General features: G+C 39.4%; 1 long non-coding RNA gene across 1 annotated transcript; it reads right to left on the reverse strand.

Moving 5' to 3' along the window:
• Nucleotides 1–7548: 7548 nt before the first annotated feature.
• LOC128843310 (uncharacterized) lies at nucleotides 7549–136268 on the reverse strand. Its single transcript, XR_008446220.1, has 4 exons — nucleotides 136137–136268; nucleotides 14682–14813; nucleotides 10687–10740; nucleotides 7549–9736 (listed from the first exon to the last, which is right to left on the reverse strand). It is a non-coding gene; the product is annotated as an uncharacterized LOC128843310 (long non-coding RNA).
• Between the last annotated feature and the right edge of the window lie 152090 nt (nucleotides 136269–288358).

The following is a 288358-nucleotide window of genomic DNA, read 5'->3' on the forward strand; positions in this document are numbered from 1 at the left end:
AAATCTCAGTCCATGTGGTTTGTTTTGTTCATACATCTGGTTTGCTCCAGTATTTTTTTCTTTCAAAGAAAGAAAGGCAGGTGAGTTTGAGCACATTGTTTACAATACATAAAAATAGATCATATGTATATTCTGTGGGAAAATAAACCTTGGAAATAAAGACTTCATCAGAGAAGTTTGACCAAAACCCAAGAGGTGCTGGGCACACACAACTTCTGCTGATTTCAATAGCCCTGGTGGGTAGTCAGCAAATGCTCAACATATCTCAGGATTTAGTCCATTAATACACTATTGCACTAGACTACAAGTAAAAACTGTGACAAAGGGTTTGTCTCAACTCACTGGGAGATCAATGCATGGTGATTGATTCCCCAGGGGTCAATTTAGTGGGTCTAGTGAAGACCCACTAAATTGACTGCCGATTGCTCTCCAGTTGACTCCAGTACTCCATCAGAACAAGAAGCATAAGGTAAGTCAACAGGAGAGTTTCTCTTGTCGACTCAGTGCGGTGTAAACACCGCAATAAGGTATGACAACTCCAGAGATGTTATTCACTTAGCTAGAGTTGCATAATTTAGATCAACTTAGTCCCGTAGTGTAGACCTGCCCAAACACAAGTATACCATGTATTTGTTGTAATCACAAAAGTATTACGTAGTAGGGATCATTTTCCTTAAGAAGTGAAGTACCTAACCATATAAATTTGGAACCAGAACACATCATTGCATTCAGAGAATATTTGGATATTTAATAGTATATTAAACACATTAAATAAGTTACACTGGTTAGATATTATTTAATAATGTCATGTGTCAATATTTAGCCATTAATTGATATTTAATTTACTGCCATACATTGGTATGCCAGTTCAGAGCTTACATATACCTATACATTTAATGTTTGTGGTTGAAACTGGGTGTATTGGGTCAGAGTAATCCATGATGCAATTCCACCAAAGTCAATGGAGTTTACATCAGGGATGAATTTGACCCATTGTATATTGCTTAATAGAATTGCAAACTAGTTGATGGGCTACAGAGTAGGTTTTCTTCTGGTGACTGAAATATTTGGGATGTGCGTGTAATGCAAGTCTAAGACGTGAATGCACCTGTGTGCTCTATTCATCTTCTGTAGATTGCTGAAAATATTACAAATGCCTAAAATTGATATGACTTCACAGATTTCCCTTTGACAATAGATTTACGTTTAAAGCAAACCAGTCATGTATTATAACAATTGAAAATGAGCTCACAGCACTAACTTTTGTTACCCCATTGATTATGTAACAACTTTAGCCAGTCTGTTTCCATTAATCATTTGAGGGAACATTTTGACAAATATATCTTTAATTAAACTGTAATTCTGTCCTATTTTGTCTTTCTCCATTTAGCCTTTATTCACAGCAGACAACCGGTTTTATCCAAAAATTTTAATGGAATGAGATAGTTATTTTATATTAAAATTTTCCCTGAATCAGGACCACAGGACTTGATTTTATGGCTCTTTTGCCTCTTCTGTTTTAATTAAATCCACTTGTACTCTGCCTCTGCTTGTCTACATTTAATAAAACAGAATATAAAATGTTATAGATGTTGTTCATACATCTTTTAAATTATACGATTGCAAGCATCTATGTTTTAATTTATCACAGTTCAAAATGTAAATGACTACATCTGTGCTGTTTTATTCATAGAGGATCCTCCCTGTTCCTGTGTGGAAACAAGGGGATGGGAGAAACATGACTACGGCATTGTCTTCACCTCTCCATAGGCCCACAGTATTTATTCCACAGGTCTAGGGATTTTGGTATGGACAGGGGCAAGGACAGGGGCAGGCCAAGGGTGGAATCAGAGGGACAGATTCCCTGTACAAACTTCTCTCTCTCCCAAATTGCAGTGAATTTCTGAAAAGTTAATGAGTTAATTCAAAATCACTCTATATTAACTTTCCTATCACTCCAATCCACAACACAGAAACCCTTTCAGGGAACATGTCTAAGTAGGAACAGCAGTGGGCATAGTAGGATATAGTGGCAGAACCCCCAGTGAAGTCATACTCCCAGGAAACCAAAAGGGACAGCAGAGGCTCTATATCCCAAGTTACTTTACCCTTTTAAAAGCATTTTAAAAGTGAAGTTTGGGTCTTAATCCAGCATTCCTTCTCTGTCTATATTTTCTTAGGGTGGGCCTGCGAGTTCCAATTAAAGTTGAAAGTATTGTTTGATGCTAGTACACACTCCCACTTCTTTCCTTTGTTCTTCTCCACTCTCTCTGTCACAGTCCCTGTGAGTCAGGCAACACCAGGAAAAAAAAACACATTGCACCCACACATGAAAATTAATGAAGAGCTCACGACACAGTTATCTCGATTTGTTCTGTATCTGATTTGGCATTTGAAAAATTCTGTCTTTCATGCCTCCAAATGTTTCTGTTTGCCAGCAGCTTGATGACATGATTAGATTTGTGCTCAGTAATTTTACTGAGGTTTTCACACATATAGACCAAGTAATAATACAAAAAAAAAAAATCAGTAAAACAACGTAATTAAGAGAAATGAAGAGAGAGAAATTGAACAAGTAAAGAAGAAATGATATGACATAATGTACCTTGTACAGCATGAATTGTATCATACAATGAGATAATCAAATTATATTAACTAGACAGAATCATGTTATCAAAATTAAGGTCAAAACTTGTTCAAGAATAAGTCATCTGTCTTCCAAATAAAAGCGAGTGATACCAGTTATTTTTCAGCACACAACTTTTAAAATGTGGGCATTATAGATAAAATAATGTTCTAAATGAAATCATTAATATTGGGACTGAAGAGAGACTTTCCATTGCAGAAGGCATAAGAGAAGTTAGATGCTGAATACAATAATACATTGGTATAAAATTAAGTACTTCCAGGCTATAGCTTGGATTTTTAAAATAATTAAAAGTAATGACCGTGAAAGGGCCCATTTCTGTTCTTATTGACCTCAGTGGGAATTTGTCATTACTTTGGTAAGAAAAAGATTGTGGCCACAGTGGAATTTTTATGGCACTGTGAGGGACCATGGGTCTTGAACCTTGGTGTACAGGGCTCTTAGAGGCAGGCCATTCTAACCTGATACCCAGTGACCTGCTAACAGTTGCTAAAATAGTAGATGAACTCTAGTCCTTGAATCTGATTGGTGGAACCGTGGGGTCCTGATTCATCTCCAGCCTCTATTTTACCCAAGCACAGGAACAGGAAGTTATCCATGCAACTGGGTTCTCCCTGCTTTTGTCTGCTTGCCCTGCAATACCCGTTCCCACTGCTTATCTCCTAGTAACCTTGACACCTGACTCTTGGTTTGCCCTCTGGCCTTTCTTGGACTCTGATCTCCTAGTAACCTGACCCTGCCTGCTTCCTGACACCTGACTTTTGGTTTACCCTCAGATCTCCTGGTATTGGACCTGGCCTGACTCCTGCTCCAACGACAAGGTAAGACTGCCCATGTCACAGTTGTGACAGGCACTGATTTTTGCCTAGGTAAATCCAGGAGCATGAAAATATAACTGATCGTCTTCACTGCAACCTGGTTTATATTATATTGGGTTCAAGCGTTTTTACTTGTTTATGTCATGTTCTGCATGAATCTCATTTCCACCTCCCCACCCCTTAATCAAGAGGAAATTACAGGTGTATGTGTCTTCTCTTTTCAAAGCCTTTGACCAAACAGAAGTCGATGTGAGCACAAATCCCAACTTAAAATCTCCCCTTCAACCATCAAGTTAATTTTGAGAGCCAGAAATTCTATTCATTGGCATCAAGCCAATCTAGGGGGCTGAATTGTATATCAAAACATGAGTTTCAAGCAAACCACAATTTATAGCAAATCAAGAGACATTTTCAGAGGTGGAGTGTATACCACATCATGTTTCTCAATTACAGAAAAGTGCTGTTTAACCAACATGGACTAGTTTATATCTTTATTTCCCTAGAGTTGGAGGTGCTTAACAACCAGTGGTTAAACATAAGCAATGACAGGAATATGGTTAGTCAATTGAGATTTAGAGGCTAGGATGTATAATGGAAATGGTGGTATTTCCATTTTACATCCTTGCCCCTACATCTCCACTAACTAACCATATTTCTGACATTGCTTATGTTTGATTCTCATTGAGTCTCATCTCTTACGATTGAATCTTATTGGTCAGAAAATGGAGCTTGGCTTTGGACACAGAGCAGGGTTTCTAACTGGTGTCTTTTGCCGTTGATATTATAACAACAATAATAATTAATATGATGAAACCCCACAGGCTTTATGGAGTCCAAATAACCATACTTACTAAATATACACAACATGCAAGACCTAGTTACATATACACACTGCTGTGCTGTCTGGTTTCTAAAACTTAGCACCCAGTGAGCACCACAAGAGGGCTCACAGAATATTAAAAGAGAAAATATCCTTTTCTGATCATTTTGATTTGTCATGAGGGTAGACTAGCTTGATAAGTTGTGTGCCATGTCTAACCTGTTTCACCCAGGTTCTAAATCAGGGACTGTTTGCTTTCCCTCCTACAGCTGAGAACCAACCTAAATTTATTTTGATTTATTTTTTAACTCCTACCAAAGTCAGTCATTTGCCTCTTTTCATGCACTTGGGACCAAATTTTGATCATAGTGGATCCAAGGGAAAAAGACTCTCATTGATTTTAAGAGACTAAAGATTTAGCCCTTGATCCTTAAATGAAAGTCAGGTCAAACAGATTTTCATCATTCACTCTTGGCTCGCTCACTTCTCAATAGAACAAACAGAACAAATATTAATGGATAACATTACATTTGGTTTTAATTATCAATGTCCATTATCAACTACCCATTAATTATCAAAGTTCCTAGATTCATGTTAGAATAAAATATGACACTGTGAATCCATTTTTACTAGTCCACCTTTTTAAAACAATAAAATTAAATAAAAACCATGAAAAGAAAAATAATCACTTGATCAATAATTAATTGAACACAGCCTTGCCATCTTTAAATCTCTCATTTCTGTTTCAGAACAAGCTGTATAATTCTAAGGCAATGCACCTTTGAAGAAAGGCATCCATTGTTCCTCTGAACTATAAATAAGTGAAAGTCTTGTAAAAATCACAGGATGCCTTTATAAATGTGTATGATTAGAATATTTCAAGACTTTGTTCAGGAGCTAACAAATTTCTGCCAAAATTAATGGAATTTTTCTGACATCCTGGCTTCTTGCTGACTACTTTTAAAAATAGCTTTTCTAGAACAATCAGTCTTACCAAGGTCCACATTCAGCAAAGTATTTAAGCACATGTTTATCTCTGAGAATATGAGCAGGCCCATTAATCCACCTAAGATGGAATTTCTTCTTTTACAGTTTTCTTAAAAAAAAAAAAAAAAAAAAGGAAATTACATACCAAACATTATATTAGAAGTACATTAAGATTGTAAAATCAAGTACTGAAAAGTGCTTGTGCCACTGAGAAACTTCATCAAAGTTTTTAATTACATGATCACATACTGTTGTTTCTACAGAACCCCTCCCTCATTCAATGCACAAGATAGGCAGCGAACAAAGCAGAGTGATGTAAGAAGAGAAAGGATTTCTCTTTCTTTGACAAAGTAACAAGACTTGTGGATAGGGGGATGCTGTAGACATGGTATATCTTGACTTTAGTAAAGCTTTTGATCCTGTCTTGCAAGACCTTCTCATAAACAAACTAGGGAAATGCAACCTAGATGGAGCTACTATAAGGTCGGTGCATAACTGGTTGGAAAACCATTCCCAGAGAGTAGTTATCAGTGGTTCACAATCATGCTGGAAAGGCATAATGAGTGGGGTCCCACAGGGATCAGTTCTGGGTCTGGTTCTGTTCAATATCTTCATCAATGATTTAAATAATGGCATAGAGAGTACACTTATAAAGTGTGCAGACGGTACCAAGCTGGAAGGGGTTGCAAGTGCTTTGGATGATAGGATCAAAATTCAAAATGGTCTCGACAAAATGGAGAAATGGTCTGACGTAAATAGAATGAAATTCAATAAGGACAAATGTAAAGTACTCCACTTAGGAAGGAACAATCAGTTGCACACATACAAAATGGGAAATGACTGCCTAGGAAGGAGTATTGTGGAAAGGGATCTGGGGGTCATTGTGGACCACAAGCTAAATATGAGTCAACAGTGTAACACTGTAGCAAAAAAAGCGTACATCATTCTGGGATGTATTAGCAGGAGTGTTGAAAGGAAGACACGAGAAATAATTATTCCGCTCTACTCCACGCAGATTAGGCCTCAACTGGTTTATTGCGTCCAGTTCTGGGTGCCACATTTCAGGAAAGATGTGGACAGATTGGAGAAAGTCCACAGAAGAGGAACAAAATTGATTAAAGATGATCTATGAGGGAAGATTGAAAAAATTAGGTTTCTTTAGTCTGGAAAAGAGAAGACTGAGAGGGGACATGATAACAGTTTTAAAGTACATAAAAGGTTGTTACAAGGAGGAGGGAGAAAGATTGTTCTTAACCTCTGAGGACAGGACAAGAAGCAATGGGCTTAAATTGCAGCAAGGGAGGCTTAGGTTGGACATTAGGAAAAACTTTCCAACTGTCAAGCTGTTTAAGCACTGTGATAAATTGCCTAGGGAGGTTGTGGAATCTCCATCATTGGAGATTTTTAAGAGCAGGTTAGATAAACACCTGTCAGGAATAGTCTAGATCATACTTAGTCCTGCCATGAGTTCAGGGGACTGGACTAGATGACCTTTCAAGGTCCCTTCCAGTCCTATGATTCTATGATATTCTTTTGTGGTTTAGTGACTGGACTGGGACTCAGGAAAGGTGGGTTCTATAAATATGCCATTGATTCCTACATGATGTCAGACAAGGCACTATCCTAATACATAGTCTCAGGAGGGCAGAGTTATTATTACATAGTCATCCCTAATTATGCACTTTCTAACTGTATGTTGCAACATTTTAGCTTCATTTTTGCTTTTGGTTACAGTTAGGTTGGAGAAAAGGAGAAAAATGCTAACTAATAATAATTAATAGATGTTGGTCCAAAGAGACCACATTTTTGGACCTTGCAGGCACGCTGCAAAAGATATCAGTTTGATAATACTTTTACTGATGGCTGATATAATCAGAGTACTCATCCAAAATAACTTCCTTTAGGAGAAAAACTTCCTTTGGTCATGTAGGGCTATCCTGATAATTCCCAAGACAAAGCCAAATACATTTCCTTATTCAGCTAGCTAGAGACAGGTATCACCTATGGAAAGTGCACTCCACTGTTATAAAAAGAGAACATTTTGTTGGTACCTGTGGGATACAAAGATATTGTAACTGAATTGAACAGGAGTACTTGTGGCACCTTAGAGACTAACAAATGTTAGTCTCTAAGGTGCCACAAGTACTCCTGTTCTTTTTGCAGATACAGACTAACACGGTTGCTACTCTGATAACTGAATTGACTTTACCAATCATGTTTCATCGCTTCTAAACAGTTAGTATCCTTGTAGAATAAATAATAAAATAGTGATAAGGTTCTCTGAGTTACAATGTCCTTTATTGCACAGAATCTACATGTGATTAGATAGTAAGTTCACATCACAGTAAACAACTACTAGGTTCAAAACAACTTTGTTACTTCAATCATCAGGTCTTAAGTAGGACTTAAGTAAGGCATAGGCCTCATGCTGCTTCTCTACACAGTGATGAATTTCACCCAAATGTGATAAGAAATTAATGTTTCTTCTACAATTAATAAAATGACAATCACTTCAATCCATGACCAACATTTTGTATGCCACAGTTTAAAATGAATAGCGTTCTTACACAATGCAAATTTTAATGATTAAACTAATGTTCAGCATAGCTTCTATTAGAGGTGATAAAATGCCAGAAGATGTAAGTTGTACTGTACTGTGAAAAATGTTGTCCTATAACAATTTCTGTTAAATCTTCCAGCATTTGTGTGTGTTAATGCTTTTAAGCTGTATGGAACAACAAGGCGGCATTGACTTTAAAAAGAGGCAAAGAATAGAAGTGCTGATACAAAAATTATCTCTGATTTACACAGCTTTTATACACAATCTCTTGTACATAGACCTTTATGAAACTCTACCTCACTCTCTCTGGCTAGCACTCGTATAAATTGTACTAAAAAATATTGTGTTAGCAGGGAAAGGACCTATCTGGCTATTCTTTTACAGGGAGAAGGTGAAGGGTTTCTGAATTTCCACAAAATTGCAGTTAAAAAAGAACAAGAAATCTTTTTTCCTGCCCCCCATACAGATCAGAGGTAAAAATATCACTCAGCTTCATCTGGCATTATTACTATTATTAAAAATTGTGATTCTAATCTATGATAGCATGTGCCAAATTTATGTTAAAATACATGTGGGTTTTTTTAGCCTGTATGTTTACATTTTCATTAGAACTAGGTTGCTACACACAATCATGTATTAAGGGCCTTTCAAAGAATGTTTTGTCTGTGATGCCAAGTGGTATGATCATCCAAAAGATTTGTGGTGTGTGGGAGGGAGGGAATGGAATCCACTGAAAAAGATGTCTTGCTTTTGTCTGTTGCATAAAGCACACATTTATTTAAATAGTACTCTGATTAAAATATATCGGGGACATAAATAAAACTGAGTAGTAGACAGCCGCAGGAGAAAATGAATTGTGAAATTCAAAGATTCAAGATTCACTCTCTGGCTGTTTTGCACTGCTCTGGTGATACAAAGCAATTATAAGCAATGCTTAAGTGTCTAATTAAGATGGGATAATGCATGCTCTGCTTTGCCGGTGGAGGTCAAAGCAGAGGAGCACACCAGTGAATTTGATTTACTATCTGTAGGACTTCCTCCCATAATCTGATATTTGAGAATAAGAAATTATTTTATCATCCTCACCAACTATTTACTCTGTGTATTACTAAAAATGCAGACAGAATTTATATCATTTAACTACAAAAACAAAGCTGGGATTTTCAAACCAGTCAAGGGGAAATCATAACCACATTTTTATTTTTTAGCATTTTTTTTTCAATTTCTGAACAAAATCTATGCTTAAAATAATATTAAAGGAGAGAGTTTAATCCAAGTTTTCTATTAGGGAGGGGGTTTCAAAACTCCAAATTTATTCTTAGAAAGTTTTGTTTTCTTCTCCATTTGTTTGGATGGCAGGAGAGGGAGGAGCAACTGATTGGACCAGATTTTCAAAACTGCTCAGTGCCCAATGTTTCAGTGGGTGTACTGAGTTCTGAGCACTTTTGGAAAAAAAAAATCTTTTCACTTCATCTAAGTGCTTGGGTGGTTGCCAAAGTCTTTGGGAAATATAGTCAATGAAAATATAGGATTAATTTGACAAACTTTCCTCCCAAATTTCTTTGATTCAAATTTTAAATAATCTTCAATCATCTTTCTCCCAGCAATTACAAACTCATCTCTTGCCACAAATTGAAGCTTTTCAAACCTTACTTATTGCTTCAGGCCAGTATAATATTTTCTAAATCTGTTACCAGAAATACCCCATTATTACACCATCACCACATCCATACAGACAAGCCGAGCAGTTGAGTTTATTTATTATTTTTCCCTCCAATACTGTTTCTTCTGTCGCTGGCTGATTGTCAATGTTCTTTGAGCTTCTTAGCATTGATGAGGAATCTGCTTGTCTTTTCTTCTCTCTGTCAGAGCATGGGTTTCCACCTCTGCTTTGTGGAAATTATCTGCCATGTAAAAATAAAAAAAAAAAAGATGGTGCTAATCTTAAACGCTGTGACATACCACTGTATTAGTCAAATGATTTTTCTCTTACCGTGCATCAATATGTTTTACATGTGTCAAAAAAGCTTAGTTTTTTCCCCTTTGTTCCATTAAAATTGTTGTCCTGTGGGTGCACTTGTGACACTCTTAGGCTGGTGTCATAAAGACTTATTGGGGGGAGGGATAGCTCAGTGGTTTGAGCATTGGCCTGCTAAACCCAGGGTTGTGAGCTCAGTCCTTGAGGGGGCCATGTAGGGATCTGGGGCAAAATCAGTACTTGGTCCTGCTAGTGAAGGCTGGACTTAATGACCTTTCAAGGTCCCTTCCAGTTCTAGGAGATAGGATATCTTAATTTATTGACTTCAGGCCAAGATGTTAAATCTACCAGGACTTAATTTTTATGTTACAAGGTATTTCTATCCAGAACAGACTTCAAACTAGGCAGGAGTGCAGATGGGGGTGAAGGATTATAGAATACACCCCAAAGAAATAATGTAAGAATCCTGCTAAACAGTAAAGGGTGGAGTAAAAGGCTAGGATCAGGGCCAATCAGAGGGGGGCCCAGGAGGGCCATTTGGCCTGGGCCTCAAGCTCAAAGGGGTTGAAATTTAGACACTTGTTAATTTTTTGGCATATGATAAGTTTCACAAGTTGTTTTTATGCGCATCCCTATCAGACCAGAAAAGCATTTGTTAAATAAAAAAATATTCAAATTATGTCTCATCTTTTTTTGGTGCCTTATTTTGTTTTCATGTGTTGTCATTTTTTTTTTAATTTTTATTATAGCTAGGGGCCTCAAAAGCTGGAGATGGCTGGGCCTCTCTGGACCTCTGAGAGGGCCTGGCTAGGATCACATGACAGCCTTTCCACCTGCCCTAGATGGCTAAGTGATATGGATCATTGCTCAATCTACCTCCATCACTGTCTGTGTACTGATTGTATTCTTCAAAGGAGCCAGATGTTCTTACTAGAAATATAAAATATTTTATTAATAACAGAGAATATGTGCTACTAATGTACATTTTTATTCATGCTTCCTTCAGCTATTTTGTTTTCCTTCAAGCTTCTTATTGATACATCAAATTCTCCCATGTTATCATTTTTTTCATCATCTTAAATAAACATGGTCTCTCAGATGCAACAGATCTCATATGTACAGATAGCCAGGTTATAAAATAGACAGACCAGCCATGGAGTTAAATATCTTTCTAGGAAAAGATTTAAATAAACAACAAAAAATTAAAAGTGACTTAGCTCCTTGAGTTCACATGATAAACCCATGCTACACTATGGATCTGAAGCTACAAGGTGCACATAGCCTCCTGGGAGGTGTTGGGTGCCCTAGTTCATCTAACATTAAACAAGGGGTTTCACACCACAGATCTTGGAGCATATACTTGAGGTACATGAGGTCTGTTGTCACCACACCTGTACTGGGCTGCCCTGCACTCCCTACCAGCTCCATTTGAGCTTCCCAAACATTACTTCCCCAGAAGCCCCAAAGAGGGTCCTACAGCATTGCTAGCCTCTGCAGAAATGTATACACACGCTAGTATCAGATTGCTAATTCTGACTCATCTCTAGGACTGGTTGAAAAGCTTCCATGGAAACTGCCATTTGATAGAAAATCAGATTTTCAATAAAATGAATTTTTTCATGTAAAGTGTATGCTTTCCAGGGAAAATTTTGAGTTTTTGTCAGAAACTTTTCAGACAAACACCAAAAAGTCCTGTTTTTGTTTTTTTGTTTTTGACCATAAGTTTAAATTTATCATTGATTTAAAGTTTAAATTTACCCCTTTCCCCCTGCCATTTTCTGACCAGCTGTAATAATCCAGTCTCCACTGGACTAGCCATGCTTGACATGCATCCTTGTCCTGCCTCCAGCCCACCCACTGCCCAGACCCCACCCCCTTGTATGGATATAGGACCTAAAGGAAATTTCTCTTTGGGCCCCAAGAAAGGGAGGTCAGAGGTCCTTATCCTCCTGTGCAGAGAGGATGAGATCCATACACAGATGACCACCTACCTTAGCACATGATGTAGGCCATAAAATTTACTCTACCAATCAGAGAGTTTTAACATATACACTCACTACTGAACTAGATCAAAATTATTTTCTATATTTGTATATTTTTATTCTTCATTATAAAAGCCTAAACCATTAGACTTTTATTGAGAAGTAAATACACCCTTATATCACTGTCTCTTTTCCCACAATTGCAACACAGGAAATCAGTAGAAATCTAAGTCAAAGATGGTTTTTATATCAACTTCCAACTAAATTAGATGAGATTATTAAGCAGGAAAGATTACAAAATGAGGCACATGTTGATGTAATAGCCTGTATATACAAAGGTAACTTTCCAGACAAACAAGTTTCAATATAAAAAATCAGACTAAGTAGAAATGATTTCATTCAGATTCTGGGGAAATCAAATCAAGTAATTGATCCTCATCTGAACTATTCAACTTTTAATCAGCAGACTTATTTTTTCCTTAATTTGACTATTCAACTATTGCATTGCTTCATCATAATCAAAAGAGAGAAAGACTTTTTAACACCTTTAACAAGAAAAAGTTTGGCACGGAAAAGGACTGAAACAACAAATCTGAATAATACATAACATGCTTGATGCATGAGCATTTTTTTCCTTCTAGGGTTTGCAAGTCTACATACGGCTGGAAATATATGGCTTTGTTTGTAGCATAATCTTTCCTTGTAATCTTCAATCCACCCTGGCGTTAGAGAGGACACTGTCAAATTGAAATGTACTCAATTTCAAAAGAATGAGTTAAAACGTCCAGTATTGCTCCTGACCCAGAGTCCATCTGCCAGTCCACTCCCTGTTTCTGTGTGAAAGACCTACAAGTGATGGGACACACTGACCAAGATTCTGATACTGCAATATAGGGCACAGTAGCAGATTCTCATGTGGGACCCCAATGACTTTAACAGGATCTCATGCTGGCACAGCTGAACACATTACAATGAAGAACCAGGGCCTATGAACCCTGGAGAAGGCACTGACAATGAATAAAGTGCTGCCAAATGTACAAAGAAAACAACACTGAGAAAAATGGAGAAAATATTGTTTTCCTCTAATCTCTTTCGTTGACAATAAATTTGGGTTATAGAAGAGAAAAAGAATTTCAGATGGCATCTCCTACTTTCATGCTCCAAAGACAATTTAAAGGTTACAATCAGGTTTCAAATCATAAAGGTGTAATGATATGGGGATATTGATACATGAATACTACTGGCAACTTCCATTGATTTTACCTATGGTTTATAAAATATAAATTACATCCCTATGGCTGGCTTTTAAAGAAGTGGTGGGATTGAGGGTAGAATCACTGTCTAATATTTAGTAACTGGGGTGTCTTTAGGCTCTTCAGCTTCAAAAGAAATAACTTACTTCTCTGACCAAAAGCTTCAAGACATGCAAACGGCTTATTAAGTGAATTAGGGTGCACTTACAATCTAAAGTTTAAAAAACAAATCAAGGAATCTGTTCCGATTTAGAAAATTGTTGAGACTCACAGATAAACTGTGTGTTGTGAAGTATAGGCTCTTTAAGAATATTGTTTTAATTGACAACTATTGCTGAAACTGATATGCATGGCTAGCTTCTGCCATCAGATAAGTGTGATCTGCTCCCTGTGAAATAGACAGAAATTGGACATATTGAATTTGGCTCTTGATATTTTTTAGTCAAAGTTAACAAGTTTCTTACTTGTCAGATGCAATAAATTACATTTTCAATGCATACAATTTCTTACTTCTCATACACATTAAGCTATATTTTCAATTCATGCAATTTCTTCCTAATAACCAAGTGTAACAACGGCAGACCCCAGTCGGTGGCAGGGAGATTAAACCTCGGACCTCTGTAGCAAAATTCATGAGCCCCTACTACTTGAGCTAAAAGCCACATAGCTGTTAGCTAAGGCTGTAGCAGACTCATTAATCTCGCTCTCTAAATAGTCTCGGTGCCACTAGAGGGGACAGAGCACCATACCCATGAGGTGTGTGGGTTACACAAGCACACCATCCTAGTGTGGGAAAATCTTCAACAGAGATAGTGGACAATGTTCTGTCTTAATTTACTCCCACTGAAGTTCGATGGGTTTTCATGGATCAAAATGAAGGCAGAAGAATTTGTCCCATTACGTAAAATTTTGTATTTTACGTAACCAAATCAAATTATTAATTAATAATTAAATTGTTAATTAATTATTATTGTTGTTATTATTATTGTTGTTGTTACTTATTAGAGATAGAATACAGGGCCACAAAAAGAGAAGATTATATTTCAGGCACTAAAATTGTCATTTGAACTATCACAATTATTCATTATCTACACAAAAAATATCTACATGCACAGGGCTACAGGAATCCCTTGTAACTTCAGGTGTTCAATTTTCATCTGGCCCTTCTTGCCAACATAACCAGAGGCTACAGTTGACAGATTGCTGAGTAGAGTGGTGGTGTGAAACAGAAATCATTTTATATGCTGCTTCCTTGCTGTTATACAACTGGTTCTTGTCCAGCCTACATCTATCACTAAACAGCCAACACATCCTCAATGTAGAAAGGAAGCTTTTGCTGCCCAGGGCTTTTAGTATACTGACTTCCACTCTCTCTTAAACTCTCCCCAGTTTTGCTCACAAAAGTAATACAAGATTTTTTCTGGTTATACATTTATCGTTCGCCTGTACTATTAGTCAAAAAGGCTAACACAACCTTAAATCCACAACCCAGAAGAGGCTCATCTCCCACACCATCTTAGGGCTATATCCTGAGCCCAATATAATGAATCTGTATTTACATTGCATTTGTGCCCCAAAGAGTCCATAGGCCCCTTTCTGCTCAGCTTCATATAAACACAAATAATGCAGTCCCTACCTCAAAAGAGAATAGCTGGGCCCAGCTCTGGGTAGATCTACAGAGATCTGGGGAATGAAGACCCCTCCCTCCAGCTTCAGAGTGCCTGTAGATCTGTTCCACTGATTCCATGAAGCCCTTACATCAATTTCCCTGTAGGAATGAGGTGAAAAGGAGGATTTACACAGTTATTATTTATTTTTGTATTCCTGTAGCGCCAACAATGTGACATTTCTACCTTTCTAGTTTCATACCATTCGCCTTCAGTGAGGTCATGCAAGTTTAACTGATGACAAACACTGGACCAAATTCTCCTTTCTTTTACTTTGGTCTAAATCCAAAGAAACTCCCCTCTAATCAATAGCAGAGTGGAATTTGACCTACTATGTATGTGAATTCTGTTTCCTGGGGTCACTGAACCTGAACAATATGTTGTGCATTAATTCCCCTCAGGAGTTAGTATGTGTTATGGCAACTGTTTTGCCCTGTTATCTGTGTATTACTTACCTCTTAGAGTCTTTTCAAAAAGAGTGGAATATGAGAAGCACTTTATCCAGTCTTCACTGTATTTGAGCTGTTGCTGTCAATTAGGGTTTTTTAAGGATTCAGCCTTTTTTGTTAACTGTTTTCATTAATGATAAGATTACTGATAAGAATCTGTATTTTGTGGGTCCTGAACAATAATTAGCTATACCACCCTAAAACCTGTCATGTATGAAAAGACAGAATTTGAAAAAGGTAAAAAGTAGGAGGATTGGACGAAGAGAGCTTGTGCTACTAAACTTATGTAAATATTCATTTTATTTTACCCATTGCTCTTCTTTGCATAGCTAGATTTTACACAAAACATTACTGAAGCCCATGCTGTAAAAATTGTGACATGGGATTAAAGATCAAGACATATCTGTGAAGCTTCTAGGTAAAAATCCTACAGTTTATGTCCACCATATATTCAGTCTGCTTATATTAGTTTAATTTTGTTCACTTTCTTTTCCCCTTTTTAAAATAGACTTCTTCACTAGCAAATATAGGAACTGAATGTGGAGAATTCTATTTGTGCCCCAAACTCATTCTTAATAAAGATTTCAATCAATGACACCTGCCAAATTATTATTAGTAATAATATTACAAAAGTGCTTAGAGGCTCCAGCTAGAGTCGTATTAAGTGGCACATAAACATATAAGAAGAACCAATCCGTGCCCTGAAGAGTTTACAATCCAAATAGACAAGCTAGAGAAAGACTGTATTATCACCCCATTACACAGATAGGGAACAAAGGACACAGAGATTAAATTACTTACCTCCTGGTCATGCAGGAAATATGGGACCAAGCTGGAAATTGAACCCACATCTCCTAAGTACCAGTCCAAGGCATGGGCTATAAGACCATCATACCTCCAAAGCTCAGAAAACAAAAACCCAACAACAACAAACATACAGCTATTTGTACCCCATCCCTCTATTGACAACTGTCTGATCATTAAAAAACATCCACCAAACTCTTGAATGTTATCAGTTGACAAAATGTGAACAGTTTATCTATTGAGCAATGACATCAAGCAATACTTCTGAATAGTGTACATCACTGTATAATCCCAATGTTACATACTTGCCTTGGGGAAGAGAGAGGCATGGACCCAGTTCTGCTCTGATTGAAACCACTGGGAATTTTGCCATTGACTTCAATGGAAGCAAGATCAGGCCTCATATTCCTAAAGGCTGATATGTATCAAAGTGGACACAGACATACTAGGAAGTAATTATGTATTATGAAGAACAAAATATAGGCCATGATTCTTATGGTGTTATTTTACATTCTGTTTCATATCTCAGTATCTCTTATCTCTCAGTTACTGCATAATGAATTGATGAAGTTTCAGTTGCTTCCATCACTTTGTAATCTGCCATTCTTTTTAAAATGTATTATGTATACAAAATTATTATACTTGGGAAAACTTTTGTTCTGAAAAAAAAACCTCATCAAAAGAAAGTACTTTTTAAATCAAAGAATTAGTGATGCTATTTGATGTTGGAGAAAACACAACTGTGTGCTGGTGTAAATCATTGCCATCCTTTTAATGCCTTAGGCCTTTTATGCACATGGGTTTGATAATGTGGCTTTTAAGGCATGTTAAGTTTTGAACTTCACTTTTTAGTCTCCTCTATGATTTTATGGAGTTTTTTCAAGAACAATAATTGATGAGTTCTCCCCTCCCCCCTTCTTTCTTGACACCAGCTTGCAGGAATATTGGTAGAGTGACTTGGGCAGAAAGAAATGACATCAAGGGAAAAGAGGGAAGTGTTCTGTGGGAGTTTCATGAAGGGGGCACTTACTGAGGCAGGGTCATAGCAGTACCATAATACTGGTGCCAAAATAATAACAACAACAACAACAACAACATGTTGGACTATTGCGTAATGTAGATTATGGCTAAGATACTTAGGTTCAGCTGAACTCCACCCAGCACAGGACCGATGGAGGAAAAAGCCGATTGTACCCCTCAGGGTTGCTCTAACTTGTGCCTGACTACAAGAATCCCCAACCGACTGTGTCACTGTCAGAGATTGCTGGAACTGAATTGTACTCTGCCCAAGCCCCCTGTTTCTGTCCATGCCCCTAACACGCCCCCTATGCCTATGACTTCTGGCATAAAGTTGGATATGTCAGACCTATCCCAGCTAGGGATTCCCCTCGCTATGCCAGAGGATAGCCAGCTAAATGTATTTGTGGGTGCTTTTTCACTGGACTGGGGTGTAACAAGCATGTAGGGGTTGGAGCAGGGCTGAGCATCTGCACCTTTCTAAAAAAAAATTATGCAGTGGGGATGGTTTGCAGTCATATACACTCCAGCAAGGACCTGAAGAGGTTTAAAATAGTTGGAAAAACCAGCTGTTCTCTTCTCTAAAAGCACCCACAAGTATTTTAGAATTCAGCAGAAGCTGTATTTACAAAAATGGTATGTATGAATACTTGCAGAATTTTAGTACATAGAATGATATTTTCTGATATAGCTTTTAAAATGTGCAGATCACCATTATATGCTTAAAATAACTGAACTATAGTGTTATAATAGTAAAGAATAAATTCATCTACTCTTCTGTGCCAGCTGCCGAAGGGTCCGTCAGTTGTGTGAAATAAGGTAAAGGCTGTACTATCAGGGATCATTTTTCATGAAGTTCTCATCTATCAAAACAGAATTGCTTCTTCATATAATGCTACTTTAAACTGCTGGTTTCAGAGAAGCACTACTACCCTACGCCTCCACAGGTGGTGGATCATGGAATGACCTTCAGTGAAGGTTAGCTGCAAAATAAGCAGAGGTAACTCTGATGAATAAGTTTCAGAGTAACAGCCGTGTTAGTCTGTATCCGCAAAAAGAAGAACAGGAGTACTTGTGGCACCGTAGAGACTAACAACTTTATTAGAGCATAAGCTTTCGTGGACTACAGCCCACTTCTTCGGATGCATATAGAATGGAACATATAATGAGGAGATATATATACACACATACAGAGAGCATAAACAGGTGGGAGTTGTCTTACCAACTTTAATTGGCCTCTCAGAGTTGGTAAGACAACTCCCACCTGTTTATGCTCTCTGTATGTGTGTATATATATCTCCTCATTATATGTTCCATTCTATATGCAACCGAAGAAGTGGGCTGTAGTCCACGAAAGCTTATGCTCTAATAAATTTGTTAGTCTCTACGGTGCCACAAGTACTCCTGTTCTTCTTTTTTCTGATGAATAAGCAGTCACAGACCAAGCAGCAGCAGCATCACCAGATGGCAATGTTGTCCCTCTTGAAAAGCCACATGTGCCCTCTGATGGTGCTGTGACATGGCAAGTTCATGCTACCATTATAACAAGCCTGTCCAGCCCCCAATCCTTTGGGAGTAAGACCTTTGAGGTGGAGGTTAACACTAATATCCTCAATGGCTGTTAAGGTGGATCTAGGCTGCAGCGGAGCAAGATCTCCACTTGTCTTGGTCTCCTTGCCATCAGATTAAGAATTTTTCCCATCAAGAATCTGTGGGGAAACTGATGTGCAACAGTTTCTTCACATAAAAAAATCCATGCACAGACCTCTTTCATGGAACCACTTCCTACCAGTATGTACCTCAAGTCCTTCAGTGACTAGCTAATGGTGACAGGAGAAGGATTGGGATGTCTGTGAGCTCCTAGTTATACACTGGTCTGGAGGCAGCAGTTAAAAGAGAGTCGTTAAGCACTCGGATGAGGCAGGAGTGCATTTTTGGCAGCTGTAACTGTGACTGAACAGTCCTTTTTAGGATTTTCTCTGTTCACCCCCAAATGGGGAGGAGGCTAGAAAAGATACCCCAAACACAGCCTGCTTCACACCTCCCATCTGGAGTACTGCATCCAGAGGAATCATTTTGTAGCGGTCAAAATCAGCAAAGCCATTTAATCAAATTTGGGACCTGGAATGTCGGGACGCTCATGGACCAACCCAATACGGATCATTCAGAGCACTGTACTGCCATTGTGGCCTGACAATTTAGGTGATATGACATCAATCTCGCTGTCCTGTCCGATGAGCAGGAGAGGAGCAGCTAAAGGAACAAGGAGGTGCATATACCTTCTTTTGGAAAGGAAAATCTGAAGCAGAGTATTGAACTCACCGAGTTAGATTTTGGCATCAAAACTGAACTTGTCAATCAACTTAACAAGCTCCTTTTTGGAATCAAAGAACGCCTTCTGAGTCTTCAAACTTGCAGCGAACCAATATGCTACTGTTACTAGTGCATATGCCCTGACACTTGATGCCAATGATGATGCCAAAGAAAAATTTTACACCAGCCTTGATCAAGTCCTCTCTGGTGTACCAGGGACAGATCAGCTCATCCTTCGTAGTGACTTTAATGCTAGAGTCGAACGGGACTCAAAACTATGGAATGGAATAATTGGCAAGGAAGGTGTAGAAAAGATCAATTGAAATGGCATCCTCCTCCTGACCAAATGTGCAGAACATGAACTTGTTGTCACTAACACCTTGTTCTGCCAGTGAAACAAACGCAAGATATCATGGTAACATCCATGATCTAACCACTAGCATTTGATTGACTATGTCATTGTCCAGGCCCAGGATGGCAAAGATGTTTGCATTACTCAAACATGACTGGAATCAAGGACTGCTGGACTGATCGCCTCATCCACTCAATCATGTCCATCAGATTGGCCCCTAAACAAGAGCTGCAACAGGAATGATGCAGACAGAAAATCAACATAGAGGCATTCAAGGATCCAACAAAGTGTGACATCTTCCATCAATCCTTCCGTGAAAAACTGACAAAACTCAAAGGAAGACAACCAGAATATGTAAGCAGCACCTGGGGTGCCCTCAGATCCAGCATCCTCAGTGTCTGCAAAGCCATACCAGGGTTCTCTAATGGGAAACATCAGGACTGGGTTTATGAAAATGATTGGGAGATACAAACATAAGGCCTTTTGTGTCTGGCAGAATTACATCAAATCTTTGCAAAAGAAGTCAGCTCACCAACAAGCAAAAGCAGAAGTCCAAAATAGAATTTGCAACATGGAGAACTGATGGCGGCTGGGTAAATCAAATGAGATTCAAATTCTCACTGAAACCCACAATATGAGTGGCTTCTTTAAGGCTGCTAAAACCTTTTATGGCCCATGTGTCCAGGCCAACCTCCTTGAGATCTAAGGGAGGAGGGGAGTTGATCAAATAAATGGAAGCCATCAACGCATGCTGGAAGGAACACTTCTAAGATCTCTTCAGCTGGGAGTCTGAGGTTGATGACATTGTTTTCACCTTCATCCCACAACTCCCAATCAGAGACGAACTCAGACTACCTTCAACCATGAAGAAAATGTGTAGAACTATTAAGCAGATGAAAAACAACAAGGCATCTGGAGTCGATAGAATCTCTGCAGAAATTTACAAGCAGGAGTGAGAGGAACTCACCTCACAGCTATACACTCTTGTGCTGAAAATCTGGAACCATAAGAAAATCCCAGATGAATTTAGAGATATTATGATTGTGATGATTTTCAAGAAAGGAGATAAATCTGACTGTGGAAATTATAAAATAATCTCTCTGTTTACAACTGTAGGAAAGGTCGTCACAGGACTTATCCTGAATCGTCTTCTTCCTCTTGCCAAAGACATTCTTCTTGAATCTTAGTGTGATTTAGGCCATCCAGAGGCACTATTGACATGATCTTCACTGCTCTCCAGCTGCAGGAAAAATATAGAGAACAACACAGATCACTATTCCTGGCATTCATTGACCTGACAAAAGCCTTTGACTCCATTAACAGGGATGCATTATGGAAAATCTTTCTGAAGTATGGCTGGCCACTGAAATTTGTCACCATTCTTCATCTCCTTCACAATGACATGCAAGTGGTGATCCACTGGAATGGATCTTCTATGGCTCTTTTTAAGGCATCAAGCAAGGCTGTGTCATTGTCCCAATGCTATTCTCCATCTTCTTTGTTGCGATCAAATAGAGATTTGATCACTGATAAGATCCTGGTAGGAGTGCAGCTAATCTAACAAATGGATGGTAAGCTGTTCAACCTTGTCCGCTTTCAATCCAGAGTCAAAACATCACCGACTTCAGTCATCGAGCTTCAGTATTCTGCCAACGATGTAGTGTGTGCTCACTCAGAAATAGCTCGTCAGGAGATCATCAATGACTTTGTTGAAACATATTAGAAAATGGGACTGATGCTTAACATCCAGAAGACAAAGGTCCTTCATTGCAAGCTCCTGGTGCACAAGTCCCCAAGCCAGCAACACAGATCCACAACAACCCTCTAGAGAATGTTGCACACTTCCCATATCTTGGAAGCCACCTCTCACAGACAGCTGATATTGATGAAGAAATCCAGTACCACCTCAAATGTGCAAGCTGAGCTTTTGGTCATCTGAGAAAGGGTGTTTGAAGATTGCAACATCAGAACCAAAACCAAATTCATGGTCTATAAAGCTGTTGTGATCTCCACACTACTGTATGGGGCTGAAATGTTGACAACATATAGGCGACATCTTAAGGTACTGGAGAAGTATCATCAATGCTGTATGCATAAGATTCTCTGAATCACTGAATCAAATGGGATGATAGACACACTAACATCAGAGTTCTCTCACAAGACAATATTACAAGCATTCAAGTGGTGATTATTTATCATTAACTTTGCTGAGCTGGCCATGTTGTCCAGATGCCTGATTTCAGACTGCCAAAACAAGTCTTCTACTCTCAATTCAGCCAAGATAAACATGCTAGAGGAGGACAGAAAAACCACTGGAGGGACATCCTGAAGGCTAATATGAGGTAATGCAACGTTGACATTAACTTGTGGGAATGTATAATCCAGGACCAACAACAAAGGAGGAACTGCTTGAGACAGGGAACTCAGCACTTCGAGAATCAGATGCGACTACATGTAATGGAAAAACAGAAGCAATAGAAAGAGCGTGCTTTGGCCCAAACCAATACCCCAGGTTCACACCTCCGTGCTCGGAAACACACGGCTGCAACACAGGAGAGTCTGTGGCTTCAGAAGAGGCCTTATCAACCATCAGTGGACTCACAGATAATTTGAAATGGACAATCCATAGGAGACAATCATCCTTGACTTCGAGGAATTCCCGATGATGACTTTCAATTGTCATTGTTGAGATGTTTGGTTTTTTTTAATTTCATTTTTAAAGAGGCTCTCAAACATCCACTCCCAAGTACCTCTGGATTAAAAAACTTACACGCTCCATTGCTTTGTAGTGATTCTGTTGTTGAAATAAGTGGCACAAAATGTTGTAAGTGCATTTCAAACTCCGGCTGAATAGAGTGTAAATGTCTTGGTATTATAGCAGAGTGTGAAATCTTCACTAAAATGCATAGGGCAAGTATGAGTGTGTAGTGGCTTTTTAAAGCCAAGTTAAGGAGCTGTTTTGAAGTCAGTTTCATATTACTAAGGGGCCAGTCCTATTCTTTATATATATATATATATAGGCTTCATTTTCCCTGGCCCGTACACAGCTGCACAGTATGTGTGTGTCACAGTGGGAATAATGAGCCTTCACAAACTTTGTACATTTGGCATAGTGCTGGGTAGAATTGCAGATTCTGAATTCATGCAATCATGGGACTGCTACTGAGATGACACCACAGGGGCAAAAATAAATAATACTCATTGAATAGGAGAAAACAAAAATTCACTTGTCACAATCAAATGTTGGGTTAACACTTTCAGTACATTTCCCTCTTCTTGTTCAACCCTTTGTATCCAGCTGCCTGGAATTTGTCTCTGAATACCCTCAATTCCCATTGAATCAAAAGAAATTAAGGCTCGTCACAGGATTAGGCTTAAAGACTGTTGGTGACAGTGCTGATAAACCATACAGCAGAATGTAAGAATGGTTTGGAGGATGAAAAGGTGCCTATTATATACCTCAGTGATGGTTATAGAGTAAGATAGAATGATGGATTCCTTAAGAGTTAGTTCAGCATCTTATCCGTCACTAATAATATTCTAATTTCACTGTACCTCTGGGAGGACCAGGTACCCACCTGTTAAGAATCACATAAACATTTCTTTCTATAGTTGATTTTATCCATCATTTGCAACAACCTCTATACACCTGCATGTTTTGCTTTCACTTCTATTCATATTTTATTTGACTTTTGCATGATTTCAGTGCAGCTGAATTTAACATCTCTTTGGTGTTTTGATTGCCTGCCTAGGACTGTTTAGAATGGGTTTGAGTCACTGCTCTCCACATTTCCATGGGTAACTTTTGCCATCCTCCCATGGTACTTAATTTTGATTTTCTTGAGAGTATAATAGGGGCGTGTTGTTGAATTTTGGAATGCTGCTTCTGGGTCAGATTAGTCACAGTCAAAATAATGGATTTCAATTCTGCGCTGATGACGAAGTTGTCAGCCAAGCCAACTAAAACAAATCTTAAAACTCGTATTCCTTCAAACCCTGTGGTGAATATAGAAGCATGGATTAGAGCCTTCCCCCCATCCGCCACGCCTCTTGTTCTTAAAATAAATTGGCTGTGCTCATGATTGGCTTTCAGCGTCAGCTCTAGGTTATCTCAAAATTTGTTTTGGCTTTTGATGGATCTATATTTAATCTAAGATCATTCATTACTAAACTTCAATTGTCTATAGCTCAGCCCTGGAAAGCTCGTTCAGGTTTTTATCTCCTCCAGATTAGAGTACTCCAATATCCTTCTTCCTAGTTTGCCAAATAGACTAATTACCAATGTTCAGGTTTTGTACAACTCTGCCTGCATTATATTCAAACTAACAAAAAGCACATTTCTCCAAACCCAGCATTGTGCATTTATTAGTTATAGAGTAAATAAGTGGTGAATGCTGGGATTGATTTGGGCTCTCTCTTTCTATGTGGTTCTTGGAGCAAATGCTCCTGAGTTTATCACAAATTTAATTCAAACACAAGTGCCTCTTAAGACTTGGAACTTCTAATTTTCTCAACGATGACAATTTTCAATCACTAAACAAAACCTCACCATAGTAGATCTCCTGGAAGATACCAGTGTATGTTTCAGGAGCCAAGCCTCAGGCTTGAAATACTTAAACTTCCTGGCATTTCTCTTAGTATTTGTTCCATTATTTTGGGCCAAAGTCCACCTTCCCCTATGGTTTTTTTTGTACCAGTTCAGAGGGCCTGTCTTCAATAGTCTCCTTTAAGCTCACTCCTCTGTCATAGCTTCAAAGTATGCCAAAGCTGCCTAAGAACAAGAGAGTACAAGCTCGGGGAGGAGGAGTATCAAGAATAGGAGAGGGCATAGCTGAGGCACCCATATACTCTGGCTATACCCCAGCTGTGGAAACACAACTTTCATTCCTCACCTTATCCTCTTTCCTCCATCTAACAATGCTAACCACTTCTTTTGCCTCCTTCACCCACTCTCATCTCTGTGTACATTCCCTCAAATTCCCTATGGCTAGAACCACTTTCCTGATCCTGTCAGCCACATAACCAGCCTTTCCTTATATAAACCCTAATCTTCCCCTCAAAATTTCTTTGTGATGTGTATGTCAGTGTCACAGGAGGAGAAAGAAAGAAAATGAAAAGCTATAGCCCTCATAATAAAGGCAGGGGGTGAAAACTAATTTGTAGTTTGAACACCAGGTGATTTTATTGCACAATTATTTACCTTTCCAATGTTATAAGCATAGATCATTAGGGTAGGAAGGGACCTCAGGAGGTCATCTAGTCCAAACCCCTGCTCAAAGCTCCAGACAGATTTTTGCCCCAGATCCCTAAATGGCCCCCTCCAGGATTTAATTCACAACCCTGGGTTTAGCAGGCCAATGCACAAACCACTGAGCTATCCCTCCGAAGATGAGTTATAAGATGAGTTAACGGGACACTATGAAGTATGAATTACCACTAGCCTCTTGAGTAGGACAGTGGTCCCACATATATCCCTAGATATTTTCTTTTTGAATTGCACATTATCCTCTTTTTAGTTTGTCAAAGTATCATCAAAAAGAATTAATTCAGACACAATTCTAGTACTTAAGTATGAGTGGCTTTTTATTTAGGAAACGGCACACTCCCCCCTTCTTTGATTTTGCAAAAAATATGACACACTTTGTTTCTCCAAACATTATTCCCTTTAGCTTATATCCAGCATAGCTTTCTATGTCTCTCTCAGAAACTTCAAGTTGTAGGAACCTGATAGTGGCAAAGAACATTGTTACCTCAAGAACTCACCACTTTGCATTTTCCTGTACACAATGCTTTTGAATGCTCTACCTGTTTCAGTCCCACCTTTACTGGGTCTGATCCAAAGCCCTTTTAAATTAATAGAAGTCTTTCCATTGACTTCCAATGGTCTTTGGTTAAGGTCCATTGTTAATACTTCAGTTTATTCATTCAGTATCTAAACACCATGCAGATTCATCTTGCCTTTTGGAGTTCACTTAACTGTTTCTATTCCTGTAACTCTTAACTCGGAGCTTGAGTGATTATCTTATGTGAAGCTGTCACAAATATAATACTAGTAAATATGATACAAGGCAAAAATTTGCCTTTGAAGCCAGAAATAGAGGGCCATATCCTGAGTTGTTTAAACGGTAATAGCTCAATAAAAGTCAATGGAGTTATGAAAATTTACACCATCTGAGAATCTCATGAACAGATTTTAATCATAAAAAATATTAAACTTCAGCCCTAGAGGCAAATCTCAGAATTTGCTGTGGGAAAAAAAATCGTCATTTTTTGTCTGCAAAACATTTGCAGCTGCAGAAATTGTTTTCATTGTCAGATACAATTTATACCTCCAAAATACTGGGTTTTTTTAAACTAGGAATAAGAATTATTCACATGGCTCGAGTAACAAGTGCTGTTAAATAAGGTAGCTATACAAAAAGCAAACACTCTTCTTTCTGCTAGTGGCAAGCAGACATACGTTTGAGGGTTGGACATAAAATAATATGGGAAAGAGGGCTGTTACGGGCCAGATTTTCAAAATGTGTAGTACGTTGGGTGCTGAGCTCTTTTGAAAATGTAGCCTCAATTTTGAAAACCTAACACAACAGAGTATTATTCATTACCATGTCACTACACTGTTGCATCAGCATATCTCCATGGAAGCCAGTGTGTGGGGGGGAGAGCCTAAAACTGGAGCAATGCTGTGATGAATCCATCCCTTTGAATTTCACAAAGCTAGAAAAATTCTGCCTATGATACAGGAGGACCCAAACTTGTCAATAGTACAAGTGCTTAGGCAGGAGGCTTCAACCAGTTGGAACTACAATTTCACGCATGAGTGACTGCTAGAATAAAAGACAGCTGTCCTTGGTTATGTAGGGAAGATGAAAGTAGACAGTGTAGATGTTATCCAGTCCTGACATCCACACTTGGGTCCAAATTCACAGTTGGCAGAAGCAGCAGCAACGCCACTCAAGTCATTTCAAAGACTTAATTTAAAGAGGGAGATAAGTCAATAGGAGTTCCACAAAGCATGTGATTAAAGGGTGAACCCATGCTTTGTATATTGATTTGTAAAGTGATTTGGGACACTTTAAAATGGTAATAGATAATGTAAGCTGTCTACTATTCCTAAGAAGAATTAGACTTCAAATTAGAGGCCTACAGATTCCTCTCGTGACCCATGTGCTTCTCTAACAGCAAGCATCACACCATATTCAAAATGCCACAAGCACCCAGCCAAACCTTCCTTTTGCTATTGTTGTCCCTGACTAACCTTCTTGCCATGTCCAATACATGCTGGGGCTTAAAACAACATGAGGAAAAGGCTCAAAGCCAGTACATGGTGTCTGTCACTGATAGTGTAACACCATGTGTGATTGAATGTGGTTTACGGCAAGCAGCCCATTCTTTTTGTCCTATATACATGAAGAGAAAGTGTCAAGATTATTTTTAACTCTGCCCTCCCTACCGAGTTACTTTTCCCTCCGGGGCGGGATGGCCCTTTAAGGGAGTTGGTCTTAGCCCCCCAACTTGTGCTTTCCAGATGATCTTGGGAGGCTAAGGAGCAGGTGATAACTTGAATTTCACTTGGTCTTCAAAAGAGCAAGCATGTAGCTTAGTTGCTAGTGAGAGCTGCAGGGAGCAGGAAGAGTCCTGGAGGAGTTTCTGAGTCAGGGGAATAGGTCAGTTCACATGTCACTCCCAGATAAGTGAAGTGTGAAGTGTAATTCTACAAGAAGCAGACTAATGAGAAGAAAGAAGCAGAAAGGCTCACCTTAGCTCCTAGAGAGGTGGCCTGGAAATGCAACCCTGCCCCCAGAGAGCAGGCTAAAAGGACTGTAAGAGCTACAGAGAGTAGAAAGGATCCTGAAGAAGACCATGGTCCGGGGAAGGAAAATGATGGTGATATGGAACTCATGTTAAACAGTCTTATAATGAATGAATGAATGAAAATCAAAGCCCTGAAGAAAAGGGACTGAAATCCTGTGGATGGAGAGAGTTCTTTGGTTCATGGGCCACTGGCATATACACTTCCACTTCATGTCAGTGACATGTAAAATAATTAGGTGTGAGTATTTAGCTTCAATTGGTACCCTAACTACAAAGATAAGTGGCTTTTTTTAGGAGGGGGGAAATCAGTTTTCCTTTTCTGAATTTTTTTTTAAAGGCAGTACCCTAGTAGTTAATGGCTTTAAAAGTGTTCAGTTGGCAGACATACTGTGCAGGCGCATACACAATGAAAGCAGTAAATAAGCCTATTCAGATACAGTACACTTCAATTGACTCAAATCTTAAACTACTATTTCTGGAGTGAGGAGGGAAATAAAAAACTGAACAATGTTGCAAGTTGTTTTAAGAGTTCTTGCTCTTTTCAGCTCTTACAAATAGTCTTCAGATTTCTTTTTAGCTTTTAAGAACCTGTCAGGACAATCTGTTGTCCAAAAGATTAACAGTAAAAAAAAAACATAGGGGTTCTAGTGGGAGAGATCAATTAAGAAATATGTTGCGGTTAGGTGATGAAGTTTTAAAAGCTGTTCCAGCTAAAGTAATACCTTTGAAATAATGTATGTGATAGCACCGCTGAACTCTTTTAAGTCTGCAGAGGTTATAGGAACTTTTCAAAAGTTCATCAGAAGTAAAAAACCATTACCAACTTTTCAGATGAAATACATTTTACAAACCCCACAAAGAAACTAAAATGTAAGAAGAACAGATTCTTCTACCACTCTCCCATCAGTCATTCAGATCTGTACATTACGCTGATGCTTACCCAGAATATAGGTCTTTGTGGTGCCCCAGCTGTCATTTCATCTCACCTGACACTCAAGAGGCACTGCCATCAACAACAGGAATTGATCCTTGGCCTTTCACTACTGAACAGTTTTATTAATGACACAAAAGAAAACAAAATCATCCCTGATAAAGTTTGTAGATGACACAAAAATTGGGGGAGTGGTGAATAATTAAGAGGACAGATCACTGGTTCTGGAGTACTCAGTAAACTGGGTTTGAACAAATAGTATATGTTTAAATATGGTTAAATGTAAATCTCAACTATATGAACAAAAATGTAGGCCATATGTACAGGGTGGGGGGACTCAATCCTGGGAAGCAGTGACTCTGAAAAAGGATTTGGGGTTGTGGTGGATCAGCTGAACATGAGTTCCCAGTGTGATGCTGTGGCCAAAGCAGCTAATACGATCCTGGGATGCATAAACAGGGGACTCTTGAATAGCAGCAGAGGGGTTATTTTACCTCTTTATACTGTGACCACTCCTGGAATACTGTGTCCAGTTCTGGTGTCCACAATTCAAGAAGGGTGTTGCTAAATTGGAGAGGGCTTAGAAAAAGGCCACAAGAATGATGACAAGATTAGAAAAAAATGCTATATTGTGATTGAGCTCTATGAGTGTATCTATTCAGCTTAACAAACAGAAGGCTAAGGGGTGACATGATTACAGTCTATAAATATCTGCAAGGGGGAAATATTTCATAATGAGCCCTTCAATCTAGCAGAGAAAATATAATTCGATCCATTGGCAGGAAATTGAAGCTAGACAAATTCAGACTGGAAATAAGGCATAACATTTTTAACAGTAAGAGTAATTAACCATTGGAACAAATTACTAAGGACTGTGGTGGATTCTCCATTATTGACGATTATTAAATCGAGATTGGATATTTTTCTAAAAGATCTGCTGGAGAAATTATTTTAGAGAAGTCTTTGGCCTATACTATACTGGAGGTCAGACTAGATGATAACAATGGTCCCTTCTGGCCTTGGAATTTATGAAATTCCAACTCATCAAGATCTTAAGCATGTGACTAATTGTAATCACATGAGAAGCCCCATTGACTAAAGTGATGCTTAACTATCTTGATGAATTGGAACCTAAATAAGTTATTTTCCAAAATGTTTGAGTATGTATTGTCACTCCCAAGTGGCGTGATCTAGTAGGCCTGGATTCAAAATCCACTGAAGACAATGGTAAGACTTCCAGTGACTTAAGTGGACTTTGGATCTGGGACCTAGTCCTCTTCTTCAATAATAACATCCAAAAGGCCAGAAAAAAAGAGCAAGGGGTCAGAGTAATCCAGGGGAGGACAGGAAAAATGTGACAAAACATTTGATAATCCCACCTATTTAAAAACATCCCGCCCGCCCCTCTGGATTGTTGGATTTCTCCTTAGTTTCTCTTTTAAGACATTTTCTTAATTTAAAAGCTTGTTGAGAAGGTTCCCTTCCAGCTAAGAATATGGATGTTCAGGGTGTCACACAAGAAGAGGAGTTTCTGCAGCATTTGCAGGGATGTGAGGGGGTAAACAACCCTATTCTAAGCTACTTTTAGCAGACAGTTCTTCTCTGATGTGTGTATGGCAGGTACTTCTCAATCTATGTAAAAATATGTCCTGTGATCACCAGCTCCTTTGGTAATCACTAGGCTCCTCAGAGCTTCATACCACTTTTACTCGTGAAAATTCCTCATTCTGAAGGGGAATGATCTCTAGACAACAACACAGTTAATTCAGAGTGATTCTGTGATCCTATGTAAATCGTCACCCCAAGTATCTGAGAGAAGAGACTCTAACAGCCTCTCTGATTCAGACATTGAGGAACCATTTAAAAAAAAAATAAAGCAAAGGACATTTCAAATCTTTTATTTTTGTTTATGATTCTGCTTCATCCTTTAATGGGAGACAATTCTCAGCTGCAACCTCAGGGAGGTTAAGAGATCAACAGACAGGAGAAGCTTTTCACAAGATGGTTACAAAGAGCTATTAAGACCTGGGGCATCATAGTCAAGCAGGAAGTAATAAAGTCAAACTCAAAACATTTCCCTGCGAAATATAAACGTTACGTAATCCGTCCTTGTCATTCAATTCCCAAAGTTTTTATTTAGATGAATGATACCAACTTGAAAAAGCAATCTCCCTTACAATTATGTAAAATTACGCAAAATGCGAAAGGAGACAACACAGTCAAGTCTTAATTCTCTGCTGCTGTAAATGGCCACAGCTCCAATGACTTAAATGGAGTGATATCCATTTACATCAACAGACAATTTGGCCTTTAGTTAATATCTCAAAGATTGAGGCTGCAGTCTGAGCAAAGAATGTGGTCATTTCTCAGAGAGGGACTTTCAACTTCAACATCAGTCACAGAAGAGGATAGAGGCTGCCTGGTAGAGAATTTTAAATTCAGAATTTCAATTCATAGTTCCCTCAATGCTATTATTACCTAAATCACAAATCTTAAAGATTTGTTTCATTTTAGGTAAGAAAAGATTATAGCATTGGCTGAAGCACTTATGTCAGATGCATCAATGGATTTTTTTTGGCTCTTATCTAGTGGGAAATACTGCCAATTCACTGGCTAGAAGAAACACTGGTGGAGGGCATGGAGAGAAAACAATCTGGCAAGCAAACATCTTGTAATCCATTCAAAATTTCTAATAGTGATATGTTTGGGAGAATATAAATATTGGGAAAAAGTAGTAACAGCACTCCAGAATGGGGGGAGGGATAGCTCAATGGTTTGAGCATTGGCCTGCTAAACCCAGTGTTGTGAGTTCAATTCTTGAAGGGGCCACTTAGGAAGCTGGGGCAAAATCAGTACTTGGTCCTGCTAGTGAAGGCAGGGGGCTGGACTCAATGACCTTTCAGGGTCCCTTCCAGTTCTATGAGATAGGTATATCTCCATATTATATAACAAGATAAGGGATGGGGGAGAATCTCTCTTCACACCCAAAGCACAAAAGGAGGAATTTAAATTTATAGTTCCTCTAGTAGGTTCCATTCAGGGCAAAGATTTTGGTAGAAGAGACTTCTCATCCAGTATTACATCAAGAAATTGATCAAACAGAGGTAGGTTCCGCATAAAATCCATCCATAAAACAAACCAGAACTGAGAGTAACTGCAGCAGGACAGTGCCACTAGTTTTGTTACAAGGAGTCTGGGGGGATTCTCTCTCCAAGGACATATTGATTAACTTAATATCAGGCAGACAGGTACAGGAAGTGTTAGACTGAATGATCCAATATCAGATGATCTGTCTGTCTCCCAAAATAAGATTGTTTCCTACAGTAAATTTTCTATTAATTTCTAGTCTTTTTAGTTTTAAAAAGTCCTAAAATCTTAGCGATAGAAATGTCTTATTAGATGGCCTATTGAACTGGTAGTTTTTAAGAATCAGATTAACATGATACACAGAAACAAGAGACCAATTTTTCAAATAGGGCCATGATTCAAGAAAGAATTGAAGCCATTGCTTTTGTTTTATTGATTTAGGGATTTAAACATATGTGTAAGTGACCTTTCTGAATTGGGGCCTACAGTGCCTAAAAATATACACCAATATTGCAATACCTCTTTTAGGAATTTAACTGCTGCCTTAGCTAATTAAATATGAATGATAGATGCCAATCTTTAGATATCCAAGATTGCAAATTTGTCAATGAACAATTCAGAGATGCAGGAAGTAATATTAATAGCTATCAATCATCTTCTGGAGGTGAAAGCTCTAGGCTTTCCCAGAACTGGACAGGTTTTCAAGTATCGATATTTTGAAGTACCCCAGAAGAACAAGTGATAAAGGCAATTATAAACCTTAAGGCATTCAACAGGCGCATCAGAAAAAAACAGGATTAGGATTGAAATACTAGTATCAAGAATATTAACTCTCTCTCTGGGGTATTTGCTATACACTGTATATTCCAAAACCATAAAAGTCACAGAAATTCCTCAGAAGCATTTCCAGCACTGACGTTTGGCCTTTCCACATTGCCCAGGATATCTACAAAGATTCCTGCTATACAGATCGCATCCCCAAGGTTCTATGGCCATGTGTACCTATTTAGTCATTCTTGGGTGCTTTATGAATCAGGTTGAGCACAACAGAACAAGCAGCACAAGAAACAGCAATCGTACCTGAAGCAGCAAGGTGTCATGGGGAAAAGCAAGAGTTCCCAATTCTCTCTCTTTGGCGTTAACATATTTTAAATATTCAAACAGAAATGGTCACTATATCAAAGGAAAGTATACAAACTATTCAGGTTCTGTGGTCCAAAATATTGTTGACAGTTTTATTAAGGTTAGGGATTTGGCAGAAACTGTTAGGAATAATGATATCGTATATCTGTTGTAGGGCATGTGCCTTACCCATGGCCTGTTGTGGCCTGTTGATGCATTGCACTCAGTCCCTCATGGGTCTTTTCAGACAATTACCCAGATCAAATTAGTTCAGCCCCTCTTTGTTTGGCTTATTCAATCATTTTACAAAATGTAAGTCACTTATTTAGCCGCTCAAGTTCATGCCCACTCTGGTCCATACAGGAGTCCTGGTCAGTTTCCTCTCCTGTTCAGGAGGTCCCAGCACTCCTACCAGAACTGGGTTGTACTTCAGATGATCCCTCTGTTTCTCTCCTGAAAACCAGAGTCTCCTAGCTTTACCCCTTAGAGCTGGAGTTTTACTTTACGCGAGCTGAATAGCCTGAGACAGCTTCTTCACCTGCTGGCCCTTTTCCCAATCAGTCCTTCCACCATCAAATTAGGGGAGTTCAGCAGGCAGACCTTCCCCTGCTAGCATCTTCTCCCAGCTAATTTCAGGAGTCTTCTTACTCCTTACAATGTTTACAGGCATCTGCCGTGCTATGAAAAAGGCAGCATTTATACAGGCCCCTTCTCCCAGCTTATTGGCTGGGTGAAAGGGGAAAGGTCCCAGGCCCTTAAAGATACTGTAACAACATTCCTTCTAAATGCTACATCTTCCCCAAACCCCTTTTTTTCTCCTCCCTCTTTCCTTCCTTCTCTGTTTTCCATGAACACATCAGTGCAAATTGTGAGTATGAGTCTCCTCTCATAGTGGTGAAAATCCAAAGTAACTCTATTGAAGTCAATGGAAATACATCAGTTTTATGTGGGTGTAAGTGAGCAGAGACTCTGGCCCTCTGATTTTAATTATAATATTAAAATTGGGGGTTGTTTTTTACAAATCATCTCTACTTCCACCATAAGCATATTTACATTCAAAGCCTTGTTTATTCTTGGAGCATTCTACATGGTGGAAGTTAAATTCAGACTAAAATTCTAATTACATTAATAATTCCCAAAATATTAAATTATATGCACCACAATTTTTGTAATCCTTGAGCTTGTCTGTCAAAACAGGTGTATGTCTCTTATAGAAGTTCATCATGCTGTGCAAATTATAAAGATTTTCATATTTTAATATTAAACCATTAATTTCAGGAAATAGAACACCTGCTATTTTGTGTGTGAAAAACTTCAGAAACAATTACCTTTCATGAGTGGACACTGCTTTTGATTGAGCCTGTCAGAAGTGCCTATATAACCTTCTTGATATAATAAATGGGATATTCATACCCTCATTTCCATAAAAATAGATTTTACAGAATAACTGTTCTGGGATTTATTAGATTTTCCTGCAAAGCATTATAATTATCTCATACATCAACCATAACTAGTGCTTATTATAAGTGCCAGTTGCAATCATTTGCTGATTTTGTTGGTGTTGAAAGAGTATTGAAGATACATTTTCAGTCTATCCAGAAAACAGTAGTTTATGTGATTACATAATGTATGCATAATTTTTTTCTCTAAATATTGAACGTAACCTGAGTAATAATGTTTTGTCATTGCACTGTAGAAAAAGTTGGATTAGATATAGATATATAACCTGAAACTGGAATTTGAATTCATTTTTCTACTGTCATTCTCCACGTTCCAGCAATGACTTTATGATATGCGAAGTGGATTGCTTTATGGAAGAGGTACATTGTAAAGTGCCTCTTAGAAAAAAGTCATAAAGAACATGAGAGACATTTGCATTTTCCTATTACCTTGCCATAATTTGAGACAAAACTAAGTACACTAGTATAAATAATATTACTTCATTTTTCTATAATAAAGGAGATTGTGGGTCTGATAACCACCTCATTGATGTCACCTGTGTCACTCATATAATTCTACTGACCATAGGTCTGGTCTATACTACCCGCCTGAATCGGCGGGTAGAAATCGACCTCTCGGTCGATTAGACAATCGGCGCTCTAACTCCACCAGCGGAGGTGGTAGTAAGCGCCGCCGACAAAAAGCCACAGAAGTCGATTTTGCCGCCGTCCTCACAACGGGGTAAGTCGGCTGCAATACATCGAATTCAGCTACGCTATTCACGTAGCTGAATTTGCGTATCTTAAATCGACTCCCCGCTGTAGTGTAGATGTACCCTCACTAAAGCAAATGCTCCTTTTGAGTACAAGTGTGAAAACAGTCAGGCCTCAATCAACCTACATATACTAGTGAATCAGAAAGTAGATAGTATGGTATAGACTGATGGTTTGGAAAATAGCCTCAGGATTATTACGTGGTCAGTAAGGAGGAAAAAACTGCTAGTCTTTGTCTCAGATTTTAACTAGAGCTGGTTGAAACTCAGAATTTCTGATCCATGGGAAATTTTGACATTTTGAAATGTGTTTTCATGCCGTATACAAAGGCCCAGACAGTTTCCCCAATGTAATCAGTTGTATCTGCCTAAACTGCAGTCACTCCACTGCTGCCATCTGGGGTTCTGCTGCAACAATGTATCCCTTAAGTTCATTTTCTCCTGTTTCCTTATTCTAAGTCCACTCAAAAGAACATATATGAAGGGATGTAACCAATGCTTGACATATATTAGGAAACAGGAGACTTTTTCCACCTATCGTGGACTTGCCCATGTATTCAGGACTTTTGGACCAAGATATGTATCCAGATTAAAAATACTGTTTGGTATGATTGTCTATTATACCCATGACTCCAGCTATTTGGCCTGAAGCCCTGAAAAGAGCATGATACTTCAATCGCATATCTCCTGGTAGCAAGTAGGTAGTTGCAATGCCTGCAACAAACATAAAATGTGTATACACTTTGATAGACTCCTGAAGTGGATCCCCTCTTCGGTTTTACAATTACTGTATAGTCTTTCTTATCCTGATTCAGACACGTGGACTTTTTTGTCTTTGATGATACTCTTAGAACTTGGGATGAACAAATATAATTAGAATTTTTTTTTGCTTCTGTACCTTTAAATGTACCTGCTACCAATTTAATCTTGTACACAGTGGCTCTTGTTGATGTTCTCTTCCTCCTTCAATTGCTGTATGATTCCTATTATTAATATGAAAATTAATAAACATTTTTTTAAAAAGAGAAATGCAGAGTGCTTATTTGTCAGGAGCAATACTTGTAATTGTGGCATAAATCTTATGCTTTTTAGTTGCAAAATAATTCACTAGAAACACACCAGTTCAAATTAAATGGCAACTTTTATTATCTACAAGACTGTTACCTTTTTTATTTCTTCAGGCTTCATGTCACTTTCACATAATTTGAGCCAGAGCTGGTCAAATGCTACAAATAACGGCTCTCAAGCATTTTCACAGATCAAAGTGGGAAGTTAGTTTAGATGTTGTTTGTGGTATTATTATTATAATTATTATATCTTGTTCGTGAGAATTCAACTGTTGCCAGATATTCGTTAGGCCTGGGATTCTTAAAAGCGATCAGAATTGGTCTCAATTCCCTTTCAAGTCAATGGTAAAAACTCCTATAGCCTTCAATGGGAGCAGAGCTAGGACAACACTGAGCGCAGAGTGTAGTATTTAAGTGAACAGTTTGTGCAGAAATTCTAGGCTGAAATATAGCCACATAAGGCCTAATCCAAAGCCTAATAAACTCAGGAGTATCTCTTCACTGATGTCAGCGAGCCCAGGATTAGGACCATAAAGTTTTCAGTGACTGCTAATGAGAAAACAAAACCATTTGTAGAAAATAGGCTTAGTCTAGGAGCAATTCATGAATAAAAAGAAAAGGGCTAAATACAAAGTGAATATTATTGCCTACAAATAAATAGACCTACCCTTCTTTGCAGGAATGTATAACAGTTTCTTACTCCCATATCATGAAAGGGATTTTTTTCCCCATACCATTCCTCTTCCTTGCTTGTGGCCTTACTCTTAGAAAATGGCAAATATGCTCACTTATTCTACACCAACGGTTGAAAATATATGTAAGGAAACAGTATACAATTAGGTTGTTATCCAGTGTCTAATTAGACAATAATTTAGGTGAAGCTGTGTTAGCAACAAGTGTGTTAAGTAGGAATCTAGCAGTCTCCATGAATAACATGAAAAGGGATCTTTTTAAAAAATATGTGCATATTTATAATTGTGTTTTAAATCGAGATGGGCCTGGACTAAAACTGATGTAAAGTTCCACAATTTCATTGTCATATGTGCAAAATATATCTATTAAAGACTGTATCATAATGCATACGCACAAGGGGGCTGAATTCTGGCATTTCCTAACATCTGAGTGCTTGACTTTGCAACCTTAATAATATTCTTTTAACAGTTTGTTTGCTTTCTTGTTCTTTTCCTGTGTGTGGGTGTGAGATTTCCTAGGTTTTTCAAAAGCAAACTGAAGAAACAGAAATTTCATACTGTGACATCATATTGACATGTACACGGTCCACCAGCAGACCTCTGCTACTTGAGTCTAATGGAGTAAGATAGCAGTAGTAGGTTGTTTTCCTTTAAGGGGCCCAGCACTAGTGGGGGCTCAGACATGTTTTGCCATTAGGTGTCACAGATATTTGCTGACAGCAGAGAAATAGAGCAACTCAGGAATTTTTGGTTCCATTCTGGCCCCTGGAGGGGGAGTGTGCTCTAGTGGGCACAGACTTCTGCCCATTCTCCCCAATCTTGATGACTTCTACCCCATCCCCTCCAATCCCTCCCTGTCTCTTTCCCACTCTGGCTCCTTGTCCCAGGCCCATTCTCTTTTCCTATACAGTCCCAGTCTTCCCTTCCAGGTTCACTGTTCACATCCCTATCTCCTACTGTGAGAGGATGGAGGATGCTCAGTCATCCTGTGGAGATGGTAAATGAGGAGTTCTGTTATATGGAGGAGCAATGAAGGGATGATGCACGATCAGTCAGGTTAGCATTAGGAGCTGTGAGAGTGTTGAGCAAGCTCAGAGAGGACAGAGTCTTTGGAGATTTTAGCTTCTAAAATGTAGGAAGTCTCAAACGAGTACATGTGCCTGCCATTTTTCAAAAGCTCATAACTTGGCCAAATTTGGGCAGATTTTCATAGGGATAGCAAAAGGTACATCCCTGATCAAAAAAAAAAAAAAAAGCCATGACCCTGTCAAATTTCAGGTCCCTGTTCCAAAGCATGGGGATGCTAGGTCGCCAGAATTTTTTAACGTGGAAAAACAGTACATTTGCCCTTCATCTCATTCTCAGAAATGGCTGAAACATTTTGGCTGAAATTTTTAAAAAATGCGGCAGACACCTGGCATATAACATTTCAGCCTAAACAGCTTAAGTTATTCAAAGTTATGATTAAATGAAAACAGGATCCTATAATGGGAAGTGTCAGGCAAACTTATATGTGGTAGTATCAGCTGTACTTCTAATAATAATATATGTCTGCTAGGAACACAGTAGTGCCAAAAGCATCTTTCAATGTACTTTGGATGGAGTCTTAGAGATGTCTTTGTGAGTATGATCTGTTACATTATTGTGAAACAACAGTGTTGTTTTAGCTTTTCAGGCTTCCAACAGTCCTCAGACTTCCAGTGTTCCTGTTCTTGTGTGTTTTGTTATATCTAATACGTTTTTGTGAACCCTATAAACATATCGGACCCGATTCTCCTCTCACACTGATGTAAATCAGAAGTAACTCCATTGAGATCAATAATAAAAATACCTGCTTCCTATATAGCACATTTTATAAGTAGATCTCAAAGCACTTTACAAGAGAGTTCAGTGTGAGTATCAGACTGCTGTGCAAGGAGAATCCAATCCACTTTGGAGTATGGCTTCAAAGTAACCAGCATTTTCATTCCACGCACAAAATTTTAAATTAAAAAAAAGAAATTAAATTGGAACAAAACCAAGACATTTAGAATTTTACTGTTAAATGTGATTATTGAAAAAAAATAGTTTGGGTCAAGTGAAATGTTCAGTTTCAATAAAATGGAAGCTTTTGGTTTTTATTTTGAGTATTAAAAACATAATGAAAACAAACAAAATAAAAAATTAAAAATGAAAAGCCATTTAAAAACAAAAAATTGAAATGCTTATTCTGATGATGTCAAGATGGCACATTTGGACATCATCAAAATACTACATTCTAATTTAAAAAAAAATAAACAATCAAAATCTGCCAAAAAATTCAATTCTGATGAAACAGAATTTGGATAGAAAAACATTTCTGTGGAACATTTTCAACCCACTCTCCTTAAGTTTATTTTACTCAAGATTGTTTTTCATATGTTAATTACACTTTCATTGGGATTTTTTACCAAGACATTTTTCTGAATTTTACCAACATTGTTCAAATTAATATTTTAGAGAGGATTTCAAGGAATTTGTTTTATATCCTAAGATTTCCATGATATTTAAAGTACTAAATTATTTTATTTTCACCAGAGAGATGTGGGAGTGCTGGGAGAGAATGATCATTAGTCTTGTGTAAGAAGGAACCCCATAAAAATGGCTGTAGAGAGAGTGCAGATTACCGAATAGAATAGAGGTGACCACAACCTAGTTTGTGCTTCAACAAAGCAATTGATTTAAAAACAAACAAACAACAAAAAAACCCTACGTTTCTATCAGAAAAGACTGGAGAGTTTTAGAAATTCTCAGAGGTAATTAGTCAGACAGTTTTTGGTACTTGATTGATTGCTTTTTGAAATGAATTAAAGCCCCCAGAGCTGCAGCAAAGTTAAAATCGTAGGTCTAGACATGAGGTCATCATTCTTCATTATCAATGTATGTGGAAAAAAAAGCAAAGTGCTTGTGACTGAAACCAAAGCATTTACTGGGATAGCCCCCCACTGTAACCTTCCCTCTTAAATGATATTTCATTTACCTAATGTAGCTGTAGTCTGCTGCTACGTTGTTTTATAGTGGATGCCATAGCCCATCTTCTCACCTGGCAAAACTGAGCAAGTGCACATGGCAGGTTCAACACACACTCTGTTTTCAGAAAGAGCCATGTTTATATTTGTTAAATTACATTTGTCTTTAGTATCCAAATTGTGATGGGTTAAGGGACCATTAAGCACCAGGGTATGACATGATTTACATTTATCCATACCATCCTGTGTTATGATCTCAGCATATGGCAGGTTTGATTCAGATCAGCCATTGCAGTGGAAACCCAAATGTTGGAGAAAGTGCTATCAGTGAATCACTAGGTGGTATTTTTCTTCATCTGAGTCAGTACTGTTCCAATACCACAAGTTCATGTTAGATGCTACTGCACTATAAGAAGTGCTGGCTTTCAGATATGTCATAAACCCAGAATCCTGACCATGTGTATTATGTATTTCATTAAACCCACTAAAATAATAGTTCAATCTAAAAATAGTTTTAAAATCTTGTAGGATTGCAAGAGTGAAAGTGCTCACTCTGCTCCTCCCTTGTAATTTCTTCTTTTCTATAGTAATTGGGGCTTGGTGACTACAACAAAAATGTATTGACGAACTTCTGTTCAAATTCAAATCCCAAATTCACTTAGATTTTGTTTTTCATAAATATCAGTGCCAATGAAATTTTAGTTAAAAATATTTACAGAAAGGGAAAGTGATACAAATATTTGTGCAACTATGTACAGAGATGCATTGTATTCCCTCTAGAAGCATTTGTGCAACTATCTTGAAAACTTAGCAGCTTGGGAGTCATTGAGAATGATGCCTATGCAACTCCATCAAAGATAATAGAGTTACATTGAAATAGAACTAGTGTAACAGAGTGGAGCATTGGGCCCAAAGAGTAAGATAGCAGAAAAAATACCATGTGAGTTAGGTGAACACATTGCACACTGCATATAGTGTATTGCAAATAGGAAATACACAAAGCAAGATTCAGAACAACAGAGAGATGATGAATAGAGAGTTGATGAACAGGTGTGGAGGAGCATGTGGTTCAGACAGAGACATCCCTTAGGGGAGGATCTATTAATGGAGATTCTCTATGTCCTAGTAAGGAGGAGAGGATGGAAGATGATAAAATATGGGTAGGATCTGATGAGAAACAGTCAAATGAAAAAGAGTCCCATTCAATTACATCATCAATTACAGCTAAAAAGTGACAAGTTTTTAAAGTGCTTATATGCAAATGCTAGAGGTCTAAATAATAAGATGGGTGAACTAGAATGCCTCATATTGAATGGGGATATTGATAAAATACGCATCACAGAAACTTGGTGGAATGAGGGTAATCAATGGGACACAGTAATAGCAGGGTATAAAATATATTGGAAGGACAGAACAGGTCGTGCTGGTCGGGGAGAAGCACTATATGTAAAAGAAAGCGTAGAATCAAATGCAGTAAAAATCTTAAATGAACCAAACTGTACCATAGAATCTCTATGGATAGTAATTCCATTCTCTAATAATAAGAATGTAGCAGTAGGGATATATTATTGACCACCTGATCAGGATGGTGATAGTGACTGTGAAATGCTCAGGGAGATTAGAGAGTCTATAAAAATAAAAATCACAATAATAATGGGGGATTTCAACTATCCCCATATTGACTGGGTACATGTCACCTCAGGACAGGAGGCAGAGATAAAGTTCCTTGACACCTTAGATGACTGCTTCTTGGAGCCATTAGTCCTGGAACCCACAAAAGGAGAGGCAATCCTTAATTTAGTCCTAAGTGGAGCACAGGATCAGGTCCAAGAGGTGAATAATAGCTGGACCACTTCGTGATTAGTGACCATAATATAATTAAATTTAACATTTATGTGGCAGGGAAAACACCACAGCAGCCTAACACTGTAGAATTTAATTTCAGAAAGGGGGACTACACAAAAATGAGGAAGTTAGTTAAACAGAAATTAAAAGGTACAGTACCAAAAGTGAAATCCCAGCAAGTTGCATGGAAACTTTTTAAAGACACCATGACAGAGGTTCAACTTAAATGTATACCCCAAATTAAAAAAAAAAAAACATTGTAAGAGAAGCAAGAAAGTGCCACCGTGGCTAAACAACAAAGTAAAATAAGCAGTGAGAGATAAGGAAAATAGAAAGGAGCATAAACTCTCGCAAATGAAGTGTAAAAATATAACTAGGAAGGCCAACGAAGAATTTGAATAACAGCTAGCCAAAGACTCAAAAAGTAATAGCAAAAATTTATTTAAGTACTTCAAAAGCAGGAAGCCTTCCCAACAACCAGTGGGGCCACTGGACGATCGAAATGCTAAAGGAGCACTCAAGGACAATAAGGCTATTGCAGAGAAACTAAATGAATTCTTTGCATTGGTCTTCACTGCTGAGAATGTGAGGGAGATTCCTGAGCCATTCTTTTTAGGTGACAAATCTGAGGAACGGTCCCAGATTGAGGTGTCATTAGAGGAGGTTTTGGAACAAATTGATAAAGTAAATAGTAATAAGTCACCAGGACCACATGGTATTCACTCAAGAGTTCTGAAGGAACTCAAATGTGTGACGCCAATTTTTAAAAAGGGCTCCTGAGGTGATCCTGGCAATTTCAGGCCGCAAATCCTGATTTCAATACCGGGCAAACGGGTTGAAACTATAGTAAAGAATAAAACTGTTAGACACATCGATGAACATAATTTGTTGGGGAAGAGTCAACATGATTTTGTAAAGGGAAACCATGCCTCACCAATCTACTAGAATTCTTTGAGGGGGTCAACAAGCATGTGGACAAGGGGGATCCAGTGGATATAGTGTACTTAGATTTTCAGAAAGCCTTTGACAAGGTCCCTCACCAAAGGCTCTTAAGTAAAGTAAGTTGTCATGGGATAAAAGGAAAGGTCCTCTCATGGATTTGTAACTGGTTAAAAAAAAGGAAACAAAGGATATGAATAAATGGTCAGTTTTCAGAATGGAGAGAGGTAAATAGTGGTGTCCCCCAGGGGTCGGATTGAGCCCAGTCCTATTCAACATATTCATAAATGAGCTGGATAAAGGGGTAAACAGTGAGGTGGCAAAATTTGTAGATGATACATAACTACTCAAGATAGTTAAGTCCCAAGCAGACTGCGAACAGCTACAAAAGGGTCTCACAAAACTGGGTGACTGGGCAACAAAATGGCAGATGAAATACAATGTTGATAAATGCAAAGTAATTCACTTTGGAAAACATAATCCCAACTATACATATACAATGATGGTGTCTAAATTATCTGTTACCACTCAAGAAAGAGATCTTGGAGTCATTATGGATAGCTCTCTGAAAACTCCACTCAATGTGCAGTGGTAGTCAAAAAAGTGAACAGAATGTTGGGAACCATTAAGAAAGGGATAAATCAGGGATCAACAACCTTTGGCACGGGGCCCATCAAGGTAAGCCCCTGGCGGGCCAAGACAATTTGTTTACCTGCAGCGCCCGCAGGTTTGGCCGATCACGGCTCCCACTGGCCGCGGTTCACCATTCCAGGCCAATGGGGGTTGCGGGAAGCAGCAGCCAGCACGTCCCTCGTCCCGTGCCACTTCCCGCAGCCCCCGTTGGCCCAGAACGGTGAACCGCAGCCAGTCGGAACCGCGATTGGCCGAACCTGTGGACACTACAGGTAAACAAACCATCTCGGCCCACCAAGGGCTTACCCTGCTGGGCTGCATGCCAAAGGTTGACGATCCCTGGGATAGATAATAAGACAGAAAATATCATATTGCCTCTATATAAATTCATGGTTTGCCCACACCTTGAATACTGCGTGCAGATGTGGTCACCCCATCTCAAAAAAGATGTATTGGAATTGGAAAAGGTTCAGAAAAGGGCAACAAAAATTATTAGGGGTATGGAAGAGCTGCCATATGAGGAATGATTAATAAGACTGGGACTTTTCAGCTTGGAAAAGAGACGACTAAGGGGGGGTATGACTGAGGTCTATAAAATCATGACTGGTGTGGAGAAATTAAATCATGAACTGTTATTTACTCCTTTTCATAACACAAGAACTAGGGGTCACCAAATAAAATTAATAGGCATCAGGTTAAAAACAAACACAAGGAAGTATTTTTTCACACAATGCACAGTCAACCTGTGGAACTCCCTTGTCAGAGGATGTTGTGAAGGCTAAAACTATTACAGGGTTCAAAAAAGAATTAGATAAGTTCATGGAGGACAGGTTCATCAATGGCTATTAGCCAGGATGGGCAGGGATGGTGGCCCTAGCCTCTGTTTGCCAGAAGCAGGCAATGGGTGGCAGGGGGTGGATTACTTGATGGTTACCTGTTCTGTTCATTCCCTTTGGGGCAACTGGCATTGGCCACTGTTGGAAGACAGGATATTGGGCTAGATGGACCTTTGGTCTGACCCAGTATGACCGTTCTTATGTTCTTAATCCTTTCAAAGCTGCCGTGGAGATCTGTCCATAAACTGGGCATACAAGTCTCCAGTTTAGATTTGGTCTATGTGACAATTTGCAGATGCATTTTTGCCTCTGACCACCTTTTTCACTTTGTTATTTAGCCATAGTGACATTTTTGGTCCTTTTACTATTTTTTTTTTAAATTTGGGATATATATTTAATTTGAGCCTCCATTATGGTGACTGTTCCTTTTAACTAGCTTCTTAATTTTCCTCTTTTTAAAGTTAAATGCTATTTTGGTGGTCTTCTTTGGTGTTTCCCCCAACCCTGAGAAGGATTCTAAATTTAATTACATTATGGTTGCTATTACTGAGCGTTTCAGCTATATTCACCTCTTGGACCAGATCCTGTGCATCGCTTAGGATTAAATCAAGAACTGGCTCTCCTCTTTTTGGGTTCCAGGACTAGCAGCTCCAAGAAGCAGTGATTAATGGTGTCTAGAAATTTTCTCTCTTCGTCCTATCCTGAGGTGACATGTACCCATAGTTGAAATCTCCCATTATTATTGAGTTTTCTATTTTTATAGCCTTTCTAATCTTCCTGAGCATGTCACAATCATCACCACCATCCTGGTTAGGTGGTCGGTAGTATATTCCTACTGTTAGACTCTTACTCAAGTATGGAATTTTTATCCATAGAGATTCTATGGTACAGTTTGATTCATTTGAGGTTTTTATTATATTTGACTCTATGCTTTCTTTCACATACTGTCTGCCACTGCCCCACCAGAACAACCTACTCTGTCATTACTATATATTTTGTACCTTGGTATTACCATTCCCCATTGATTATCATCATTTCACCAAGTTTCTGTGATTCTTATTCTATTAATATAATAATTTAATACCAGGCATTCAAATTCACCCATCTTATTACTTAGACTTCTAGCATTTGTATACAAGTACTTATAAAATTTGTCAGTACTTAGTTGTCTGCCCTCACATGGTATAATTGAATGGGACTCTTTCTCACTTGACTGTTTCTTTTCAGTTCCAAGCTGTACTTTATTCACTTCTATCTTCTCTTCTTTACTAGGATACAGGGAATCCCCATTAATAGAGCCTCCCGAAGGGATGTTTCTGCCCAAACTTTGTGCTCCTCTGCACTTGTGACCTTTCCCCCAAGCCCTTAGTTAAAAACTCCTCTACAACCGTTTTAATTTTACATGCCAGCAACCTGTTTCCATTTTGGTTTAAGTGGAGCCCATCCTTCCTGTAAAGGATCTTCCTTTTCCAAAAGGTTCCCCAGTTCCTAATAAATCTAAAACCCTCCTCCTTACACCGTTGTCTCATCTATGCACATAAGTCTGTCCAGATATTTATAGAGATCTGCAATCTTTGCATCCGCAGGCAATTCACTGTGCAGTTCTCCCAGTCATCACAAACCCAACTATCTGTATTTCTAATGGTCAAATCCCTCTTTACTATTACCTGTCTCTTCCTAGTAACTGGTGTTCCCTTCCACAGAGGGGTATCCTAAGTGCAAGAGGATACCATGCATCATCTGGAAGGAGGATCCCAACTATGCGATCATTCCCCTTTGCTCTAATTTGATGTTCTCCTTCCCAAGACTTTCATACTCCTCAACAGTTCAGAGGCTGTCAAACTGGGGCTGGGACAACTCTACTGCGTTCCAGAAAGTCTCATCTATGTACCTCTCTGTCTCCGTTAGCTCCTCCAATTCAGCCACTCTGGCATCAAGAGTCTGTACTTGGTCTTTGAGGGCCATGAGCTGCTTGCACCAAATGCACATACATGCCACCTGCCCACAAGGCAGGTAATCATGCATGCTGCACTCAGTGCAATAAGCTGAATAGCTCCAATTTCGCTGCTGGACTTCTGCCTGCATAATTTTTACTCTGCAGCTTTTATATTGTTGTTGACATTTTAGGTAATTAGAAATTTATTTGAAACTGCCATTTTCCTGAAGATTTCAAAGGAGCAATATCTTTCCAGCTGCATCAGAAGTTATAGTACAATATTGTTGAAATAATCTTTGAGAAACTCTAATCCATTTTGGGGTCCTTGTTCTGAAGGGGATTGACTTATAGGAATGCCATCTTTTTCCTCATCTTCTGTATGATGACAGAAGAGGTGAGGAAAACATATATTAGTATTTTTTTTTCTATTTGCAGTTTGTAAAATTATCAGTTATTCCAAACTATTGCAAATTTCTCAACTTTCTTCTTTATACTCTATAAATGTAATAGCTGACAAATATTTCAGAGTAAATATTTTGAATTCCAACTTCCAAATTCACATGCTGTTGGCTTGTGAACAATTCAACATTGTTTTTGTTCCCTTTTGCATTGCCTAATATAGCTAACCAACACAGCATGAATTTCAAACTTCAGACTTTGAGTAATGCTATGCAACATCCAATTTGGAAGTCTGTTTCTGCAAATCAGATCGATCAACTGTGCAAATTAGTTAAGAAGAGATTGATGTGGACATGGAAACATTGAGACATGCATCCAGAGTATGATTAAATGTAGGGTAAACTATTAACCAATGACTACTACCAGGCACCGATGGCCCTGGGTTCTAAAAGTGTGAGGATGGGTATGAGGGCAATGCCCCCTCTATATCTCCAGGACTTCCCACACCTTTTCAAGAAAGTTTGGAGAAGGGAGGGCAAGGCATGGAGGTATACCTTCTCACCATGCAACATTAGGCCCATGCCTAAGCAACTGATTGGACAAAGCTAAAAATGACTACAAGCCAGCAGTGAGCAGAAACAATCTCTCCTTCCTCACCCCAAACCTTCCAAGTGAAAGCAGTCACAGCTGACCCCTGCACTGCAGACAAAACAAGGTCAGAGAAAACCAGGGAGAGCTTGAGCTGTTCCCAGCCACTGAAAACCAGAGAAGGGAAGAGTTTGCACATGTATCACCAGTGTTCATGTACCCAACAATTACACACCCCATTTCCTGAGGTGAACATTCTGGTAAACTTACTCCACAAATATCCCTATTGTCTAGATTGGGACTTTTAAAGAACCAAGGTGCTATTCAACATGAGCAAAGGTATCAGAATCCTGCCTTTAACTTTATTTGTGTGCAAAGTGAAACTTGTTAGCACAAATCAAAATGTTTGTATGTGCTGATATTTGACCATAACGAAACTGCATAACCCCCCCACAAACCAAAACCAAAACTAAAAAAACTTGAGCACACAAAATTGCATCCACTATTTTAGATCCTAGATTGAAGCTCCATTGAACATTTGGCTCTAAATCTACAGTTGTTCTTCTAAGAAACAGAAGTATCTACTTACTGCTTAAAAGATAGTTTTGCAAAACTGGAAGATCTCAATAAGTCACACTTCATCCCCTCACTAATGGTGGTGTTGTAGGACTTTCTTTCGGGTATGAAAAGGGAGCAAAACAAAAAAACAAAAACAAAAAAAACAATAGTACTGTAAAATGTTTGAAGAAGGGGGTCCACTTTTTTGATCATTTTGACTCAAAGTTTTAAACTTTCAATGATGCATAAATGAATTTAGCAGTTTTGTTACATATTTGCATATGTTTCACATAGGGGTGTGTGTGTGTGTGTACGTGTATATAGCACAGATAATGATATAGTTTGATATAGCTGCACCAACCATAACATTCAGGTTTTTCATTTTTAGAGCACTCTAGGTCCTACTTCAAATCCAGCATCTGAAAAAAAAAAATCTCCTATAATTTCACCACAATACCAGATCCTTGCAATGTAATACAGGGGTACACAGTTTCAAAACATATATAGTTATTTAAATACCCATTTTAATAAGATTCCTAAAGACTTTGAATAATCATGTATCATTTGAAATATGTTATGTATTAGGCATATTATATAATATAATACGATTACTCTGCTCATCTTGAATGTGGAACGATGAACAAACACAGCTGCTCCCTACTGCACCTAAGTGTTTGCCCTAATAACGAAGATATACTACAGTTGGAAGGTGCATATGTAGAATGGCTGGATCTGCATAGCTAACCAAGGAAAAATGCTCAGCACTTATTGGTCACAGAAAAAATAGTAGAAATGGGGATCATGTCAAACATGCTGGAGGCGAGAGGAAATTCAATAATTGTACTTTCTACAAGAAAAGAGTTTGTGATTGAATGACTACAACAAGATTTTTAAATGCACCCACTGTATACATCAAAAGGAATCCAGACTAAAAGTTACTTGAATCGCTCCCTCTCGGGACTAGTAGTATTTACTTTCACAGAGAAACTGGAGTCATACTAATGCATATAAATCACTGCACAGTTTAAGCAGAAGAGCTATTTCCAGGGCATACTAAGAAGATATGTTTCTTTCAAACTTTTGAAAACAGTATTTCACTGATCACATAAAAGTGATCTACATTGGAGAACCTGATTGAAAGTCTGCCTGTTCTTTTGGTTGACTGAACACCATCACGGCATAGCGCCATTTACTTTGGTGAAAGCAAGACATTCTATGCTTTAGACAGGAGGCTGATAAGTCTATGGTTCTTTATGTCTCCCTTTTTCACCTTTCTTCTGAAAAAAGTAACAGCAGTGCTCAAACTCTGAGATTTGTTTCTTGATAATATGCACTATGAACAATTCCAACAGTTCCCTAGATTTTTTTTTGTTACAATCACCATCATAATATACTGGATTTGTGGTTTTCTCTAATGTCACCTTCTGTACTTTTTTGTCTACCTGTCTTTCAGATACTTAGAGATCACTTAATCCGATCACACTGTAGCCTGTTTCTGATTTTGTGCCATCCTACTTATCATATCCTACAGTCATAGTAAGATTTGTGCGCAATATTTGGTGCATCATTTAATTATGGAGATGCTCTAGATATCCCTAGCCTCTAACTGCCTGAAGATGGGAGTGGACAACAGGGGATGGATCACTCAATGATTGCCTGTTCTGTTCATTCCCTCTGAAACATCTGGCATTGGCCACTGTCAGAAGACAGAAGAGTTGGCTAAATGGACCATTGGCTTGACCCAGTATGTCTGTTCTTATGGTAACAATAATTAAGGTAATCTAACACCATTAAAACCTCACTTCAACAAAAACTTTAACTGAATGAACATTGGCATAATGGGTGCTTTGCCAAGGCAGAATTTCTCAAAAAACTTTAACATAAATTGGACAATGCATGTCCAATGACTTTCAAATGTCTGTTTGGGGCCATGCACACATTCTGACATGGGCATTGACTTGTATGTGAGATTAAGATCTATGTTTTGTTCTTAAGGTCCACACTGAATCCATACATCCATTTTGAGTAGATGCATGTTTCCTAATATGTGAATGAGACCTCCAAAATTCCCAGCCAAACTAGCATCAGCTATTCAAATCACTGCATAGGGAAGCAGAAAAGGCTGTGAGAGGGGTTTATTGTATGGTCTCTCTATTCTTTTGCAACATATTTTTTTCTAGTGATCCAGTGTAGCTCCTAGGAACCTTACTGAGCTCAAAGAAAGTTCTGTCTAGATTACTAGTATTCACCCATGTTTCCGAGTCACCACAATTAAAGTCTTCTGATCATCTCACCAACTGGTGGCTTTTAACTGGTGAACAGGACCCGAGAGAATATTGATCCTTGTGTGACTTCACAAAAGAGTGACAGAGGTGCAATTTAACATCACTACTCTTGGGGGCAGCCCTCCATTTTAGTGTATTCCCCTGGACCTCAGGGAGAACAGCAGTATCTCACAGTCAACAGTGCCAAAGGGCGTAGAGAGGTCTACCAAGATGAGAATGGAAGCATGCCTACTGTCCACTGACAACCGGAGATTGTTCATCAATGACCATAAAGTTGTTTCTGACCTATATGCAGGCCTGAATCTATATTGTGCTGGATATTAAATCATCTAGAATATTAGCTGATATTTCATAGAGAGTCTATTTATGCAAAAATATTTTTGTTTGTTTTTTGTTATGTTTTGTTTTCTCTTATTCCTCAGGAGATTTAATTTTGAAGAGATTTTCTTACAGATGATACACTCTGTGATAAAACTTGGGAGTATAATGCACCTTTAAAGTTCTGCATTTTATTTTATAATTAAATATGTAAAGAGTTGTTAAAATCATACTTTGAAATGTTCCATACTGTCCATAGGAATTTGGATACAGGCAACACTGGTCTATTCTTTCAAGGTAACAAGCAATGAAAGCCTATGATGGGGCTCCTCATCATCTGTTGGATACATTAGATACACAAAAGTCCAACTTCAGGAGTGTGGCACCTCATTATATTATAATGCAATGCCTCTTTCAACAATTATGGCATGTTACAAAATGTGATGTGACAAATAAAAAAACTAAATAAAAGGGGTCTTCAGAGAGACATCACTGTGAATTGTGGTAGTGATAGTCAATTCTTTTAAAACTGTCATGCAATTTGTTGCAAAACATTTTCAAAAGTAGACATTTTCCCTCTTTTCCTTAGAAAGATGCAAATATGAACTGTAGGAGTCCTTCACATCTCTCATTAGGATGTCATTCAACACCATTTAAATGCTTACATGCTACCAGTCTACCAAATAGAATGAGGGACTGAATCAACTAACTCACAATGATTTCCTTTATGTAATCATGTTTTTAAGTGTTAGTAATAGATCTAAAGTGGTAAGTGAATAAGCTTGTTCTCCTAAGCTTGCTTGCTGGGTTTTTTTTTCTTTCAAACTGTCACTCATCAGCTCTAAAACAAAATGAAATGGCACTTACAGAGTTAAAAAAGGGAGAGAAAAGCCAATAAGTGGGGGAAAAAAAACAGAGCTAATCAGAAAATGGCTTCTCCCGCCCCCAAGAAAATTTTGACTTTTCATCAAAAACTGAAAAATTTGCCACCAAACCAAAATATCCTTAGTTTTCTGACAAAATGTAGACACTTTTCTGCAAAAAGCAGACACTTGTCATAAAAAAATGCTTAGTTGAAAACCCAACCTTCCATCCCCCCCCCCACACACACAAAAAGTGTAGATGGAAAATTTCTAAGCAGCCTGAGATAAAAATTCTCTCCTTAGCTCTCACAGTAATATTTCAAAATGTGAATGTTAAAATATAGAAATCACTCTGATTATAGTTTTGTTACCTTATCTCAGTTCTCTCTTCCCAATCCACGCATCAAATAAACAACATGGTACTATTGTACATTTCTTTTCTTTTTAGTTAATATTTTGACAGTCACTGAGGAACACTGGATGCTCAGTGTCTGCTGCATATTGGAGAGGATTTCAAGGAAAGCAATATAAAGGGCCAGATATTACAGTGTTTAATCAGGGAAACTTTCCATCACATCAGAATCTTAATTCAGGTATATTTTCCTTTCTCTGGTGCTGTTTCTTTTCTGGTGCTCACTTATTGCTATTTATTATTTGTATTACCACAGCATCACTTGAACAGTTTCCGGCTCCACACATAGACATGGACACCCATACTCAGTATGGGATCATGAGGCAGTGTTCTCATTCTGAATTTCACTCTTCATTCTAGTGTCTTATATGGTTCCAGTGCTTTCCTATCAGACACATTTCTCTCCAGATAAGCTTAATAATCACCTTCAGGCAAATGAATAACAAGGTTAATAGCACATCCACAGGCTCTGAGTGGTTTGTTCTTTGTACCTTTAAATAATCTCTATTTTTTTCATGCAAGATTAGGGCTGCAAATGTTTCCTTTGTCTTAAAATGTGATCCGAAGTCAGTCAGAAACATCTGACACAATTAAAGCAAGTCACACATTATTTAGCAATATTATTACCTAAAGAAGCTATTATTCCTAATTATTTTATGATTTAACTACTGTATACTGGTTGTGCTTGCTTCTGCTAACAAGAGTTGTAGGTGGAACTCTTGATTGAGTTTTAAATGTCAACTAATTTTATGAAGCAAATGCCTTCTGAATAAAAATAAAGATTAGTCAAACTTTTTTCCCCAACAGAGATAATGTAGATGTCTTTATTCTATTTATTTTTATTCATAAAAGAAAACAGCATCTAAGAGTAAAATGAGTTGCTATTATTTAGATAGAAAACCAAGGATAAAAATGAAGACAGTGGGTCTGAATCTGCTCTCACTTACATTGATTTGAGTGGGGTTACTCCTGATTTATGCCAGTTTGAGATCAGGCATCGGTACCTTCCCCTAAAAGACAACATACAGAAGAGAAAAGGATGAATAGAAGCAACAAGGGCTTGAACTAATGCCAATTGAAGTCAATGTAAGGAATTAGGGTACATCTACATCACTAATTAAGGTGTAATTGTAGTGTGGGTAGACATAACTGTATTAGCTTTAATCCAGCTAGCCTGGCTAACAACATGGCAAAAGGCATGGCGGCATACACTGCAGCGTGGGCCAGCTGCCCCTGTACAAGCTCACCAGAAACCCTGTTACTTGTACTACCTAAATTCAAGCAAGTGTAGGTATGTCTATCATGTATTACACCCTAATTTGTGGTGTAGATCTACCCTCAAGGTACATCTACACTACAGGGGGGAGTCGATTTAAGATACGCAAATTCAGCTACGTGAATAGCGTAGCTGAATTCGACATATCGCAGCCGACTTAACCTGCTGTGAGGACGGCGGCAAAATCGACTTCTGCAGATTCCTGTCGACGGCGCTTACTCCCACCTCCGCTGGTGGAGTAAGAGCGTCCATTCGGGGATCAATTGTCGCATCCCGACGGGACGCGATAAATCGATCCCCGAGAGGTCGATTTCTACCCGCCAATTCAGGCGGGTAGTGTAGACCTAGCCTTAGACTGTAAACTCTTCGGAGCAGGGAGAAGTGTTTTGTTTTGTGTTTGTACAGCACTTAGTACAATAGGGTATGAGGCCCATGACTGGCCAACCTAAAAAAGAAATGTTCCCTAAATCAAACCAAACCAAACCAAACCAAACCAAACCAAACCACAAACAAGCCATACAGATACAATGCAGCCTAAGCCAAAGATTGTGAAGATGTTAGATCAGTTTATCCAAATGGTTATGGACAGAGTGAAATGTTTCAAAGAAGAAAGAACTAGTGTTACATAAGTACTTTAATTTATTTTTTCATTTTGCTAAAAAAATCTGATTCTCAAAATGGAAAGCAATATGAGATATGATTATACTGTAGTTGGTATATAATAGGTAATTTTTATGAATATAATATCTCAAAGGTTAAAACTAAGGGGACTAAAAATAAAAAAGTATTTAGGCACCACCAGCCGCTCTGTCCCCCAAAATACTAACTGCTAAAGACTACTGTAAAAGTTCAAGGCATTATGCAAAACTATACAATTACAATGCATTTCATTGCAATCTAGCATACCACACAACACTATTGGGCTCACCAGCATAATTATTAACTCAGGTTAGAAATACATTTCTGTGCTTGGAGAAAATGGAAAAGCTAACTGTTCTTACCAGTATATTTGCTTAAAAACAAAAACCTACCAGTCTTTCTAATCAGAGAATTATTACAGCTTGCCTAAAATACTGTTTCTAATATTGTAGAGAGGTTTGGAAATCTTCCCCTTCCACTCATTCAATGATTTTTCATAGATTTCTATTTTCCCCTTTTCACACTTGAAATATATTTCTTGAATGAAGTCAAACAGCTAAGGGACATGGGCAAAAGTGCTGAGAAATAAGACCCAGGGTTAGAGAAATGAGGAAAGGTAACATAAAAAGGTACCAAGAGCCTGTTGGGATCAACTCCCAATTTTATGAAAAAAATGGGTCACGCTTTATGTTAAGGTTCCATTTATAAATGGTTTATAAAGGGTTAGAATGATTAATAACTTTGTTATAGACCTGAGTAGAATGTGTTACAAATGGTTGAAAAAATATGTTTATAAGCCAAGGTTATAATCAATCTGTTGAGCAGCTAAAAACTGATGAAGTACTTATTAAAACAACTATTAACATTTTAGGAACCTTTTATGTGCTATTTTTAAATGGACCTCTAATATAAAGTCTGATTAAAAGGCCCACTTTTTGAAGCACTTCAGACAGGCTGAGCTATGGTTAGTGGATGGCTGGGGTGTGTGGAAGCATAGTTCTAAGCCCCCTTTACATTCCTCTGATTTTTGGGGCTGCTAAATAAATGAGGTGAGCAGGTTTTGGTTCACCATCCAGGATGACATACATATTTTTAACTTCCTGATTAACAAAAATTGTCATTTAAATCTTCATCCGATGGAGATGATCTTTTACTCCCTCTTAGTAGTTATTATCATTTATATTTTGTTTCTACATGTGTTTCTAATGCTCCTTTGATGCATTTATTCTTCATAGACAAACAGGACAGATGTTCCACAGCCTCCAAAACTCAATAGTTAACTACTTCAACAGCAGAGGAATGCAAACATTCTCTATGCTGAAATTCTATGGCTTCTGAGAGTCCTGACTCACCAGCACATTCTTCTTCCAAGTCTGTTTTCTCCATCATAGATCATTCGTAAACTACAGTGCTTACAAGAACCCTGCTAGCAAAGTGTCCAGGTGCCACTGAATGTCAGGTAACTCTTATTTGGACACCTCTCATTTATCAATATCATTTATACAACGTGGTCTTGCCAAACAAGCATGATAGTCCAAGTTTCAGTTGCACTAAGGCTGAGGGAAATAAAATTCTTGCTTTGCTTCCCTTACGAGAGCTATAGCCTGAAACAGCATTGGCTTTTTCCCCCCAACAGCATTCCATTTCACTAGTACTTAATTTGTTACCTGCTTTCTCTCCTCAATTCTGTTCTGCATTGCTACTTTCTATCCAACTCTCCTCTGCATTTTATTCCAGCTTGGTATTCTTCTCTTCCGTTGAGAATAATACATTGCATTTAGTCTCTTTGAAACACAAGCCACTGGGCATAGTCTAATATTTCAATCTCTTTTGATCCTTCTGTAGTTTCCTTTTCCTGCCCCATGTTTGCAGCAACTCCTACAATGACTGTTCAGCAAAACTGATATGTGCCCTATTGACTTCAATTTTCCATTATTTCATAGAATCATAGAAGATTAGGGTTGGAAGAGACCTCAGGAGGTCATCAAGTCCAAACCCCTGCTCAGAGAAGGATCAACCCCAACTAAATCATCCCAGTAAGGGCTTTGTCAAGCCGGGCCTTAAAAACCTCTAAGGATGGAAATTTCATCACCTCCCTAGGTAACCCATTCCAGTGCTTCACCACCCTCCTAGTGAAATAGTTTTTCCTAATATCCAACCTAGACCTCCCACACTGCTCCTTCCGCTGTCATCTGCCACCACTGAGAACAGCTGAGCTCCATCTTCTTTGGAATCCCGCTTCAGGTAGTTGAAGGCTGCTATCAAACTTGCCCTCACTCTTCTCTTCTGCAGACTAAATAAGCCTAGTTCCCTCAGCCTCTCCTCATAAGTCATATGCCCCAGCTCCCTAATCATTTTCATTGCCTGTCACTGGACTCTCTCCAATTTGTCCACTTCATTTCTGTAGTGGGGCCCCCAAAATTGGATGCAATACTCCAGATGTGGCCTCACCAGTGCCGAATAGAAGGGAATAATCACTTCCCTCAATCTGCTGGCAATGCTCCTACTAATGCAGTCCAATATTCCATTAGCCTTCTTGGGAACAAGGGCACACTGTTGACTCATATCCACCTTCCTGTCCACTGTAATCCCCAGGTCCTTTTCTGCAGAACTGTGTTTAGCCAGTCAGTCCCCAGCCTGTAGCAGTGCATGGGATTCTTCCATCCTAAATGCAGGACTCGTCACTTGTCCTTGTTGAACCTTATCAGATTTCTTTTGGCCCAATCCTCTAATTTGTCTAGGTCCCCCTGTATCCTATCCCTATCCTCCAGCGTATCTACCTTTTCCCCCAGCTTAGTGTCATCCGCGAACTTGCTGAGGGTGCAATCCATCCCATCATCCAGCTCATTAATGAAGTTGTTGAACAAAACCAGCCTCAGGACTGACCGCGGTGCACTCCACTTGATACTGGCTGCCAACTAGACACCGAGCTATTGATCACCATCTGTTGAGCACGACAATCTAGCCAACTTTCTATCCACCTTATAGTTCATTCATCCATCCCATACTTCTTTAACTTAATGGCAAGAATACAGTGGGAGACCGTATCAAAAGGTTTGCTAAAGTCAAGGTATATCACATCCACTGCTTTCCCCATATCCACTGAGCCAGTTATCTCATCATAGAAGGCAATCAGGTTGGTCAGGAATTACTTGCCCTTGGTGAATCCATGTTGATTGCTCCTGATCACCTTCTTCTCCTCCTTCAAAATGGATTCCTTGAGGACCTGCTCCTCACTGAGGTGAGGCTGACCAGTCTGTAGTTCCCCGGATTCTCCTTCTTCCCTTTTTAAAATATGGGCACTATATTTGCCTTTTTTCCAATCATCCAGGATCATATTACACTGATTAGGAATGGGGTTTGGGAACTGAACGAGCTAGAGGCAGACAATAGGCAGCACTCCACAGGGTGGAGGCAGGGCTACCCTCATGGTGATTCCCTGCCTTCCACAGTGAGAATCCTCTTTTCTGGGGTTCCTTGGGCAGCATCAGCTGGGGGAAACAGGGAATGAAGAGGAGCTATGAGGTTATTTGGGGATTGGAACTCTCCTGAGTGGAATAACAGCAAAAATCTCCATGACAGGATTTTCATGGAGATTTTGTGTCCCTTAAACCCTCCGGTGGGCTTTTCTATAGGAAGGGAAGAGTCCCTTTGAAAAAATGTTGTACTGAAATGAATAAAAGAAATATTCCTATTTTCCCCCAGTGATGTAGTCAAAAGTTACCCCCTTTATTCTTCTAGCTGACGGCTATATGGTGGCTGAGTTCTAGGGGCTGCTATGAAGGAATCACTTATACTCCTCATCATGACAGGTGCTAGACATAGGAAAGAAATTAACAACTCAATCCAGTACTCATTTTATTATTAATAGTTCTTGTGTTAATGATGTCAGCATGACCCCTTGATTGAATTACTGGTTTGTATTCATCTCATGGTGGAGTCTCTATGTTATTAACTGTCGGCCTCACTTTGGAATTCAATATAGTCCAAGAAATCACACATAAAGAATAAAGATTTACGGTGATATTGGTAAAAGTCACAGATAAGATGGAGCTGAACACACAATTCATTAAATGCGTAATGCTGGAGAACAGAATTATTTATTTGTTTGTTTTTGTATTCTCCCCCCACCTTTATGCATTTCTAATGGAAGGAAAAAGAAGAATTAATCCAGAGTATAACTATTTCTCTTTCTATAGTTTCTTTTCTCTGGTTATCACTCTACAGATATTATTTGCAGTAAATATGAGCTGAACCACCCTTGTAAAATAGGTAGGTACTGTTATACCCATTTTGCGCCCTCCCTTGAAGCACCTTCCTGTGCTCACCGCTGTACACGACTTGATAGGAGACTAGTCTGGTGTAGTAATTGAATTCCTATATTTTCCATTTTACAGATGGAAAAAACTAAGGTCTTGTCTACATATGCAGTAATTTTGGAATAGTTGTGAAATAACTATTCTTGAATAACTTCATGTTTGGACACTCTTATTCAGTTTAAATTCACACCCTACCTTAATCCAAATTAACTTTAAAGTGTAGCCAGCCAAGCCTTAAGACACAGAAGTCAAAATTCTGTTTATGTTATTCACACTAGTACCATAGTGTCATTGACTCCAGTAGGACAACTCACATTAGTAAGGTGAGCAGGATTTGGCCTGGAGAGGTTAAGGCCAAAATTTTCATATATGAGTAACCACATGTAGGTACTTTAATTCATGTTTAGGCCCCTGCATATGATTATTAATCTTTACACTGGAAAGATTCAGACAATTTAGAAACAACCAGGATTCAAAACTTCTACTCATGTAGGGCCTTTGCTGTCTTCAGCAGGAACAGGATGAGGTCCTTAGTTAGGAAACCGGGGGAAGAAATTGCCTATCAGGAATCTGTGGGCCAAATGAGTCCTCAACATAGCACACTATGTAGCACTAGTGAATTCTATGAAATGACAAGATGTAAATAAGACAGAAACTGGATTTGTATTTTCAGGAACCTGCCATTTCAGATGTATAAACACCAAATGAAGTCCTCTGGTTTACAACAGAGAGTTATTATCTCAGCCCTGTTATAAGATCTCTGTCCACAAGTAATTCTGAATTTCCATTGATGAAATTACCACAAAGGCAGAGAATTCTGCTTGCCAAATTTTAAACAGATAGCTTGAAGCATCCCAATGGCTAACTTTTTATTATGTTTATAGTATGCATATGAAATATGTATAAGAAATATACTAGGGCTGTCAACCGATTAAAAAAATTAATCATGATTAATCACATGATTTAAAAAATTAATCTAGATTCATTGCACTGTTAAAACAATAATAGACTACCATTTATTTAAATATTTGTGGATGTTTTCTACATTTTCAAATATATTGATTCCAATTACAACACAGATACAAAGTGTGCAGTGCTCACTTTATATTTATTTTTAATTACAAATATTTGCACTGTAAAAAACAAAAGAAATAGTATTTTTCAATTCACCTGATACAAGTACTGTAATGCAATCTCTTTATCATGAATGTTAAACTTACAAATGTGGAATTATGTAGAAAAATACCTGCATTCAAATATAAAACAATGTAAAACTTTAGAGCCTACAAGTCCACTCAGTCCTACTTCAGCCAATCACTCAGACAAAGAAGTTTGGTTACAATTTGCAGGAGATAATGCTGCCCGTTTTTTATTTACAATGTCACCTGAAAGTGAGAACAGGCATTCGCATGGCACTGTTGTAGACGGCATCGCAAGATATTTACGTGCCAATTGAGCTAAAGATTCATATATCCTTTCATGCTTCAACCACCATTCCAGAGGACATGTGTGCATGCTGATGATGGGTTCTTCTCGATAATGATCCAAAGCAGAGCTTACCGCCGCATGTTCATTTTCACCATCTGAGTCAGATGCCACCAGCAGAAGGCTGATTTTCTTCTTTGGTGGTTCGGGTTCTGTAGTTTCCGCAATTGAGTGTTGCTCTTTTAAGACTTCTGAAACCATGCTCCACACCTCATCCCGCTCAGATTTTGGACAGCACTTCCGATTCTTAAACCTTGGTTCGAGTGCCGTAGCTCTTCTTAGAAATCTCACATTGGTATCTTCTTTGCGTTTTGTCAGATCTGCTGTGAAAGTGTTCTTAAAATGAACATGTGCTAGCTCATTATCCGAGACTGCAATAACATGAAATATGACAGAATGTTGGTAAAATAGAACAGGAGATATACATTTCTTCCCCCAAGGAGCTCAATCACCAATTTAATCAATGCATTATTTTTTTAATGAGTGTCATCAGCATGGAAGCATGTCTTCTGGAATTGTGACTGAAGCATGAAGGGGCATACAAATGTTTAGCATATCTGGCATGTAAATACCTTGCAATGCCGGTTACAAAAGTTCCATGCGAATGCCTGTTCTCACTTTCAGGTGACATTGTAAATAAGAAGCAGGCAGCAGTATCTCCCGTAAATGTAAACAAATTTGTTTGTCTTAGCGATTGGCTGAACAAGAATTAGGACTGAGTGGACTTATAGGCTCTGAAGTTTTACATTGTTTTGTTTTTGAGTGCAGTTATGTAACAAAAAAAATCTACATTTGTAAGGTATCATGAAAGTGTAAAGAGATTGCTCTACTGTACTTATATGAGGTGAATTGAAAAACCCTTTCTTTTGTTTATCATTTTTACAGTGCAAATATTTGTAATAAAAATAATAATATAAAGTGAGCACTGTGCCCTTTGTATTCTGTGCTGTAATAGAAATGGATATATTTGAAAGTGTAGAAAAACATCCAAAAATATTTAATAAATTTCAATTGGTATTCTGTTAAAGAGAAGCAGAGGCACAGGCCTGCCACGTGAAAGGGGTGCACTTGGGGGACTGGAAAAGAGTCTCACATTATCCAGGGACCATGACGATCCCTTATTAAAAATTGAGCTTTTAATTATCATATGAATTAAATATATGAGATAAGAAGATGACAACATATGGGGGTATTTGGGGGAAGATGGTCTTTGAATAAGGCACAGACTGAGAATCATGACTAATCATTCACTATCTCTGTGCCTCAGTTCCCCATCTGTAAAATGGGGGTAATAATGTTAGTTATCTTCTTCACACATTTAGTAAAGCCCTTAGTTATCCTGGACTATAAGGTGCAGAGGCTTACTATTCTATAAGGTTTCTGGTAGTTCAACACACAACTGAAAATAATACGTCGTTAGAAAAGAAATTTTCACCTGTCTTCTGGGGAAGGCACTAATGTTTGTAAAAGCTTACATGAAAGGCAGTGATCAGTACACAAGGATGTGAACACGTCATATAAGCCACACAGTTATGCATACATATTATTGTAATGCTGAGTTTTGACCTTGGGAGCAATAAAGAATTGTTTGCTTTCACTGTACTGTACAGTGCAGGTAAAGAAATTAGTGCAGTTAAAAAAAAATCTTTGTTGTATACTATAATGTAAATATAATATGATATAAAGACAGGTGGGTTTTTTTTAACATCACTTTTTTGGCATAGGAATAATTGTGGCATAAATTGTTACCAAGGTATTACCACACAAAATATCCCCATTGAAGACAATGGGGCTACTTGCATAAGCAGGAGGACCAGGATTAAGCCCACAATCTGATGTTCCCATGCCTAATATTTTCTTTCTCTTGCTGTATTGTTCTCTTCCAAAGATTCTTCATACGAGAAAGGAAAAAAAATAAGAAATATATCTAGGAATTGATTAATAATGCTGCTATGATCATCTGGCAACATTTTATATTTTATAAAGGACAGCTGCCCTTTGGACAGAAATACTCCATTCTTTTTTACGAGCTCTACCATCTAGAACAACAACAGTACTTTGTCTTAGTGGCAGAGACTGGTACTGAAAATGGAACTGGGGGGAGAGAACTGAAGATGGGAGATGGAAGGAAAGGAAGAGATGGTGTAGGAACTTATATCACCACGTAATGGATTCTATAAGACTCCCTGATACAATGGAAGTTCATGCTGTAAGGATTGCTAGGAATTCTTCAGTAACACAACAGACTGTTATTTTTAACCAGAAGCATCCTAGGATTTCTATGGTTCTGCTTTAGAATATGAGCTCTGAAGCAAGATAAAGCTGGCAAAGCATTGCTGAAGTGTTACTTTACCACTTGGGGAACTGGTGGGGTGAAGTACTTCTTTTGTGATTTAATTCAAAGTAATGCTAAAAAGTGATTTCTCAAATTTAGGGCCAAATGCTTCTCATTTTGCAAACAATGAGTCTATTTGTGTAAGTAAATATGTCTTCCATGAGATCGGGTGCTTGTGTAAGGTGAGGAGATTAAATTTTCACGGTAATGGATGACTGAAAATGTGCTGCTGTGACTTAGCAGTGTGGTCTCGGTTTCTAGGGGCTAAAGGCCTAGAAGGTAGAATATAAGAAAGAGGTTACTGTGGGTAGTTATTATGTATTCTTATTTGACCCTAGTACAGGGTGGCAATTGAACCCAAATGTCTGTAATTTAAGTTCCAAAATAGGCATATTTTTTTTAATACAGTGAAAGACTAAAGAGACCAACATAATACTTTTCTGTGTGGGCCAATAATATGCAGCAGAACACAAACACAATACAGTAATAGCTGCTGGTGGCATACCGCTGAGGGATCACTATAGAATTGTACAAACATTGCACTGTTGAGGGTAATTCTCAATGTGCACTCATGAAAACTGTTGCAACTGGCAGTTATTTAGAAGCTCTTTGCAAAGAGGCACATGCTACAGATGCAGCCTGGGACTTATTTGGGTCTGTTAAGGGCTTAAACATTGCTGAAACTGCTGAAGTGTTTCTTTTCAAGGAGTGAAGTACTTTGCTGTCAGCTCAGGAGGCAGCAAACTACTCTTGTTATCCCCTTTCCTCCCCAAGTACAACCGGTTGTTTGTTGCTCAAAAAATGAAGATGCGATTGAATGAATGAATGAATGAATGAATGAATGAATGAATGGCACCCCATCCAAAAATGATGTAATATTTTACAAGTTAATGTATCGAAAGATGATGTGGAATGTAAAATTACAATTCATATTTTTAAAACTTTTTAACACTTCACATGAGTTATGCAAGTAGTTGCGTCAACAGCAATCAGCAACAAAAGTGGGTAATGAGTAATGACAAATATCAACCTTATGCTTAATAAGGGGCTATCTTCTGCCCGCCTTATTAAGACACGATTCCCACTGACTTCAGTCTGACCTTTACATGACTTAGGTTGACAGGATTTCACCTATCCCGAGGGGGGGCATTCTCCAGAAGGGCTCCAGGCCCCCAGCACTTTTGGACGCCCTCTCGCCTATGATCCGAATAGCCAGATTTGTCAGGTTTCAGGTTTCACAACAGGGCCCATTTGTACTGTATTTTGCTTTTGTTATTTTAAATATTTGGTAAGGTCTTTGGAGACTGTGCAGCTGCTTTTTAATGATCCTAAATCAAACTAAAATAAATACAAAAAAATAAACATACAATATGGACTCAATTCATAACCCCCTCTCCCCCCATGCTGACTTCATGGCTTGAAAACCAGTGTTTCGTGCTGCCACAGAAGTTGTTTCATTCATTCATTCAGGGAAAATTTCATTCCCTGAATGTGTCGGGGCTATATTGCAGGTAATAGCCTCAAACCATGGAAGAGAAAGCAGTGTATCACTTACCCTAGCTAATGATAGCCAACTAAGGAATGATACTACTAGGAGAGCTGCTCATCTGAGCTGTTTGTGGGTTTCTGTTGCAACATGAGGGAGGTGAAAGATTTCTCCTACTGAATGCTGATGATGAGCCATCCAATTTTGAGGGAGGGATAAATAAAGCCATTCTTTATGAAAGAGCTGGATAAACATTGGCACAGTGTTGGGTAAAAAGATAATGTGATATTCCATTTAGCTGGTCTCAAGATGAAACAAAGAGACTAGAGTTCTGGATAATAATGATGGTTCAGAGGCTATAGGGAAATAATTAAAAGCACAATTACAAGTAGTGGCGAAATAATGGGAGAAAGGAAATATAAATATAAACCACATTTTTCTTGTGAGTTCAGCAACTTTTGTGCACTTCTTTTCATAGTATGACAAGATCTACACTCTCCTTTAGAGCTGGAGGCCTGAAATTACCATATAAACAATTTGCAGCAGAACCTGCAAATGCTGTAGGACATGAGCAAATGATGCATTGACTTTATCTATCACAGTTGTATTTATGGTGTAGTCATTTGGAGCAGAAATGACTTGAACTACTGATGTAAAAGAAAGAGCTGTAAGAATTGGTAATCTTCTTTATACTAAACAATCTGAAGTGGTTGGCACAGCCGATGTGTTGACTGGAGTCAATCCAGAAGAATCAGCATTTCCCCTCTCTTTTAATGCAGGTTTAAAAAAAAAATCAACAATACGACTGACATAGCTATCCTAGTTCTGCGGGGGTAGAGAGGCATGTTGCTTTTGTTAGACTGTTCAAATGTTTACTTACACTTTCCATGCCCAGAGGATTAGAATTTGCTTTTTAAAACAACTTTTTGTTTTAGAGGTTTCTTCCTTTGGAAATAATTAGCCTATCCTGAAAATTAATAATAATTTATTGTGATTGCATATAGAGGGCCCAATCAAGGTCAGAGCCCCATTTAGCTAGGCACTGTACATGCAGATAGGGAGAGACAGTTCTTGTCATAAAGAGTTTACAGTGGTTCTCAACCAGGCCAACGGGGTGTACATCAACTCATCTAGATGAGTGTTTCTCAACCTGGGAGTTGTGAGCCCCAGGGGGATCACGGAATGGGTTTTGGGGGCGGGGGGGTGTGTGTGTCACAAGTCACGTCTGGTGTTAGGGGATGGCAAGCAGAACAATTGCCTGGGGCCTCACACCAGCTAAGTTACTTGTTTCAGCCCCAGGTGATGGAGTTTGGGCTTCAGACACCTCAAAAGGGATACAGCAGTCTGGAAAGTTTGAGAACCACTGGTCTCAATCAACAAGACAAACAAAGGATGGGAGGGGAAACAGGGGCACAGAAAGATAGCACATGGCATTGCTGGGAATGAAACTCGGGTCTCCTTTGTCCAGCTCCTGTGTTTGTCCCACAGACCACGCTGCCTCCCCGAGCACATAAGACCTTTATTGACATAACTGGGAGTCCTTGTGTAGTGCACTTTCTGGATTGGGCACATTATCTTATTCTCTAGAGTCTTTTCTTTTTCTACAAAAGAAACAATATTAGGGTAAAATGTTGATCCCCTCATTCACATGAGCAGTCCCATTGGCCCTAATATTGTTTCTTTTGCTTCAATATTTTTTTGAATATTTTTTTGCATTCACATGAGCAGTCCCATTGGCCCTAATATTGTTTCTTTTGCACCTAAGTATCTTTCTGAATCAAGGCCTTATTCTTCCATTTTGATTAGACTTGTCTGCTACTTGAAAGTGATGACAGCATTTCCAGATGTCCAAGTGCTATTCTGCACTTCTCATCCATGACCTGGTCCTGCACCCCGGAAGTCAGTGGCTTGTAGCCAGCTCTGTTGCTATAGCTATATGGACATATGGTAAATAAGGTATAGGTATGAATTGAGATAGTAATGCAAAAGCTGACAGATCTCAAGCCTGTAAAGACAATAGCTTAGACAAACTAACTAGGCCCAAGGCCTAAACACTTGACATAAGTAATTAAGTGTGACTCAAAGCATCCTGTATTCACACCCTACACACTATTGTAATAATCTTTCTACAAAATATGCCTTGTTAGGTATCATCTGAAAACTAATAACTCACTGGTCAATAATATCAAGGTGAAATGTATGTAGCAATATTATATGTAAAGTTATGAATTCTCCCTTTACGGTGTACCTTGTTCAAAACCAGACAGCCCTGCTTAGGCAAAAGTTGTTAAACAGGCCTATCCTAAACAAAGGAATGTGCGTTTACCTCAATTTGCATACAAGTACTAAACAGAACCATCAAGAATGCAGGAAGCCAAGCAATTTGCATTTTAGCAAACAAGAGTGTGGAGGGGTCCAAGGGGGGTGTGGGGGGGAAGAGCATGGACCCTTTTTCACCACCAGACTCCATGTCGCCTTCCTCACTGCTTGAATAAACTTTACTTTGAAGGGTAACCTTCAGAATAATCTGTTTCAAAGGTTCACTGTACTATAAAAGAAAGGAGCAGAAAACCCCAAGTTCTCTGTTTCACCTGATATGACAAAGGAACTGGAACCTTTGGGCCTCTGGAAGAGATTCTGACTGAAGAGGGGGTCAGCCACCATCTTGCTGGAAAACTGGGTGAGAAGAGCTATCTTGAACAAATCCTCAAATCAAATCTTGCTAAATTAAAGTTTTAGAATTTTAGATGGGTGTTTTCACTTTTATTTGCTTGTAACCATTTCTATATTTATAATTGAACTCACTTAAAATCTTATCTGCTTTTGTTAATAAACTTGTTTTACTATTGATCTAAATCAACAGTGCTGTGTTTGTAATAAAGTGAATGTCCGCTCCAGTTAATGTGTCAATCTGGGTTTTTTTGTCTCCTTAAAGGAGTGACCAGATCTTATTATTCCTCTGAATCTTGCAAGAGATGGCTGGACATGTCAGAGCACACAGGTCTGGGGAAGTTCAAGACTGGGGTGGATTGAGGTCACCTGCTAACATTAAGCAAGTCCGGTAAAGACAAAAGCGTGTCTGTGATAAAGGCTGGCAGGCTGTTGGATTCAAAGGGTTTGAATCAGAGCTATCCAGCATAGAGCACACAAAGTGCATGCTGGCTATGTGTATGTCCCAGGCAGGGAGCCACAAGTAGCAGAAGCTTTTGCGGGCACTCAGGGTTATAAAACAAGTGGTGACGCAACCTCTGACCGGTCTGAATTGTAGCCTAGAATGTGACACTAAACCATAAATGACCTTATATCACAAAAGGTCACAAAATAGAATAATGTTATAAATCAGTGTTGCTAAACCGCTTACAAGTAACCACAAGAGGACGTTTATACCAATTTTAGTTATTTGAAGTTCGGAACATCAGCAGATGTCTGACCACAAGAATGCCATGGAAACTAACTGATGTATATGCTAATAAGCTTGAGATAAAAGCCTAACAACATAGGGGATAAGAGGACCCCAACATAATTAAGGTGAGAATTCAGATAAGGAAAAGGGATTGAAACCCCTTCTGAATATGCATCAAGAAAAGTGTAACACATTATAGAAGCTGTATGCTGGTCTGTGTGCCTTGGGAAATGCCAGGATGACACCCACTGGTGATTATAGTAATGATGAAGATGACAATGAGGAAGATGATGACAGATACTTTGGGTTTCTCTGCAAGGGATGGTGTGAATAATGCAAACAGTAGGTGCCCCATAGTGTTATCTCTCTCCTTCACCAGACTGCAATGTGTGTACTGTTGTTCGGTTGCCTAATAAAAGTAAATATTACAAAAAGAGCACCATGTTGTCCTTGTTGTGCTCCTTGGGGTTCCCCTTTTATTAATCACATCTCTACTGTAGTCAGTCTTGAATTCTCACAGATTGAAGTAGGTGTAAACCTTCCCCTTGAGCTGGGTAATTAATTAAAGTAACCCATAACTATATAGGCTCCAGGGTCAGACCCAAAAGCCCCTACAGAAGTCAGTGGGAGTCTTGGGTACACCAGGATGTCAGTGGTCAGTGTCCAATAAGCTGATTCCCATTGAATTCAAGGACAATAAGGGATTTATAATATCATTCCATCTGTTACTGCTGCATATTTTCTATTTTTAAAATTAACCGCCTTGCAAGAGAATGGAGATCATTTAATAATAAGAGAGTTTAGGTAGAAATTAAAAAAAAAACGGTTTTACTCCTACCTCCTCTTTCTATTCATGCTATTATTTTAATAATATAATAATAATCTATAGCACTGTACAATACCTTACTGTTCAAATGCATATAGTGCTATTCACTGGCATTATCCCACAGCACCTGTCAGACAACACCTTTATGGTGAAAAATGATGAACAACTGAGCTTAAACCACCCCGTATTGTGACGCAAGCCAATGAATTCCAGAAAATTCAGAGCTCAGGATGACACAGTGTCCTCTTCTTGCTACTGTGAAATCGCACACTCCAAAACAAAAACTGCTGGCCCTTCATGAGAACTCCGATTTTACTTTGTCTTCTGTGCTTTTTGTTAAAATTCCAGGAAGTTACTTATAGATAGATTTTGTCTTAATTTTCTTTTGTTTTGTGTGTGTGCGTGCACGTGTGTGTGTGTGTGGGGGGGGGAGGCATTTCTGTTTTTGTTATTTTTTGTTGTTTGTTTTGTTTTGAATAAAGCAAAAAATATCATGAAAGGTTCTAAATTGCATGTAATGTCTCCCCGAGAGAGTGGGATAGCTTCAAAGGAGACATTCCACTCTTCTGAGTCAATATCTACACTTAGTTTTTATAATGTACTATAAATATGTATTCATTTTTAAAAGGCTTCCCAGAAGACAAGATTGGCTTTTCATAGAGCTGTTTCAGTCTATTACTTAAATATATGTTTAACTATTGTAAAGCCTACTCTTTACTCAAGAAATTCAATAGCTCTTACAGGGTAAACTCAGTAAATCAGGTGAATTCTCACTCATACATGCTTTTTTAAATGAATAATAAGTACCTTACAGAACACAATGGCTCCCCTCTAAGAGCTTCCTAATGCTCTTAATGCTAGAGCTGTGTTTCAAAGGAAACGCATACCAGAGCAGTGATCCATCTAATCCAGTATCCAGTCTGTGACAGGGACTTGTATCAAATACTTCAATATGAAAAGTGAGCAATTATGGAATAATCTGCCCATAGGGGAACTTTCTTCCTAACATCCTTTCTTAGGGACTGATCCAAAACCTACTAAAATTAGTGGAAAGGCTTTCACTGACATCTGTGGTTTGGATCAGGCCCTTAGACATCAGCAAAAATACAGACTTTTTCATGGAGTTTTGCCTTTTTGGGCTCATGCTGTTTTGCACTAAAGATTGGTTCTGAAACAAAACTTAGGCCCCAATCTTGTGAATGTTTAAAAAGCATGATTTAGATGTCATTGGGTATTTTTGTTTTGTTTTCTTTGCATGGACAGAGCAATGTATGTGTGGAAATTTGGTAATAAAAGGCCATTGTAGCATGATGTAACCTTATATTCAGAAACGCCATGTGATTATAATATACATATTTTAATGCACATTGCTATCTTGAGATTCTGTAACATCTGCAAGTAAATTAAGCAGACATATATAGCAATGTCAGTTTTCTCATCATTTCTATGTTTCTGAAAGGCTCTATAATATTTTTGAAAGTTATATGTCAGAGTGTTATTAAAATTATAAAGCGGTTCAGTATAACCATTTTCTGAAAAGGCCTTTCTCTTTCTGGTGGGGGGGAGGGATAGCTCAGTGGTTTGAGCATTGGCCTGCTAAACCCAGGGTTGTGAGTTCAATCCTTGAAGGGGCCACTTGGGGATCTCAGATAAAATCAGTACTTGGTCCTGCTAGCAAAGGCAGGGGGCTGGACTCAATGACCTTTCAAGGTCCCTTCCAGTTCTAGGAGATGGGATATCTCCATTAATTTTTTTTTCTTCCTCCAAGTGAAGTATCTACCTTCTGCATTCTATACTTCCTGGGAGCTCAGATTGGTTCAAGGGAAAAAAAATCTTCTGAAACCCAAAATGCAATAGCTCTAATAACGGACAGTCAGATGTTGAAATGGTCACAATTAAAGTCAATTGACACACACAATGAGCCAAATCCTGGTCCCACTGCAGTACGTGGGAAAATCCCCATTTACTATGATGAAACCAGGATTTGGCCTAGCCAAACAAGCTATTTGTTTTCTAAAAATTATTTCACATCCTTTGCAGAATTGCATAAATGGCTACTCTGTTGCAGCACTAAAAAACCAAGACTGGAGCAAATGATATTGCATGATTGAATGAGAGTCCTTTTAATATATGGTGAGTATGCAGACAAAATGGCAAAATACAAATTCTTCTTTATTTCTCCCAATGGATTCCTTTTCAAAGACTACATTTTAAAAGCCTACATAGTACAAATAACTGATTTTTCAATGACACTATCTATCTTTCCAGTGTCTGATTAGCTGTTGGCTTTATTTATAGCTTTGAGCATGTGATAGAAACATAGGGAAGAATACATGAATCTTTCTGCCTCAGTTGACAAGGCAACTAATACATTACTAAGTCTCTTTCATTCTTGTTCCACTTACCTGTAAACCAACAGTGTCTGTTGAATTATTTTTGATATTGAATCTATTGATGAACTGCAAAGGTTAAAATTAAAGTGTGATTTATGCTGTAATCAGTTGCATGGTGCTAGAGCACCAAGTGATCGGTGCAAAATTATAACCATAAATATACTACAGGATTTACTTTATAACCTCTGCCAAATGGCTCTATGTTTTTTTTCCTCTTTCACTCTCTCTCTCTCTCTCTTTGTCCCTCTCCCTGCCAGAGATATTGTAGGGTAAGAAATGCAAATAATGTGCTGATAAAGATCATAAGCTCTCAGGTCTTGATGACTTTGTGAACAAAACCCTGGTCTATTTCTTTGGAACTCCATTTTAACTCCTACTTAAAGTCCTTGAATAAATTAATCTGAGTGGTGTAATATGTGCTCAGTTTCTCATTGACAGAGGCTACAGATCATAAAACTACCAGACATAATTCACTGCAGTTCAGTTCTCTTGGATGTATCCACTAGTATAAATAATTACTTAGCCATTGAAAGGATAAATTATCCAAATCAGAATACAAGAGATGTCAATCAGACCCTCCTGGCCTCGTGTGGGCTGTAAGCTTTATACTGATGTTATGTTCGACAAGCAAAAACTACCCACTTTGCATGTACACGATCTGTACGTGGGGATGTAGCATCTATCAAATAACAAGCTGTCTTTGAGAAAAGAAATGGCAGTTAAGAAATTAGTTTTCCTTATTAAACATTTTTGGAGTGTTGGAGTACCATTAAAATATAAAGGCCTTAAAACTGAGACACCCCTGAAAATGCAACAGAAACATTTCTCATGAATAATTGTTGTAATGATTCACAAATAAAACTGGGTTTGAATGAAAAAAGCCCATCAAAAACCCATTTTCATAAGGTGTATATACCCCATGCTGGCCTGGCAACAAAAGAGGTAATGCAGCAGCCACTATCCAGGACTGATTGGCAGCCTCACAGCAGCTGGGAGAATAAAAAAGTGGAGAAGCACAGTTGTGGGGTGGCTGCCAGAAGAGCAAGCAGGCTGGAGAAAAGTCCTGGCAGCAAGTTGGTAAGAAGCCGCCCACAGACAATACACCAGAGAAGAGACAACTGAGTGTACAGGCTGGAGAATCCTACACAACTAAGGGAAACAGGAAGGAGTTCAGGTCACTGCAGGAGTTGAAGCTTGATTCCACCTGCCTGGTTTAAGCACCCTGAGTGGGAAGCCAGTGGAGCGGGTAGGCCTACGGTCCCCTACAGACTCCTCGGAGAGTTAAGAACCAAAGGGGTTTCTGGGTCTCTGAAAACCAGGAGCAAGCCAACCCCACCAAGTATAAGGGGAAATCTGTATGCCAACAGGACTTCAGCTAACATCCTTCATAGCCCAGAATGGCACTACCATGGGGACTCAGTCCAGAGGAGCTGACTGACCACCCTGCCAGACCGAGCGGACTCTGTGCAACACTCCATCTGACCAGAGGGGACGCTGTTGCATTAGCACACCTACCCACACCATATTTAAAGACAATAAGAAATGTTGCCATTAAAGAATCATAAATGCTCTCCAACTCCCCACCCATTAATAGATTAAGGGGTAGAATAGGATAACATGCTGAATATGGTACTAATATATATATATATGAACAATTGCTAAATGAGAAGATTAAAAGCTTTGATAGCTATATTTAATGATTTGTAATTATGCATAATGAATGAGTATAGATAAGGTAACTTAGAATTCTTCTTTTACATAGAATTGCTGGTCTACTTCAATTGGCATTATTACTGACAGACAAATGTAAATGTGCGGGAAGTTTGGAGGCAAAAACACAAACTGCTAATTGCCAGAAGCCTTTTTTACTGGGAAGATTGAGGAACAGGGTGACACAAAACAACATGACATAAAAACTGCATAAATAGTTAAAAAATGCATAAGTTGGCTAAATTGAAGCTTGCATATGGTTAATGAATGGGTTACATAAATAAATAGGTAATGTGCTAAAAGCTGACTGAAGAAAAATTATATAATACTGAATATAAAGCTGTTTAAGAATTCAAAAATGTGGCCCAAATTGGAGAAACACTGGACCAGAAACTGAAGGAATGGGACTGAAGGACCAGACCAAAGGATGAGAGGAGGCAAAGGCCATCATGAAGTATACCCATCATCTCCCCATGCCCTAGAATGTGATAACTTGAACCCACAGACTATTCCATCTTGTCTGTTATTACTGTCTGGCATAAATATATGTTCAGATATTATAAGTCACAACAACTGTGTCTGAAATGGTATAAAATAAATATTTTTATCCCTCTGAACTTTGAGATTTGGCACTAGCAGTAGAATTTCCAAAATATCACAAGAGAGAATATTTTTGTAGCACTGTACTCTCAATCTGACAAGAACAGTAAAGTACAATACAAAACCATAAGCCCATTCTCAAGAGATTTCTAGTCCAATGTTACATTTGTAAGATGTTTGGTTAGCACTCAGATACCTTCAAATGAACTTTAGTGAGGATATTCAATCCAAACCCAACCAGGCCTTTGCCCTTCCATCATGTGATGTTAGACAACTGTGTTTCAGCTAGACTATATCAAATATGTGGGAATGTAGTCAGCCAGATTAGAGAAGATAGAGAAGGAAAGAGACAAATAGAAAAACATGGTAAAATTTAAAAAATACAAGTTCCCCCTCCCTTTTCTTCACTAATGTTGGCTAGTTGGATGCATCAAAAGAGAAAAACATCAAAGTAATCTACTGTGGAGTGGGTGTAGGAGAGGGGGAAGCCATTCTATAACTTTCTTGCCCTGGAAGACAAAAGTATGATGAAAAGTTGCATTATTAGGACTTTGCAGAATCTGAATGACTTAAAATCCCAGACTGCACGATTCCTAAATCTGCAGGTAAGGACCTTGTTAAGAGTCTAATCCCTGTGATGCTGAAAGTCTGGATTTCCTGGCAGGAAATGCATTGCAAGCAATAGGCAGAGTGCCAACCACTGGCACCAAAGGGGTAGGGGAGTAGAATTTCTGAAGCCTTAGCTAAAACCTTAAAGAAATCTCTCTCCTGACATTTGCATGTTTTAATTATGCTGAAATATATATTTGACTTTCCTGGACTAGTTTAGTGCATATTTTTTTTTTAAAAAGGAAAGCTCTTTTGGAGTGTAACCTAAAGGGACAGATTTGTTAATGATGTACTCTTAACTGGTAATACAGTGATTTTCTACTTGTAAAGCACCTGTAGGAAAGGTAGAACTAATGATGAATGAACCAATTCAGGCAAAATAAGAATTGTACAGAACTTTTGCCCACATTTTTCAGCCCCAGAAAATGTCGGGCAAATCTGTCTCTCCCTTTTACACTCCTATGACTCATTGCTTAATTTACTCAGGGTTTTCAAGCTGTGGTCCATACCCATTCCTTAAGGAATGCAAGGAGAGCTTGTTTCTCCCCTATATTGTTGGCTGGCATCCTTGGAGGTGTAAAGCAGCTTGGACTCCTCCTGATCTTGAGTGGTTTGGCCAAGTGGCCATCTCCCTGTTTCCAAACATCATGTGAATGGCTGTACCTAGCAGTGTCTGTGCTGAAATTTTGTTGCATCTATTCTGTTCTAGTTTAATGGCATTCTTAGGCTTCCATCGAATTTGTTCCTTATAGTGACTGGCATGTTGCTGGAATCTCAGAGCACATGAGGATTTCTTTCTTTGAAAAATCATTGGTTCCATGGACATTAGTATGTACTTTACTGTGGATGTTACTGAACTAATGATTCCTCCACATATGCCAGCCTGTCCAAAACTACACCGTGCAACTTAACACATAATGCTAAAGAAAGGTATGGAGTGAACACAAGACCAGGCATCAAGAACTTATGAATTCTGTTCCCAAGTCTAATATTGATTCTATCTGTGATTGTGGGCAAATCACTTTCCTGCTGCCTATAAAATAAGGATAAGACTTATCCACTTCATGACAGTGTGTGAAAGTGAATTAGTTAGTGTTTGTAAAACACTTGGAAAGTGAAAAGCACGATAGGCACAATGCTGCTAAAGAGGTTTAAATGTATTGAAATGTGTTAAAATGATATAAAGAAAGGTAAACTTACTCAGAATCTGAGTGTTCTGCATATTTTGATTAAATTAATAGTCCCATTTGCATTAATTAATTAATTTGCAAATTAATCACCATCTCAGGAAAAATTGCCCAGCTCTATGTGAAATGTGGCTTCAAATATTGATACTCAACATTCAAAGGCAAAACTAGAAAATCATCCACAATTACATGGAAAAGAACCAAAACTATAACCAAAACTATGCACAATTCTGCAGAAAAATGCAAAAAGGCAGAAAGTGTAGAAAAACAACCAGGTGTTTTGCACAGTTTCAGCTCCAATCATAAAATGGAGTAAAAAAAGATACATTTTGAGCTGAGATTTGAAGACAATAAGTGACTAAGTGGCCCTGAAGGTAGAGGAAGAGATTGAGCAGAACATAAGAAAAGTTGGAACCAAATGATGAATAAATGAAAGTTTTAAATAGAAATTGGATGATTGAGGTTCCCAGCTCAGGAAAATACCTTTGAAGCTAGAGCTCCTGCTGTAATTGAGTCTTCTTCTGTAAAGGGACTGCTAAGGAATGGATAACAGATTCATTTGCAACAATGAGAACTTCACTGCTACTACTGGACTTACATAGAACAGCTGCTATGAATTTGTTTGAAACATGATTAGGTTTGCAACCCCCCCCCCCCCCCCCCCGCTAAACTGCTGCCTCACCAGTCTTGGGACTACACTAGTTTGGCTTTTTGTGTGTGACCTGCTGTATTCAATTGAAATTGGTGCTGTAAAAGGACCCCTCATATTTTTAGTAGACTGAAATTCCATTGCCCAGACATAACATGTTATTTAGCAGTGACTGAAAAGGCACTCCACAGATCAAAAGACTGATTAAATACAGCTTTGATTTATCATAAACAATATTAGACCTTCCCACTGCTGTTGTCATTTGGGCTGCATTGGAGCATAACTTTAATGAGGATAAATTCACATTCAGACACTCATTCTTTTCTGGGATAAACTGAGTATGGAATACAAATACTTCCTGTCTTTCAAAGATTAGAAAAACACTGTGATCATGAAGAAGTAGCTACCTCTAAGCTGAGGACTATGTCTTCATAGCAGAAACCAAATGTTCATTCATGACTATGGCCCACGTGTGTCCACAGAGACTCATGAAAGGAGGATTCAACCCAGCAAGATGGGAGTTTTGCTTCAGTGTAATCATACTACACTGCTGGTAGGGATATTTTCATTGGTAAATGTTTTCTAACAATTAGAGCTAGGGGAACCAATTGCCAGGATATCAGGGTTAGTTCTGTCTGAATTTTTTCTTGTGAAAATTTGATTAGATTTGGTTCAGCTGAAACATTTTGTGAATTTGCGTTGACTTCATCGAATTGCATCGGTTAAAAAAAAATCCAACAAATCTAAATGACTTTTTGTTTCAAATCTGATTTTAATTGTATTTTTTAAAAAAAGATTAAAAAGTCATAAATGAAATGAAACATTTTGTTTTGGAGCAAATTAAACATTTCGTTTGACCTGAAACTTTTTTTGTTCCTTTTGCTGAAAAATTCTAAATAATTTCATTTTGGGTTGATCAGAAACAATCCTCCCCATCCCCCAAATTTTTCAGAAAGCCAGAAAATCAATTATTTGCACAGGTCTAATGGTTCTATTCTCAGTTCTGCCACTGACTCATACTGTGGTTTTATGTAAATCATGTCACCTTACTTCACTTATCTATATGTAAAGCTGTACAATCTGAGGCTTAACTGTTAGCTAGCATAGTGCTTGAAAGCCTCACATAGATAATGATTCTACAGCCCCTACTTATTTGGAATAACAGTTTCTCACATGAATAGTTCCAATGAATTCACTTGACTACAATTTGTCCTGGCCTTTACATGAATCATGCAAAGATAAAATGGTGGGAGGGGAAAGAGGAAACATACCGATTGGGCAAAACCTGACCCTTAATTATTTTTAAGGTCTGAAACTAATGATATACACTAAATTGACCATTAAAATCCCTTTACAGATGTGTACTTCCAATGTAATTGATTCCAGTTTCTGGGGGAAGGAAGGATAAACTATTTTGCAAATACAGGGCTGAGGGAACAAATTCTCAAGACTAAAAAAAATTATTTTTTCAATAATGTGAAATATTTTGTGGGTTGAACACATCCAAAAAACTACTTCCCCCTCCCCCCCCCGAAATAAGGGGTACATTTCACAAAAAGGCAAGGATCCTTTGCTGTGACAACAGAAATATATCGTCCTTTTACAAAATGGATGAAAATACACTAATTTGTCTTACATGATGCCAAAACTTTGGTGTGTTCACAGTGAAAAGCTGTGCTGACCTGCAGGAGTGGACTTTTTCCCCACCTGGATCAAAGCTACACATATTTTCTTAATACTGGAGACCAATATCCATTACCCAGACTCATGTTGCGTAGCGCCTTCTTTCAATGGGGCTACTTGTTGGGTGAAGTTCTACTCAACTTGAATAAAGATTGTAAGTCCTCTGGTTTCATTCATTTATAATTCTGAAGATGAGAATGCTTGTGAAATAAGCCAGCAGTGAGTAATGGTAGCAGAATTGGGCCCCAAACAAAGGACATTCACATCTCTTCTCTGAGTACTTTTGTGGTTTTTCAAACAATGGTTGGGGGATGATTGAGACTTTCACTAAGGTTAATGAAACTGCGCATCTGAGCAAAAGATGTATTTAGTGCTATTCACATTTTTCCCCAAGGAATTGAGCACATTCTGTTAATCTTGAAGCAGCATTTCATTCTAGGGATTTATAGGATATTTGATTAACTATCACCACATCTGCACTAAAGAAATTCCTCTAGGTGAAGATTGTGTTAATGTTACTGTGCAATATTATAGTCTGAAATAAGGTTGCTAGGGGCGAGAGACAGTGTGAAAGCAGAGTCTTTATGAAAATCCCCCTCGTGGCTTCAGCTTTAGGAGTAGGCCTCACACTCGACTCTGTGTGGGGAGAAAAAGTAAATCTCATCTCTGTAAAGAGTCAAATTCAGTGGAACTCTGTGAGGGAATCATCTCAGAAATGACCTCATCCAGAGCTCTCTCTCTTTGGTTTTACTGAACTAAGATCATTAAAGTCAAGGGTTTGCCTATGTGGATCCAATTGCAGGATCAGGACCTAAAAGAGCCTTCAAACCTTCATTCCTACATTTCTTTACACCAATGCATAAAGCAGACGGAGAAAAATATATTGTTAGCATTGAATATAAATGAGGATAAAATAACTTCTTTCTGACTCTAGCAATAATGAGGTATATCCCTTTAACTGCACAAGTGTCCACAATGTAACTGTAATATTATTTAGGTGAACTTATTAAAGTAGAAGCAAGGAAAAATAATACAATTAAAAACAATATAGGATTTTCTTCCCCAGTTACTTCTTATAATTGTATTGATTTGCAATTCATCATTCTATTTAAAATTCAATATTAACACAATTGTAATGTATCAACCTTCCTCCAAAATCAATCCCATATCCATTGCCAGGCCCCATTATGAAGTAATAGCAATGTTAATTTTATTCTGCCAAGTGCAAATTGACTGATTTATCACACCATTATAGAACCATGCTGCTCCTTGAATTTGTTTGCAAAATAAAGTGTGGCAAGAGAGAAAAACATACTAACGTGTCTGCACGTTCTGCTGAAAATAACAGTGAGAAGAGAGAGTTATAACTCACAAAAATTAGGAGTGATTTTTGGGAAAAGAATGTAGGCCAGATACTTCAGTGGTGTAAATTAGCGTAGCTCTGTGAACTTCATATACCCCCAGAAGCTTCTGACTTCAATGAAGCTACACTAACTTACAGCAGGTGAGAATCTAGTCCTCAGTGCAATATACTTTAGCAATTAGAACACAGGATGGGGAAGGAGGACACTTGGATTCTAAACTCTGTGTGGGGCAAAGATTGCCTTTTTGTTCTGTGTTTGCACAAGGGGTCCTGGTCCAAAATTAGGGATCGTAGGCAGTATGATAATACAAATAATAAATAATAAGTCTATTTCTGGTTCTGACACTCATTTCCCCACTGTAAAACAGGAATAAGAATATCTCCCAAATCTACTTATAAGGATGCTGTGAGGTTTAATCAAATAAAGTTCATAAAACAACTTGAGATTCTTAAAGGAAAACCTAAAATGTGAGTTTCCAGCTAGATCCTTTCAATCTTGCACCTTATCTCTAGTATCAAAAGTTCTTCAGGCTAAATTACACCCCAGCAACACCATTGTCATATGTTTAACAGATTGGAATTAAGTTAATAATTCTGTTGATGATGTGCAGGATGGAATATAATCCAGCTAAACCTGAGATGTCTCAGATCTGCAGGGCTAAAGGCTTTTCAATCCAGTTGGATACATGGTATAGACCAGACTTTGGGCACTTTTTATTAGCCCATTTTTAAAACCTGCCAGTTTTAGAACCTCCAAAAACACAGACTTCTCCCACTTCAGCTAAAGAGGAACTCCTGTGTCTATAAATAGCAGGCTGTTACAGTCAATTGGCTGTTGCCAATTATCAGACAGAGACATAATTGCACTCACTAAAACAGTGTGGGACACACACATTTTATAAATGGAAAGTGATTTGCTCAAATTAAGTTCTAGAATTGGACAAAGGTTCTCATTGTTTACAAACTAATTTGCCTGCACCTAATTTCAACACTGGCTCATCCTGACTAAGAATAATCTTTTACAGACCATTTTCATATACTATAAATCTGTCTCTTGCCCCTACTGATTGCAGAGCTAATTTACTTGTGAACAGAAGCAGCTACAAATATTATATCTTCTAAAGTAGCTGAAATACATGAAAAAAGACCAGCCATTAATGTTTGGTATTATTTAGATTTTTTAATTTGTTTTGACTGCTGACATTATGCATAATGCAGTCAATTTAGTCATTGCTTCAGTTGCAACTAACTTTTCACAAGGACGTGTTTCATGGTCTGGAGCATTGCTTAATAAAAAAATAAGCAAAAATATCTGTTTTTAATTATGTAAAAGGCAAAATAATCTAACCTTTACTGATAACATACACTGAACTTGAATAAAGCACTAGCTTCCTTAGCAGAAGCCTGAGGGTCTCATGTGATACCATGAAAAATGGAGAACAGAAGTGTAATTATAAAAATGCTGCAAGTACTTATTTGATTATAATTTTGGCCCTGTCTAATTGTAAAACATTCTGTTCTACTTGGAGTAAATTACCTAGTGCACAGTGCTGACTTCTGTTGTTATACATTCAATATTTTGTTTTCTGGTCATTTGGTTGTTTCTACTTTTATCACTTGTGCTCCTAAGTGATTTAAACACTTTTGAAAATTGTACAATTTATTTCTAAACTTGTTTATAAAGTATGGTGTCCTATGTGGAAACATCATAGACAGCAAAAATCCCTGGCTTTAAGAGTGTTACACTTTCTAACCTTTTCCAAGAGAGTTTCTGGTCCTGTAATTCACAGTTAGCTATTAATTCACTGAACTTGGACTAGCAAAGCTGGCAAGGTCTATTTATATTTAATACACAAGATCCCTGACTGTGGATATGTGCCAGAAAACTCAAATAAAAGCAATATATAATCTGTGAAACCGAGGTGATAAACTGAAAATTATTAGGTGACATACATTACCATGTGATATAACTACATCAAGTGTGACGCCTCAGAGTGAGCAGGGAAATGAACATCAATTTAAAGGATGTAACAATGTAAGAAGACTCTGTTAATTAATAAGAAAAATATCCCAGGCGATATTCAAATTACCCAAAATCAGCAGCTGAGGTGTTTTACTCATTAGCTTATATACTAGCTTCAAAAACTCTGTATAGCAAGACGGCCGTGAAGAAATGAGATAGTGACTAATGGGTAAAGTGAAGGGAAACCCTCTAGTTTGATTAACTGAAAGATGAGCGGAATCCCACATCTTCAGCAATCTGCCTTAGATTGGGGAGAGGCTGTGAAATCCTGAGGGGCACTGCTCTTCTATTAAATATGCCCATCTTGAATCTGATGTCTAACTCTACAGTATATTGCATACTTCCTCCTTTGTTATTTTTACAGCTTTGCATAACAGGATAGATCAATTCAATAAGCAACAAAGATGTAATGAAGTGCTTACCATACTGAGTTAATAATCCAGTGTGGCCAGCTCTAATGATTTTATCACAAGTCCTATGATATTTGGTGGTTTTCTTAAAACCACAGCTCCTGGAGGCATGAGATTTCATGAAAATCTCAGCTTTTTTTTTTTATAAAGTCCTATGATTGCAGAAAGAAGCTGTAAAATGTGACCTGCGTGCACCAGCAGCAAATACAAAGAAATACCAACATTCACTATTTTAAAAAGATCTTATGATTGTGGAGCCTCTCTCGTGATACTTTTAATGCTTGGGGTTGGGAAAGCTGGTGATAAATCTCTTCCAGTATCGTGCTTCCAGCAATGGCCAATGTTTAATGACTTAAGAGAATAGTGGGGAAAAATCATATAATCATAATGCACTTAATCAACTGTATAATGCCATAGATGAGAGGAGGAATAAAGTCCTTCCTGATCAATTTACACTATGTGATTTGATTGCTTATATTCCTATTCTTAATTTGCGTAACAACTACTCATTAACATCACTAAGTTAGCCAGGTCTTTTTATATATAAATACACCCCTAGTTTTTGACTTGATGACCTCCTGCAGCAATTAATGCTATAGGTTGAATACATGCCACATGGCTGGCTCCTTACTAGGCAGTGCTAGTTACAATACTATCCAACATGAGTAAGGCCACCAGAATCTGGCCATACATTTCATTTCCTGTCTTTGCCAATGAAATACTGTTCCAAGCCATCCGGCATCACCATGAACACGAGAATAGACTAGTGGCCACTAATTTGGACTGCCAGATAAGAGATGGGGGACAGACCTTCAGCTGGTGTAAGTCCATGTAACAGCAGTGAAACAATGGAGCTATGCTGATTTATACCATATGAAGACATGTTCCTTTAGGGACTTAAGAAGCTGGTATAAAGTGTACTGGATACAGAGGACTACCTTCTAAAAGACATATAGGGCAAGAAAGGCATTTGTTAACCTAAATATGCAGAAGGTGCCTAGGGGACTTTCACAAGTGCCTAGGTGTCTAACTCCCAGTGCAATCCCTTGATTTTAAAATCCCACTAGGCACCTGTCTGCAGCTTTAGGTGACCAAATACCTTTAAAAATCAAGTCCATAGGGCCTATCTGGTCCAAGCAGGAATTTCAGAGAGAAACTCTTGCCTAACTCTGAATCAACAAGCAGATTGATAATTATTAATGACTCATAAGTCATTACATTTGCATTCAATAATGCTGATTTGATGGATGCATGAACAGATTCTCTTGGCTGGTGTTGTCATTATTTATTGTCAAAAGGAAAGGAGAGTTTAAACAAACCAGCCCCATACTTTCTATGCTTAGCATGCTGTCTCTGGGACAGGATACAACAAATCCAAGGAATGTGGCACAACACACATCACCAGGATTGGGTCACCACAGTTTATCAAGCACATGCAAAAGACTGGCAAGGACATTATTGTCTAAAGGACGATGGGAACCTAAACAGTCTCAATAAAGCTTGAGGAATAAATATAAAGGTGGATACAGTATTTTCAGGAAACCATAATATTGCAGTAATAACTTAATTCCATCTGTTGCTGCTGTGCTTTGATATTAACAGCGAACAATCTATATATGTTTAACTCAAAAGCCAACCAAAATAAGTTAGGTATTGAGGTATAGGCACAGACAAGGGGCACCCAGAGGCCCAGGTAGGTTGAAAAAGGGTAACTGCTTTATGGCAAGGCAATGCAGAAGTAATTCAGATAGTCAACACTACTTCTGTTGGTAGTGAGACCTACCAAACTAAACTCTTAAGCCCTGATCAATTTAAACAAAAAACAAAGGCTGAGTGGTATTCGACAGAATTCATTAAGCAAAGCAGGAATTTCCTAGATTAAGCAGATTAAGACAGATGGATTTTAAAGGGCCAGAATAGCAGTTGCTACAGGAAGTGATGTTGCTGATTCAGTAGGTGGCACTCTTTCTTCTGAATCAGTATTGAACTAGTTTCCCAGCATGATGTTAAGGAGTACTGAGCTGTTAAAGGTGTGTTACCTTTTGGCTGAGATAGAAAACCAAAGTGCTGATTACAAACAATTACTCTGGCCAAATTCTAACTCATAGGTCAAAACCTGAGTTAGTCCTTAGTAAGACAAACTATCACTGAAGTCACGAGAAATTAAAACTAAATAGGGTCCTCAGGATTTGGACCCAGGGAAATATATTTAACCACCCTGCTCTACAGTAATTTTTTCTCTGCGGTTACAGTGGGTTATGTAATGCATTCTACCTACTGTCCTAAGCTGTTAAGTTGCTGCTTTCAAGTGGTTATGCATTCCAGTGAATGTTATATGGTTTAATTAAATTAATGTTTGTAAAGCATTTTGAGATCCTTGGGTGAAAGTACAGTAGAAATGCAAAATATTATTTATATCACCATTAATATTATTTGTATAACCAACTATTATCCGTATCACCGCTAAGAAAAAATGGAAGATGTATGACCACACCATGCTCTTTGGTCCCATCCAGAGCTAAATCATGTATAGAGAGATATGAGTCCACTATTGGTTTTGAGAGTAACTTAGGTAGTAGAGGTTCATGTTCTTAGATCCAGAGATTCTAGGTACAATCCCTGAAACCACCCAATGGGGAATGGTTAGTCCTCAGCTGGAGTACAATGTCCAATTTTGGACACCAATGTATAGAAAAGATGTGGAGAAACTGGAAAGGCTCAACAGGCAAGTGACAAAGATGATGAAATGGATGGAATGCAAGCCATACAAACAAAGACTGAAGGAACTGGGTATGTTTAGTTTGGAAAAGAGGAGATTGAGGTGGGCTAAATACTTGAAAGACTACCATAAAACAGGTGAAGAAAAGTTGTTCTGTCTTGCCACAGAAGGCAGGACAAGAGGCAAGGGGTTCAAACTACAGCACAGCAGATTTAGAAAATTTTGAATCTCAGGAAAAACTTCCTAACTGTAAGAACAGTAGGACAATGGAACAGACGCCTAGGGAGGTTGTGGAAACTCTTCACTGGAGGTTTTCAAAAGGAGGCAGGATAGTCATCTGTCTTGGATGGTTTAGAAACAACAAATCCTGCATCTTGGCAGAAGGTTAGGCTAGATGACCCTTGTGGCTCCTTCTAGCCTATGATTCTAGCTAGCAGTCAGGCTAAATACTCACCTCAGTTTAGGGTGACCGGGTGTCCGATTTTTGACCAGAACACGCGGTCAAAAAGGGATCCTGGTGTCTTCTCTCAGTGGTGTTGTCCATTGACTGAGCGGTTGGTGGTGCCAAGTAGCGGAGCTGGCAGGCTCCCTGCTAGCCTCTGCGCCACACAGCCCCCCGGGAAGCAGCGGCATGTCCCTCCTCTGGCGCCTATGCGTAGGGGCAGCCAGGGGGCTCCACATGCTGTCCCCTCCCCAAGCACTGCCCCCACAGCACCCATTCACTGGGAACCACACCTGAACCCCCTGCCTCAGTTCAGAGCCCCCCCCCTGCACCATGAACCCCTCATTTCTAGCACCACCCCGGAACCCACACTCCCAGCCCAGAGCCCATACCTCCTCCCACACCCCAACCTCCTGCCTCAGCTTTGAGCCCCCTGCAATACTCCAAACCCCTTGGCTCCACTCCCAGTCTGGAGCCCCCTCCTGAACTCCAAACCCCTCAACCCTGGCCCCACCCAAAAGCTTGCACCCCCAGCCGGTCAAGGATGTTTGTTTTTGTGTGAGTAGAAAGTTGGCAACCCTAACTCAGTTACTCAATTTTATTATATCGTTCTGCTTTCCAGGTCTTCTTCACTAACAATACTGCCCTCTGCTTCCTCACACACGTTGAATCTGTATTTCTGCTTTATCTGCAGATTGCACAATGCAAAAGAACTGTGCTAGTCTCTCCAAATTTCCCCATGGACTGTAGGCCCCTTTCTGTGACACTCTTCGAAATCTTTTTCTGACATCTAAAATGGATAAGCAGTCTCAGAACATACAATTGCTGACCTAGAGAAGCTCATTCAAAGAATAGCTGCAGTGATATTTCTGCAATTTCCACATCAGTATGACCCTATGAAATCCCTTCAGTTTCTTAAGTCAGACCAATTAGTAGACAAAGTGACCTATGATAGAGAGTGAACAGTAAATGCTAGCCTTGGTGTTTTTTGTATTCAGTAGCCAATGACTAAAGTTTCAATGTCAAACACTAGGAATTCTGATGCTGCAAGCAAAACTAATCACCCTCATGAAACAGACCAGAAAATAAGATCCAAAGGAAGAGAACTAGGTGAAGAAGTCCTCAGAGTGTACTCCCACAGAACAGAATGGGAAAACTTCACAACATTTCTGTAAACTTTCACACAGATACAGGGACAAATTCTAATATCAGTTACACCTAGAATACAAATCTGGAGTGAGACCAGAGAAATGTACATGGATGAAATGGAGATCAGAATCTAGTCCACTGCCTTTCAGTTACACTTCAAAAGAATATCCAGGTTGTCAGCAACTACAGATCTTGGTTTAAAAGAATATTCAAACAATGTATATAATTTCCATGTCAGAATCCAGTTTTTGGAGGTAAACACACTATCATAGTCAAAGGGTGTGTAACGGTGAAGATTAAATTCCCTCACATGACTATTTACATATTACTAGGTGTAAAGCTGACAAATTCCTAGAAGGCTCAGTGGCTGAGAGTATCTGTTGCCCTAGGGCTCCTTATGCTTCTCTGTTGGTATAAAAAGATAGTGTGTCTAACCTGGCACAAGAGAACTCATGGAGGATGGGTGAAGTCCTACAGCTCTGGAAAAGGAGAACATAGTACCTATCTTTAAAAAGGGGAACAGACAGGACCTGGGGAACTATAGACCTGTCAGCCTAACTTCAATACTGGAAATATTCTATAACAATTATTAAATAATCAATTTGTAACCACCTAAAGGATAATAGAGTGATAAGTAAGAGACAACATGGATTTGTCAAGAACAAATCATGCCAAGCCAACTTAATTTCCTTCATTTACTGGCCTACTGGAAAGGGAATAAACAGTAGACGTGATTTATCTTGCTTTTAATAATCCTTTTTTCATTGTCTCATGTGACATTCTGATAAGCAAACTAGGGATATGTGATATTGATGAAATTACTATAAAGTGGGTGCACAATTGGTTGAAAAACTACTCAAAGAATAGTTATCAATGGTTTGCTGTCACACTGTGAGGAGGTATCTAGTGGAGTATGGCAGGGGTCCATCCTGGATCCCTCACTATTTAATAGTTTCATAAATCACTTGATAAATAGAGTGGAGAATATGTTTATAACATTTGCAGCTGACACTACTATGGGAGGGGTTGTAAGCACTTTGGAGGACAGAATTAGAATTCAAAATAACCTTGACAAATCAATTAGATGAAATTCAATGGACAGGTGTGTAAAGAACTACACTTAAGAAGAAAAAATAAAATGCACAAATATAAAAAGGGTTATAACTAGCTAGGCAATATTACTGTTGAAAAGAATCTGGGGGACATATTGCTTAACAAATCAAATATGAGCCAACAAATTCATGCATTGCAAAAAAGGCTAATATCATTCTGGGGTATATTAAAAGGCATGTCGTATGTAAGATAAAAGAAATAATTGTCCCTCTCTACTCAGTACTGGTGAGAACTCAGCTGGAGTACTTTGTCCAATTTTGGGCACCAAACTTTAATAAAGATGTAGGGAAACTCAAAAGAGTACAATGGGGAATGCACCAAAATTCATAAAAGATACCAAAAACTTAACCTACAAGGCAAGCTTTAAAAAAATTGGGTTTGTTTAGTTTTGAGAAAAGAAAACTAAGGGCAGGGGGACCTGATAACAAGCTTCCAATATGTTAAGAACTGTTATGAAGAGGACAGTGATCAATTGTTCCCCATGTTCACTGACGGTAGGATAAGAGGTAATAGGTTTAATCTGCAGTAAGAGAAATTAGGTTAGGTATTGGGAAAAACTTTCTAACTTGGAATATAGTTGGCTTCCAAGGGCGGTTGTGGGATCCCTGCCATAAGAGGTTTTTAAAAACAGGTTAGACAAACACCTGTCAGGGATGAGCTAGGTTTACTTGGTCCTGCCTCAACACAGGGGGATGGATCAGATGATCTCTCATAGTCCCTTTTCTGTCCTACATTTCCATGAATCTATGATAAAGGGCTCTTTGTATGGTATAATGCTAAAGGAATGCTGGTTGCCCTAGCAGCTCCAGCATGTTTCTTGGTGAGCAGTTCAAATGTATGCCCATTCCACCAGACTGTTCAACTTATAGCACTACTAAAGAGTTCTGAAAGACTTTCCTATGGAAGTGGACTTAAGGGACATAAGTCAACACTATGATTGGCTCCAGAATTACAACAATAAATTTTAAATTATTGTAAATTACCCCAGTGATGGGCATCATGCATGAAATAAATGTCTGCAACATCTGCACATCTATTATATCAACTTATAACATAGAATTCAAAATGACAATAAATACAATGATCAACATCCTGAGAGGTGCTGAGTAACTACAATCCTCATTGACACCTGTGAGAACTACAGGTTCTCAACCAGTCTTCAGCCACAGGAAATGGACTATGCATCTTCTGAGCACCTGTAACTACTTCTGATGCCAATGGGTCCATTCCAAGTAATGACAACACTCCCACTGACTTCAGTGTTTCAGGGTCAAGCCTCATATAGTTGCTGGTGCTCAGCACCCTCGGGATTTGATCCAGTGACATTAAACCATCCAGAAAGACAAATAACAGAAAATGTAGTTTGGAGACAAAGTAGTTCGGAGACAAAAGGCAGCTACAATGTCTCGTCATCTACTTTCAAACCATGTGCATCCATACATGGATGACAATCATGCAACAAGGCATTCACACTACTGTCAGCTCAGCCAGTGCTTAAAATGTTCTGAAAAAAGATGGGGGCGGGTCTATCGTAAACTGAGTGTAGCAACTTTAGTAAGACAGTGCTTACAATGGCCCCCTCAACAACTCAGATTGTTTTTTTTTGTTATCATTATTTATTGAGGGGGGGCAGTCTGTGGCCCCTTATGATATGCCTCTGCCTCATACACACACACCCCTTAGCAAAGAACTCAGCTCACTATGTCGGTTGGAAAGTGCCAATTAAAAGTGGCAGAATGCAGTATGCATTTACTATCCTAGTTTGTCTGGATCTCAAAAACACCATAGCTCAGTATAACTTAGTACAATCTGGCAGCCTTTGCCCAAGGAAGACCCAGCAATGGGATAACAGGAGAATTGAAGGTCAGGCCTGAACTGTCATCAGAAGCAAATGCAATGTCTGCCTGCACTATATCTATCTCTAGTAAATATTGTGCAAGAATTAGGATAAAGTTGAAGTATATAGTGCAGAGAAAGGATAATGAAAGCAAAATTTCTGCTAGTCAGTGTACATGTCAGGCATAAAACCACATTAAAACTACCAACTTCATTAACAAAAAGGTAGAAGGATTGGAGTTCCCTATAGCAACAACACTTGTATTGGATATTTGATTTTTTAAGGAACGTGATCTGTTTAAAGGTAGCATTTAATGGTGTTAATGTGGCAACTATTTCATATCAGAAGTGAATAAGGATAAGAAATTTTACAGAAGGGACAATTGAGGCAATAGAATTAGCTGCTTCTGAGCTGAGGGCCTCACTCTTAAGTGTCCTTTCAATTACTTTGTGTGTGTGTGTAATCCAGTTAACATAACATTTAAAATATATTAACAAACATCAACTATAAAGCTGTTTTTCCCTGTAAACATAAACTAAATGCTAAATTGAAATTGATTTTCTGTGGAATTAAATTACATCCATATTAATGCTAAATAAATTCATTCTGATAAATGTTTTCCATTGAATACCAAAGTAATTCATAGTGATTAGTGACTCACTATAAAGCATGTTGCCCCTCCTTGTTAGAGATAATTTATCACATAGGACTACTTCTCCCTTCCCCCTCCTCCCGGGAAGAGGCATGGCAACATTAATGAGGTATAAATTACATTTTATTCTTCAGCACTTAGTCACACCAATTAGTAAAAACAGCTTTTTAAAAAGCAAGGTACTTTTTTCAGCTTCTCCTTTGCAAAAAATAGGGAAGAAAGAGAGTCATGAAACAAAACCCCATGTCAAACCTTGTACATTTCAATGTCTTATTCTATAAGCCTTCTTATAAAACCATAGCATGTTTACAACTACATTTATAACCTCACAAAAATACCCCCATTACACAAAAGATACTACTCAGAATCTAACTCCTACTTTCATCATTGTAATTAATATTCTTATGCTCCTAATAACTATCTCCCCAAAAGGAAAGAGAAAAGAAACCAACAAAGAATATATTCCCAAGGCACAATAAACTTTTGCTTTTGAACTTTTCAATTTGCATATGCTTGTTCACTTAGCAACATCTACAGACATCTTTCCTCTTTATATGAAAATGCCATATTCCTTTTCAAGGCAGAAATTACCATCTGAACATTGCCCAACAATGTATATTTGTCAAAGAATAAAATTAGGCTTTCAAAACTACTACACATTTCTTAATTCTCAAGCATTCTCAATTCCTTATTTAAAAATGGTGAGAGAGAGAGAGAGAGAGAGATTTTAGCACTTGAAATCAAGGATGTGTTTTTAAAGGGGCTGCTGATGGATGAAAATTGATAATGAGAACTGGGAATGGGACATAGAAACTTTCAATTTTAGAACACTCAGCAACAACAGTCCAAATTCAACCACAGTGGTAATAACCAAAACATACTGCACATTTGATAGCTCTCCTGTGTTCTTTGTAAAATTAGTTGCTCATCTCAGTCCAGTTTCTACTGGATAGGTTTCCAGATCACAAATATGTGAATTTCAGATCTGTTCTCTTTTTTATCTATCTAGCTATCATGTTTTCATTGTTGACAGTATTTTTAATCGTCCTTTTATGGAGGAAATGCCAATAAATGAAAGAAAATCAATAATATTGACCCCCCCAAAAAACATTCGGAAGCCATATTTTTGACAAATAGAATATGATATCTGATTGCATGTGGAATACATACAGTTGTTACAGCTACTTTAACAATTAACAGATTTATTCCTTGTGTTGTATGTATTACTGAAAAATAATCACAATCAGCACAAATTAGCATCCTGGTTGTCCATCCCATTCATTGAGATTTAAGATCATCATCTAGATGTTGCCCTTCAGTGACATGGTTGTAGCATATTAATGGGGAACTTGCAGTGCTTCTGCTTCTGCTTTAAAATGTTGTGGTTAAATATGGGACTACAGTCTCCAGGGTTGTCAGTTACATTCCTTCCACTAGGACAAATTCCTTAAAAAGGAATGCAAATCTTAAATAAAAATAAATAAATAAATAATGGAGATATCCCATCTCCTAGAACTGGAAGGGACCTTGAAAGGTCATCAAGTCCAGCCCCCTGCCTTCACTAGCAGGACCAAGTACTGATTTTGCCCCAGATTCCCAAGTGGCCCCCTCAAGGATTGAACTCACAACCCTGGGTTTAGCAGGCCAATGCTCAAACCACTGAGCTATCCCTCCCCCCCCAAAGGAATGCAAAACTATGAGGTACTATGTAAAGCTGAAGTTTTGAGATACATTGTTCTCCTTTGTCTAATCAAGTATTAAAGTAAACTCAGGTTCAAAATGTTCTATCCATAACATTGCATTTTCCAGTAATTGATTCATTATGGAGTTCTCTGAAATAGAAATGTCATATTGTAGATGAAGTATTGTGTAAGTAGAAGAAATCCAAAATATTTGGGGCTGAATTCAGCTCTCACACCAATGTAAATAAGAACATAAGAATGGCCCTACTGGGTCAGACAAAGGTCCATCTAGCCCAGTATCCTGTCTTCTGACAGTGGCCAGTGCCAGGTGCCCCAGAGGAAATGAACAGAACAGATAATCATCAAGTGATCCATCCCCTGTCACTCATTCCCTGCTTCTGGCAAACGGAGGCTAGGGACACCATTCCTGCCCATCCTGATTAATAGCCAAATCTGAAGTAGCTGCATATGGCTATGTCTACATGATGAGCTAGGGGTGTGATTCCCCTCCTGACGTACACATACAGTAGCTGTTATCAAGCTAGCACAAGTACAAACAGCAATGTAGACACAGTAGCATGGGTAATGACAGCAGAGGCATGGCTGAGCCATGCCAAATACAAAGCTGCCTGAAAGAAGTCGGTTTGTGCTCGGCCCTGGTCAGTGATGCTGCCACTAGCCATGCTCCACTTCTGTTTATATTCACGCAAGCTCCATAAGAACTGGCACAAATATGTGTACATGAGCAGGGGAATCACACGCTTAGCCTGTAGTGTTGCCATAGCCTTAAAATCAGTGGAGTTATGCCAGTATAACTAGGAACAGGTCTTGGCCTCTGATCTTTTCATAAGGCTATGTTTGTTGAAAAAGAGTAGGAGAAATGTAAACCCTGAGTATCCAGAAATGAAGTGAAATTAAAGAATTAGTCATTCACTTTTTCCTTATCCCCACCCCCCACACTCAGAAAAAAAAAGAGGAACCTTAACAGTGAACTCAGCAATGATCTCCCGAATGCACGTAATGTGTAGGGTTACCAGATAGTAACAATGAAAAAACGGGACAGGGGGTGGGAGGTAATAGGCACCTATTTAAGAAATAGTCCCAAAAAATGGGACTGTCCCTTTAAAAATGGGACATCTGGTCACCCTAGTATTGTGTGCCAGTCTGATGTGCGCACCTGTTGATATAACTTATATAAACTTGTATGAGGTCACAATATTTTGAGTGCAAGTTTGATGAAACTGGGGTATGTATTGCTTTTGGGTATTTGTTGGAGACGAAGTGAAAGCCATACAGAGCACTGGAGTGTTGTAGACAATATGAAGGTGGAAAGGTATGCACAAGTCTTTCTCCTTAACTCCTTATTTCCATGCCTTTAAGGTTTTTGGTGGCTGGAGTATATGCTGCCACAACCTGAACTGTCACTAAATGTAGTTTCTGTTTGTTATACAGAAGAAGAGGCCTGTTTTGTATCCAAGATGATATAGTGATTGGGCCAGATGTTGATACAGTTATTCAGGGGTTCTCAACTTTTCCATGCTGTGATCCCTCTCCTTAAAGATTTTGAGGACTTTGCTCCCATCTATCCATAGAGAAAAAGAGAATGACCACACCCCCTTGAAATCTATTTCCAATCTCCCTGAGGGTTGTGACCACCAGGATGGTAACCTGTACTCTTATTCAAATTTAATAGCACCTTACCTCCTAAGTGATCCCATTGATTTCAATGCAGTAGGTGCATACGGTAAGGTATTAGAACCTGACCCATAAATAATAAAATCTGCATGGAAATCTAATGAGTCCAATATGTTCACAGACTAGAATCTTAACTGGCAGATGGAACAGGATGTTTGTGGTTTTGTCAAAGAAGATTGTACTGGGATTTAGTTTGAGGTTTATTTGATTGTTTTTGATAAGTAGGTATACTTATATAAGTAGCCATAATCAGATAGGCACTTAAGTTTTATGCCATAGCCAAGTATTGTTCGAAAGGAAACTTCCTCAACAATTCCTGGCTTGAAAGAAATTTGTCCCGCATTTTGTTGCATGTATTTTAAATTTTATAGAGACTTAAGCAAGTGTGGTGTAGAAATATAACAATTCTGATATAGGGTGAATATTCCCCCAAAACACCTAAAATATATAGCAGTGAAAATAGAGTATAAAATACAAAGTCTGAGGATGTCTGGAAGGTTAATTTTAAAGGAGCATAAAATAAAAAGCAGCTGTGAAGAAGAAGAGATCAGCAGTTGAAAGAGGAAGAGAAGAGGACACGGCTCTACCCCTAAGTCATACATGAGTTTATATGGTAATTTGTAGCCCTGGAGACAAAAAATTGTCAAAACAAATAAGACCGGGAATAAGAACACTGTAAAAAGGATTTACTCTGGGAAGGGAAGGAGGGAAGACAAAAGGGGGAGGAGAGGGAAAGAAAAGGGTACGAAGGGATTCAATGAACTATAAGAAGTCAATTTGGTAAATCAGACTTTCTTCGTTTGGAGAATATGGAGTTACCCTGTTACCATTGGAAGTTAACATGTTACTTACTGAAGGTGAGAAGTAAGTGAAGGTGAAGTCAAAGAATCATGGGATTTGTCAAAGGTCACCAATAAAAAGATAGATAGCCATGTTCCCCTCCTGACTGTCTGTCCCTAAATAACACTGCATGCAAATCTAGATAATTAATTATGGCTTAGGTGACAAAGTAAATGAGGTCTGAACAAGGAAATGTCAATACTGGATTTGGAAAGGATTGATCTGATCCAAGATCAAGTGTTTCCAGCTTCCAGTATGGAAGATACAGCTGTACATATAAAACAGATTTTAATTCTGTTAAGAGGATGAGACCTGTTGAGGAAAGTCTGTAAATACGAAGAGATACAAAGGTGGGGTATATTTCTAGGCCCCTTGAAAGTTACAACATACAGGAGCTAGAATAAACTGCTATTTTATGTCTATCCTACAGGTACTGAAAATGTGTCTATCTTTTTAACCAAGAAGATTCATTCATACCTATTGTCAGAATCTTTCATGTGGAGAAGGATTGTCATCACTAGTTGCAACATGATGCAATAGATGGTCCCTGGGATATTTTGGAAATCAAAATAAACAAAGTATTATTTAATCCTATTCTATTCAGGTTCTTATACCACACTCATCACTGTAGTATTTGAGCACCATCCAGTAGTGCATTAAGCAAGCTAACTAACATCTGTCACTTGTTGTATGTTCTCTCATTCTCTCCACAGGGTTAGACATGTGTGCAGTGTAGTATCTTGTTTTGGTAAGCTGTTTTAGTTTTCTTTTGGATTTTCTGGGGTTTTTTTCTGGGTGCGTGTCTATACACACAGACACATATACACAATCTGTTATGTATTTAAGTTAGTGAAGACACGTTCAAAGAAATGAGCCTTGCACTTGGAGTGGAAGATGGTGAGATTTGTGTTGGTCATTAGTTTCTGGGGGAGTTCATGCCACAGAGTTGGACTATCCCCCAAGAAAATTTTGTCTGCTGCACAAATGAGCTTTACCTCTGTTGTAGAGAGTTCCATTGTATAGGGTTGCCAACTCTGACTGAAGCTATTCCAGGAGATTTTTTTCCCCAACATGACGTAATGTCATTTTCTTAAAATATCCTATTAAAATCTCCTGGATTGCTTTCAATAGTCACCGGGAGATTGATGCCGATTCCAGGAGACTCCACACCAATCCTGGAGGGTTGGCAAACCTACCATTGTACCAAGGAGAGATGTTGTTGACCATGCCTTTGTATCAGAACTTTAGGCAGTCTTTTAGATATTCTTGGCTCAGGCCATGAAGCACCTTGAAGATAAGGATCAAGACCTTGAATTTGGTTCAATATTCTATGGGAAGTCAGATTTGATATTCTCATGGTAGCCTGTGTAGCTGAGGATATGTGCACTAGTTAGAATGTCTTAAGTACTGAAGTCTTCATGCCCAGGTTTATTGCACTGCTGTACTCCAGTAGACAGGTGAACCATTCAGAAAGGTTTACAATCCATACATGTCCACAGAGAGGTCTATAGGTTTGACTTCTAATCTTGATTCTGATATTCAATCCTTCTGTTGTCTGGTGCAAGTCATGGGGATATTAATGGGGATATTAATTACTCCATTTACACATACTAATCAAGAACTAAATGTACCAATTCTATGAACAACAGATAGGGCACACACAAATGGAAAATGGACTGAGACTAGAGCTAGTTAGAAATTTTTTATCAAAAGAGTATCCCATTAGAAAATTATGATTGATCAAAACTGATTTTTTTTTTCAAAATCATATTGATTTGGACTAAATTTCCTGTAGATAAAAATATTTTGAAATGAAAACAACTTTGTTTCAGAAAAATTCATTTTGGAAAAAATTGAAAATTTGGTTTCAAAACAAATTTTTAATTGGAAAATCTATTTTATTTTTCTCAAATGTATGTTATATTTTATTTATATTAGGAGAACAGATGTTTTCAATATCCTTGCATTAGCCTGCAATCATGTTTCTATGACACTGAACACAGCTGTTATTCTAATTAGTACACTGAGTGCTTATCCACTTTGATCTAGAAAATAAGATAAGATATTTCAATCAGTACTAAGTAGCAACAGTCCTTACTGATTTTTAAAATATATAAAATGAAATAGAATATTTTACTTGTACATTATATCACAATGACATTAATTTTATATTATGACATGATATGCCATCTGATATTATGCACTAATATTGAAATGTTGTGAAATAATGAAAAATATTGAAAATAATATAAACATGTATAATTGATTTTTTTCAAAAAAATTAATCTCACATGAAATTCCAGAGCTATTTTGTTTTTGTTCCAATTCAGAATGAAATGTCAAAACTTCCAGTTAAATGGAAACTCCAGGTGTTCACTGGTTGTGAGACCCCTTTGAAAGTTTGTTTTAATCACTACTTGCGTAAATAATTGCTCACAAGTACGATTAAGCGGTTCACAATCTGGCCTTCAGAATTCAGATGGATTGTCCTAACATGTAAGCAATAATTGAAATTATATGGATTTGGTTATTATCTGGGGCTTCAAAACTATTTGACATTGCCCCATTCTTTTAAAATGTTAGTGACATTCTGTGATTTTTATTAAATACCTGTGATGTTTCTTTTTAATTTGTCACACAAGAGACAGCACTGGTGGCAATGCAGAACAGCAGGATTAATCTGAAATAGAAATAAACTCTAAGGGCATTATCCTTCTGTCAATGTTTACACAAAATCCCCATTGACTTTTATAGGAATTCTTGCTACTTAATGATGCCAAGCTTTGGCACCATTATTTTTTTTCTAGTTCACATGCAAAATATTTGATTGTCAAGAGTAGTGATTCTGAAGAACTTGTTAAGAAATATGGAAACAAAAGTCACTTTGTAGGAATTACTTATAGGTGGCTTAATGCTTTGCATTACCTCCTCAATCTCAATCTTAAAGAAAAATGGGGAAAGAATTTAGCCTTACTATCACAACAGAAATCTGGGAGCATATCTGGCTTAATGTGAAACAGGCTTCAAGGTCTTTATCCTTACTATTCTTCTAGAACAAGATATTAAGCGGGTAATATTGGACTCCAGAACATTTGTTGAAGACACTTTGGTGTTAGCAGTTAACGTCAAAAAATGGATTGCAGTAACTATTTTAGTGGCCAAAAGAGTTATTTTGAGAAAAGCAAAATCTGCAGTTGCTCCTCATACACAGACTGGCTTAATGAGTTCACTACTACTGCATTAATGGAAACATGACTTTAATAAAAACACCTGGAAAAATATGAGGATGTCTGGTCACACATAAAATTATTGCAAACTTTTGCAGTTTAGTATATTTAGTCCCCGATACTCATAGGTTATGTTCTCACTTATTTAACTTTTTAATCACTTTAATAACTGATGCCCTTCATAACCTCTACTGATTCAGGTTTTTTGGTTTGTTTTTGGTTTCTTTTACACGTGTTACAAGTAATGAATGTTGAAATTTGTTTTTATATGCTATTTCCATCTTAAGCGTGTATTTATTTATGTTTTGTTTTATGTGTTTATAGTCTATATAAAAAATAAAGTTAAAAAAGATTAGTGATTCTCAGAAATGGTGATAAATCCACGCTCTTATTTCTACTGTGCTTTGGTATGTCTGAAAAAAAAATTAGATATAGTCACTGCAAAAACTACTACTAAATTCTAACTATCTTATGTGTCCATGGGTCACAACGGTACTCTTTTTTGTTTTGTCTTGGTTTTTTTGTTTTGTTTTTGGGTTGTTGTTTTTTTTTGCTACCCCCTACAAATGCACTGCACAAGATCATTCATTATGGAGATATATGCTAAGGACATCAAAATGTCAGACAGGCATCATCAGGATGGAATATATCAATAGTCATTAGCATTGTCCAGAGGAGAGGGCAACAGTTAAGCATTAGCAGAATGCCTATAGCTTAGATAAATAGGTAAGGCTCAGAATGGCCTGGAAACATGGGACCAAAATATAGAAACGCCAATAAAAAGCAGCACTGCTATGGGTACCCGCATGGCCTCACAGTATGCCAACATTTTTATGGCTGACTTAGAACAATGCTTCCTTAGCTCTCGTCCCCTAACGCCCCCACTCTACTTGCGCTACATTGAGGTCATCTTCATTATCTGGACCCATGGAAAAGAAGCCCTTGAGCAATTTCACCATGATTTCAATAATTTCCATCCCACCATCAAACTCAGCCTAGATCAATCCACACAAGCGGTCCATTTCCTGGACACTACTGTGCTAATAAGCGATGGTCACATAAATACCACCCTATACCAGAAACCTACTGACCGCTACACTTACCTACATGCCTCCAGCTTCCATCCAGGACACACCACACGATCCATTGTCTACAGCCAAGCTCTAAGATATAACCGCATTTGCTGCAATCCCTCAGACAGAGACAAGCACCTACAAGATCTCTATCAAGCATTCTTAAAACGATAATACCCACCTGCTGAAGTGAAAAAATAGATTGACAGAGCCAGACGAGTACCCAGAAGTCACCTCCTACAAGACAGGCCCAACAAAGAAAATAACAGAACACCACTAGCTGTCACCTTCAGCCCCCAACGAAAACCTCTCCAGTGCATCATCAAAGATCTACAACCTATCCTGAAAGATGATCCCTCACTCTCACAGATCTTTGGAGACAGACCTGTCCTCGCTTACAGACAACCCCCCAACCTAAAGCAAATACTCACCAGCAACCACACATCACTGAACAAAAACACTGACCCAGGAACCTATCCTTGTAACAAAGCCCAATGCCAACTCTGTCCACATATCTATTCAAGTGACATCATCATAGGACCTAATCACATCAGCCATACCATCAGGGGCTCATTCACCTGCACATCTACCAATGTGATATATGCCATCATGTGCCAGCAGTGCCGCTCTGCCATGTACATTGGCCAAACCGGACAGTCTCTACGCAAAAGAATTAATGGACACAAATCTGACATCAGGAATCATAATACTCAAAAAACAGTGGGAGAACACTTTAACCTGTCTGGTCATTCAATGACAGACCTGCGGGTGGCTATCTTACAACAGAAAAACTTCAAAAACAGACTCCAACGAGAGACTGCTGAGCTGGAATTGATATGCAAACTAGATACAATCAATTTAGGATTGAATAAGGACTGGGAATGGCTGAGCCATTACAAACATTGACTCTATCTCCCCTTGTAAGTATTCTCACACTTCTTATCAAACTGTCTGTACTGGGCTATCTTGATTATCACTTCAAAAGTTTTTTTTCACTTACTTAATTGGCCTCTCAGAGTTTGTAAAACAACTCCCACCTGTTCATGCTCTCTGTATGTGTGTATATATATCTCCACAATATATGTTCCATTCTATATGCATCTGAAGAAGTGGGCTGTAGCCCACGAAAGCTTATGCTCTAATAAATTTGTTAGTCTCTAAGGTGCCACAAGTATTCCTGTTCTTTTTGCAGATACAGACTAACACGGCTGCTACTCTGAAATTTGCTCACCTTGCAAACTGAAACAAATTAACAAAATGCAATAACTTATTAAAAGCAACACCAAATAAAGAGCACTGTTCTACTGATCTGCCCATGAGACAGAAACAGTAGTAACTGTTCCTGGAGCACCACTATTAAGTTAACCTGTGATGCCAGCCATGCCAATTTTCACTCTATTGTCCCCAATACCTCCATTTACAACATAATTATCAGTTATATAAACCGTTTCAAGGCACATCTGTAATCTAAACTCATGTGTGCCTTTTAATAATTTATTTTCATCCCATAAAATCTGGTTTCTCTTGTCTCATCAATATGCTTGGTAACATGCACTGCCAAGTCAGACCTGGCAGTTTTTAATGATGTTATATTAGTGTGACCTCTTTATTACACTCGCTTCTGTTTAACTTAGTAACAGCAGACATTTGAGGTTTGATAGACAGATAGATCATTTTTTCCACAGCTGTTCATGGGGAAAAGAACTTCTTGTGGTTCTGAGAAATTCTTAATGAGATAGACACTTAATAATGAATTTACCATGGAAAGAGAGAGTGAAAGCATATTTGATTAAAATATTATTAAATAAACGGTTAGTTCCTTTTAGACTTAAGTTGGAGAATCATTGGGAACATCACAAACCAAATACTTCTCTGTTGCCTAATTATCCAATAAAGAATGTAGAACTAATTAAGCATTATGTCTGACAGTATGATATTTGCAACATCACTATACACTCACAGCCAAATACTTAGCTGATGTAAATCACTGTAGCTTTATTGACTTCAGTGGAACTACACCGATTTACATCTGGTAAAATTCTGGCACCCTTGTACAATGATGTAGCTGACCTGTTTCCTGAGATCTTGCTCCAGGATCTGTGAACTGTATTATATACAAAGGGGTTTAGCATGGTGGTGGTTAGAGTACGATATAATTAAAGATTATTTTGTTAGTAGGATATGGCAATCATTATTGTTGTGCCTCTGAAGACCATGATAATGCAGACAAGTATGTAGATGGAACTAGAAGTAAGGATGTCAGATTTATTATGTTTAATAAAATCTAATAGAAGTTATGCAAATTTACCTTATGGAGGTGTTTTATTCTAAAATTGTTTATAGACAATATTCATACAGGGTGTGATAAATGAAGTGTGTGTGTGGGGCTGGGGGTAGCTCCCCTTTATGGACACCCAACCAGCCAGTTAGCTGTAAAATCCCTCTTGGTAGCAGTTCTTTGCTTGCTTTACCTGTAAAGGGTTAAAAGTCCCCCAGGTAAAGAAAAGGAAGTGGGCACCTGACCAAAAGAGCCAATGGGAAGGTAGAATTTTTTAAAATTGGGAAAGAAACTTTCCCTTTGTCTGTTGTTCTCTCTGGGCTGCAGGGACACTGAGCAGCAATGCTGTAAGCAGCTTTAAGCCAGGAATGATTATAGATTATCAATTCATACCTTGAACCTACTCATCTGAAGCCTCAGATATGTAAGTAAAATTAGGGAATATCTAGAAAGACACGATTTGGGTTATTTCTTTTATTTCTTAGTGGCTTGTGGACCCTCTGTGCTAATCCCAGATGCTTTTGTTTGCTTGTAACCTTTAAGCTGAACCCCCAAGAAAGCTATTTTGGGTGTTTGATTTTTTTGGAATTGCTCTTTTAAAATCTAGCAAAAGCCGAAGTTCCAGATGTATTTTCTTTCTTTTTGTTTTTAATAAAATTTACCTTTTTTAAGAACAGGATTGGATTTTTGGTGTCCTAAGAGGTCTAATTTCCTTTATCTTCTTTCTCAGCTCTTCCCCCAGGAGAGAGAGAAATGGCTTGAGTGTACCCCACAGGGAGGAATTCCCAAGTGCTCCTTCCTGGGTTCAAGGGTTTCTTTTGCATTTGGGTGGTGGCAGCATTTACCAAGCCAAGGGCAGAGAAAAGCTGTAACCTTGGGAGTGTAATACAAGCCTGGAGTGGCAAGTATTAATTTTTAAAATTCTTGTGGGCCCCCACCTTCTGTACTCAAAGTGACAGAGTAGGGATTCAGCCTCGACACAGGGCCAAATCCTATCATCATTATTATTCTGTCTTTAACTCCACTGATGTTAATATGAGTTTTCTCTAAGTGAGAACTGTAAAAGGATTTTAGGATTTGGATAGTACACTACACTGATATCTTGTCTTGTCCAACATTTATACATACTTTGACATATCTACTATTTTTTTAAGTCTGCTTAGGCTAATAGCAATTCTGTATAGCACTCCACAGATTTCTGAGGTTTCTCTATTTGATTATTTCATTCTTATAATTGTATGTCATTGTTCTTGAAACAGAGGGAAAAGAAAAAAAATAATAGATCCATCTTAACAGGGACTCTAAAAACAGAAATAGTTATAGCCTGATTATGCTGAAAGAAGTAATTGAAATCTTTAGTAATCCTCTGGAAAAATTCCTTTACATTTGTTAAAGGTTTGATTTGAATCTTTTAATATGTAGAATACAATTTTCAAGAGAAGAAAGAAGAGGAGGTACTGAAGATAGACATAAAGAGGGTTAGCCATAAGTTTTTTTTCCTCACATTGAAAGGCCTGAAACAGGTTAGAAAGCAAACGAATTCAGAGATAGCTTCTCTGATGCTTATGAGATGTGATAATTTAGTTTACACAACAACAACAACAACAAAAGTTAAGGCTGTCCAAAGATAATAGAGTGCCAGATTCTGATCTGAAAAACAATGGTGTAAACCACAGCAAATTCTGTTGGTGTCACCATAATTACTTGGAATTTATGCCAGTGTAATTGAGATCAGGATCTGGCCAAATAACTTTGATTTCTGGAGAAAAGATTTTCTTTCATTTAAATGACATTATTATTAACCCGAAGGCTGTCAAAAAAAGACACACTTGCTTTCATCAGCATTAAAATGTGATGTTATTTCAAAATGGCAGTGGTAGTATGTTGTCTTTTCAAAGGAAGCATGAGCAGAATAACCATAATTAAAAGGGTTAGTAAGAGAGGATGTGTTAAAAATCTCAGCAAAGGAAATCCTGGCTCCCTTGAAGACTACAGAAAAGCAACTGAAATCTCTTCAATGGCTAAATATTTCCAGAACATGCTCAGAGCAGTCAGGAATGAAACTAATAAGTATGTATAAATATATATTGCTAAAAGTTTCTTAAAATACTACTTTCCTTCCAAAAATACATCTAGCAACTAAAATTAAAATGCATGAACTAGATTAAGAAAAGTAAGAATGATCTGTATCTCAGCAGTACTTTGAATTGATTCTGATTATTTTCAATTTGAAAGAAAAACCTCTAGTTTTGCAATTTCAGACAACTGCACACCTTGTATCAAGCAGGGTCTCACCAGGTTTGGTGATCTCTGCTGTGAGAGGAGCTGCTGCATTTAGGCTGTGACATATCTAGTTGAGCTCTCCCTTGGGTCAGAAAGGAGACAATGCAATCTATGGCACTGTTGAGCCAGAAAATGCATGGAGACCATAAGATTTGATTACAGGAATTCAGAAGCCAGCAAAGAGTGTGAGACCTAAGACCTACAGCAGAGGGTGAAACCTTGGTTACACTTAAGTCAATGGCAAAACTCCCATTTACTCGAATAGGGCCAGGATTTCACCTGAGATACCTTTTTAAAAATTGGTTATGGTGAAATTTTTGGTTAGACTGGGAAGTAGAGGAGAGGGGAGTAGGACATAGAAAAGGGTGTGACAGAAAGAAGACTTCCAACAGCTGAGATAATCATTTTAAGATTCAAGAGTTCTCTAACTGAAGCAACTTGTGAACCTGCATTTAAAGACCTAAGCATTTTTGCGGGGGTGGGGGGAAGGAACGGGGGGGGAGGGTTCAAGTTCTATAAACTAGTCAAAAAGCAGCAAAAATTGTTTGCAAAAATATGTCCAAATTTTACTTGAAAAATATCAGGCAACATTTCCAAATATGAAAAAAATAATGACCCGCTCTAGTTTGTAGAACTATTTTTTGAAAATATAGGTTTTTCCAAGATGCTACTTCTGTTACAGGGTTTTTCATTTGGCGTTCTATAGGGCATTTACCCTTTCCTCCTCCTTCTGTGGACTCATTTGAATGGCTGCTTTCACCAATTCTCCAGCTGTGATAGAAACAGTTGCACAGAGTCAGAGATGTTGTCAAAAGACCAGGGAGGAAGGATAGTAAGTTCCCATGATATATTGAATGGGAGGATGTAGAGCAGTTTATATACCATTTTCAACAAATGGTGACCATCAATATATTGATTGGCCCCAAAATGAATGGGTAATTTGTTTATTGACCATGTTAGCAGGAAGAGAACTAGGAGCCTAAGCAAATGTTCACTAAAGTCTAGGGGATTATTTCTATTGACTTTACTGTGTTCTGCACCCAATTCTTTCTATCATAGTATTTTAGCTGTTAGAATTTCTCATTCCTCCACTCTACTAAAGGAACACATTTTATAATTCTTAACAAGTACTTAATAGGCAAACAATAAAACAATACCATCAATATCAGCTGAAGAGGTGATTAGAAGGAGTGTTACAAAAATAAAATGAAGTTAGAAAACATTGCTAGAAGTGGAGGGGAAAGCTAGTCTTCATTTAAAAACCAAACACTGTTTTTCCATTTCTTTTCATCAAGATATTTCATCTTGACAAGCCCTTTAGCATAAATGTCTCAAAACACCTGAGTCCTTGTAATTAATACAGTCAAGACCCTGAGCTCTAAACTGTCATATACCATTATCATGTTTCAGATGACATCTCTTATCTGAAGGATGGTACCTCCCAACAGTGCAGATTTTACCTCATATTTGTGTTTGGTTTCAGCATCCTAATATATGATCTTTGATCATCGATCCAGTCCATTGGAACTATAAGCAAACTATAAGAAAGTATTAACTTCACAATGACTAACTGTCTATTATTCCATGCAGTTGGGATGTAGTACTAACCGTCAACTAATGCTTTTGAATGATGACTGTCAATTAATTACAGTTAACTTACGCGATTAACTCAAAAATATTAATCACAATTTAAAAAGTTCATCACAATTAATCACAGTTTTAATCACACTGTTAAACAGTAGAACACCAATTGAAATTTCTTAAATATTTTTGGATGATTTTCTACATTTTCAAATATATTGATTTCAGTTACAACACAGAATACAAAGTGTACAATGCTCACTTTAGATTACTTTTGATTACAAATATTTGCACTGTAAAAATTACAAAAGAAATAGTATTTTTCAATTCACCTCACACAAGTACTGTAGTGCAATTTCTTTATCGTGAAAGAGCAACTTACAAAAGGTAGATTTTCTTTTGTTACATAACTGCACTCAAAAACAAAACAACGTAAAACTTTAGAGCCTACAAGTCCACTCAGTCCTACTTCTTGTTCAGCCACTCGCTAAGAGAAACAAGTTTGTTTACATTTACAAGAGATAATGCTGCTCGCTTCCTATTTACAAAGTCACTTGAAAGGTAAAAAAGGTGTTTGCGTGGCACTTTTGTAGCTGGTATTGCAAGGTATTTGTGTGCCAGATATGCTAAACATTCATGTGCCTCTTCATGCTTCGACCACCATTCCAGAGGACATGCTTCCATGCTGATGACACTTGTTAAAAAAATGCATTAATTAAATTAGTGACTCAATTCCTTGGAGGAGAATTTTATGTCTCCTGCTCCATCATTTTACCCACATTCTGCCATATATTTTGTGTTATAGAAGTCTCGGATGATGACCCAGCATATGTTGTTTGATTTAAGAACACTTTCACTGCAGATTTGACAAAACACTAAAAGGTTCCAATATCAGATTTCTAAAGATAGCCACAGCACTCAATCCAAGGTTTAAGACTCTGAAGTGCCTTCCAAAATCTGAGAGGGACGTGGTGTGGAGCATGCTTTCAGATGTCTTAAAAGAGCAACACTGCGATGCAGAAACTACAGAACCTGAACCACCAAAAAAGAAAATCAACTTTATGTTGGTGGCATCTGACTCAGATGATGAACATGAACATGCATCAGTCCGCACTGGTTTGGATCATTATCGAGCAGAATCCATTATCAGCATGGACACGTCCTCTGGAATGATGGCTGAAGCATGCGGGGACATGTAAATCTTTAGCACATCTGGCATGTAAATATCTTGCGATGCCAGCTACAACAATGTCATGTAAATGCTTGTTCTCATTTTAAGATGACATCGTAAACAAGAAACGGGCCGCATTATCTCCTGCAAATATAAAAAAAACCTAATTTGTGTGAGCGATTGGCTGAACAAGAACTAGGACTGAGTGGACTTATAGGATCTAAAGTTTTACATTGTTTTATTTTTCAATGCAGTTATTTTTTGTACATAATTTTACATTTGTAAGTTCAACTTTCATGATAAAGATATTGCACTACAGTACTTGTATTAGGTGAATTGAAAAATATTTCTTTTGTTTTTTACAGTGCAAATATTTTTAATAAAAAATAAATATAAAGTGAACACTGTACACTTTGTATTCTGTGTGTGATTGAAATCAATATTTTTAAAATGTAGAAAACATCCAAAAATATTTAAATAAATGGTATTCTATTATTGTTTAAAAGTGCAAATAATCACGATTATTTTTTTAATCGCTTGACAGCCCTATTTTGAATATTATATTCAATAGCTCTGAAGATAATACTCAAATATTTATTCTTGCAGATATAGAAAAAATGTCTAAAGCTTCCTTTAATTGTTCAAATAGCTACAAATTCTTTGTGCTTTATAAATTACTTTTTGATAGTGGACAAATTATTCAGAAGAGGTTATCAATGTAATCTATTAAGTTATTTAGTAGCTGCACAACTACTATTTTGATAATTCAGTTAATAAGTACTATATGTTCTTCTTCCCACATGTCTGACCTTTAATAATAATAATGATATGTAGTTTCTTAAGAATATGAATTTGAGTGACTAAAGCATCTTGAAGAAAATTAGAGGTATTAGTTGAAAGGCACACTAAAATAATTACTTCAGTGCCGCTTCATTTATACAACTTAGATTTTGAATTCATGGGCCCTCAGTCACAATTGTACAATTCCCATTAACTAGACATGGTTAAGATTTAATTACTAGGATTTATAATGATTTGATCAACACTATAATATGAAATTGAAGAAGTCTCATGTGAACTAGTTGTTCTGTTTGACCTCCGTCATGACTCATGGATATGGCTCATCTGTGGAAAAGAGACAGTTATAGAAGCTAAAGCCTTATGGACCAATAAACTATTACACTAGAACTGTGGGAGAGACCTAACATCACTAACCAAAGTCATGCTAAGGACATACAATGCATGCTGGGACATAGGTTTGAGAACTGAACTTTGTGGACACTTTCTGAATCTCTGTCCAAAGTTGTTTTGTTTATGAATTAAGATTATTTAATTTAAAAGACTGCCTGGGAAATTCTGGAAATGACTCCTATGGGGCCTTTGTAAGTTTTTTTGTTTGTTTTTTCTTTTTGATTTTTGGGGTGGAGGGAAGGGGTGTTTGTATTTTTTGCTTTGTTTTGTGTTTTTTAGGATAGATAGATAGATGCTTTTATACTTCCTAACCTGCAAAGAGTTAATTTGGTTGTGTGGATTTTTGCTCTGTGTGTGTGTGTCAAAAGAGCCAAAACTCGGTCCTGAAGTTGACAACAATCATTACCCTTTTATCACAGGACATAAAGAAGATCACTTTTTTTTTTCCTTTTCTCTTTGCCTATCTTCTCTTTTATCTGTGTTTTGTTGGCGATATTGACCTGATTGACCTGAAAACAAAATCAAATAAGTGAACTAGGAACACTTTAGTTGCAATTCAGTTAACATGTCTATCATTTAGGAAAATGTTTAAGAAACAAAGACTGGATTTGTAACTTTCAAATATGAAAACTGTGCTGTTAGCATGTCCTGTTAGAATGTGTTTCCATGAAACGATTTTTCACACTTGTTCTTTGGAATGTGGTAATCAGTAATTTTAAAAGCAACAGAAAATTTCACTGTGAAAAATAGAGAAGGGTGAAAAATGGAAGCTAATGAAGCAGGGGCAGAGCATTACTCTAGTAATGATTCTACAATGACTGAAAAAGGACTCAGGTGGCAGAGATGAACAACAAGTGTATCGGCTCTTCCTGGGCTCGAGCGGACAATTGGCCCAGACTTCCCAATTGTCCATCTCTGTGGCAAGTAATTTTTATTGGTTAACTTGAAATGACAGCCAGTGCTTAAACAGTTTGACGGATAAATCAAAGAGCTCCTGGGAAGAGACTGACTCCGTTTAAATAAAAGTAGGCCAACTGGTCAAAGAAGCATCAGAAAACGGAAAAGGAATCACAACATCATGACAATTTATTCAGAAAATCATAAATTGTGAACAGGCATGGGGGGAAAAAAAACAACCACTGCATAAAAATCAGTAAAAGCTGGGTGACTATAAAGCTGTTCACCATCAGGTTCTAGCAGTAAAAGATGCCATCAGTTGGTGAATGATACTTTATTTCTATTCTATGAACGGGATAAGCACAACAGCTTTTAAGAACCCACTGTGGTTTAAATAGCTCACACTGGAGTGCCAACAGCAGAAAAAAAAACCATAAGCCTATCAGATGCAAGAGTAAAGGAGTGAATTGGGTAACTTACAGCTAGTGTTAAAGGAATGGAATGTGTTAAAGGAAAGGAATTTTGCATTTTTGCTAAAAGAAACTATGGTGTGGCCAAATACTGGTTGTGTTTCAATTTTCACATAATTTAGGAATTTGGCAAGAGAAATTTGGCAGATAAGTCAAAGTACAGAAAAGTTTGTTTCAAGGCAGAAAAAGAGTAATAAAGATAAGTTCCTTGATGTTCTGAAAAAGTTTTGACAGAGCTAAAAAGAGAGGGTACATGATAGTTGGAACAGATAAGATCAGGCTGTTGCATTTATCATGTACTTCCTCTGTCAATAAATGGAGAATGTCATTAAGTTCAGAAGTTCAGCAGAATTGTAACTTGCTAGAAAAAGTTTTGAGGAAGGTATTTGGAAATTACATAGATAGTTTCTTGCAAGTCTGCTTTTGAAATCAGGCATTGTTTTCACCAACCCATTTCTGATTATTACAAGGACTAGATTACAAGCTTATCACTGAAGTATTTGTTACTGTGAATACACTCAGTGGAAAGCACTCAGTTTAAAGAAGTGGAGTATTTTGGGAATTTGAACAAGTGGATGAGAATTACTTTCATGGGAAAAATGAGCGCCAGACAAGAATAATTTGAATGATGTGATAAAGGCAGCTACTGAAATTTTGGGTAAACAAATGAATTCCTAACAGAAATAAACAAGCAGAGGCTTCTGTTGGTTTAAGTTAGCGCTGTTTCTTCATAAAAGACCTAAAAGCCTTGGCAGGGAGGGACAAAGTGATGACAACTTTCCAAAAGCAAAGTTAGAGAGATGAAATCCACACTGAGAAACCTATTACAGAGACAATTGACTCCGGGGGCTTCTGTCCCAATCCAACCCAATCTACTGTTCCTCATTCTCCTCCTACATGGAACATAAGATTACATACCCTCAGTTCCCAGCCAAGAGGACAAGGGCCAAGAACAACTACTCTACTGAGATTTCAGGAAAATGTCCCATTCATCAGAATGTTCCTCTACTCTGCAAAATCAAATTCTAGACTTGGATTCTGAGCATCTTCTCTGTTTTACAGAGCAAGACAGGATTACAACTCTGATTGATTTAGGCAACTGAATTGACAAGATTGCAGATGTGGCTGATAAAGGCCACTGTGTTGATACAGTATACTGTACTTGGATTTCTCCAAGGCATTTGACTTACTACCACATGAACATTTTGATTAAAAAAACCTGCATTATATGGGATTAACAGGGCACACATTAGATGGTTTTAAAACTGGCCCTCTGACAGATCTCAACAGACAGTTGTTAATGAGGGGATATTAATGGGTGGGGCTATTTCTAGCAGGGCCCCCCCAAGATCCATTCTTGGTTTAACTCTTTTTAATATATTTACTAACAATCTGGATGGTAATGTAAAATCTTTGCCTGTAAAGTTTGTAGATGACACAAAGATTGGTGGGGTAGTAAATAACAAAGAGGAGAGCTTACTGTTGCACAGTGATCTGAATTGCCTGGTTAAATAGTCACAATCCAACACAATGCATTTTAATACAGCCAAATGCAAAGTAATACACCTGGGAATCAAGAACACAGGTTACAGCTACAGGATGTGAGACTCTGTCTTAGAAAACCGTGACTCAGAGGAGGATTTGGAGGTCATCATAGATAAATGTCTCAACATGAGGTTTTAGTACAATGCTATTGCAAAAGGGGCCAGTACAAATCTTGGATGTATAGACGGGGGATTATCAAGTAGAAGCAGGGAAATGATCTTGTCTCTGTATACAGCACTGGTAAGACTGCTAATAGCATACTGTGTCCAGTTCTGGTGTATACACCACAAAAAGGATGTGGAAATACTGAAGAGAGTTCAAAGGAGGGCCACAAAAGTGGTTCAGGGGGCTGGGAAAAAAGCCTGAGGCTTAAAGAACTCAATTTATTTAGCTTATCAAAGAGAAGGTTGAGCATAAATTTGATGGAGGGCTTTTCAACCTTGTTGACAAACGCGTAACAAGATCTAATGGCTGAAAGTTGAAGTTAGATAAATTCACCTTTGAAATAAGATGTAATTTCCTAGCTATGAGAGTGATTGTTAACATTGGAAGAGTTTACCAGGGGAGGTGGTAGACTCACCATCTTTTGGCATCTTTAAAATGGGATTAGTTAGTTTTTGCAATATGTACTTAAATCCAGTTTCTGGGAGAAATTTTATGGCATGTGTGTGTGTGGATCAGACAGGATGGCTGTAATGGTCCTTTCTGGCTTGGAATCTATGACTCTATGAGTCCCCCTGTTAATTTGCTTCCTTCATGGGTCACAGTGAGAACGGATTGCCCTAAACATGCTTATAACATGTGCAACTCTGCACTAAATGAATGATTACAATCAAATCTCATTCTTCAGAGTTTCAGCTGGTCTCCTACCAGGGTGAGGAAGGATTTTTCCTCCCAGTGCACAAATGGGTAGATGTATTCTGGGTTTCCTCACTACCACCACAGCACTCTGAAGCATCAGTGATTAGCCACAGCTGGACACAGGACACAGGATAGGGTGGACCAGTGCTCTTAGGTCAGTGGGGGGCAGCCTGCGGCCCACATGTGGCCCATCAGGGTAATCTGATTGCAGGCCATGAGACATTTTGCTGACGTTGATCATCTGCAGGCATGGCCCCCGCAGCTCCCAGTTGCCACGGTTTGCCATTCCCGGCCAATAGGAGCTGTAGGAAGTGGTGGGCCACAGGGACATGCTGGCCATCGCTTCCCGCAGCTCCCATTGGCTGGGAACAGAGACCATGGCCACTGGGAGCTGTGGGGAGCGGTGCCTGCGAATGGTCAATGTCAGCAAAATGTCTCACGGCCCGCAATCAGATTACCCTGATGGGCTGCAGGTTTCCCACCACTGTCTTAGGTGGTATAGAGAATCCTCTTTCTAGATGCCTGCCTGTTGTGTCTTGCTCGGGGTCATACTGATTGCCAATTTTGGGATCGGGAAGGAATTTGCCCTCAGATTGCATTGTCTAGAACCTTGAAGGCGAGCAGGGGTTCATCTTCCTCTATAGCATGGGGTTGTGGTTCACCTACTAGGATCATCTCAGCATATCTCAGATAACCATTTCCCTGCCGTTGAGGGGTCCTTGGGCTTTGGTAGTACCTTGGTCTCTCCTGTTCTTTCCCTGAAGCACAGTGTAGTCTCCTGAGAACTGAAATCGTTTAGTCCAACTAAGGTTTTGGGATATCTGGATGAAAATTAATGGCCTGTATTATACAGGACATCAGACTAGATGTCCCTTCTGGCTTCAAACGGTATGAAAAAAACTGGGTTGTAGAACATGCATTTCTATTAAACTGAAGGAATGTTAATGGTATCTTGTTTGATTGACTTGAGCAGAAACATCATTAGCAAATGACAAATTGATAAAAAGCCTGGAATCTGTATCCCTAAGTCTCAGACTAAAAAGAGAATATGCCATTCTTATGATAAATTGCAATAAATCAACCTTCAACACTAAGCATATATGTGATTTGCAATTTGCATATGATTTACATGCAATTGAACACCTCCTTCGATATATTTAAGGAAGACTCCATTGAAATGATATTGGGAGTTGATTTATCAACCAATAAAAGTCTTTATCAACTCAGAGGAGGAACTTTTGCAAATTTTCTTGAAAAATCCATTGTCATGCATTTTAACAAGGAATTCCATTTCAAACAACATTATAGAATCCCAAGCAGTGGCAGAATCACGGGAAAAACAAAACTCAGAACGTAACAGGAGGATTTCTCCTGCCTCCAAGATTTTTGAGCACATGCCAGATTCTCATTGTAACAGATAACTATGATGGCATAGCCTGGTTGCTTTGCCAGTGAGGTCGCAAGTGGAAGAGACAAAGTAGTTTTGAATGTACTGTTGTGTGATCCCTCTGTGAATACAAATGTTGGATGTGATTTGGCCATCCCCGCAAAGGCAGGAGGTAAGTGTTTCAATGCCAAACTGACATTAATTTTGGGAGCCACTCTGATGTGTAAAAAGAGTTGAACATGTTTGAATTATTTTAGTCAAAGAGTGGGCTGGTTTGAGAAATTTCCCACCAGGAGATTCTTCATGGACCCAAGAAAAAACTGAAAGCAACACACATTTTTAACTAGTCACTCAGATACCACAATGGTATATGCCATACAAAAACCTAAGCAGAAAGGAAAAGTACCACTATGCTTTATTGGTTGGGAATTTGGGTACCTAACTCTCTTAAACTCCTTTGAAAAACCCAGATAAGACAGCTGTCTTGTGTATTGGAATCTATGTGGTAATCAGACTAGTTGTAACTTTGGACCTATAAGAAGGAAAGGCTTTGACTCATCAAAAAAGGTGACCGTTCCCCTTTAACGTGTGAAAAAATAAAATGAGGTCAGGATGAAGCCTACTGGAGCTGAGTGATTCAGTTAGCAAATTTTCCATCCAAATTCCAGTGAATAGTTCCTCTTTTGGGAGTTGTAATATGGTGAAGACAGACATTAAAGGACCCGACTGGGTATTTGAATAAACAAACATATTTTAAAATGGTGAAATGTGGGTTGACCCTGGTTATTATTAATTATTATTATTAGAATTACAGCAGTTCTGGGAGGTCCTAACTGAGATCAGAGCCCATTGTTTTGGATGATGGACAGAAACATAGGATGGGATTCAGATAGATATTTAGGTACCTAACTCTCATTGATTTCAGTGGGAGTTGATCACCTAAGTACTTTTGTGAATTCAACCCATAGTGCCTTGAAGAGATGACAATCAAAATAAAAAGGACAATGAATCGGAGAAAGGTAGTAGTATTATTACCATTTTACACATGGGGAACTGAGGCACAGAGAGATTATTTAGCTTGACTAAGGTCACATGGCAAGTTTGTGAAAGAGACAGGAATTTTGCCCAGTTCTCCTGAGTCCCACTCCAGTACATTAACACAAGACCATCTATCCTCTCGTTAGAAGATCTCCTTGTGTTTTTCAGAGAGAATTGCTGATCTCTTAGTAGAAAATAACATTCCTTAAGTTTCACCTTTCTATAACAGGCTCAAGTTGGTGTAGCAGTGACATTAGCCTGGAATGACTTTGTTCCATCTATTTCTATTGTGGGAAAAGAACCCAGTGCATACTTATGTAACACTTACGGACCCCGCTCGTTGGCGGGCAGGATTGAACCTGGGATCGCTGAAGCTTACTGCATGAGCCTCTACTACCTGAGCTGAAAGCCACCTGGCTCTTAGCTAAGTCTGTAGAGCAGACTCATAATCTCTCTCTAAGTGGTCTCAGTGGCACTAGATGGGACAGAACACCACACCCATATATAAATGGTTACAAATATAAAATGGTGGGGTCTAAATTAGCTGTTACCACTCAAGAAAGATCTTGGAGTCATTGTGGATAGTTCTCTGAAAACATCCACTCAATGTACAGCAGCAGTCAAAAAAGTGAACAGAATGTTTGGACTCATTAAGAGAGGGATCGATAATAAGTCAGAAAATATCATATTGCTGCTATATAAATCCATGGTATGCCCACATCTTGAAGACTGCGTGCAGATGTGGTCTCCCCATCTCAAAAAAAGACATATTGGAATTGGAAAAGGTTAAGAAAAGGGCAACAAAAATTATTAGGGGTATGGAAGAGCTTCTGTATGAGGAGAGATTAATAAGACTGGAACTTTTCAACTTGGAAAAGAGATGACTAAGGGGGGATATGATTGATGTCTATAACATCATAACTGGTGTGGAGAGAGTAAAGAAGTGTTATATACTCCTTCTCATACCACAAGAATTAGGGGTCACCAAATGAAATTAAAGGCATCAGGTTAAAAACAAACAAAAGGAAGTGTTTTTTCACACAATGCACAGTCAGTCTGTGGAACTGTTTGCCAGAGAATGTTGTGAAGGCCAAGACTATAACACGGTTCAAAAAAGAACTAGATACGTTCATGGAGGATAGGTTCATCAATGGCAATTAGCCAGGATGAGCAGGGATGGTGTCCCTAGCCTCTGTTTGCCGAATGCTGGGAATGGGCGATGGGATGGATCACTTGATGATTACTTGTTCTGTTAGTTCCCTCTGGGGCACCTGGCATTGGCCACTGTTGGAAGACACAATACTGGGCTAGATGGATCTTTGGTCTGACCCAGTATGGCCATTCTTATGCATCTTTTGACTCCTTGAATATAAGGGAAAATTATTAACCCTTGCCTTCTTCATTGTAAGTCAGAGACTTTCTTCTTGGACTGGGAAGGTAAAAGGCAGTATGGGTATTGCTTGAATAAAAATAAAAAGTTCCATATTGAAGTAGTGCAAAAGGAAAACAAAACTTCTTGGGAAAATTATGTAGAGCTCCACTTCTTGAAATTTAAGCTAGGAGTGCAGAGGGGACAGGATTTAATCTAAGCTAATAGTAAAAGAAAACACTTCTCACCTCTCCCAGACCAAACATCTTAAATTGAATTTCACAGAAGATGGGTGAAGTAAACTACTCTTAGTGAAAGAACTAATGGGACTGTTCAAATCAGGAAAAGATTGCTGTTTCATAGTGTCACACTCATCAAAAAGAGTGTGATATAAATACCAAGATGAATACATAGTCAATCTATCTCTGATAGAAAGGTGGTCTTGTCATGATGTGTTTTGTAGAAGAGATTGTTTTTTTGAGATGGGGAAGAGTGAAAAGGATGAATGGCCACTATAAAAGAAATTGAGAACATAGATAGGATATTCGTTAAACACAATAAAACCACACTGCTTAATTATTTTACCAAATAGCAGCATTAGAAAACCCATCAAACCCAATATTAAAAAAATGTTTAAACAATTATATCACTCAACGCCATTTCATTTACTCCGATTTCTTTATTACAATAATAATCAGGCAACTGCAAGTTAGCTTCTCTAATAACTTCTGCTACAATCCAAACCTATATGCCACTTCTGCATACATTAGAGATAATTTGGACAGATGTTTTACTGACTTTAGTTTATTAAAATTCACCAAATATGAGCTGTCAAACTCAAACTGCTTCAAGCACAAAAACTATAAGATGAGGTAAAGGAACTAAGAGAACAAGACTGCATGTAGGGAGCCAGGGTGGCTGCCCTCCAAACCTGAGGGTAAAGGGCCGCTCTCTCAGCCCGAGTGGGCCGGGCCAGGCCAAGCTCGCTCCACCCCCCAGAAGGGGAGGGGTGGAACAGGAAGTATAAAGGGCGGGGCCCTTATCTCGGTCAGGGCAGCAATAGGGAGGGAGGCAGATGCAGACCATGGGCTGCTCCCTTCAGACCCCGCTGCCACGCCAGGGGAGGCCCTGGACCAGTGGAAACCTCACCTGGAGCAAGGACTGGGGCTGCCAGGACTGCCCACTGCCAAGTACCCAGAGGGACTGGAGGAGCCGGAGGGGGAGCTGGAGCTGACAACAGCGGACTACCCTGATGCACTGGCGGGACCAGAGGGATTCAGATGAGCATCGGGTAGGAAGGAGGCCAGGGACAGAGCTGCACCGTGGTGAGTCTATATAGGGGAAGGACCCTGCTGACTCAGTGGTGGGACCCTTGTCCTGCCACTGTCAGGGCCCTGGGCTGGAACGCAGTGGTGTAGGGTGGGCCTGCGTTCCCCTACCCGGCCGACCCATGCTACTGACCTGTGCCGGCGCTCCCCGGCCTGAGGGGCGCACTACTGACCTCTGCTGGCGTCCTTCCTGCCGCTAATTCCCCAGGGGCAGAGGCGTGACCCAGGCCGGCCAGTGACATCGTAGCTCCCCCCCGCCCCCTAGCGGGTAGGTGGACCGACACCGATCACAGTGCATCATGATGTGATTTCTTGGAAGGGGGAGAAAGAGAGGCTTGGGTCAGCTAAACCAGAGAGAAACAGAGAAAGAAAGAACAAGAAGCTAAGCCTGACATTCCAAACAATACTTCCAAGTATTTTTCCTCTACAGAAATGGAGAATAAAAGAGGAAAGTGAAGAACATGATTTATATCCCAAGAATTTTAAGTTATTTTCTTTTTCCTTTCTCCCCTCCCTCCTTAACCACCCAAAAAACTAGAAAAAAACCCAAGTGGAGATAAAGCTATGTCATAGGAGTTCCATGATCTAGTGCAGTGGTTCCCAAACTTGTTCAGCTGCTTGTGCAGGGAAAGCCCCTGGCGGGCCGGGCCGGTTCGTTTACCTGCCGCATCCACAGGTTTGGCTGATTGCGGCTCCCAGTGGCCGCGGTTCCCTGCTCCAGGCCAATGGGAGCTACTGGAAGTGGCAGAACAAGTTTGGGGACCACTGATCTAGTAGATAGAGCATAGTACTGAAACTAAGGAATCCTGAGAAGTTTTCCCATTTCTTACAATCTGTGTGACTTTAGGCAAGTAACTTAACATCTGCACCCCAATTGATTTATTGATAAAAAGCACTATTAGCAAACACTAAAAAAATAAAACTCTTTTCATCCTAAATGAAAACAGGCATAGGCCATGAAAGTGATATTAAAAATAAATAAATAAAATCCCCCAAATAAAACAACAACACACCTTTGAGTTTCTGGGGACAGCATATCATATGGAAGATGGCAGTTTTTTTTCCCCTTCATTGGGCTTTTTAATTAACACTCTTTTATATGCCTCTGTCTCAATCAACCTTCTGCATTGGGGCCAGATCCTGAAACTACATTAGGCAGTCTAATAAGTATTTAGCTAAAAACTGTGGATTTTATGCACCAGTAAGGCATACTGAGTTTAAGAACTATGGTACTTAATCCTGCACACTGCAATGCAAATAGCACTACCAGGGCTAAGAAACCTGCTGAGCATAGAAGCCTACAGATGTAGAAAGAATGACTAGAGTTCGATGGTCTGAGGAGAAGAGACCCATAAATTTCTACCTAAAACCAGAAAACACTCTTGAGGATTGTTTGTAGAGCTCTACAGGGTCAGCACAGACTACTAGGATTAAAACTTCTAAAAGTTTGTAAACTCTGCAGGACAGACTGTTAGATGCTATGAAATTAAAGAAAGTAATTGGGCTTGCTTTTAAAAGGTATGCTGTTGGACCTAATTGAGGTGGAATAATAGGGGGTATTGTTTCACCTGTGGGGGCTCTAGCTGCAGGTATAAAAATCACACTTGAAGTGTTTAGAAAGAGAGAACTGGTAGAATGGTGGTGGGGGGGGGGTTAAGTGCTATTTCCTGGAAATGTTTTCTCTTGTAGGTTGTTTTATCTAAGGAGATCTTGTGCAAAGGCTTTATTCCCTTAGTAGAAAGATTTATGTGTGGTATTTCTCTTTGAGAAATTTAGGATACTCCCCTGTCCACATGAAATAAGCACTTCATCACAGAATTGTCATAGCCTAAGGCTGCCTACTTTATTTTATTATACTCTTTCGAGATGAGAGCCTTTCACAAAGCTTATAAATTTACCCTAATCCTGACAATGCATCTTCACCTGCTCAGATGGCTGATGACATGAGGAGGGGCAGAACTAAGTAGTTTCCATTTCCAAACACCTTTTTATTTTATTTTTTTAATTTCCTTTTAGTTATTACAGTATTCTAATAAAGATTTTTTCAAAACAATAGATCAGGCATTGTAACCATAAATTCCTGCTAATAAAGTTAACCTGAGAACTAATTAGCTAATGTTTTCCCCCTGCCCTTTCAACCCATAAAATAAGTTATTTATTTGCACAATGCTTAGGCACTTAGCCTATTTCATTGCTTCTCATTCCAGAGGTGTTTCAATTCAGTTGATGAGGCAGTATGTGAACAATAGCATATATTGTACTTATTTGTTTTTAGTAATTAGTCACCAGTGCCAATATGCAGAACTATATATATAAATATAGATGAAAATCTGCCCCCTTCATAGACCAGGGGGCTAGGTGCTGTGCAAATATAGAACAAAAAGACAGACAGTGCCTTAGAATCTAAGTCACTATTGAATTACTTTCTACTGTATTGGGCCACATTAGAAGTGCTCTTGGCCCCCTGAACCAAACTTCAGTACCTCATGTCATAGATCAAACTTGAGATGCCACTTGTGCAGGGAAAGCCCTTGATAAGCCGGGCCGGTTTGTTTACCTGCCGCGTCTGCAGGTCCAGCCGATCGCGGCCCCCACTGGCCGCGGTTCGCTGCTCTAGACCAATGGAGGCTGTGGGAAGCAGCGTGGACCGAGAGACTTACTGGCCACCGCTTCCAGCAGCTCCCATTGGCCTGGAGCAGCGAACCGCGGCCAGTTGGAGTCGCGATCAGCTGGACCTGCGGATGGGGCAGATAAACAAACCGGCCCGCTAGGGACTTTCCCTGCACAAGCGGCGGCCCCAGTTTGAGAAACATTGTTATAGATGAATGTAACAAAATATATTAAATAGTCACCACTAAAAGTTGATATTTACCAGCACTCTTGCTGCACAACTGTATCTAGCAGATCACAGAATAGACAACATCTCCGGTAACCAGGTAACTGCTGGCACTTGTAAACGTTTTGTTATTGTCTCTTTCTTTGTACTGTTTAAAGCCACCTGGTTATTTCACAGAACAAAATTCTACAAATGAACTAGTGTTATTAACATTCTTGTTGATTACAAGTGTATTTTGTCCTACTACTAATGTAGCACTAAATCTAAACACTAATTACTGAGAAGGATTAATATTCGTTTACTATAGCGGTCAAATTTAAATACTTTACATTCTATGTTACTGCACTTTTGAAGTGTAATATTTACATTCTTGAGCTAATTTGTTCTGTTCTTTTCTAATAACGACTATCCTACTGATTTCTCACATCACTGTTGCTCACTCATTTAACTTTAAATGTATAGGTTCTCACTCAGTGCAGTAATTGAATCAAGAAAGAAATATGGTTTCAATAGTACTCATAATTTTAAGTTAATGATTTCTATCAGATCTGGGGTTTGAATACTTCAGTATTATCTGGATCCTCGACTTTGGTTCAACGCATTATTCCTGAGTGTAAGAACTGGAATTATGCTTGGCCTTTACGGGACCTATTCAAGAGGGTGGAAGTAGAAAGCTTGTGCTATCTTCTCCCACTGCATACCTAGTTAAAATCAGTCCCAGAAGGAACTCCCCCTGCCCCCCGTACACCCACATAAAGGCTAATCAAAATCTGTCCCAGAGTGAAGGGGATGGAGGGAGAAAATTGGACAATTTAAAAAGCACATTCTAGATTGATATTTTGAATTGTTGTTCAGTTCCCAAGTGGTGTATTTGTTACACAAGAACACATTGTTATATCCATTGAAATACAGGCAGCAACAACAAAAGATATAAATGACCATTCCAATAAAAGCCATATAGCATGAACATTTGTTATAGACTGAGATGTGGCAGAGAGTGACTAACTATGCTGTTTATTATTGGACTATTAGAAAACTGAGTATAGTATTGTATGCAATTATATAAAAGGAAATAGAGCTAATGTGGCATTAATAGACAGTAGAGGGTACTGTAATGGACTTCTCTGCCTTACTATCTGGTTTGTGGCAAGATGTGCTTTGAAATAGGTTGGGGGAATAGAATGCTCCTCCCATGGCCTCAGCAGTGGGGGACTTTAGGTCACCAGGGGGAAAGAAAACCCTTGCCCCCTGTGGGCATTCAGCCGCCTTGTAGTCTACAGGAGGAGAGAGGGGCTCTGGACAAATTAGTGGGCCACAGGAGTATAGCAAAACCCATTGGCTCCCTCACATTTAATGGTAGGCTTTGGAAGCCCTTCCCTCAATTTGGGGGCCATTTTGTGCAGGAAGCTGTAAAGATGCAGTAGAGGATAACTGCTGCAGTTACAAGGGGATTATAGAATCATAGGACTGGAAGGGACCATGAGAGATCTTCCAGTCCAGTCCTCTGCATTCAAGGCAGGACTAAGTATTATCTAGACCAGTGGTTCTCAACCCACGGCTCACGGGCTGCATGCAGCCTAATTAGCACACAGCTGTGGCCAAAGGTGAAAGTAAACCAGTAAGCCTGCAGGGGCAGAGCCCCAGGCCCTTTAAAGCACCATCCGAGCCCTGCTGCTGGAGCCCTGGGGTAGTGGCGGCAGGGCTCCCATGGTGATTTAAAGGGCCCGGAGCTCCATTGTGGTAGTGGCGGGAGTCCCGGGCCCTTTAAATTGCCCCTAGCCCCAGGGCTCCCAGCTGCTTCTGCAGCTGGGAGCTCCGGGGGTGAGTTAAAGGCCCCTGGGGCTCCCAGCCACAGCTGGAGCCCTGCAGCCTTTAAATCTTTAAATTTAAAGGGCTTGGGGAATTTAAAGGCCCCCTGCTCAGGACTCCACAGTACCAATAAATCCTTTAAGTTACTTTCACCTCTGGCTGTGGCCCAGCTGTGTGCTAAATGCTGCCCAGCCCATGCTGCCCAGTGTGGCGGGTTCCCAGCTGCCCAGCGCCTTGGGGTCCCGGCCACCCAGTGCCATGGGGAACAGGCCGCCTGGCCCAGCACAGCAGGGTCGGGGCCCGGGGTCAGGGCTGGGCCCATATGCGGCCCACAATGATAAATAGGTTGAGAATCACTGATCTAGACTATCCCTGACAGGTGTTTGTCTAACCTGATCTTAAAAATCTCCAGTGACAGAGATTCTACAACCTCCCCCCTAGATAATTTATTCCAGTGTTTAACCACTCTGACAGGATATTTTTCCTAATGTCCAACCTAAACCGCCATTGCTGCAATTTAAGCCCATTGCTTCTTGTCCTATCCTCAGAGGTTAAAGAACAATTTTTCTCCCTCTCCTTGTAACAACCTTTTATGTACTTGAAAAATGTTACATTGTTTGTTCCAATCATGGTGCACCTTCTCAAAGCTAACAGAGATTATATTTTCAAAGCAGTATAAAGAAATAATCTGAAAACATATTACAAGGCTGAACCAGAATTTTGTTCAGCTAGCTAAGAGTCTGAGAGAAACAATGGGTGGGGGTTACTTGTCACAGCCTAAGGTCATTAGTGAGAATGCTAATGAAGCAGCAGAGAGGAAGGAAGAGTGCCATAGGGGTGTTTTCTTCTCTCCTGCCCAGGATAAAAGGGAAGAGTTGTTCAGATCACAATACCGTCCCAGCATCTGTGAACTTGGAGGTGACTCTGCAGGGGAAAGTGAACCCATAGCATGTGTGAGCCTAACTGGATGAAATGTGGTGACCATTGAGGTCCCATTGAGGTCAGGTTCAATTGATATGCAAGCTAGCCCACTGCCTTTCCTCTGGTGATTTTTATGAGTTTTGCAATACTTGGTTTGTTTCTTAAAAAACTCAAGACTCTGCCATTTAAAAATCAATATGTTTCTAGCCCTCAGGGTTATGGAGATAAATATGGACCCTGAAGGCTCACAAACCAGAATGCAAATGAATAGAACTCCAAATGTATTTCTTTTAAAATCTCCTGATATTTTAAGATAATCTCTTGGCTGTTTCCAGAGCTAAGGGAGGCTGGCACAGTTGTATAATGACTCTGACTGCATTCAGGTTTATTGGATTTTTTGACAATGTGAGTCACCTCATTCATTCAGGTGCCCCTGGTCCTACAGTATCAAAATACATCGAGTCTTCAGGAAAAATGTCAAGACTCCTCAAGATCGAATTAATCCTTTAAAAGGGGCTGTTTGAGTGAAAAAGAGAGAAGCTACTTAGACTGCCAATATTATTCACAAAATGAATTTTAGTGATCCATCAAGGGACTGTTGGAGTCAATATCTGTAGCGCATGAAATGGCAAACACTGTGGAACTAGAAAGCACGATTGCTTGCACTGCTAGACTAGCAAAGGTGACAACCAGTCTGGTCTTTCAAATGACTGTGATAGTTTGAAATTTTGAGAATTTATTTGTACAAAAGGGTCAGCAAATCTTATGGCATAGTGGTTTGTTTGTCTGTTTTTTCCCCTCTTCCCTATCTTAGGGACACTGAGCATAAAGCCAGAAATGCAAGGGCTTACCGTGGAATTAGAGTGGTTATGAAAATGGCTGAGATTGCGAAAGAAGCAATGACCTAGAACTGCAAGAAGAATTACCAACAAGCAGCAAATGCTTAGGCTGTACACTGACATTTCTGACTCATGAATGATGATAACCTAATGGTGGAGGATGGATTATATTGGTACATCAGATGTAGCCTATTCTTCCAGGAAAGAGACCTTCTTGCAAAGGTGCATGAGTCTCTGACTCATAAGCATTGGACTTGTCAGAGATAAATGGGAGAGAGGCATGTAACCCTGGGAACAAAAAACACAGTTGTAACAAATTTCTGTTCCTCCTCCAGGGCCTTATGGAAAGTAAACTGACAAAGATTAGCTGACAGTCTGGGTTGATAGACTAGCATTGCACCTTCTTCTAATACCTGTGCTCCCTTGTGACACCAGCGTTGCCCCTCTGCCATGCAGTAGAAGATGTCCGGGGCTTTACAGGTCAGCTTCTTAGAGGTAGAGAAATCAGTGACAGAGTCTGGGTGACTGCTTAGTGTGTCTTGCTTTATTTTATACACAGAGAGAGAGAGAGAGTCCTGACATGAGATGGCCAAACAGAATGTAGGGCAACCTTGTACCCTATAAGACTAACCTGCTTGCTTGTGTGTGTGTGTGTGTGTGTGTGTGTGTATATATATATATATATATATATATATATATATATATATATAATCTATATCTTTTCTTATAGTTTAAGTATTTGTTGTATTAGGCTTATAGATTTATATTAAAAGTAAGTTTGGCTGTAATGCAAGATCTACCTACAGGCCAAACCCCTGTATGTTAAGCTAATGCAAAGTTAACACCTTTTGAGACCCTCACCCAGAAAAATAAAATTAGACAAAACACTCATGCAGATGTCTAGAGGCCTTTACCTGGACCAATAGCCTTAAAGGGTGGAAACAGGGGTTTTCCCCACAGCCTTAACAAGTACACCACAAGAGACTGATGTGCGCACATACCTGTCATCCATACACACATACATACTAGCCTATGGGGTAAGTGTACCCTAACATTTCTGTGGGTGAGGAATAAAATTTGGGCAAAAGAGAAGGAGGTCCGGCATTTGCCCTGTAAAAGAGGTAACTTATCTCAACAGAGTATCTCCGTTCTCCATTATCTCCATTTTCTCCATTCTTACTTTACTCTTTTCTCATTTACTTCCTCCACTCTATCTATCTACAATGACTGCTACTATTTGTAGGCTATACTTGTCCTTCTTAAACTTTAAGTTTCAAGGGACCTAGGCTAAGCTTGGTTTCCCTAAGTTTTATTCTTAGTTTGATTATTAGGTTTTGATTTAAGTTTAAGTTAGTCAAGTAAACCCTAGTCAGCTTTGATAGCGCTTAGCATTTTCTAAGCACTGCATCCCTCACTCAAGAATTGAGAAACCTGAGCCACAAGGCTGTTCCTGTGTCTCTTGCCACCAGGTTATCAGGGAAGGGTGTGAGTATATTAACCAAAGCTTTGTTACATATCATACTATATTATCATATGTATCTTTTGAATAGCAGTAATGCAATTGTAACTTTGTAACTCTGGATATTTTACCATTTACTTACTATTATTGATTTTAATACAAAGTCTTTAAGACTATATCTGTCTCAGTGTGAGCTTCCTGTCATACCCCCCGAAGGTCCTTGATAAATTCTGTGGAGCCTGATTCAGGACAAGAACTTTTATCTTCTGATCAAACAGATTGGCGAGCCTAAACCCATACTAATTAATATTAATAATTATTATTATTAAATAAAATAAAATTAATAAATTAAATCCCCGTATTATCCAAATTAATATTATCAGTACACCCTAAATCAGGCTACAACCCCTTCTTCCAGGAATTTCAGCCCAACCCAATGCCAAGTTTCCAGGGAGCAACTCTACCGCTAGAATTGACTTCTATCAGCGCTGAAGGCAGAAAACAATCTATCCCACTGCTCATACAACTCCCTCTCTCCCAGAGCTGCCTCTGCACCAAAACTTTTAATAAACTACAACTAACAACACCACAATATGTCTTCCCAAGAGTCAAAACTTGCTTGCACACTAAGAAAAAGAACTTGGAAGACTAGGTGTAATAGCATCACCTAGGCATAACAATAGCTTAAAATATGTCTAATTCACCTAGCCATAACAATAGATTAAAATATGTCTAATTCATTAATATGTCTGAATCATGTCTAATTATTATGCACTCTACTGCTTTCTCTTAAGCACTATGCATATGTATATGTACTGAGCATTAACCAACAATGATGCTGGTTTACAAAGGATTTCCTCTCGGTTTTGCATGTTAATTTCAATGTCTCTATATGTAAACTAGTTGCGGTTAAGATGCATTAGATAGTGCTTACAATAATAAGTGATTTAAATGTTCAGTTACATTGTTTTACAACAGAAATATATTCTCAGCTTCACTAGATCTTAATTTATTTTTATAATGTCTGAAATCTAATAAAATATTTGTTTCTTGCAGAACTTTTATATTCTGGGAAATGAAACAATGGCTAAAGTTACAATTGCTGCTATGAATTTTGGTTTATTATAGTTACATATGCACAAGGGGGCTAGCAGTTTTATTCCTTTTGCTTTCAGGCAAGTTCTGAAACCATTGTTTTCTACAGTCTTATAGAAGAATGGTTTATGGGCATCTTTTGTAAGAAGATCTTGGGGAAAAAATCCTACAGACAAAATTATGCTCCTCTACTGAGGAAAATGGCTTTGTGGCCTTTTGTGTACCTTAGTTTTGTGCAGCACTTATCTACCACACTGATAGGCACTAAATATGAACCACAGACCTCATCTTGAAATCTGGTCAGCATGAGTGGATCCATGGAGTGACTCGTTGACTAAGCTGGACCCTGTGCAGGGGAAAGGATCAGCCAGTGTGGAGTCACTTGCAGAATCTGGACTTGAAGGTGGATGAATGGATTGAGCTATACTCTGCCATTGAGCTGTGGCAATTTTTGCAAAATGAAAAACAGAAAATTCACTAGATTATTATGTGAAAAGGAGCAAACAGTACTATATATTTGCCAATTAAAAAATGTATCTCTACATTTTTAAAGTATCTGTTGTTGATACATATTCTATCCTTTCCATTTCGTTATTCCTCTCAAACTTTATTTCATCAGCAAGAGGCAAGGGCAATGGTAGTATTCTTTGTAATGCCAAGAGTATTTCTATCTTTCCCACATCAGTATGGAAACATCCCTTCAGTCCTTTCATTTCTGTTACCTAGGCAGACTCCATTCTTTTGCCTGTTGTCCGACTGCAGTAATTGAAAATTCATTTTTTATAACCTCTTTTAACGAGATATGCACATTTCTGAAAAAATGTTTCCCCTGAATACTTTTACCTCCCTTTTGGGAAGGTGGGATGCCCTGAGCAGCCTGGAGGATGATTTAATTTGAAGGTGATGCCAAGAGGCTGTTCCAGCAACCAGGGATCATCAGGGTGTAGAGCCTCCCTAGATATGCTCTTTCTCTTGACTAAGCCCTTACACTGGCTAAGGGAGGGATGCTGGAATAAGAGCGACTATGGTGTCTATGCCACCCAGGGATTACCCTATGCAGGGGGAATACACCACCATCTGGGTAAAACAACTATAGAGCACCACCAGAGCTGAGCGTGAAAGTCATCCCATCAGGGAAAGATCAAAGCCTTAGAGTCTGATCGAGCTGCCATTTAAATCAATGGTAGAACTCCTACTGGCTTCAACGGGCCCTCGATAGATCTCTCTTTAAAATAACTTTATTTTTCATAATGCTCATTAGCTGTTGTAAAGGTTTATGCTTAAAATAATCATAGAAATACTCACTGGAAAATCTAATCTACTGTAATTATTAGCATTTCAAACATCCAGACTAATCATCCGATATTTATATTCTCATTTATTTTAGAAACTGAAGACCACTTAACAAAAGTCCACAGAGTAAGAGACAGGTCTGTTTTCTAGCCCAAATCAAGTACAAAGATGTGGTTAAGCCTCCTACTCTAGATCAGTGTTTCTCAGCCTTTTTGATACCAGGGACCACCAACTTGCTGCCTTCCTAAACTGTATCAGGGAGATTGAGAAACACTGCTCTAGATCTTTCTTCTAAGGATCAGATGATTCCCTTATTCATGTGATTGTAGCACCTTCCTCCATAATTGTAGTCACTTTGGAATCAAAGGCCTAATTGTGAAGAAGGGTATCAGAAGTTGGCCTTAATAGATTTGAGACCACCCTTTTCGTAAGTCCTTTTCAAGAACTTTGGTCTCTGATTTTATGGAGGGACTGGAAATCACCATCGCTACCACAATTGTCGTTCATTCTCATGTACTTGTAGGTTAGCTTAAAAATGCAATTTCTTATCGTAGGGTCCAACTTTCTGTTGACACCAATAAACAGATACTTCTAAGACCTTCTGAGAAATGCGTGTTCTGCATTTTGAAACTTCTTTGGGGCTTTATATATTTTGGGATTTTTTGTATAATTTGGCACTTTCTTCTATCTGAAATAAAGTCATCACTGTTATGAGAAAGATTTGAATTGTCAGGCTGTGAATGATTAACTGGGCATAAGTAATTTATATGTCAAAAACTACTCTGTTACATGTTATCTGGGCCTATTATGCATATTATTGAGGGATATGTCATCTCTTTCAAAGTATAGATTGACACTTAATGCCAGTTAGTCATGAGATAAATGGCAGTTCTTTAAATTTGTCTGGCTTAGATGGTGAATCCTTTTTCCTTAAAGAAGTTCTTGGGTACACTTTATGGTGAAAAAGTTTATCCTATGCTCAGCACCTAGCACGAGTGCCTAATACTGTCTGTGCCTCCGGGTACTACTGCAAGATGAATATTACATAATAAAAATAATAATAAAAAATAAAAAATGTAACTGAAATAAACCCATGAAAAACACACCTGCTTGCATTGCCTAGAGGATGCTTTCCTGGCAGTGCCTCACTAGAACTCTTCTTTCTTGGTAGTGCACCCACAGACACATTAAAAATAGTTAGGCTTGTGAGCTTTGGTGTTTCAACTGCAGCATATAGCCACACCCAGTAAGAAGGGGAGGTGTGCACCTGTACTGCCCCAAGGAAAGAATAAGGATGCATTCTGTCTCATCACAGTACATTGCACCTTTCAGAAGGGTATTAAGTGACATGACTAGCATTCATTACATGTGATTCTCTCTTTACTCTCTCTCACTGTACCTCTTTGATCCAGTTGCACAGGAGACTAATGCAAATTCTGACATCTCTTTTATGGAGATGCAGCATGCCTGCCCCTTGGCCAGCACATGGCAGGGGAGTGGTGTGCACTTCTCCTGTTTGGCCTCATTACTCCATTACAGGCCTTGTACTCCTCCGAGCACAGAGGCTTCAGTTCTGGATCACCCTCAAGAGACAGTGCAAGGGAGATGGAGGCTCGCCTTTCTTTCTTGCATTGTTTGACTGCTACAGTCTTTCCCATTGTGAATTTGGGCCCAGGAGGTGGGAGGGAGGAGAGAGATTATTTATCGACCAAGTTCAGCATTCAATTTTAGCTTAGATTTGTGGCCTATGGGGTTTGATAGTTCAGGGGACTGGAAATGAGAGTCTTTCACCTCTCCCCCGTGATTCAGATACAGCCCAGCACAGTTGTAGCTTAAGATCATTACCATCTCCTCACAATTTAGTAACCTTTGAGGAATAATTGGTGAGCTCAGTCCCGTGCAAAGTAACCCACTGTCCACAACGCTGAAAACAGCTTCACGAATAGTCCCCAGGTGGCAGAACCAGCAAAGAAGCCAAAGACTACAGCTTCTGGTATGCACATAGGTTTTACTTGGTGTGAAGTTTGCCTTATGGCTGATGCCAATTACAGTCCATTCCCCTTCTGGGCAGAATTTGGACTGCATAGGCCTGCACTGGTACAGGGTAGGAATGAAAGGGCTGAAGTGACAGTCATTGCTGCTCTGCTTGATTTGCTAATTTTAATGTTTAGAGCTGCACCAAAAATGTTATAAATGTCTATGCCTATGTAGTTCTCAGGCTGAAGGGACTGTACCTTCTGTGCCCCAAGGGTCGGTCCTGGGGCCAGTTTTGGTCAATATCTTCATTAATGATTTGGAGGATGGTGAGGATTGCACCCTCACCAAGTTTGCAGATGACACTAAGCTGGGAGGAGTGGTAGATGCACTGGAGGATACAGAGGGACCTAGACAAAGATTGGGCCAAAAGAAATCTGATGAGGTTCAACAAGGACAAGTGCAGAGTCCTGCATTTAGGAAGGAAGAATCCCATGCACTGCTACAGACTAGGGACCGAATGGCTAGGCAGCAGTTCTGCAGAAAAGGACCTAGGGGTTACAGTGGACAAGAAGCTGGATATGAGTCAACAGTGTGCCCTTGTTGCCAAGAAGGCTAACAGCATTTTAGGTTGTATAAGTAGGGGCATTGCCAGCAGAGCGAGGGACGTGATCATTCCCCTCTATTCAACATTGGTGAGGCCTAATCTGGAATAATGTGTCTATTTTTGGGCCCCACACTACAAGAAGGATGTGGAAAGAGTCCAGCGGAGGGCAACAAAAACGATTAGGGGACTGGAGCACATGACCTATGAGGAGAGGCTGAGGGAACTGGGATTGTTTAGTCTCCAGAAGAGACGATTGAGGGGGGATTTGATAGGTGTTTTCAACTTCCAGAAAGGGAGTTCCAAAGAGGATGGATCTAGACTGTTCTCAGTGGTACCAGATGACAGAACAAGGAATAATGGTCTCAAGTTACAGTGGGGGAGGTTTAGGCTGGATATTAGGAAAAACTTTTTCACTAAGAGGGTGGTGAAGCTCTGCAATGGGTTACCTAAGGTGGTGGAATCTCCTTCCTTAGAGGTTTTTAAGGTCAGGCTTGACAAAGCCCTGGCTGGGATGATTTAGTTGGGGACTAGGTCTGGATTTGAGCAGGGGGTTGGACTAGATGACCTCCTGAGGTCCCTTCCAATCCTCATATTCTATAATTCTATGATATTCTATGATTCTATGCTGAAGTATTGCAGCTGGCCAGAGAGGTGAGTGGCTGCAGTAGATTGGGAGGAGGCTCTCGATCATAGAAACCTACTCAATGGAATTTGCTTTTAATGAACATGGGTGTAATCATCATTTAGCTGTATGCATCTTAGATTACTTTCCACAACACATTTTCTTCTGGAATGTATGCTAATACGATGAGCATTTGGTTGCATTTCAAATATGGTAGGCTGGTCTGTGCAAGTCCCAACAACTATAACAGACTACTACTTGCACTTTCAGTAATAAAGATTAAAAATTAAAGGCCAGTTGATTATTCAAATGTCTTGATATATATGGTGAAAAGTTAGTTCCATGAGCACTGAGTGCCACTCACTGAGTGCCACAAGAAGAATGGGAGTACTAAATAAGGGTGCTTTTAACCAGCCTGACCTGCACTCACATACCAGTGCATAATAAAATAATGATCTGCTTTCAAATATAGAGCCATACTGAGAACATCTTATGCTAGTGAACAATTAATTACCAGATAGTTCCATTTGTAAATGTTGACCTTGGTGAATAAGAACCCCAAACTGTGGCCCATGGAGATTTGCCAGCTATGTAAGTGTCTGATTTGTGAAGCACAATGCTTTATCGTAATGCAGCAATTATTCAGCTACTGAGGGTTGTCCAAATCTACCCTTAAAATAAGAAATAGGTCCATAAAACCAAAACCAAATACAAAAAATTTCCTCCTTGTATAGCTCTGTTCTTGAGGCTGGTTTGTCTTTGGCTTTATTTTCTAATTTTCTGAGTCAGTCAGAAAAATGGCCTCCAGGTGACATGCAAAGAGAGGCCTGAGCTTACTGGTGGGTCAAATAGTTTGTGTCATGACTAGTTAATGTTATATTAATATTTTATCCTGAGGCATTTGTGTCTCTTATGAAGTGCATTTCAATTATACAAAGAAAGAACATGAAGACTACAATCTGAGGAAACAGATTAACATAAGAACATCAATGTCAGCTCTTACCTGAGAGAGAATGAATGAGAAGAAATAACCTTTTTTTTTAAAAAAAAGGTGACTTAGAAAGTGTTGTTTATTTTTGAAACATTACAATTACTTCAAATACTTATAAAATAGGGGAGGGGCTTTTTTCTTTAAAATTATTAGATATTTTAAGAATTTTAAAACAAAAAAGAAAACGAAAAACCTAAACAGTAAGCCAGAAAGAAATACTGTTTTCACACAGTGTACACTTATCCTGTGGAACTCATTGCCACAAGATTTCATTGAGGCCAAGACATTACAAGGATTCAAAAAAGGATCGGATGTTTATATGGATAACAAGAGTAGTTAGAATTCAAAGTTCTCTCTCTCTCTCTCTGTATGTGTACAAATAATTAATTTTGGAAGGGATAAAAACCCTCAGAACACAAGATGACTTCTTTTTTCCATAGGAGGGTAAGGAGGAATCTTTCCCCGTGGATACATTATCCTAGATAGTCTGTGTACCTTTTCCTAAAGCAGCTGGGGCTGGACAGAATGAATACTGTATGAAATGGATCATTAGTTTGATTCAGTATGACAATTCCTGTATTTTGCTATTTTCTCTTCTATGATTATATCACACTTAATAGATCAGCGTAGGAACCAGAATTTCCATTTTGTAGGAAATTCTAATTTTGAAATTCAATTTGTTTCCATAGGAAATTTAGTGAAAACTGATATGCTCCTGTAGAAAGTTTTAAATGAAAAAGCATTTTTAAAGTAATGTAGCACATTTGGACACACTCGAAGCAAGCTACTGGCACTGAAGAATATTGAATTTATGCTTTATTTTTCCTGTTTGAAAATTCCCCTCAAAACTATCATTAATTTCCATTAATTTGTTTACAGGTTCATAGTTTGGAATTTCCCCTCCAGTATGTCTGTTATTACATGATAAATGTTTTACCAAAACATACTTCAGGCTAAGTATCACCTGAAGAGTGATCACTGCAGATATTGCTTCAAGACCAATGAGAGGAGCCAACAATGTAGTGGCAAAACCTGCTGGATCTGCAGATAGTCCACCAGCTCACCTTCCCTGTTTCACTGGGGTAACCCTGCCCTCCTTCACACCAGTGCACTAGGACACACAGGCAGTAACCTCCATGATGCTGGATTCTAAAATGTTCAGGGACATGTAGCCCCACCCATCTTCTCACCCAGGTGAGTTTACCAGATCCTGTCTTCCTGTGCAGCAGAATCACACTCATTCTGCAGTGTCTGGTGCTCTCTCCCTTCAGAATTTAATTGGCTAGAGGAATTGCCTCTAGCCATTAAAATCGGTAAATCAAACAAAGCTCCAAGGAACATTTACTAATCTCCACTGGAGTGAAAATATCAATAATTCTTGATGAGTTTTGATACAGCAAAAAAGAAAATGAATTAACAAATCAGACGAGGTCCATATCCCTACCTCAGCAAAAGCACATCTGAACATACACAGCAGATACAAATAAACCATGAGACATGGCCTTTTTAAAGGTCATAAAATAACAAGCAGTTCTAGACTAATTGATATTGGCACATCCATTGTAAAGAGGGGGAAATGTGATCAATGCTAGGATGACAAGACAGAAACCTACAAAATAGATACATCATAAAAAAACTGACAAGGTCAAGGTAGTGCCCTCTCACATACTGCATGGGTGCAAGTGTGAAGATTAGTGCCACTTACACAAGATGGAGCAGAGAGAAGGGGCATGTTTTACAATGAAGATGCAATACTGAAGGAACCTGATTCAAAAGAAGGTTAGGGGCTAGTGAAGGGGAAAATAAAAGGTGAAAATTGAAAAGGTTTCAGGGAGTGAAGTGTTCAAAGAATAGTTATTTGGAATATATGAATAGAGAGGAAATAGTGAAGCATCACTATCTTACCAACAAAGTCAGGGGAAGGGAATGATGATAAATACTTGGGAATGGAGACTCAGAGAAAAAATGATCAATGAGAGGATGGGTCAAGTCTTCGTGAAACTTCAGGTCAGTTTCATTTTTGGGTGGCTTCTTTTTTTTGTTTTTAATTAAGAATAAAGTGAAAGACCATTTAGACAACAACATGACTGAGCGCCGGACTGGGACTTGCTCTGGCTCTGGGTCAGTAGCTAAAATACCACAAGAGCCATCTCCATGAGCTTGCACCTATGGGCTGGATTCAAATCCAACCCTGGTCCTAAATGCAAGAACTCATCCAAGTTAGTGACAACTAGTGGTTCTAGGCACCTCAAAGGAGTATTAATTTCTCACTGGAGAGCAGTAAAGGGGCAGAGACCTTCAATGTCCGATGGTGCCAGATCCATAATAAAGGATGATATGCTGCACTTTATAAAAGAACATAGCAGGTGCTGCTCTGTCCCATGCTCTCCCTCAAACCACAAGGGCTCCTGGAGTTCCACCTGTGCACCTTCTCATGATGCTGCGCCCAGAAGGGACAATCTAGTCCCAAGTGAACACTTGAATACTCCATACTACAAGATAGGAAGGGGAACAGGCCAAAGCTTGAGCTGTAGTTGTTCTAACTTTACTGGTGCTTCCACTTGGATCAACAAGTATCCATACAAAAATCGATGGAATAATTCCTGATATCAATAGGCTTTTCAAAACAAAAGGTCTACACTACTTGTCCAGAAAGAAAATGTGAAGATCTAAATGAAAATAGTAAACTAGGTTTTGCGCAGTACATGCATAGCTGATCATGGACCAGGAACCTCTGAATTAGCATTTACAGCAGCTTAGACTGGATGCTTTGGTGACTGCATACAGCCAGCACATGAATTTGTATTCAGTGTATTATTAGTAGGCATTTCTGATGCATTTTCACAGCAGGAATGAGAGGAAAAGATTGTTACATCTCACTTAGAATATTTCATCTCTCCTTTACATCAACAATTCCGTCATACATTACACCACTTTTTCCCCTTTGCATAACATTTTATCACTTAGTACATTTTAAGGATTCACCGAAAAAGACATATTTTATTTTAACCCCTAAAAATAATGTTGATACTCAAATTAAGAAACCATACAAGATAATGTTAGCGTATTTACTATTTGCAGTGTTAGGATTTTCCCCAGACCTCAACCTTCCAATTCTCAAGGACACCGTTCAACTCCAGGCTTTGTTATCGGCATATAGCAAAGTTAAGCTTTATCAGGCTTAAGCATAGTGGGGTGGGTATAGGGTGTACCACAGCTCCATAGCACATAAATATAAATCAGTTTATATACCTATTCTAAAACAGGCTACCACATGTGCATTCCATTCTACATAATATCACATGTTCTATGATTGGTCTACCAATTTTTGTAGCTAATCCCCATCTAGATCATGAGCTGTTGACACACTGCACTACATGCTAGATTACAGATACAAGCTATCACACATTCCTTTCTTCCCTACTATTTTTTACCTACTAACTACATATGATTTACAATGCCACAGTGAATTTGTTCTTTGTCTATTGTTTACCTCTGTTTTCTTCCTCCTCCTTCCGGTCTTCATTCAGGCTAGGCCTACATTCCACTCATTTTAATTTTTCTTTTAATTCAATTTTTTTTTTCATTTTCATTAGGTTTCTTTCTCTAATTGCTTGTTTTTTAAGGCTTATTGTCCAGCCACACATTCCCAGGACAACAATGGTGGTTACCAATTGTACAATCATGAAAAGTAAACTTAGTATCTGAATTATAGGATAGAGGCTTACTTCCTCTGAAATTGCCCACCATGATGGCAGGGTCCATCTCCTTTTTTATTGTACCTACCAATTCAGGTATATTAACTGATAACACATATGGGTACAAAGAGATTGTTCATCAGTGATTCCAAGTCATTATTATCAATCACCTCCTTGGTTATATCTTCCTGGATCTGTATGCTGGGCCAACTGGCCATGGGTCCTAATCTGAGTCAGAGAGGTGGGGGTCAGACAAAAAAATCAATTTCCTAGATCTGAAGAAGAGTTCTGTGTTGCTCGAAAGCTCATCTCTCTCACCAACAGACGTTGGTCCAATAAAAGATATTACCTCTCCCACCTCGCCTTCCTAATATCCTGGGACCAATATGGCTACAACAACACTGAAAACAATATATTGCTAAGTGGCAGGTTGATCTTAACTAGATCCCAATTACATGGAAGAGTTATTCTGGAGGGACAGTATGGCCAAAGGAGATCTGGTATGGAAAAGGATGAGAACCACTGGTTTAGGGAATTTGAACATGAATGAAAATCTTAGCCTAAACATAGAAGTTATAGATCTGGGAATGCTTCATTTCCAGCATCCCTCTTCAGAAATTACCAATTTAGGGATAAGGGAATTATGTAGTGGAATGTGTTATAAAAGGAAGGTAGTTTCCTGAATCTCCAAGAAACATAGTGTTTTCTGTGTAGCTAGCTACCTGGGAATACAGTAGAAATGCCCCTCCACCCCCGCCTCACTGCTCTATTAAATGAGCAATTAACCATGAGTTGGGATTTTCTGACAATGTGTTAATGCATTTTGCATTAACACTAACACAGTGGGAGTAACTGACCTGCTACTGTAGCTCCAAGGAGCCAATGCATAATGCATACAACCATTTGCTGAACATGGTGAAGATGCCTGATGCACAATGTTATCTCCTTGCTGAGAAGGGAAGAAGGGAAGTGGTGCTAATTGTTAGCATAAGAGTATGCTGGAACATCATTCTTGGATGTTTTCTTTAAAACATTTTGTTGCACAAGATACTCCTCTCTGGTCATTATCTCTGCTGTGCTGGATACCGCAGCAGACCATCTGCCGTTATGGCCTCAGTGCAGAGGGAGAGCTTATTAGAACTGTGCAAAATATATTATCAATCCTCAAAAATACCATAATGGTCTCATTCTTTCTTGGTGCCCATCTGTTTGCGTTATCCATCTGCTGTATATAGTCTTATACTTAAGTTATGTCTACACTATGAACTAGGAGTGTGATTACCTGCTTGTGTACACATACTCATGCTAGCTCAATGAGTATAAATAGCAGTGTAGCAGCATGGGCAGCGACGGCACAGCTGAGCCATGCTGAGTATAAACCCATGGTACTGCGGTTACACCATTATTTATATGTAGGCTAGCTCTCATTGAGCTAATGTGAGTGTGTGTACATGGGCAAGGAATCACGCTCCTAGTTCATAGTAAAGATGTAGCGTTGGACTGTAAGCTCTTTGGGAAAGGGATCACCTGTTTTCTAGATATTTGTCCAGTGTCCAGCACAACGGAGCAACTGATAATAAAAATCAGGCTTGGGGGCCAAGGTCTGGTGCATTCACAAATCTTAGCCATAACCTTAAAAGTTTGAGTACAGGGCCAGGTTGTTCATCGAATAGATAATTTTTGAATTATCCAACCATTATCACTGGCCCTGAACAAGCTGCACCCTGCTTCCCACAAGGACAGCCAAAGGAAAAAGTAGGGCCCTGCCATGCGTGGCTGGACAAAGGTGTGAAAGGGGGTGATTGAGGGCACAGAGGAGAAGAGGCAATTTCTAAAACCTCTGAAGCAAACTTCCGACCTTTTTCATGAATCCAACACACAAGTTCACACAGCCAAGGTGCCTGCTTCTCGTGTAATGTAGCTCCTATTGACGTAAGTGAGAGCAGTACTAAGTGGCCAGTGCTAAGCACTTTTGAAAATCCCACTCTGTATCAGAAGTTTCATAAAAGGTGTTTCATTGGGTGCCTAACGCCTATAGGCTGCTGTGAAAATCCAATCTCAGGATTAATTCTGCATGTTCACTGCATGTCTCCTACAGTAGCCACTTTACATTATGCACAGTATGCAAGCAGAACAATTCAGTATACCTGCTGGCTCTTCCACATACTGCACTGGATGGAAGAGGAAATATTCATTCCTTCTGCGCCTGCCTGCTACTCCCTGTGCAGTAAGAAGAGGTAACTCAGGACCACCTATGACAATGTTATACAAGTCTGAGTGGAGGCATTGGTACAGTGCCATTTTAATGTATAGTATAGATGGAAGTGAAGATAAGAGTTTTCTGTCGCCATCAAGTAATTCCTCTCTTGGCAAGAAAGAGTGAATTGCCAATCTGTCTGAACTGTATTTTCTTTAACTGCTTGGAGCTGGGAGAGACAGAATAACATGATAGGAAACTATTGACAGGTACAGTAGCACCAGAAATGTTTTAAGGATTAAATATTTTTTTCTCTCTTTTCTTTTAAATAAGGGGCGGGGAGTGCAAAGTTTAATTCATTTCTAGACAGATACCACTAGCAATCAGATTAAGAGATCCTCCTTTCCTGCAAGACAAAAATCAACAACCAAGAAGAAAAAGCAATAAAATGATTTTTCCCAGCTAGTAAGCTTTATTAGCTCTTCAAGAGAGTGTTTAGTTTATAAAAAGGAAAGGTTTTCTAGCTTTATGAACTTGAGCCTCCTAACTCATACCAACTCTCTCTGCTGAGCTCTTCATGCAGTGAAATATAGGGATTGAGCCCTGATTCAGCAAAATACTTAAGTGCATGCTTAGCTTTAATCATGTGAGAAGTCTCACTGACTTCAATGGGACCTTCAGTGCGGTAGTGCATTAGTAACAAAAAAAGATACAAAGGACTAGATCCTGCAGACCTTTACTTATCACCTTAATTATGGGAGCATGGGTTTGCAAGATCTGGCATTTTGTTAAGGTCTTTCTGTTGCTGTACTTCATAGAACTTCTCTGGTGCTATTCTCAAAGGACTGGATTGCACAACCCTTACTCATTGATTCACAAGGGCTTTTATCCCACAAATACTTAGGAAGGTGCTTAAACATTACTTGCGTAAGCAGTCCCATTAGTTTCAGTGGAACTATTCAGATGAGTAAAGATATGCAAGTGCTTACCATTTTATAGATTTGGGGCCAAGAAGAGTGTGCCTAGAATCAATCTACCCCCAAATTGTAATTTGACTAGTGTCATCTGAAATATACAGAAAACTTCATTACTTCAAAGCACCTGAAATACTTCAAATATATGTGTCTAATCTATTATAGAACTGAATAAAATTTCATATGTTAAATTATATTAGAAGCATTTCCCCCCACTTAAGAATCAGGAAGTGAAATTGATTTTTTTTTCTCATTGAGCAAGCTCAAGTAAATGCAAAATGATACAAATAGTATAAACAGTGAAAATGTAACTGGATTTTTCATATTTCTATTCTAATGATCTATGTTGTTAATATCTTTTGTGAATTTTACATTTAAAAAAATCCCAAATATTTGCTTAAAGCAAATTTTGATTTGTGCAAAAATGAAGAGCAGGACAAATTGCAAATCACACATGTTAAAATTTTCACTCAGCTATGCATCTCATCCAATTATTTTCAGGATTTATGCAGTTTTATTTTTGGTATTTGTCTCAGCATGAAAAATAAAAACCAGTGAAGTCAGGTTCAGTTTTGCTTAGAGGATCTGATCCAAAGCCACTTAAAGTCAATGGAAAATTCCCACTGACATTATTAGGGTTTGGCTTATGCAGATAGTCGTTTTAATGCTGTGAGTAGTGCAACATTTGTGTACCAACACTGCAAATTCTTTAAATTTCCAGTATATTTTTCCATCAATTCCTGAAAACATTTACCAGTGGTCTTAGGTTTTGAAAAAGCTTATTTTTTTCAAAATATAAATTTTGGGTCAAATTTGAGTTGATAGTATCCCTTTAATTATCCAAATACTATACCAGTTTGTTAAAGTATTACAACACATACAATAAACATCACACTCCTTGGAAGATAATGTACTGATGTAAATGAATTTGGTTATGGCTAGATAATTTATAATAATAAATATTAAACCTCAACAAATAAAACCTCAATATTTCAGCAATAGAGTGGGAAATGGAAATTGCATATCACTAAGTATCAAGCTTACTACAAAAGGTTACTCCCTTTATTGTCTCTTTGCGTTTGTACACAGACTAAAAGCAATGAAAGAGGTTGTCCTTTACTGTGCAATGAACTCTAACAGCATCCCCAAATTTAAAATGCATTTAGTAACTAAATAATTTTTGAAACAGAATTTATTTTCTTGAATTTTAAACTAAGTGACCTAAAGCTTCAATGTACAATCAAGCATAATTTTGCAGAGAAAACAGTTTGTGTCAGTGATAGTTATTTAAATTACCCTGTAATTGTATACTCTATCTACATTTTATAAGTTTAATCATTTTCACATGCATTCAGGACAAAATATTTCAGCCTTGTGATTCCCCTCTGCCTATCTTTTCTTGTAATTGAAAATATCATAACTTACAGTTTGGCAATAAAATCTTCGCTTTCCAGGAAATGCAAACAATCACTCTTCAGATGCTATTCAAGTACTTCTAACCACATCACACTCAGTGAGACTTCCTCTGGGATTCAGTACATAATCACTCTCTTTTTACACAGGCACAAGTCTTGTTGATTTGGAGGGTACAGTAACACCATTGGGAGTCATCACATGGCGATGTTATTGCAGATGGTCTTGACATTTTCTAACTGAATGAATAGCAGTTGGATCTTGGAAGAATGCTTATTATCAGCTGTCATTCAGTTCTTTTTAGAAGCTGATCATATCACCAGTAAAAAAGTCTGTTCTGTCTTATCCCTGCATGACTAATTAATTTTCTTAGGTGTAGAACTGTTGCTACAGATTGCACTAAGGCAAGGAAACAAAGCATTTCATGGTGCCATGTCTGGGGAATGGCTATTGTTCATACAAATACCAGAGAACAAGAACAGAGTTGTGCAAACAGGAATATCTGTGGGTCATTATTTGATATTCACTGTCTTTTGTTTTTGTATGTGTTAAAAGTTTCCATCAGGCAGTGACTGAGTAGGAACAATACCATTTTTACTTTTATGACCATTCACACACACAAATGTCTACAAAGATGTCAGATCTCATGAATCCCTCATGATATCCAAAGATCCCACTTCCTTGACTATCTAAGTCTCTGCTATTTTTGGTGGCAGAAATGGGCCGCCAAGCCGCAGCCCCAAACAGTAGGAAGTATACAGAAAATCCATTCCTCTTGATCTACAACGTTCATAATTAAGCTTTATCGGATTAGTTATATATTTGCTATCCTAGTTTGCCTGAGTAATCTGCACTGCTCCCCCCACCACCATGTCCTTTTACTATCGATTGTGCAGGATGCTTTTTACACTAAAATGTAAGTAATATTTGTTGAAATCATTTTTACTACCAGAAATGCTTGAACTATAATTCTCAAAAGTGTCAAGTTCAGGTTCAGGATCATTCCACACATCATCTGGATGATCCCATAGACAGATTTACAGTCAGCCCTATGAGGATGAGAACACCTACAATTCTGAAGTTCTTCCAGTCTTGCAGGAGGTATCTCAAAGCACACAAAACAACCAATAACTTTCCCCCAAGCAGGTATGTTGCTGATATTACCCCATCATCTCAAAGTGAGTGAACGCTGACTCAGAGCATACAACAGTCAGTGAATCTGAAAAGCTATAGCAGCTGGCGGTACAGTACATGAAACTTTATTAAATATTTACAAGTTTCTAAGTGACAAGATAGCAGCCTTAACTTTAATTAACTTGGAGCTGTGTGTGCACAGCCTGCAAACTTGTAACTGGACATTTGCAGACAATGAAAGCCCATTTCCTTTGAGAGCTATCCCTAACAGTTTATCTTGCAAACTAATGGACCTTCACTGCTCAGTTTACTGAGACAAAGAAGAAATCTGGACATTAGCCACTGATTCAAAACAACTCAGATCCATCTGTTTCATTATGGCTGAAGCCAAAGATAAAAATGAAGGCATTTGCTAATACTAGAAGAAGCCACAGGGCGATTGATATAATGAATCTGCCCTAATTGTTTTCTGTACTAAAACTGCATAATTAAATTTGTATTTGGCCTCCAAACACCTTCTCTTCCAAAATCTGCCAGTAAAAGTGAAAACAAACACTTGTTTTGTTCAAAGTTTTTCCTTATGGTAAAGAATGGGCCCAAGCTAGGAAGGTCAGATCTGAATTCCATCAAAGTTCGGCCATATATGTTTGAAGAGTTTTGATTTGCCACATTTAGAGAGAGGGACAACTTCCAATTCCAGGTCCAGATATCTCTGACATTCAGTGGTGCTAGGAACTGAGGTTTGGTTAGGTCCCTATCCCTAAATAAATGTAAGTATAAATTGCAAAGAACCAGTCCTGCAAAGGTGAAGCAATAACTTTAAAAAGCATGTATATTTGGGTTTGGATTTTCAGTGTTTCAAACAAGGTTCAAGGATTTGATGGAGAAAGTGCACTTAAAAGAAAACAGAAAATAATCAGTAAAGGGTGGATAAAGGGCAACGTAATCTCTTTGATTATAATAAAAGTTGCTGAGCCTGTAGCAATGCCCAAATGCATGTGTTTAATATTAATATATAAACAGTAATGTGCACACTCTGTGGCATGAAATAAGAATGGAGTCTGATTGAAAAAAGGTCAGAACTGATGTATAAGCCTTCAATACTAAAACAATCTAGGGGAATAATCATCTTATTTTTCTTGATTGAGAGATACATTTTAGCTTTGTATTTCATTTGAAAACTATAGACTTTAGCATTAATTCTGTGTAAAACTGTAAGAAAAGAAATATGCCCTAGGACAGTATTACACTGTTTTGCATCCATCTTAAAAGTACAAGCATAGTGCTTATTATTTATGAATATGTGTATGCTTCCGTTTGAAAAAGAATACATTGCAGTAAATATCAGCTGGCTAAATTGCAAACCCAAAAGTTAACTAAAAAAAAATGTCGTTATGAACATTCGTGCAAGTGCAAATCATCGCATGATGGCAAAATGTGACACATTTCATCACGGCCTGACAAAACACATTATGATTTAAAAATCCCAACTGTTTTTTCCTTTCAGTTTGTTCATCTGGACCAGCATTTAGAAAATGAAGGGAAGGAGAAAGGTCATTGTATCCATTACAAGGACATCATAATGTATACACTGCACAAATTCATTGAGGATTTTTTATGAGACTTGGATGCCTCATATAACCCATTTAGACAAAAGACAATTAAATTTGTTTTGTTTGTTTTTTTAAAAAAGTCTTCTGAAGCACAACTGCATTGTGTCACTCATAATTTAGTGGTGTAGTTATCTCATGTAGGATATGAAATATTTAAGAGGGATAAGTATTAGAAGTGCTGTAAGCATTTCACCATAAGCACAGACAATGAATGGATGAATATCCACCACACACAATGGGTATTTTTATAAATCAGATGCTTGCTACTGTATTATCTGTAAGTATTTCTTCTTCCTGTTCAGCAGGTTTTTCATTGTTTGCCAATTTATTCAGATCAATATCTTTCATCTGCCTTTCAATTGAATGGATTACATCAACATTTTGCTCTGTCCCAGCAAGTAAGTGGCCATTAGTAATATAAAGATACCACAATAAATGGGTATAATCTACAAAGATACTGAATACAATAAATAAAATGTACATAGTGTTTAATAAAAAGAAAACATTTGGCCAAATTCTTCTCTTGTCTACCTCCATTGACATCAATGGAGCAACAGAATTAGGACAAATTTGACTCACAGTGTTCTAAAGAAACATTTGGATATTGTTACAACCTGTCTTGGAGCATTGGGAGAATGCCGTTCAACAACATCAGAGATAAGCAAACTTTGCCCAAACTTGTGTTTGGGCATTACCAAAAGTTGAAGGCCACATTTAATTTTTTAAAAATGAAGTGGCTTCCCTAATCTCTCATACAACGGTGGATCCTACAGAAATTACATTTCACAGCATTCCTTTATCTGGGAATATCAAATTTGGATCAAGATGGAGCATCTCATTCTGGGAACCCTAGTCTCTATAGTCCACATGTCCCTGTAATGGACAATTGTAGCTGCAGGTCGCATGGGTAGAATCCCCCTTTTTTTTAAATATACATATCCTTGTTCAAGCACTCATGCAATCAGAATAATTTACAAATACAGGGGAATGATTAACTCTAAGCAGCATCTAATTGTCAAAAATAATTAATAAACAATGATTAGCCACTGATTAACTAATTGTCCCATCCATCAGCTTTTCATTCATGTGGGCCTCCACTCCTTACAACTTTTCTTTCTTCTGCCAGACAGTTTTGTGGGCTTATTTTTAAACAAGAAATCAGGCTTATGAAGCAGCACAGCAGACGTAGTCAATGTGGTCGATAGGTGAAAACAGATTTCAGCTATGACTTGAAGGAATCCTGTTTGTTTTTATAATACCAGGTAACCGTGTAAGGGTCAGTGTGGAGCAGACACAACTCCACCTTATGCAGCAGCAAAGGAACAACTCCTGTCATAGTGTATCACAGGAATGCACTAGTTAGTTTTATACACTGAAAAAATTGGCTCAGCCCATCATGGTTCTGATGATGTCTCTCTCACCACCATGACCTCAAAGTCTGTTCTACGTTCCAAGGAGTATTCCAGAAAGGAAAGACACTGTGAGGCAGGACCCCTGGGTTCTATTTCCACCTGTGCTTAAATCACTGTGTAGGTCTTTGGCATGGTTACATAACTGCTCAGTTCTTCAGTAAGCTCATCAATAAAATAAGTTTAATAATACTTATTAATAGATGTTAAGGCCAGAGAATTTCACACAGTTATCCCTGTATTGAGACTGGTAACTTGTGTTTGATTAAAGTATATCTTCCAGAGAAGCATCCAGTCTTGGTTTGAAGACTTATTTGAAAACTTAATTTGAAGTCTTCTTCCCTGGAGTGTTGTGAATCTTCAGGCCAATCCTGCAGTGTTTACTCAGGCAAACCTTCCATTCAGAGCAATAGGAATTTTGCCTGAATGATGACTGCAGGTTTGGGACATATTTGGTTACTATTCACAGAAACTTTTGAGATTTTTGGAGAGAAAGGATGGTCTTGTGATAAAGGCACTAGTCTAAGATTCAAGAGAGCTGGATTAGTTTCCAGCTCTGCCATGGATTCCTGGGCGACCTTGGGTAAAATGCTTACTCTATCTGTGCCTCTGTTCTCAGCTAGTAAACTTAGGATAATACTTGTTTCTCCAACCCTATTTCTTTATCTCTTTAGGCCTCAGTCTTGCAATGTACACTACACACACACACCAATGTGGAACTCCACTGTATTTTAGTATTGATTTTGTTTGATGAAGCTGTTAATTTTCAGGGCCAGAATGGTCCCACTGATGGCAATGGGAATTCTGATGGAGTTAGATACTATTCAACACAAATCAGAGGGTTATAATATGGCCCTCAGTCACTAGTTGCTCATCACATGCTTTAGGTGCTTTTACAACATTTAAAATTGATGTTCTCATAAAAAACTGTTTCAGTGGGAATTAGCTTTAGTTGACCAAGGGTCTGATCCAGTATGTATTCTATGTTCCTAATGGGACCCAGGGGTGCTCAGTATGTCTGAATACAGGTGCCTAAATATGGATTTAGGTTCCTAAATGTAGGCATCCAAATTTGAAAATATTAGCCCTAATTTCTAATCTATGTCCCCCAACTCACCCTTTTAAAGGGTGCATTATTAGAACTGCAGGTTTTAAAATTGCTTGCACAAAGCATAGTTAATTAATCAATTTGGTTTTGTTTTATAATAGGGTTCTTGTTGTGCAGTTTGTCCCTTGCAATACAATTTAAGAGGATTACCAAAATCCATGTACTGTATATTACTTTTTAATGAATGTAATTATTCATATTGTGTAGTAAGTAATGTTTCCTGGAATCGTGAAGTCCAAATGGCCCTTTCCTTTGTTTGCCAATGAACAAAAATATAAAATACAACCAACTTAATGGAATTTCTGAACCAGTTATAATAGTTTGCTCTATAGATGGTGAAATACTCCTCAGTCCAGCCACAGATGAAGCCTCATGAAATTCCACAGCTTGGCTGATAGATGTGTTGAGGATTCTGCTACAATGAAGATTCCCTTTTCAAACATTAGATATCAGGGTGGAGAGAGACCTCCCTTTAATGGGGCTATCCTCTATACTGATAAATGACACATTTCCTCTATACTGGTGATCTCTGGTAAGAACCTATTCCCCCTTCCCCCTCCAAATTCCTCTCTGCAGGATTTGCAGTAGAAGAGGGAAGAGATCTTCAGCCTTTCAAATAATTTTTTGGGGGGTAAAAGTAAGAGTTTCTGTCTTTCTGTGTTCCTTTTTTTTCTTCTCTGCTGGAGTTAACTGAAGATTTAGGGCTGAAGGGATTTTTCTACCTGTACAGCTACAAGGGGTTGGAGGAAATACTAGTGGAAATGAGGCAATGAAAAACATGGTTTAGAATTATTCAGGGAATAAAGAGAGCTTTACATAATCCCTATCTAACTGCCCCTTCTACAGGTTCACTATTCCTAGTTATTAAACTAATCTCCTTTTTTGCCCTCATGCTCTTGACCAGTCTTTCTACTAAATAAGCCATCCTGATGCATAACTTGTCATGGTCATGGCAAACTAAGAAAGAAATTAGATTTGAAAAACAATATGCATGGTGGAAGGTTGGAATGTAACACTACTTTATTTGTTAGAATTCAGGAAAATAACACAGAACAAACAAAACAAAGTGGGCTGCTTCCTTGGGCAAAAAGGCATAACTCACCCCACCTTGTTCTAGACTTTTTTTTCCAGACTGTCTGTTGCTCCCAAATTGCACGCTTCACTACATAACTCTTGGACTGAAAACAGGACCAGGAAATATTCACCCATCTACCTCTCCCCTGACCCAGGAAACACACACTTCTAAAGTGATAGCCTGCAACTCCAACACAATACTCAATTAACCGCCGTTTATTCTTGTGGGTTCGTATACACACAGACACTTTCATTATCACACCCAGGACCTTCAGCAGTAAAAACATAGCCTTCTGCCACTTGAGGCAAAGAAGTGTTGTTCTGGTTGTGAGAAAGTAGCCTAGGTAAAGCGAATCATAATCACATATGCTAGACCAAATTCCATATGGATTTCAGAAGGCCAAATAAAATTGAAACCAGATAGGGCTCTAGGCTTTAACGAGATTGTAAGAGAGTGCAGTGCTAATCTGTAAAAATAAATGTTTATTGCCCTTCCCCACTCCTATTTAGCAGCTCACACAGTTTGGCATAAAATATTCAGATTACAGCTGTCATTCTAGCATAAATAGGAATATGGTTAGAGAGAGATCAAAAAACAATTACAGTTTAAAGTCATACTAGTTCATTTGATGCACATCACTGAGTTCCTACAGCATGGTCATTATATGAACTTGCCCACGATTAGTTTAAATAATATGAATTAAGAATCCATATACAGACATCCCCACATTTGGGGAGAAATCCTAACATGGATCCAGATTTGACTTTTACAAATGGTTTCTATCTTCACAATGAGCTGATCTGAAGCCCAAGAACTGAACACCCCTGAATTTGAGTGCTTGAAATCTGGATCCAAATTTGCTGGCTTGAAGCAACCTCAAAATCATTGTTATTGGCCATGGCATTTTCTGGTAAAGTTATCACTCAACAGAAAGCCAATGACCTTTTGGAGGGGCAGGGAGGAAAGGGGAGAAATAATGGGGATAGTGTTGGGGCCAGAAATGGGGAATGAGTAACTGGCTAATAATTAAGCTATATGAAACATATGGGTTTGAAGAGTCTACAGTGAACCTGACAGGTTAATGTCCCATGACTTTGTGACTGCTTGAAGTTTTGCTTTGAATTCTAGTTTCATTTCTTGTCTCTGTACTCAAGTGAAGATGTGTCAAACTGAGTGAGTTTTGGAGAAAACATCTTAACTCACCCAGATCTACCTTACTCACAGGCTCCATCTCCCCAATACACACTGAAACCCATCATCTTGCCTACTACTGTCTTCTTGGAATTATCATTTTTTTATTACCGAGAATGTTTGCATGAATAAGAGCTTTTGTTTTAAAGGGACCATATACTTATTCTCTCCTCTTGAAATCATACTTGTAGAATCCAGGAGACAGATTTTCAAAAAAGTTAAGTACATAAATGCATGATCACAACATCTAATTTCTGTGGGTAATTGATGTTATAGATGTGCAAATCAGGTGTGCAAACAGCTACTTACATAAATTTGTTCACTCAATTACTTGGCTCTTAAAAAAAGCCGAGAAAAAGAGAGAGAGAGAGAGACCTCAATACTGATGCAAAAATGATATTGACAGAATTATGACTTTTTAAATATAAGGTCATTACTAACTTGTTTGTGCCTTTATCAAATATTAAAATATAGCTACATGTATCTTATAGCCAGAATGCTTGAAAATATAACAATACATGTTGTGTTACCAAAATGCTAAAGGTAATCAAAGAAATTCCAGAAGATTTCTGCTTATATCTCCAGAGGACAAATAAATGTCAGGAAGATAAATTCTGCTTAGCCATAAAACCCTATTTATGACCCGTAAAAGTGTCATACGTAAACATTACCTGCTTTTAACTTTATACTACCAGTATTTTATTTGTGTTATGTTTAAAAGATATATTGGTTATTGAAATTTGTGATTTGTACAAAATACTTAATAGAAGTTTAATTGCTATAACAAAAGCATTGCTATATCTGATTTAAATATTTAGTTAAAACTCATAGGATTTAGTTGAAACTGTTCACTTTGCCTAATTATAGACAGTCTGATTATTATTAATAACCAACAGGGTCATCTACCTTTCTTTAAACAAAATTATTTTGTCCATTTATGAGCCTGCTTCGTTATCTAAAGATCTACTAGGATTTGGCTTCACAATAATTTTGGGAACAAGACCTGATCTCAACATACAAAGAGAAAAGTGCCTTCCCCCTCCCCCCCCCCCCCCCCCGCCCGCACCAAAGGTGGATTCACTCTCAAAAGGTGTGATTTCTGCTAAGGTTTGTTCTCCACAGAGAGACATACAAAAGACGTTGTAATGGAATTAACCAGTTTATCATTGTCGTTCTGTCATTTTTGTTGTTTTGTTTAGTGTTCTTTTCCTTCCTTTAATAATATAAGAGCCAGGGTTAAGAGTTGTGATTATTTTGCTTGGTCTTGATAATGGTGTCTCCTATAGGTATCTAGAAGAACTCCTGTGACTAAAATAATGAGAGTCACATTCCCTGAGATAGTCTCATGAATAGCTGTATGAAAAATTCCATCTTTTGATTTGGTTTTCCCTGATTTTGGCAGTAAAAGAAACAATGAATAAGAGCTAGCCTACCATTTCTTGCTTCTCTGATCTATATGTTTTTATTTGCAGTGTCATTGTAGCTGTGTTGGTCTCAGGAGATGAGGGAGACAAGGTAGTTGACGTAATATCTTTGATTGGACCAACTTCTGTAGGTGGAAGGTACAAGGTTTTGAACTACACATAGCTCTTATTCAGGTCTGGGGAATGAAGCAGAGTGTCTGAGCTAAATACAAGTTGGGACAGATTGTTAAACAGAAGGGGTAATGCATGTTGGAGGCAGTCTCTTGAAATGAAATGGGCAATTGGGGATTAGATTGTTATACATAAAGGGTTTTAAATGGGCAATTAAGGGTAGCAGGCAGTGTGATATGTTACAAGTTGTTGTAATGAGCCATAAAAACTAGTGTCTCTGTTAAGTCCGTGGTTTTTGGTGTCTAGCAAAGTCATGAATTTAAGTTCACTGGCTTGCATTTTGAAGATATTATGAAGCTCTCCTTTGAGGAAAAGTATTGAAAAATGGAGCAGATTGATTTGTGAAAAGCGTTCATCTATGGGTGATATGGTGTTTTTGTCTTTTATCATTTTTCTGTGTGCGTTCATTTGAGAACATAGTGAGTGTCTGAGTTCACCCACATAGTTGTTATTGGGGCATTTGGTGCACTAGATGAGGTATTGATATGAATCTGAAAAGGTATGTTGCTGGGGGTATTGATTGTCACAGCAGTTGAGCTAGGTCTGCAGGTATTGCATGTGTTGTTCTGGCAGGGTCTGGTGCTGCTTTAAGTTGAGAGGTCCTGGTCTGTGCAGAACTTGCTTCTGATAATGATCTTGGCAAAGCAACAGTTTGATAAGAAGTGTGAGAATACTTACAAGGGGAGATAGATTCTATGTTTGTAATGGCTCAGCCATTCCCAGTCCTTATTCAATCCTGAGTTGATTGTATCTAGTTTGCATATCAATTCCAGCTCAGCAGTCTCTGGTTGGAGTCTGTTTTTGAAGTTTTTCTGACATCAGGAATTGTAATACTCAAAAACCAGTGGGAGAACACTTTAACCTGTTTGGCCATTCAATGACAGACCTGTGGGTGGCTATCTTACAAGAGAAAAACTTGTAAGTATTCTCACACTTCTTATCAAACTGTCTGTACTGGGCTAGATTGATTATCACTTCAAAAATGTTTTTTCTCTTACTTAATTGGCCTCTCAGAGTTGGTAAGACAACTCCCACCTGTTCATGCTCTCTGTATGTGTGTATATATATCTCCTCAATATATGTTCCGCTCTATATGCATCTGAAGAAGTGGGCAGTAGCCCACAAAAGCTTATGCTCTAATAAATTTGTTAGTCTCTAATGTGCCACAAGTACTCCTGTTCTTTTTGCGGATACAGACTAACACGGCTGCTACTCTGAAACTAGGTATATATACTGGACTTTTTCTTAGGAGAAAATTCTATGATATCTGAGTGCCTGGCTGTAGATTACAGATTTTTGGGGGGGTGTCTGGGGTGGTTTCTGGATCTGTGAAGTTAAGTGTGGTGACCAGTGGGTTTCTTGTCCATAACTGTTTGTAGGGTTCAATTATTTAAGATAACCAGGATATCCAGGAAGTTGATGCCGGTATAGGAGTGTTCTAGAGAGTTTGATGGATGGGTTGTGAAGGTTGTTGAAGTTGTATGTATTTGAGGCAGGCAGCAATGCTATCATAGTGAGGGATGTTGGTGTATAGGGAGGTCACATCTGTGAGGGTAAGATTGTTAATGTTGCAGAGTTTTCGGGGGAGGTTGGTAGTATCTTGGAGGAAGCTGTCCCATTGGGTGATGAATGGTTTAAAGATGGATTCTATGAGTCCTGCTATTCCTTCAGTGAGTGCCATGGCCAGATATGATGGGTCTTGTTTGTGTATCTTGGGAAACACAAAGAAGGTAGCTTGTATGGCTTTGTGGGGGATGAAGTTGTAAATTTTTTCTTGAAGTTGTATGGGGAAGGATTTGATAGTATTTTTAAATTCCTGGGTTAATTGTGGTGTGGCATCTTCTTTGATTTCTTTACAATAGGAGGCGTCAGAGAGTTGTCTGTTGGCTTCATTGATGTAGTCATCATGATTAAGAGCTACAATACACAACACTTTGAAAAGGCAAGCCTGGGAACATAAATCCATAACTCTGCTAGACACCAAAACCATGCACTTAACATTGGTTTTATGGCTCATTACAACAATTTGTATCACACCGCTCTTCCCTTAATTGCCAACCTCACAGCCTTTACACATAACAATCTAACCCCAAATTGCCCTCTTAATTTCAAACAACCTGCATTACCCCTGCTGTTCTACAGTCTGTCCCAACTTGTATTTAGCTCAGACACTCTGCTTCCTTCCCCAGACCTGAATAAGAGCTCTGTGTAGTTTTAGTTCCAACTAAATATTTTCAGTAATTTTAAATAAATTTACTTGGTGTTCAACCATTTAAAATTACCCCTTCCTACCTCACATACCTCTAGAGATGGAAAAAGCCCCTTTGTAACAGCACATGATTCTGAACACTCGATGGGCCTGATCCAGCTTCATTCATGTCAATAGGAATCTTTCCATTGGCATCAATGGAAGTTAGATCAGGTCCTTTACGGTAAAGTGTATTTGTTCTTGTTGTTTTATCCAGTTTACGAAAACAATGGACTTACAGAAATGTAAAATATAATAATGTGGTCCTAAGGATACCTTTAGCCAAGGGAAAAATACTTAGAAATACTTATATATTTGTTGGACATTTGCAAAAGATTTGTTGCCAAATTATGCAATTTGTGAAGCTGACTATTGTTGGCATGTAGTTTTGAGGCAAATTGGAACATTGACAAAAATGTGTTTTATACTGTAAAAAATATTTTAAAAGGAAGTGTTGATTTTGGTCAAAGCTTTGCAGCTTTTTTAATAACATGAAATGTTAAAAATAGTTCCAGTAGAAAAAGGCAGAGGAAATGCATGTTGGGGGGGGGGACACACCCTGAAAACTGATATTTTTTTCAATTTGCACTTTCTTGAATAATCTTAAAGTTCCACCACAAAAAAGGTGGAGAATACAGGGGGAAGCTTTTCATGGAAAATATATTGCCTTTTTTTTTTTTTTTAAGCAGCTCTACCCCTTGTGCTTATGCCACATGGCAGAGAAATAAAAGTCCCATATTTAGTAAAGACACATGGGGTAGAGGCACATAATAAACAACAATTACTATGCCTCATGTCCTTTCCAACATATGGCTGTATCTCTTCCCTCCACACCCACCACATTGCAGAATAGCTCTGTGCAACCACAGGTCAGAGCAGGAAGAGCTGGGGTGGAGTCAATGGAACAAATGCCCAGAGAAGCATGTTCTTTGTCAAGCCCATTAAACAACAGAATGCTTTAATTATGGTAAGTCACTGCTGCTAGAGGTATGTGCCAGTATGTGGCATTTCAGTGCCATGTGCATGTGACAGGAGATGAGGTACACTATACAAAAGCTTATGCTCCAATACGTCTGTTAGTCTATAAGATGCCACACGACTCTTTGTCGCTTTTTACAGATCCAGATTAACACGGCTACCCCTCTGATACTATACAAAAGTGTTGGGTGGAGCTGGGAAACATACTAAGAAAGAGTCCTGCCATGCATAAAGTTAAGGATCCACGTAGTTCTTGCTTCTAGATGCTAACCTCAGCACCTTTCGTTGGCCTGTTTCCTTTCTAGATCCACTTTGGCATGGAAGAGATTGCAGAATGTGAGTGGCTCAGGAGACAGCTGTCCCCTTGTTCTAATCCCATAAAGCATTGCCCCTAACAAACTGCTGATACCTCACATAAAACATAATACATTCAACTGAGAGACAATTCCACTTAAATTCATTTTGTTTTTTAAAACTCATATGATTATATACAACAGTGGTTCCCAAACTTGTTCCGCCGCTTGTTCAGGGAAAGCCCCTGGCGGGCCGGGCCGGTTTGTTTACCTGCCGTGTCCGCAGGTTCAGCTGATTGTGGCTCCCAGTGGCTGCGGTTTGCTGCTCCAGGCCAATGGAAGCTCCTGGAAGCAGCAGCCAGTAGGTCCCTCAGCCCACACTGCTTCCAGCAGCTCCCATTGGCCTGGAGCAGCGAACCGTAGCCACTGGGAGCCGCGATCGGCCAAACCTGCGAACACAACAGGTAAACAAACCGTCTCAGCCTGCCAGGGCTTTCCCTGCACAAGCAGCGGAACAAGTTTGGGAACCACTGATGTACAATTATATTTCTGGGATTATGTTATAGAACCTATCTGGGGAAGTAATAGATCAATTATAATTTATCTCCAAATAACCAAATTACTAGGTATGTAAGAGATTACATTTCTTTCTACTTAATACCATAGTAAATTATATTTTGGGTTCCTAGGTCTCTAGAGTTCAATTAAACCAGATGTTTGAAAAACAGATAGTGAAGTAATTTTATTCAAGCAACATTCAAGAACATTTTCCAAACAAACCAGAAGGCAATTTATCTAAGGCTCGGTGTCCCGTATACTAAACCTTTTCTCATTGTTTACTGTCATCTTAGAAATAGTTTGCATATGGGGTACATTTTACTGTGTCAAAATAAGAATGACTGTAAAATCACACTGTTTTAGTATCAGGGATTTGATTTTATGCTCTCTTACAATGTGACAAGATGCAGAAAATTCTGCTTAATTGTACAGTATATGCTGCATTTGCTGTTTGACAATTTGTAACTACCTGAAAATAGCCAGTATTGCATTGTTTTAGGGGTCCTTTAATTATTGATGAATTTAACAAAAACTGTATAAATAAATAGTTTCTATCCAGAAGCCTTTTGTAAATAAGTCAGATGCCCATTTTTAAATACAGAGAAGTTCAATATCTTTTTCACCATGACTTTGTTTCTGTTTGATTAAACAATCCCTTGTGGGAATCAATTTGCCACCTTTCCTCTGAATTAATAAGCATCTCAATTACATGTGAAATGTTACAGTGCATTAGCATGAAGGTATGATCAATAAATGACCAATTCATTCAGCATTTGGAGAAGCCTTGCAGAATGGAAGGTCATGCCTGATGAGAATACAATAGCAAAAATGTCACCATGTGATTGCAATGATTTGACAATAATTAGGGTATTACTCTTGCTTAGACAATGCTTAAACAACTCAACTGTACTGACTAAAATACCATTTCATGGTAAATTCTACAGGTCTGAAAACTGCTGCTGACTGTTCTCTTTTAAGTGTAACCAAGTGCTGTTTTCCCCTGAAAAAAATACAGTACTGGTTCATGCATAGGAGAAGGGAATATATCACTTCTTATGCAACTCACATGTTCCTGAAGTAGCAGTGCATGGCTTTCTTTCACCAGTACACTTTTTCCCAACACATACACAGACAGTTTGAGAACCATTGGTAAATATATCTATATATATACATATTATAAGTGGATTAAAAATAATAATTGGAAAAGTTCAGGGAGGACAGGTCCATCAATGGCTATTAGCCAAGGTGATCAGAGACGCAACCCTATGCTCTGGACAACAGGGGATGGATCACTTGATGATTGTCCTATTCAGTTCATTTCCTTTCAGGTGTCTGGCATTAGCCACTGTCAGAAGACAGGATACTGGGCTAGGTGGACCATTCCAGTATAGCCATTCATAAGTTCATGGATAAAGCAGTATTACATTCAAAATATTATATAGTCTGTCCAATCCTGAAGTCCTTCCTTTGGGATGTATTATAATGCACAATGTTATTCCACAGCAGGATTAGAATACACAATCCTCTGGAAAACAGTCTGTGAGATGGAGGGGGCTGAAGTGGTGTGCCGTTATCCTTCCTTCATGCACATAACTCTATGGAAGGTCTTAATTGAGGCCAAAGTTCAACATACTGTGGAGGGCATAGCACAGTACGGAGGGAATGGCGTGTGGAGAGGGCCAGGCAAATTTTTAAACAAACAAATTATATAGTTTAAAAATCTGTTTTAAAAAAAATTATATGTGAGAAATGCAAATTATATAGCTTAAAATTTTGTTTAAAAATATTATATATATGTGAGAAATGCAAGTTGAGCAACACAAAAATATTTTGCAAATTGATGTCAACTTCTCTGAATTGTTTCTGTAAAAAACAATAATTATCCAAAGGCTCATTTCAAAATCTTTTTAAATTAAGCGTTTCAACTTTTTTCTTCAAAATGACTTTTCATTGTGAAATTTCCTTTAATTTTATTTTTTCATGTAAAACATTAAAAATCCCTGAAATTGAAACAAAACATTTCATTTCAAGTTAAGCATTTTGTTCTACCCCAAACAATTTTTTTAACTTTTCAATTTGCAGAAAATGCTGTCTTCAGTTTTACCTGATTTTTTTTTTATTTTTTTTAGAATTGCTAACAAACCAAAAAATGTGTTATGGACCCAGCTCTTGAGTGGAGAAAGCTTTTCTCTGAAGCATCAGCCAGCTTGAATGGATTTTCCATACCTCCTCCCAAATCATATCACTGCTCCTCCCCATAAGGACGTAGGATAAGGAGCCTTCACAGACCTGTTGCCTCTCCTGCGTTGTCTCCCCAAACGTATTCTCTCCTTATTCACAAATGCACAATTTCTGCTCCTAGAATGACCTACTATACAGCAGTTATTCAGAGTGAATAGGACTCTATTGATTCCAAAATGAATGGCAGTTTTCCACATGGAGGGGACTTGTTGTACCACAGAATGCTGTGGGGGCAGGTAAAATGGCACTGTTCTGCTTAAGATCAAATGCTTGCAAAATCTGAGCATTAGTATCAAAATAATCAGGAGGTACAAACAGGTAGTTTCATACAACTAGAAACCCTATCATGTGCTTTTCCTCTACTCTTAAAAAAAGTTCAAACAGATTTTGTGAAGTCTATTCACTTTTTGTGAGGTAATCACATAGGGCTACATGATGACAGCCTTACTTATTCTTAGAAATACCTTATTCCACAAATGATCCCATTGACTTTTGGAGTCAAGGTGTAATAGATTTTAGATTAATAGATCGTAAGGGCAGAAGACACCATTGGACCATCTAATCTAGTCCTGTATACTATGTAATAATCTGGCCCTTAGGAGTAAAGCGTGATTGTAACACTTTTGTACACAAAATAGCACTGCTGGGAGAAACACCACCCAAGTCACCAATCAACATCTCTTTGTGGTGAATTCAGTTTCCCGCCTGAAGAAAATTGCTTTCCATTTCCAAATGAATCATTGTTCACAACTTTTTTTTTTTTTTTTTTTTTTGCGCAAATGCACAGGTTAATCTTTTCTCTTTTCATGAATTTCAACACCTGTGAGCAATTTTTGCATACTTCCAGCTGCAGCACAGGGTCTTATCTTTATGAATTCAGGAATGTAATTTGATAGAAGATGAAGGCTAACCATTATACTTGCCCACCTGTCTATCCCTCTCCTAAAGTTAAGACAAGGAACTGACAATACTGAAAAATTATCATTCACCATCACCAGACAGATTGGAGGAAGCACCAGGATGTTAGCCTGTATGCACATGGCTAGAATGCTAGCTGCAGTTGCAGCATCTTTGTAAATAGTGCTCTCAGTTAAGAGCTAAATTAGTTTTAGAAACATGGAGTCCTCTTATGTTATTAGCCAGCACATGGTACCTGAAATACGGGGGCAAACGTCAGTCTAGTGAGATCCACAACAAGTAAAAGAGTGTGATTAACAGGAAAACAAAGCAATACCTCGAAACACAGCAAACAGACAGAATGGAAAATCAGATCACTGGGAATGCTAGATTTCCAGATAAAGAACCTTACAGAAACATGGAAGCAAAAATTGATTTTGTATATGGAGCTGACAAGTGCCGAGGAAGGGGTGTGATAAAGATGAGAAAATACTGTGATCCCAGACAGAGACTGTAGAGAAAAATACTGTTTTACTCAAAAATGAGAAGTAGAAGAGGGAATCAATACTTAAACATTACAGAGCTGAGAACTCTGGCCTCTACATGTAACTTCGGGGTCATTCCCAAAAGATTCCCAAATGAAAGACAGATCATTTGTGTTACAAATTATTCTAGTTTACAGGAAAGCTTGTTGAAAGACACACATCTAATACTAGATAAATGGTTCCCAAAAGCAATAGTAGCTGAACTGTCCAGAGGAAGTATCAAAATGATAACAAACCATTAGTGCAGAACTAGAGTGCAGGATCAAGCTAAAGGAACAAAGAAAACAGGACAAACAGACCAATCAAAAATGCAGGCCTGACTAGGAACAGGAACTTGAACCTGGGTCTCCCAGATCCCATTTGAATGCCCTAACTATCAGACTATTGGCTATTCTGGAGTGTGTTTGTGTGTGTGTCTCTGTCTCTCTTTTTTTTTTTTTTTCATGAAAAAATTTGAAAGGTCTCATCTTCTTTCCGATACGGAATAAAAGCAAATTTCAAAACCTCAGTGTTTCATAAAATAGAATTATTTTTTAGCCAGCACTAGACAAAAGTCATAAACTGTTAGTGCAGCAAAAGAAACAGATCAATATGTAGCCCATCAGCGATTGCCAGTAGCAAAAATTCTCAATGGCAGAGGCAGATCCCTAGATGGGGAGGACTCTGCGTTATTACAGAGAATTCTTTCCCAGGTATCTGCCTGGTGGGTCTTGCCTACATGTTCAGGGTCTAACTGATCACCTGTTTGGGGTTGGGAAGGAATTTCCCCCCTGGTGAGATTGGCAGAGACCCTGGGGGGGGGTTCTCCTTCCTCTGTAGCATGGGGCATGAGTCATGGGTCACTTGCAGGTTTAAACTAGTGTAAAAGGTGAATTCTCTGTAACTTGAAGTCTTTAAACCATGATTTGAGGACTCAGCCAGAGATTAGGAGTCTTTTTGAGGAGTGGGTGGGTAAGGTTCTGTGGCCTCCGATGTGCAGGAGGTCAGACTAGATGATCACAATGTTCCCTTCTGACCTTAGTCTATGCATAGTGCCAATAATTTTTCCAATTCAGAAAGTTACTGAAAAAACAACAAACAAAAGTTCAGGAAAATGTTGCTGATTTAGGATGCGGTCAAGACCTTGCTACATGCCCATGCAGGGAGTGATGGGATATAAGGTAGCTCCTTGCTATCTCAATGTTAGCTACCTGTATTGTTGTTAGCACCATTAGGGTGAGACTCGCTACTATAGAATTATTACCCCATATGTGTTTTCAATTTGGAGTCTGGGATTTCTGGGAATTTTCTATAAGGGGCAAATTTTGAACAGCTTTCTATTTAGCATCAGTAAAAGTATCAGTATCTGGCTTGTAGTCATCTGGACTTCTCTTCACACTAAAGCCCAACAGAACATGCAAAACCGCATGGGACAGTACATAAAACATCACGTTTCTCTCTAACTTCCCCTTCTCCTTTTGCCCTTCTCATGCCTTCTCTCTTTCTTCCTTCCCCTCTTTCCACTCCCTTCCTTTCCTTTCATCTACTGCTTGGGCCTTCTATCTCTCTCCTCTGTCTCTTCCTCTTCCCTGCACACCTGTTGTCCCTAGTCCCTGTCTGGCCCCTCCTACTGTATGGACATACTTGTCATGCAGATCTAGAACCCATTGGACTGTCTGTCTGATTAACAATCTCCCTATGAACCTGATTCTGAATTCCTTTTTCACCTTGAGTAGCACTTATGCTTTCAATGATACAGGGGCTTGCGTATGACGGAAAACATATTATCATAAAGGATTATTTCATGTTGCCCTACATATAGAACAGTGCCTATGTTTGTCAATAGTTTCCTTTTTATCCAGCTTCAGATTGTTCTTCCTGGTGTCAGTATTTAATAGCATATATATGGGTTTCTATTTCCATATTAAACTATTGGAAATAGGCAGTTAGACGTACCTCATCATGCAAGAGGCACAGTCAGACACACCAGAGGTATGAAATATTAGGGTCCCCTGAATTGAGATTAAGCTCCACTGATGATCCTCATGTAGGGGGCTCCAGTCCTGCAACTGATAGCAGCTAAGTGGACTGCTGCAACTGTGAGGAGCCCCACTGAAGTCACCAGAGGCATAATAGTCTACCCCTTGCTACGAGCTGCAGAATCAGGGCCAAAATGACTAATTTTCCTGCTGCACAAAGTTATTGCATGCCCCTTTAAAAATAAAATAATTTCAAGCATGTGGTGATTGTCATCATATGTTAAATAAATATGATTTGTCTACAAGAAATAATTTTACCCACATGAGGCACAACATTCACCGATATTTAAATAAGATAGCCTACATTAAAGAGCCTTTCTACAATCTTTTTTTTTTTTTTTTTTTGCTGTATTGGCAGTTTGAGCTCCTATTGTGTTATCCCAGTATGTTATCATATCAAATTCATGCACCGGTGATTAAATGAGACAGCTGTAACAATTTTTAAATAATTCAGACTCCTTTCCATTTACTCCTAAAACATCAGTATTTATGCAGGTTGTATTTTATGTTTTTCATATGCATTATAAAAACTAATTCATGGTGATGTAGTTTGTCAAAATACTAGGAAGGTACTTTCACTCTGATCATCCCTTGTTAGATTCAAATTCAGTGACTATGTCCCCAGATGAATTACTTCAACACTGGGATCCATTACAGTCCTTGAGCATTAGGCCGTAGAGAATTTGCTGCTGGATGAATAATTGTGTGCATGAAAAATGGAAAGGACTAAGCATATGTTGGTGTGTTTTGTTGATACAAAGAAACCATGTTGTTTGTTCTTTTTAATCTCTTAACAAATATCTGAAAAAGTCAAGAGTAATAGTTTATGCTCTTCCAGTTTCATGTATTAAATTGGGGCAAATGGCGAATCTAGCATGATCTCAAGTTGGGAATCTTAATTATGGGCCAAATTATCCCCTAATAACATCTGGGTAAGGACAGAGTAATTCCATAGAAGTTACTCCAGGTCTACCTACATGTAGCTGAGAAGAGAATTCAAGAAACTAGAGGAAAACTTCTAATAGCAAATTATTCATAAAAGCATAGGATAATGAGACTTTTTTTAAATTGGTCTTCAAAAAATTTGCCAGGTAAATGAGAAACCTTAATTATGACCATGATTATAAAAACACATTCTTTGGGCATAGTATTGCTTTTTCACATGACAGATGGTTTTATCTGATATTATTCTACCAAATTCAGACAATAATCAGAAGTATTTGAGTGAAAACGGGGAAATATTTTCCACCTATTTTAATGAGCTGTTAATAAATTACACATTTAGGAAAATTAAACAGCTTACACTAACACAACAAATGTTTTTTGACTTTAATGCCTGCCTCAATTATTTAAAATCAGTGGCCTCTCATTACATTACAAAATATCTTTTTAATATATGAAGAAGATAACAGAATATGTACCTTAACACCACGAATGTTCAGCATTTTGTCCCTTTGAAGTGGATGCATTGATAGGCCATTCATGAGTTTAAGTTATTGCAATCCCATGGCATCATATTGTGAGGGCCTTAAATGATGTCAGTTTCCTTTTGGAAAAATGACTTTCAATTAATCGTGGGCACAACTGCTCATGAAATTGTTTCAAGTTATTCAAACAGTGCATTTTTAATGAGAAGCTTGAACTGAAGTGTTTGCTATACCTGAATTCAATTCTGAATATAGTCCTACAAGTGACATTGACTCACTTTTTTTTTTTTTTTTTTTAGCTCTTTAATGCCTTCTTAGTCTCAGGTGAGATTTTCAAAGCTGATTAAGAAAGAAAGATGCCCAACTTCAACTCAGTTATAATGGGAATTGGTGCCTAAACCTCTTGGGCTCTTTTGAAAAAGCTGTCATTCTTAATGGCTCTGATCCATTGAATTGAATACGATGGGCTGTGGATATGGTCTTATTATTATCACTATTACAGTGATTTTATCACAACTCATGATATCTGGTGTTTCCCTTAAAAGCTCCTGCTCCTGAAGCCATGTCATTACATTAGGATCTCATTTTAAAAAAAATGAAGTTTTTAGCTCTCATGGCTACAGCCAAAGGTTTGAAAATGTGATCCAAGTACTATAAATGGAACTCAGTATATATGTATTTTAAAAAACAACATGATTTTTAAGGCACTCTTGATTTTGGGGAGCCAAGACTTATGATTTTTAAACAGCTGGGGTTGACAATGCTGCTAATTACTGTGTAGTACTTCATATTTTAAAAGGTCTGTAAAGGTATTAATGAAATAATATTTTATATTATGCTTTAAATTCATTAATATATGTGTAAGTACATATATTAATGTACAATATATGAAGTTTCCCTTTAGTTTCATTTTATTTATTTATTACAAATATCATAGAATAGAAGAAGAGGGTAAAGTAGTAATAAATCTTAAGTAATATGCTTGAACACCAGATCACATTTACACTTGATTTATATACACCTCTTCCCCGATATAACACTGTCATCGGGAGCCAAAAAATCTTACCGCGTTATATCGAACTTGCTTTGATCCACCAGAGTGCTCAGCCCCGCCCGTCCCGGAGCGCTGCTTTATCACATTATATCTGAATTCGTGTTATATCGGGTCGTGTTATATCGAGGTAGAGGTGTATTTACCTTAGATACAAGGGACCATATTTATTTGTGTTGTGAATGGCTACACTAACATAAGTTAGTCACTCTGGGCCAGATTCTGATTCCTGTCCTCACACTGGGCTGGTCCACACTAACCCCCCACTTCGAACTAAGATACGCAACTTCAGCTACGTGAATAACGTAGCTGAAGTCGAAGTATCTTAGTTCGAACTTACCGGGGGTCCACACGCGGCAGGCAGGCTCCCCCGTTGACTCTGCGTACTCCTCTCGTGGAGTAGGAGTAGCGGCGTCGACGGCGAGCACTTCCGGGATCGATCTGGGATCGATTTATCGCGTCTAGACAAGACACGATAAATTGATCCCAGAAGATCGACTGCTTACCGCCGGACCCGGAGGTAAGTATAGATGTACCCACTGACTATCATTTTACTCCATTGACGTCTCTAGAATTATTTATGGAGTAAACAAGGGAGGGGTTAAGTATCTGGTCCTTTAAGAGAATGTATGTGCCTGTATAAGTTGCATGATGTTACATTTTATTAACAATGTAAGTGTTGCCTAAATGTCTCTAGTCACATAGACATATTAGGGGTAGTGTAGGCTGAATATAGGTGTTATATAGGAAATTCTGACAGTCCAAATGTGTTCTCATTCCAAACAGGAATAAAAAAAAAAATCTTGATATCTTACTGAGGAACAGAAATTAAAAAAAAAATCATTTGGTAACATTGAAACATTTTGTTTCAGTAATTTTGAATCATTTTGTTTCATTCAGAATATGCTATATTATATACAATGTAGAAAATAGTAAATATAATGGATACATATAATAAAATGAATATGGACAGAATATAACATTAACAATTAAATTAAACTAAACATTCATGTCAAAATATAGCATTTCAGCGTTAACAAAACAAAATGATAAAACTCAGATGTTTATTTTGTCTTTCTCCCTCAAACATTTTGTTGAAATCAGCACCAAGTGTGTGCCTGGAGCGGCAAGCTGCGGGGGGGCAGCCTGCCGGTCACCGTGAGGGTGGCAGTCAGGTTGCCTTCAGCGACATGCCTGCGGGAGGTCTGCCAGTCCCGCTGCTTCGGCAGCAATTCGGCGGCGGGTACGCTGAAGGCGCGGGACTGGCAGACCTCCTGCAGGCATGTCGCTGAAAACTGCCTCACTGCCGTGCTTGGGGCGGCAAAATACATAGAGCCGCCCCTGAAAATCAGCACATTATTTCAAAATGTTTTGATTTGATGAAAGTGCATTTTCTGTTGGGAAAATTGTTCCATCATTTTTTTCCCAACCAGATCTAGTGTAGTAAATAAAACTGGAGGCACGCTCCTGAGAATGGACTGTTACATCATGCTCTGATGTGCTGCCTGCCGGAGACTATTTGGAGATGTATCCAAATTAAACTCCAACAGCCCCTATTTTAAAAGGGTCTCTGAGTCTCAATTCAGCAAGGTACATGTCTAATTTTAAGCACATCAGTATTCCTACTGATTTTGGTGAGACTACACATGTAGCTTAAAGTTAGGTGTTGCTGAATAGGGGCCTTAGTGCCCAGTAATAAGCAAAGTGTCATGGTCCTACCCACTTCCTCCAAATGCTGGTGTCTATTGAATGATATACCCTGCATTACACTTGTTGCTGGTTCCCATCCATGGCTTGAAAAAGTAATCTTTCAAAGAGTCTCCTATCATTGTTACAAGTATTTCAAACACTTTCCCAGTCACAATGTCCCAAGGGACTTTCTGTAGCAGAATTTCATGTGATCTGTAGCTACCTGTGATCAGAAGAGGAGATAAAGACCAGCTGGAAGTGTCTTTCTAGAATTCATACATACCTGAATGCTCCCATAATATTACTTTCACCAGAGTATATTTTGTTTGTTTTCCCCAGCAATTAAACATAGACAATTTTAAATTAATGATATTATGGAATCAAAGATATACTAAATATAACCAAAATTCTTCACCACAATTTCACGACATATCTTCTCATTTCCATTGTGGCCTTGGATCTTGCTAAAGGCATTTCATCTCATGGTTTAAGATAACGCCTTACCTAAACTGAGTTAGTGACACAGATCTGTATAATAGAAGCCTGTTAAAAACAATCCAGCAATCTTGTGCTGTGATTCCATCTGGTATCACCAGCTAACAATGATTGGACTTGGTCAGTATTTGACTTTGAGACCTCTAAGGGAATATATAGGTGCTTTTAATACAATAAATGCCATAGTCACCTGACAATTTTTAACTCCTAAACCACAGTGGCCATTCCAGTTGTCGGGGGAGGGCAGGGGGAAGGGGAAACTCTCAGGAATTTGATTCTTACATTGGTAAGACTGGCCTTGTTCTCAGAAATGGCTACACTCAAACTTTCTAAAAATATTAAACCAAGACAGAGATCAAGCATAGAAAATTTCTGCCCAAGTGATAAACGTCTCAAAGCCATATATAAAAACAGGGGATTACATTTGAAGGCCCTCTTTATAGTTGTCTCACTGTCACTTAACATATAAGTAGATAGATACCCGCATACAACTCATTTTTTTTTTTTCAGAAAAAATAAACTACACAGCAAAATATATCCAAGGTACTTATATGGCTTTCATTAGTATAGTATCACAGGGCCTCACAATCTTTCTCACAATAGCCCTGTAGGATAGGAAAGTGCCATCTTCCCTATTTTACACATGAGGAACTGAGGCATAGAACATAGAGTAGAACCCAGGTCTCCCAACTCCTAGGCTAGCAACCTAATCACGGGACTGTCATTCCTATTGTGCTAAACAAAACAAAACACACATACAAAGAAAAGCTGGAGAATACCGAAAAAAATTATAATGTATATTCTCTTATTAACCAGCTATACATAAATGTAAAATTATTACAAACTTCTTGCAGAAAATCATTATTTTTAACATATCTGTTTCTTTACCTGGTGTGAATTTGAGAAGGCTCCCCTGTTTTATAGAACGTGTATTGACCCTATGGACAGATATAAATGGGATTCTTTTTATTGGTTAATTTTCCATTGTATTTTACAGTTTTGCTCACAAGAATTATTAATTTAACAAGTGCATTGATTATTTGCATATCAAGCATAGAAAATTTCTGCCCAAGTGATAAATGTCTCAAAGCCATATATAAAAACAGGGGTTTACATTTGAAGGCTCCCTTTATATTTGTCTCACTGTCACTTAACTTATAAATAGATAGATACATGCATACAACTCACTTTATTTGATTTTTTTTTTCAGAAAAAAATAAGCTACACAGCAAAATATATCCAAGGTACTTATATGGGCTCTAGTGAAATATCTACTAGGGTTGCAAATCCTGTTGACAGGGTTATAAGTAGTAAAGTTACTGGTGGTAGCTCAGAAACACTGCAAAGGTGTTAAAGAATCTAAGCCTGAATCCAGGCGAATATTGGAATTCGCGTGCAGTAATTTTACGATATTTTGTGAAGAGCAGCTACACAATAATTATGTGGTAATTTTAGACTGAAAGCCAGGGATTTTCCTCCTGCACCTCTCCGGGTTGAAATGCTAGTGGTGCCTGGTGTGGAATATGGTGAGGCATAACAAATGTCCCTTTTTCTTCTGGTTAAGAGATATTTTTTTGCTCTTACCCTTAATCTTTTCACAAACACCTTTCCCCTTTGTTCTAGGCACATTACTTATGACATCCTCTCTCTTATTTCTATTCAGGTGGCATGATAAAGAGCTTGTGGGGGCAGGTGGGTGAGAAGTTTGAGCATTCTAGCCAGGGATTAGGGTTCCACAGATATTTTTGAATCAAACCTGAACATTTGGAGACAGTTTGAGATGTGTCCAGTGCCCAACAGATGAATGTCAGTTATAAAGCTAGAAAACAGAGCACTAGAGTAGAGCTGGGTTAATGGAGGCTAAAAAAGAAAAAGCATTGGTCACTAGGAAGGAGTTTAGACCAGTAGTGAGTGTGGTTTGACATCCCTTTGGAGTAATTTAATAATCTCCGGAGGCAAATATAGTATCTTTGCTAGTTCTATACACACCCTTAAATAGCATTCTATATTGATGAATATGTGGAATATTGGTTAATTAAGGGCAAAATTCTGCTCTGTGCATTGGAGGCATGCCGGAGTAGTATATGTAAGTACCAAATAATCCCATGATGTGTATGTCAGAATGGTAGCTCCATCACCCTTTGGATGAGTGGGCAGCTGCAGTATGTTTCTAGTCTACACTCAACCACTTCTGCAAAGACAAGTGTAGACGGCATTCAATGGGAGTGGAGCCATGCCTTTCCCAACCCTGTTAGCAAGCTAGCATTTGTAGAGACATGCTAGAAGGAAATAAGATGCACAGATCCTGTAGAGACAGAGACAGAATAAGAATGTGAATAGGTGAGAATAAAATAGATGTTCTCAAAGAGTTTCTGATCTGCCTCTGTCCCTTCCTGTTTCTTGCACACTCATGCTGATATTAGCTAGAATCTGAACCTTTCTAAAAAACGGACACGAGTCGAAGATTAACAACACTGGAGGGGAAGTGCATCATTACACTGAATGAAGAGTAGATTGTTACCTAGGGAAGTGGTTCTCAACCAGAGTTCTTCCAGGGGGTACATCAGCTCATCTAGATATTTGCCTACTTTTACAACAGGCTACATAAAAAGCACTAGTGAAGTCAATCCAAACTAAAATTTCATACAGACAAAATGAGAAAGTAAGCAATTTTTCAGTAACAGTGTGCTGTGACACTTTTGTATTTTTATATCTGATTTTGTGAGCAAGTAGTTTTTAAGTGAGGTGAAACTTGGGGTACACAAGACAGATCCAGCTCCTGAAAGGGGTACACTAGTCTGGAAAGGTTGAGAACCACTGACCTAGGGGAGAGCACCACAATATACTAGTGTGAAACATATAATTTGATATGAAGATCAGACAGGAAAATTAAAATCAAATTTATTACAAGCTATACAAATCTGGTGTACTCTCTCACTATGTATATAGACCTTATTTAAATCTCAAGGAGAAACTTTTTGGCCTTAAGTGCTTCCCTTAATCATTGTGTAAAATTACAGAATGTAGAAATAAGTGAAAAGGAATGAATATCTTTAAAGTATAGAGGGGCTAAGTATTAAATTCTCAGAATCAGACATTTTAATATCCCCTGCCCCTGGCCAATTTTCTATAGCAGGGATGGACATGCAGAATTGAATGCTCATTGTGTGCTCACTGTCTTGCTAGTTTTCCAGGTAAATCTGAAGTTTTTATGTTCTTCAATAAAAACAGTAAGTTCTAAATTGGATGTAGAAGACTACTACATCTAGAAAAAGAATGGATTACTCAGTCTCTGATAGTATAGCTAGGCCTAACTACCACATCATTTAGACACACACAAAAATGGATCACAAAACACAGCCCTTAACATTTACAAACAGTAGATAAAAATATGAAACATCACATAACTTTCTTTTAAAGTACAATTAGAATACAAGACACAGCGGTCTTCTCATAGGGCCCAGTCTTTCACCATTGAAGTCAATTAGCATGATGAGGCCCACAAAATATAGGATGAAATCCTATGGGGGCAGGATTTTTCCCTGTTTTCAATAATCTTGAATAGTAGTAGCAGCATTGTGGTCAACATTTAGAACTGTAGGATTTTGTCCCTCAATTGACAGTAATGAGAGCTGTATTAAGCTGTGTAAATAGGACAACTTGGATGAATGCCCCTTTCCCTCTGCCATCCCCCATAATGTGGTTTGTGTGGATTCATACACACCATGAATTTCACTTTGAGTTTTTTATTCTAATGAAACCAAAACCTTCCATCAAAACTTATCTGAAACTAGAGATGGCTCTAAGTTATACTTAGAGCTGATCAAAAAAATGGAATTTCTCACCCACAGGGAATTCTGATGTTTCACTATCTATTTTCATTGCAAAATGGGACAAAAATTGAATTTTTTCATTGAACAAAGCTTTGAAAAATATTGATTCTGAAGTGTCAAAACAAATGTCATTTTCAATCAAAACAAAACATTTGACATTCTTTTATCAAAATGTTTGGCCCTGGATCAGGTCAGCATTAATGATGCCATTTGCTGGAGCCATCACAGTAGCTCCTGAGAGTTGTCGTTTAGAATATGATTAGGTTTTGACTCTATCATTCCCTGTGGGGTATGGTCCATGGTCAGACTACATTTCCCATGATGCACCACAGTTTTGGGAGTCCCATGAAGCACTGAGATATTTCAGCTACAAGTAGAAACCATGGGGCATCATGGGAAATGTAGTCCAGCCTGGGACCACAGCCTGAATGGGAGAATGTGTGACCAAAAACAGCAACTCCCAGGAGCTACCACAGCACTGCAGGCAGATAGATCCTCTAATGTCAGCCCCTTCTCAAAAGCAAACATTTCAAATCACATCAATCCCCACCTGAACAGAAATGTTTTGTTTATATTTCCCCAATGGAAAATTCCACCAAAATTTATCTTTTCCCATGGATAACTTTGATTTTGATTATAACCCATTTTCCAATAAGAAACATTTTATTCAAAAAATTTCAATCAGCCCCAGTAACACTATTTAGACACAAATCTCAAAATGACCCAAATTTTCACAAGAACATTTGGATGCATGATTTTGGTTCAGCGTACAATAGCGATGCCGTGAGAACTATCTGTGTAATTCTAGTACAGATGTCAAATTACATTCGAGTTTCTGGTTTGTGCAGGTTGTGTTTGATTTATGGGTGCCTCTATTAAATTTGAAATAATTAGAATAAATATGAATTGCAAACTGAAGTCTACATGGACAAACGCAAAGTATTATGAAATGCACAACTACAAAATGGGGAATAACTGGCTAGGTGAAAGTACAGCTGAAAAGGATGTGGGGGTAATACTGGATCACAAATAGAATATCAGTCAACAATATGATGCAGTTGCAAAAAGGGTTAATATCATTCTTGGGTGTATTAACAAGAGTGTCATATGTAAAACATGAGAGGTAATTGTCCCACAGTACTCAGCACCGGTGAGGCCTCAGCCGAAGTACTTGACCAAGTCTGAGTGCCACACTTTAGGAGAGACGTGCACAAATTGGAAAGTGTCCAGAGGACAGCAACAAAAAAATGATAAAAGATTTAGAAAACCTGATCTATAATGAAAGGTTAAAAAAACGGGGCATGTTAATTCTTGAGAAAAGAAGACTGAGTGCAGGACCTGATAGTCTTCAAATATGTTAAGGATACTTATAAAGAGGACAGAGATCAACCGTTCTCTATGTCCACTGAAGGTAGGATAAGGAGTAACAGGCTTAATCAGAAGCAAGGCAGATTTAGGTTAGATATTAGGGAAAACTTTCTAATTATAAGAGTAGTTAAGATCTGAAAGAGGCTTTCCAGGGAGATTGCGGAATCCCCATCATTCTAGGTTTTAAGAACAGGCTGGTTTTTAAGAACAGGGATGGCCTATATTTATTTGGTTCTGCCTCAGCATAGGAGGCTGGATTTGATGACTTTTCAAAGTCCCTCCCAGAATTACATTTCTATGATTATAATAAGTCTAGATTGTAAATTTACGCTATGACCTGATTATGGGCAGCGCATAACTTCACTACCCCAAGAGGACTCCATCCTTCCTCCAAACAGGATACTGGCAAGTAATAGATGATTATCCTCACACTGGAATCAGCTTGGTGTAGAGAAAGGGGCTAGGGTGACTAAACAGCAAATGTGAAAAATCGGGACAGGGGTTGGGGGGGCAATAGGAGCCTATATAAGAAAAAGACCCAAAAATCGGGACTGTCCCAATAAAATCGGGACATCTGGTCACCCTAGAAGGGGCAGAGTTGCTGCACTTGGGGGAATAGTGGATACACAATGATTGCTTATACCATGTGACTAGACCCAATGTCCAAGGATGCTACAAACACATGTATAGGAGGTTGTCTTACTCTTGCTTATGCACCTGTGAAGCCCTGCAGGCTGGATCACAATTTAACCCTTTTACCACATTATTTCTTCAATCTCTTTTGTTGCAATGACCTAGATGACTGAAAAGTGAAGATACCAGTTAAAAATTTCTCCTTGAAGAGTAAAGATTACAGATTTGCTTTACACAGTTTACTTTAATCTTCCCATTTTATCATGGATATTTTAAGTAAAAGTCAGGGACAGGCCACTGGATCCGTCTGTGACTTTTACTAAAAATATCCATGATAAAATCTTATCCCTAATCATATGTAATATTAGTTCCTGGATATCTCTAAAGTAATATGACCTTTTAATTACACTGACAAAATTCTGATTTCCCAGTACATAAATCATGCTGAAGTTTTAAAAGGCATGCGATCTTGATTACACAGGAAGGTGATACACTTGACACATTCAGTATGGCACTTATTTTCTTTGTCCCATATCGCCACTTCATTTTCTCCCTGTCATCAGCTTTTTTGAAAAAAATAAATTGATATATAAAATGTTCAAACTCTGAGTCTACAAGAAACTGATACTTATAGCTGAACGGAATGGATAAAAGATTTAAAGATATTGGTGCTAAACAGATTTATTGTTTGAAAAAAAACCACTAGATTTTTTAAAAATGTAGTTAAATACAAGAAATACAAGCATGGTAGATCATATTTGTTTTTCATTGGCAAAAGTTATAGCAACCATTCTGGTGACTTTGGACTAAAGTATCTGTATCTAATAAAAGAATTGTACATAGCTCATAGAACTCTGCCATTTCAACATACTTGTTATAACTGAGCTATAGAGAATATCTGTTCAAGCTTTAGTTAGCAATTGTGAGAATGAAGTATTCAAGTAAGATAAGCCTTTTTCAGTATGCATTTTTTCTAAGATGAGTAAAAAATTTGGGAGTTTTCAACAAGTGAATAGAAATGTGGCCTGGAAATAGCGGTATTATCATATGCATTTATCATCCAGTCATATATTCATAATGCATAAGAGAGAGGATTTATGATGTCAACAAAAGGAATGTTATTAGTAACAGAGTTTTATAGATATCAATGAAAATGTCAGATAGCAACTTTGTCAACACTTTCACCATGGGAAAAGAGGTGTGTAAAATTGCTTTTGAGGTTTAGGCAGAACAGAAGTATTATGCTACTGGGAGTATGCTTAGGAAGGGATTATGTTTTGGCTGACAGCACATGGATCAGTTGATATTTTAATAAAGCCAAGGGGTTAGGTAAGCGCTTAGATCTTTGGAATTTTTGTAAGTAAGTACCATTGGATAATATGTAGTTAAACCCCCGAATTTGAGGTAACTCCCAGTAATACGGACATTTTTGGTAAACCCTCATTGTCTGACTTTTCTGTTATTTGCAATTTGTTTCTCTCCCCTGAATATGGAATTCATAAAGAAACCAATTTTGTTTGTCTAAAACTCTGATTATCCAAAGATTTCAAATTCCCCAGAAAAATGTGGATAACCAGAGTTCTCCTGTACAGCACCCTATGTGCCTGGCAAGGAGATGGGGGAGAGCAAGGACCATGGCTCCACCCCACTTCACATTTACTGGACGCAGAGGCGAGAACATGCTGCATCCTCTCCAGAGTGACTCTGCAGGCATATTAGGGTGCAATCCCTAGGAGTACTGCTTCTGAAGAATTCCTGCAGGAGCTGCACAGTCTAACGCTCCCAAAGGCAGAAGATTCTGCCCATGGGTAGAATCCAGCCTATATTTTGCAGGCAGATGGTGATTTCAGAAGCTGATCATCATTGAATATCCAAATGCAGAAAGGTGCTTAAATAACAAACTGATCCACTGGCCAGTAGCCACACAACTATACATAATCAGTGTAACCATGACTAGCATAATCAATGTATATTAGTGGACAGACAGTTACTGATATGAGTTTCCTGACAAAAAGGGCTTATGGATTAGTAGAGTAAACTGGTTGTTAGGCAGATGATTATAAATCTAACCTGTTTATTCATCACCCAGTGGATTGAGTACAGCCTAGTCTAAAAATAATTTGCCTTCATCTGAAATAAATTGAGGTGCGCTGTTCTGGGATTAATTTTTGTGCCATCAAAGATTATTTAGCAAGGCAGTGATTCCTAGGAGGTATATCATCTTCATCTGCTTTCATGGCAGCTCCTCCTCTCCCTACTTGTCACCCACAGAGAGTAGCACAGAGATGGATCTGCTGTCATCTGTCACAGGAGAAGAGATTCCTCTCCCCTTTATCATATGACTAACACAGAAAGCAATTGTCTTCTTTTTTGTCATCCGCATTCCAGACAACTGTTCTCCTTTTTGTCACCCCTGTGCGATTTCTCTTGGTTTTATCAGTGTTTTCCAAAGTGTTAAATTTTACTGCTGCTGTTGCCCGCTGACTCTAATCCACATTATTGGTAGCTTGTGATTCCTTTTCCTGAACAGCTCATCATGCTCTTGGCTTGTACATTCATTTTCATTGGCGATTTCGGGAGAAACAATGCAAAAATGTGCCCATTAATCACACAATAAAGCTAGACTCGAAATGTTTGCATGAAATGGGAGGGATAGGAACTCTGCACATTGGGTATTTTGTTTGTACATAACTAGGGGGGTGCACTACAGGCCAGAACCTCAGGTGGTGTAAATCAGTGGAGCACCATTGCAGTCTCCAGGTTTACATCAGCTGAGACTCTGGCCCTCTGTGTTTAACTCCCATTGGTACTAACATGATTTATACATGTAGAAACCCCTTATTATTTCTGATGTGTTTCTATCATTCAATGATTTTTTCCTCCCTGCTCATTAAGACTTCATGAATAGAATGGGGTGGTTAGTGGAAAAAAGTTTTTCACAAACATGTTAATAAAATCCAGGTAGCGATTAAATCCTGCCTTGTGCATTATACTTTTGGAGTGGTTAAAAACCTTCACAGGACAAGAGTTCTGTGCATGAGATCATTTATGAAAAATGATCTGTGGTACTGTAGCCAAAATATGCTTTCATGACAAAATTAACTATGGGAGGGAGAGGAATTAACACTGGAGTTGTTGGGAGTGTTGCTTTGTTTTTTTGTGGGGGATAGGCATGAAGAAAGACAATTTGGAGAAGGAGTCAAGGGAGAATGAGAGAGAAAGGAGCAAGGGCTACATTCTGTCTGCTAGAAATAGTAGTAGTATTTATTATTTGAATTGTGGTAGTGCTTAGGACCCCAAGTCCTGGACAAAACTCCATTGTGCTAGGCACTGTACAAATACAGAATGAACAAAGACTCTGCTCAAAGAGCTTACCAAGTTCTTCCACCTCTATGTATGACAGATTATTATTTTTTTTTTTGCAAAGAATAGATACAAAGACTAGCACCATTCATTTTTGTGATCAAACGAAACCGTGACTCAGATTCTCTCCTGTGTCAAGATCTGCTTGGTGCAAGCAGGTTTGGTAGAAGGGGCACGTGGGAACAAACTATGCCTCCTTAATTCTCATAATACAGCTGCAAACCCTGGACCCTCAGCCTAAAATTAGTACAGTTGAAAGGTGCTCTCGTGTACACCAACTGACTGCAGCCCCTATGGAACCATATATCAGCTGAAAACTGGAGGAGCGCAGGCATGCACAATATGCCTCTAAGTGGAGATGGCAGTTAGCGAAGGAGCTAGTTATGTGGTGTTACACTAGCTCAGAGCTTCCCTATACTGGGGACTTCTCACCTGACCAGTTAGGACTAGATTCTGCCTCTTTTCACCACCCGAAAGGAACAAAGTACCCAGAACAGAATGAGAGAATATGGCCCCATTTGACTATAATTTAAATCTACAAATTTCTGACATTTTTAGCCAACCTGCACCCAGTGCAGTTATTCTACTGCAGTACAGACCTATTAGGACACAAACATTCATTCTGTAGCTATAATTCCACTTCTAAAGACATATTAGCCTTACATCCACTGAACATGTTTGTAATGGAACAAAATCCTCCTCTTGCAGTAAGCTCGGTAGATGTTAAATGTAGAATTCATTTGCAGAATCCTAGCCTGTTACAATGAAATAAAAAGCCTTTTCAAATTAAATACTCTCTAATTCTCTGTTCCAGTTGCACATTTTAATTATGATTCTAATGTACTGTAAATGTGACATCAGAATCCTTGTCTAATGCTAGGAATTTGGATTTAATTAAAAAAATAAAATCATACTAAGCAGATATGTTTAATGATTATAGTGTAATTAAAGTACGCAATCAAGCTTGTATAAGATACATAATCTTAGGATACATTTACAGTGTTCTTTCTGTAATCCACTCTGTATTATAAAACTAGCTGAGATGTACCTCCAAACTGCACCCTAGGTGGATAAACTTTTCTCTGAGCATTGTCTGCTGATGCTTCTTGAATGATGGTTCCATGAGCACAGCAGAACACAGTTTGAGGTTCTAATTGCTCACACCATCACAGCTTTCTTTTTTGTCTTTCTGTTCACATCTTACATTGTCCTCCCAGTTCTGCCTTTTTCACCTTTAACATCTCCTGCATAACCTATTTAGAAATGACTGACAGTTCAAAGTGGTATGAATTTACATTAAATACAAGAGAGGTTTTTGTAGCATAAATATTTTCTTACTTAAATCTTTAAAAGCTCTTTAAAGTATTACCTTGGAGCAATTTAAACAGGTTTTGCATTAGCATAAAAAGGGCAAATTAAGTTGCATAGGAGATTGTAATGCTCCTACACATAATAGGTGTGTTTTCCCCCCCTTGATAAAGTAATTTTTCCCCTTTGGTACGTGTGCAGAATAGCATTTTCAAATATTCCAGTAAAAATACTGGTGCTGGAATGGAGGGGGCAGGAGGTATTGAATGGTAACATTTTCATTAATGGAAAGGTTAGATTTTTACTAAATTAATGCTCTCACCCACCCTCTGTAAAGACAGAAAATAAACCCAATCAATGCGAATCACAATTTCATAATTGGCTTCCCTTTGAAAAGCGAACTTTTAACATGCTTATAGCTCCTTAAAAACCAATCATCACTATCTTCATAAAATGTTCATGGTCAGAATATTAGAATACCAAGATGGATTCAGGTGCAGTTATTCATGTCAACCCATGGGGAAACAGGAGCATGGAAACAAGATATGTTTCTTCTCAACAAAGCATACATGTTTAGACTGAATATCTTACAGTACAAATAAATGATGGCCCAACCCTCCAAGGTGTTGTGCCTCAATGGGAATTGAGGTTCCTCATCACCATGAAAAGTCAGATCCTAGCAGGTTAGATATAGGCAGCCTATACAGTGTTCAACCCACAAGAGGATTGTAGGAAAGCAACTCATTTCGCTTCCATACTTGTGCTCTTTTTTCCCCTTGGTTAACATTGATACCTCCGCAACTGAATCTAACTTTAGCGCCCTGTAGATTGACCCTGAAAGTTTTATGAAGATTTTGATAGTATGCCAATAAAGGCATTCAGCATCTTGTGGGATTGAGCTCTGAGAGATTAGATGCAGATAAGTCTTTGCAATACATTTTCATGGATCAATATCAGTCATGGGCAAAACTAAACAATTCAGAATTCAGGTTCATTTTGGAAAAGCATGGAGACGTAAGGATACTCATCAGAACTCTGAATCTCTTGAATCTGCAAAATTAGGCTGGAAACCCCACGAGAATAAGTTCCCTTCCCAGCACATGCAATCAGAGACCTGAAATGGAAAGATGTAAAATTCTTCTAGTTCAGAATCTTACAAAGACCTGAATTTGGTTCAATAAATGAGCAAAGTTTCAGTTAGAGAGGGATGAGAAACAGTTCTTTACCCTTCCAGACTGGTTTTAAAAAAATCTAGGGCATATTGCACAAACAGGCTGGTATTTTTATTTGAGCCTAAGGGAGTAAGGCAGCCAACTGCCATTGAAAACCAATGGGATTTGGGCATGTAATTTCCCTTTGAAAATACCTGCTGAAACACATGCGGCCATGTTTCTAAAGTCATTAGGCTGTGTGTTTTTAATTATTTCTTAATAATAATTTATGTAAGCACATTAGACAAGATTTTCAAAGAATGGTGTGTAAAGTTAGGCTCCTAAATCCAGAATTTAGCACTGGAGAAAGTGACTTGTTTTTCAAAAATGCTGGACACCCAGGAGGGAGGCAGCATCATTTGACTAATAAACTTACATTATATTAGTAAATTTACATTAGAGTTGTTTCTACCTTGTTCCTGAAAACCTATCCAATATATGGATAATACAATACAGTCCATGGTGACTGCCTTGAAATGAAAAAGAGATCAGGGTTGTGGTATTGGATGGAACACTTATTTCACTGTAGAATAATTTTGGCTGAAAGAGGGAACTTAGGTTTTATTACTGACTATCTAGTAATTTGCTGTTTGACATTGCATAAGTACCGGGGGGAATTTTTTCAAAAGGGTGGCCTCCCTTTTAAGCCATCATAAACATTTGCATCTGTAATATTTGCACTGGCAAGTATTACATTTGTGTCTGTACATTGCAATTGTCAGCTGTAAGCTACAGTATCTGTTCACTGGTATATATGTCAGGCAATTAGAAGTCCAAATACTCTGGTGTGCACATTTAATTTTGTGGGCACATAGTTACAGTATGAACACAAATTGGCTCTGCAGTCAGGGATACCAAATATTAACTTGGAAGAAAATGTAGGCCAACATTTTTCTTGGCTTCAGTTTCTCTCTTTAAAGCATGCATAATGATATTCTCCACTTTTGCATTACCTGCACCAACTATAATACCAGTATTTTCTAACTTCAATATGATTTGCAATACTTACTCTACATTTCAGGCTAAATCCTCAGCTGATGTAAATTTGTGTAGTTCACTAAAATCAATGAAACGGTTAAGGATATGGACCTTTATGTCCAAACCAATGGTTGAAAGCTGATCAAGTTCTATAGCTCAATTTTGCGAATGGATGTGATCCAAGAATGGAGGTGCATTCAGCTGCCTATTGTGAACTACTTTTTAACATTGCATGTAAGTGCTTTTCTGCAAAGAATTTGGCATATCATTAGTTTAAAGAGTTTTAACCTATATCTGCTCCAAGTCTTTATAAGAAGTGCCTGTGATGTCAAATGGTTTTATGAATCCATTTATTTTTAATTAAGTTATTGCATTCACATATCTTGTGACTTGTTGAAATTATATGCACACTTCAAATTTTGTGTGTAATAGAGACACATTGTAACAGAACAAAGAAATTGGTAAGTGCCAAAGTCAATCTATATTCTTCTGATGAGCTGAGAGCAACCAGGAAGCTCTCTCATCCAATGTGAAAGTAACTAGAATATCTGAAAATGCCAATTTATTTGATTGGATATTCTATGGGAAACTAGTCTCAGACACAGACAGAGAATTATAGCTAAACTAAATTAAATTGGTATCTTTAGGATGGAGCACAATCATTTTGTAATTCCTTTCTCCTTACAAATGAAAAATAAGATTAATAATATTATGCTAGTGTCTAGGAACCCCAGTCATGAATCAGGGCCACATTTTGTTAGGTATTGTAAAAACAAGGAATGAAAGGATGGCCCCTGCTCCAAAGAGCTTACAATTTATGACTTGGGGTTCCTAGTATTTTTAATCATATAACATTAAATAATCCATTTAAATATCAACAGAGATCACTATGGCACCGGTAATTAACTCTGGAGTTCCTGTACAGATTCAGTGGCTGGGAAGCCCTGCATAGACAGTGTAGAAGGGATACACTGGTATTCGATCCTCTTTTCCTATGCACCTAGGAGGAGAAGAGTCACAAATTCTATGTCTGAGCAAGTTAGGAATTTGATATTTATGAAGACACAGCTGATCAAATTTTCAGCTGGTGTAAAATGGCAAATTTCCATTGAAACCAACATATAGATTTTGTCTCTAATGATCTGATTAGGTATAAATCAGGAATAGATTTATTGAAGTTATACTGGTGCTAATGTGGTTCAAATGAGAAGAGAATAAAGCCTTCTGTGGACACACCCTCAGGAGACAGGTTAGCAATTCCTGGTGCAGAGCTCTCAGATCAATACATAGGTGTGGCAGTGTCAGAGTTTGGCTCAGAGAATGTAATTCAAAGAAATCATAAGCTATGAATTCAAAATATCTGGGCTTGCAATTTACAATTTCTAGCAAGCAAGCATTAATCTTTCCCTTTCCCTTCATAGCCCTCCTTATTAACATCAGCTTCTTCCTCACTAAAAAAATCTCTCTGCTTTGTCCACATCTTTCCTAACCTGAACCCTTGTCCTTTATCTTGTCTTCAGTTATATTTCCTCTCTTGAATTGTAAGTTCTTCAGATAAGGTTACATGTCTTACTCTTGTGTTTGTGAAGCACCAGGCAAATTTACAGCCTCTATATAAATTATTAACAACATCATTAATGGAATTAGGAACAAATTCACTTATGCACGTCACACTGTAAATCTGGCTAAACATTAATGATAGGCAAACTGGGAACATTTTCCTTTGTGTGCCAGCTTGCTTTTATTAAATACAAGCTAAGTAGGTTTTCCTTTTCTGAAGAGAGTTCAACATGCTGATACATTAAAGTATACTGACTCTCATATTATCATCTCAAAGTAAAGCATGCATGCCTTAAAGTGATACAGTAGGTCTAAAAGATGCTTTCCTTATGTTAGTTATTGTGGGCCAACTTCTACCAATCTTACTAATGAGCACTACTCTGTCATTAGTCCCATTTTTCTCAGTAGGGCTTCTAACTAAATCTGACTGAAATTATTTAATGTGAGGAAGGTCAGCCCAATCTCCCCCAGTGAATTTTATTCTAACTCTTTACTCAGAGTGTAAAGCTGTTAGCATGTCACATAATATAGGATATGTCAAAAAATGTCATGAGACAGATCCAGAGTATCACATTATGTGTACAATAATAGATCACACTAGCATAGAAATGAAAAAGAAATTAAACATCCAAACAGTAATTATATTACACAAAAAATAAGTGATTTTCTTGTTCTTTTTTTTTTTTTTTTTTGGTAACTTCATTAAAGTCTGATTTGGGTAAAATAAACATTATTTCTATCAGTCATTTTCAAAGTTATGAATTAGACAAACCCAATAAAACCATTCTTTTCACATTGCTTTTCCCCAGCTACCGAATATATATATCACTGATAAGCACCAATTTAAGACAAATAAATGGTTGGAAAATGGGAATTATTTTATGCAAAGGATTTCAAACAAATCAAATCATTTTCATTTCATTCAACATTTTTCTTGGGATTTTTTTGACTAAGCCATTCAAAACAAAGATTATAATTAGAAATTAAATATATTGCATTTGGGGGCCTGGGACCTTTCCTCCCTCCTCCTTTCCTGCCCCCACAGTTTGCTTCCTTATTTTCCTTTGGAAAAGGGAAAATAACCAAAAATAAATATTTTAAATGTTTTGTTTTACTTCCATTTGATTTCAATTGAATTGCATTTTTTTCTTCATTTAGAATCTATTCCAGATTGATTTTTTTAATTTAAAATCATTTTGGTGGAAAAAATTCAGAAAATTCTGAATGATGCAAACATCTTTGTAAAACATTTCAGATCCATCAAAACCCTATTTTTGTCAAGAACATCCCCCGTCCCCAAGCTATTGGATAAAAAATTTCAAAACAGTCCTGGAAATAATGTCTGAGACTTCATAGATTTTAAGGCCAGAAGGGACCATGGGGATCATCTATTCTAGACCCATTGCATACACCTAGTAGTTCCTGCATTGAACCCTTGAATTTAATTATTTTTATTTCCCTACAGTATCTCACCTTTCTTCCTGTTCTGAGCCCTGACCAACAAAACCTTTGAAGCACATGATTACTTTAAGTACACTCCTTTTTAAATCAAGGAGTGTGGACTAGATTTTTAATCCAGGGGTAACATTATAAAAACCACTTGAGTGATTTAGGACTCTAAGTTCCATTTTCAAATGACTTTCAATAAGACTTTTAGGCTCTAAAGCACCTAAATTACTTCAAAAAATCAGGACACTGGTGCTTTTGACAATTTAACTCCAGATGTATATTTTAAAATCCCCTCATCACCCATCCACTTTCAGCTTCTGAGTTTTGTTTTCATGTCAACTCACAGCAATACTCATTTTTCATACTGCAATCGATTTCTCAAAAGGCTGCACTTGGTCCTGGGTTTAGGCTTTGGAGTTGACAGTCACTCCCTCTGATAATTTTCTCTGTTTTAGCAATGCAAAGACTGGACTCTGTGTCAGCCAGGGCAGTCTCCCTGCTAGACACAAGCCACTAACGAACAAATGACACAGAGCTAGGAATATTCAAGAGGCTTATTTGTTACAGTTAAAAAACAAAACAAAAACACACCACACTTTGATCTACTCACTGCAGTTCTAAATAGCTTCAGAATAATGGCTCATGGAACCACATTAATATTAGCTGAAAGATATAGAAAGAGGAGTGAAGGGGCTTTTCTCATAACTTCTCTAGAAGAGAAGAATCACTGTGAAAAGGCATTAATTCAAAAATCTGCATGTTCTAAATGTATGCCAGACTTTAAAAAGCTTCCTAACATATTATATATAATGTGGGAATCTTACTAAGATCAATCATTTTTTTCATCTAATGTAATACTAGCTCTAAAATCACAGGAAAATGTGTTGAAATGTAAGATGTGCAATGATTTCCATATTTTTTCCCCCTGCAGTGGCCTGACATAACCCTATGTGATCCAAGATGAATGACCACATACAGCGTGATTCTGAGGAGCCGCGTGCCGCACTAGTGTAATCCCAGCTGAGACGGTAGAAAAATATATTGGCAGCTGTCAATGAATCTGCGGGGGGGGGGGGGGAGGAAGAGCAGTTGCGGCATGACAATGGCAGATCTGGGGTTTGAGATTACAGCTGCAGAAAAACGAAAGCACATCACAGGAGTGATGTTCATAGCTACCAAGAGATAGGACTGCTCAGTGTGTTCATGGGCTTTGAGCACCCCCTTCTGGATTCACAAGTATCCAGGAGGCGGCATCTCATTTTCATTCTCAGCCTCTAAGGAGAATAAAAGCATCTTCCGTCCTTGGCTTCTGGGGAAGGCAGCTAAGCTGAACCAGCAGAGAGAGAAGGGGAGGCAGAGGATTAGAAATTTTAAAAGCTAGAACAGAGAGAGTCTTGTTCTTGAGAGAGAATAAATTGCACATAATGGAAACATAAATCAAGAAGTTAGAGATGGAAAAACCCTATTCGATTATTTAGTCCATCCCCCTGCCAGTTCAGATGTGTGTCCAACAATTTTTTCTCTACCTCTTAGCTAAAATTCTGTGTAATTTATAAAGGACATAAGGGGCTAGGATTATCAGGTGACCTAAAGGCTTCTTTGCACTGCAAAAATGGTGTAAAGAGGCCTTAGTGTAAATGCAACTCAGGCACAAAAAGCACAGGAAGAGAGAGATTAGAAAGAAAATTCCCATCCAACCCCTCTTGACTCCCACAGTGAAAGCAAGTCTTTCAGAAAGTCATAATTCTGCATGTTTAATTCATTTTTTACTAACCAGAAACACCTTGGACCCAATTTCTGACCCTAGTTAAAACTCCAAGACTCAGGTGGCTTCAGTGAGCCTACATGGGGTATAATTGAGAGCAAAGCGTGTCCTTGTCCTTCAGACAGGAAAAGGACTTTGATCAAAGCTATTTAGAGCATATAGGGCAGGGGTGGCCAACCTGAGCCTGAGAAGGAGCCAGAATTTACCAATGTACATTTCCAAAGAGCCACAGTAAAAGCCCCCCATCAGCTCCCCCGCCGCTCCCAGAGCCTCCCACCCACCAGCAGCCCCACCAATCAGCACCTCCCCCTCCCTCCCCACGCCTCCCGATCGGCTGTTTTGTGGCATGCAGGAGGCTCTGGGGGGGAGGGGGAGGAGCGAGGGCACGGCAGGCTCAGGGGAGGGGGTGGAAAGGGGTGTAGTGGGGGCAGGGCCTGTGGCAGGGCCTGTGGCAGGGCCTGTGGCAGAGCAGTGAGCATCCCCCGGCTCATTGGAAAGTTGGCGCCTGTAGCTCCAGCCCCGGAGTCGGTGCCTAGACAAGGAGCCGCATATTAACTTCTGAAGAGCCGCATGTGGCTCCGGAGCCACAGGTTGGCCACCCCTGATATAGAGTGTTTTGGAGTCGGTTAGCCTAAAAAGGCTGGGTGCTAACTGAGGACCTGTACTCAATATTTTTGGCATAATAAAAGCATCTAGCATTTATTTGAGGCACTGATGAACTCTGATCTCTGTAATCACACAGTCCAAAGCAACTGATTCTTGACCATTCAAAGAACAAGTTCAAATGATTAATAGCCTTAAACTTGTTTTAACCTGATTTGCTGTAGAGACACTGTGCCTTTAGTTTGACTCCTACCCCCCAGCAAAAACCAAACTAAAAAAAAAAAAAAATCAAATACATTTCCTGTCCTAATTTGTACCATTTCTTTTTCATTAGTTGTTGCTCAGTTTAATAAGAGAAAAGTGACCTCAGTGGAATTTCTTATTTCAATTGAAAATGAAAGGATTGGCACTGATTCCCCGGCTGTACATTAAGGAAATTATACCCTTTTTAATTTCTTTAAATATATATTTTACCCCAGTCTGCACAAATCAAGCTGCCAAAACAAAATACTGGTACTTTAACCAGGTACTTTAACTGAACATCTACCAAAAAAAAAACCCCTACAAACTCTGAGAACACATTGTATCAATGAGCCCCGAGCTTTTGTAGAGGTGGTGATTGTATTTCATGAAGCGCAGTCCCACGTCCTGTTCCCCATCCCAGAGGGGCATGCACAAACTGCAATATCCCTGTCAATGGCTGGTGGAGCACTTTACCCCAGTGTCATTCGCACAAAATTCTCCCTGCAATCCCCCGCCTACAGACACTCAAAGTGTGCCTGTTCCCTATGCACGTAGCAGAGGAGGGTGGCTAGGAAACAGCTTGTGCCCTTCTCCCCTTCTCCTTACTAGAACAGGACAGGGACAGGGTTCGCTAGAACTTGGGTGTTGTCTTGCTGTAATCTTAGTATGGCTATTTATGGTACAATTTGTATCAAATTTACTGCTAGAAGAATGTTTTTCCAGCTATTTTGTTGAATCACAGATGAGATGGTCATAGTGCTTTGTGCAACAAATGAATCCAAAGTCATCATTGGTCAAGACCATTTCTAAACTAACACTCCTGTGTATACCTCCAATGCATGGCTCACAAGGGAGTAAATGAATGTCCACTATGGCTGGGAAGCAGAGATTATGCAGCATGTTTCCTCTCAATTTTCAGTATCCCTTTTGCCTGGACAGTATTTATGGCGTGTGACGTGACATAGACAGGCAGACCTCTAGGTGAAATGATGTCAGGAAAACCTTCCTAGTCTCTAGTAGAAATACCCTTTGGAAGACAATTGATTCATTCTGTGGCTTATACCCTCTGTCTTCACAGGAGAAGGAGGAGATAGTATACAACTGCAGACCAGAGGACCAATGGTAGCAGAGATACTTAAGCAGCCATTCTGACAAGTGTGAGAGGAAGCCTGGCAGGAACATATGTGGATTGGCACTTCCTGCAAGTTACCCATATGCATATGGCTGGGGTCAGAATTCAACACAGATTCTAAGGCCACCTAGGTCTTGCCTCTACCCCTTTCCTAAATTATTACTGATATTTTTTATCTGGGCTTTTTCCCTTCTGTAGGTGGTTTCATGGAAGGGACTAATTTGACTACAAATGCTGTAGATTTCACATATTTCTTCAGTGCTAAAACTCTTTGCCTGCCCACCTGAAGACCTGGTCACAAATCCAAATGTGAATGATGAAAAATATGGCACGAAGGCCTCTTCGAACCTCAGCAGTTTAGTAGCCAGGACATACTCTAGCCTCTCACCTGCCCTTTGTAGAGAACATGTTGCAATAACCTGGCCTGGACTGGGCAAGAGCATTTACCACGATGGCTAGCTCCTCACCACAGAGGAAGAGGAGCACTCTTCTGGCCATCTATAGAAAGAAGGAAGCACTTCTGGGCACTGTTGTTCTTTGGAAAGGAAGCAAAACTCCCATTGACTTCAGTGGAGCGAGGATTTCACACTGGGTGTCCAGAAGTAGCAACGAATACAAGAGGATCCTGAGGATTGCATGCCACTTTGATAACCAGGGGTGTCTGCGTTGGTAGATGTCATAGTTCTTACTAACACTTAAATAGAGGTGACTGGAGGAGGACAACTCTGTTTCATGGTAACTTTCAAGGTTTTGGAATTTGTTTTCATTCTGCATTGGAATGAAAACAAAACCTTTTGAACATTTTCACATAAAATGGAATTGTGCTGGGGTGGGGGGAGGGTGAGAAGAGAGAAAGAGAAGCCAGTTATTGTCATCATATGCTATTTCTTTCCTGAATTTAGATGTTGAAACGAAAATATACTTTTCCCTCCTTTAATCTTCTGGAAGGAGATAGAAATGAGAAGAGTCAATAGTGCTGCTGCTGAAGGTTAGGACAGGGATCGAAGTATAAACTTTCTTAGCAAAACTTGATCCAGCTTCCATTTAAACCACTTGAAGACTCCCATTGCCTTCTGTGGGATTTGGATCAGGCCCCATGTGCAGGTTCCCAATTTACCCAGTTTTTACAGGGGAAATTTGACCTTGGATGAAAAGTAGCTGGTTCATAATCAATCCAGTTAAAATGCAGGGAACATAGGTCAACATGGCAAAATAATTAAAAATATAGCTAGTTGCAGCATTGGTGGCAAAATGCATTTTTGCCAATATATATACACACTATTTAATCGAGACATATCAGTTCCCATTAAATTTTTAACTGGGAAGGTTTCTGGGGTCAGGATATCCAGGGGTGGGGATAGATTGAGGGGCAAGGGAGGGAGAGAGAGAGACTCTATAGCTCAGTGATTAGGATACTGGCCTAAGGGACCCAGGTTGAGGGTCAAATCCCTGCTCTCTGCCTTATTCAAAACTCTGGTCTTGATCCTTAGTCTCTCACATGCCAGGCGAATGCTCTGCTTTGCACTCCACCACCCCAATCAAACCCCCCCACGTTTTTCTTTCTCCCCTCTCCCTCCCGCCTTCCTTCCCCAATCAACCATGAGGAGAGACAAAGTCTACATTGCACAGATGGGTAGTTAGCTTCTTTTCTATTGCATTTGCAATGTTCTCTATGATGCGGTAGCAGCTGTGATGAGAATGGTGGATGTCCCCAATCTATGCTCCATTTAACTCCTGGAATTTTAGATTACATTACATTGTGTGGAAGGTAAAAACTCCTTCTAAGCAGTGGAGTGTAGGGTCCTAAAACAGTGTTAAGTTTTTAATAACTTTTGGTTTCATGTCTTCTGCCCATGCTGGCATCTTGTTTGCATCTTTCTTCTACCATCAAAATAGACCCAGCTGACACCCAGTCCTCACAAATTGTATTTCCTAAGGCTTAATCCTTCAATAAAATAAAATAAAATGTATTTTACATCTATTTACAGTGGTGCTATGTGACAATGACAAATAATCAGAAGAGAAAAAATATTTTACCACTGAGCAGGGAAGTCAGGATTATTCCTAAGATTTCTCTTTCAAACACTCCTTCTTCCTCATTATAGAAATTGTATGTTGAACCCCTCCCAGTCCCATATTCCTGACTTTTAGCTACAGATTTAAAGAAACAGGCTACTTACCTTCCTCAGATGTGTTTGTCATTATTGAGACTCAGCATGTACAAATATGCCAGATGGATGGTCAGATGAATGGTATTTGCCAGTGTGGTATGTTGTAGCTCAGAATATCCCTGAGACACACAATGGGACCAGGCCTGAGATTTAATCTTAAAAGTTAGGTATCACAGAACCCAAGGCAGTTTAAATTATTAGTGGCATGTATTTAGATTTCATCAAGGTAGAAAGACTAGAGTGAATAGTTCACTCATAGAATCATAAAACTGGAAGAGACCTTGAGAGGTCATCTAGTTCAGTACCCTGCGCTCAAGGCAGGACTAAGTATTATCTAGACCATCCCTGACAGGTATTTGTCCAACTTCCTCTTAAGCATCCCCAATGATGGAGATTCCACAACCTCCCTAGACAATTTATTCCAGGGCTTAACCACTCTGACAGTTAGGAAGTTTTTCCTAATGTCCAACCTAAACCACCCTTGTGCAAATTAAACCCACTGCGTCTTGGCCTATCCTGAGGTTAAGAAGAAGAATTTTTCTCCCTCCTCCTTGTAACAACCTTTTATGTACTTGAAAACTGTTATGTTACCTCTCAGTCTTCTCTTCTCCAGACTAAACCAACCCAATTTTTTCAATCTTCCCTCAGAGGTCATGTTTTCTAGACCTTTAATCATTTTTGTTGCTCTTCTGTGGACTTTCTCCAATTTATCCACATCTTTCCTGAAATGTGGCACCCAGAACTGGACACAATACTCCAATTGAGGCCTAATCAGTGCTGAGTAGAGCGGAAGAATTACTTCTTGTGTCTTGCTTACAACACTCCTGCTAATACATCCCAGAATGATGTTTGCTTTTTTTGCAACAGTGTTACACTGTTGACTCATATTTAGCTTGTGATCCACTATGACCCCCAGATCCCTTTCCGCAGTACTCCTTCCTAGGCAGTCATTTCCCATTATGATATATTTGTGTCTAGTGTAGCTGATATAGAACTATTAAAATCTTTAAAGATGAAGCTAACATGGGGGAACCACAGGAGGCACAAATCTACATAAATGGCACTGACACCACCTTCCTCTCCTTTCTTTATAGGGGCTGAGAGAGTGCATGGAGGTATAGTGCCAGGGTATACAGTGCTTCATCAGACTCTTAGCTAGCACAGCTCTGTTATGCCAGGGACTAAATGTAAAATTAGTGCATGTGTGGGTTGAATCTATTGAGCAGTAGACCACTACTCAACTAGCCCCTATGAAATGTACTAGACTATACTGCTCAACTTGACTAACAGTGACAGATTTGGGAAACCAAAACTGGGAAACCAAAATTGGGGGACAAATTTATTGATGAAAGGTGTTATTTTAAATAATCACTTTTCAGATCAGAACTGAGTTTTCAGTGGCCCCGAGACTCCTCTCACATTCAATTTTATAGAAGAGTCACGTTCCTTATATTGTGACATGAACATCCAATTTCCTTTTTTGCCCCTACACCACCCCACCCCACCCCAAACTAGTGCTGACTGAGTTTCTGTATAAGTGATTTCAAGGCTAGGAGTCACTCACTTGCAAACAGGAATACTATGGTCAGCTGATTGTTCCTTATCTAAATTGCATTTTTTTTATTGTTCATAAAGTCCATGCAAAGGTCAAACTAATTATTATAAACATACTATTATTAATAGTTTTATTTATAAAGTGCTCTGGGCTCTCACCAAAACCTACGTATGGAATTGTGTGTAACAATTAACCAGATGACCGGTAATGTCTTGGGGACATAGGCAAAGCATGTATATACTGTACTGGTGAGATTAAGAAGTGTAACATTTTAGGGTAATGCCCTGCAAGGAGAATGAGGGTGAAATTATACTTAGGTTGGTAATGTCATTTCAATCTGTTTGGCCTGTGGATAGTTTCCTGCAGCCCTTGTTTAAACACTAGCAATGTATTGCTCTAGTTTAAATAGAGAAAGCTATTTTCACAGTTGGAAAGACTTGGAATGTATTTTTAAATGGAAGCTAGAAACCGCAGATTTTCTATCTGATAGAAATTATTAGAATTTGAAGAACCAATATGAAAATTACATGATGCAAATGCATTTGGTGAGGATGGGAATGAGGTATTAAACAAGCATAGAAACTTTAATTCATCTTGATTAACAAAAAAAATAGGGTAGCCAGCTGTGTGTCAACAATTTCAAAAGAAAAGCAATAGAGCTTTTGTGACAGCCAATCTTTTTGAAATGTCTCTTCTGTCTATGGATGGATGAAAAGAATTTTAAATGCTTCCCAGATCTCAGTTCATGTTAATGATGTAAAGCAAGAATGAAAGGATCATTAGTAGGAGTGAAGGAATGGGCAAGTGTACAGCTCTGCAACTTTAAAAGTTTATATGTCCAATAAAGGTGTCCTTGTCCTGCAGGCTGAATTCCATTAAATAGTACTGGGAACTAGATTTTCTAAAGAGTTTGGCTCCTAATTAGGCATCTAAGGAAGGGCCTGATTTTCAAAAAATGCTCACCATGTAACAGAGCCCAGTTGTGACACCTACAATTAGATTTTCAAATACGTTTGGCACCCCAGATGCTGAGCTCTGTTAAAAATGTGGTCACAGAGATCCTGCAAAGACTTACACGCATGCCCTACTTTGTATACTGTGAGTAGTCTCCTTTATTTCAATCTTGCAGGATTGGGGCCTTATTTTGGTGCCAATGAGCTCTTCTTAAAATCTGAGACCAGTTTTGGATGCTGAAATCTCCTAAAAATTCTGGTTTTTATCTCGTAGGAACAAACACTTCCATCTTGCATCACAGCTGGAAGTTTAAGGCTTTAGGATTGTAGCATTTTAGGTTGTATCATATATAAATACACAAGTAGCAAAATGCTTCTACCTATTCCATGGTACACAAGCTAAAATCACCATTTTTCAGTGTCACTCCCTCAGCTGCTTATCTGTTTGTGTCCATGTCTAGTGGCAGGGCCGGCTCTGGCTTTTTGGCCACCCCAAGCAAAAAAAAAAAACCACCAACCTGTGGCGCGGCCAGAGCCAGGGTCCAGGGGGACTCCCTGCACTGCAGATGTGCGGGGGAAAGGGGAGGGAGCGGGGGGGGGGGGGGAGAGAAAGAGAAGGAGGCGGCCAGGGCTTCAGCCGCCTGCCAGGAGGGCTTTGCGCTGCTCCGGTCGGCTGGGAGGGAAGTACGCGGGCTGCCCTGCCGGGCTTGCTGCAGGGTGCTCCCGTCCTCTGCGCTGCCGCCCCCTACAGGGCGGCCAGAGCAGAACACCACCAAAAAAAAAACATTGGGCGGAATGCCGCCTCCTACAAGCTGCCGCCCCAAGCACCAGCTTGCTTGGCTGGTGCTTGGAGCCGGCCCTGGCTAGTGGTCCCCTCCCCCAGAGTCAGTTCCCCAAAGTCAGTTCAGCACATGGTTCAGAATATCTAGATGGGAAATCCAGAGTAAAGCACAACAGAGCCCTTGCTCTCTGACAGATTCCTTCAAATATTCTTGTTGAATTTGGGTTCCCTACCTATGCAGGGTCAACTGCCTTTCAGCTCATCATGACTAACTTTCTACAGGGTCTATCTCACACTGTTCATATGTTTTCACATAAATACAGCTACATTAACAAACTTATCATTCATATCAGAACATAGACTCCAAATAATGCAACATAACACATGACATGAAACTATGGCTAAGCAAAATTATTTATTTAGTTAAGTGAAGCTTGACAGCAGCTAGGCTTTCGCCAAAAAAAGTGGAAGCAGATAATTCAGTCTAAGCCTTCTGGCTCTGGGTCTTATATTTATATTTAAAGGCCATATGTTTTGAAGGTCTGGATGTATGTGAGGTCTTTAATGGCTTCACTAGGAATGACTGTTGTACTGGAGAGTACTAATGGCATAGATTGGATGGTTAACAAATAGGGTACCAGAAAAGAATAGTTATCGATGGTCTCTCAGTATTTTAATCAGTACTGCCTCTCTCCTGACAATGCTAGGTCCCTCACCATGAAATTTTTTCATCCACTTCAATAATAGTCTGTGTTCCCATTGTTAGTGCTATGAACAAACTTCATCATTGGTGATGACTAAACTACACATTGGAATGAGCAAGGGTAAATGGAGCTGTATTTAGGTAGACTTGTTCTTTCCTCTCAGAGAGGTCCCAGAAGATTCTGGTGAGCAAGTTCATTTTGATCACTGAGAGCTCTCACTATGGAATCTAGGGCTCATTTTGTCTCCCCTTCTTATTCTCCTTGATCTCTTTGTGGACATTGACACCATCATCCACTCCTAAAGGTTGAAACCCTGTAGTCTGCTGGCTTTCATAACATCTCTTCTCTCAAGATTCTTCTGCTACCTCTTGGATAATTCCTTCAGTGTCTCGTTTGATAGGTCCTCCTCTTTCCCATCCTCCTTGGCCCAATGCTCTGATCTCTCTACACTCCATCTCCAGGTGTTCTTATCCACAAGCAGGACTTCAAATAACATGTTCACACCACCAACACACAAATCAACTTCTCTTTTAAAGACCTTTCTCCATCCATTCTGCATCTCAGTCCATCTTTGTGAATGTCCAACTGGCAACTTAAGCTCAACTTAGTCAAAACTGAGCTCTTGAATTTTTAAAGCCCTTCACTATTTTATCCTGTCCAATCCTGTCCTGAATATGGAATCAACATCATCTCAGCACGACAACCACATTCAAGATCTATTCGAGCCGTATCCTCTCCATACTGCTGTACAGTTGCAAACTATGGACAAAACGCCTCTCAGACTTTCCACACAAAATGCCAACATTGTATATTGGGTGTAAAATAGAATGACTTAATTCATAATGGAGATGTTTACGGTTGCTCCTGTCTACAGATTATTGGGGCCATTGTCCACAGCTAGCGTCTTACACTTTTCGGACATGTTGCCAGAATGCCAAAGACGTTCTAGCAAACGCTATTCTCCAGGTGGCTTGTAACATCCGGGATAAAATTCTACCAACCCAGGGGGAGGCAGCCCAGAGGCAACCCCCCTATTACATGGGTGTGTCAAGTCTGTTCCGACATTGAATTTTTGGCCCATCAAGCCCCTGTGGCCCCACAGGAATGGAACAAATGGCAAATGATCACCTATTTTAAATCCATTCCTAAAAACTACCTCAGCCATGTGGTCTTCAAATCACATTGCCATAAGGATCAGTTGATGATTTCTGAGGAGGGGCAGAAGAATCAGTGTGGAGGATGTGTGGGGTATAAATGTACTAGTAGTATAGACCAGCAGTAAATTATTAGGAGCAAGTAAGGAATAGAGAGGAAATTGTAGTTGCATGAGCTATGCACTGCCCTTCACTGTGGGCTGTGTCCTTGGTTCAAAAACATGTCTTCTAATAATGCCTATTTGTCTATTGAATGATGTTTTGTACTGCACCCGTTACTGTTGTATGTGTAATTAAGGTGCCTGGTTCTGTATCACTTTTCTGTGTCATTCCCTGATGTTTGTAGGAGACATTGATTTTCATGAGATGTACATCTGGCCTTCAGAAGGATACTGGGACAAAGAAAGTTGATAATGACCTCTGGGCACTTTGTTGATGAAAGTATCCTGTGAAAAATCTGCTTCTACATGGGTGGAAATGTGGTGCTAATTCATTCTTTCTTAGCTATAGTGCCAGTATTATTCCCAATACAGACAAACAAGAAGCAGGTTTCAGATTCACTTAGCACTTTTTCTATCAAGAGGTTCAGGATGTATTCTGGACAGTAAATTGCAGTTCACAACACAGATTCTAACTATTACTGCTGACTTCTAAAGTGACTACATTAAATGGATTACAGATATTAACAATTCAAACTGACACTAGATTCCACTACACTGAGCTAAGAAAAACATCTACCTTTCCAACCTTGTGGCTGGCAGCACAGAAAAATGTCTATGCTGTTCACAATTATATTATTATTTGTATAATGGGGGCAGTGTAGTAGGTATTTTACACATGGTAAAATGGCAAGATTCCTGTCCTAAAGTATTTTACAATCTAAACAGAAACTACAATTGAAAGGATGTGAGATGGAAGTGATATTTCATATACCTTCTGTGAGTTCCATCACTTTCCTTTGGAATCTTTTTTTTTCCCTTCTCCTTTACTTTCTATTGTCAGCATTTTGAGACCAGGTATTATTGGAAATTATAGTCCTGTTTTAGGGCCTGATTCAAAGCCCTTTAATGGAATTACTCCTATTGACTTCAATGGGACTTGCAGGAGAAGAGTGGAGATAGAGCAGACTAGTTCTGGGAAGGACTCAACTTTAGATTCCCTATAGCATATGTAATATGAAGTTCCATTAATTTAGAACCGCCCAAAGCTTGTCCAGATAAGGCCCTTAGTTGTCATTCTCCCTGCATATACAAGATAACTTTTCTAAAGCAAGCTCTCTGCCATCCATGGGACAAATCCACTGCTGCTGTACATTTCCACTGAAATAATTGGAATTACTTTGATTTACACCACCTGAGGATCTGGTCCATGATATATAGTCCATGATGCACACAATGACTCTGAGTAAGAACTTGTGGTTTCATGTTCTTCGTATTTGTAGGCTCTAAATTCCTCCCCTTACAAAGCATAATGGCTGTTAATGCATTTCAAAGCTTGCCTTCATTTGGATCTGGTGCTTGAGATATACCAGAATTACCCTGTTTAAAATTGCCGCAGCACGATCCTAGGCCCCTTTGTATAAAAATCTGTCCTTAGCCAAGAGAGTCATTTCATATTTATTATTTTTCTCCCTCCCTCTGTCTTTCTAAGCCTCTCCTAGTAGGAACATTGTGGCTGGCTGCTGGCAAGAAAAGTCAGCCAATTGAATTCTTTATCTATGTCTCTCCTCATTAGGCTAATGAGAAAATGTAACTGACTCTTTCAGCCTTTCCTTGAGTAAACCAGTGGCACCCCATAGGGGGCAAATAGGACATTTAACACTGATTCTACCATGCTCTAAATCACTCTAGTGGACTATATTCCCCTCATATCTCTTTCAGACAAGCTGCAGGAGTGAATACAATAAGGTCAGGACAGTGATAGAATTCAAACCACTGTACACTGTACAGATTTAGTTTCAATCATTGCTGTGATTGCTCTCTCATCTATTAATCTTCCACTGGCTTAGCCCCATTGAGGTATCTGCAAGACTCAAAAAGCCAAGCCTTCAAAGACAAGCTCTAAGTCTATACCTGCTGTTCTCCGGGGGCTTCCTGTCATGTAGGTGAACACTCCCTAAAATGATGAGATTATTAGATGAATATTACAGTGGCTACAAATGCAAAGTAAAGAAACATATTATATGCACTTCTAAGAAGAAGAGAACATGTGTTATTAGATACTAGATTCCAGACTTCAGAAGGTCAAGATGGTTAAGAGAAAAAAAGAACCGCACATTCTCTCCTGGATCTTTGCTGATTTTTAAACCAAACTAACATTTTTTATGGTTCCTTTGCGCTTCTGTTTTCTGACTTATGAATATGCCTGAAGTCTCACAAGATGGCCTCTTCTTGTGAGATTTGCAGCCTAAATGTGCAGATTCAAGGGGTTCAAGAGTCATTTGGATAAGCACTCAAACTTTTGGATACTTATCTGAATACAACCCAATCAATGGACTTTCTGAGGACTGCTTATCTGTATTTAAACACATTAGGGCAAATTTTTATTCCCAGAATTAACTTCACTGAAGTTCAGATTCACACTGGTTTAAGAAGCACAATTTGGCCTATTTTTTCCATAAACTTCAATAATCTTAATGAAAACGTAAGAGTAGATCGTCCACTGATGTAAATTGATACAGCTCTATTGACTACAATGACTTCTAAGGAGTGATACCAATTTACACTAACTGAGGAACTGACTTCTAGTTGAGATATCCTTAGATTTTTATTTTTAACTTTATCTGCATATTGCTATGGGAAACCTTCATCATAAGCAGGAGAGGAAAAACTAAAGCAAGCTCTCAGTGGAGGACTACAGAAATAGTCCAAAATACTAGATCACTCATTCTGTGTGTTCACAATGTTTGAAAACACAACAACACTTCAAACTAGTGGTGCAGTTAATTAGTTCTGAATTATAGTGAAATTCCCACGGAAGTACTTATAACAGCTACATTTATACCAAATGAGTTAATCATGATTAATGCCATTTCAGTAACTACCAAAGGAATTAACAACAATAAGGTTATTATTTTAAAGTATTACCAGTAACATTACACTTCTGTGTTCTGTATAATCCAGTGCAATATTGAAAGTTTAATGTCATTGTCATCTTCAAAGGCTGGGCATGTGTACTGGTACTCAAAGCCAAGCTTAGCTCCCTGACTCAGCTCTTTGAGCCAGAAGTCAAGAACAGCAAGGAAAATGGCTAGGAATATGAAAAAGGAAAATGCATTCTCACGATTTTTGCCCAGAACAATATTACTTGATTTTTATCAGATTAAACTGATCATGACATCCTAACTGTATCCCCACTAGTGTATACTGAAGCAAATTCGTTATGAAAGATCACTCTCTCATGTGAAGCTCCTGCAGAATCTAGATACAATGGACAAGGGGAAGAAGTCCTATTCCAAGTGATAACCTTATCTATGATTCCAGTGTTTGACACAGGAAGTAGACTAATTCATAAGATTTAAGAAGTGAGAGATGGAAGTTTCCTCTTAGATCCTCGGGTCCAGCACCCTGAAAATGCAGGATATAGTTCCTAGTAAGAAGATGGATCAGATATAAAGGAGTTGCTATACCTGATCTTGACCATGGTTTTGTAATTATTTAGATTAACTTAACGGTATATTTTTTACAAGTTTCTTCCAAGCTTTTCTCTGAAGCTTTTTTTTTTTTTTTTTTTTTTTTTTTAAAAAGAACACTTCTTCAAAGGCCTCATATCATGGCCATTCTGCTCCTCAAGGGCTGAGCACATCGCTTGCACAGCCCTGCCATCTCCTGTCATAGCTCTATTTGCCATCTTGGGCTCCATTCCCCATTAGATAGGTTATTCCTGCATAAAATAGTGGAAGTTTTATGGAATGAAGCTCTCAGGGTGTCCCTGAAAATCTACTGTTGGAGGGGAGGAGGAGGAGACCCCAATGGAAAAACCCACTCAATAATGATTCCCAATTTACAATTATATTTTTGCACTTACCCATTAGACCAGTGGTTCCCAAACTTATTCTGCTGCTTGTGCAGGGAAAGCCCCTGGCAGGCCAGGCCGGTTTGTTTATCTGCCACATCCGCAGGTTCAGCCGAACGCGGCTCCCAGTGGCCACAGTTCGCTGCTCCAGGCCAATGGGAGCTGCTGGAAGCGGCGGCCAGTATGTCCCTCGGTGCGCACCGCTTCCAGCAGCTCCCATTGGCCTGGAGCAGTGAACCGCGGCCACTGGGAGCTGTGATCGGCCGAACCTGCAGAAGCAGCAGGTAAACCGGCCCGGCCCGCCAGGGGCTTTCCCTGCACAAGCAGCGAAACAAGTTTGGGAACCATTGCACTAGACAGTTTTTAATCCATTTAACGTGGGCCATGTTCTTCTTTTATAGCTCTAGTTTTTTAATCAAATGTCTTGAGGTACCATGTCTTATGCCTTACAGAACTTTATGTATATTACATCAACACTATTATCAACCAAACTTGTAATCTCATCATAAAATATACCAAGTTAGTTTGATAGGATCTATTTTCCATAAATCCATGTTGATTAGCTTCATTATGTTACCTTCTTTAATTCTTTATTAATTCAAGTCCCATATCAATATCTCTATTATCTTGCCTAGGATCAATACCAGGCCAACAGGCCTAAAATTTACCCAGGTCATCCAGTTTACTCATTTTTAAAAATTGGCACATTAGCTTTCTTCCAGTTTTATGGCACTTCCCCAGTGCTCCAACACATATTGAAAAATCAATATTAGTGGTCCAGCAAGCTCCTTAGCCAGGTCTTTTAAAACTCGTTGATGCCAGTTATCTCAACCTGCTGATTTAAAAATGTCTAACTTTAGTAGCTTCTGTGTTATATCCTCAGAGATATTAGTGGAATGTAAAAAGTGTTACCACCACCATAGGATAAGACTATATCATCTTCCCCTTGCCGCCCTCCCCAAAATACAGAACAGATATTTTTGAACAGTTTTGCCTTTTCTGCATTATTATTGATAATTCTACCATTCCACCTAGTATTGGACCAATGCCATTATCAGGATTCTTTTTGTTCCTAATATATTTTAAAAACTCCTTCTTATTATCGTTAGCTCTGCTGGCTATAGATTTTTCCTTGTGTCCTTTTGTCTCCCTTATTAATTTTCTACAATTCCCAACTTCTGATTCATATTCATTACTATCAGCTTCTCTTGTTTCCATTTGCTATCTATAATTATTATTATTTGTCTTCACTTCCCCTCTAAACCAGGTCATTTTTTTCACCGCTATGTCCTCCTTCCTTATTGTGGCTTTTGGGGCATGAAATAAGGCATTCTTGAATGATTCCCAATTATCATTCACATTTTTCAGATTATATTTTTCTTCGCAGCTAATTTGACTCATAATTGTTTTCAGCTTTGTGAAACTGGCCCTATTAAAGCACCAAGGGAGAGAGAGAGTGTATGTGTGGATAGATAGACAGATAGACCTACTTTAAAAAAAAAAAAACAGTCTGGACTTTATTCTGCTTGTACACTCTAAATGTGATAGAGCAGGGGTGGCCAACCCATGACTCCGGAGCCGCATGCAGCTCTTCAGAGTTTAATATGCGGCTCTTGGCATAGGCGCTGTCTCCAGAGCTGGAGCTACAGACGCTAAGTTTCCAATGTGCTGGGGAGTGCTCACTGCTCAACCCCCTGCTCTGCCCCAGGTCCTGCCCCCACTCCACCCCTTCCCCCAAGGCCTCTGCCCCTTCCCCCCAGCTTACCATGCCCTCAATCCTCCCACCCCCAGAGCCTCCTGTGCACACAAAACAGCTGATCGTGGCAAGGGGGAGGCATGGGGAGGGATAGGGAGGCGCTGATTGGCGGGGCTGCCAGCAAGCGAGAGGCGCTGGGGGCTGGACGAGGGCGGGGGGCCGAGCTGATGGGAGGCTGCTGATGTATTACTGTGGCTCTTTGGCAATGTACATTGGAAAATTCTGGCTCCTTCTCAGGCTCAGGTTGGCCACCCCTGTGATAGAGCCATGATCACTTGTACTTAAGATACCATTATTTTTTAATTTTATGATCAGTTCCACTTTACACATTAAGACAAGGCCTAATAAAGCATTCCTTGTGCTGACGGCAAGGTTCCATTCCACTGCAGCCATAGTACATTAAGAAGAGCTGCATCTTTTGTTAGGTCCATTCACTACGACCACCACATACACATCCAATGTAGTTATTAACCACCCTTCACCATGATATTACTCTGATAATAAACTGTAAAGGCTAATTCTGATTCTCACCTTGAATATGTCTAAATTGAAAATGAACCCTTGCACAATGCACATAATAGTCTAGATGAAGAAATTAATAGGCTGTTTTGAATCAGGTTACATCGGGTTTAAGGGGAAAATCACCTTCGAATTAGTATTTTGAGCATATAGCTATAGACACACTTTTCTGAAAAATGAGCCTCATATGTCATACGTCTGGCTGCAGGTACCCTACATGTTTACTTTGCCTACTTGCAGTCACAAGGGATCTTGTGCCTTCTACTGATTTAATATGAGTGGTATAGAATATCTCAGCAGTGAAGGTTGATTATTATATTTCTTTCATGAGTATGAAAGTCTCATAACTCAAAGGCATCACAAGTGTCTACAGAGTTTATGAGTTATTAAGGTTGGTCATGAGAAAAAATATAATCACTTTTTACTGGTGAAATATTCAATTTATTTTATGAGAAAACTTTTTATTGATTACCATTCCAAGAATAGCAGGCAGGTAATAAAGCACTCAGGGGAGCTGGTTGTCCATCCGTCCATCTTTCCATGCAGAATATATAACCGTTGTTGGGTTTTTTTTTGTCTTTAGACAGAAAAGCTCAGCAACAGATATGGCATTATGTTTCATTTAAATATCTAATGTGTTTTACTGCTCATATGTTAAAAATGATTCTCCCCCTCCCCTTTCTTATTCATTCATTAATGTTTTCTCACAGTATGCCAGCCAGGGGAATTCTCAGGCTGTAACAAACATTATGCTTCCTGATGCTTTTATAATTGACATCCCTTGGAAAATAATTAAAAAGGAAAAGTTGACTCGCATAAAGAAATCTAAACGTAGTGGGCCTGATTCTATTCTAAAATAGGTCCTGATTCAACAAGCCACTGAAACACATGAGTAACTTTATGCTCATAGATAGTCATGTCAGCTTTGATAAGACTATTCATGTGCTTAAAGTTGCACACAGCTTGCTGAACTGGGTCTTTAAGTAACTTTACTGAAATTAAGGGAAATACACTATTGGAAATTAGAGCAGAATCAGGCCTAGAATTTATACCATAGTGATCTATTAATTTTATAAGCTACATGAAGAAAACTAAATTGTTTGGGAAAAGCTACTGTAAAGGAAATGAATGGAGGATGGAATGCTGCCAGCTTTACTGGGGTGAACAGTGTGTATTGGGTGAGAGCTGAGATGTTTAGCAATCAAATTAAAAGAAAATGCTTAGTTCTGAAATTCTTATTTATCATTCTGTGTTTAAGCAAGGCTATACTACTACACCTCTACCCCGATATAACACGACCCAATATAACATGAATTCGCATATAATGTGGTAAAGCAGCGCTCTGGGAGGGCGAGGCTGCACGCTCTGGTGGATGAAAGCAAGTTCGATATAATGCAATTTCACCTATAACATGGTAAGATTTTTTGGCTCCCAGGGACAGCGTTATATCGGGGTAGAGGTGTACTTTAGAAATTACACATGTACATCTTATGTTGAGAGATTCCTTGCATGTTTGGGTAAAAAATTATTTCCATCACATTGTAAGATGCTGAAGTTTTACAAAGTGACAGAAGAAAACCATAGTTCTTGTATTTCAAAACTGGATTTCCTGGCAATTGGTTTTGTAGGAGGGAAGATTTAAAAACCCAAGTAATGCCAATTTTATTTTTGTTGCTAGTGCACAGTGGATTAAATATATCCTTCCGGTTAACAAGAATGGAAGCTGTTGTATTTATAATCTGAAGTGCACTTGTAACCATTTTGCAGTTTGGGAGGCTCTGACATAGGCTATGTCTACACTACCATGGTAAGTTGACCTATGCTACGCAACTCCAGAGTACTAGACCCGCTAAATCGACCATCAGTGGATCGATCTCAGAGCATTGATTCCTGCTTTAGTGTTGACCTGCCCATTGTTACGGAAGTCAGGAATGTGGAATGTTTGATTTCTTCTGAATGTAGACAGATCAGCTATTTGCCAAGACAGTTGGAGAGAGGGAACTTCCTGACTTGGAAGGGTGTGTAAACCCGAGATGGGATGTGCATCTAGGAAGATCCCTGATTCTCTGTTTTGCTAAAGAAAAATGTGGGCTAAGCCTGCAGTGTACTCAAGTCAGAACAACAGAGCTGGAAAACATAAAGCAGAAAAAATACTGTTCAAATGTATGCCTAACAGAAGCTGAAATAAGATGAAATGTGTCTCGTTAATAAACCCCAAATCTGGGCTGGGTTCACCAACATTTGTGGAAGAAACCAGGTAAAGTTAATAGAGACACGTTCCCAGGGAGGAGAGGGGTGCAGAGATAGAGTGAAGGTGCAGGATCTATACAGGAATGTCTCTAGCCCTCAGGAGGATTCAGATTTTGGAGGAGATCCACTACATTCTGCGGTAGAACCCAAGCTCATCCCTATTAAAGCGTCTGAGTATAGTCACTTAGAAACCTTTCCCCCTACTCCCCCAGTCATAACCGTCATATTATAATCCAATAATAGTAAGTAGGAGAATACATAAGATTTATGAATGGTGATTTATATTTATGGGACACCTTTCACCCAAGGCTCACAAAGCAGTCTACGGTCTTTACCAACTATTTAATCAGCATTTCTGTCCATACTGAAAAATTACCATTTCTGGGGTGCCACCATACAAAAACAGCTTAGGAAAAGATCTGAGGCAATGTATGTATAATTAGAGGGAGTGGACCTGCATTCTGGGTTCCCAGTGTGGTCTACACCAGGACAAATTATTTAATCAGTTTGTGCCTCAGTTTATCCAACTTAAAAAACTTATAAAAACTAAAATAGGAATATTTCTTGCGCATGAGTGTTGCTTTTTTGGGTAAAATTTGTAGTGATCCTGAGGTGAAAGGCAATAAATGATACTTCACATTCTTTTATATCTGTCAAGGATTGTTGGCTTCTTCGTCGACTGGGCAATTCTGATATCTCAACATTTCTTTCATCCTGCGGTGGATGACAAGTATCAAGAGGTTTTGTGGAATAAAATTTCTAAAAAGATTTGCTTCAAAAAATATCAAAGTCTTCAACTGAAATAAAATATCTAGATATTCCTGAACTGAAATATTTTATTTCAGTTTGACATTGAACTGTATCTGCCTGAGATGCTATCATGTCTTATGGGTGGGGTGACCAGATAGCAACTGTGAAAAAACAGGATGGGGGTGGGGGTTAATAGGCGCCTATATAAGAAAAAATCCCAAAAAACGGGACTGTCCCTATAAAAATGGGACATCTGGTCACCCTACTTATGGTAGGTGCAGTGTTGGTGCCTCATGTCTGCATTCACTTTAATAGGCTTGGTTGCATGGCTGGACTACATGAACTATGATGTGCCACATTCATGGTCCTCCCCACAGGTCACAACTAATCCACTGTGCACAAGCAACAATAATAAATTATGCACTACTTGGATTTTTAAATTCTCCCTATAAAATCAAGTGCCAGTAAATCCAATTTTGAAATACATGAACTATGCTCTTCAGCTGTCACTTTGTAAAACTTCAACATCTTACAGTGTGATGGAATGAATTTTGTATACAAACATGCAAGAAAAATCTCAGCATAAGATGTACGTGCATAACTTCTAAAGTACTATGGAGCCTTCTTTAAGCACAGAGTGATAAATAGGAATTCCAGAATTAAGCATTTCCTTTTAAATTGACAGTTAAACACCTCTCACCAATACTCCCTGTTCACCTCAGGAAGGCTGGCAAGAGCAACATTTCAAGTCACTGTGGGTGCCATAGTGGAAGAAATGGTGTCACACTGAGGTGAGTTGGAGATTTCTAAATTAAAATTCCAATATCTAGGGCCTCAGTAAAAATATATGACCTCAGTCTCCCCTCATGTCTGTTTTTATACCCATGTAACACAGTTGACTTCAACAGTTTCTCCTGATTTATACTGTGAGGGCTTGTCTAGATGGTGAATTAAGATGAATTAACTGAAGGTGGGAAGTTAATGTACATAAACACATTGACTTCTGAATGAGAACATCCACATGGGGATTTAAGGTGGCCTTGGTTCACTGTAACTTAACCTTCCTTAGATTTAATGTGCTTTAATTTGTGCACACTGTTTAACACCTTTAGTCAATTCCTCTTAACTTTCTGAGTGTTCCTGGGTAGACAAGCCCTAAGTCAGAGGATCATCAGGTTTATAGTCTTCTATAAGGTCCATATTTTCCACAAAACCCTAAGAACATATATACATAGAAATATTCGAATTTCTGCTTTTACATTTGTGATTGGAGTTAAATGCTCTCTCTTTCATTTTGTCTGTTACTAAAATAAATGCCAGCTGGAAGCCAGGAGCTATTCTGAGAGTCCCTGTGAAAAACCACAACATAATTCAGGTAGTCAACAGAACTAAAATTAATGTACTGGATAAAATCAGTTAGGATTCACAATATGTTATATTAGGCAGCTTTGAGCATGGGTATAAGAAATTAACATTCTGACTTGCCAGTAGTTCTTGTTCAAAGAGGGCAGTAGCTGCATGAAAGATTTGAGTCATGTAAAGAAGTGTCATTTGCTAATTAAAGTGTCAAATCTATTTATTAACAAAGTTATTTCTAATTTTCTATTCCATTTTTTGTTTTGTTTTTCTTATAAATATGCAACATTCCAGCATGCAACCTGCTGTATGTCAGTCGTTAATAAAAGACCATTGGAAACATTTGTATGTAGACCTGGAATAAAAGCATTACTGGGACATAATTGGAGAAGGTGTGCATATCTGTATTGTAATAGAATACAATATTTAATGAAATCTTAAGGTGTATGGGATATTTTGTCATTGCTAGGGTATGGCTGTTAGAAAATAGCTTTCAGTGTAAAATTAGTTTACATTGGAATTCATGGTGTTTATGCTCCTGTAAAAAGAACTACAACAAACAAAAGAGCACATTTAGTATGGATTGAATTTCCACAGACATCTATCAATTATATGAATGCTCTCCATTTCACATTTGCTGTGAAATAAGACTAGCACAAGAGTGCTCTTTTGTCTAGCTTTTGATATTCCCATAGTAAGCATTTGAACTCAGGACACTAAAACTCATAATGAAGTCTTAATATAAAACAGAGGCATATCCTAGAAGCAAATATGAGTTTTATATAGCTGCAGTAGAATTAAAACGATTAGAGGAGCTAATAAAAGACAAACTAACAGACATTTATGAACTTGCAATACAGGATATAAATATGGAATTTTGATAAATTAGTGGTCATAAACCACAGCAGCGTTTCACAGAAGTTAAATTATTGAAATGTTAATTAATTACATCAAATGCTTTAAGACATCTTGTTACTCTGTCTGAGCTAATTTGTTGGTCATTTATGGAGAAATGTGAAATAAGACCTTTAGAAATGTTTGACTTCTTTAAAGATCTTCTTAAGTAACAAACTGTTCAATGTAGAATCATTGAGTTTGAAGGACAGAAGGGACCACTAGCTCATCTAGTCTGACCTCCTGTCTATCACAGGCCATCAAAACCATCCACTCACCTGTGCACTAAGCCCAACAACTGAAATTAAACTAAGTATTACAGCCCTCAGGAGACTAATATATTGTGCCATATTCAAAGAATAGGAGGGTTCACCAATGCCTGGGCCCCTGCAATGTTAAGGAATTGACTAAGTGAGGTATGTCCAAATGATCCTGACAAGCAATACATACCACATGCCTCTGAGGAAGGTGAAAAAAAAAAATCCCACAATGTCTCTGCCAATCAGATCTGACGGGAAAAAAATTCCCAACCCCCATGTCTGATGATCAGTTAGACCTTGAACATATGAGCTAGAAACAGTCAGCCAAGTGCCTGAGAGAGAGAATTCTCAATACTACCTCAGATCACTGGTCCTATTTTGTCCTATGTCCCATCTCCAGCCCTGGTCATCTCTGATGCTTCAGAGGAAGAACACTGCTCACCACCCATTAAAAACATATGTTAACTATTAACTACATTTTACCAAAAGTACCACGCGGGGCTGGGCAGCCCAAGCCCCAATTGCCCAGGACTGACTGCTCAAGCCCCAGCCACCTGAGGGTGACTGCCCAGACATCCCAGTTTCACTGGGACTGTCCAGGTATTAGGGCCTTTGTCTTCTATGTGACCCTATTACTCCCCAACCATCCTGATTTTTCACCCTTGCTATCTGGTCACCTTTAATCTGGGGCTAACTGCCTTAGCCTCAGCCACATGGGGCTGGTGGTTTGGTTATTATGGAGAGCTGGAAAGTGGAGACTCAGATAAGTGGAAGTTCTATTGTATATCAATAAGACATTAATATCTGTATATATTGTGGCTAGGGAAACTAAAGTTCAGCATTTAATCGCAAAAAAATGCAGATTTTGGGGGGGAGGGGTTAATCAGAGGGGTTTTTTTTAATCATGGAAAACTAGGAACCCTGATCATAGTTCACTTGTTCAGCTTGTTCATCACTTGTTCAGTGGCCACTGGTGGTCAAAAATAATATATTAGCCTGCATTCAGCAAGGCAGAGAAATTAATACTGAAAGTATAGTGCCATGATACAAATCAATTATATGCCTTACTGCTACTGTGTTCCTCTCCCAGGGCACACCCTATAGATCAGTGCAGGGCCTTTGCACTCACCCAACCTCTGGTCTGCAACATCTGGGTGTTCCACCACTCCAGTCCAGTTGTAAGAGGGTCAGCCCTCTGGATGACCCCATGTAGTCCACTCCTTCCAGAGTTGTCAACAAATAAATGAACTGATAGGATAAGCATGGAAGGGTTTTCCCTCAAGAGGTTTTCTAGCAAGCTGTGGCCCCAGATGGGCTCCCAGATTAATGTAGAATAATAGTTCCACAAAAAGTGATTCAGAGCCAAGCCTTGCCGTCCTTCAAAGAGGGGAGCATCAGGCACTGGTTATCCAAGAAGCTTTTGGCTTCAGCCAACCCTTCTCCAGGAACTGAGGACTATAGACCTACTCTCTTTTTTGGACTGTCCCTAACTGTACTGTGTTCTGCCCTTTTAAGCTACTTCCTCCAACTCTGATCACAGGTGTTGCAAGTCAGGGCTGGTTGAGGTCTCAGTAGTTCATTAAACTCATGTTACTTAGTGTGGAGATTTCATACACCATTTCACCTACCTTGATTCTTCCATTCAATAGTAGTTTAAGCTTTATTAAGAAACTTTAGCTTGATGGATTAGTAGAGTCATGTAGAAAGCCCAGTCTCGAAGAATTTGTTGGGAGAGAACCTACAGACCTGAGTTATATTTAGTACAGGACTTTCAAGAGGTATGTTGATATCAAGATATTTTCCTTAATATTAATTGTTGCTGAAGTCTTTTTCTTTTTTCTTTTCACCAAGAGTTATACCTAAGTAATGTATGCACCCTTAAACCCACTTATCCTGTATGTGCTTAACAATCAATAAGACAGATTTGTTAGATATCTTATCTTTTATGTACCATAGCACAACTAAACTAGTATTACACATTTATAAGAATATTAGCAGTTTTAAAGTAATGACAGGCTGCTATATTTCTTCAGGATGTCATGAAGATCATTCAAAGTAATCAAGGCATATTTTTCCAGCTGTGAAACTATAAATGATTGCTAACCTGTTTGACAACCAATGAAAGAGGTTTGCATTATAGATTTAATATTTTCATTTGTTGCTCTCAATCTGAGATATTTGATGGTAACCAGGTGAGCAAATGAATCGAAAATAGCTTGTTTTAGGAAAAGATGTTGATATGACATAAAGACTTCAATTTTAGATGAAGTATTTTCCTGTTAAGACCATAAGCTATTCAGAGGTATGTTTTGAGGAAGTCCTGAAAAGAACCAGGGCTATAAAAGAAGGAGAAAATATGGGATCTCAATTTCCTTTCACCTGTATCATTATGGAAATGAGTAGTCAATGTGGATGTTATATGTATGCAGTCCACTTGATAACACTACATGTGACATTTGTATTTCTGCAGGATTAGTTGCTTTTGGATGTGTGAAGATACAGAGGAATTTTCTGAAGAATGTCACACTTCAGCAAATCATGTTTTCTACACTGCAGCTGAAGTCAATATAACTTACATCGCTAAGGGGTGTGAAAAAACCCTCCCCCTCCCAAGTGACGCAAGTTTCATGCTGCCGCCAACATAGCTTCTGCTTCTTGCCAAGGTGGAGTAATTGTGAAGATGAGAGAGGGCTCTCCCATAGGCATGGCATGTCTTCACCAGACGCGCTACAGCGGCGCAGCTGCATCAGTGCAGCTGCGCCGCTGTAGCGCTGCAGTGTAGACTTACCATTAGTGTGGAATCTGACTTGAACATTCAAGAAAACATATTTAATGGATGAATTACTATATAATTACTGTATATTGCAGAAACACAAATAAAAAGGTACTAAGTTGTGTATATCTGGGGTATATAGCCACAAGGCAATAATAAGAAAAAACTCTCTCTTTCATAGAAATTAGGTGATACTGCATAGAACAAGTAATCTAAGAGAAGTTATGTGTACAATAATCGGTAGTATTTGTATAGTGTTCTAAATGGATGCACTACCACAAAGAAGAAAGTTGTGATAAAACAAATAACAGTCCTTACCCCCATGCCCGCATTTAAAGAGTTCACACTGTAACAGCCATGAGGCACTGATAAAGAATCATTTTCTCTTCACACTGAATGAGGAACTTTATTAGAATAAGGAAAGTGGCATTATCCCTAAAGCAACAGTGTGTCCTTGCTTCACTGGGGAACTTCTGCTTAACAACGTCCCCATTTCCTCTCCTGTCTAGGTTCCTGTTGTAAATATAAGCATCTTCCCAGCTCTTCTACACAACCAATCTGTAACAAGAATTAACATTCGCAAGAAATGGTACATTCTGTTGAGGCCCCAGCTTCACCATTTAGACATAGTCAGGAGGATTTTGTTCAATTGATTCTCTCAGATTATCAAATCCTAAGAGAGCTAGTTCAGTAGGTATAGGAGTTTTCTTAACAGGGTTATTTTCTTTCCACAAAGCCATGGAGCATGAATATCATTATTACCAGGAACACACATCAATTCAATTGGGATTTGAACAAGCAGAAGGGGCTACCTCTTTTTTCTCTACTAAGTAACTAGATTAGTCCCAAAACATGTAAGATGTCACTGTGACCAGTGGCAACAGCTGGTGTCCAATATTTGTCTTCATCCAGTTCTGAGTTTCATGATTTTAAGTTTGGGTAAACTTTGGGCTGAATCCTGATGGTTAAAGAGGAAGATACCTTTGGCATCTCTTAGAGTATGTCTACACTACCCGCCGGATCGGCGGGCAGCGATTGATCCAGCGGGGCTCAATTTATTGCGTCTAGTCTAGACGCGATAAATCAATCCCCAAGTACTCTCCCGTCGACTCCTGTACTCCACCGCCGCGAGAGGTACAGGCAGAGTGGACTGGGGAGCGGCAGCAGTCAACTCACCGTGGTGAAGACACCACGGTAAGTCGATCTAAGTAGTTGACTTCAGCTACGTTATTCACATAGCTGAAGTTGTGTAACTTAGATCAATCCCCCTCCCCCCCCCCCCCAAGTGTAGACCAGACCTTAGCCTCAGGTTTAGGGAGCTTTGAACCCTCAGAGTGACACAAAGCAGCAATAAAGCCCCAGTGTATCAGGTTTTATGCCTTCCTGCAAATGCCCCTAATAATAAACATGAATGGAAAGAAAAAAATCAAAGAAAATACATGCACGTCATCAGGTCTTAAAACATTGCATCTAGGGATCCATTTTCCAGGGCCAGATCATGACTTGCAGGAGATGAAGGGGACAAAAGAACTCCCTAACCCTTAGGCTGTCTGTGCAAGGGAAGATCACAATAGCAGCTTCTGTGTCCTATGAAAATCATTACTGTAGAAAATATAGGTTCATACTCAATTTATCTACATAAAATGTCTTCAGAAATGTTGCGGGGAGAAAGGGAGGCCAATGGAGCACAAGTAGACATTTTTAAATCCATAGACAGAGATAACTAAGAACTTCTCAAATGAAAGGAGGGAAATATGAATATTAATCACCAATATAAGTAACTAGCTGGGTTTTTTGGAACTCTTGCAATCAACTGGTATGCTGGCAGAGTGCTGCTGACTTACTCATCATTTTGATATAGCCGCTAATCATTTGTGACATGATTCACCAAAGATGACAGGTAAAAGAGAGAGGGCTCCTTTTAGAAACAGCTGAACTTGCTCAATGTGGCATTTTTTGACACGACATAAAGCCTGCTCACTTCATTTGGCATAAGAAGTTATTCTTGTCAAGTACACATAAAGTAGCTGTAAAATACAAATACTGAACTAGAACAGCTTGAACTTATCCCAGTGACTTTTGCTAACAAACACTAAGAGACATGATTTTGATTGTTGCTGCTGCTTCTATTTTTTTTCTGAAAGCTACAGCTGAGCAACTTATTCCAGGCTTCTGGAAATTACTATTTCCCTCTTTTTTGAGAGTGGTTCTTTAAAAAGATGGCAGTTTGTTGCAATCATAGATGTTTTGCCTTCCCATATACACAGTGGGCACAGTCCTCGGTTGTGTCAAGTCCCTGCTTAGACATCTTGATGCCTTCCTTGACTACAGGCTCGCCTGGGGCCAATCAGGTTCTTGGCACATAAAGTTCAACAACTTAGGCTGCTCTAATTGACAACATGTAGAAGAGTCCACTGGGCATGGAGTGGGGAGAAACGGTTGCAAATGATATTGCTTTGTATCAAAATATATTGATTTGTTTATATGGATTAGAGAATTTCCCAAACCCCCCGCTCCGCACACACACCTAGAAAAACCAAAACTCAAAACAAATTGGCGCAAAACGTGTGTTTTCAGTTTTCAGCCAGAAATATGTTTGTTCTTGGATTTTCGATGTTTTTGATGAAAAGTCAAAATATTCTGTGGAAAGCAAAGTTATTTGAAGGAGGGAAGAGGTTATGTGTGTGGGTGAGCCCCTGACCTTGTAATCTCAGTTCCAAAATGCTTTACCCATTTTGGCATTATCTTCAGAGTCTGAAAATATGGGGACACCTGCTAATTCACTTGGAGGGTAATATATTATCACAGAAAAATATATTAATAGTTGGTTATTTATTATTACTTCTGTTGTGGTAGTCCCTGATCAAGGTCCTGTTGTGCTAGGTGTTGTGCACACATAACAAAAAGGCTGCACCCGCTCCAGAATGATTCTTTAATAGCCAAAGAGTGACTATACTATGCTAACTATGCTCTCCTCTGCATTCCACACAGACCTCAATTGTAACATGAGCAAATATTGCTGGTTAGTACATGAACACAACTACTGTGTATCTAAAACAACCAGTAAATGTACTTATCTGTTTGTTGTAGTTCCTGAACTGCACCTATGCAGTTCCTACTGAAGTCCATATAAGTTTTGCATTCATATCAGAGTAAATCTGGGCCCAAGAAAAATATTTAGACCCTTGCATTCTTTGAGTATTGTAGCAATAGATTTTACATTTTAAAGGGATTATTGTACTTTGCAAATCATTAAGGTCACTCAACCAACAGCATTGTACAGCTGAAGGCATTAATAAAATTGTTGAAATTAGAGGTGGAAAAGATTTATTACATTATTTAATCCATCCTTTTGAAATCTGTAGATGCTGAGAAATGTATAACCTGCCATGTCTCATTGTTTAATTAAAGGTATTGTTTTAATGGTATTTTTTACTGTGACTTTCAGAATAATGGACTTCCATTCCCTTTTATATATATATATATATCTATAGATATATCTTCTTGTGATACATCCCTTTTGATTGTTTTGTTGATTTGTTAATTCACACAGGTATGTGGCATCCCAAAATGGTGCATCAACCCAGAACCACAGGAAGTGAAGCAACACTGAAATAGCATAAACATTTGCTTTCAAGCTCTGCTCCAACTGACTCTCCCAACAACCATTCAGACCCCATTGAAATAGACAATCCCGGTTTCTAAGAACATGGGCCCAGATCCTCAAAGATATTTAAACGCCACTGAACTCAGCCTATGAGCACATGTACCAGATTAGGCCCAACATGTGACTTATGTGGCCAAACACCTTGTTAATCATTCTGGGTCTTAGGCAGGAGATAGGCAGCAATGCACATGTTAAGAGGCTGAAACACAGGCTATATCTACACTGCTTCCTCCACTGGCAGTGCACAAGGTATGCATAGCTACATGCTGCAGCGAAAAGCAGGCTGTGTCCCAACTGTGGCGTGTAGATAAGTGCATCAGTGAAAGACCCTGGCAGGGGGCATGCAGTAGGGAGCTGACAGCCTTTCCCCACTGCTGGAGGTTTTTCCTATGGTGGGAAACTGTGCCTTCCAAACGTCTGAATTAGGTCACTATTCCCTTTTTAAAGGCAATGAGACTGCTGAGGGAATAGAAACCTAAGAATTTAATCTATGATACATGATAACATGAGATCTAGATGGAATTTACAGTATATTCACATTGGTAAATTCCTATTGATTTATAGAGCTGAATTTATCTCATGCCTCTACTATTCAGCACATTACTTGTCATTTAGAAGATTAATACATTCTTGTATTTACTCCAAAGTGCAGCTTATAAAAATGTATACAGTTACAGGTGGAAAGTTAGTGCTGGAAAAGCAAAAGTTCTCAGTTTTGTAAACTTAAGTTACATTTGAAGTCAGACTACAACAGGCATACATGAAATGTAATTGCATAGGTTTAATATTGCTAAATACAGAGAAGAGCCCTTATATCAGGTATCAATTTGACAGTGGCTAGGTAATTCCCAGTGTAACAGACAAATTTTGGCTTTTTTAGGAAACACATGCAGAACATTCTTTATTCAGTAATGGAAACTGAGACATAACATACTAAATAAATATAAAATATTAACTTCTTGGCTCCACAGAGAAAGGATTCGGTAACCAGGTGCTTGATCCAAAGCCAATTAAAGTCAATGGAAGTCTCATTGGCTTAAGTGAATTTTGGATCAGACCCTAGAGGCCAGATTTTCAAAGGTATTTAGGAATCTCAAAGTGCAGTTAGGTGTCTAGTGGGATTTTCAAAAGTGCCTAACTCAAATGGACTTCCCATTAATTCCAATGGGAGTTACGCTCCTAGGCACTCTTGTAAATTTCATTAGGCACCTATGTTTAGGCATTTAAAGTTCTTTAAAATCTGCTTTTAAGTGTTTAGATACTGTAGCATTCGGTATGCTATAAGAACCCAAAAAGATACATTATTTTAAGACAAAGTCAGTCTGTCTAATTAAAATGCTTTAGATCTGATTTACCACTGCATTTTCTAGAGTTACGCTGGTGGAAGCAATGGAGTAACACTGGTGGAAAACTAGAATAATGCAACAGTGAACTGGGACCTTTATTTTTGACAAGCCAACAAAGTTGGGTACTGTGATGACTGATGCTTGTATATGTTGCCTTCCTACTTTGTGCTTTCTGCTCCCTGTTTCTGTTTGTTTCCTGGTTCCTGTGCCTGAGAATGCAGTGTTCTAATTCTGTTCCTGACTCTGTCCCTGCATGCATAGTGTGGGGTGTTTGCAGTTACTCAGGGCCTGCTGCTACATATGTACTGTTTGGACCGTTATGTTTTGGTCAGACTGTTGCTATCCTATCTAGTTCATGATTAGTACATGCATTGATTGACAACCTACCTGCGTCTCTTTCTTTTGTGTGTGCGTGTTGGGGTGTTCTGTGGTGCATCAGAGAATAACATTATGGTGGCGAGTGCTTCTATTCTGCAACCTATACTACCTGTGCATCCTTTGGCTGTTGACTGGTGATACTGTATATGGAATTTCCAGAACTATGTCCAGATCATGCAACTCTTTGACACTGCTGTAGAACTGCTTAAGCCATGATGGCATTAATATTTATGATGGACTCCAAGAACCCAAGTTTTTCTTTGATGCAGCTTGGCAGCACCTCAACAAGTATTTCAGCACTGGAGATTCTGTTCTGCTAAAGAGAAAAATGTTTTTTGAAGTTCGTCAGCATCCCAACGAAACCATATGTGCATTTGCATGTCATTTGCAGCAGTTGGCCTGGGACTATGAATTTGGGGCATTATGATAATTATGCTCAGGGCTATGTTTGTGACTGGCATCACCAATGACTGCCTGGACAGATGGTTACTGACCAAATATGGTAGAACTCTAACTTTTGATACTGTGGTTTTTAGGAGTGAAGTGTTTGAGAGGGCTCAGACTGAAAGTGGCTCTGTGTCTCAAACTGCTGCTACCTTTGTGCCTACACTAAACCATTTGTTCCTTCTATTTCCAAGGCCAGAGTCATACGATGCTACCTACTCACGCTTCATAGCCTCAGCAGCAAAAGTTGCCAGTTCTTCACTGTTTCTGCAGTGGTAGTATGGGTCTCTTAGCCAATTTCCCTGGCTGCTTGGCTAGAAGTGCTTAGTGCTGGGCTTGTGGGAAGGGAGGACAGTAAGTTAATGTACCTCTAGTTAATGAAGAGAGAAGGCTTGAAGTGCATACAGTGAACATGGAGCTACACGAAAATCACCTTTACTTGGGATATTGATGTTTCTTTCAGTAAGATCTTCTCATGTGCAAGGTGCTGGAGCTGATATTCCATCTCGTGGAAATTAATGGTAAGTGCCTGGTGGATAGAGGTGCAAGTTAACATTCTCCCGGGTGGATTAGTTAACAATCTGGACATTTGTCTGAACACAGTGGTTATAAAAGCTTGGAATTTGTATGCTTTTCAGATAGTGGGTGAAGCTGTAGGCTCTGTACTCTAAAAAAGACATAGCCTTGATTGTTAAATTTTACACTCTTAAAGGTGCTGAGACAAATTATGTTCCATTATTGTCCCAGAATCTGTGCTTACAGCTTAGTATTATGCATGAACTCACATAGACCCCTCAAGAGTGATTGTGTCAGTTAGAAAAGAAGGGGATACCCAATATATAATTCAGGGACACCATGATTTATTTAATGGTGATGATGTTCTGTCCACAAAATAAGTGTACCGTCTGCAGCTGGATTTGAACACCAAGCCCTTTGCACCACCTATACATCATGCACCCTTTTGCACTTGTGGACAAGATCCAAGCAGAACTGCAGCTCATGAAAGATAATGGTATCATTCAGGAGATTGAAGGGCCTATGGATTGAAGTCATCCATAGTGATCATATACAAGAAGAATGGCAGCATTGACTACGCATACATTTTAGGGCACTTAATAAATATGTGAAACATGAGCAGTTTCAATTGCCAAACTTTGAAGAGGTGACATGCCGGGTTAATGGATCCTGGATGTTCTCTGTGTTGTATTACCAATCCAGCTATTGGCAAATAGCTATGGTTGATAGTTTGCAGCTATTATTGACTTTCAACATGCCTTTTGGGAGGTACTCCTATCAATGACTCCTTTTTGAGTTAGTCTCTGCTCCTGAGGTATTTTGGAGTGGTCTCTGAGCTCCTTGGTAATATCCAGGGTGCATGTTGCTATTTGTAAGACATTGTTCTCTTTGCTATAACCCTTCCTGAGCATAATGCTACTCTTGACTCCAACAAACGAGCATAAAGTTGAATGCAGCCAAGTGCAATTTTACAAAAGATGCTGTAGAGTTTCTAAGGCATTTGCTGTCGGCCGATGGCATGAAACCAAACACATGAATGGCTACAAGTTGTTGCTTCGCTACCATTACAAACTGTGGTGGTTTACATTTGTTCCTTGGCCTACTTCAATACATAAGTGGATATGCTCTGCTCCATTTTGGTATCCTTGACAAACTGCTTGGGATTTAACCCCTGGCAATTTGTTTGGACGAAAGAGGTAAAAGCTGGCTTTTCAAACCCTGCATCAAAACCTCTGTCAGATCCAATCCTATGCTAATTTTTATTCATGGATTCCCATGGTGATCCAATCAAGGTCTGGGCACAGTTCTGCTCCGGGGGGATGGCCAGTTTTATTTGTGTCCCATACTGTTACCACAACAGAAGCAAAGTATTCCCAGATTGAGCTAGGGTTCTTGGACATGGTTTAGGCTACTGTATGGTTCAAAGTCTACTTAGTAGGAAGACATTTTACCTTAGAAACTTAGAAATTTGCCTATTCTGCGCCCTTATCATAAGGCTGTTGTCTTACTGAGTGCGAGGCTGCAGTGATGGATTATTCAGTTGTAAAAGTATAACTTTAATTTGTTATATATGAAAGAAGACATAATATACTTGCCAATGCGCTTTCAAGAAATTCAACTCGGTTGCCACTCTCGTATGCAGAAACGTTAGAGTACACTGTATGCTTTTTACTGAAAGGTATACCAATTGACTTAGGGTGGACCACTGACATTACTTTTCAGGATGCTGATCTATGCAAGGTGATATGTCCTGCACAAGCAGGTTGGATGGATTCAGTCCTTACGAGAACTTTGCCTACATTTTACAAAATTTGTTCAAAGTTTGCAGTGCTACTCAACATCTCTGATGCGGAGGAGCCCAGGTGATTGTCCCAGCAACATTGTGAAAGCAGTCCTGGATGTGGCTCAGTAAGTGCATTTGGTAGTTACAAAGATGGAGGTACTTCTGCATAGTTATGCTTGGTGGCCAGGGCTGCATTCAGACACTGAGCATTGTGTGAAGGCATGCACAGCCTGCCCAATGCATAGAACTACTGCTCTTCTGGCCCCTTTGAAACATAGATCGACCATGGCAGAGAACTGCAGTGGATATTACTGGCCTCTCAATTGCACTGCATGGCTACACGATGTTTCCTGTTATAGACTATTACTCATGTTACCCCTTTGCATTCATAATTTCGCAGTTCCCCATGAAAGGAGCTCATTTCTTGCCTAACCACTCTATTTGCAAGGTTTGACCTACCGGAGAGCCTTGTTTCAGATAATGGGACACCTTTTGTATCAAGAGAGTTTGAAAGCTCTCTGACAGATATTGGTACAGTATGTTAGAAATCTGCTGTGTACCATCCTCAAGGAATGGGATAGTGAGGAGACCACACAAGACTCTTAAGACGCACGCCTGGACAAGCAATGTAGATTAGGTGATGGTATGGAAGCATTTTCAATACTCGTGGCATGATCTTGTGGGCTGCAGGGTACAGAGCCTGGTGAATGCATTTGCCGCATGGAGAATGCATTGTTAACCCTTTTGAAAGGGGAACAGATAGAGAAGAGGACACTCTTTCTGCATGTGATGATGTCCTGTGGCCAACTGGGAAAGTTGCACCACAGCAAAAGCATCGACCCCAAGTTCAATCACAGGTATAACATATGGCCCACGCATCAGCTCAGCTGGTGCCTCCAGTAGGGTGCCACTGAAATTTTTGGGGAGAAGAGAAGGAAATTGTGACTGGTGTGTGTTGCCTTCCTGGTTCCTGTTCCATATTCCTTTTTTGTCTGGTTTCTTTCCCCTGAACTCAGTGTTCCATTTCTGTTCCTGTCTCTCTCTGTATGCACATTTACGTAGCATGGGGTATATGCAGCTACTTGGTGCCTGCTGCTACATATTTCCCGTTTAGACTGTTATGGTGTGCTCTAACTGGTTCATGGTTAGTACATGTTTTGATTGACAACCTACATGTCTTGCTTTGTGTTTTTATTGTGGATTGGAGATTGTTGTTCTGGGATACATCAGAGCATGACATGTACACTCCTGATACTTCCCACTTCCTGTCTCTAATGATCAGGGCATGATATATTTTAGTTAATTCTACGGTGCTCATCAGCAGAGTAATTAAGTTTTCTGATATGTTATAGCTCCCTCAGTCTTCAAAGTTCTTTACAGACATTAACCACTTCCATTCACTGTATATTCAGCAATACTATCATAGCTATAATTGGTGGAGAACTTATGTCTCCAAACATCATTTTTGCTTAGTTTGTTGTCCATGGCTGTTCTAAGGGATATATTTATGCATGCTTTTACTCAAAGGTGGCAGTGTCAACTACCATACTAAATTCAAGGAAACCTGTTAAACACTCCTTTTGGGGGCCTGTTGGTAAAATGGCAGCATATAACTTGCTTAGCAGGTGGGGTACGGCAGGGCCTAATACACTTTTGCTTTGCTTATTCTTAGGGCCTGATCCTGCAGTTGTAAAGCTAGCAAGATATCCATTGACCTCAATGAGCATTTACCCTCCTTAGAATTGTAGGATAGGGCCCAAGTATAAAAATGAGTCCCAGGGCAGAGATTTTCAAAGCAGTCTAGATAACTCTTCCATTAATTTTAATGGAGGTTCATTTATCTAAATCCTTTAGACTGATTTTAAATGCTCATCCTTTATAGTCTACATAAAAAGAGTAAAACTATAATTCTTGGAATAGAAAAGGAAAATCAGTATACTGTTCAGGAAGTATGGAAACTGAGCTGTGCTACGGTGTACATTGTCACAATATGTATAGAAAATATATGACTACAGAAATCTTTCCACCAAAGGTGCAATTTGAATTACAATATGGAAGCATGGATTTCACCTGAGTACCTTGAACCAGCTCTGCAACTACCCAGCACCTTATGTTTATACTTCCTTTTGCATAGTACTTCATTATGCCTTTTGAAAATGACTTCCATTCCAAAAATGATGTGTTCTTCCTAATTTCCAGGCACAATTGTCTTTAACTGGAAATGAAGTAGATTTGAAGGGTTCATATGTTGAATTATTCTGATCCTCTGAAACCAATGATTATTCATAACAATCAGCTGTGATCCCTTGGCCAGAGCCATTTAAAGGATGGTAATTTGAAGTGAAGGTGCTATCCAACAGTGGCTGCATAAAACATTTTAAACATGCTGCAGCTGTTCAATAAAATAAAGATTTTGTACAGCAAAGCAGCTGAAAGTGGGAAAGTATTGCATGCATAATTGACTAACTGATTATTTAATACACACTCTTCCCCCTGCTTGAGTTGGTCTAGCTCTTCAATGTAAAGTGGCCTAGATCAATCAGATAGGCTTGACATTTTTTGGAACAGAGTAACATCAGAGGAAGTCTCACAAATCTGTTGTATGCCTGCCAAATTTGCTTGGAGTCGTTGTCACTGCTCCCGTCTCTCTGAGAATTGAATGATCGATTACAGAATTGCCTAAATGACTTTAATGACCTGTGCTATTTTGTCTAATGTCTACCCAATATCGGGAAGATTTATACATCATACCCATCCCCTGATTCATTTGACCTGTTCTTGCATATGCCTGCATTAGTTATCCCAGACAGAGTTGCTTCACTAGCTTTTTTCATCTAACAAACTGTTCTAGGCAGAAATCACTGAGATTTTCATGACTTGAAAAGTGAGTGAGATGGGAGAGCAGTTTTTTCTTCCTAACATATGAATTTTCCACTAGAGCAAAAGAGGCTGCAGAAGAAAGACACTGTCAGAAGGGAGTAAAAGGAGTGACACTTCTGTAGGCAGACACAAACCCAGTTTCCAGGTTGGAAACAACGGCAAAGATGTGGTTTTGGACCACTGCAGCCTCTCTTTCTGAACCTGTATTCCCTTCCTGTGCACAAGTGTTTCTATTGTTATTACTGATGGATCATAACTCCATAGAATGTTCTGAGGACAACAGAAAGGGAAGAGGAGAAAAGCTAGTCAAATAATTTTAATGGATAAGAAGATATAAAAAAAAATAAGGACAAATTCACACCAGTGTAAATGTCTGCAATTCCATTGGCTTCAGTAGAGTTCTGCCAGTTTATGATGGTGCTGAATTTGGTCCATAACTTTTGTGAAACAAGACATGATGCTGTATGGCATTGGCTAAAAAATATCATGTCTATAAAATGGAGTCACCTGTCTCCTTTCTATTTAACTGCAGAAACCAAGAGAATATTTTTTACCAGCAGAGAGACCCAGAACTTTAAATAGTTTTGTTCTAGTCCCTTCTCAACTGGCATTACAACTCCTAGGGAACCTGATTAATGAAAGTAAAGTTCATCTACTATTTTTCCTCACCAAAATTTTAATGGGGATTTTCCTATAATTTAAATAAGACAGTTTCCTCCCTCCCCATCCTCCACCTCACCTCTAATTAGTGTATTTACATAGGGAGGGATGAACTCAGATTCATGGAGCCTATATCTGAACCTCTTTCAGAGTGCTCCTTATACCCACTTCCCTCCCTTGCATTTCCTAGTTTCTGTCACTTAGGCCAGAAGAGTGAGTGAGCTTCAGACACTTATGGCTGACATCGTCTCCCCCCCCACACACACACACACAGACACACAACATTGCTCAGAGCTTCATTTCTGTAAACATACCTGAAGGGTTAAAATCCATGTGCATTTTATATAACAACCTGGTATATGGATTGTGCCAGCTCTTTTCCAGACCCAAAGTCCAGAGTATGATCAAGAGACCAGAGGCCTACCAAATAGTGATTAGCTAAGAGAAAAGCTGGGGTAAACAGATAACGTTGCCTTTGCTAATATATGCTTGGTCAGTAGAAATGCCAGATGTTGAAGCAATAACTGAATAATTATGTTTCATCCAATGTTTCAAATTGAACAAAGGATCCCTGTTCTTATTGTGTTTCTCCTGTAGGGAAACATTCTTCCCACAGATCCAGGCTTGAGTTTATGAAAAGTTGACACATGTCAGTATAAAGATATGACATCCTTCCACCTCCCTTCCCAGGGACCAATGCCCTGCTTTAAGACATAAAGAAGTCAATCTGTATTGTCATATACTTTCACTGTTTCTTTGCTTTAACCCCTAGGAATGTACCTGTTGGACAATCAAAGGAGTTGCTCCATTCTTATGGACCCCAAATCAGAATTCAATATATATATTTTATACTAATAAAATTTTATTAAAGTATTAATTGTTAACTTGCTAACTTGAGACCGTGGGCAGAGACATTATGTAACCTTTTAACCATTGGCTAATGTGCTATCTTGTCTTGCTGCAAACCTATCCCGGGATGTGGAACTGCCTACCCCGCCCCCTTCCCCCGCCCATGGAAAATCTATATATTCTATTGTAATCAATTGATTGACAGTGTCTCTGAGCCTAATAAGCAAGGTGACACTCCGCCAGCGCTGTGTGTAATAAACTCCTATGCTTGACCTCTACACGGTGTGGATTTATATCCTTCAATACCACAGGTCAGGCACTCATCTGTTTGTCTGACCTTAGGTCGTGTGTCATCTCACCAATTATTTGGAGTCATCCTCCCCAACCCAAGCGTCCTCATCACAATGGGTTAGTCTCCCTGTAGCTACCAGATGCTGTCTTCGGAGCAGGACCTGTACCCTTCTACTGTCCCCATTCAGGATGCCCTGCTCCCCATCCTGGTTCTCAGGGGACAGCCCTCTAGCTTACTATTCCCCTTCTGCTTGTTTGAGGGGCTCAGTGGTACAGTAGTAGGCTTCATCCCTTCTGAACGCAACTCTCTTAACTGATCATTCATTCCTTTTCTCTTTTACTTTTAAACCAAACCATTCAGAACACTGTTCCTCCTTACACCAATTCCTCTCCTTGTCCTGAAATTACAAGGGCCTCCATGATGCTATTCATTGTCCTACACTGCCAAGACAAAGTGGCTCTAAAGATAGTGTAAGAAGCCATGGTAGGGTCACTCGAGGGGAATTTTCTAGTGTCATTGAACCAGCACATCTGCCTCTACACAGGTTCTGTTGGTGGCCCAGCAGGTGCAATCAGGGGAAAGGCAGCATAGCTGGGGTTTCCCTAGGCTCTGCTGAGCCCTGGATGCTGAAGAAACTCCTTAGGGCCACTGACATCTGGCATATATTAGAGCCCTTGAACTGCTGTAAATTACCACGGGGGACGAGGCCAGTGAGAAGACAACACAGGATGTGGGGGAGACCAAAGGCCACATTTACACCACCCTTCTCCTAAACTGTGCTAGTCTCTTCTTGGACATAGCCATAAACCTAGACTATTGTTCCTATAGAAATTATACACTGTTATGGCTACTATAGCTATAGTTCCGTGGTTCTGTAACTGGGAGCCCGCCCTCCCCCCCTACCCCCCCGGCAGCAGTATTTGAAATTATTGTTCTAGTTGGTATGCATGCAAATCCCACTCATACAGCTTTACATACCAGATTTTCAAGACTGGAACAGCAAAATATCATGCAGCACATGTGCCAATTAAGTTGCACTGAAGGGGCCTGATTTTTAGAGCTGCTGAATGTCAGTTTTAGGGGAACTGCACCTCCAATTTCCTGGCTCCCAGCAGTCACTTCTCTTAGGTGGAGACTTGTGTCTCTCTCCCTCCTGACCAGGGGTTTTAAGACTGGACAGCTCCCTCCCTTACACTGTGCTCTCCCCAGCAAGCAAGGCTGCCTACATTTCAGTGCCTGTGCATTGCTCTCTCTCCAGGGGCTATGACCAGCATATTGCCAGCAGTTACAAGTTACCACACAGCTCTTTCATTCTTAAGTTAACAGCATTACAGAAAAACAACTACATAAAAATTCCTGTAGCAGGCCAAAAGCTTACCAGAGATTACCCAGGAGTCTTACAGGGCCCTAATCAGCCAAAGTCCTTCCAACCCTTCAGCAGCACTGGGTTCCCTTTGGACAGAAGGTCTTTTCTGATCCAGCAATTGGAAAGAAGGCTCTAAGTCAGTTCAAGCTCATCTTTTTATATCAAAGCCCTTCTTTGTCTCCTACTCTCTGAAAAACCCAGCTTGAATCAGTATATACAAACCACTCTAGAGTTGTTTAGTCTCAGTTACTCGTCTTAATGATCACCCAAACACCCATTGTTTTTCATTCCTGTAAGAGCCGTGGTAACACAATCATACATTAGCTATTCATAGATTTAATACAATGGTCCCCAACGATACTTCATAGGATTGAAGTGTCTGTCACACGGAGCATACATTACAACTCCTGAACCCAGTGGCAGCTGCAGATTCCCAGCACTTCTGAAAATCAAATCCAAATGGTATAAGTTGATGTAACCTGTTAAAAGATGAGTAATACCCTGAACACCCTCACTTATTTAAGTAATCCTTGATCATACAAATGGTCCCACTGATTTCAGTAGGGCTGCGTTTGCTACTATTATTTGAGTTTGCATAACTGGGTCCCTCATCCATGGTAGGCTTGAATTGGTTTATACGGAATTTATATTGAGACGGTGGGGAGAGAGGCAGCAGCAATAAAGCATGATTTAGGGTTACAAGGGATATTTTATGGGGCGTTCCTGTTGGGTCCTTTAATGTCCCTGTTATACACAAAAAAGGTTTTCTACAAGGACAAATGAATAAGCCATAAATAGCTGCACTCTTGAACCCTGTATAGGCTGTGCAAATTCAATTATTTTAGGCTAAATATAAGTACCATACACAGTCTGGGATCCAAACCAAAAATACAGAACTAAATTTCTGGAACACAAAGATATTTCTTTGTCTCGGTCACACAGCAGATAATTTAATATAGAAAAGCTTGCATCAGAGCCAAAAGGAACAAAAACACACGCACAAATTAACAAAAACACCATGGGTTTTAGTTGATTTGTTTTAAAGTCCATAGTGTTTGAAACAGCATGCTAATAACTGTTTTATTTTAAAGCTGCCAATATTTTCTGACATTACCAATTCTATTACTCAGGAATGTAAACAATATCATGCAACTAAAGGAGATAATTCCATTTTATCATCCTGGTCTTTAGATTCCAGAAGATGTACAGCTACATACCCTCTCTACAGATGAAATCCATACATTTACTAGAGATACATGAGCAAAACTGTATGCAGATATATATAGTGTAAAGACTTCATAAAGATTTACATATCTGACTAGATAAACCTGTTAACACTGTCACTCACACACATTTTTGGGGGACATGTCTATAATTTCAAAGACGTACGTTTAAATTCTCTGCAGCAATAAATTTAAAAAATGCGGGAATACTTACAAACAGAAAGATGATTTTTGGTTTCGGTCAACTAATTTAACAATATACATCAGTTTATTTTAATTATCTACTTGATTAGCAAGGTTGTACTTTACAAGTTATATTTTTCTTTCAAAATTTAGATTGCCTTTTACAGTATTATATTATCCATTGTCCAATATATAATATGATCACTGCTGTGAAGAAAGTTCTCAGATTTTCAAAGTTCTTTATAATGACTATAATATCATTAATTTTTAATTAGTACTCATCTACCACAGAAAGTCAAGAAAAGTTTATCAATTGCTAAGTAGTTCTGTTTGTTAATTATTTTCATGAAGGCTACAGCATCCCTTTTCTAGAATTTAAAAATATGCAGAAAGTATCACAGCACGAGCTAGGTATGATATTACCAAAGGCCTACACTATTTAAAACATTTTTAAAAAAAGTCTACATCTGCTCTTCTTTGGCTCAGTTTTACTCTCAGCTATGTAAGCACGACTCCCATTGAGTTGGCAGAATTCAGCCCATGAAGAAAGTCTGAGCAGATAAAGAGAGCAAGTATACGTGCTGACTTTCAAAAGCCTACTGCAAGGGTAGTATGATTGTATGACGGATGGCTTGTCTGCACAAAATAGATGAACTGCTTTAACTATACTGATATAGCACAATAGTTAACCCAGTTCAACCCTTATTACAATTACAGCTATACTGATAAATAGATGTTGTATACCAATATGGCTATTCCATATGGGAAGAAGAACATGCTATAATGGTATTAGACACCTTAACAGTAAAACTGTGGCCAAACTAGTGATTGTACTGTATAACTATTTCGGTGTTTTATAAAAACAACAAACAACAAAAACACCTTTAAACAACTAGTTATCCTGATACCAAAGCTGTGTAGAGACCAGGCCTGACTAAGGAACAAATCACAAAAGAGTATTTGTGCATATTGCTTTCAATAGAGAAAAAAAGAATATAGTTGTGCACAGAAAGGCAGATACCAAGCTGGTGCAAATCAACATAGCCCCATTAATTTGAATAGAATGATGCTGATTTTCATCAACTAGGAGCTGGCCAAATCTATACGACTTTTACATTTATCATCATATGCAAAAAACCCTGCTGTCAAATATACGTATGTTTTGGAAAAGTGTTAAATGTTAGATTTTATGTGACAAAGGAACAAAAAATTAGAGGTAGATCTGTTGATACGCTCTGGCTGGTTACACAGCTCTGCCTGTATTACTATATAGGTTTAATTCAACAGGCATCTGTGTGGAAAAGCACTGATGCAAAACTACTGAGTTAACTGGCAAATCATTCTGGATTTAAGCTGGTTTTGCATTATGAGACATGTAAAATAGCCGGTGAACCTTGCCTGTAAATTGTACTAAATTACATATTAGACAAGTTTTACAGTAAATATAGCACAACTAAGAGCTACTATATAAATGAAAGCTCCATGGAAATGAATACAATAAATAGCAATAAAAACGGTGATAGAGTATTTTTCAATATTCTCTCTATAGCTGCTGTATTGAATACTAAATTTGCATTCAAATACTTAATAAATCAAAACAAAGTGAATTTAATTGGCCAATTAAAGAGTATGCTGCTAATGTATCTTGATGTACCTTTGAGCAGCAGTAGCAGTTGTACAGAAATAAGGATAAATATAAGGTGTCCTAAGATGTAATGATAACTGATTCTAACAGGTACTTAGAATGAGAATATTTGTTTAGATCAATATCCAATTAAGAGTCTGGCTATTCAGATTCTACTGTTTGGTTTCCCATCAAATTACTGAAGCTAAAGCTATTAGCAAATCTTATTAGTTTCATGCTGGTCTCTTGAGATATTTTCCACCTGACTACTTTGTGTCCCTTAAAAGATAATTCTAAACACAGTGTGATATTGATTGTTTCAAGGCTGTAAAGTTAACTGATCAAACGTAGCCAAAGAAAATTTTACTGTATATATAATCAATCTATGGGATGAGACTAGTCAGCATAAGAGGCTAATAATTTCCACTTGGCAAAGAGATTAACATCTAATCAGTAATTTAAAAATTGAATGGAGCCCTATTTACATTTGTAATCATACAGACACAAAGTACTACTGCACTAAATTAACTGCAAAAGCATCACAAATGTGTGACCTATCACACTATAGTCATTTTTTTGAGGGAGAAAGAAGAAATAATAGAGGGGCCCTCCTTTTCTGTGCTCTTGCTTTCCCCACAATTCTTTGTTATCCTTTCTGCCTGGTTGGCTAATGTTGAGCCTATCAGACACCAGTCCAGTTTCTTTTGGACTCTGAATAACCACATTTGTTGGGGAAGGGGTCAGAGTCAGAGTTTCTTAGGACTAGACTTGTGCTCCCAACTGTAACTATTCCCTTGAAGATTCTAGACTCCATGGATTGAGGGTTAGTGGACCAACTGGCTGGCTCTCTGAAGCATGAAGATGGGAGAAGGACTGTCTGCCACTGTTAGAAGCTATTTTGTGTAGAAAGTAGGATTAAAAGCTACTTGCTGTATTTCTGAAAAGGGTGGTGCTTGGCATTGGGATGGCAAAAGAAGAGGAGCTAGGAAAGGGAGAAAGCCATCTTGAAAGAAGTCCATTGGGGCTACTCTTTCCCAGTCTGCCCAGAAGTTGAGATTCTAGATCCCTGTGGGGGGACCTCTTCTTTCTCCCTTTCTTCCCATAGAGATTGGGCTTTCAAGATGAATGTATCTTCTTCCTTCCCTCTCCATTTCAGCAGCCCTAACCCAGACAAAATACAAACCCTATATAACTTGAGTTTTGTATTTATAATGTTCCACAGAGTTTGAAATCCAGTATTTTAGCTAATGCATTACAACCCCCCCCCGCCCCACACACACACACACACACACACACATCTCCCTTCCACCAAATACATTCCACCTTCCTAAATTCCCCTCTACTCCCTGAATAAGAGACAGAACATGGCTGATTCTCTCAGATGGCTAACATCCATAGACTTCCCACCTAACTTACTTCTGCTGTTAAATGTCAGTTGATATAAGTGAACTGTGTCTGCTAATTAGACTATCACTTATACAGTTTAACTGGCATGATGTGAGAAGATAAGTATATTTGTAAAAGGGATCTGCGACAATTGTAAAAGAAACATTGAATGAAAAACACAAATCTCTGCTTGAATATACAGCCACAATTTAATATCTATTTTTTCTTAACATAAGAAACCTTTTTACCTTCAGCTCACTCTCAAAATTAAATAATCTTCAGGGTTAACTATTTCTCTCTAACAAACAGAGTTTAAACAAAGGCATAATTTAGTCCAGTTGGCTTTTATATCTTTCAGTCATTCTTGCCCCCGTGATAATGGGATGGTGCTAATCATGATAATATTAAAAAATACTATGACACTCTCATAAGTAAAAAGTGCACATGACTTAACAGGATCTTTCTAATGAGATATTGAATTCACAGCCTTCGTAAAATCAATGTGGAAAACTGCAAGTCTTTGTTTTCTTCATATAATCAGCAAAATAGTTATAAGGTCACTTGTCTATAATCATCCATATTTTTAAATATGGATCACTTTAAACCTTTAACATAACTTGAGACTTCCTCTAACAGGGCTCACCAAAGTCAATGAAAGGTCATCTCAACTCCAATGGGCTTTGGATCAGAGAGTCTCACTAACCATCATGGAATATGTCCATAACACCAGGTTACTGGTCCTGATTATCCTCTCACAGCAGTTTTACATCACTGTAAAACCTGAATCCTTTTGCACTCACCCTAGTGTGACTCCATGCATCTGAAGAAGTGGGATTTTACCCACGAAAGCTTATGCACAAATAAATCTGTTAGTCTTGAAAGTGCCACCAGACTCCTCATTGTTTTTGTGAATACAGACTAACATGGCTACCCCTCTGATACTCACCCTAGTGTAACTGCACTGGAGTCAGAATTATTCTGGTGTAATTAAGCAAGAAGAGAATCAGATGCACTGTCCTTTCAATAGAATTGTAACAACACTGTGTTGCTTAGTGGCTGTATTAAGATATATAAGGTCACTCTCATTTCATTTTTTGTGTATGTACTTATATGAAAGAAATTCATGTCAATATCTCAATGAGGTAAGAAAATGGTCATCTTTACTGTTATTTTATTGTTTCTTCTGTCTAATATTTGTGAATGGTGCTTTACAGACAATTTCAGACAGGTAACATAAGACTCGTAAAAACTTTGTAGCTTTCCAGGGTCTGGCACTAATATGAAGTTAGAAGAGAAAGGGACCATTGCAGGAGACTGGACTAGATGCCCTCTAGAGAACTCTTCCAGTTCTACGATCAGGGCCAGCGCAACCCATTAGGTGACCTAGGTGGTCGCCTAGGACACTACAATTTGGGAGGCGGCAACCGCAACGGTATTTCGGCAGCGGGACCTTCTTCTGCCTCTGTGGGGGATGGCATTTTGGGGCGGGACCTTCTGCTGCCTAGGGCGGCAGAAAATCTGGCAGCGCTCCTGTCTACGATTCAATGATTGTCATACTAAAACCTATCAAGTTGCAGCAAATTAAGTAATTTTAATGGAGAAGTTCTGTTTTCCATGCAAAATGCTTTCACTGTGATTAAAATGAAGCCTGTGTTAAGAAAAGAATTCCCTCCAATAGTTGCCAAAGTTGATACTTGAAGAATGTTCACAAAGAAACACGAAATTGTATTAGTGTAGGAAAATAAGTACATAGTTTGATGTAACATTAAAACAAAACTAGCATGATGACCTACTTTCCCTGTTTTACTGAATCAAGTTATGTCTTGAGACACTGTGAAGATCACCACTTAAATTCCCAGAGTATCAAACATATTGCACATTCAGTTTCAGTGACAGTTCAGAACTTGTTTTTCTTTTCCAGGGACAATAATATTTAGCTGCAGTGGCAGTTGTGCATAATATAGCTTTGTCTGGAAGTCTGTGTACATTGTCTGGAAAGTAGGATACTAAAAATGTAAAACTTTGGGATTGCGTGTGCGTGGTGGGGGAGGGGCACTCCAATTATTACAAACAGTGGGCCAGATCCTGAAACTTGTACTTCTGTGAGTAGCCCTATTGATTCCCAACTGACTTTAAAGTCCCACTGGTGTGATGTGAAATGGAATTTTGCACATAGATCTAAAGACCTGACATTTTCCATCCTTGTAAAACTGTATTCACTGAAAATTTCCATCTGACATGTTTATCCAATATTTATCAAAAAGAAATTTGGGCAGATTAGAGCATTTGAAACATTATCTGTTTAAGACAAAAGGGACTGTAGTAATGATTAAATAGAAAAATAATTAAGTAGAACAAAAATCAAAGGGTTTTTTTTTTTGGACACTATGGGGCTTTTCCTCTAATACCTATTTTTGACTTCAATGGGGCTATTAATTTGCTAAAAGTTATCCCTGAGCTAAAGTTGGGCCTTAATTTTCAATATACTACTGAAGTTTTTATATGTAAATTAAGAGCAGCAGATTTTGTTTTAAATAGAAGGATAAAGTCTGTGCTCTGTTGCATTTGTGTTAATCCACCATCATTTCATTTACTTTGGAAGAGTTGCTCTGGATTTATACCAACAACAACTGGAACAGAAATTGGGTCTGCTATGTGCATTACAAAGAAAATAATTTCAATGTCTCCATGAAGAAAAGACTGCCTTGGGTAATCTAAAATAAAATATTTCATACTTTGAAAATCCTGGAAAAAAGAGAAACAATAAAAAGAGAGAATGGGATGCTCTGAGAACTTGGAGACATCAAGAATTCAGTCTTGTTTGGTATACTTTCGCAGTACTTGGTTGCCTTTGGCATGCATAAAACTATGTTATTGCATTAATATTAATCAGTCAGGCAATCACAATTGATGGCAGAATAAAAAAAAATGTTGATGCATCCAAGAGGGTCTTCAATTTTTAAAAAATTGTTCCCCAAGGAGTACTGGTCATGATGACTAATGTTAACTTTTAAAGAGTAGAGCTTCTGTTTTGGTAGGACTACTAGATATGTGAAAAAATGTTTATAAATAAAATACAAAACACTTTTGGCTCCCTAAACATTGGAAAGTGAACCTATTTTGAAAATAATAGGCCCATTTCTAGGAAAAAATAGACAAAAATGGATCTATTTTCCTAGCAAAGATAAAAGCGTGTGTTCAAAATTATGTATTTCATCCAGGTTGTTTATAAAATGAAATTTGGGGCATGCAAAAAGCAAATTTTCTATGCAAATTACTATTGAACATTAATTGTAAATCAAGATACATAGGAAAAGGTATTTAAGCTAATGCATTGCTTAGTTATATACCTATCTATTAGAAACAGGCTTATAATAAATAGGTGTTACCAGTATGTTAGTGGTAAATTTAAGGCTGCCCAGACATGACTGGATACTACTTCAACTACCAACTTTAAATACCAGAGACAGAGCAACAGTTACAGACAGTACCTGAAATCTGATTGAATGGGAGGATATATCAGGGGATAGCTAATGGGATATAGGGAATTTCTATAAATATAAAAAGAGTACTTTAATTATGGAAATAGTTGATTATAAATGGCACCGTATTCCTAAATAAAATGGCTGTTTTACATCCACCCTCTTCCATCTGTGGGTAAAAGCTCTTCAGGGTATAGACCAGGGGTCGGCAACCTTTCAGAATTGGTGTTCCGAGTCTTCATTTATTCACTCTAATTTAAGGCTCCGCGTGCCAGTAATACATTTTACCATTTTTAGAAAGTCTCTTTCTATAAGACTATAATATATAACTAAACTATATTTGTATGTGATGTAAATAAAGTTTTTATAATGTTTAAGAAGCTTCATTTAAAACTAAATTAAAATGCAGAGCTCCCGGACCAGTGGCCAGGACCCGGGCAGTGAGAGTGCTACTGAAAATCAGCTCGTGTGTCACCTTTGGCACGTGTGTCATAGGTTGCCTATCCCTGGTATAGACTATTACTATGTGTTTGTACAATGCCCAGCACAATGGGGCTCCAGTCTCAGTTGGGTCCTCTAGAATGAATACATAATGTAAGATATCCAGGCATCTGCTGATTAGATTGAATGTTGTTCATTCAGTTCAGATATCACCAATTGCTTTGATCTTGCCCTATAAGATCGGGGTTTAGAGACAGCACCTTGGCAGGTGTCTCATACTGCAATATGCCCCCCAGGGCCCCAGCTGAGATTAGGGCCCCATTATGCTGGTCACTCTTCAGACAAAGTAAGCAACTATCCTTGCCCCAAATAGTTTACGATGTTAGACAAAGGATGGGGGAAAGGAAGTAGTATTATAATACCTATTTTACAAACAGGAGACTGAGGCACAAGAAATTAAGTCACACAAGGTCACACAAGAATTCTGTGCCAGATTTAGAAACTGAACCCAGAGCTCTGGAGTTCTAATCCAGTGCCTTTATGACAAGACTATAATTTCTCCTTTCAAAAGGCCTAACTGCCCAAAGTTCAACTGTCCTAAGCTACTCTCAGTCCTCTGCACCCTATGGCTATAAAAGGCCTGCACTTCTGTCACAGTCTGAAACACTGGATTGGATATCCAGGTTTACACTAGAGATGTGACCTCCTGGGTTGTCTTAAAATTAAAGTAAGGTGGTGTCTTAGCTACTAGGGCTGCATGTCCTGTTTATTGTAGCTGAAAATTAGTAGTTCCACCCATCATAGATACAGCACAGGGATGTGTTTTGTAAGACATTACCTTCTATATCTCATTCTAGACCACTGTGTCTCTGGAGAGAGTCTGCTATCTGGAAGCAGAGAAAGAAACAATGTAAGGCAGTCCCTATTTAAACTTTTTAGGTTCTATACCTCCCCCCCCCCTGCACGGGGAAATGTATGGGGCAGGTAGTGGAAAAAAAGTTACCTCAAATTAATTATAGTTGGTTCTATTCTATTTGCATTTTAATGAGATTCAAAGGCAATTTTGTTGGGATCCAGACAATATCCTTTGTGGACTGCAAACTTCATTGCTCTAGCTATAAGGTAATTGATGACTCACTTTGCCACTGGAATCCACATGGCTCATACATTATGCTAACCTATTTTTTCTTTAATCACTTAAGGCTTGAAACAAAGTCCATTCAAAAACTACTCATGGGCTTTGGATCAAGCCCTGAAAGCATACCAAGGAACAGGTGCCCTCCTATCTTCCAGTCCCTTGCCTCCTACTTGTGAAGATTTGCAAGGTCAAGTAGGTCCTTGCAAGATCCCCCTACTGAAGCGAATGCTCTCTTAAATCCACTCCAATGAAGATGGAGGCAATAGCGGTGAATGGGGGTGGGAGGAGAGGGGATAGGAGAGGAGGATTATAAAACGTGGAAGGGGTTGACGAGGATTGTAAAATAAATAAATAAATAAACAAACAACGATGTTTGCTTGATGACAATCCCTGATATCATAGAGTTCCTGACACTACAACTATGTGAACATTGAGGTATTTTTGTTATTTAAAAACCTTTAGTGCACTATCGAATGTAAAGAACATTAAATATCAAATAATGCAGCTTTTTTCTCCTCGACCTCCTATGACTGCATCTGTTACAAAGGCTAACTTACTGATTAATGGACTCCAAAGGAACACTGTGAAATTGTGTTCACCATATTGATCACTGTCTGACATTTTCTGCCTCATACAGGGCTCTTGTTGTAGTTACCTCCTCTTATTCATGTGCTCCATGCACAGCACCAGAATGCTGAGGTATAATTATAGGGAATAGAAATGGAGATCGTGTCTATTTAAGAAAGGAAAATAGATTTTAACTAGTTTCGTGCTAGTAGATGCAATGTTAGTTTCTGCCTCATTCAACCTGCCTTTAGCAAGTTCAGCCAGGGAGTTCAATTTCAGCAGAAGTAACAGAATGACTCAGATTTGATGCCTAGGTCAAACTGGGAATATGTGAAGAAGATTGCTTCATTTTGTCATTATTTAGTTGGAATATTTGGAACTCAGTCTCTACAATTAGCCCATTATCAGTTCTAACATAAAATAAGAATGTAGCTGCCTGCTTCAGGATAGATCAGTATGCTATATGTTAGAAAACAAGTGTGTATTTTTATTTTCAACCAGGAAGTGATCCTGTTATCCTTAGTGAAATAAGATATGGGCTAATAGATTTGTAGAGGTTTGTTTGCCTACAAAAAACATTTAAACTATGCAGTATGTTTAAGTGATCCAAGCGTTTTGATTTTTTTTAAAACTTTAGAAACTTCAACACTATGTTCAGTTTACTTTAGACCCATTTGTATGGTCAGAAATGGCATGTGACTCTTAAGAAGAAATCAAGACAATTCATCAATAGTTTATGCAGAATTATTTGGGTTTCTCCATTTTTTTATATGCATATAAAATATAGAATGTACTAAGTGTGAAATATACACTCACCCCTGCCACTGAAGTCAATGGGAGTTTTTGCATATTGAGACAAAGTTCCTCCTCTATCTTGGTGGGTCCTGCGCTTATTGGCGGATTTTCTTGCCTCAGAGATTCACCATATGGATTGGGGAACAGCCCAGAGACCTTCCCCTCTGGAAGAACCCACAGTCCAGGTCAATTGGGAGGTTTGGGGGGAACCCGGGTCTGCCCTCTACTCCAGGTTCCAGCCCAGGGCCCTGTGGACTGCAGCTGTCTATAGTGCCTCCCGTAACAGCTGCATGACAGCTACAACTCCCTGGGCTACTTCCTCATAGTCTCCTCCAAACACCTTCCTCCTGGTGTCTGATAACACTTGTGCTCCTCAGTCCTCCAGCAGCACACCCTCTCAGCTCCTTGCACCTCTTACTCCCAGCTCCTCACACTCGCACCACAAACTGAAGTGAGCTCCTTTTAAAACCCAGGTGCCCTGATTAGCCTGCCTTAATTGATTCTAGCAGCTTCTTAATTGGCTCCAGGTGTCCTAATTAGCCTGCCTACCTTAACTGGTTCTAGCAGGTTCCTGATTACTCTAGTGCAGCCCCTGCTCTGGTCACTCAGGGAACAGAAAACTACTCATCCAGTGACCAGTATATTTGCCCTCTACCAGACTCCTGTACCCCACTGGTCTGGGTCTGTCACAATATATGTCTGCAGATGACATTTGGATGTATATTTCTGAGATATCTAAAAAGCAAAATTAGTTTCAGACAATTCTGTTGGGGACTCAATAGATGGCAATATTTTTGTAAATATAAAACATGCAAACAATATTTGTTTTTCTTAGGGAGAAGGTGAACATTTTGTAGATCTAGGAGGCACTAAAATGGCTGGATTAGAGAAGATTCTTGCCTTTCAGGTTTTCTTGAAACATCACAGCTAACAAAATAGAATACTGTGATATTGTACAGTAAGTCAGCTTTAAATTAAGTTACTGTAACACAGCCACTGTTGCCACTTGGCCGGGTACACATATGCAAAGTGTATCTGGATCCTTGTTGGATTAATGTAATGGACTCTTTGCCAGAACACAATACTAGCTTTAAGAGAGAGCATTTACATGAGTGCATCCATGTATTTTAACATTGTTCACATCAGGCCTGTAAAGTCCCATTCACAAGCCCAAATTATCAAAAAAAGGAATATAAATATGGCAAACTGAAATTTGTGGTCAGTGCCTCAGCTGATGTGTCATTTCACTCACTTTAATGGAGCTATCCTGAATTACACCACAGTAGGATCTGGCCCTCAGTTTTTAATTTGGTGAAACATTCATCAATATTTTCTCCCACTGCTCATCCAGCTCTCTATTTAGCATTAAATTATGACAGCTGACCCAATGCAAGTGAATTACAATGAGCTCTGTCAACAGATGATTGCAAAGTGGACGTGAGTGAACAGAGACTAATGGTATTGGACAACAATTGACAAATAAATGTGTTGTGAACAAAGATAAACAATGTTGGCTTAAGATTGGTGACGTGATGAAAGGCAAACAATAATGAACAATGTCAGACAAAGATTGCCAAACAGATTACAATGAGAAATGTCCTACCCATTGCTGAGCAGACTTAAGTAAATGAAGATAAATGACGCCAGATGTTGATTGCTGATTAGTGAGTGAATGAGGGAAATGTGTGAGAAAAGAATCTGGAGTTAAAAAAGAGAGAGAGAGAGAGAGAGAGAGAGAGAGAGAGACGAAGCCCAAACAATATAAGGTATTGTGACATTCAGACCAGAAGAATATAAGAGTGGTGGAAGGCAGGTATATCAACCTTCAGAATGAGCAGGTCCCTTTTCCCTCCATAGCCAAAACAAAGGCTACTCCAGGCCAATTAAGACACCTGACACCACTTAACCAATTAAGGCCATTAGGTTAATGGAGACAGCTGGAACCAATCAAGGTCCCACTTATACTGTTTAAAAGCTCTCCTTCCAGTGCCCTCCAGGGAGCCGAGGTGAAAGGAGCTGGAGAAGAGGAAGCACCGCTGAATCCCGAGGTAAGGGTGAAGCTAGGAAAAGGGGACCACGGGGGAAGTAGCCCAGGGAATCAAAGCAGTGTCAGTGGTGAAGAGAAAGCCACCAACATCTTCTACCATTAGGGTCCCTGGGCTGGAACCTGGAGTAGAGGGCATATCCCCCTCCCACCTCCCCATACTCTACAGAGATTCCCGGAGAAGGGAAGCAGGACTGGGTCCAGGCAGGAGGCCAAACTGTGCTTTACAGAACAACAGAGACTGTGGGGTATTCCACCTTGCCATCTCCCATGCCGGCCAGTGATGAAAGTAACTCCATAGGCTGTGTCTCTTGCCACTACCCTGAGAAAGGGAGGTCACATTGGGGCCTTAACGAGTTTCTGAGGCCACTGAATCCACCCAGAAGCGTGGGACCCACCAATGCAGGCTCGGATCTTTGTCACAGTATATAAATATGAACTTTTGTATTATTTTCTTTAAAGAATAATGTTAACTCTTTCCTTTTGCTAGTATACATTAAAATACAGTCTCTTCACATCATTCACATTTAAGATGAATGTTATACGACTTTACAAATGCATACACAATTGATTTTTAGGTTGACCTAAACTGGCCTCCACTTTTAAACAATTTTGCAGATACAACTGATTACATTTCCACTTATAAATACCTGAATACTTTTTGACTCTCTCTTGTACAGACATCTAAGCTGATTGTGGGAGCAATATGGAGATGCAAAAACAGAGGCGTGTTTTCAAACTCTAGAAATACAGTATATAGCATGGTGATGTTCTCGGTACTACAAATTATTAATCTAAAACTGAAAAATGTTTCACATTTGACATTTGTTAGGATAAAATATCACTGCAAGTTTAATTAATGTGCATTGCTTTCCATGCTTTCCAGAAGAATATGATCTTCAGCTATATTTTTTTTCTTACACTTCTATTCATAGGGTATTGTATTAGGGGCAAGTATCAGAGTATAACTGCGGTGTAAGCAGTGTAATGTATTAAGTATGAAACTAAAGGAATGAGAATAATTCAGCGATATAATGGTGCATTTGAATAAAAAGTAGATACAAATACCAAAAGCACAGCCAAAGTACAATTACACTATAATTAGTGTAAATAATTACTTCAGTCACTGAGTTATAAAATTTGATGCATTTGTAACAAGAGTTATATGAAATTGTGCTTTGAGTTTACAAGAGTTTATGCAAATATTGTCTTCATTTCTTATCAGCTTGGTATACAACCCTTCAAAGTTTTGCTTTGAGTTTCAGGCTCAAACACACCCAAAATCTCAAAGTAAACCTTTGCATAAACCACTAAGTTCTCACCTGGTTTGCTTATCAAAACTACGAATTTCACATGAATTTGATGCAAAGCTATTCCAAATTGCCTTGATACTATACCTAGACTTGCTCAAAATGACTTCCTTAAGCTTCTTTCAAATAGGTTGTACGGTTTGAGTTTGTAATAGGACTCCAAACCTGGTAAATTTGCTCTATTACTGTAGAGTCATGAAACCCAGTTGAAGTTAATGTTGTTGCACTCTGCAGTATTTGCTTCTCCCTTCAGTCACTAATTTAATGTAAGAGACACAAAGAGGAAGAAGTTCTTGATTAAAAGATGAATTTGAAGAGAAGCCTTTGCCACTTGGTGACATAAAACAAATTAGAAAATATCAATTTTAAACTTTTATTTCAAGACTTAGTACCCTGCTTCTCAGTCTCCAGTACAATGACAACATTAGTAAAGGGGTACACATTTATAGACTGATAAATATTTCTCTCTCAAATGAAGTTTGACCAGATGGCAGAACAGGCAGTTCTGCGTACTTTGGGATAGTGAACAGAAATGTTATTTAGACCCAGTGTCCACAAGGGCTAGAAAGTTACCACTTAGCTGTTATCAGATGGTGAGTTGTGATAACTGCTACCAACTGGCTATGACTTGTGCACACAACTGGTCTATGTTAAACTTCTTATTTTGGTTACCCTATCCCCCCTTTCCCACACACTGTTCCATTCACCTGTTTTGTCTTAGTTAGACCTTGTCTACATTACAAAGTTTTGTCGAAAAAGTAACAGTGTAGAAACCATACTTGATTTTATCGCTTTAATAGCCCTCCAGGAGGTGTCCCACAATGCCCACCCTGACCACTCTAGTCAGCAGTTTGAACTCCACTGCCGTTCAGCCAGGTAAACAACCATCTGCCCCTCCCCCTTAGAAGCCCCAGGAATTTTTGAAATTCCATTTCCTATTTGCCTGGCATGGAGAAATCTCATCACAGGTGACCCAGGCAGGTTATCACAGCAAACGTTCTCCCACTTGGACCACTGCAGAGCTGTTGCATCTGATCAGTATATGTGAAGAGGATGCTGTGCAGTCCCAGCTGCGCTTGAGCCATAGGAATTTTGATACCTATGGGCAGATTTCTCAAGGCTTGTGCAAAAAGGGTAATGATTGGGACACACTGCAGTGCAGAGCGAAGATAAAGGAGCTGAGGCAGGCATAACATAAGGTGAGGGAGGCAAACCATCGCTCCAGTGCTTCACCTAAGACCTATAAGGAGCTGCACGCTATCCTCGGTGGCAACCCCACCTCCACCACCAAGAGCCACGTGGATATTTCATTGGGCCTGGAGGTGGCAGAAAGAGGACATAAACTGGAGGACGAAGTCATTGGTGAAGAGGTGGAGTTAGATAATGATGTGGAGCTCCCGGCAGTGTCACCCCGTGTGGCAGGCAGCCAGTAACTGTTCACCATTCCGGAGGTGTCTAGCCAGTCTCAGCAGTTGCTCTCTAGCAAGGAAAGGAGATGCCCGGTAAGTGGCTGTGGTTTGTGTAGTGCAGGGGTGGGTTCAGGGAATAAAAATGTATAAAGCTAGCTGTGTTTCTGTGTGCTGGACATTTCCCTGTGTAGATAATCAGTATGGAGGAAGAGAGTGTTGATGCACAGCGAGATCTCACAGGAATCCTCCAGAGAGATCTCTAGGAAAGTTTCCTGAAGGTACTTGGTAATCCTCTGCCAAAGGTTCCTTGGCAGAGCTGCTTTGTCCCTTCCCCCATTGTAGGAAACTTTCCCGCACCATTCAGCAATCACTTGTGCCGGGACCAACACGCACACAGGTGAGCGGCACAGGGAGCATGGCGGAAGCCACAAGCATGGAATCATAGAAACAGAGAAGATTAGGGTTGGAAGAGACCTCAGAAGGTCATCTAGTCCAACCCCCTGCTCAAAGCAGGACCAACCCCAACTAAATCATACCAGCCCGGGCTTTTTCAAACCAGGCCTTAAAAACCTCTAAGGATGGATATTCCACCAGCTCCCTAGGTAACCCATTCCAGTGCTTCACCACCCTCCTAGTGAAATAGTGTTTCCTAATATCCAACCTAGACCTCCCCCACTGCAACATGAGACCATTACTCCTTGTTCTGTCATCTGCCACCACTGAGAACTGCCTGGTTCCATTCTCTTTGGAACCCCCTTCAAGTAGTTGAAGGCTGCTATCAAATCCCCCCTCACCCTTCTTTTCTGCAGACTAAATAAGCCCAGTTCCCTCAGCCTCTCCTCATAAATCATGTGCCCCAGCACCCTCCCCCCCCAATCATTTTGTTGCCCTCCGCTGGACTCTCTCCAATTTGTCCACATCCTTTCTGGGGCAGGGGACCCAAAACTGGAAGCAATACTCCAGATGCGGCCTCACCAGTGCCGAATAGAGGGGAATAATCACTTCCCTCGATCTGCTGGCAATGTTCCTACTAATGCAGCCCAATATGCTGTTAGCCTTTTTGGCAACAAGAGCACACTGTTGACTCATATCCAGCTTCTCGTCCACTGTAATCCCCAGGTTCTTTTCTGCAGAACTGCTGCTTAGCCAGTCGGTCCCCAGTCTGTAGCAGTGCATGGGATTCTTCCGTCCTAAGTGCAGGGCTCTGCAGTTGTCCCTGCTGAACCTCATCAGATTTCTTTTGGCCCAATCCTCCAATTTGTCTAGGTCCCTCTGTCTCCTATCCCTACCCTCCAGCATATCTACCTCTCCCCCCATCTTAGTGTCATATGAGAACTTGTTGAGGGTGAAATCCATCACATCATCCAGCTCATTAATGAAGATGTTGAACAAAACCGACCCCTGGAGCACTCCGCTTGATACTGGCTGCCAACTAGACATCGAGCCGTTGATCACTACCGGTTGAGCCCAACAATCTAGCCAACTTTCTATCCACCTTATAAACCATTCATCGAATCCATACTTTTTTAACTTGCTGACAAGAATACCATGGGAGACCATATCAAAAGCTTTGCTAAAGTCAAGGTATATCATGTCCACCACTTTCCCCATGTCCACAGAGCCAGTTATCTCATCATAGAAGGCAATCAGGTTAGTCAGGCATGACTTGCCCTTGTTGAATCCATGTTGACTGTTCCTGATCACCTTCCTCTCCTCCAAGTGCTTCAAAATGGATTCCTTGAGGACCTGCTCCATGACTTTTCCGGGGACAGACGTCAGACTATGTAGTTCCCCAGATTCTCCTCCTCCCTTTTTTTAAAGATGGGCACTATATTTGCTTTTTTCCAGTTGTCCAGGATCTCCCCTGATCACCACAAGTTTTCAAAAATAATGGCCAATGGCTCTGCAATCACATTCACCAACTCCCTCAGCACCCTCAGATGCATGGTATCCAGCTCCATGGACTTGTGCATGTCCAGCTTCTTAAAATAGTTCTTAATCTGTTCTTTCACTACTGAGGGATGCTCAGATCCTCCCCATACTGTACTGTGCTGCCCAGTGCAGTAGTCTGGGAGCTGACCTTTTCTGTGAAGACTGACTCAAAAAAAGCATTGAGTACTTCAGCTTTTTCCACATCCTCTGTCACTAGGTGGCCTCCCCCATTCAGTAAGGGTCCCACACTTTCCCTGACCTTGTTGCTAACATCCCTAGTCATCTGTCCAAGTTTCCACTTCTTGTAAGCTTCCTTTGTGTGTTTAAGCTCACCGAAGATTTCACTGTTAAGCCAAGCTGGTTACCTGCCATACTTGCTATTCTTTCTGCACATTGGGATGGTTTGTTCTTGCGCCCTCAATAAGGCATCTTTAAATTACAGCCAGCTCTCCTGGACTCCTTTCCCCGTCATATTGGCCTCCCAGGGGATCCTGCCCATCAATTCCCTGAGGGAGTCAAAGTCTGCTTTTCTGAAGTCCAGGGTCCATATTCTGCTGCTCTCCTTTCTTCCTTTTGTCAGGATCCTGAACTCAGCTATGCCACCCGCTTCTACTTCCCCTACCAATTCTTCCCTGTTTGTGAACAGCAGGTCAAGAGAAGCATGGCCCCCAGTTGGTTCTTCCAGCACTTGCACCAGGAAGTTATCCTCAACACTCTCCAAAAACTTCCTGGATTGTCTGTGCACTGCTGTATTGCTCTCCCAGCAGATGTCAGTGTGATTGAAGTCCCCCTTCAGTTAGTTGCCTGAAGAAAGTTTAGTCTACCTCATCCTCCTAGACTGGTGGTCTATAGCAGACGCCCACCACAAAACCACCCTTGTTGCTCTCGCCTCTAAACTTAACCCAAAGACTCTCAACAGGCTTTTCTCCAGTTTCATACTGGAGATCTGAGCAATCATACTACTCTCTTACTTACAGTGCAACTCCTCCACCTTTTCTCCCCAGCCTGTCCTTCTTAAACAGTTTATACCCATTCATGATAGTGCTCCAGTCATGTGAGTTACCCCACCAAGTCTCTGTTATTCCAATCACATCATAGTTCCTTGACTGTGCCAGGACTTCCAATTCTTCTTGCTTGTTTCCTGGGCCTCTTGTGTTTGTGTACAGGTACTTAAAATAACTAGCCAATTACCCTACTTTCTCAGTATGAATCAGGAAGCCTTCCGTTACGCCCTCCTTCTTGTGTTTCCTCCCAGTATCTCACTTCCCCACTTACATCAGGGCTTAGGTCTCCATCCCCTGGTGAACCTTGTTTAAAGCTCTCCTAACTAGGTTAGCAAGCCTGCCTGCAAAGATGCTCCTCCCTCTCTTCATTGGGTGGATCCCATCTTTTCCTAGCATTCTTCTTCCTGGAACAACATTCCATGGTCAAAGAAACCAAAGCCCCATCTCCAACACCACCTGTGTAACCACACATTTACTTCCAGAATTCAATGGTCCCTACCTGTTCCTTCAACACGATTTATGCCTCAACCTCCTTTATCCTTTTTTCCAGAGCCACATAGTGACCCCCTCAAGTCATTCTTGGCCTTAGTAGATGTACCCTCACTTCCCTGCTTGACCCCGTCTATGGAAAATTGTAGGAGAATATTAGAATTTTTCCCTAGTAAGCTGCACCACAACCCTTGTGGAGTGCTCTTTTCCCAATGTAGAGCACACCTTCCCCACCCCCAGACAATACTCACCTTGCTTTGGGTATTCGCAGACATGTGTGTTTGCCAAGGGTCAGTGACAAAGTGACTGTAATGTTACAAAAGGTGTATTTTACTGAAATGTTTCAATTCTGTGCATGAGCATAAAAATTATGCTTCTGTGCATTATTCCTTCTGCTTTGGCAGATGTGGCCTTCAGAAACACCCTACACCCAGCCAAGTATTTCCACCAGATAAGAAAGCACCCAAGATTGAGCAAAGACGACATGTTCTGGGACGTACTGCACTTCTCCAAAGCAGAGAAAAGGAGGAGAGAGAAGTCAAAAGGCAGGACAGAAAATAAAATCAGGAAGCTACTAAATGGCTGATTAACGTAATGGAGGAGTAAACGCAGATGCTGAAGTCCTTAATAATGCTGCAGACTGAGCAGATGAGTGCCTGCCCTCTCATGTAGCACATTCAGAACTCTTTTCCATTTCACCCCCCCGCCCAGCCCAAACATACAGTCCTTTCTGCTTTCTGGGACTTCTTGGTTTACCCTTCACTCTACCCCTCAGACAACTTTCAAAATTATAGCTGGACCTACACACAGCTCTGAAAGTCTTCCCTTCCCAGGTACCTCCTTTCCCACCGTGTGTGTGTGTGTTGGTTGTGCAATAAAAGCAAAAATTTTAATGGTAACTCATCTTTGTTTCCTACAAATTGAGATAGCAGGCACTACCAATACATACACAGGCAGTTTAATCATTTGCTTACTGGAATGAAAGGCTCCAGATGTCACCATTGCTTCCTAGGAAAACTACATGTGATGTAACATTGTAGCACCAGTCACAGAGATATACATTACTGGTTTTCATTTTCAAAGTGTTGCCTCAAAGCCTCCCTGATTCGAATTGCCCCCCTCTGGGACCCTCTGATAGCCCTGGTATCTGGCTGCTCAAACTCAGCAGCCAAGTAGTCTGCCTCACCACTCCACCCCTGAGCAAACTTTTCACCCTTAGCTTCACAAAGATTATGCAATGTACAACATGCGGCTCTGACCATGGGAATATTATCCACATCGAAGTCTAACCTGCCATAAAGGCATTGCCAGCATGCCATTAATCTGCCAAAGGCACATTCCACTGTCATCCGACACCTACTCAGCCTGTTATTGAACCACTCCCTACTGCTGTCCAGGTTTCCCATGTCATGTTTCATGAGCCTGGTCTGTAACAGATATGCTGTGTCTCCCAGGATCACTATGGTCATTTCAACATCCCCCACTGTAATCTTCTGGTCTGGAAAGAAGGTCCCCACTTGTAGCTTTCTGTATAGGCCGGTGTTCCTGAAGATGTGTGCGTCATGCACCTTCCTGGACCACCTCGCATTGATGACAGTGAAATGCCCACGGTGATCCACAAGTGCCTGCAGCACCATGGAGAAGTACCCCTTCCATTGCGAGATGGTCTGGTGCCAATATTGGAATATGTGTGTCATCTATCACACCTCCACAGTTAGGGAAGCCATTTCTGCAAAGCCGTCCACTATTACACACACATTTCCCAGACTAACGGTCCTTTGTAGCAGGATGCAATTAATTGCCCTGCACACTTGCATTAACACAGCCCCAACGGTCAACTTCCCGACTCCAAATTGATTTGCGACCGACCGGTAGAAGTCTAGCATCGCCAGCTTCCATGCAGTGATTGCCATGTGCATCTTTACCAATAGGGCAGCTCTCATTCTGGTGTCCTTGAGCTGCGGTACTAGGGCAAGCTCCACACACAGGTTCAGGAAGGTGGCTTTCCACATCCAAAAGTTCTGTAGCCACTGCTAGTCATCCCACACCTGCATGACTATACGATCCCACCATTCAGTGCTTGTTTCCCAAACTCAAAAGTAATGGTCCACCCTCTGCAGCTGTTCTGTGAATGCCAAAAGCAATCTAAAATTGCTCCTATTCATATCACACAGTGTGTCAGGCAACTGGGTGTCTTCTTCTGTTAGGAACTTCTCAACTAGCTGCACTGCCATCCGTGATGGCTTCATGACAGTTATCAAAGCACAGAAGAGCAGTGCAGGATCCATCCCTTCTCACAAAGATTCCAGGGTGCACAGCAAACAAGGACTGTTGAAAAATGTTGTGAAAGAAAGCTGGAAGCCCCTGGAATGCTGGGACAGAAAGCAATGCATCATGGGACATTGAGCCAGCTCCCAAGATATGCCACAATCTGCTTCGCCTTCCCACAAGAACTAGTGGCAGAAGGTGTTAAGCTGCACTGTATGATAGATACCCACTGTGCACTGCTCACACTGTTGATGCTAAATGGCCCAAGTGTGGATGCGCTCTACTGACAAAGGGAGTAAACGTGAACATGCAATACTGATTTTTATTATAACGCTTTTTGAGTGTCGACATAACTTTTGTCGACAAAACTCTGTAGTGTAGTGTAGCCAAGGCCTTAATCTGTAAATGCTTTGTAGTAGGGACAGTCATTTACTATAAGTTTATACAGTGACTAATGCAATGGAGCTCCAACCTGGTTGAGACCACTAGATACCACTAGTATGAATGATAGATGATAATTTTCCAGTAATAATAAAGAGGAAAAAGAACTTAAACAGAGCCTGAGTTGTACCACCCTTTCCTCTATCTTAGCCTCCTGACAAATTACAACTAAGTCCAGAGAGCCAAACTGAATTTTCTTCCAACTTTCCCCATGTTTATTAACAATTAAGACGGACAATGAAAATGTTGCTGGGGAGTGTAAAAGAGCAATAAGCAGGGCTTTTCAAAGGTTTATGTATCGGATTCTGTACAGATGACACTGTCTGAAATGTCGGATTTTACACAGACTACAAGCAAAGGATTCATAAAATGCATGGTTGCTTTGATACCCATTAACTTGTTCATTCTTGCATATCAGTCTTGAGGAAGGTTATTTCATAGCTTTGTGAAGCAGTGAACATCAATGTTAAGGGTGATCTGAAACAAGCTCAACAAACTTTATGTTCACACATGGGGGAACTAGTGATCAAACGATAAAATTACAGGGCAGAAATACTGAGCCATTTACTAGCACAGGGATCGGCAACCTTTGGCACGCGGCCCACCAGGGTAAACACCCTGGCTGACCGGGCTGGTTTGGTTACCTGCCGCGTCCACAGGTTCAGCCGATCGCAGCTCCCACTGGCCGCTGTTCGCCGCTCCAGGCCAATAGGGGCTGCAGGAAGCGGCGTGGGCCGAGGGATGGCTGGCCGCTGTTTCCCGCAGCCTCCATTGGGTTGGAGTGGAGAACTGCGGCCAGTAGGAGCCGCGATCGGCTGAACCTGCGGATGCGGCAGGTAACCAAACCGGCATGGCCCTCCAGAGTGCTTACCCTGGCTGGCTGCGGGCCAAAGGTTGCCGATCCCTGTACTAGCAGATAGCTCCACTCCCCCCATTCCTAAAAGCATCATAAGGAAATGCAAAGCAGTCTGAGTTCTAGACATTTAATGGCATAGATACCACATATTAGTCCACCAAGAACAACAGGAGTGGCAACAGTTCACAAACAAGAAGAAGGTCTAATGTCTAGACTTTTGCTTGCACAGAGAGGAGAGTATAGCCAAATCTCTGCCTATTGTTTGCGTCTTCCCATTTTCTCTGCTAGATTTGGGCACCGATTCCATGGAGGAATAGTTAGGGAGCAGTCCCAGCTCCCCAGGGGAGGGAATAGGATTGAAATTTTTTCCAACCCTTCCCCAGACGAGGCAATGTAGGGAAGATCCCATTCCTCTGTACATCCACACAAGTTCTAGCCTGAATCTAGCCCCTGCTTTGTAATGAATCATTTGACCAGCTGGGCTATGAACCTTCTGAGAGTCACTCATCATTAGGTTTATCCATTATAATGGTGCAATTGAAAATATGAAGGTGCCTCATTATGTAGACAATTGGCCTGTTTTGTCAGGGGTAGAAAAACTGAAATCCAACTCCAGAACTAGACCAACGTGACAAATCTCCTCCTAAGCTCCCACTGATTGGAAACACTAATATATTCTTGAGAGGATTTTGATCACAAAAGCTGTCCTCATCTTTCACTAATGTGATTCTGTGGCCAGTTTTTGTTGTTGTTTTGTTATGTTAATGTCCACTGGTGGATAATCAATTATACATTATACAGATACCAGGTAGAAATCAGTGAAGAAGAAATACTAGTTTGTGTATATTAATGATTTGGCTTAAAGTTAACAGTGGATGATCAAATGTTTATTTAAGATTAGTAATCATTTAAATACCACATAAAGGCATACAAACAAAACAAAACCAATATGCTGCTTTTGTAACAAACTGATCTATCATAGTTTGATAGACATTAATATGGCCCCCATCTGAGCAGCATGAGGTAGGGAAGTGCTATCATCCCCATATTTAGATGGGGAACTTGTAAGAGGGCCGGACTCACCCCTGCAGCGCCTCCTGCTGGTCGTCCAGGGAATTAGCTCACCAGCCTCTGGAGCGCCCTCTGCAGGCCGGTGATCCGCCTTCTCCTCTGCACTGGCCCCATGTCCCTCCCAGGACCCCGGTGCCCCTTGCTCTGGGTGCTGCCCCCTGGCAATACCCACACACGCTAGGTCTCCCCTCCCAGGGGAACCCCCACCCACTAACCCCACCTCACCTCAGGATAAGGCCACTGCCAGTCACCAGCTAGCCCCCACTCTCTGGGGCAGACTGCAGTATAGGCCACTCATCATCAGCAAGGTTGGGTTCGGACCTGGGCTGGCCTAGCCCTGGGCTGCCCTCTGCAACCCCCAGTACCCCTTGGCCTATTACCAGGCCACAGCCTGGGGCTATCCAGGCTGGAACTTCCCAGCTCCTCAGCCTTTCCCCAGCCCTGCTCCACTCAGGTACCCTGTCTAGCCCCCTGCAATCAGGCCCTTCTCTCTCTGAAGGCAGAGAGAAACTCTTGAGCTCCTGGCTTCCAGCCTTCTTATACAGGCCAGCTGGGGCCTGATTGGGGCGTGGCCCAGCTGTGGCTACTTCCCCAATCAGCCCAGTAGCTTTTCCCTTTGCCCCAGCCCTCTGCCAGGGCTGTTTTAAACCCCTCAGGCAGGAGCAGGGTAGCCACCCTGCTACAAAACTGAAGCCCAGCTAGGCTAAATAGCTTTCCCCAGGTCACACAAGAAATCAGTGGCAGAGCAGGGAACTGAATCCTTGTCCCTGTCAAGCATCCTAATTACTGGACCATCCTCTCTCTGTGTCCTTCTCCCACATGCATTTGGAATTGGAGCATAAATTTTAAGCATAACCAGCTATTGAAGATAGGAAACACATCAGTTTGAATAGTTTATTGCAGGTCCCTCTCTTCACTGAATTTTATTCTTTGTAAGTTTCCTGGGTCTTTGAAAGCATAGCCCAGAAAGAAGGGACCTGAGCCAATTTTGTTCAAATCCTTTGCCTATCATAAGTGGTCATTGCTTTCTGCAAAGTGCTGACATATCTCTTGCTAATAATAATGAAAAGTGAATTTGAAGCCAAAGCAGTTTGCTACCATCCTTACACTGTTCACCAATCAACCTCACAAACAGCATTAGTTTCTAAGGTGTCCTCAGGCTCCTTAATCTATAGAAAGCTTTAAAACAAAAAGGACGTGTCACTAAAAATATTGTATCCATGTCTCAAGAACAGAATCTGCAGATGTTCAAAGATGAAAACAGAAATACTCCCAAATTAGATACAGTACTCATCCTTCATGCTTATATACGAGTGCCCTGAGATTAAGTATGGTTACATACTTTTAGAAGGTCTTTTTACAGAATATCTGTGGGTGGTCATTTAAAATATTCTGGCGTCTGGAGAACTGAATCAAGCTGAAATGTCTGTGAATGTATGTACCCCTGTTAATTCATCTATACAGCATGTCACTTTGTGCAGTTATTTGTTTTATGTGCTAGAAGTCGATCTTTGAATCCACAGCCCTGATAAGAAGCCTCTTCTATTCCCATTACTCTTCATTTATCCCCCTTCTCTCAAGTATCTGTAATTTTTCCTCTCATTTACTCTTTAAATGTGGTGCCAGGTGTGAGTATGCATCCATGGATCCTGAACGGGTTCTACTCATCATAGCTTCATTAAAGTCAGTGCAGCACCTGCCATGGAAGTGAACGATCATTTACACCAGTTGAGACTCTCCCTTCTGGATTCCATGTTCTAAAGGGGCCTTTTTTGCTGCAGTGGTTTCATCCTTCATTGTGACAAAAGCATCCGAAAATGCAAGGCAACTTCCATCATGTTCCCACAAGTCAAAAGGTACAACATTCTAACACGTATCAAGACATTGTGATGAAACATCACACTGCTGAACTGGGATCCTTTACTTAATCTGACCTAAATTATTAATATAACTTAATCTGTTCCTGCATGGTGCTAAATGAACAATGATCAAAAGTCTGTTATTTTTCAGACCACTTCTTAAACAATAGAACTCTGTAGACATACTATTTAGCTATCAGAATACCACTTACTAACAGTGTCAAGTATCAGAGACGTGTTAGTCTGGATCTGTAAAAAGCAACAGGGTACTGTGGCACCTTTAAGACTAACAGATGTATTGGAACATAAGCTTTCGTGGGTGAATGCCCACTTTGTCAGATACATGCATCCGACGAAGTGGGCATTCACCCACGAAAGCTTATGCTCCAATACATCTGTTAGTCTTAAAGGTGCCACAGGACTCTGTTGCTTTTTACACTTATTAATAGATATTCTAGATATAATTGCGGGTAACTAAAGTATCTGGTAATGGATGTTCCAAGTCACTGCTGGTAATTATCTCCCAATAATCCTATAATGGTTGGAAATCAACTCTGAAATGCTGGATAGCAGTTGTAAAACTGGGGGACAGATCTTCAGCTGGCTCTGAAAAGGAATGTACCAATTTGTTCCAGCTGAGGACGTGGCCCTGTGTATTTATTTTACAGTATTTTCTGATGGTGAAGTGAAATGAACCATCTTCTTTCTACTGTCTATCTTTGTTGAACAAAAGTGTTCTATGAAATTTCATTTTTCATCACCTTTTTCTTCATAACCCATAATGAACCGAAAGTTACTTTAATAATGTGCTCTTGTAACTGCCTGTTAAAAGCAGCCATTAAAAATAATGAACTACAAAATTAATTTAAAGTACTGCAGACAATTCATCAGTAGTTTGAACAAGTTACACAGACTTTGTTTTAAAAGTTATGTGTGGAGATGCCTATTATCTGTTGCTAAAGTAATGTTTTCAAAATCAACATTATACCTCATTCTGGAAAGTTCCTTAGTTAATTTGAACAGTGGAGCACTGCAAAAATAAAAACAGAGAACATGTTATGCAACATTTAGTTCTACTGAGCCATCCTGCAGCATAATTTTACCAGTTATTCTATGTTTCCATTGTGTTTAATTCTCTTACTAGGAACAGACTGCAGATGGCCCCATACTTTTCCACACAGCTAAGAGTATTCTCTAATAAATTATAATGGCTACAATATGAGCCCCCAGATCTAAGACAATTCATTTGTTATGGGAAGTTAATTAATATTTTCCCCATTTCTATGGAACATTTACTTTCAAACAGATACTATAATCTAGAGTCTGGAACTTAATACTATTCTTTGATTAGCTAACAAGAAAATAAAAATTAAAAAACTAGTTTCAGAAAACAAGAAAATGTGTAAAACTGTGGGGAGTAAAAATGATTTCACACATACTTGTCTGCAGTTGAATTTGAAGTTATACTTATGTACAAGTGACAATATTCTGCATAATGTAACTTCACTGTTTTATAATAATAAAAATAAAAAACCCAAGCAGCATTATTTTAACAACTCAATTATTAAATGCTGGCTTGTTCAGCTGCATTTATCTATTTCTTAATTCAGAATGGTTATACACAGGAAGATGTATTTGCATTGTGGTATTCATTCAAAATAACCATACCAAACAGATGTCCACATGGGATTATCTGGGTAGAATTTGATCAATTGCCTACTTTGAAGTCAGTGAGACTATTGACACGCTTGAAATTTAAGGCACATGTTTAAAAGCTTTGCTGGATCAGGGCCTATGTGATGTAGCTCTTTAATCATTTGCCTTTTTTTCTGCATACTTGTAACCACTCAGGTCCATCCATGCAGATGAGCTAAACTAGTCCTTCCAAGTGCATTCCTGTGCACCTTGCTCAACTGAATTTTATCTACCATCAGGTTGCCCTATGCAGCTAAGGGAAATGTAACGTACATTGGAAGGAACAATTTTAACTGCTCCAGGGAGTTAAATCAGTTTAGGCAGAGTGGAATTTCCAGGTTATCTTCTTGAAGGTTAGAACCAGCAGAGTAGGCAATTTTATGGGATACCAAAGATTGCCTTTCCACGCATGGTAAAAAACTCTTAAGGATCTTCTGTAACAATTCAGCCTACAGGTTGTCCATTTCAATGATAGACCTTGAATGTCTGGTTAGGAAAAGGAAGCTATTTATTCAGTAAAAGGTACATAACACGAATAATGACCCTTGGTGGAATTTGTATAGTCACATCCTAAATGCTATTCATATCCGTAGTTCCATCAATAATTTTCCATGCCACATGCAAGTTAAAATTCAGACAGTATAGAATATATTCTTGTTTTTATCCAAAAAATAAGTTCAAAGGTCAAAATCTAGAAAACTACAGTGCAGCAAACTGCCACAATGTACAATATAGTTATGGCATAAGTGTTTTATAAATACAATAGGCCAAACTCTTCCCTCCGCTAACCCATTAAAACCCACTGAATGTTACTGGTAGAATTTAGACCTATATGCTCTCCTTGACCTTTGCTTTAGAAAAACATAAAAGAGTTAAAAGGAGCATATATAAAAAATATATCATCACTTTAAGATGAGGAATTGGTTAGCTAGCATATTTAAACGTGTTTCCTTCAAGCTTCAACATAGCCTGGTTTAAGTCCTGTATCCAGACTTCAGTTTCATTCATAGGTGCTGAAATGAAGGATGCTGGGAGTTTTATCGCATCATCTGCTTTGAAGTAGTTTCCATTATATATATATTATATATGAAAAAACAGATTGACAGAGCCAGACGAGTACCTAGAAGTCACCTCCTACAAGACAGGCCCAACAAAGAAAATAACAGAATACCACTAGCTGTCACCTTCAGCCCCCAACTAAAACCTCTCCAGCGCATCATCAGAGATCTACAACCTATCCTGAAAGATGATCCTTTACTCTCACAGATCTTGGGAGACAGACCTGTCCTCACTTACAGACAACCCCCCAACCTAAAGCAAATACTCACCAGCAACCACACATCACTGAACAAAAACACTGACCCAGGAACCTATCCTTGTAACAAAGCCCGATCCCAACTCTGTCCACATATCTATTCAAGTGACATCATCATAGGACCTAATCACATCAGCCATACCATCAGGGGCTCGTTCACCTGCACATCTACCAATGTGATATATGCCATCATGTGCCAGCAATGCCCCTCTGCCATGTACATTGGCCAAACCGGACAGTCTCTCCGCAAAAGAATTAATGGACACAAATCCGACATCAGGAATCATAATACTCAAAAACCAGTGGGAGAACACTTTAACCTATCTGGTCATTCTATGACAGACCTGCGGGTGGCTATTTTACAACAGAAAAACTTCAAAAACAGACTCCAAGGAGAGACTGCTGAGCTGGAATTGATATGCAAACTAGATACAATCAACTCAGGATTGAATAAGGACTGGGAATGGTTGAGCCATTTCAAACATTGAATCTATCTCCCCTTGTAAGTATTCTCACACTTCTTATCAAACTGTCTGTACTGGGCTAGCTTGATTATCACTTCAAAAGTTTTTTTCTCTTACTTAATTGGCCTCTCAGAGTTGGTTAGACAACTCCCACCTGTTCATGCTCTCTGTATGTGTGTATATATATCTCCTCAATATATGTTTCACTCTATATGCATCCGAAGAAGTGGGCTGTAGTCCACGAAAGCTTATGCTCTAATAAATTTGTTAGTCTCTAAGGTGCCACAAGTACTCCTATTCTTTTTATTATATAGAGCGTTTGCAGTTTGGTTCAATGGCTCTCTGTACCCCCACTATAAAAATTGTTCCAGCACCTCTGGTTTCATGTGTACATTCAGATACTTAGATGCTTAAATGATAGCATTTGCAAACACCTACATAAGCAAAGGTCATTTTTCAAAATCAAACCCCCATTGAGCTCCATTCAGTGTGTGGGTCTTGTGGATGAAGTCTCGAAAATCAGAAGCCCTGCCTCCTGTGATGGACATTAATATTGAGGGAGTATTTTTCATTAAACTAAGAAATATAAATGATAATTTAAATACAGTAGAACCTCAAATATATGAACACCAGAGTTACAGACTTACCAAAAGTCAAGCAGCAGAGCAGACAAAAAAAAAAAAAAAAAGGGCAAATACTGTACTACAGCTCTGAGACAGGTCAGGGTTCCGGGCTTCTGACCCTCAGGAGCATGGGGCTCAGGGCTTTAGACAAGGGCGGGGGAATGCTGAGGCTTCAGCTTCATGGTTCCGCTCCTGGTTTCAGCCCCATGGGGGGGCGGGGGCATAGAGGCTCCTGGTTTCAGTCCTGTGGGGGGAACCGGGGCTCCTGGTTTCAGTCCTGTGGGGGGAACTGGGGCTCCTGGTTTCAGCCCTGTGAGCAGGGCCAGCTCTACCATTTTTGCTGCCCCAAGCAAAAACAACAACAAAAAAAGCCACCCGAACTGCCGAAGGAAAAAAAAACAAAAAAATGCTCAGACTGTGCCGCCCTGAGAACAAATGCAATGCCACCCCTTAGCATGTGCTGCCCTAGGCACGTGCTTCCTCCCCTGCCTGTGGGGGGCACTAGGGCTTGGGGCTTTAGCTATGAGGGGAATGCCAGTTTCAGCCCCAGCACTCCCCCTGTAGCTAAAGCCACGAGCCATCCCCCATCCCGCTGAAGCAGGGAGCAGAGCCATGGGGAGCCCTGAGCCCCAGCACCCCTCCCCCCCGCCACAGGCTGAAGTTGGGATCAGAGCTACGGGGCTGAAGCTCAAAGCCCCTGCATCTCCTGCAAGGCTGAACTGGGCACAGAGCTGCAGGGCTGAAGCCAGCCCTGACCCCAGCGCTTCCCCCATGTCTAAAGCGCTGAGCGCTGGTGCTTCCATAAGGCAGAAGCCCAGACTCCCCCCACATCCATAAGCCTGACCCCCCCGACTACCCTGCAGCTGCAGCCCCAACTCACCATGTGGCTGAATCTGTAACCTCTACTTCAGAGTTACAGAATATTTCCGAGTTATGGACTACCTCTGTTCCCGAGATGTCCACAACTCTGAGGTTCTACTGTATTAACTTTTTAACGTGTAACCCACTTTTAACATTTAGGCACCCCTAGCATGCCAGCGCCCCTAGGCATGTGCCTGCTTGGAAATCCAGCCCTGTTTCTGGGCTGGCTTCATTTCAGTGATTCTTGAGGTCTGTGGTTTCTAAAGTGCTAGAGAACCATTTGGGAGGAAACTTGCTATATGGCATAAGTATAAAATATTACTATATTTCTCAAATCAAGACATTAAAAATTAAATCAGTGGCTTTGAATCATTAAAGTATTCATTGAAATTAGAAAGATAGGTGCGTGCTACCCATTTTCTCCTCCCAGTCTCACTCCCCATATATTGCATCTTGTCTTAAAGAAAGGGCTGCATTCTCAGCTGCTGTAAATTGTCAGGGATCCGGGCTTAAGTATTTAAACTCTGAGGTGTCGTTTACTATGTCTCCACGGCACATTCCATATTAGGATTCCAGAGGGCCGATACTGTTTTCAAGAAGAATCTGGAATGTCTCTGAAAATTGTAAGAAGTCAGTATTCAAATAAAGGTATCAAGTTTCCATACTTCTTCACTTGACTATAGATACCTGCCTGATCGGTCTCTCTCTGGAGATTATATTTAAAGAAAAAGCTATTATCTGTGAGAGGTGCCGAATAAAGTTCTGTTCAACAGTAGAGAGATTCATCCTCTTGCACAGTATTGTGTGTGCCAGCCCTGGAGAAGTAGGCCATTCAGAGTGGCCAGAAACAAAAGAAGTCATATGCTTATCAGCCACCAAGAAAAGCGCACACACTGCAATGATTAATATGCACTCATGTGGAGAGCTGCTCTTTTTTGCCATTAAAACATGTATTACTTACATTGCATCTTTCATCAAAGTCTTCTAATTGCACTACACTTTCTGATAATTTAATTGCCTATGGTATTTTGAAGTCACACCATATTTATCCAACTCCTCCTGCACTATTTAAATTACAATGCAATGGTACAAGCTTGCTCTCAAAACAACTCCTTTTTCTCATTAGCATGAAGCATACTAGTGAGCACGAAACCCTGTTAATGTAAAATAAATGTTACATAGTTAAAAATCGTGAAGACTCAGGAATGAAATTACGGTTCAAATGGAAAAATTAAATTGGCTATGTTGCACATCCTGTATGTTTTCGCGTATGTATTTTATGTTATAAACAACTTGCATGTTTGCCTATCAGGACTAATTTAACTGTGCAACCTTAATGACCTGTGTTAATGAGACAGATCCTCAATTTGTGTAAATTGGCATTGTCTCATTGAAATCAATAGAGCTACACCAGTTGACTCTGGATGAGGATCTGGCCTCATGGATTTTGTTTATTTATTTATTTTTGCATTTGATTTCCCCCCAAAAGTGTCAATTAAAAAAAATAGACTGTGCTTAATATTAAATCATGGCTTTGAGGTTCACCTGTCATTAAGGTGAATGAGTTGCAGGTATCCCTTTTGATAATGCTATTGATCTTGCTCCCACTGAAAGCATTTGGAATTAAGCCATTGAGTTTACAGAGGAACAGAGAAGGGCAACAAAAATGATTAGGGGTATGGAACAGCTTTCATATGAGGAGAGATTAAAAAGACTCGGGCTGTTCACCTTAGAAGAGAGATGACTAAGGGGGAGATATGATATAGGTCTATAAAGTCATGAATGGGTGGAGAAAAGGTATCATTTACCCCTTCACATAACACAAGAACTAGGGTTCACCTGATGAAATTACTAGACAACACATTTAAAACAAACCAAAGGAAGTACTTCTTCACACAACATATAGTCAACCCCTGTGGAGCTGGTTGCCATGGAATATTGTGAAGGCCAAAAGTATAACTGGGTTCAAAAAAAGATTCGATAAATTAGAATTAGAGGACAGGTCCATCAATAGCTATTAGCCAATACGGTCAGGGACGCAATCCTGTGTGCTGGGTATCCCTAAATCTCTAACTACCAGAAGCTGGGCCTGGACGGCAGGGGATGGATCACTCAAAATTGCCCTGCTCTGTTCATTCCCTCTGATGCATCTGGCATGGGCCATTGGGCTACATGGGCCATTGGTCTGACCCAGTATGGCTATTCTTATGAAAGTTCAATGAGAGCAGTACTGGGCATATTACTTGGCTAGGTCAATAGATTTGTTAGCACAGCCTGGCAAACCACAGAGCAGCACAAGTGTTGACATGGGTGCGAGGGGGTTATTGGCAGAATATTTCAGAATTTAGCAAAATTTTGAAATATTCTTTACTTTATTTCCCAGAGAATTTGATTCTCAATACTAATCAATAACAACTCTACCTCTGAGAAGTATACTTTTTGAAATTATTACAATGGCGAAAACATGACATAACCAAATGGGTAATTAATGGGACAGAGACACCCACAATGACCATATTTATGTGGATACCAGATGCTTGTAGGTATCTGAATTTTTATGAGAGCATCAGGAGAAAATCTGCAGTTGGAAGTACTGTGGTTCATACCCAATCCTCTTTCCCAAAGTTTATGCACTTTTATTACAGAGTATTAAAAGGTTTGTCTCTGACATGAAATTCGACAATTTTAGCTTTTCATCAGACACAAGAAAAAGGTAGAAAAAATTGTTGTGACTTGTGCCGTTTTGTGTATTTTCATGATTTACAAAAATGATTGTGATTTTCCATTTTCATTAGGGTTTCGTGTTTAACAGGAGCCCCTTTTCAGCTCTGTTTCCCCTTAATAGCACAGGTGAGGTCAAATCAGTTAAATAAAAAAGCCCTCTGGCTTTAATGAAGAAGAATTTACAGAAGTGGGCACATAATGAGGGTTTGATCTGAATCAAATATATTAGGTCTTCTAATCCCACTCCAGGCTAATCATACTAATACTACATATTCCTTGTATTTGAGGATTTATTTAAATTTAAATTATTAAATCAATGATTTAAGGGACCATTGAAGTCAATGTAAGCTCTGTCACTGACCTGGAGGTAGATTATATTGAAGTTAATGGGATCAGGATTTCAACTGAGATCATATGAACCTGTTTACAGCATTGAACTTCACCCTTCAGAATCCCAGTATGGGAATGGTAGGTAGTTCAGGAAGTATTTTTGCTTTTCCTTTACATTTCAATTGCACCTTCTATACATGAGTCAAAACACTGAAGTCCAAACACCTGTAAAGTAAGGTATTTGGCTACAATCCTGCCATCAATCTGCATAGGTAGACATCTGGGCCTGAATGGAACCCAAATGACTTTAATGATATAAAACCCACCTATGCGGATATTGTTGCAGATTCCGGGCATATACAGGTACATTTATACTACAATAAAAAACTTGCAGCACCAAGTCAGTTGGCTCGGGCTCGCAGGGTTCAGCCTACGAGGCTAAAAATCGCAGTGTAAACCTTCAAGTTTGGGCTGCAGCCCAGACTCTGAGATCCAGCCTGATGGGGTTTCGGAGCCCTGGCTCCAACCCCACCCCAAACAACTACACTGTAATTTGTAGCCCAAGACCCAAAGCCCAAGTCAGCTGACCCAGGCCAGCTGCAGATCTTTTATTGCAATGTAGACATACTTTAAGTGTCGGTGTTCCCAATTTACAGCTGAGAAAACTGAGGCACGCTAAAGTTAATTATCTTAGTCAAAGGCAAATCACTATTTAAATAAAAAATCTGCATGGCTCAATGAAAACTTATGTGATAAGACAGAGGGAAAACAAACCAGCACTATCATTCATAGCATAATGAAGAGCATTCTGTATAAACAGTAGCATCTCAAGCTCATTGTTATTGATTAAACAGAATTTTAAGAGCATCCGAATTGCCATATTGGATCATTTGTCTAGTATCTTATCTATTGCAATGACCAGTAACAGAATTTCAGAGCCACACACAAAAAACTCTTGCAGTAAGTAGCTGTGGAATAATTGGCCCATAGGAAAAATTTAAATAAAAATCCTCTCTCATTTCCCCTCCCCTTGTACAGTATATTGCTTATTATGAAGCATTACCCCTTTCCACATTACCCCTTTCTTGGCTTTCTGCCAGTGCTTGACTGTTTATAATTGCTTGATGATATTAATCATTTAAGAAAGCTGACACAGCAAGGTTTAGGTTCATGAGCTTCCCCCCACCCCCATCCCCACCTCCCCCGGTCTCCTTTCCTTATACTTAATATGAGGGCTGCAAACCTTATTTCTCAGATTGCTGCTCCCAGAAGGAGAGTGATTTACATTACTCCCTTCCTAATCTGTTTCCTGCTCCAGTTCCTAGACTCTACTAGGAAGACAGAATTTGATGCATTTTCCATATCTTACGTTAAGCTCTTTGCTCACATAGTTTTAGAGGCGTGAATGTGTGAAGAAATAATGTATTTCAAGCATTATTTTATTGTTTTAAAATAGAGAACAAAGATTATTTCTTATAGATAAAAAAGGGAAGGATCCTCAGTTTGAGTTGCACTTTCATTTGGTGATGTATATTCATTTGTATTATGGTTATTCATATACAAAACTAGAGCAGTTAAGCATTTATTTGACAAGAGTAATGAAATGCAGGAGACCTCAGAGGGAAAAATACCCCTTGTGATGGATGGAGTAGAAGGCAGCTTGTGTATTTCAAAGTATCATCGGGTTAGATGCATGACATGTCTTGAGAGCTGTTAAATGCAGAGTTGTGATGCTGGCAAGAATTTGTATTTCAAGTCCACTTGAACAAAAGTCACCCACACCACTGACATTTCTCTCCTTTTCTCCTACTCCTTGCAGCTGAAATTGAAAGTAGGTCATGCTATAGCTGTTGTAGATTCTACATTAGAGAAAGGAGAAGGATCAGCAAATTGCTTAAGCTAATTAAAAACAAACAGTCATGAAGCTGTTTAGCTCTCTTTAGTGTAAAATTACCACTCCACTGACAAAAAGGGTGAAGACAGAGGATATTTGAAAGAGTAGAGGGGCAGATAAGTCTTCAGAAAGTTAACATCTGGAATTTAATGTAGAAGATTTCAGTTCTGATAAGAACCCAAACATATAAGTATGAATCCAAGTTTTCTCAAGTCATCTAGACTTCTGGAGCCTACAAAGCTGAACTGAATATTTAAGAGTTCTAGCATTATCTGTTGGTCTGGAAGTCCCATTCTAATCATCCGCTCCTAACTATAGTATCTACATACATTTTGTAAGATGGTTGGTTTATGGGGAGGATAGGTAAGTGTTGTGGATAATGATCCTCTAGTTCTGTTTTTTTAAATGTTTCCGCAAAAGCCTAGAATTTCAGAGGCGTTTTTAAAACAAATTGAAAAAATTAAACAACTATGCATGAAGTACTGCCAATAATCTTCATTATTTCAATAATTGCAGGAAATTGAAACTAAACAGCATGCAAAGTGGTGAGGGAGGCCATATTTTCTAGTGGGTTGAGAATGGTGAAGGAGGCAGGCTCCCTGATTTCTAGCTGTTGTTCAGCCTCTGTTTGGCCATGTGATTGTGTGCAAGTCACTTAAGTCACTAGATTTAATTTATCACAGCCTGCGATGCTCATGCATAAGGAGGTGGAACCACCCCACTCAACTCCACGGAAAGCACTGAGAGACAATTTTGCCTCAGAGAAACAATGCCTTCCCAGAGCTCCTTGGGTGCATGAGGGAAATGTGATTTGCAACATCCCTTTTGGCACAACAGCACATTCCCCCCTTGGTGGCCAGATATATTATTTGGCCAATTTGGCATGGTGGGGAGCAAAGTGAAGGCATGACTTAGCACTCTTCCCATTGGTTTCTACTCCCTTTTTGGTGAATTATCCTTGAGAGCTCCAGGGATTGTAGCCTCTATACTCCTCTAATAATAATACATCTCTACCTCAATATAACGTGACCCGATATAATATGAATTCAGATATAATGCGGTAAAGCAGTGCTCCGGGGGCGGGGGGGGGGGAGGGAGCTGCGCACTCCGGTGGATCAAAGCAAGTTCAATATAACGCAGTTTCACCTATAACGCGGTAAGATTTTTTTGGCTCCCGAGGACAGTGTTATATTGAAATAGAGATGTAAATTCTTTGCAAAGAAATATTGCAATGCCTATATACCCACTCAAGTACCAAGTAAGCCCTATTTTGAGGTTCTAAGTGCGACCTCAGTGGTACATAGGCATTATGCTGGCCCTTGGACAGTAGCTGAATTTCTCCCCATGTGAATTTTGCACAGCTCTCTGTCCCTTAGCTTGCTTCACGAAGGCCACCGTTTTGAAGGTTTCTGATGAAAACAGGGAGGGTTTTTTATACGAGAAGAAATGTAAATAGTACAGTGTTCTGCTACTGTGCTTTGTTGTATTCATTTTCAAAAATGCTCCCTTGAGGGACATTTTTATTAATTATAGATTAACAAAGAAAATTCCATTCTGTAGTCTCAATAAGAAATCAAGATGGACTTCCTAGATCAGAGGCATAAGATTATATCTAACAACAAACCCAAGGGATAGAGATGCGGGAGCCCAAGGCAATCTACCACAGTATTATCAAAATTTGAGGGGTGCTGGAAAATAAAACTGCTGTGAAATTCTACTGACTATGCTAATAAATGTTAAGTAGGGTAATCACAAGGCTAGAGACAAAAAACAACAAATGCAATATTTGTTTTCTAACTAAAGTTTATTAACCCCTTTGGCAGCCTCAGTAAAGATTTTTCCAAACAGACACTAATATGAAATATATTAGTGCTTACAGCAGAAACTCAGGAATTGTATCAAGAGCAGCAAATTAAAAAAAGTAACGTATTGGTAGTGGTTTATATTGTCACAGGACACAAATATAGACCTAGACTCAGCCCTGGGTGATAGCGTAACTGTGAGCACTCTGCAGTGGAACAGCCTCCCCAGGGAAATATCATGGTGTCACAAGTAACTGAACTCTGCTGTCTGAGTGCGGTCAGTGGGTTGCACTGGCTGGTAAGGGGACATGCTGAATTTCTGCATCCCCAGAAGAAAGGTAGCGGAGCAAAACACTACCTGCCCTCTGTCCAGGGGTGCAGTGAGGTACAATTCTTACTACCCCAACTCCGGCTAGGGTGAATCAGTCTCACTGTGTGAATACTGATTACTTACTTGGTGATATATACCCACATGATGCACATATGATGTGTTTCTGCAAGCTGTTACCTACCATTGTTACATAGCAGGATGAAATTAATTACTAGTCCATGTAATGATGATGGATGGCTACTAATATCTCTGAATTTATCCATAACGGCCGTCACCTGGTTGATTAATATAATATTTGAAATAAAACTCCTCCTGGAAATAGCATGTGAAAAGATCTTGCTAACCCTTAAAATCCTCCAGTCCATTTACACACTTTCTACAGTGAGATGCTCAGCCCTTTGACACAATGGATTGATTGCACAACCACTCTTTACTATGGAATCTCAATTTCTTATTTAATTCCCATCACTGACTGTTCTTTAATAAAATGCCATTTCTTCTGTACTTTTTGCATATAGGGCAGGCCAGGTTATTAAATCATAGAATCAAGTAGGACTGGAAGGGATCTCCTGAGGTCATCTAGTCCAATCCCCTGCACTCCTGGAAGGACTAAGAATTAGCTAGAACATCCCTGACAGGTGTTTGTCTAATCTGCTCTTTAAAATTTCAAATGATGGAGATTCCACAACCTCCCTAGATAATTTATGCCAGTACTTAACTACCCTAACAGATGGAAAGTTTTTCCTAATGTCCATTCTAAACCGCCCTTGCTGCAATTAAAGCCCATTGCTTCTTGTCCTATACTCAAAGGTTAAGGAGAACAATTTTTCTCCCTCTTCCTTGTAACAATCTTTTATCTACTTGAAAACTGTTATGTCCCCACTCAGTCTTCTCTTCTCCAGACTAAATAAACACATTTTTTTCAATCTTCCTCATAGGTCATCTTTGCTAGACCTTTAATCATTTTTGTTGCTCTTCTCTGGACTTTCTCCAATTTGTCCACATCTTTCCTGAAATGTGGCACCTTGAACTGGACACAATACTTCACCTGAGGCCTAATCAGCGTGGAGTAGAGCGGAAGAATTATTTCTCATCTTACTTACAGCACTCCTACTAATACTTGCCAGAAGGATCCACTATGATCTCCAGGCCCGTTTCTGCAGTACTCCTTCCTAGGCAGTCATTTCCCATTGTGTATGTGTGCGACTGACTGTTCCTTCCTAAGTGGAGTATTTTGCATTTGACCTTACTGAATTTCATCCGGTTTACTTCAGACCATTTCTCCAGTTTGTCCAAATAGTATTGAATTTTAATCCTATCCTCTAAAGCACTTGCAACCCCACCCAGTTTGGTATCATCTGCAAACTTTATAAGTGTACTGTGTATGCCATCATCTAAATCATTGGAGAAGACATTGAACATAATAGTATCCAGAACTGATCCCTGCGGGACCCCACTTGATATGCCCTTCCACCTTGGCTATGAACCACTGATAACTCTCTGGGAATGTTTTTTTCCCCACCAATTATACACCTACCTTATAGTAGCTCCATCTAGATTGTATTTCCTTAGTTTGTTTATGAGACGGTCATGCAAGACAGTAACAAAAGCCTTACTAAAGTCAATATATACAACATCTACTGCTTCTATAATGGGCTGCATTATATGACTCAAGATAGTGCCTGGGAACAGTGGGAAGTCACAACCCTTAAAGTAGTCTTTCTAGATCTGGTTTTACTTATTTGGACCAACTACACTTATACCCTAGCACCAGGGCCAGCTCCAGGCACCAGCTGAGCAAGCTGGTGCTTGGGGCGGCAGATTGTTGGAGGCGGCATTCTGCCCAATCCTAGGCCGGCACGGCCGCTTTTTTTTTTCATTCTTGTTCTGTTCCGGCCGCCTTGTAGGGGGCGGCGGTGCGGAGAACCAGAACGCCCTGCAGGGCAGTCCTCTTCCTTCCCTCCCCGCTGACCGGAGCCCTCGCCCTCGCAGCAGGCGGCGGCGCAGCAGGAGGGGCCGCATGGTAGCGCCCCTCCTGTAGCCCTGGCCACCCCTTCTCTCTCTCTCTCTCCCACCCGCTCCCTCCCCCTCCCGCACCCCCCCATCCCAGCTGGTCCCCCTGCACCGGCCGCACCACAGGTTTTTTTTTTTTTTTGCCGTTATGGCCGCCCCATTTTTTTTTTTTTTTTTTGCTTGGGGCGGCCAAAAAGCCAAAGCCGGCCCTGCCTAGCACTAGGAATCATTTCTCTCCTCAAAGCTCTGGGTAAATTGGTAAATGCAATCTCACAGTTTTGAAACAGATTAGAGGAATCAGACTCAACATCTGGAGAACCTGAAGCCCTAAATTTCGAGCACTGAATCAGAGTTCATTGTTCACTTCAGGCTTAGGTCTGGTCTATACTACCCGCCTGAATCGGCGGGTAGAAATCGACCTCTCGGGGATCGATTTATCGCGTCCCGACGGGACGCGACAATCGATCCCCGAATCGGCGCTCTAACTCCACCAGCAGAGGTGGTAGTAAGCGCCGCCGACAAAAAGCGGCAGAAGTCGATTTTGCCACCGTCCTCACAACGGGGTAAGTCGGCTGCAATATGTCGAATTCAGCTACGCTATTCACGTAGCTGAATTTGCGTATCTTAAATCGACTCCCCGCTGTAGTGTAGATGTACCCTTAGAGTATTACCTGGTCCTCTTCCAAAAGAGGAGATCAGAAACGTCTTAGAGAGTGCAATATTGCCCATAATAATGCAACAGAAGAAACTCTAGAGTCATAAATGTTAGCACCAGCCCTACAGGCAAGTTTGCTAATACCAACCATCCATCATTTCCCTGTGGCATTAGTAAGCTGAGCAATGCAGATGTTAAGTTAACAGAAAACTTCAGTAACAATCAGTGGTTAATATAAGCCAAGCTGCTCTGCCACCTGTGAATATTTGTGTATGCAAGAGTCTTTTTTGCTGTATTTATCAAGAATAATTCAAGTACTCTCAGCAGCTTTTCTAGATGCTTATACTTAGATATTTGAATAGTTGCAATCAGTTATGAGTGACTCCTTTTCTAGCACTAAAGGGAACTAGTTTTGGGTTTTTTTTTTGTCAAGAGATAAGTACTGTACTCACTTTTTTTAGCAGTACATGTTTTAATTTCTGAGGAAGAGTGATGAAATATTTGTGGAGCTGAGCAAATAATTTAACACGGCTAATGTATTTGATTAATTTCACCTCATTTTCAATTCATGAATTGAAGTTATGATTGTTTCAATTTACTCATTTAAAAAAAATACCAGACAAGTAATGCTTGGTCCATAACTTGTTTTAGAACAATCTATTGCAAGTATTTTATATTAAAAATTTGAAATTTAAGCTATTTTGATTGGACACACAAGTCATATGATATGTTACTGTCCCCTGACTGAATGAACATAATCCCTTAAAATCAGCATAAATACTTTAAATTATAAATCTGAAGTTTCCTTTCTGCAAATATTGTGCAATAAAAGCTTAAGTGGTTGTTCTGGCACAAATTCCTGCCAGTAAAACTTGGTCATTGGCATAGTCATGACAGTTGAACATAAAAGGTCACAAATCCAATCCAAGAAAATTAGTTTAAAAATTGAAGTGAATATTCCTGGGAAAAAATGTTTGCCATGTTTGCTTAATACTGACTATGCATCTGTCCATTCCATATTGAAACAGGTTACTCCCCCCACGCTTCTATCCTCCTAATGCGAAGGAATCAAGAACTAAATTAACCAAATGATAGGTTTCAGAGGTACCATAGCTCTTCTCTGGCCTAGATATAAAAATTACATAAGAAATTATTGTTCACAGTGGTGTTGTAGCTGTGTTTATCCCAGGAAAATAGAGAGACAAGGTGGGAGAGGTAATATCTTTTATTGGACCTCCTTCTGTTGAAAGAGACAAGCTTTCAAACTACACTGAGTTCTTCAAGTCTGGGAAAGGTATTCAGTGTTACAGCTAAATACAAGGTGGAACAGATTGTTTAGCATAAATAGTTACTACATATTCCAACCACCAGATAGCAATCAAGCCAGCTGACAAGGTGGATGCCATCTGTGACGTTCCCCTCTGGTGTTGTCTGGACCGGTGATCTGCTAGGTCACTCCAGTCCTTGACTCTAGGGGACAGCCTTACCCTGCTCTGCTATGAGAACCCCCACTCCTGGGCGGTTCACAAGCAGCCTCTGCATGTAATCTGCTCTTTAGATTGTGCAACCCAATGACAGTAGCCAACATCTCTGGTTCCAGACACCACCCTAGGAACCTCCATCTTGCAGTGCTCAGTTATGCCCGCTGGACGCTGCAAACTTATAGGAGTTCGTCAATTTAACAAAGGAATTGATATATACAAGGCTTCTTATCCCAATGGGAGTCTCTGACACACTTCAGACCAAACATACTACTTCAGGTAAATAAACAGATTTATTAACTAGAAAGATAAATGCTAAGTGATTATAAGTCAAAGCATAACAAGTCAGATTTGGTCAAATGAAATAAAAGCAAAACACATTCTAAGCTGATCTTAACACTTTCAATGCCCTTACAAACTTAGATGCTTCTCACCACAGGCTGGCTGGCTGCTCTTCAGCCAAGCTCTCCCCTTTGATCAGCTCTTCAGTTGCTTGGTGTGGTGTCTGTAGATGTAGGTGGAAGAGAGAGGAAGAGCATAGCAAACATCTCTCCCTTTTATCATGGCCTTTCTTCCCTCTTGGCTTTGCCCCCATTCCCCTTCAGAGTCAGGTGAGCATTATCACATCACAGTTCCAAACTGACAAGGGAAGGGGGGTGGCTCCCTCCAGAGTCTAACAGATTCTTTTGTTGCTGCCTAAGCCAGCGTCCTTTGTTCCTGTGAGGCTGGGCTGGGTTTGTCCCATACCTGCCCTGATGAGGTGTGAACTGCCTCTCTGCTCTTGGGGAGTTTTTGCCTGGGCTTATTTTAAGCCATGAGGATACAATTTCAGCTTCATAACTACAAACATGAAATTATAACCTATAACATTACTGTAACAACAATGATCAGTGCATCATGAGCCTTCAGAAGACACCCAACATGACAGACTTTGCACTGGATACCACACAATCATTTTACAAGGATGAACCTGGGGGTGTTGGGTGTTTCCCCAAGGTACAGAGCATCACACCATCACAGTTCTCAACTATGATGATTACGTCAATGAGGTCAATCAAATCTTCACACCACCTATTATAAAGAACTCAAAGGCTACCACACACCACTATTTACCCAGGAATTCAAGGATCTCATCAAAGCCTTCCCCAAACAACAGCACCAAGAGAAACTCTACACCCTCATCTCCCATGAACGCACCCCAGAGACCTTCTCCATGCTTCCCAAGACACACAAACAAGAGAACTGAGTCAGACACAGCATATCTGGCCATGGCACTCTTACTGAAAGAATATCAGGACTCATAGAAACCATCCTCAAACCACTCACCACAAAGGGCCAGCTTCCTCCACAAACTCCACAACATTACAGCCTCCATCAGAACACCATCCTTGCCACCATAGATATCACCTCCCTGTACATCAACATCCCTCACAATGACATCACCACCTCCTGACTGAAATAGGGACATCAGAGATGCACCCCAAACACCTGGGCCAAACTCATCCATAACAAAAATGATTAGGGTATGGAACAGCTTCCGCATGAGGAGAGATTAATAAGATTGGGACTTTTTAGCTTGGAAAAGAGATCACTAATGGGGGATATGATAGAAGTCCATACAATCATGACTGGTGTGGAGAAAGTAAATAATGAAGTGTTATTTACTCCTTCTGATAACACAAGAACTAGGGGTCACCAAAGGAAATTAATAGGCAGCAGGTTTAAAACAAACAAAAGGAAGTATTTATTCACATAATGCACAGTCAACCTGTGGAACTCCTTACCAGAGGACGTTGTGAAGCCCAAGGCTATAACAGGGTTCAAAAAAGAACTAGATAAATTCATGGAGGATAGGTCCATCAATGGCTATTAGCCAGGATGGGCAGGGATGGTGTCCCTAGCCTCTGTTTGCCAGAAACTGGGAATGTGTGACAGGGGATGGGTCACTTGATGATAACCTGTTCTGTTCATTCCCTCTGGGGCACCTGGCATTGGCCATTGTCGGAAGACAAGATACTGGGCTAGATGGACCTTTGGTCTGACCCAGTATGGCTGTTCTTATGTTCAAACCATAGGAACAGCCATGGGTACTAGGATGGCTCCCCAGTATGCAAACTTCTTCATGAGCCACCTTGAGGAAGCATTTCTGAACAAATGCACCACAAAACCAATGATATACCGAAGATACAGCAATGATATTTTCATCCTCTGGACAGAGAGACAACCTAAACTCCCTCTAAGATTTCCACAACATCTTCAACTACCACCATCTATCCATCAAGCTCTGTCTAGAGCACTCCCACCCCAGCATCAAATTCCTAGACACAACAATCAGTTTCAACAATGGAACCCTACAGATACCTATCTACAAGAAGCCCATGGTTCACCACACTTACCTTCACAGATCCAGCAGCCACTCGAAACACAGCAAGAAATCTTATTTACAGCCTGCCATTCAGATATCACAGAATATGCTCCAAGGAGAAAGTCCGGTATACATACCTTAACACACTTAAAAACACCTTCACCAGACAATGACACTCCACCCAGAGAAGTAGATGACATCATGGAATGAGACACCCAAATTCCCTGAGAAAACCTGTTTCAATACAGGAAAAAATTCTGACCACACACCCCTACTTGTCACCTACCACCCAACACTGGAACCCAGATGGGGTATCATTAAATAATTACAAATGCTATTTGATGGGCACCTCATCCTGAAAGCAATCTTTCTCAACCCCCCTCTTCTGGTCTTCAAACACCACAACCCAACTTTGCCAAGCTCATCATCAGAAGCCAACTCCCCACAGACCAGGACCCACCAATTCAAAGGAGTACTAAATCCTATTATAACAGATGCAAAACCTGCAGACATAGCTCAGCTGCTACGAAGATCAACGCACCTTTCAAGAGTCCTGGGTCCTACACTTGCCTATCACAACATGTGGTGTTTCTCATCCAGCACACTAAATAACCCAACTCCTCTGTGGGTGTAACTAGACAGACTATATCTCCTCTGATGCAGAGTGACATACCCCTAGTCCTTTTGGGGCCTGATCCAAAGGCCACTGAGTCAGTGAGAGTCTGTTAACATGGATGGGCACTGAATCAATCCCCTGGCAGTAGCAGAGTGTATTTTTATTAGGCTAGAATACTAATCTGAAAGGACATCTTCCCCATTGAGTTTATGAATAAGTGTTTAAAGTGGTAAGATATAAAAATGAAAAGCACTACCTGGTTGGCACCTCTGCAACTGGTATCAGAGCTCAGCTCTGATACCATAAATTCTGTGAGAACATTATGCTTATTTGTAGTTTAGAATCATTATGGTCAACTAGTATCCATCATGGGGAGATTACTCCTACAAAAACAATGCAATTTGTGGAAATCCATATCACAAATCAATCATGAGAGCATCGGGAACTGTGATTTATAGAACAGAGTGTGTTCACACAGTAAATGTATTGCACAGCAGTTAAACAGATGCACTGTATACTTTTTTCAAAAGAATACTTACCGACATCCAAAGTGTGCAAAACTATCAAAATCAGCGATGATTCCTTTTTAGTGCTTTTCCAACATCAGATATCAAAATACTTCAGTTTTTAATTTATTTATCCTCAACATTCCTTTGAGCTAGAGAATTATCATCCCCATTTTACAGATGGGGCGCTGAGGCACAGAGAGGCTAAATGACTTGTTTAAGGTCCCATAGGATGTCTGTGGAGGAACAGGGAATTGAAACATTTCTTTTGCAAAATGGTAAAGACAAAGTGTTAAAGACATGAGTGCAATCAAATATACTGTGCACCAGGGAAAGCACCTCACCTTTATCACAAACACACTCTGAATAGAGAGACACTTGGTCATTTCCCTGCAAACAAATCTGTGCATCTGGAAAAAAATATGCCATCAGACAGATGCAGAGGAGGTCTGTGCAACAACTATGGTTGATGATTCCTTTTCATAACAAGACGACATGTTCATTACAGATAGATCATTATCGTAGTAGAAAGCTGAATCCTCCAAAGATGTAAAGTACTGTTAATTATGTCTTACGGTTGCTTACAGAAAGTTCTTCAGCTTATACCAGTTCCACCTCACACACCATCTGATGAATCTACTGTTCTAAACTATAAGATTATGTATGCGCTTTTACCAGGAAGGTATCCAGTCACCTTTATTATATCAGAACAGAAAATGCAAATGAATGTTGTATACTCTTTTAGTATCAATTACATCTTTTATATACTAGTGAATGGTGAATCTCAAGTTCTGTCACAGTAATGAGTTGTTTTGTGATTGAAAATGTGAAATCCTTGGGAGCCCATTTGAAAATCTGATATTGATGGAGATTTGCCAAGTTCTAAAGCACAGTAATTCAGACAGCTGCAAACTATTTTAAGATGTTCACCATCTGGGCACAGTTCTGCAGCCTTTACTCTCACTGGGGTGAAATTCATCTCTGAAAAGGGGTCCGGTGCAAGACCTATGCACCACTTATTTTGAGGTCTTAGAGAAAAATAAGTAACTCATAGGCCTTGTGCTGGCCCTCTGCACAAGGATGAATTTCACCCCAGATAAGTACAAGATTTAGAATCATGCTTTTAGTTAGTGTTGATATTAGAGACTAGCCTAAAAGTATCTGAATGATGAATGTGACAGTTGAAGTGTAATAGGCACAAAACCCTTGTTTGCATAACATTTGGGATTTGTACAAAGAATTCCTCATGTGCCATGCTGAAAATTCTCTCTTGCATTCTGGCACATAGATTTACATGCCCAAGTTCCAGATTGTATTTTTATTTAGATACAAGTGAAACTGGCATTAAATGTGGGGAATAAATGAAAGTGCCAGTTAAATATTACATTTGTTTAATTGTATGGTGTAATTTTTGTTTTTTAAACATGAAAATCTTTATCCAGGAGTGATATGTGCCTAATGTAAAGAGATAGTTGAAAATTTTCTGACAGAACAATTTTCCTTCAGAAAATGCTGATTTGACAGAATAGTACTGTTCTGTGGGAACATGTTGAATCCTCTGAAACTTTTGATGGAAACCAGACAATCTGAGGTTAGCTTGCCAGCTGTCTGGAGTTTCAAAAAATTGTATTGGAAGAATTGAAATTGATTTTTTTTTATTTCCTTTTTGCATAAAACAGGAATTTCTGTTTTAGGATTAGCTGTATTAATAAACATGTATATGGGGCTACGTTTTCAAAAGTGACCATCTCCTATAATTGAGGCCAGATTTTCAATTTTGAGCACCTAAATGAAGTGGCTAGATTTTGAACAGAGCTCAGCATCTAGCTGCTGCTACATCATAAGTATCATTACAGCCAGGATGTTTCTAACTAATAATCAATAAAATGTTGCATTTCTATAGGCCCTTCCACCTGAGTATCTAGAAATGCTCTGTAAATATTAATGAATTAAGCCTCTCCACACTCTTGTGGAGTAAGTATTCTCAACATTATGGCCATGAAAACTGAGGCACAGAAATGCTAAGCCCCATTTACAATTTCATCCAGAAATTCTGTTGCTGAGACAGGAATAAGCAATTCCAGGAGTTTGTTAGCAGACTCAGTTCCTCGGAGAAGCGTTATCAGCACACCCATAATGTATTCCATGATTTTGCAGCCATGGACTTTGCTGCTGAATCTTCCCTTTGCTATATAATTGTGTTCCAGAATCTGAAGTGCCAGCAACTGCCTTATTTATACAGAACACATTCTCCTACCAGCCATTGCTCCTCCTCATGCTGATGGGGTGGGGCAACTTCCCCCTCACAGCTTATTCCCATGGTGAGTTTGCATGTGAGTTCACAGGGCAAAATGCTCACTCAATCTTTCTCACTACAGCTCACCTGCTTTTCTCCGAGATTGCAGTGTCAGTGTGGTATATACAAGCTATATATAGCTGCTGTGGTTTTATTTTCAATGCACTGAAGTTTTAAATATCTATGAATCTGCCATCTACAAAGCTAGAAGCCATTTTTGGACACAATGGGCATGCTACAGAAGAGACACTGTATTCTTTTTTTTTTTTTTTTAAAGAAAACAATATATTACCCATCTGAAATAAAGGTCATTCGGATGCTTTCTGGAGGGAAAACTCACCAAAAACCCAGTGACAAACATGAGATTGTAAATCCAACAAAGAGCACAGAGTAAAGAACTCACTGTATTTGCCTCTTAGGGTTTTGGTAGAAAATTGCAAGGAGGACAAATTTTCAGGAAGAAATCAAGATCCAGTGACATTCCTGGTACAAGTAAAAGGAAAATAATGAATGTGATGTCCAGAGTTACATGAAAAAGGTTCAGAAATAGAAAAGGGCATCAACATTGAAGCTGATGACTATGTAATTACTGTACAGAAGAAAATATGCTTGAATTTTTCACCTGCCTGAGAAAATTTTCTACTGTCTGCAATTTTGGTGACTTTGTTAGAGACCTTTAGAGATGGTTTTTCTTTTGAGAATTAAGCCCGAATTAAGAAAATCTGCTGAATGCTGTTTGTATAAAGAAACTGACGTCCTGGAAGGAGCTGTGAATAGAGTATTAGTGTTTGAGGCTGCACAGAAATTCAGACTACTTGCTTCATGTCTCATCTGCTGTAAATAAGGCAACTTGATTCATCACACAGAAATCTTGCCTCCTGCAAACTGTGTTTGCACAGAATGCATGAATCCTCCTCTTGGACCAGCAACCACCTTCCAATTCCTTCCCGCCCCTTTTCTTCTTATTCATTCCCTTTCCTGCTCCATTTCTACATTTTTTGCATTGCCACTACCATCTTCCTTATACTAATCCTACCAATAAGTTCAAAGATGCCAACTACACTAACTGCCACCCAATTTCATTTTATTTAGAAACGTTTTGCTGATAGGCTCAAAATTCATTTTCCTTGAATAATATGCCAGTCTCACAAATGTTAGCAAAAGGCAAACATGAAAGTGGGGCCACGTGGCATCGGAGTTCAGTTTCTGAGTCACCAAAGTGTCTGAGTAGTTTTTCCTGCTAGCGGAGCTCATAAACATGAAGAGACTGGCTCACTGGAATTCACAACACTTCAACGTAACTCACACCAACCCTCCTTCCGTCAGCAATGACAAATGGATCCACTAGATGTGTTTACAACCCCATTACAAAACTTTTAGTTCAACTTTGATGTGACCTGCATCTTACTGCTATACGGAGGACTTTTTACCCTGAAGAGAGAGTTTATATACACTCAAAAACTGACTCCCTCCCCCACCCCTGATAGCTAAAGGGATTTCTGACAGGATTGCTACCAGTGACTAAAGGTGGTATATTAACATTTCAGACCATGCTTTGATTTATATTTACTTTAATCCACCTTATTTTGATCTATATTTGAAGAGAGAAATGGGATCCAAATTTTTTCAAAAAAGGTAGAATTTATTAACCATCTCCTAACTCAGACTTATTTTTGAAGATTTACCAGTATGCCATTAAGAACCATCCTTTTTATTTGTTATGAGAAACAGACATGGCTTACTTTAGGGGAATTATAAGTGCTCAAAAAGTAGCCAACGTGGAAACAATATATATTCAGGTGGAGTCAGTGCTTGAATAAAATTAATGCAAACAGTAGTGGTAATTTTGGTACTGATTCTGCATAAAACTGAATGAAATTAAATCTTCTTGTCACTTTAACCTACGTGAAATCAATATTAATTTGAATATTGCTCACTTTTCCACTTAATAGTGAGTAATATTCAAATTAAAAGTAAAAATCAGAAAGATTCCTTTTGAGTGTTTCACTCAGAGTTACATAGAACTTGTGTTCCCTTTTATCAGAAATTGTGCAAGATAGTAGTGATCCTCAAAATATTCCAGAAATATTGAGATAAAATGTTCAACATGGCTCACAATTTAAAATACAACTGAAAAAAGGAGAACACATCAGCAAAAGGAAAGTTACATGCCCCTGTGAGGTTGATGACTTAGGGCCTGATCCTGTTCCTATTGAAGACAATAGAAAGATTCACATTGATTTCAATGGGAATGAAGTCAAGTCTTTAGAGCCAAATCCTGCAGTACTTACCCAGAATTTCAACTCATGAGAGTTTTGTCTAAGTATGTATTATTATAGTGTAACCTAAGTGCTCTATTGTGCTAGGCATTTTATAAATCGCATAGTAAAAGAAAATCCCTGCCCCTAAGAATTTTACCTTCTCCATGGTGGTATGAAATGACTTGCCCAAGTTCACAGAAGGCTAGAAGTCAGGTCTCCTGAGTCTTAGTCCATTGAGTGATCCATTAGACTACATTGCTTTCAATAAAGGCTATAGGTTATGGACATTAAAACTAGGAGGAAAAAAGACTCGGGGCTTGCCAAACTATTATATCTAGAAGGTACTGAGAAGGACTTTTGGGGAGTTTGTGCCTTTACATTAATTGAAATGAAAATATATTGCTTGGCTTTATCTCTGTGACATGCTACGGAGTTCAGTCTCAAGGGCAGCAACATTTGCATATAGTTTTAATTTCACTTTATTTACTTATTGTCACTTAGACAGTAACAACAACTTCCTCAACATGATAACTTGCCTGGATTTCTGTTGCTCTTTGGGGACTTTACTTTTTACCATACAAATACTATTAGCACTGTTTATTTTTGATAATTAAATATTATCAAATTTGTATTCTGTTCTCTTATGAGTTAGGTGTCAGGTACAGTAATTACTAGCCATTTTAATAACCTTTCCATAGGTTGCACTAGGGCGTCTTCCCCTCCTCCCTCCCCCATGCTATTTTGTGTTTTACAAAGTATTTGGCTTTAAAAGATTAATCACCACAAGAGTCTCTCACCAGCCTTTCCTTATCTTTTTGGTCTAAAGCATCAAGGCACCATTGCTCTCTCATTTCTAATATCTTCTGCTCATCTTTCCCTAAAGACATCTTGGATTATATAACCTCACAGAGGCTTCTCCTTTGATTCTCCATTGAAGCATGTACTTTTTTGTGTGTCTGTCACTTTCACAAGATGAAGCCCTTACAGTCCAGTCCTTTGCAAAGAAACGCTGGTTCTTTCCGACTTTCCGAAAACTTACTAGGTTTTATCTTTTCTTCTACAATGATTATGTAATTCAAAAAGGGTTATATAAAGAGCTGTTTCTCATTAGGGAAGTATGAGCTTATTCAGATCAAATCCCTGATTTTCAAGGATGCCAAGGCCCCTTGATACCACTCCAGCAGCATAAAGATACTATTAAAATGAGTTTAAATATTTTACACTAAATATAGGTTTAGGCACCCAGGTTTTAAATTTTTGGCATAAGATTCTATGAGGTCAGAGATTTAAAAAAAATGTAAAGAAAAAGGAAATCTGTTTTCCATGTATGAGCATGGAGACAACTGGGTGAAGTAACATCTTACATTGGATCAACTTCTGTTGGTGAAAGAGAGGAGCTTTTGCGCTTACACTGAACAGCAGTTCTGTGTAAGCTCAAAAGTTCATCTCTCTCACCAACATAAGTTGGTCCAATAAAAGTTATTACTTCACCTACTTTATCTTTCTAGTATCCCGGGACCAACACAGCTGCAGCAACACCAAATATGAGCATAAACAGAGAATTTTATACTGTTGTTTAGGGAGAGTATCATGTTTTTAGTGTAGCCAGTCCACTATAATTTTTTCTTTTGGGCAAAGGAGAAGCAATTTGTTGGATGTAGGTGCAAAGGGTAATTCTGATCCCTCGGGCAAGCAAAGGCAATATATTTAGGCTGCACAGCTTCCTAAGATATATACAGTACTAAGGAGTTTATACTTCATAACAGGAATGCTGCTATCCAGCGTGAGAGTTAGGGGGGAAAACTTTCTGAATTTTGCAACAAAATTGGACACATTCACTGAATATATTTGTGAGGAAGAATGATTACTGAAGTGTTGTTCCCTGTATGGAATCAATTTTAGATTTCAGACGGGATTAAACCAGGAGTTTTCTATAGGAAGTAAGATGAGGCTTTATAGAAATTACTCTGAGACTTAATTAATAGAAAACTATCCTATTTATCAAAGTTTTAAACTATCCTTTAGAATTATAATAGAGGATTGGATCCCTGCTATAGAATTCTAAAGGTTAGTTTACACATTTTATAGGAAGGTTACTATTTATTAAGTTCTGTTGAACTTTTCCTTGAGGGTAAATTTCTCACTTTTAAATGACATTGGTGAATCTAGATGAAATTTCATAGAATCTTTTATGTAATTAAAAATTATAAAGTGGAAGTTTGCCAATTTTTGTCACTGATAAGGCAGACCAGATTGATCCATAGAGCTAGTCTCAGTGTTTATGGATACAGAATGAAAGAAAAATGAGTTTAAAAAGGGCCACTTTAGAGGTCAAGGACAGATTGCCTGCTAAATTATCCTCTTCATAGACATTTTACCCCAAAAGAGTTTGTGATGTTTAAAAACAGCACAAGAGCAATTAAAAAGGTGCCTTAAGATTCTTACCTTTGGACATATTCAGTGGTCAGGGCTAAGGCACACAGAGTGACATTGGGCTTAAATCAGGATATTATTCTACAGGCAGCCAGACTAGATGATTACAATAGTCCCTTCAGGCCTTAAAAATCTATTCAGCAAATCCATGAAAAGTCAGGATGTAAGGAAGACAGGACAGACTCTGCTGTGTACTGTGGCCAGTTTGTATTGCATCTTAGGTGTAGTCTGGCCTCAAAGTGGTGGTAACCAGAGCAAGGAGCAACACTTCACTGTAAGGGCAATCTTCAGTTGGCATAGAGCCAATGTAGGGGCTTTCTGTATTGCTAGTGAGAAAGGCGTGTCACTAAAAAGAGAGGGCTATTTTGACACCGGAATACACCCCAACATGGTCTATGTGCAAGTCAAATGCACTGCATGATCCAAAGTACAGTAACTATCAACACTCGTTGCAATTTAGCATCATATCCATAGTGGATCACACTCTCCATACCACAATGGACAATGTCATTAGATACCTCTGAGGGATTGTGAATATTTCTACACAGGGAATGTAAGAGTATGAAGGCTGTAATTTTTTTTTTAAGTTAGACTTGAGTGTGATGCCTGGCTCTTGCTTAAATACCTTTTCTATAAGACCCATAGTCTCCATAGATGACATTATCATTTCTCTCTAAACAGAAATAAATGCTGCTGGCACAACTTGCATTACTTCATTAGTAAGCCAGAGAAGGGGACAGTAGGCTCAGATTAAGGCATATTAATGGTCATGTAAATAAGCAGTTCTTTTTATGTATATACATAAGAAAGAGTGCCTTCTTCCTAGATTCATGTAAACATAGGCCACAGGAACAAGGGCCAGATGGTAATGACTTTCAGTCTTACCCGGATTCAAAAGAGTGGTCTAGATGTGCAAGATTCATCTTCCTCATTCCCAGTCCCCTGTAGCTGCTTTTGAACTTTCAACGAGAACTGCACGCCTTCCACTTAGAGTCTGATGTTTGGTCTGAGCAGTTTTTTGTTCTCTAGTAAGCAACAAGACAAGAGTCCTAGTTACCGTATTAAATGATGACCTGGAAGAGGGTCTACAGCGATATTTCAGAATAAATATTTTGATGGTGTTGTGTGATTCATGGCTTTAGTATTTTCTTTTAAGGGGGAGATATTCAGAAAAGAGAAATGGGAAAGGTGGAGTGAATATCATGAGAGAGGTGAATAGCATGAAAAATAGCCCCCCTAAATCTCCTCCCATGGTACTGCACTTACTCTGCTACTGAGAGTAATAAAAGTGATAAAGCAGAAAGTGTTCAGGTTAATCCATTGTTTCCTATGGGTGATTTATCATATAATCTATAGACAAAGAATAAATATGCATTAATGAAGCCTCATAAAGATATTATATAAAAGGTTTAATAAAGGCCTGAGGGGTATATTCTAATTTCTACCCTTGAACAGAATGTTTTTTGTTCTCTATATCCAGATTCAGGAAGTTATGACATCACCAGAAATAACCTACTTTCCTTCACACTTTAGCACATTTTCTTACCCAAATCTTGGGGTATGTCTACACTATGAAATTAGGTCGAATGTATAGAAGTCGATTTTTTAGGAAGCGATTTTATACAGTTGATTGTGTGTGTCCCCACTAAGCGCATTAAGTTGGCAGAGTGCATCCACAGTACTATGGCTAGCGTAGACTTCCGGAGCGTTGCACTGTGGGTAGCTATCCCACAATTCCCTCAGTATCCGCCGGCGATTGGAATTCTGGGTTGAGGTTGCAATGCCTGATGGGGCAAAAACATTGTCGCGGGTGGTTTTGGGTACATGTCGTCAGTCACCTCTCCCTCCGTGAAAGCAACAGCAGACAATCTTTTCACACCTTTTTTTCCATGCGGGCACCATATTGCTTTCAGCAGACGGTGCAGTAAGACTGCTAACCGTCGTCATCGAATGACCGCTTCCACTGCCACTCTGCTCTCCTGCTCTGGTTGCAGATGGAGCAATAAGTTGGAAAAACTGGCATTCCAACCACCGCTTCTGCTGCCACGCTGCTCTCCTGTCTCGATCGAAAGCGAATTTCTTCATGTTGGCTGTCATGGGCTCCCGCTTCCGCTGCAACTCTGCTCTCCTGAATCTACCTCGCAGGCCCTCTCGTTGTTCTCTATAAATATCTATTCTCATGGCATCTCTCTATAAATATATATTCCGTCATCCACCGCTTCCGCTGCAACTCTGCTCTCCTGCAGATGCCATACCACGGCAAGCATGGAGCCTGCTCAGATCACCGTGGCAGTTATCACCCTTGTAAACACCTCGCACATGATCCTGCAGTATATGCAGAACCAGAACCTGAAGAAGCAGGCGAGGAGATGACAGCAGCACGGTGACGAGAGTGATGAGGACGTGGACACAGACTTCTCTCAAAGCACGGGCCCAGGCAATGTGGACATCATGGTGATAATGGGGCAGGTTCATGCTGGGGAACACTGATTCTGGGCCCGGGAAATAAGCACAGACTGGTGGGACTGCATAGTGTTGCAGGTCTCGGATGACTCCCAGTGGCTGCAAAACTTTTGCATGTGTAAGGGCACTTTCATGGAACTTTGTGACTTGCTTTCCCCTGCCCCGAAGTGCAAGAATACCAAGATGAAAGCATCCCTCACAGTTCACAAACGAGTGGCAATAGCCCTCTGGAAGCTTGCAATGCCAGACAGCAACTGGCCAGTCGGGAATCAATTTGGAGTGGGCAAATCTACTGTGGAGGCTGCTGTGATCCAACTAGCCAACACAATCACTGAGCTACTGCTATCAAGGGTAGTGACTCTGGGAAATGTGCAGTCAGAGTGGATGGCTTTGCTGCAATGGGATTCCTTAACTGTGGGGGGGCGATAGACGAAACGCATATCCCTATCTTGGGACCGGAGCACCAAGGGAGCCAGTGCATAAACCAAAAGGGGTACTTTTCACTGGTGCTGCAAGCACTGGTGGATCACAAGGGACATTTCACCAACATCAACGTGGGATGGCCGGGAAAGGTACATGACGCCAACATCTTCAGGAACTCTGGTCTGTCTGAATGGCTGCAGCAAGGGTCTTACTTTCCAGACCAGAAAATAACCATTGGGGATGTTGAAATGCCTATAGTTATCCTTAGGGACCCAGCTTATCCCTTAATGCCATGGCTCATGAAGCCATACACAGGCACCCTGGACAGTAGTCAGGGGCTGTTCAACTATAGGCTGAGCAAGTGCAGAATGGTGGTAGAATGTGCATTTGGATGTTTAAAAGCGCGCTGGCACAGTTTACTGACTTGGGAATATAGGTTTCGCTGAGGTCTAACCATTGTTTTTACTGCTTGCTGTGTGTTCCACAATATCTGTGAGAGTAAGGGGGAGATGTTTATGGCAGGGTGGGAGGTTGAGGCAAATTGCCTGGCCACTGATTACACGCAGCCAGACACCAGGGTGGTTAGAAGAGCACAGCAGGTCGCAGTGCGCATCAGAGAAGCTTTGAAAACTAGTTTCATGACTGGCCAGGCTACAGTGTGAAAGTTCTGTTTGTTTCTCCTTGATGAAAACCCACCCCCTTGGTTCACTCTACTTCCCTGTAAAACAACCGCCCTCCCCTCCCCCCTTGATCACTGCTTGCAGAGGCAATAAAGTCATTATTGTTTCAAATTCATGAATTCTTTATTAATTTGTCACACAAATAGGGGGATAACTGCCAAGCTAGCCCAGGAGGGGTGGGGGAGCAGGGAAGTACCGGGTAGGGTGGAGGAGAAGGGAAGGACAAGGCCACACGACACTTCACAACTTATTGAACGCCAGCCTTCTGTTGTTTGGGCACTCCTCTGGGGTGGAGTGGTTGGGTGCCCGGAGCTCCCCTCCCCATGTTCTTGGGCATCTGGGTGAGGAGGCTTTGGAACTTGGGGAGGAGGGTGGTTGGGGCTAAAGCGGTGGTCTGTGCTCCTGCTGCTGGAGCATATCAGTTTGATCCTCCAGTAGCCTCAGCATTGCCTCCTCTCATCACACTGCCGCCACCTCTCCTCTTGCTCCAGCCATCTGTCCTCACGTTCATTTTGTGCTTTCCAGGACTCTGACATTGTCTGCCTCCATGCATTTTGCTGGGCTCTTTCAGTGCAGGAGGACTGCATGAGCTCAGAGAACATTTCATCGCGAGTGTGTTTTTTTCACCTTCTTGTCTGCGCTAGCCTCTGGGACCGAGATGATGGGGGAGTGTTGAAACATTTGCAGCTGCGGTAGGAAAAAAAAAAAGGGAAAGTAGTATTTAAAGAGATACATTTTAGAGTACAAGGTTGCATTTTGCCTCTTATATGGAGGGCCTACCAGTTTGGTGTGAGATCACACACACAGGGCCAGGCAACAGAATTTGGTTTGCAGACAGCCATGGTAAGCCACAGTCTTTTGGCTTCTTGAAGTCTTCAGGGCAAATTAATCACTAAACACGCTTGCTCTTAAACCATGTATTATATTTACAAAGGTACACTCACCAGAGGTCCCTTCTCCGCATTCAAGATCTGGGAGCCCGCCTTGGGAGGGTTGGGAGGTATTGGCTCCAGGGTGATAAACAGTTCCTGGCTGTTGGGAAGAACGGTTTCTCTGCTTGCTTGCTGTGCACTATCTTCAACCTCCTCCTCATCATCATCCTCGTCCCCAAAATCCTCATCCCTGTTGCGTGAGATTCCCCCCTTGCAGGAGTCCACAAACAGGGGTGGGGTAGTGGTGGGGGCACCCCCTAGAATTGCATGCAGCTCATCATAGAAGTGTCATGTCTGGGGATCTGACATGGAGTGGCTGTTTTACCTCTGGTTTTTTGGTAGGCTTACCTCAGCTCCTTAAGTTTCACATGGCACGGCTGCGGGTCCCTGTTATAGCCTCTGTCCTTCATGCCCTTGGAGATTTTTTCAAATATTTTGGCATTTTGTCTTTTGGAACAGAGTTTGGATAGCATGGATCCATCTCCCCATACAGCGATCAGATCCATTACCTCCCGTTTGGTCCACGCAGGAGCTCTTTTGTGATTCTGGGACTCTATGGTCACCTATGCTGATGAGATCTGCATGGTCACCTGTGCTGATCAGCTTGCCACGCTGACCAAACAGGAAATTAAATTCAAAAGTTCCCGGGGCTTTTCCTGTGTACCCGGCCAGTGAATCTGAGTATAAAGTGCTGTCCAGAGCGGTCACAATGGAGCACTCTGGAATAGCTCCTGGAGGCCAATACCATCAAATTGTGTCCACATTTATGCCAAATTCGACCTGGCGAAGTCGATTTCAGCGCTAATCCCCTCGTCGGGGATAGTACAGAAATCGATTTTAAGCGCCCTTTAAATTGACAAAATGGCTTCGTCGTGTGGACAGGTGTAGGGTTAAATCTATCTAAGGCTGCTAAATTTGACCTAAACTCGTAGTATAGACAAGGGCTTGGAAAGCAGAAACCAAACTATAGGGTTAGTCTACAGAAACGGTTCCAATAACACTTGGTTCCTCAAAACTAAGATGTTGAGTCTCCCAAGAAATAAACAGAAAGCTCTGCTTGAAAGCCAGTGATATGATATGTCCCATGTTAATACTTATTGATATTGCAATTTAAAGTGTTTATTTGGTAGAATATTTATTTGCCCTAGTTCTTTTGGCATTTAAAAATAATTGCTATTGAAATAGGAAAAAAAAAAAAAAAAGGTCACAATAGGGTTGTACCTTTTCATCCCCACCCCCACCCCCAAAGAAAAGTTCAGGCTGCCTTTAAGAAGTTTGGCCAGCTCCTATTTATGTAAAGACATTAGGGAGATTTATACCATACTATATACACTACTGACATAAAATAAAACTATTATTTATTAGCAAGGACAGTGTACAATACCATTACATTAAAACAACTTTTAGATACACAAATCATGTGAAATGTATTTGTGAAATCCAATTGAAAATTAGTCATTGATTAATATACATGTCTTTTACAGATGTTAGTCAGTATTCCTATATACTGCAAATTCCAATGTTTCCATTCATAAACTCTGTTTTTAGTGGTAGCAATATCTGTGGTCTCATCAGTACCAGCATCAACACTTGCATTTTTGAAGGACACTGGTATGATTTATCATATAATGCATTTCCTAAAAATGAATACAGAAATAAGTTAGGCTACCCAAGCCATCTGTATCATCTAAGGTCCACATTTATCCTTACTCAAGGTCAAGTTTGGCTTTTATTCACAAAAAAAGACAATGATAAACATAGGCAATTATGGGCTGTATAATAAGTAGCTAAACTTATACAGAATACACTTCACAATTCATTTTTCTTCTAGGAAACTGTAAAGGATAAGATGTGTTTAATGTAAGGAGGTGAGCAAAATACAGTCCTGGCTTTCATTGAACTCAAAGGGAATTGTACCTGTGTACACCTGATTTGAGAATGGCTCATTGTCTTTATGTAGTGAAAAGTTATTAAAGCTCTTTACCCCAGGCTGGTTTACATAAAATGGAAATCGAAATTGCAGGATAGCATGATCTCGAATGTAGCTTCTATTGCAAGTCACACTGGCAGGTGGTGTTCTCTGCTGACCATTGAGTGTGCCGTAGTTATGTTGTACTGTAGGAGTGAAAGAAGTTTGTGTCCAGTTATTAATTCATACTCCAGTTTGGTAATTCTCTTACCTTTTCACATTCCACTAATAAAATAACAGTCACTCTGTTCTGTGTTTCCTCCCCATTTTGTGAAACACAGTAATGGAAAGTTAGCCTGTTCGTAACCAAAATGCTGCTCATTTACATTATGTAAATATTTATGCTATATACTCATAAAAGAAAGGAAACATGTAACACTTTACCTACTCTCAACACCACAAAGTGATAATTACTAGCACATATGCACTGTAGCACTTCACAGGCCAGTTCCTCAACTGGTACAAGACAACAATTTATACCAGTGGTGATCTGACCCTGCATCTTTAAAATGCTGTACAAGCATTAAGGGGCAGATTTTGTACCCCAGTACAGGGCAAAGGGGACATAAAATCTACTCTAATCAGGCAGCTGAAGGCTTCCCAGATTCTGACAAAATTCCTGGACAGTATCAAATGGGTGTGTTGGGGCATATGCTGCATTCAGGCAATTCCTAGCTGGTGTAAAGACTTGTAAGGTGCTATTATTGGCTGTGCAAGTTAGAAGAGACACTGACTCTGTGTGTGTGTGTGTGTGTGTGTGTGTGTGTGTGTGTGTGTGTGTGTGTGTATTATATATCTAAGATGGCATACAGTTAGGTTTGTCCCCTCTCCCAAATACAAGTCATGGGCTGAGCACAGCTTGGCCAAAATCAAGGATCAGGGCCTAAGTAATCTTCATGTTACCTAATGAGGAAGTTAATACATGATATTAGTCTAAATGAAGTGATATGCCCAAGGCCATAAAGCAAGTCAATAGTAGTGCTCATATGTTCTTGACCAGTTCTCATAATACTAGACATGCTGTCTCTGAACAAACTTTTTACCTATATCTATAAGACTTTTTGGCAGTGCATTTAGACATATGAACACATCATGGATTAAAGCCAAGCTTCTCTGTGTTTACAAACACACATTTTGGAAGGTTTCTCCTGATCTTTACATTGCTTCCGTGCACTCTTAAAATTATGTCACTGCAATATTTATTGAAGTCCTTCCCTTAAAATGTGCCAAATGTAATTACAGACAAATAAAAATATAGATAAGTAAAAATCTACAGATGTACATTTTAGAGTGAATCATAATGGCTTTCTGGACTGAGTGGTGCACGAGTTAAACTAGAAACACACATTGCTAACATTATTGACTGCACTAGCTCATCCTCGGTTTACATTACAGAAGCTACAAAGTGAGTCCTCCCCAGTATGTGTACATAGAGCTGTCAGAATACCTACATCCAAAAGTCATACTGAGCATCCTGAAGCACTTGTATCTTCACCAAAATTATGGTATAGTCAAAATATAGCAACACATTACATCGAAAGCTGTGAACACGTTGAAAGCACTAAAGCAGTGAACTACAGCATGCGGTTTATGAACCAAATTCTGACTGAAACTGGGAGAACAATGTGCAAAGATTATACAAATTAATCTTAGAAGGTGGGTCATGCTGTAGTTTCCTCTATCTTGCACTGCCCTTGAACACTATTTGTAGATTTCAGCTAGTACAAAATACTGGAACATAACAGTCCAAGGAATTTGGCCTATCAGTCAGTGCACCTTCTATTCTGCCTACATGTTACTCAGCAAGCATGATCCAGGATCTTATTTTGATATGTAAAGAATACATTAGTATTGGTCCGTCTACATAAGGGATCATTTTTTTCCTTGACTCCCATCACTAAGATTGATGGGATTAGATCTGTTGACCATCAGCCATTCCCATCTCAAAATGACGAGAGGTGCAATCTTTTGCACTGATAGCATGTGACTCTGAAATGTTTTCTTCGCACTATGGCAGGTTCCAACTCTCCTTGAAGACACCGGGAGTCTTTCCTTTGGTGTAAAGGGCTTAATCCCTCTCTTACCAAAGCTAAAGTTTACCAATTCTGACCAAGGTTCAGAATATTATTGTTCCCTTTTTAGCTGGTAACTTGGAGATTAGGTACTATTGTGGAGTAGAGTGCATTACGAATTGCAAGTCTTCCCCCCCACCCACCACAAATCTTCTAGACAATTCAGATGCTTTATTTACAGCTAGGACCTGTTTGCCAATCAAAATGATTGGTTTTAGATTATTTCTGTCTAGCATACAACTTAATATTAATTCATTACTGTTACGATTTCTAATTATGGCTCAAACAGTGGCTCACAGTGTACCCAGAATGTCTGCTCATGCCTGCCCCGCCACAAAAGTTTGAATAAGTCTAAGGCAATGTTTCTAGTCAATTAAAAAAAAAAGTTAAATGTAAAACGTTTTTAAAATAACTCCAACATTGTGACAATATCCTAGTTAATGAAACCTGAATGTGAAACTGACCATTCTATTTTCAGCGTTGTAGCTATGTTGGTCTCAGGACATAAACAAAATAGGAAAAGTTATTTCTTTCATTTTCCCTTCCACAAACAGAAGTTGGTCCAGTAAGAGGTATTACCTCACTTACCATATATGCATCCGAAGAAGTGGGCTGTAGTCCACGAAAGCTTATGCTCTAATAAAGTTGTTAGTCTCTAAGGTGCCACAAGTACTCCTGTTCTTCTCTTCTCACTTACCTTGTTTCTCGCATTCTATTTACATTGATCAAACTGAAAGAAATGCAAAAAATAGATTGTAAAAAAGAAGCATACTAATATAAATTGTGAAGATATGAGATTTAAAAGACTTTCAATTTTAATAATCTAAAAATCACTTATGCTAGAAATGGTATCAAATATATTTTAACATGACAATGTGTCTTTAAAGTAGAAAGCTTATAAATAGTGAAGTCTGAGAAAGCAGAAGTGACATAGATTCGGGACTAGATGGAGTCTTTAGATTGCTATGCTCCATTTTAATCTGGTTTTAGAGGGGAGGGATAGCTCAGTGGTTTGAGCATTGGCCTGCTAAACCCAGGGTTGTGAGTTCAATCCTTGAGGGGGCCACTTAGGGATCTGGGGCAAAATCAGTACTTGGTCCTGCTAGCAAAGGCAGGGGGCTGAACTCAATGACCTTTCAAGGTTCCTTCCAGTTCTAGGAGACAGGATATCTCCATTAATTTAAAATTTAGATCTGGATATAGTACAGATGCTACATTTGCCTCATTTATCAAGGCTCTTCTCTGTGGAATGGACAGGACCCACGACTGCACGTACACAAAGGTGAGCGCAGTGTGACGCAGTCATAATGTGCACAATTTAGGTACTGTCCCATGCAAATAGCCATTTAGACATCCAAATACTAATTTGTAAAGGGAATTTCTGCAGTTATATACTCAATCACCGGTACAGCATATACATAATTTGGAGTACTCATTCATGAAAAATCTTTGCCCCGGTGGCCCTATAGATTGTAAACATAAAACTTGGGTGCCAAAATTTAAGCAATTAAATCTATACCAAGCCATCTCAATAAGTGGCCTGATTTTCAGAGGTGCTGAACAATACTGCTCCTACTGAAGTCAAGGTAAACCGTAGATGCAGCTATTGGTGTCCAAATTGTTAAAAAAAGTTTGAAATACAACAGTGTTTTGATATAATTGTGAGCTGGTCTTTTGGCTGTTAACATTAATATAGGTTATTTCAACGTATATTTATGGATGCACAGAATGGAGGAATACAGAGTATTAATACAATAGACTTTTACTTCTGCAAACCTTCATTCCAGTGTGATGTATATTGCGGAAGGGCAGTTGTAAAATAATGTAGTAATTTCAGCACAGTCTTCTCGGGTTAAGATTGTAGTATATTAGCACAATTATGGAAGGGGACCTGGCAGTGTTCTGTAGTACCTTCTTTTAGCCCTGAAAGTACGGTAATACTTTTCTCATGTGGGTACTGCACAAATACTGAGGGTCACAAATGTAATCTTCCAAGAATATTGGTACTAGAAATTAGTTTGAACCAAAGAGGTTGGTCTGGTTCTGGATCTAATTTTATCCAAGATGTGGGGTGTTTAGATCAGAGGGTCTAGCCTAGCCCAACTACAGAAAAAGCAGAGTCACCAAGTTCATCTAGATCAGCCTCCAGATCCCCAAGTTTCAATTGTTTTGATCTAGGAGTTTAGTTTTACTTTTGGACCCATCCCAAACTGCTTCATTTGTAGTGCTCATATTCTGGAGGTGGGTGGCTCCAAGCAGCAGTGTCCAGCCAGCCCCTGGGATTCAGGTGACATTACAATAATGACATTGTATTACTGAATTTACCCTCTAGGAAGATTTTTTTTAATATGAATTTAGCAGAGTTTTGAAGAGAAAAGTGTGTCAGAATAAAGTGAATTCATGTCTAGGAGGCACAAAATGTGCTCTTTGTTGCTATACTCCATCACAGCTTAATCATGTGTATTTATAATAATCTGAAAGTGATATTTAGACTTTTATTTGTACATGTTGTTTAGAGATTTGTTAGTTTTTTCTCTCCGTAGTAAGATATACCAACAAATACAGCAACATTTTTTAAAGCATTTGTAACAAGTGGGATTGTATTTTGAAACTGTGGAAGTAGGATCCTCAGGGGTTTTTGGTAAAGATCAAGCAGATCATTAGAAGCCCCTGTGAAATATTTTAGATTGATTTTTTCACTTTCTGAAACAGAAACGTACATTTATATCTTCAATAGTTTGACAGTTACACCTGCAACAATTTTCAGATATGAAATTGAGCTACAGATTAATGCTGTAACAAAGGGAAGCATTCTCTACATTCTTAAAGCACTTTAGTGCTTCCCAAACTTTTGCCGCTGTGATATATACACCAGTGTTACTGTATCTGCTGTTTGGACAGAGTCTGACATATGACTTTGTTCATGAGGAACAATATAGATATCAGTATCTATCATTGTCTCCCATCCTTTTGTACATGTAAATACTTGAACTAAGTACATGTGCGATTATCTTCACACTTACCCCAGCTTCCCTCAACTGGGAGTTGCTTCTGATTTACATGGGTGTAAATAAGAAGAATCAGACCTGCTATAGTATTCTGTAGACTGAAGCTGCAATATTCTGTCGTATGCAAGTGTGTCACGATTCCCATACACAATGCGAGCAACTGTTTCTCACTTAGCTTTTTATTTGTAGATGACATTTAAAATTGAAAGTAACAGGAGCATGCTGGGTCTGCACCATGGTTTAAATGTCAAACAGATGTTGAAGAGTAAGGGACAACATTACCTGATACACTACCTAGTTATTCAGCATGGAGGCTGTAAGCATCAAGTAGGTCTTCTGTACACATCTTGTAACAAAACTATAGGCCAGGGGTAGGCAACCTATGGCACGGGTGCTGAAGGCGGGACACGAGCTGATTTTCAGTGGCATTCAGACTGCCTGGGTCCTGGCCACCCGTCCGGGGGGCTCTGCATTTTAATTTAATTTTAAGTGAAGCTTCTTAAACATTTTAAAAGCCTTATTTACTTTACATACAACAATAGTTTAGTTATATATTATGGACTTATAGAAAGAGACCTTCTAAAAACGTTAAAATGTATTACTGGCATGCGAACCCTTAAATTAGAGTGAATAAATGAAGACTCGGCACACCACTTCTGAAAGGTTGCCGACCCCTGCTATAGGCACTTGAGGAATAAAAGACTTTGCATTTAGTAACAGCCTAGAGGCAGACAGTCAAACTGTTCCTCAAGTGCTTTGGACAGCCAAACTATAAAGTGGGTAAGGTCTAGAATGACAGGTCTCTGAAGTGTCTTAACTCCAGTCCCCTCACTCTCTATTCACTATCATGTGTTTGATGTAGAAAAAGTTAATCCTGATTTCGACCTGGAGAAAAAGGCACTAAGGAGCAGGGAATACATGAAAGTGTGCCCTCAGAGGTAGCTATAGGTCACCTACATTTTACCTGTGCATCCCATCACATACACCCCTACAAGCAGCAACATTCTTCAGCCCCAAGCCTTACACATAAGCAATGTAATAATAGAGTGCAGTTGTGCATAATCAGCTGTCCAGAATGCACTGTACACATGGTAGCGTATCAGATCTGGCAATATCCTGGACAAACCTTTTTGAATTAAGTTAAACATCTTTGGAGTTTGTTTTACTAAAAATGCAAGTGTTTATGCATTATTGTGGGATTGTAAGGAACTTCTTTAGGAGGAGATGGGATTACTGCAATCTCTGGGAAGTGTTATAAACTTCAAAGAACCATTTGAGATAACAAGTTTGAAGTGGCTTTCCTAGGAAGGACTGGGGAGGTTTTTTAAAACTATACCCTGGGGACTGAAACCCATTATCTACGGATTACCTGCTCCTGAAGACTCCAGATCACTCCCACCCTCCCGCCCCAAACTGTATATAGGATGGACTAAACTTTCCATAAGTGTTCTAGTTCTGAGCAGAAGCTGTTATGAACTTGTGACCACAGGAAAAACTCCTGTGTAGGGTTTGAAGGACTAAGCACTAACCTTGTTGGAATTGGGGGATGACCTCTGGTAAACTTATTAGCATGCATGTAGGTTGTTTTATTGTTTTGAATATGTTTTCTATGTAATGCTTTTACCTTAAGAATAAAATGTTCTTGCTTAGAAATAGCTGTGTGGACACTTATGACTGGGGCAATTATACTGTTACTAGTCTCTAAAAAGAAAGCACAGCACAGACACTGGCCTGTTGAGGCAGTTTACCTTGCAGGGGAATAGCACAGTTTAAGCAGGGAACTGTTCCTCCTGGAAGTACCTCAGGGAGAAGTACAAGGTGTAGTTGTCCTGAACTGTGATTTCCTGAACTGCAGTATGTCAGTTATCATCAGTGTCTTGCAATTTACACTGAGTAGGAAATCATACTCACTGATTCCTGAAACTCACTAAGAAACTGATAGCAATTTATGCCTATTTTTGCACTCAAGACAATTAATCCTATGAGGTCACAGTTCCACTTCTGAACTGATTGGTGCTGTGCATCTGGGCATTTGCCACATGGCCAAGAGATTGCCCCCTTTCCCCTCCCCCCGCCCCGTTAAATGGAATGGCTACCAGGAAGAAGACTCCTAGTGGCAAAAATGATAGAAAATGTTTTCTTAATTTTCAGTTTCTCTAGCAAATTAAAAATATCTGAGCAGTATCCTTGTCCCTGGTTATTGTGAGCACTATGGGTTTCTCCTCCTCAAATATTGTGTTAGTTCTTTCAGCACCACAGACAAAATGACAGAGCCATGAAACCCTTTTCTTGACCTCTATTTTTCAACCTACTATCTCATGTGTCACTCCTTTTATGGATGAAAACAAAGACTCTTAGTTAGCCCTGGAACGATTTAAGAATCATATTGCAAAGCATCTCTATTGGTATGTATTTCTAAGTGGAGATGAACTCAGGAGGAGTCATCCAACTTGATTCAGGTTTAGGATAGCATTTAGGATTAAGGCTGAAAGATAAAAAGGCTGGTGCTCTGAGACAAGAGCAGTTCTTGTGACATTTGCAACATTTTGTACCACGTTCCAACTGGATTGGGAGGGGAAAGCAAAAAAGGCACTTTTCAGTGGGGTATACATCGCAGAACCAAATGCAGGGTAGGAGGAGACCTGGAGATTAGACTCTAAACAAACTTCTCCCACCTAAAATTTGGGTGAGGCAGAGTGAAATCTGAAGTTCTTTTGGGGGGCATTTCTCCATTTTAAGGGCAACTTTTAAAAGACTCATTGTCTTCCTTAAAGATATAACACTTAATTATGAAATTCCTAAGGGACTCATTCAAAATTAGTTCAACCCCCACATAGCACACAGGGATTTCCCCCCCCCCCACACACACACACCTTTTAATAAAAGACTGATTGCTTCAGAATGACATGGAGAATACAGGTAGATCAACAGTTATCAGTGCGGGTCTAATCAGGAGAGTTCAGCACCTTCGCGTATTACCCACTGATGTCAAAGGGAGCTGAGGCAATCAGAATCTTGTAGAAGGTGTTGGATCAGCGGCCTTTACTGAGCAACTCAGAGCTTACTGTGTATCTTTGGGTTTCATATGCTTGGAGAGAAAAAACCTTATTTGCCAATTTACTTAAGTAGACACCAATGTTGTGTGTGTGTGTGTGTGTGTGTGTGTGTGTGTGTGTGTGTATATATATATATATATATATATATATAAATGACGCAGGGTGGACTAGGCCCAGAGGCCCCCTGGAGGCCTCAGGGTCCTGCCACAGCCTATCCCAGAGAGGAGTGGAAGAAGAGAAGTCTGCCAAGTCCTAGAATGGTTGCAGGGAAGCAGTCAGTGAGAGAGGCCACAGGGAAGCAGCCTATCAGGGCCCAGCAGGGCCATGTAAAAGGAACTTCAGAACAAAGCAGAAATCAGTTGCTGTCTGCAGTTGGAATGGAGAGGATCAGGTCACTGGCTGTCTGAAAGAGCAGCAGGACCACAGACAGCTCAGTGTGAGCAGGGGGCTGGGGAGCTAAGGGTACGTCTACACTACCCGCCAGATCGGCGGGTAGTGATCGATCTATCAGTGATCGATTTATCGCATCTAGTGTAGAGGGGATAAAATCAATCCCCGATCGCTCTGCCGTCGACTCCGGAACTCCACAGCAGCGAGAGGCGGAAGCGGAGTCGACAGGGGAGCAGCAGCGGTCGACTCGCCGCCGTCCCCACAGCCAGGTAAATCAACCTAAGATACGCAGACTTCAGTTACGCTATTCACATAGCTGAAGTTGCGTATCTTAGATCGACCCCCCTCCCCCAGTGTAGACCTAGCCTAAGAAACAGCTCCTTGCTAGCTGCTAGGACTGTGTAAGAACTGAGCCCAGGGAGGGCCCCAGGGAGGAAGCCCTAGAGGTACAGCCCCATACCAGGGCCAGGATGCCAAGAGCTAGAGAGATACCAACTGAGAAGTACTGAGAGAGGCCCCTGGTGGACTATATAACCTGGAAGGTATTTGTTCTGATTCACATACAGTGTGTGAGACTCGGCTGGAGGGCCTAGTCACTGAAAAACTGTCTGAGAAACTACTGTCAGGGGTCACCAGATCTGAAAGACTGCAGACAAACCCAACCAGAAGGGGTCTCTCACAAGAGGTATATGACAAGCCATTACAATATATAAAAATAAACCGACAAAACTACAAGTAGGTCATTTAAAGCAAACCTGATTTCCTGCAGCACTAACGGGGAAGCAGCACAATCATTCTTTCATTTATTACTTAAAAGGGAGTCTGTTCTTGTGTCACTTTCTTCATTGGGCCCCAAAGATTACTGATTACAGCACAAGTTCAAGATGCATATTGTTCCTAGCAGAGTTCCATCACGGGTATTTGTAAACTTCTTCCTCTAATCTAGAATGTTCTAGGGAAGAGTGTCTTCAATGGTGGTGCCTCAGAGCTGCCCCAAGACATTCATAGTCAATTACTGGAATCTCTTTTAATCTATCTTCCACCTGTTTTATTTTCCCTCTATTTTTCTCGCCCTTTATTTTCCAGTCACTCTACCTCAGTGGCTGCCATTGAAGTACATAATTAGGTTAAAATAAGGGATAGCATAGCTCTTCTTCCTCTCTTTAAAGCACAGAGGCACTCCCCTCCTCTTCCTGGCTGGAGCCAGCAGTGCTCCCAGCCACAGCTACAGTTCCTCCTTAACTGGTGTGGTAAGAACTTCATTTCCTATTTCAGTCTACTTTGCCCATTGCATTTAACTTCTAATAGACAAGGCAAAGTGCGTGGCTGGATACATCTGACACAGGATATTGGTATTCAATGTCCCACTCAGCATACTAGCAAATATTGTCTTGAAATGTAAGAGTTCTGCATGTGTTTTCTTCAGTATACTAATCCCTAACTTTCTTCCTCCATGTTCTAGGCTTAGGGAATTAACAGTATCATCACTAGACCAGCAACGTTACATATGATACATATTTTCACAAGTTAGAAAGCCATACAAGTTTTCATGACCGTGTTGTCACCATAACTCCTTAAATAAATAAACTAAATCCTAACCTGGATTCAACAGGAAATTAGGTAAAAATGGTAGTAGGCATGACTATGAAGAGTGAATATTGCATTATTTTAAATTTGGCAGAAACTCACTGAGAAGCTACATCTCATTTTTAGCAGAATCACAAGAAAGTAGTGCATACATTTTCAAAAAACAAAACAAATCTCAGTGCAATGGACTCTCAATTCAACATGCCAGTTTAGCATAAAACCCATGAATATTCAGTGGCTTCATATTGTTTTAAAATTAATATTTGATATGAAGAACAGCCAAATAGACAACTTGTCAGTGTTTATAAAAATTAGAAGGTTGAAATGAAAGGAAACAATGCACAACAAATTTTAACTGCTGGATGTATTTATTTCCTTTAATTATCCACTGAAATCTTAATGTACAGCAAGCCAGTTTAAGTCTTCAAGGCAAATTTGATTTATCATAAAATAAGTAGAAACGTCTCTGGCTCTATTAGAGATGTTTAATATGGGTCCTACACCCACTGAAATAAATAGCAAAACTTGCATTGACACCATGTAAACATAGGTCACTAGGTAAAATAGGATAATGGAAGTTGCAGATATGAAAAAGCTTTGAGTACAGGACATACTCATTTCTCATGGAAGTGAATGGTAGTGTTCCCATCAATTTCAGTGAGCTTAAGAGCAAGCTTTTAGGCACGGAATGTAGTTTTACATGAACAATGGCTGTGCAATCAAGCACAACCTTTTTAAGAGTTTAAATGCCACAATAACTGTTCCTATTTGGCTGACAGATTCTTTTAAATTCTATTTGGAAATAAATGTTTACTCCTTTTTAGAGAGCAACTCTAACCCCCAGTTCTTACCAGGAGACTAGTGTAGCCACTAAAATATTTCTAATAATGCCTTCAAGATTCCCTTAGTTACATATATCTAAACCCTTCAGAACATAAGTTTCCTCTTAAGAGCTGGTCTCTTCTATCATCAGTGCATTACTTTTTCTATTTCCAATCAAATTTGAATGAAGATATTATTATCATTGTAGAATTGAATCCCCATCATACTGTTGGTGCATATGCTGTAAGTGGATTACACAATCAGATGCAGTAGCAATCATTTTTGTCAGTGTCAGGATGAAAATAATGGCTATTGCAACAAACCGTTGACTTCTATGGGAGCTACTTTCTCAACACTTCCTGCCTCCTTTTATGCAAGATTAGCAGTGCAAGATGCCTTCTTTGCCCTTTTCCCTCACTGACTGTGAAAAGGCCTGCCACAATCCAAGTCCTTGTTCCCACCAGATTGCCAGAGTGATAGTTATCTAGCACCACTGTCAGGATTAGATCCCTAAAAGACAACAGGGGATTGATCACACTTACAGTCTTCCGTCCATTCCCCTATAGCCTCTTCCACACCCCTGCTGTTTAAACATTGACAGCTATTTAAACATTCAGAGGCCAGATAGAGGAAAACTTGAATCTGTTAAAAGAACAGGAGTACTTGTGGCACCTTAGAGACTAACAAATTTATTAGTCTCTAAGGTGCCACAAGTACTCCTGTTCTTTTTGCGGATACAGACTAACATGGCTGCTACTCTGAAACCTGTCATTGAATCTGTTAGTGTATCAGCTCACATGAGCTTTTCCCCACAGCTTACAAATTGTGCAAACAGAAGCGAAAGTCTACAAGTTCTACACTTCAAGTTTGTAGCATTTTCAGAATTTATATTAGTATAAAGTAATCCTCTGCTAAGAGGTTATTCTCAAAGCCTCCTTACAGTACATGAATGTATTTCAGATGTTTCTCAGTGCACAAGTCAGTTCTTCATTGGTGATGCAGTGTGAAAAAACAAGACGACTTAAAGGGTTTGAATCCCTAGTTAGAGCTTCAGCTTGTTTGCTTCAGTAGAGCAACATCAGTTGAGGATCAGCCCCCATTATGATATGAAATAGACCATTCTTTGCATTGGACTCCCTAGAGCCCCAAGTCTGTCAATACTTGATTACGCCCACTGAATTTAAAGGGATTATTCCTGTGCAATAAATTTTCATGTACTTAAGAGTTTAAGACTAGTTGGGTGTGTAAAGTTGCTCATATGCATGAATGTTTGTAGGATTGAGGCTTACGTTTGTAGAAATGAAGTCATGCTAGATATAGCAGGAATCTCTCTGATGCTCCTTGTGTACTCAAAGACATACTTTCCATAATAATCCATCCTTGTTTAAAAAGAATCAGTGGAAAGTTTAATTGACTACATAAAAGAGTAATTAGTGTGAACAATATTCCTGGGTCATAGCTATTCCACAGGGAAAATAGAAAGCATGTCCCTCCCCAAATATAGATGCCTCCCGCCAGCTCCACCCCCACACACACAGCTCAATGAATAGACATAATTGAAACTGTAGTGTTAGAACTTCTAGAAGAGGTATGCACAATACTTAGAAACCAAATTGAAAATCCTACTTTCCAAGAAACTAAAAGCAAAAATAAGAGTAGACAATACTAGGAGGGGAAATTCTCTGAAACAGCTCAAGAGTCACATTTCATATCCAGAGATTCAGTCAGCCAACACTGTCCTATTGACTTTGCTTCCCCCAAAGTTTGGGTGATTATTCTAAATTGAACCTTTAATATTTTTTACCCTTCCTCTTGAGCCAAGGATCTCTCTGTATTTAGCACATTTTAACGCTTGATACAGTGGATGTTTTGCTCCTAATAGCCTGGTTTGATGGTCTCACTCTCTGGTTTCTAACCAGCTTACCCATTTGCAATTTTCTTGACATACACTGCTGCAATCATCCAGAATTTACCTATCCAGCCTATCTTATCAATCAATGTATTTATTACACACCTATAATAGAATCTCTAGGTTCATCTCTCCTATTCCCCAGGTGTCAGATCCCTGCCTACTGAATACTAAGCTTCTTCAGCAAAATATATTCTTACATCTCTTCCCTAGGTTACTTCTATATAAGGGTGTAGAAAGGTGGACTCACCACTGGTATGCCCCTAGTGGTTGGGCAGGCTCTTCTCTTCCAGCACCCCTGCTAATGATCACTCCCATCCAGCTACGGTCTTCCTCTTCTCATGACTCCGCCCTCGGCCAGCTGATGTTTAGTTGCACCCATTCAAGGGTAACGAAGTCCAACACAACAAGAGTCCAACATTCTTACATGTGATTTCTCAGCCCTGTGGTCCTTACATCCTTTTCTCAGGCCTTTAAATTGTCCTTATCCTCTTATGTCAGGGCTTCAAGCCACCTTAGAATCACAGAATATCAGGGTTGGAAGGGACCTCAGGAGGTCATCTAGTCCAGCCCCGGCTCAAAGCAGGACCAATCCCAATTAAATCATTCCAGCCAGGGCTTTGTCAAACCTGACCTTAAAAACCTCTAAGGAAGGAGATTCCCACCACCTCCCTAGGTAACCCATTCCAGTGGTTCACCAGCCTCCTAGTGAAAAAGTTTTTCCTAATATCCAACCTAAACCTCCCCCACTGCAACTTGAGACCATTACTCCTTGTTCTGTCATCTGGTACCACTGAGAACAGTCTAGATCCATCCTCTTTGGAACCTCCTTTAAGGTAGTTGAAAGTAGCTATCAAATCCCCCCTCATTCTTCTCTTCTGCAGACTAAACAATCCCAGTTCCCTCAGCCTCTCCTCATAAGTCATGTGCTCCAGCCCCCTATTCATTTTTGTTGCCCTCCACTGGACTCTTTCCAATTTTTCCACATCCTTCTTGTAGTGTGGGGCCCAAAACTGGACACAGTACTCCAGATGAGGCCTCACCAATGTCGAATAGAGGGGAATGATCATGTCCCTTGATCTGCTGGCAATGTCCCTACTTATACAGCCCAAAATGCTGTTAGCCTTCTTGACAACAAGGGCACACTGTTGACTCATATCCAGCTTCTCGTCCACTGTAACCCCTAGGTCCTTTTCTGCAGAACTGCTGCCTAGCCATTTGGTCCCTAGTCTGTAGCAGTGCATGGGATTCTTCCATCCTAAATGCAGGACTCTGCATTTGTCCTTATTGAACCTCATCAGGTTTCTTTTGGCCCAATCCTCTAATTTGTCTAGGTCCCTCTGTATCCTATCCCTACCCTCCAGCATATCTACCACTCCTCCGAGTTCAGTGTCATCTGCAAACTTGCTGAGGGCAGTCCATGCCATCCTCCAGATTATTAATGAAGATATTGAACAAAACCAGGACGAGGACCAATCCTTGGGGCACGCCGCTTGATACTGGCTGCAAACTAGACATGGAGCCATTGATCACTACCCATTGAGCCTGACAATCTAGCCATCTTATAGTCCATTCATCCAGCTCATACTTCTTAAACTTGCTGGCAAGAATACAGTTGAAGACCATATCAAAAGCTTTACTGAAGTCAAGAAAT

This window comes from Malaclemys terrapin, chromosome 9, assembly GCF_027887155.1.
Source record: "Malaclemys terrapin pileata isolate rMalTer1 chromosome 9, rMalTer1.hap1, whole genome shotgun sequence".
Classification (NCBI taxonomy): Eukaryota; Metazoa; Chordata; order Testudines; family Emydidae; genus Malaclemys; species Malaclemys terrapin.